This window comes from Rhinolophus ferrumequinum, chromosome 6, assembly GCF_004115265.2.
Source record: "Rhinolophus ferrumequinum isolate MPI-CBG mRhiFer1 chromosome 6, mRhiFer1_v1.p, whole genome shotgun sequence".
NCBI classification, from domain to species: Eukaryota; Metazoa; Chordata; class Mammalia; order Chiroptera; family Rhinolophidae; genus Rhinolophus; species Rhinolophus ferrumequinum.
In genome coordinates this window covers 45302706-45522900 of record NC_046289.1, presented here as the reverse complement: position 1 = coordinate 45522900, position 220195 = coordinate 45302706, and the positions used below count along the sequence as shown (strand labels likewise).

The 220195-nt window shown below is 45.8% G+C and overlaps 4 protein-coding genes, 1 long non-coding RNA gene and 3 other non-coding genes across 19 annotated transcripts; 3 read left to right on the top strand and 5 right to left on the bottom strand.

The window, feature by feature from the left end:
- Nucleotides 1-25690: 25690 nt before the first annotated feature.
- Nucleotides 25691-48798, bottom strand: PARP16 (poly(ADP-ribose) polymerase family member 16). 4 transcript variants are annotated; one of them, XM_033109300.1, is made up of 7 exons: nucleotides 47850-48798; nucleotides 46739-46925; nucleotides 35239-35376; nucleotides 32753-32959; nucleotides 29883-30054; nucleotides 28316-28457; nucleotides 25693-26958 (listed from the first exon to the last, which is right to left on the bottom strand). In XM_033109300.1, exons 2-7 carry the CDS (start codon nucleotides 46910-46912, stop codon nucleotides 26820-26822), a joined length of 972 nt encoding a protein of 323 aa, XP_032965191.1. In that variant the 5' UTR covers nucleotides 46913-46925; nucleotides 47850-48798; the 3' UTR covers nucleotides 25693-26819. The 4 variants fall into 4 exon arrangements, with proteins under 4 accessions (XP_032965190.1, XP_032965191.1, XP_032965187.1 ...); XM_033109296.1 differs by lacking the exon at nucleotides 47850-48798 and adding an exon at nucleotides 47544-47721; XM_033109298.1 differs by lacking the exon at nucleotides 47850-48798 and adding an exon at nucleotides 47544-47720 and having other exon boundaries at nucleotides 25693-26955.
- Nucleotides 48799-50954: 2156 nt separating this feature from the next.
- Nucleotides 50955-51068, top strand: LOC117024349 (U5 spliceosomal RNA). Its single transcript, XR_004423419.1, has one exon. It is a non-coding gene; the product is annotated as a U5 spliceosomal RNA (small nuclear RNA).
- A 5044-nt stretch (nucleotides 51069-56112) lies between these two features.
- Nucleotides 56113-70876, top strand: LOC117023990 (uncharacterized). The gene is made up of 3 exons (XR_004423298.1): nucleotides 56113-56232; nucleotides 69760-69948; nucleotides 70600-70876. It is a non-coding gene; the product is annotated as an uncharacterized LOC117023990 (long non-coding RNA).
- Nucleotides 56256-56371, top strand: LOC117024348 (U5 spliceosomal RNA). Its single transcript, XR_004423418.1, has one exon. It is a non-coding gene; the product is annotated as a U5 spliceosomal RNA (small nuclear RNA).
- A 3312-nt stretch (nucleotides 70877-74188) lies between the features above and the next one.
- Nucleotides 74189-112383, bottom strand: IGDCC3 (immunoglobulin superfamily DCC subclass member 3). Of its 3 annotated transcripts, none has more exons than XM_033107048.1 (14): nucleotides 112025-112383; nucleotides 109453-109758; nucleotides 81437-81581; nucleotides 80981-81111; nucleotides 80400-80537; nucleotides 78918-79076; nucleotides 77574-77739; nucleotides 77067-77314; nucleotides 76700-76864; nucleotides 76232-76423; nucleotides 75973-76077; nucleotides 75361-75499; nucleotides 74990-75209; nucleotides 74189-74705 (listed from the first exon to the last, which is right to left on the bottom strand). In XM_033107048.1, exons 1-14 carry the CDS (start codon nucleotides 112128-112130, stop codon nucleotides 74550-74552), a joined length of 2376 nt encoding a protein of 791 aa, XP_032962939.1. In that variant the 5' UTR covers nucleotides 112131-112383; the 3' UTR covers nucleotides 74189-74549. The 3 variants fall into 3 exon arrangements, with proteins under 3 accessions (XP_032962939.1, XP_032962940.1, XP_032962941.1); XM_033107049.1 differs by having other exon boundaries at nucleotides 74189-74702; XM_033107050.1 differs by lacking the exons at nucleotides 109453-109758; nucleotides 112025-112383 and adding an exon at nucleotides 94798-95052.
- A 2282-nt stretch (nucleotides 112384-114665) lies between these two features.
- Nucleotides 114666-152282, bottom strand: IGDCC4 (immunoglobulin superfamily DCC subclass member 4). 3 transcript variants are annotated; one of them, XM_033109345.1, is made up of 20 exons: nucleotides 152006-152282; nucleotides 142393-142743; nucleotides 141415-141556; nucleotides 135259-135395; nucleotides 133829-133969; nucleotides 131029-131184; nucleotides 129829-130242; nucleotides 129090-129254; nucleotides 128423-128560; nucleotides 127314-127484; nucleotides 126057-126293; nucleotides 125800-125901; nucleotides 123705-123888; nucleotides 122907-123034; nucleotides 121170-121340; nucleotides 120788-120925; nucleotides 119798-119903; nucleotides 119115-119343; nucleotides 118191-118352; nucleotides 114666-117598 (listed from the first exon to the last, which is right to left on the bottom strand). In XM_033109345.1, the coding sequence occupies exons 1-20, from the start codon at nucleotides 152073-152075 to the stop codon at nucleotides 117194-117196; spliced, it is 3747 nt and encodes a 1248-aa protein (XP_032965236.1). In that variant the 5' UTR covers nucleotides 152076-152282; the 3' UTR covers nucleotides 114666-117193. The 3 variants fall into 3 exon arrangements, with proteins under 3 accessions (XP_032965236.1, XP_032965234.1, XP_032965235.1); XM_033109343.1 differs by having other exon boundaries at nucleotides 114724-117598; nucleotides 121092-121340; nucleotides 127314-127487; nucleotides 152006-152110; XM_033109344.1 differs by having other exon boundaries at nucleotides 114724-117598; nucleotides 119798-119906; nucleotides 121092-121340; nucleotides 152006-152110.
- A 13522-nt stretch (nucleotides 152283-165804) lies between these two features.
- DPP8 (dipeptidyl peptidase 8) lies at nucleotides 165805-218290 on the bottom strand. Of its 5 annotated transcripts, none has more exons than XM_033107983.1 (21): nucleotides 217988-218290; nucleotides 216225-216361; nucleotides 213470-213739; nucleotides 209654-209766; nucleotides 201347-201520; nucleotides 200373-200541; nucleotides 195817-195927; nucleotides 194531-194659; nucleotides 193835-193896; nucleotides 191214-191314; nucleotides 190097-190274; nucleotides 189075-189234; nucleotides 185615-185694; nucleotides 182921-183073; nucleotides 182499-182634; nucleotides 181179-181324; nucleotides 176239-176385; nucleotides 174896-175048; nucleotides 173488-173630; nucleotides 172821-172932; nucleotides 165805-170012 (listed from the first exon to the last, which is right to left on the bottom strand). In XM_033107983.1, the coding sequence occupies exons 2-21, from the start codon at nucleotides 216259-216261 to the stop codon at nucleotides 169890-169892; spliced, it is 2697 nt and encodes an 898-aa protein (XP_032963874.1). In that variant the 5' UTR covers nucleotides 216262-216361; nucleotides 217988-218290; the 3' UTR covers nucleotides 165805-169889. The 5 variants fall into 5 exon arrangements, 4 of the variants coding, with proteins under 4 accessions (XP_032963874.1, XP_032963873.1, XP_032963875.1 ...); XM_033107982.1 differs by having other exon boundaries at nucleotides 218093-218290; XM_033107984.1 differs by lacking the exon at nucleotides 217988-218290 and adding an exon at nucleotides 217774-217928.
- On the bottom strand, nucleotides 176741-176871 carry LOC117024325 (small nucleolar RNA SNORA38). The gene has a single exon (XR_004423404.1). It is a non-coding gene; the product is annotated as a small nucleolar RNA SNORA38 (small nucleolar RNA).
- Nucleotides 218291-220195: the final 1905 nt, after the last annotated feature.

The window sequence follows — 220195 nt, the reverse complement described above, 5'->3', positions numbered from 1 at the left end:
AAATGAATATGACAAAAGTGATGCCATACCACTTCTGAAGTTGAGGCCTCAAGAGAACTTGCCTCCTTCACTCTCTTGGAACACTGGCCTCAGACCACCACATAAAGAAGACAGCCTCTCCTACTGGAGGATGAGACGCATGGTGAAGAACTGAGGCCCCCAGCCAACAGCCAGACATGTGAATGAGGCCATCTTGAACTTTGCATTCCAGCAGTTGCATGAGTGAGCCCAGCTAAGACCAGCAGAGAAATGGCCTAGCCAACCCACAGAATCTAGAGAAATAATCATTGTTGTAAGCTGCTGAGTTTTCAGGTGGTTTATTAGGTGTTGCAGTAGATAACTGATATATACACTAAGAAGAAAAGCTCTTTCAGTTGCAAATGACAAAAGCACAACTCAGATTGGTTTAAGCAGAAAAGGAAACTGATAATTTCATAACTGAAGTCCTGGGAAAAATTGGATTCAAGTATTCAGACATCATCAGGACTGTTCTCTTTCCATTTCTCAACTGCTTCCTCTGAGATTGCCTTATTCTCAAGGAGGCTATAGCAGTCTATATTTTCCAAAGATGTCTGCAATGATAGCTTCCACTGCACATGTTCTTGTACAATGTGGTTGCTCTATTCCACCTTCAAGAGGTGGAATCTAATTTCTTTCCTCTTGAGTCTGAGCTGGCCTATGACTAGTTTGTAACCAAGAATGAGGTGGACTTCTAAGGCTAGGTCGAAAAAGTCCATAGCTTCCACTTGGATCTCTTGGGATATTTGCCCTGGGGAAAAACGGCTGGCATCTAAGAAGTCTAACTACCCTGAGACCACCATACTGGAGAGGCCTGGTGTAGGTGTTCTGGTTCGTGGTCCCAGCTGGGTGCAGCCTTCCAGCCCTCCCCACCAAGGCACTTAACATGTGAGGGTAGCTGTCTTGGACCCTCCAGACCAGATGAACTTATCTACCAGATAAGTGCCACTGAATGGCCTCAATTGATGTCACAAAAAGCAGAATTGCCCAGTCAAGCGTTACATGAAATCCTAACCTACATAATTTATGGTATAATAAAATGATTGTGATTTAAGCCACTCAAATTTGGGTTGACTTGTATAGTAAGTACAATAGTAACTAGAACAGAGTTTATTCCCATGCAGTATCTTCTTCCGGAAGCTCTAGGCTCCCTGCTAGCATATATTTCATCTCCAGTGGAAGGACAGTGTCTCTTCCTCAGTCGTTCCTGGGAAAGGCTCTCATGCCTCATTCCTATAACCATGGGCATGGAAAGCTCTGATCAGCCCACTTCTGGAGCCAGGGGTTGATCAGCCCAACTGGGATCACATGCAGTGATTTTTTCCCAGACGAAAATTGTGGTATTGTCACCAGAAGAATTGATGATGGGAAGTGAAAATGACACCTACCCACTAAAAACACGACCACAAACACAAGGACCCCTTTCCTAATAGGAGTTAAACCGAACTGTCTAACACTGACCTTGACATCAGGAGTTGAGTTTTGCTATCAAGAAACTACTTTAATCGCTGATTATCTCAGCATTTCCACTCCCTTTGTTCTGTACAACATGACTGCAAGAGACCCTTGCCTTACCTAGTAACTACATGAACACACCATAGAAAAGCCGAGCAAAAACTGAGCAATCATAATAACAACTTCAGCTTAGAAAATGGAAGAAAAAGAAAGAAATCTTCAGAACCATGCAGGCCACACTGATTGCTGCACGTCCTGCAGCCTGCAGGTCAACACCTGGTCTTGTAAGGTGTGCTTACTCCATGCAGGTTGTAGGGTGGAAACAAATTCCTTGAGAATGGGCCATGGGTCTGGCAGATACCCCAAAACAGTCTAGTAGAGCCCGCTACCCTTGTGTAATATGCTTACTGTGGTCTTCACAGAATGCTCCCTGAGCTTAAAAAAAAAGGGTCACCTCATATTCAAATGGTGTATTCACCATAGCCTCAATCTTACGGTCACAGGCAGCAGCTCTGCTCTTCCCCTTGCTTACAAGTGTGTTCACCACCGCCCCAGGGGGCCCAGTGTTTTCCCCACTGACTATGGGGTTCTCTCTATGTCACCATGTTCACCACGCTTGCCATGTTGTGCTCACAGTCACCGCACTTTATAGTTTGCTCACACCCAGTGACAATGTACTGTTTCCTACATGAAACCGTGAGTTCATATTCTATATATGGACATCATCATGTCCACATGGTGTCCCCTGTATTTCTCAGAAACGTCCACATTCATGATTCGGTATAGGATTAGGGGTGTACACTTACCAGAGTGTCACCTCAAGAGTGTTCACACTCCCCTTTCCTGACTAGTCACACTCACATGCATGTTTGCCCTAGTTGTCCGTCAAGCTCACTCCCACGCATCTACCAGACTCTGCCACTTGCTTCCTGTGACCCATGGCCTGTCTCCATGACTCCCCCGAGAGGCCCCAGGTGGCTGTGGGTGTAGTGAGGCTTCAGCTCTGACCAGGATGCTGGCAGCCCAGAAGAACCTGCAGCAGTCATGGGGGTGGCCTTGCTTAGGGATGAGGCAAGGCAGACGCCGGGTGGATGTCTTTTCTGGCTGTACGATCCTGGGCACACAGCTGTTTTATGGGTTAGAGCTGTGGAAAGCTGAGTGTGAGCAGCCTCCCTCTTTCCATGCAGAATCTTTCGCCCACACAGCACCTGCCTGGGACTCCATATGGCCAGGGGAAGGAGGCAGGAAAGGGGAAATAGAGGTTAGAAAGGCCTTGGCTTAGCCAGGCACAATGGGACAGAGGGAAACAGACACATGGGATCTAGGGACCGTTCTTAGTGGGTTGGCCTTTTGTTCCAGAAGCAAAGCAGTGTTCAGAGTGGCTGAATCAGGACATTTCCCCCCAGGAGAACAGAGCTTTAAGGACAGGATGTTGGGCAGTGACAAGGAAGGCAAAGAAAGGGGAGGAAGAATTTGAATCTCACCCCATTTTAAAAATTGAAGTATAATTTTCATACTGTAAAATTCACCCTTTTGAGTGTACAGTTCTATGATTTTTGACAAGCATGAACAATCACATAACCACTATACAATCAAGGTATAAAATATTTCTATCACCTCAGAAGTTCCTTTTGCAGTCAACCCCCTCCCTCCATTCCCAGTCGCTGACAGCCACTGATCTGTTTTCTTTCCCTGTGGTTTTGCCTTTTCGGAAATGTCATATAAATGGCATGAGCCTTTTAATTCTGCTTTCTTCACTTAGTGTACTCATCCATGTTGTTAAATGTGTTAATAGCGCACTCCTTTTTTATTGCATTCCATTGGCTGGCTATACAAGTTTATCCATTTGCCAGTTGAAGGACATGCGAGTTGTCTCCAGTTTTTAGCAATTACACTTTAGCTATAAATATATGTGTACAGATTTTTGTGTAAACATGTTTTACAACTTTTTTTGGGGGGGTGTAAATACCAAGGAATGGAATTGCTGGGTTGTATGTTAAGTATATGTTTAACTTTATAAGTAAGTGCCGAGCTGTTTTTCCAGAGTGATCGTACCATTCCCACTCCTACCAGCAGTGCATGGGAGTTCCAGTTGCTCAGCATTCTTATCAACACTTGATACTGTCACAGATTCATATTTGATAGTTTATTTTTAGCCCCACTAATGGTTATGTAATGTGATCTCAGCGTGGTTTTAATTTGCACTTGTATAGTGACCAATGACGGTGGGCATCTTTCCATATTCTTATTTGCCATGTGGGTATCTTCTTTGGTGAAATGTCTTGCAAATATTTTGCCTACTTTGTAAGTGGGTTGTTTTCTTATCATTGAGTTTTGAGTGTATTTTATAGATTCTGGATAGAAGTTCTTTATTCGATTGTTTTGAAAATATGTTTTCTCAGTCTGTATCTTGTTTTCTTTTTCTTAACAGTGTCTTTGAAGAGCAGTTCTTAACTTTGATGAAGTTCCATTTACCAATTATTTTTATTTTATGGATTGTGCTTTTGGTGTTAGAGCTAAACATTTTTTGCTTAACCACGGTCACAAAGATTTTTTTCCTGTTTTCTCTCAAAATTTTTTAGGTTTAGATTTTACCTTTAGGTCTATGATTCATTTTTAACTAGTTTTTGTCATATGGTGCAATATGTGGGTCAAGGTTCATATTTTGCATGTGGATGTTCAATTGTTCCAGCCTATTTGTTGAAAAGACTGTCCTTTCTCCCTTGACAATCCCCCCCCTTATTTTTAAACAATGTGGCTCTTTAAGGCATTGGTGCCAGCACCCTAGAGCTTTCTCAATGCACAAAAGCCAGCAACATGTTTCCCAAAAAATAAGACCGTGTCTTATATTAATTTTTGTTCCAAAAGATGCATTAGGGCATATTTTCAGGGGATGTCTTATTTTTTAATGTACAACAATCTACATTTATTCAAATACAGTCATGTCATCTTCTTCTAGAACATCATCATAACATACTAAATGCATCCATCTGGCTGACGATCTTAACTGGGGCTTATTTTCAGGGTAGGTCTTATTTTCGGGGAAACACGGTAGCATAGCAGGAATGAATGAGTCTCTTACCTGATCCCAAAACAGGGCTGCTTATACCCAAATAAGACACAGACTTTTCAGTGAAACAGCTCTTTTAACTTTTACTTACAGCCCCTCTGCTCTCTCTAGGACTCAGACCTGAGTCTACTGAAAACTGCACCAAGGGACTGCCAGGACTGCCGAGCACAAGCCTCGGTAAAGAACTGCCCCTGAGATGACTCTCGTATCTCCCAGTAGGCTCCTCGGCCAGGGAGGTTTTGAATCCTCTACACTCAACTAATCAGCCCCCATCAAACAAAGGGAGATGGCCTGGGAAGACATCAGCTGCCTTTACCTTTTTTACTGCTTTCACCTGTCAAAGTTGCTATGGATTTTCACCCACATATTGCACCATAAGACAAAAACTAGTTAAAAATGAATCATAGACCTAAAGGTAAAATCTAAAACTAAAAAATTTCGAGAGAAAACAGGAAAAAAGCTTGATCATAACCAATGAAGGAGAAAGCACGCTATGCAAGATGTACGCATATGAGACTTCTGCCAAGACCTGCCTCTTGGGGAATCAGAAACTTGATTCAAGCTCCAACCCAGGCCAAGTCTCCTAATTTCCAGCCCTCTGATCTTTCCATTTTCTCAAGTGGCCTCTCACATAGGATGGGGGAGATTGTTGGTGGCCCTCCAGATACCAGGGAAATGAAGGGGCTTCTTAACTTGTTATGCACTTCAGGGAACAAGAATGATAACTCTCAGGGAATTCTGAGGGGGAAAAAGGAGCATTGTTGTAAAGATAGCTGAAGTCAGGAGCTGGAGCTGGGCAACTCTTGGGCAGGCCCCTCTCTCACAGGCTGCCTGGTGTTTCTCCTCTGGAGTCGCTACTTCACTCTATGTGGCAGCTCCCCTTGCCTCTTGCTTCTGACAGGTCTGTCACCTTCATTTTCTTAGTTTAGATGCTAGCAAGAATCTTCCGATTGGCTCAGCCAGTTCCCAACCCCTATTGGGTGAAGCTTTTCCCATGAAGCCCTTACCAGTGAGCAGCTGGCCTATGGATGGACCGGGTTTAGGTCAGACGCTCAGTTTGAACCAATCAGTGGCCACTCCTGGGCAAACACCATGGTAGTACTGCTTCCCTAAGTAGGGGACTGTGGGTGGGAAGTCTCAGCTACAAGGGATCTGTGGTGGCATCATGGTATGAGGGCTTATGCTCTCCTGAATCATGCACACATACCCTGAGCATTCAACCTGCACCTCCCCTCCCTCTGAGCTGCCCCAGCCCCAGCATCACCATTTTCCACTTGAGTCCACCCTGAGTTGAAGAGCTCTTTCCTCCACCTGGGAATGCTGTATTTTCCCTCACTTGAGCTCCTGAAGAGTGAGGATTGTGTCTTATTTATCTGTGTGTCCTCAGCACCTGGCTCAACTTCATAAATTCATAGATCTCAAAGAGGAAGGGGCTTGTCCAGGGCCATTCATGGAGGGCGGGGCAGAGCCAGGGTGGAATCTGGGTCTCCTGTTCCACATCTAGGCTCCTCCCTATACTCTCAGGCATCTTGCTGAGATGAAGCTAGGGAGCTGCAGTCCCACTTCTGGGTCTGGTGAGGCCCCCGGCTCTGCCCTGAGACACTGAGACATCCTCCCTTGAGGATGCAGGCCCAGCGCTGACACGTAGGCCGGTCTGAGTCACTTCTGGGGTGAATCCCCTGCGTAGCTTCCAGAGAATGCTCTGAGCAGACCCATAGATGGCATGACCCCAGATTCTTAAATGCTGTGCTCCCACTCTGGGCCTCATGATCCGAGGGCTGGAATGGAGGGGGCAGTGGGTGGGCAGGCATGACCCAGCTGTTCCAGCTTAATGAGGGATTTAAGCAGCCTGAAGGGTACATGACGACACCCCAAGGGACAGCACCTGCATCTGTGGGGTGGCTGTGTGCATAACTCTGTGTGCGTGTAGTGCAAGCAGCTGTGTGGGACGTGCAAGCCTGTCTGGGTGTGTTGTGATGTGTATACACCCACACTCAGCTCTGACCCTCAAGTGCAGTGTGACTGTAGACATTTCACTTTCCTGCTCCGGATCTCCGTTTGTTCCACAGCAAAACGAGAGGAGTAGATGGATTCCAAAGTTCCCTCCTCTCCCTCTTCCACCACTGCTCCTTGTACCTCCCTCCAGACCCTTCTCCCCGTTTTCAGCAGAGCAGCTTTCCCAGCACCTAAAGCCCCATCCCCGCGATTCCCAGCCTCCAGGGACCTCCCCTTCGACTCCCAGTTCTTACTAAAACCTTTCTCTTACAGGAGCAGCTCTCTCAGTGAGAAGAATTCTGGTACATTGAGCACTACCTTGTACATGTTTGAGTAATTTTTTTGTCATGACCAGTGTGCCTATAGAGTGTTTGTGATGGGTAGTGGGAAGGAGAGATGGCAGAGGTCCCCATGGGGAGAATGAGTACATTTGCTTGTGTCTTTGTAAGTGTCTCTTTTTCCAAACTCACAGATGGGCTCCTAAGGGCATGTACCCACACACGGGCTTTCTGCACATCCTCACAATATCTATTTTTAGCAAAACTCAGCCAGGTACCACGTCCTCCAGAAACCCTTCCTTGTAGCCTCCCTCTTCTTTCTTCAGCAAGCCCTGTGTCCTGTGCACTCTGCCAGCAGAGGTTTATCACATTCTACTGACATTGTCTGTTACTTGCCTGATCCATCTCTACGGTGAAACCCTTAGGGGACAGGGACAATGTCTCACTCTCTCAGCATCATAGCACCCAGATCATCACCATCCCTTAGGGGACAGGGACAATGTCTTACTCTCTCAGCATCATAGCACCCAGAACCTGTGTGTGGACTGGCCTAGCCTAGCCTCAGGTGCTCCCAGTAACACATTCCACCTTCAATGGCCCCCCACCCCTGTGTCTACCCCCACTTCTGGAATTCGGAGTAAACCAAACCGAATACACCCATGGGGCCTTCTACTTGGGATCACCACTCCAGGACCTTCCTCTGGCCTTGGCAAGACTTGCCCTAATCCTGAAGATGGAGGCAGCCTAGGATACAGGGCGTGGGGGCCCAGCTGATTCTGACAGCCTGGGGCCTCCACTCCAGGGATCCTCCCTCCTCTTTTCTGAACTTCCTGGCCCTGGCTTGAACCTTGCTGGCGCCCATGGTCTTTTCATATTTTCCGTTCCTGCCTGTTATACAACATTTCACCTCAAAAACGAATCCTTCCCTCACCAAAGGGCACGCCTTTCCAGTGAAAGGAGCTGGGTGAGTAGGGGTGACCCACCATGTTCTGGGCTTGGAAGAGCCCCAGCCTAGCGCTTCGGAGAAAGAGGTGACAGAAATGTCTTCCCAGCCAAAGAAGAGGAGCTCCTGGGCTGGCCTGAAGCCTCGTGGTCTCACGAGAAGCCTGGATCCACGGCAAGCAGGGGGCCACCTGCTCGGTTCCATCTGGGACGCCAGTCCCACCCCTTCCACTTGTCCTCTGACCTCGGCCACGTGGTTTTACCTCTCTGAGCCCCAATGTCCTGCCTGTATATTGAGGTAACAAACGGTACCTGTCTTTCAGGGTCCTTGTGAGGTTCGAATGCTGCATATTCGGATCTTCTGGGGAGCTTTGAAACACACGCCTGCACTTGCCCTCCTTCAGAGGTGCTGATTTAATTGGTGTGGGCATGGCTTGGACGTGGTGTTTTTAAAAGCTCTCAGGTGATTTTCACTCACAACCGTAGCTGAGAACCACTCGCTCTGAGGGGAAAACACTTTCTAACGGGACTCTTGACAGGCGTCAGCTGCAGCTTTGATGACCAAGGGCACCACACCACCTGTTTCTCTGAAAATATGACCCTGTGGATGCCTGAAATCCACTGAGGGGGTGGAGGGAAAGCACTCTGAAAAGGGCGGGTGAGGGTCCTGCAGGTGCACTCTGCGACTTCAGAGTTTCCAAGCCAGCCCTAGCCACAGACTGATGCCTCTGAGCCACCAGCCCTGTCCCAGGCCAGGACCCCACACACCTGCCTTGGTGACCCCTCTGCTCTGCAGGCTGGATTCTCCCCAGAGAGACCCAGCCTTATGGGTTGGTGCATCCCCTCCCCAGTCACAGGCCCTGAATCCAGAGAGTGGGACTAGCGGGTCAAGGTCACCCTGTTCCCGTCACCTTCTCACTGCATGTTGGGGTGAAAGGCAGTTGTCACTAGAGAATTAAATGAGGAAAGAGCCAGATGCCCCGTGCTGAGGGAGGAGAGGATGTTTGGGGGCCTGGTGGGGACAGTGTCATCTGCTTTTCTCATCTTGAGAAGATCTGCAGGAGGTTCCAGCCCAGAGGAAGAAAACAGCTGGAGAGCCAGGCACCTTAGGGAAGGAGTGGAAAGAGATATGGTTTCTCCCAATGATGACCAGCGTCCACTCCCAGCACCATATCCCAGAGTCAGCAGGTCTTGGACAAAGGAAGAGAGAACAGGTTCTCTCAGGGGCGGCACAACCCTGCCTGGGGAGCTTCAGCCGAAGTCCAGGCCCTCAGCGGAGGCCAGAGCACTCAGCCTCCCCAGGCCAGAGGTTCTTCAAACCAACTGCCGAAGTCACCTATGGGGGCTCTAGTCCCGGGCAGTGAGCAGCCCCAGGGCTAGAGCTTCCATAGGTGACTTCGGCAGTGAGCTGTGGTTGAAAACAGGTACTTGCTGGGGACACTGTTTTTCTGAGGTTTACTCACAGCCTGTGTCCCAGGCTCTTGGCCAGAAGGAGGAAAAGAGAGGGAGGGAGATACAGGCAATATGTGGGGTCACCTCCAAAGGCAGGAAGGAGGAGGAAGAGCAGGTCCACCAGAGAGGAATCCAGGAAGAGCAGAAGCCACAATCTCCACCTCAGGGAGCGCTGTCCTGCTCAGGTTGTCTTTTTTTATTTTTCCAACTGAGGGCACATGGAAAGGACAGCACATTAAGTGTGGACACAGGAGGACCTATGCTCCTTGGGCTGGGTTATGGCCTCCAGAGAAGCACCTATATCCTCAGCAATGACAGAGGGAACAGGGAACTGCTAAGCTGGAAAAAACTTCAGTCTCAACAAGTCTGCCTCCATCGCCTGGTATCCTAGGTGGAAAGTGAATAGGCTTTGAAGCCAGAAAAATCTGGCTTAAACCGTGCCTCCACCACAAATTACCTGTATTCACGCACTCATCCTACAAATATTTTTAGCTTCTACTATGTACCAGGCCCCGAGCTAGGTGCTGGGGGTACAGAAAAGCATGAAGCACAGTCCCTAACTTTGAGGAACTTACCCAATAGAGGAGAAAATGGAGCCATAAACATATTCCTGTAAAACAATGAGGTCAATGCATGGGTTAGTGTGGCCACCAATCTGTTTCTTTTAACTGAAACATTTAGTCCATTTATATTTATTAAAATTTATATATTTATGTGCGTATGTATGTATGCATTTCTACTCTATTATTTTGTATTTTCCCCAATCTTTTCTAGATTTCTTTTTCTAGTCTTTCTTGCTTTCGTGATTATTTTTTCTTATTCCATGTTCTAACTTTCCTAGTTTGCAAATTATGCCTTTTTTGTTATTTTAGTGGTTATACTAGAAATTTTAATATGCATATTTTATTTGTCTAAGTCAAAATTTAATCAATGTCTTTCATTTTTTTCTTAAATGAAACAAGGACCTTAGAGTTAATTCTAATCATTCCTCTCATAGCTTATGAGTATATATTGTTGCTTTTAGGTATTTGAATTGTATCTTGTTTTTTTAAGCCTACAAGAAATTGTTATTATTGTTTATACAATATTTGTTTCAATTTGCTCATATATACCACTTTTTTTTCTTTACATTCCTTCTTGTCTTTCATTTCTTTCATCTGGAATCACTTTCTGCCTGCCTGCTGATGGCAAATACAGTTTTTGTTTATCTCATCATGTCATTATTTTTTATTCTTAAAATATCTTGTCACTGGTTTTAGAATTCTTGGTTGATGGTCATTGTCTCTCAGCACATTAAAGATGTAATTCCACTATCTTTCAGCTATTTAAGAAATCAGCTGTTTTAGTCTAATTGTCACTACTTTGAAAACAATCTGTCCTTAATAATTTCTTTCTTTGGTATTCTGCATTTTCACTATGATGGATCCACTTGTGGATTTCTTTTCATTTATTTGGGTGGGGAGGGGGATTTACTGAGATTCTTGAATGTGTGGTTTGATGGATTTCTGGATGAGTCTTAGCCACCAACTCAAATATTACTTCTGTCCCCAATTCTCCTCTCCTTCTAGAATCTCTGGTTATATGTATCTTGGGCCTTTTCACTCCATCTTCCATGTCTTTTAATTACTTTTTTATATTTTCTATCTTTGTATTTCTATTTTAGAAAATTTCTTCAGGTCTCCCTTCCAGTTGTAATTTTATTGTGTCTGATAATTCAGTTATGTCTAATCTTCTATCAAACATAACCATTGAATTTACAGATTTAGTTATGATATTTTAAATTTCTAAAGAGGCATTCTATTTATTGTTCAAATACACTTGATCCTTCTTCAAAGTTTCTTGTTCCCTGCTCAAATTTCCAATCTTCTCTTTTACTCCTTCAGCATTTTAAACAAAATTATTTTATATTATTTGTCTGATAATTCCAACATTTGAAGTCTATGCAGATTTGTTTTCACTGTCCATTGTTTCCCTGAATGTTTTGTGATTTTCAGCTAGGAGCTACTCATTTCTTTGGAATTTTATCTGTGGGAATTCTTGATGCTTGGGGTAAAAGTGGGTTTTTCCAGGTGGCTTTGTATCTGACTTATCAGATGCTTATGGCATTACCAGACTGGGCCTACTTTAAATTAATGCTTAACTATTTCAGACCACCTAAATAGTGTGAATTGGGCTTCAAATCCACATAGGTATGGCTTCCAGTTATGAATGTGCAGGGGATGCTTTATATTTTCCAGAGAATAGAGAAATTAAGGTAGGCATTTTTCTTTTCAGTCTGTTGGAGGTGGTGGGACCTATATCTAGTTCATTCATTCACTGAAGTACCAATCGTATGCGGGGAAAGTTCCATTAGCCTTCCCCCCTTAGAGGGGGTCTGAGTTTCCTTGAGTGGTATGCTGGAACTGCCTCTTACCAGCTCAGAAGAATCAAATGTGCAGGAATTTTGCATGCCAGTTGATACCATCGATAGCTTGAAATTGGCCATTGTGGAGTGTTTTTACCATGGAAATCAGCAAACACTAAAAACAGGGTCTTTGCTTTGGTGGAAAGCCAATTACTAGCACACCACTGGTTTTTCTCAAATCACTCCACCTCCACAAGGCCACATATATTCAAGTTCAAGTTTATTGAGTTAAAAAAATAAAAATGCTAAAGTTTCAGCTATGCAAGATGAAAAAGTTCTAGAGATCTTCTATACAACACTGTGCTTATAGTTAACAGTATTGTACTGTATACTTCGTTTGTTGAGGGTAGATCTCATGTTATATGGTTTTTTTTAATACATTAATTAATTAAAAATGTTTCCAAGGCAAAAGTTAGTTTCATTGCATAGCTTGCCTCTCTGGATTCTTATTTTGGCCTGAGGATTCCCCACTTTCTTGACAGCTCATCAGTGCATTTTTAAAAGATGTCTTTTATCCAGAACTGTTTTCAGAAGAAAACTTATTTAAGGTAACTAGTCCACTTTTTACCAGAAAACGAAGTATGCTCAGTTTCTTAACTTAGAAATTGAGAGAGTTGGACTACATCAGTAGTTCTTAACACTATTGGGACATAGACCTTTTAAGAATCTGATAAAAATTAGAGCCTGGAGATCTTCTCCCCAAGGAAATATACATACACCCAGAGAACATGTATGTTTTTGTGACCCTGAAACTATGCTGGAGTTTAAGAACCCCCAATGACATGAATAGTCTCTGAGGTTCCTGCCAGAGCTAACTTTTGATGGCCTCACCATGTTCTCTGCCCAACACAGAGAGTTTCCATAAGCCTATCTCCCCTTGGGTAAGTATGAGGAGTACAGGCCTTTGAGTTTCTGAATTGGGATTTCCAGGGTCTCGAGGACCTCTTGGGGAAAGAGAACCTAAGAGTTGCCAACTAAAACTTTCACAGAGCTAAAGAACAGGCAATATTCCCTCAACCAGACCTCTCCACTTATTCATTCAATAAGTATTTATTGGATGGACTGTGTTCCAGCTATTTACCATTACATAACAAATTAAACCAAAACTTAGTGGTTTATATAATAATAGCAATCACTTATTTTTATCCCTCACAGTTCTCGGAGTAACTGGGCTAAACTAGGTAATTCTTGCTCAGGGTCTCTCATATGGTTCCAGTCAGATGGCAGCTGAGGCTGGAATCATCTCAAAGCCTTCCTCAGTGCATGTCTGGCAGTTGATGCTGGCTGTAGGCTAAATTCTCAGTGGGGCTTTTGGCTGAAACACCTACATGTGGCCTCTCTATGTGGCCTGGGCATCCTCACAGCACAGCATCTGGGTTCTGAAAAGGAACATCCAAAAAGAGAGCAGGCCAGGAGGAAGCCATGTTACCTTTTATGATTTCAACAACATCATTTCTGCCACATTCTGTTAACTAGAGGCAAGTCATTCAACCAGCCCATATTTAAAGGGAGGTCAATTAAACTCTGTCTCTTCATGGGAAGACATGTTTTTGCAGACATGTTTTAAAATCACCACATACCCCTTCTGAGTGCCAAGCACTGGATGAGGCACTTGGGACAGAGTGATAGGTCATACAAACCCTGACCTTATGGTCTAGTGGTGGAGAAAAACACTATTACAAATATGTACACAATTGTAAACTTTGATAGTGCTGTGGAAGATGAGGAAAGGAAGCCATGAGAAATTATATTACACATTTGTGTGATCTGGACCAGGCACCCAAAGAAGAATTCCCTCAAGAAGAGACATCTGAGTTGAGAGCCAAGACATAAGTGGATGCTAACTCTGTGAAGTGGGTTGAAGAAGAGCCTTCTAGGCGGAGGGAACAACAGGCTATGGCCCTAGGGCAGGAGAAAACATGACCTGAGAGGCAGCCAGTGTGTCTGGAGACAGATAGCAGAGGAAGGAGGTGGAGACAAAGCTGCCAAGTTAGGCTGGGACCAAGACCCCAGATTTTGTAATCCAGGTGATGATATTGGTCCTTGGCCTAAAAGTTGGGAGAAGCTGTTGAAGGGTCACTCACTGGAGAGTGATATGAACAGATCTGCATTCTAAAGATCACTTTGGCTGCTGTATGGATGGCCTCTGCCAGATGCTGAGTCAGGACCGGTAGAGCTGGGAGATTCTAGTCTGTCTGCAGTACTTCCCCTCTCCATGCGACTCTCCCACACACAAGCTTAAGCCAGCAGCAGCCTGGGTCCTATACCTCCAGGCTGGACTCTCGCAATGTACACTGACCTCCTCAGTCCCTCTTCCCAGGCACAGGAAGTCCTGTCATCTTGCATCACTCAGTCACTCCTTTAGTCTATTAGTCAGTTGGTGTAGTGGGTTGAATTGTGACCCCCAAAAATATATGTTCACATCCCAATCCCCAGAACCTGTGAATGTGAAAAAAAAAAAAAAAGAAAAAAAAAAGGTCTTCATGAGTGTAATTAAGTTAAGGATCTGGAGATGAGATCTCCTGAATTGTCTGGGTAATGTCCTCAGACAATGTCCTCCTAGGGCAAATGTCCTTATAAGGGTGAGGCAGAGGGAGCTTTGACATGGACAGAAGAGGAGGAAGTAATGTGACTGTGGACATGGAGATTGGAGTGATGTGGTTACCAGTCAAGGAATGCCAACAGCTGCCAGAAGCTGGAAGAGTCAAAGAACAGATTATTCCCGAGAGTGCAACCCTGCTGACACTTTGATTTCAGCCCAGTGATCTGATTTTGAACTTCTGGCCTCCAGAGCTGTGAAAGAATAAATTTCTGTCTGTTTTAAGCCACCCAATTTGTGGTAATTTGTTACAGCAACCATAGGAAATTAGTACATTTGGGCACTTCTCCTATTGTTCCTTCCTGACGAGCTTGACCGGCTCCTTCAAGGGACCTCTAAGTGATGGAATATCCTAGGCTCAGCTCTCAGACCTCTTCTTTGTCTATTCTCTCTCCCTCTGTGATCTCATCCATTCATTTGGCTTTCAAATGCCATTATTTTGCAAATACCTTCCAAATTTTGTCTCCACCCAGACCCTTCTCATTGGCTTAAAGCCCTCAGGATCTTCCGCTCACACCAACAGAAATCCTTCCTGTGGCTAACAAGGCCCACTGTGGTCTGCTCTTGCCCACCCCTGCAACCTCATCTACATGCCACCTTTCCCTCCCTTACTGCGTCCCAGTTGCATTGGTCTTCTGATTATTCCAAGATTATGCCAAGCTCTTCCCCAACTCAAGACTTTGGCATTTCTTTTCCCTCTATCTGGAAAGCACTTCCACAGGCGCTTTGCATGGTTTTTTTGTGTGTTGTTCTTTTTTTTCTCATTCTCATTGCCCAGGTCTCAGATTTATGTGTCAGAGAGATTTTCCCTGATCATTACCTCATCTGGGCCTGCTGGATTCTCAATCCCACGGAGTCCTGTTTATTTCCTTCATAATATATAACCACACGCTGTCATTGTTTTGTTTGCTTATTGTCAGCTCTCCAAGAGCGGGCATCTTATCTATCTTGTTCACTGCTATATCCCCTGCACCCAGCATATGACCTGGCACAAATGTGATATTCGATTACTATTTTTTTGAGTAAGTAGACTAAATTAGTAGGTTGGCCTATTGGTTGGTCAGGCTGCACATGAGGCAGGCAGTGGGTCTTCTGTGAGCCTACTGGTCAATCTGAGGTTTTCGGTCAGCCTAGAGTAGGTCAGGCAGGCATTGAGCGGTCTGGTTGATCTGTGGGGTGGGTCTGTGTGACTGATGAGTGCCCTGTGAAGTGAGCCCAGAATTCTGGGGGACACAAAGAAGTGAAAGGCTGAGGCACACCCCCAAGAAGCTTCTAGCCTACCTGTCTGCTTGGAGGCTCACTGTTCCCCATTACCCTGCCAGGAAGTGAAGAGGGGGAGGCTGCAGAGCCTGGCCCAACCTTTGGCAGCTGCAACTCAGCCACTCTGCTGTAGGGCTTCCAAACCCCATAAAAGTCTTACCTGGTGACTTCCGTGCTCAGGAAGAGCCTGTGCAGGAGACACAGAGAGGGCTTTGTGGCTTCTTCCCTACCCCAGCGCCCAACCGCCCCTGACCTTGTGCCCTCTGCTCATGGAAACTGCCCCACTGAAGCTGCCTGGCTTCAGGAGACAGGCTCTGGTGCACGTTGCCACTCTGCATGGGGGCAGGACATGGGTCTGTACCTCCAGGGACTACTCCTTGCAACTGAACCCAGCCTAGGTGGCCCTCTCCATAGACCTGAGGAGGACTTGCATGGATGCTGGCAACTTCACAGTTAATCCCAGGCTTCCCCAGGAACACCCTTAGCTATGGGGTCATGGATGTGGCGAGAGTCCCATCATAGATGACTATGTGTAGGAAAGTGTCAGAGTCACTTGTGTAGGAAGCCAGCTGTTTGCTATAACCAGGCAGGAGCACCCAGGCTGTCGGCAATCACTGAGCCTCCATCCTGCTCACTGACAAACTCCATGACCAGGAGGCCCTGCTCTGGTGACATCATCTTCCTCGCACACTGCTGAGGGAAATGAGCTCAGGGAGGCCATCAGAGGCAGTCTGTTTACTTACAGAGACCCTGGCCGTCAGCAGCTCTTTGACCAGACATTCCCTGTCCTAGCCAGCATGAAGCAGAAATTTCCTTAAACACATTATTTTGGCCTCAACCCACCACTTGCTCCCTTGCTTTGAATTTTTTTTTTCAAGAGGAAAATTCCCAGTTCTGGTCCCAAATAGAGCAGCCTAGAGATGGTGGGGAGAGATCACAATGACCCCCAAAAGAGCCTTTTGCGGGTTAAGTTGCTCCTACCTTTCCAGTAATCCTTGGAGCTGGGAGATCATCAAACCAATTCTCACTCACGCATGTGGGTGTTGGGGGTGGGGGTCAAAGGGATGGCCGGCACGACCCCAAGGCAGACGCTCTGCTGCCTCTCTCAGGGCCTCAGCCACCCTGATCTCATACTCAGATCATTTCCCAACTCAGCACCCTGGCTAGGCTCTAGCCCCTTCCTCCGTCCCTCCAGGTCAGGGATATTTCAGGAGAGCCCAAGAACCACCAGTTTTCACAGGCTCCGGTGGATTCCCAAGATGGTCACCCCCAACAGTCCTGGTTGAGAGGGCCCATCACCAGACCTCCCCACTCTCTTCATGTTGTTCCTGCGGCGACTCAGCTGTTCCAGGGGCCTTGAGGGGACAAGGGCATGGAGGTCTCCTCAGTCTCCCCGGGGCTTCCTAAGGCCATCTGTGCCAGAAGCAGAGCAAGTCACTCCCAGAAAGATCAATCATTGAGACAGGTGCCTTCTGCATAGCTGGATCTGCCCACTATTGGGGCTGGTCAGGCAGGCCCAGACATGTCGGGGAGCCTGAGGCCTTATCTGACTCAGCTCTGTCCTGTGTCCTCATCCTACTTAGCTCAGCGTCCTGCGGCACCAAGGAGGGGCTCAGGGGCAAACCCAGGTCAGAGGAGGGCATTGAACCTGTTTTTCACAGTGCTTACATAAGACTGAGAAAATGTCAAGGGTCCCTATCGGATAATGAGGTAGAGGGAGCGTCTCACACACAGATCTGACTTGGCAGCTTCTTAGAAGCCACTAAAGGAAGGGCTAGATTTTCTCACCCAACTGTCCTCACACACCACCCCCAGCCAAGACAGGGCCAGAGCTCCCTAAACATGTGGTTCCAATGATTTCAATTAGTCAAAATGTCTACTGAACCCAGAATTTATAAGGTTCGAAAGTTGGAAACGCCCTAGATAAGGACAGAAGCTAATATTTATTGAATATCTGTGAGCCTGGCATGATAGTCAACACTTGACACACATAATCTTATTGAATCCTCACAACTCTGAGGGAGATTAAGTAACTCTAGAAGAGACACAGCTTGTATATGGCAGATCTGGGATTCAAACCCAGTTCTATCTAAACCCAGAGCTTCTACAATTAGGCATATCTCAGTTTGACTTCTAGAAAGTAATCAACTCAGGAAATCAATCATACTCCTTCTGTAAATCAAGCGAGGCCTGTAAGTTAAATGCATGGTGATCTAGCCCGTCCATTCTGCAGATGAGGAAACTAAGGCCAGATCACAGAGTGAGTCTAAACTGAGCACAGAACGGTGGCTGGGACTCAGCTCAGTGACCCCCTACCATCCCGGCCTGTCTCATAGTCCTAAATCAACCCAGGTGAGAGAAGGGTGGGAAGAGAGCCACAGGCTTTGCCCTCTAGGCGACAAGACAGACAAAGGTGAACAAGCAGAGAAACACACACATAGACACATCCAGATATCCACACAGGCAAACAAGCAGGGACCTGGATACACAAGCAAAGATACACACACAGGCACTACACCCACATATTGTATTGTTCTCCTCTCTTTACGTGCTGAGATTCTTTTCCAGATTGCAAGTTCCATGCAGAAACAGGCAAAAAGGGCCCTTACCCTGGGCCCACACTTTAGATGGCTACACTCTAGCTTTATTCTGGCTACACTCCACCCTACAGTGAGAAGTCCCTGGGACCAAGGGAATGGGCCCACCAGAAGCCCACACCTTCCTCTTGGATTACCAATCAGGTACGTGGGACTCCATGATTTCCCTTTTGGAGCCATTTGGACAGACTTTGTCAATAGTGGGGCACTCCTAAGCCCAGACTGGCCAAAGGGCAGCTGTTTGTGGATGCATGTATGTAGTTTGGACACGTGTGAGGAGTAACACATGTATGCAAGGACAGAACCAGGAAGGGGAACAAAGAGGCCGTGCTGCGAAGTTCCAGCACAGAACTCAGAGGCTCTGGGTTATTATTAAATCAAACCCAGCTCTCTGGGTTATTAGGATTGAGTATTTTCCTTAGCAGTTTGTTGTTTTGACATATACTATTTAAATATTTGGACACAAGAATATAAGCCTTCATTTGTACTCTTGCCCTGGGTCTTAAAAATGTTAGGAGCTGCCCTGGACACCTCTCTAAATTCCCAATGTGGGGCCAGTCACAGAGCGAGCACTGTAAAGATTCCTGTTGGTAAATGAGCATATCACTTTTTGAATGAATCAATGAATGTGTGAATGAATGCTGCTGCACAAATGTAAATAGACACGCATACATACTTTCAAGGACACACTGACAAATTATTAATCAATATATGCCCACGCTCCCAGAGACACACATGCCGAAATTTGCAGCTAGAAGGACAGGTACATGTTTACTCCAAAATAACCTAAACGCTCACATGCGTACTCCCTTGACACGTGTAGGCAGGCATAGACCCACTCATCTATGCAAAGACATAGAGGCCCACAGACGTGAGTTTACACAGAAGTGGACACAAACATATGCAGGCAAACATGGACATACACACTTTCCCACCAAGAAACCCAGCTCCAACCAGAAATGCAGCTGCCTACACTTACAAACTCAGAACAGTCGCACGAATCCACACTGATACACACAGCTAGATAGAGACCAAGCTGGAGGTCTGAGACAGATGGGGAGTGAGACACCTGTCCGCAGAGACCCCTGGGCCGCCCCGGGCTCCCACACTGTCTGCCTCACCCCCGCGCCTGGGCTATCCCCAGCCAGAAGGGTTCCTGGAGGAATTTCTTTTGCACACTGGCTGAGAAAGGCTGCTCTCTTTCCTCCCCCGCAGTTCCCGACCAGAGTGCTAGGGCAGAGAAACACACGGTGTGTGCTGGGGGGCTCCGCCTTCCCAAACACTCTGCCCTCCTTCCCAGGCTGCCTCCCATGGCCTGGCCAAGCCCAGACTGGCGCTGGACTCTGGACAGTGTAGAACACCACTCAGGTCCTGCTGCCCCAGCTCTGCTCCCAACAAGATGATTTAGGAGGAGCTGGTGAACAGCGCTTTTCCAGAAGCCTTGCTTCCGCAGGAAACCGCGTGGCCTCAAGCCTGATCTCCAAAACAGGCGTAGGATGAAAACACCTCTGCTCCTCTGCAAAAACATGGGCCGCCCCTCTCACTCAGAGCCCCTAACGTCATTCTAGCCACAGCATCCAGTGTCCCGAGGCAGTGGAGAGCAATGAAAGGCCTGGGGTCTTGTCCCACTTCTCCTGCTGACTCAGGGTGTCCACCTCTCTAAAATGAGCCATTTGGGTGTGATCACTTCAGAGCTAGCTAGAAGGATGCAGGAGTCTCAAATTTTCCAGGTAGCCCCTGGGCAAAGGTGAAGGGGCTTGACCTCAGGTACCGCGGCCTGGTGTGGGCCTCCTCTTTAGTCACACAGTCATAATTACAGAGCTGTGCAGGGAGTGGCTTGAGGCTGAGATGCCTGGCCTGGGGCGAAATGGGAACTCAGGGGAGGGAATGTCCTATGTGGTCTGGAGACAGACGGCGACCTCCTCTCCCTTCCACCCACTCACCATGTCCCCTAGGCCTCTGCTGGAGGTGGACACAGGGCTGCAGCCCCACCCAGCCGGGCAGGGAGACAGGAATGCTGCTCGGCACAGCTGGCTGGACAGGGGAGACTGTTTATTCTCTGATGTTGGGAACATCTCAGACAATCAGGGGGATTTGGCTGCTGGCAGCTCCTGGATGTGAGGGCTTGAAAAAGTCAACTTAATCAGAGCAGGCTGATGGCTCGAGCTCTAAACAGATGGGGAGGGGGTATGCCAAGGAGGAGCTGCCCCTCCCTGCCCCACATTCAGCATCACACGCACCTCGGAGCTTACCTCCTGGGTCTGCCGTGAAGGGGCTGGAAAGGTGAATGGAGCTGAGCCCAGGGCTCTTGTTAATAGTGTGGGCGTGAGGGAAGGTTTCCCATGGTCCCACTCGCAGCCTCCCAGGTGCCCCTTGCTTATGAGACATGGCAGAGCTAACTGCCTTAACGGCCTTAGCCTGGGAAAGGAGCTCATTTTGCATCCCCTGGCCCACTCCGGCCTCCCTACACCTCCGGCCTAGATCCTTTTTGCTCAGGCAGCCCCTCTAGCTGTGGCCTTGCACTGCAGGTCTTCCTTATTATTCCAGCTCTAGAGTCAGCTTAGTTGCTGCCTTTTACAGGCCTTTTCGTCTTGGGCAAGTCACTTCTCCAAGCCTGTTTCTTCTCTAGTAAAATAACTATTATAGTATCTGCCTCACGAGGATACTGTGAGGATGAAAGGAGATAATTCTTTCAATGTGCCCATCATGCAGGAGGCACGTGATAAATGGTAGCCCCTTTCTCTCTCAATCTTTCTATTGGTGTAGAGCCAACCTCTGGTTTTCCTGAGGGCCAGGTCCTTCCAGTGTAGCTTATAACCCCTATGCCGCTCACATCTACCCATGGCTGCTCGCAGATCTCAGAGAGCCCTGGGGGCCCCTTTATGCAGACAAGTCCAAGCTGACCCAAGGAGGCACCTTGATGCTGAGGCCACAGAAGTCCCCAGAACATAGTGGGGGTTTTGTGTGTTTTGCCCATCTCTCATTTTGCCCAGGTTTGTGTGCCTTGTGGGGATAGTCCAGGGGCCAGGACAAACTGCATCAATCCCAACTCATTCATTTGGAATTCACATCCCTCTACATTTAACAAAGGGTTTACACCAAAAATAATGAAATTCCAGGATGACAAAGGGTATCAGTTAAGGACCCCTCCCTGTTTTATTCCCCACAAGGTCCAATTTAAACTGTTAAACAAAAAGGAATTTATTGGTCACATAAGTGAGAAGTCTGGCTTTAGGCACGACTGGATTCAGTACTCAAACATCATCAGGACTCAGCTTCTCTTCCTCTCTTGGCTCTGCTTTCCACTGTGTTGGTGTCAGTCTGAGGCTTCACATGGCAGCAATACAGCAGCAGCAGAGCCAGCTTCTCACATTGAGGACCAGGGGAAATGCATGTGCCTGTTTCCCAGCAGCCCCAGCAAAAATCTCCTTGTAGACTCTGGGTCACGTGCCCGTGTCTGAACCAATCATTGAAGCTGAGCCACTACTCCACCCTCTAGAGTGTGTGGATAGAAGGGGCAGTCAGCTTTACCAAGATCTAAATGAGAGTGGAAAAGAGGTTGGTTTCCCAGAGGGAAGCTGGGGTATGTATGGTACCAAGAAGGTGAATGGACTGTGGGCAACAAGAACAAGAGATCATCCAAAGGAAATCAATGGTCAAAGAACTAAGATGACAAATACTTTTCAAGCATTCTCAAGCCCTCTAAAAATATAGTTGGATGTGCTGGTTTTAAATCCCTACAGCCTTCTGATAGGCAATGTGTTATGGGCCCATTTGGTATAGACTGTACTTGCTTAAGAACAGTAAAACATCTTCAAACCAGTCTGCAATCCATACTTCCTGGAATTCAGGCTGGCCTTGTCTCCTTCCTGCCCCACCAGGGGCAAGTTTGATCGAACTGACCGACGTTGTCAGCGGTAGAAGGCTCTGTCAGCACCCCATGTTTTTTCCCAGAGGTCTTCCATGGGCCAAATGGGTCTTGAGAGTTTGACTCTGGTGGCCCCAGCCTTCTTTTTCTCCTCCCACCCCCTCACATGGTGAAAGCGCCTCTCATCCTTGAATCTCCAGTGGTTTCTTTCTTACCACCACCACCCCCAACTACTAAACCCTGTCCTTAGGAAAGGCTTTGTCATCAGTCATTTACACGTGTGCATGAATAAGCATCAAATCAATAATTTAATCTCTCTCAGGACCACTTGCATTTTCAGTGAACAAAAGGCTCTGTGCCGCCCATCCCCCTCACTACTCCCAAAGGTACTTCTGGTGACAGAAAGCAGATGGGACTTGCTGAAATCAAGCAACACATGTCTACAACCTTCTCTGACACTCTCATCTACCCACACTGTCTTGCCAAGGCATTTTTTCTCAACTTCAATTCCCTTTGCTGATGTTCAATCATTACCTTCTGCTATGGCAGAGATGTTTCTTGCATCCTTTCATACATTTATCCACTCAACAATTTTTTCTTGAGTATCCACTGTATTTTAGATACTTGGGTATATGTACCTGGGCCCTGCCCTTAAGCAGTTTGCAGTTGAATTTTAATGCAGGAAACATCATCTTCACCACCAGATTTTTAACACCAAGTAGCTGGTATACAGTAGGTAGTCAGTAAATGTTGCTTCCCTTTTCAGGGCTGCACTATAGAGACACTACAGTGGAACACTGGAAATTTGCTAAAAACCCTTTCCAGGTGGACAAGAATGCCAGCAGGAGGAGGTGGAGATGGTGGTTTCTATCTTGCTTCAGAATGTCGTGATTTGTTTTGGACGTTTCTATTGTCAAGTTGGAGATGCATGCAAAGGAGAGGGGCTTATTCTAACCAGATCAGAGCTAGGGGCAGCCAGGGACACTGTCTCCATGGTGCACAGCCCCAGACAGTTCGGAAATAAATAGAAACCCATCCAGAGGAAAGAGACTGACAAAAGCAGAAACAAACAAAGGCCAAGAGATGGAAAACTCACGAGGTGGGGCAGGGTGGAGATGAGAGGAGTGGGGGGACGGGTGGGGGCTGTGGAGGGGACTTAGGGAGGGCCATGGTTCTGGGTTTGTTTTGTGTGTGAGAGGAACTGAATCCAGTCCCACTCCCCACCCGAGAATCACCCTGGCAACAGGGAGGGTGAGCGCTGCTGGTTCCAAGCCAATACAAACCTCCTGGGCTTAGCGGCCGGAATGGGTTCAGATGCATGGGGCCATGTTCTAAAGAAAAATATCTGAATTGGGCTCTTTAAATCACCAACTCCCCATCCACTCCTGCTTTGGTAGACAACCAGTGTTTAACGAAGTGAGTTAATCAGAAACAACAGTGCACCACATCCGTACTCCACGTCTCTCTCCCACACATGTCCGCTTACCCAAAAACCCACCGGATAAAACCCTTTCCCTTTGTGGTGGGAAGTGACAACTTATGGCATTCTTAGCACTTCTCAGAAGCAGGTACCGCACCTGTGGGAGGTCCACTTGCCACCCTTCCCAAAGCTGTCCCCCCAACAATGACATTAGTGACAGAGGGCTGATGGTGTGTCACTTTCACAAGACCAAGGCAGCTGGCGCTCTGATGTGCGGTGGTTCCAACTGAACCACCATCTGGCTCTTCCCATCAGCTGCCTGGTGAAGCTCTTGGCCCAGTGGGGGTTTGTCAGCAAGGACTCTGCTTCTTCCTCCTCCATGAAAAGGTGTCTGCTGCATAAGCCTACCGAACTCCCAACATCCAAATTCGCCCTTTCCTGGAGCTGGCTGGCCTGTGGGATCTGCCTTACATGGAGGGTCAGTGTGCAACAGAACTGCGTCTTTAGGGTTTGTCTCCTTCTTGCCTCTCCATTCCCAGGTACCCAGAGCTCTCATCCTATCCCCCATTACCCTATTCCTGGGCTGACTCGTCCACTAGGCATTGTAGGCACAGTGCCTAAGAATCCCATTATGGAAATGTTTTAATTTATTTTACAATCAGAAGGGAAAATGAACTTCTAAATGGAAGAAAATGTTGTAGTATATAATAGTAATATGTGTATCTTTATTCCAGTGTAGTCATACAATATAACTAAGTATTTTTTAAGGAGGAAGGGGCCTACAAAAGCCCAAGTGCCCAGGGCCACGAAACTCATAATGTGGCCGTGCCTTAGTCTTCCCTCCTGCCCACTCCTACCCTCTAAACCTCAGGCATTTCCTCCCCCATCAAAATGGACCTGTCCAGTGGCTCCCTGCTAGCCTGGAAGCTCCTGGAGGGCAGAAGCATTCTTCTCTCATCCTCATGTCCCCATACGCTTACTGTCTGCTTCACAGTCACATCAGGTTTTTCTTTTTGCCTTTTATTTTGGTGGGGGGAGGTGGAGCAGAAACTCAGGAAAAAAGGGCTAGGTTTTAAATAAATACTGCCCGAGAACCCCTGGAAACCATGCACCACATTTCACGTTTGTGCAGTTGGACTTTGTCCACACCTCCTACACTGGAAAATGTTTCCGCCAAGTTCACCAGTGATCTCCAACTTAGTAAATCCAATAGATACTTCTCAGGTATAATCTTGACTGCTCAGCAGCGTTTGACACTGCTCATCAAGCTCTCCTTTTTGGCTCCAATGACACATTTCCCTGGATATTCCTGCTGTCTCCTTTGTATGCTCATATCTTCTGTTGGGCCATTAAAAACAAATAATGGTGGTGATGATGGTGATAATAGCAGCTGAAACATATCAGCTATTTGCTCTGTGCTGGGCATGACTGTATCGATTCTTTTAATCCCCAAAATAATCCTAAATCCATTCTCCAACCAGGAGCCTGAGTGACTTTTCTGAACACCAAATGTGATCATAATTGTATCCATTCCTTGCTTAAAACCTTCTAATGGCTTCCCTGCTCACAGCCTGTAAGGTCTTTCCTGATCTGGCCCCTGCCTACCTCTTCAGCACCATTTCTCACCACAGCCTCTTCCTCTGACCCTCCTGTTTTGAGCTTCTCCCCTGGGAACTCTAGGTCTTGGCCTGTGCTATTCCCACTGCCTGCCATACTCTTCCTCCACCTCTTAGCCTAACATGGATGGCTCTCTGAGGGTTCAGTTGAACATCACCTTTTCTGGGAGCCTGGAGGACTGCAGAGCATGATGGTTTTGAGACCGACACTGAAACCAGTCTGCTAGGTTCAATTCCCAGCTCTGTCACTTCCTAGCCGAGTAACCCTGGTCAAGCTATTTAAATTCTCTGGGACTTCGACTTCTTACCTGTCATGGGGACTAAAGAAATCAGTAGATGTAAGGCACCTGGCAGTGCTATATGTGTCATTTCCATACTTCCAGGTCACGTGAAAGACTCTTTACCAAGTTATTTTACAAAACTCTTTTATAATAATACCATACAATGCCAACCTCACTCCTGAGAATGCTTGTCCATCTGCCCACCTTGCCAGACTGTCAGCTCAGTGAGGACAAGGGCATTTTGACCTTGGTCGTACCCTATTTCTAGTGTGTGGCATATAGTAGGTGCTCATCTATGATATAGCATGACTAGAAATCCAACACCTACTAGATATCCTGGTGATATATGCTTTCCAGCAAATGGGTCAAACCTCAAACAAGGAAAAGAGGATAAGATTCTTAGCAAAAGGGCATACAAAGAGACCTGGTAATTAGGAAAATACTTTTATTATTTTTGAAATGTTCCAATATTCAACGTAAAAACCATGATAATGGCTTTTTCACAACTTCACAAATTATAGAAAAATGACATTCCCCCTTCTTTACAGATATCTCCCCCCAAATCAGACAGGGCTCCATTATGGCTGAAATGGGGCAGGAAGGAGGGGCAGAGAATACAGGAAGTAGAACCATGGCTCTCTAGGCAGCCAGGGGCTTCTCCTGCACACATAAAGCCCAGGCTGAGTCCCAAAGACCTGCGACCCCCCTCTGAGGGAGGCTCAGCCCACGAACGTCTGTGGCACACTGAGGCAGGCCTCTGTGTTAAGGCCGGCAGCAACAGAGGGCCTATAGGGTGGCACTTGGGGCTGGCAGGCCGTAATCAAGGCAGCTTCGTGAGAACAAGATCAGGAGGCAGGCCTGCAGCTATGATCAGCAGCTGGGAATTTTTAGAAAAAGACGACTTAAGTTGCTCCTTGTTAAGTTTGTATTTTTTAATCAGGTCTCTGACTCCTTTCTTTCTCATCCATGGTCGGGCACGGGGGGGTTACAGCTGTAGCAGGCGGCTGTTTGTTGATTTGAGAAAACTGAAAATGTTTTGTACTCACAGACAAAGGCTGATGGAATTCAAAAACGGTCCCACCGATTTTTATGAGAAACATGACTATTCCTCTTGAGTGTCTCAAGTCAAAACAAGGCAACCGCCTAGTGATTTATCGTCCCCACTACACATTTTCCGCCTTCCAGAAGGCATTAGAGAAAGGCCAACGTCCGCCAGCAGCGATTGTAAACACACCACTGACAGCTTGGACACTTTGTTTTTAAATGCAGTAAGACTTTTTCCTTTGGCCCTAACGGAAAAGCCAACTCCCTAGGACTGTTTAGGAAGGAGCAGACAGGAGGACTCCCCAAAACCTACAAGTGAGGAACCCATGGTCCCCGTGGGCCGGAGTGTAGCTGGGAGTATCATCAAAGGCAATTGATACATTTATGGCCTATGAAAATTGTCCTGTGGTCCCCAGCTGGCCGCCAGGCTCAACCTGGCTGGACGTGGGGTACAGGAGGTACAGAACAAGTTGTCATAAGGCACATGGCTGAGGTGGCCCCCATACCAGGCCTGGAAAGATTATCTCTTCACACGATTCCAGAAGTGTTGGAAAGCTGAGGAGTTGATGACACTGACTAGGAAAAGCAGCAGCAGATACAGGGATATCATGACTGTAAACCAATGGCTGGAAAACCAGGACAGCTGGCTGGAAGTCCTGCTTCGGGGGGAAAAAGAGTGATGTTGGCAAAAGGAGAAAAACATTCTTTTTTTTTTTTTAAGTGTATGCAACAACTTCTGGCTCGAACAAGATGCAATGATGAATTTCATCCTCTGAATTGAGCCATGAAATGAAGCTTCGTGCGTTCTCCTCTACTAAAGAAATCCGAGGCTGTTTGCCCTGGCACCAACACGCCTTTCACCAGAACATGTTCTAAATGTACAAAGACAGCTATGCAATGAGCTCATCCTGATCTTCTCTTTTATAGCTGCTCCTTTTGAACCTTCCTCTACCCTGTATTTTCTTAAGCAGGACTTTGGTATCTAGAAGAATGACCTTGTTCAGGGTGTTTGCCCAGATGGCAGCAGGTGGTAGGTTACTTAGCAAAAGTCCTTTCATGTTTAGACACATACAGATATCAATCCATGCTGGGGAAATCCTCTTTGGTTTGCTGGGAGATGATCTAAACTGTCCAAGTGTGCACAGAGACACTCCAGGGAGAAGTGGGAGGAATGGAATTTTCAAGTACAAAGAGCCAGATGATTTTCAAGCAAAGGATAATGTCCCCCAGAACGCTATACAAATATCCCAAATTGGGGGCAGGGGGGCATTTTACTGGTTTATGAAATTCTGAGGCATGGAAACCACTGGTGTGTACAAGCAGGAATGAAAAGTATTAAAAGTAATCCCTTTTCCTATCTTTCCGGCTCACCTACTGCTCATCCCCACGAGAAGCTCTATCATAGACCCCAACAAAATGACGAGATCTGAAAGTGACCCCTGACCTTGGAAAAGCCTATACACACACCCCCTACCACACCGCTGAGATGGGATGAGGCATCCACCACGGCTCTTAGGAGCCAGAAGGCCTCGTCTGCTGTTGGGTTCAACGTCCTCACTTTAGAGATGAAGACGAAGCATCTCAGGTCCAGAGAAGACCACATGGTAGTTCAACAGCCACCATGGAAAGTGACCAAGCTGAGCAGCACACAATCCCAGCCAGAGTCCAGTCACCACTCTGCCTCTCAGCTTAACCTAATCAGTGGGTTTCAGACCGAAATCAGGAGCCAAGGTGGCTGTGGGGCTTCACGGCTGGGGCAGCCAATTTGGCTTCGGTCAAGTTCCTTGTGTTATTTGTGCTTACGAATAGAGAGTCTATCTTCTTCACTAGAACACACAATCCTGAGGGCCACATCTTATTCAACCTTATCCTCACTCCTCACCGTGTCTAACGCGGTGCTTTATAAACTTTACACATAGGTGAGGCCTAAGGCTGGAGGAAAGGGGGTGATGACTCAGAACCCAACGCTTTGAAAGCAGCCTTTAGTTGTCCTCACGCAGGGACCATCCTCCTTACCTCTTGGCCTGCTTCTGTGAGTACACCAGCAAGTACTTCACTCGCAGGAGCTGGTTATTGGTGACCACAAAATACTTTGGAGGGATGTCGCCCCCTTCACTGTGTTTGATTCTTGCTCTCCTGCGATCTAGCTCCTTGGAATCTGAATAGGAGAGTAAAGCACAACGTGGTGGGAGGGTGGAAGGGAATACAATAATAAAGAGGCAAATTATGAATATAAACGGGTCAAGCCTCCTGGTCCTGGGGGGTGGAGAAGCCCCAGCAGGCTGAGGAATGGGCCTATATGTGTACGTGAAGCACATTAAAAGACAGGAGAATTGACAGACAGACAGGAGGAGGAAAAAAGGAGTTGGAAAATAAAACAGATACAAGGGGGAAAAAAGAAAAAAACTTAACTGAGTGGGGAAAGCAGAGGGAAGAAGCAGATTGATGTCCATAACGAAAAAAATAGTCCAGGGCGAGGAACAGGACTTGATCTGATACAAGTCTCTTAGCAGGCACTTTAAATACCTAGTTTGGATTGGAGCTTCTTAGAACACATCTTCTACCCTCTGTACCAAGCCTTGTTTAAAAAAACAAACAAAAACAAAACTTTTCTTTAATAACATGAAAAAGCTTTAGCAATTAAAGAAAAAAGGCCAAAGCTGTGTGATAAAAGACGTTGCAAGGTTTTGTTTGGATGTTTAATGTCATGGTTTGCAAAATTCCTAAGAATTATCAATGCAAATACTCATGCTGTCTGGTTTGGGAGGCTGGCGTCAGACCTGGGCCCGTTCCTCAGGATTCCAGTTGTTTTACATTAGAGACCAGGAACAGACAGTTTTCTCAATTTTCCTTTTCTCAGTGGAACCAACAAGCTACTTCTGGAGACCAGAATGACAGTTCTATGACTCTTCTGCCTTTTTGGACAAAACAGCAGGGGGACAGGACAAATAATCTAAGGGACCCATCAGGGGAGTGGACTGAGGGGGCCAGCTAGTCATGTGCTCCCTGAGAGCGGGAGATTTACTGCCAATGGCCTCAGTTGCCTCTCACATCCTCCAGGGGGCGCTAGCACACACCAGAGGAGTCTGGAGGGACAGGTCTGGACACATGTCTTTAGCTTCAGTTTGGCAAATATTTACTAAACGTCGAGTACAGACCAGGAGCCTTGCTGCTACCAGGTGTCCAAGCGTGAATGAGACCCAGTTCCTGCCTTCAAGGAGCCCACACTCTGGCCTCACACATTTGCCTTCATCTATCAAATCTCACCTCCTCCCCAAAGCTTTCTCTGAGCTCTTGGACCCACCACGACTGCTCCTTTCTTTGAGCTGCCCCCGGACCCCATTAGAGAGTGACCTCAACTGGCACTCTCTACCCACCGCCTTGTAGTAAATATCTTTTCCATTGTGTGTTCAATGGGTATGGAGACTGCTCACTCCTTGAAAGCAGGCCCCTGTCCTACATTGCTCTGGACTCAGCCCATCCCGCAGTGTGCAGTGGGTACCCCATCCAACAACTGGGCCAGCAACAAGAGCCTAAACCCCCAGAGACATACAGCCCAGGTCTGGGCCAAGCGCTCACTCACCCTTCTTCTTGGTTTGGCACTTCACATCTGGATGGTCAATGACCTCACACACAGCCACGCAGCTAAGGATGGGGCCGAGGAGGCTGCGCTGCCACCCATGGCCGTGGGGGCTATAAATGAGGGCCAGGCTCAAGTCACTGGTGAGGTAGGTCCCTTCCCCAAACAAGGATGTCTGGAATGGCAGAAGCCAACAGAAAAGAAACAGGGCCGGGTGAATGGAGAATGGCACAGCAAGATGACACAGGTCTTTCTTCAACAGAGTTGTAAACACAAAATATTCAAGCCTTTTTTTCCCCCAGCAAAAGGCATAAGATCAAAAAATCCTATGACATCATCACAGGGTTATTATTAAATATATTTCTATCTGATGACAGTTTAACTGATTGTGGATGTAGCTGACTAGCCGGGCAAACTACTAGTTCCTGTGATCAAGGACTATTCAACCTTGTGGCTGAGAGAAAAACATAGGTTTTTAGGATCCAAACAGACCTGAGTTTAAATCCTGCCTACCTCGAACAAGTTGGCAAGTTATATAAACTCTCTGGGTGTTAGTTTCTAAATTTACAAAATGGTGATAACAGTATCTCCTTCCTAAGACAGTAGATGAGAATTCAATGAAGTCAAGTACATAAAGCATCACGCAGGACACTGGGCACATGAGAGCGGTAAGCATCCCCCACGGGCTCTTATAACATAGCATATATATGTATACAGTAATGAGTGTATTGTGACACTGACGGGCTTGCAGAAGCAAAGTCAGACCCTTATATACCGGGAGGGGGATCCCACCTGAAGGGGGAGATCATCTTAGTCATTATTTAGAAAAAAAACGAATCTCTCAGACCAGAAACTGTAACTGAATAAGGCAGGCCTATATGCAGGGCAGGGTAAGTGTTACCCTTGTATTGGTGCTGACCAACAAAAACGTCCAAAAATCTAGACGGCAGCTCCCTGGTGGTAGGTGCTAACTTGGTGCCCTCGAAAAAGCATGCCAGGTGAGAGAGCAGGATCTCAGGTGACATAGCTCAAGTGGCGGTTACAGCAGGCACAGCAAACACATCGTTTGCCCATGGCAGACATCACTAATCAACTATGATGGCCAATAAAAACATCAATCACGGCACTCATTCACACTGACTCAGAATCCTTCTCAATACGACATCCCAGGTAGCTGCTACCAATGGATGGAATTTGACATTGGAGTTGAAATTCAATTGCTGTTCTTGGGCCACAGCAGCAGTATCTCAAGACGGTGAGTGGACTCAACAGCTCGCTGAACATCCTATGCTTGGGACCTAAGAAACGATTCGATGGCACTAGACTTCCATAATTCTAAGCCAGTTAAGTGAAGCATAGGCGAAATGAAACAAGCCTTTGCTTGGCCTTTGGGAAGCCCCTTGCTGGATTAGACAGAGTTCCCATGTCTCAAACGCTGACACTTGACGCCCTCTGATCAGACGCACATCCATTCTCCGCTGATGCCTGCTATATATACGCCCTTCCCTAGACCTGAGAACCTTGAGCAAGGCAGTAATGAGCAAAGGTGCATAAGAGAGGGAAACTTAGGACTCCGATGAGATGCCGCTAAGCAGCAAACTCTCAGGGGCACTGAAGCAAAGGTTTGGTGTAAGAGACGAAACGGCAGGCACATTTTCCAGGCCGGCTCTGGTGTGAAACGGAGGCCCCGGATTCCAGTAGCCTGGAATAATCAGCTGAGAGCCAGTGTAAACAAGCCCGTCATCCCCAATGAAACTCAACTGCACTAATCAGCTGCAGCAGTGTTGAGAAGTCTCTCCAGTCACATTTTAGCCAGTGGCTCAGGGAGCCAGCCCCTCAGAGAAGGGAGATGCTGCCATAACTTGGGGAAAGGTTGCCGGACTCCAATTATCCCTGATTCCCTCTCCATCAGCCTAAAATAGCAGTGTCCTTGGTGCTTAGTACAGGAAGAGCCCTTTGTATACATGAGCTGTTTCAATCATCGCAGCACACCAGAAGGTGGATCGTGGCGTCCTATTTTACAGATGACGGCATTGAGGCCCAGAGAGTTTAAGTCCATTTTCCCAGGGCCACAGAGCTGCTAAGGTAGTATTTTTTGGCTCCTGTCTACACTCTTCCTCCTCCATTTCACTGAGAGGCAAAAAAGTGCCAGCAGAGAAGGGGTAGTTGACACTGTTTTGACTCCTAAAAAAGGGAGGAAAGCAGCTCAAGGAGTAAGGGAAAGGACCTTTCCTTGGCGCATCCCTCGATTTCTCCAAGGGCCGACTTAGTTGGAGTGACCCCTAGAGACGTGCTTCTCAAACTTCAACACGCATCGGAAGCACGTTGGAGACCCTATTAGAATGCGATTTCTCATCAAGTGGCCCAGGGTGGGCTCTGAGATTCCATTTGTCCAACAAGCTCCCAGGTGACACAGATGCCACTGTCCAGGGACCATGCTGAGCAATGAGGGTTGGCCATACCCTGGGATCACCTGGTGAGTTTTTAAAGCATGCTGCTGTCGGGGCCGCACTCCCAGAGATTCAGATCTAATTGGTCTGGGATACAGTCATGCACTGGGATTTTTAAAAGCTCCCCAAATAATTTTAAATGTGCAGCCAAGGTTGGGATCCATCCTTATGTCAATGCTTCTCAAACTGTTATTGGTATAGGAATCACCTACACCAATATGTGATACCAATATGGAGATCGTGTTAAAATGCAGATTCTGATTCAGAAAGTCCAGGGTAGGCCCAGGATTCTGCATTTTCACAGCCTCCCAGGTCTGCAGACCACACTTTGAGTGGCAAGGCCTTAGTGAACCCACCCCTCCCCACCTCCCACCAGCTCTGACCTCCCTCACCCCCCCAAATGTCAGCAGGCTTAGGCCCTACCTTGTTCAGGTGGCAATGCAGGCCATTGTGAATGATGGAATGGAAGTTTTCCAGGCGGCTCCCGTGGAAGGCGTAGATTAGGTCTCGTTCTCCTTTGGTCTCATAAAATTTGGCATTCGCGGGGTCGGAGTACTCAATTTCAAACAGGAAGTCCGGCACGGGGACAGGAGTGTGAGGGGCACCAGTCAGCTTTTGGATCTTTGCAAACTTGAAAACATGAAAGGAGTCACAGTTTTAGTGGGGAAACTGGTAAGTGTGCTGCCAAAATGGCCTCTTAAAGCCTTGGGCTTAAGTCCTATGGACTCTGCTCATGAAAACAACTGGTTTCATGAGAATAAAGACATTGATTTATAAACAAACTCAGAGCTTATAGCTCAAGACTTCTTTCCTCTAATCATTTTTTTCCCCCTACAACAGGCTGAAGAGAATGCATTGCTCCTTCTAAGTAAAGATCACTTCTAATTTTCATAACACTGTCACACCTATTTCCTGTATCCCAGCTTTACAATAATCTCAAGAGGTAGAAAGGTGTGATAAATGGCAAAAATGGCGACACATTTCTCCTCCCACCCTCTGCAATGTGACTTTGCAGGTGGCATTCCACCAAAATCTATTGCTCCACCCCTTGAATCTGGGATGAGCCATGTGACTTGCCTTGGCCAACAGAACCTTGGTAAACATGGCAAACAGACTTGAAAAGGGTTTCCCCTTCCTTGTCTGCTGCTGGGAAGCCTTCAACCTTCTCTGCCATGTCAACAAGCCCTGCTAGGCTTCAGAAGGATGAGAGCCTTGTAGAGGAAGGCCCCAACCACAGCAGCCATCCTAACTGAAGCCCCAGACATGGAAGTGAGGCTACACTAGATTATCCAGCCCCAGGCAAGCCAGCCTCACCCAGGAGAATCACCCAACCAACCCACAGAATCATGAGAAGCAATCAGTATGGTTTTAAGCCACTAGGTTTTGGGGATGGCTTGTTACACAGCAAAAGCTAATTGATACAGAAGGGTAAGTTCCTTCCTAAGGGATAATAATCCTCTTCAGGGCAAAGATCACATCATTTCAGTTATTTCCAAATAGTAAGTCACAGTCCACAGCTAGTCTGCGGCAAAGTTATCTCTGGGTTGTGATTAAATGAGAAAAATAAGGACGATATAACAGGTATATTTATATTGCTATAAGGTTGTCATGATCCTGTCTTTGGAAGAACTGTCCTTTATTTTGAGGTCAGGCCCATCCTTCTTTTATGTGCTAAATCATTCTTTTATAAAATGATGACTCATGGTAGGCTTAATGTCCTTGCTTGGGCACAACAAAAAGCTGACAATCCTGGGTGCCAACGCTCCATATTTTAATGGAAGTTAACTTGTCCATCATCTAAAGTCAAGGAGCCATACATAGCCTTATCTACTTTACCTACGGCACCTAATATCTAGTAGGCGCTTGATGCCCACATGAGGAATTAATAAATCTCAATTTAACAAAAGACAAAAGTGAAACCCAGAGATCATCTGGGAGTGAACAGCCCATCCTGGATCCAAATAAGGATCTCCTGATCCCCACTCCAGGGCTCTTTATGTTACCTTCCCATCCAACACCGATGGATGTCCCTAGACACTAGAATCCAAGATACCAAATACTGTGCCACTTAAGGAGGATTTTTGTCTTTAGGAGGAGCTTATAAAATTGAGTAATCTTAAATTAAAAGCGATTAAGTGAAGAACAGTATAGATAAAGCCCTGCTGCCACTCAGAGGAAAGAGCGTTAGACTGGGGATCTGCCGTCCCACATTTTGGTCCTTGTCACCCCAGCCTGTCCCTGGGAGATCCAGCCAGGCATGGCTCCAAATTATGGAATGTCTGGTCTATCCCCAAAACTGTACTGGGAGTGACACACTTTCTATCATAGATCCCCTCTGAGGTAACTATTAATATTCTCAATTTACAAATGGGGAAAAGGAGACTCAATTATGGATGGAAGTGGGATTTGAACCCAAAGCCTGAGGTTTTTCCATTACTTTGGGTCTGCCCCTCTGTTTTGTAACAACTGGATTAGGCCAATGTTTCTAAAAAGTGTGGGCAGGGGTCTACCCTTATCAGAATTACCTGGGGTGCTTGTGATACCCAACATTTACTGAGCCCTTAGAATGTGCCCGTAAGCATTATTCTAAGAGCGAAAATTCATTCAAGTCTCAGAGCTATTTCCCTGATGGAAGTTTCAGGAAATATACCTGATATTCATATCCCCATTTTATAGATGAAGAAACTGAGGTACTGCAATGCACCAAAAAACCTACTCAAGGTCACAGCTAAGAGGAAGGAGAACACAGCTTTGCACTGCTAGTATGCACGTTCCTGGGCCCCACTCCAGACATAGAATCAGAATCTCTGAAGGAGAAGGTTCAGGAATCTTCCTTTGCAACAAGCTGCCCAGGTCACTGTGGTGCATGAGGTCCTCAGAACCTGCCATCCTACAGAGCAAAGTCTCACCTCTGACTTCCCTGCACTGTGGATTGTCAGGACTTTTGAGGATAAAATCCAGCTCACTAGGTCCCAGGCCCATTTGTCTTTGTCTCTGGAGGACTGGAGAAGTTCTTTCAGGTTGGGTAACTTGTTGGTATCTGCAAGCTGAAGTGAGGAAAACCTCCATTAGCAAGGATCCTGAACAAAATGAGAAGCAGGGGCCCTCTAGTGGTAAGGCAGGCGACATGCACTTCTTTCGTGTCAATTTTCTAAGAGGAGGGAAATGCAGAGGTCTACCATCCCCTTTCCAAATAATAACCCAAATCCAAACACTGAAAGGTTGTTTTGTAACTCATTTAGGACAAAACCTGACCTGAGCTGATGTGAGGTTCGTTTAATCTTTATTCCATTTCGTGTTACTATTGATGCATTTTGCTTCAGGAATATTAATGTCTGATTATAGAATGGCACCTGGCTGGAGGTGTTACCACATACGTGGTATATACATGGGTGGGTAAAAAGGTTAATAAAGCATAAGAAAAGGACCTTCAGTTAACTTCCTGTCACCCTGTTCTCCTGGAGACCAGATGAAGGCAGTATGGCAACTATATATTAGATTGGTGCAAAAGTAATTGCGGTTTAAAAGGTTAAAAATAACTGCAAAAACTGCAATTACTTTTGCATCACCCTAATACACATAACCAGGTAACACTGCTTATGGTAAAAATGACCCAGAATAGTAAGCTGCATCTGGACTAGGAGAAACTGAAAATGGAGAATCCATAATTTGGGGTGTCCCCAAGAATGAACTTTTTGTGAGGACCCTGGCAGTTGTGTCTATGGCATTCTTAGAAGAAAGACTAGTCTCTGTAATACATGGGGTTTCACTAAGCCAGAGCAGTTCCTGTACCCCGCCGACATGAATCTCCTCTCATTATACACAAGCTGTCCCTCTGGGGGGCAAAGACTAGCTCCTGGACCTCTGTGGACTGCTGCAAGGAATTCTGATTTAGGCTCATGCCCGTGTGGCTTGCGACAGTCATCTGAGTTGGTCGGTTGAGTTGCCATTGCACCACATATGACCTTTGCAAAATCAGACAGAATCTGAATTCCAACACCCATTTGGCGCCAGGATATCTGATAAGATATCTGATAAGATATCTGCCTAACAGCAGCTCCAAGGTATCTATAGCTTTTGCTCAGAAGTTATGACTAGAAGCCCAGTCTCTCCAGCATGGCATTTAAAACACCACCATAGACTGCTGCCGTCTGTGAACATGCCTTGGGTTGTACCACCTCCCAGCTTTGTTCTCTCAGGCTCCTAGAATACCCCTTCCCCCATTTCTACCAATCCAGGCACCCTTCTCTCCTCTAAACCCCTAAGGCACTCAACCCCAATACACTCCTTCCAGTATGGCCAGGACTCCCAGCAGCCAAGGACAGTCTCCTCTTTCCTGGATGCAGGGGAAAGAACAGACAGATCTGGGTTTGAATTCTTGCTCCTTAAGCAAAGCTCCTGACCTGGCTGAGCCTTGGTCTCCTCTCTAACATAGGAACCCCACTAGCTCCACATTGGGGTTGTTGGGAAGATTAAAGAAGGTAACAGCATCTCAAGGCCTGGTCTACACATTGCCATGGCTTCTTATATTTCTCTCTGACAACACTCCCACACACACCTTTACTAGGGATACAGTGGGCACTTCATGAATATCAGTGGTTCTTTTCCATTTTTCTTGAACCACTGATGCTGACCTTAGTGGTTTTATTTCTTAACTCTGTAGCTAAACATCAGAAAAATTTCAGGGCTGCTTTACTCCAGTCTCAGTTTCCAAGATTCAATCAATAGCCTCAGACTTCTAGTAAAACTATCTCTACATGCCTCATGGAGCGTCAGTGAGGATCCAATTAAAAAAAAAAATGGATGTGTGGGTGTGTAAATGCTCCACAAGTGTTGGTACTACACAGTGGGGAGGCAGAAAGGTAAATAATTATGACTTCAACCTATTCACTGTCATAACAAAGATGGATACAAATTACTAAGGGGACCAGGCGGGCCTTTTGCTAGTTAGTGGCTGGGGTTAAAGACGGTGGCCAGAAAAGACTTCGCAAAGGAGGTTCCGTGTGACCGGGGTGTGAGATGCAAAGGCGCAGACGCACAAAAGTGTAGCACATGGTCAAAGACGTGGCTAACAGTGCAGGCCATCCTCCCAAGCAGGCTGGGCCCAAACCTGGGCTCTCATACCCACGACTAGCTGTGTGACCTGGGTGAGTTGTGGGACCTCTTGTGTCTCAGTTTCCTCAAATATATAATTGGGATAATATTAGTAGCCATTTCACAAGATTCCCGTGCAGGTTAATCAAGTTCAGCAAGTTCAGCGCTTAAAGTAATAGGAAGGTATTAACGTAAGTCGTCATCATTAACTGCAGAGGGTTTGGTGTGGCTGAGCCTAGGGCGTGGGAAGAGTCCAGGAGGAACAGGAGTGAGGCGATGAGAGCATCCTGTGAAGGGCCTTGAACACCCACCTTGGGGTCTCTGGGCTTTGTTCTGTAGGCAATATGGAGCCACTGAGGTTACCTGAAGCTATGTTCCGAATGGTGTACCCTCAGGTGGCCACCCACATGGCCTGCTGCCTGCACAATCCAAACGACACCCCCTAGCAGCCTGTGGCCTCCCCGGTCCTCCTTTTCTACTCCTGGCCCACATTTGTTTTCCCAGAGCCAGAGCTGAGTCTTCTCTCCCACGACTACTGTCCCCATCACTCTTGTTCTCAAATCCCACCTCTGAGCCGTGACCCTGGGTACAGGGATCCCCACAAAAGGACAGTCAGCTAAGCCAGGTCCCTTTAAGGGTTTAGTTTGGGAAGTAGGAGAGACCCCTCCCAGCTCCAAGCTGGACCCAGGCCTCCCGTGAATCCCCTTGGGGACAGCCCTCTTTCTTCCAGAGCTCAGGCGCTCCCAAGGCTGCCGGCCCTGCCATGTGTGTCCTGCTGTGCTGCCCTCTTTGCCCCCATTTTTAATCCCTCAACTGGCCTCCTTTATGTCCCGTTTCACTTTTCAGGCTACTCTGAAAAATCAACTGCTCCAACAAGTTAACAAGATTCCTCCCCTTGCGACCAAAACCTGTCTGCATTTTAGCAGGGCCTTTTGGAGACCAGGCACACAGGTAGGGTTGCCGCAGAAAAGAGTCTGCCCAGTTAAATTTGCATTTCAGATAAACAATACACTTTTTAGTGTAAGCATTGCCCATGCAATAATTGGAGCATACTTACACTTTAAAAATTACTTATTGCTACTCTGAAATTCAAATTTAACTAGGTGGCCCATACTTGTATTTGCTAAATCTAGCAACCTGCCCTTAACAAGGCTCTTGGGAAACTGGTCGGTCTGTCTGGCTTCTGTCTCACAGTACCTGCAGCCACACACTCTCACCAGCTTCCCCCAGGCTACTCCTCAACTACCCTAGTCTTTCCTTCTCTGCTTCTGCAGCTGCGCAGCGTGACATTCTCCTCAGTCCTAAGACCAGCCTAAAGTCACTTTCCCTGTCCCCAACCAACCACGACCTCTGTGCTCCCCTGTGCTCTATGCAGAATCCTATGTTGGCACTTGACTCTCTGGAGCCACCATAAATCTGGCTGCGACACACTTCCTGAGGGCCAATCCCATTTTATGTATTCTGGAGCCCCAGCACGAATTTCAGAACAAGAGTAACAGCTATTTTTTTTAAAAAAACCTTTTATTTTAAGTGTGTTTTTCTAGCACCCATCAGCTCCAAGTCAAGTACTTGTTTCAATCTAGTTGTGGAGGGCGCAGCTCACAGTGACCCACACGGGGATCGAACCGGCAACCTTGTTGTTAAGAGCACCGTGCTCTAACCAACTGACCTAATCGGCCGCCCGAACAGCTACAATTTATTGAGGCCTTGTCACTGGGCTAATCACGGTGCAGGTGGCATCTCACTTTATCCTCAAAACATCTTATTTTAAAGGGAGGGAAACTGAGGCTTGGAGAGTTTAAGCATCTTGCCTAGAGTCATGCAGCTCTTCCGTGGCAGGGCAGGGACATGAAGCCAGGCAGCCTGACTCCAGGGTCCATTCTCTGTGATTCTCTCTTACCAAATCAAGGGACTAAATATTTCAGCCCAAAGGAGCAATTCCAGCAGAACTTTAAGAGGCTGCTTGGGAAGCCGATCAAGTGTATTTCCAGAGTCTCCCATACCCCAAATAAAACCACCAAGGCAGCTACTGGCTCTGCTTAAACCCTGTCAAGGGAAGGGAGAAAGATGTAAGTCATGTGTAGCATTGAGTGGGGTCAGGAGACAGAAAACCCTCCGTCTAGATAAGAGTTATGAACCACAGTTAACGGCAGTGGAAGGCATTTACTAAGAACTGGATTGAGGACAGTAAGTATTCAGGAGGAAGGCTTGCATTTCTGGGGTTTGGCGAAGAAGGCAGAGGGAAGGGTAGGATGGGGGTGGGACCTGGAGTGATGGAGAGAACACTCCCAGGGGGAAGATTAGCAGAGAGGCAGTGAACACCAAAAGGTTGTCCCAGGCTCAAACGCCGCCAGGGCCAGAGAGGTGATGAAAATGAGGAAGGGGGGAGTCTAGGAACGAGTGGTGAAGACTGTGTTGAACTAGAGACCCCTGGTCTAGCAAAGAGCCCAGACATCAACCCCCAATCCAGCTGGTTTCTACCCAAGAATGACCTCCAGCCCGGCTGCGGAGCCTCAAGTTTTTTTCATTTTAAAAAGAAATCAGGGCCGGCCCGGTGGCTCAGGTGGTTGGAGCGCCGAGCTTCTAACGCTGAGGTCGCCGGTTCAATTCCCACATGGGCCAGTGAGCTGTGCCCTCTACAGCTAAGATTGTGAACAACAGCTCTCCCTGGAGTTGGGCTGCTATGAGCAGCCAGAAGTTGGCATGAGCTGCCGCGGGCTGCTATGTGCTGCCAAGAGTGGCCGGTGGCCAGTCTGAGTGGCCGGCAGCCGGAGCTGCAGAGAGTGGCCGACCAACGACTGGCAACCGACGCAAGGCTCAATACCAGCATGAGCTAGGGAGTCCTACACAACTAGACTGAGAAACAGCGGCTTGAACTGGAGTGGGGCAGAGGGCAGGTGGAAGAAAGAGGAGGAAAAAGAAAGACATAGCAAGCCGCATTTTAATTTACTAATTTCTAAAAGGTTAAGGTTAGAGTGCAGTGCGGTCTAACACCAAGGTCGCCAGTTCGATTCCCACATGGGCCAGTGAGCTGCACCCTCCACAATTAGATTGAAAACAACGACTGGACCTGGAGCTGATAGGTCCTGGAAAAACACTGTTCCCCAATAAAAAAAATAAACAAAAAAAAATAAAAAATAAAAAAAAATAAAAGGTTATGGTTAGAGGAAAAACAAAACCTGTCATCCCACAGACCGCACTTTTGCACTCTCTGCTCTAGGGAACAAGGAAGGATTCAGTTGGAGACGTGGCTTGGGGAGCCTGGGCAAGGCTTGAACGGTGGGCAGTGTTGGGCAGTCACAGGGGTGTAAGAAAGGAAGTCTCTCAAGAAAGAGGTGGTTTGGGTGCCTGAGAGGCCAAGGGAAGGGAACTGGCAGGGGAAGAGCAGAAGAGAAAGGGGCTGATGACCCTGGCAGGAGATAACCTCCTTGCTTTGAGTCAGGAGGTGACAGGACAGCCCCGTGGATATTTGGCAACCACCCAGCTCACAATCTCCTGGGGAGGAGGCCCAGGATTCTATTTACAGAAGTTGCCACAGATGAGACTTATCACCAAGAAAGGTGGGGACATTCAGGTTTAGATATTAAGCAACGTTGTCCTGGCAGGGCTGTCAGCAGGAAAGAAAGAACATCTGAAAAAAATCCTCATCGAGGAAGACGCCATAGGCCATAATTACTAGATGTGGGTGGACGTGCTGGAAGGACATGAGGGGTAGGTGGAGCTGATAGGGTGCCAAGATGAAGGCTGGAAAGGTGGACACCGCAGTTACATACAGGTACACCTGGCTTTGCACAAAGTATGAAAATCCAGTCACCAAAACAGATTGGGGTGAGAGTCTACTGTATAGGAGAACTCTTCACAAAAGATGTCATCATGGGGACCCTTTAAAGGAGTGGTTCTCCATCCTGCCTACACTCCAGCAACACCTGGGAGCTGGAGGATGGTCTGCCATCAGCATATATACTGATTAGCTGATGGAGGCAGAGATAATAATGGAACCTACATCACTGAGTTTTAGAAAGATTAAATGAATTCCACATAGGAACAGCTCAGAACAGTACCCAGAAAGTAGTAAAGGCTAGTCATATTGTATAAGTGTTAGGTACTGTACTATTATTATTAATCAAATGTCCCTCTCTACTACTCACCAATCTGCTGAGGAAACACCGATGTTTCTGGGATAGTTGGGAAGGCAGGAGGTGCTTTATCCTAGAAGGATGGATTCCCACCCCCGGGGTCCTACACATCAGTGTCCCATAGGCTGAGGAAGGAATCTTTCTAGCCACACATCCACTGACAGTCACACCACATTATATCTATATCTGTATCCATATCTTTTTATGTCTGTATATTTTCCCCCACTGTTCAGAAACCATCTTTGAGAGCAAGAAAATAAAAAGGTAGTCTGAGAGACTGAGAATTTTAATTTGCGATATCAAATATGTACCTAAACGGACACTTATTGACTGGACCGAATCTAATTGTTACCATTTCCTCACTACCAGCAGGTGGGTACTCATGAAAATGATCAAATCAATAGGAAAAATTTTAAACTACATCTTTTCTGCAAATAAACTAAAAAATCAAAATGCCCAGGCTCCACCTCAGACCAATTAAATCTCTAGGGGTGGGGCCCAGACAGCAGTATTTTTTAAAATTTTTTTTATATTAGTTTCGAATGTACAAAACAGCATGATGAGACATTTACACCCCTCACAAAGTGATAACCCCCCTCCCAAGTCTACTACCCCTCTGACATCATATATAGCTGTTACAATACCATTGACTATATTCCCTATGTTATACATGTATATATAATATATACGTATATATATGTATAATTATAGTTGACATTCAATATTCTACAACAGCTTCAGGTATACAGCACAGTGGTCCAGACAGCAGTAATTTTTAAAGCTTCACAGGTGATTCCAATGTGAACCCAGGTTGAAAGCCGTGTAAAGAATGATCTCCCCCAGTAAAGGTCAATATTTAATTTCCAATCTGGAAATAAGCATCAAAGCCTTCCTCAGAAAGGTTTGCTAGCTTTTGGGCCAGCAATTTCACCTTTTGGAATTTATCTCAAGAAAATGACTAGAGATATAAACAATGATTAATGTAGAAGGATGCTTATCATAGTATTATTTATAAGAACAAATTTAAAATATTGTGAAGGAACTAGAGAAAGGACTCCTAACTGCTAGGCGGTGAAGGTACAGGTTAAGATGAGGTTCCAGCCGTGTCTTAAAAGATGCGGGAGCATTTACCTGGAAAACAAAGCAGACAGTATGGGAAGGGCAGGCCTGCCCCAGGGTAAGGACATAGAGGAGCTCAGTCCTGTTTTTAACCCAGACAGTTAAGCTTGTCTAGAGAGTACAAGGCAGAGACCAGAACCAGGAGAGCTAATTGGAGCAGCTTAGGCCCTGAAATGGTAGATGGGAATAGGGCAGGCTAGACGCAGGGCTTCTCAGACTTGTTAAAATGCAGATCCTGATTGGGTGGGCTTGGGGCGGGGCCTGATAGTCTGCATTTCTAACAAGCTCCCAGGTGATGCTGCGGCTGGTCCTCAACACCACTTTGAATGACAAGGGCTGGAATTCATACAAAGGAGCCATTCACACTCGCTTTCCACACACCCCCCTCCAAAGGGTCTGCAGGCTAATGGAGAACCCAGGCATGGGGTTCCCTAGGGAAACAACAAAACAAACCTGAAGTTTGAGGGCCAATGATCAGGTATACAGGACATCCCTAGAATGCTACAGACTCTCTGACCTAATGCGGGCTTCGCCAACCCTCGCCCCAAGGAACAGGGTCAGAAACCCTCAGCCTGGAAAATCAGCACATACCCAGTAAGATTCCTCAAACATCTGATAAGCACCCACAGGCCAGGCACTAGGAATACAAAGAACTCCCAGGGTAAAATCGAAGTGCTGACTCAGAATGGAAATATTCTCAAAACAAGGCACCCGAGAGATGACTGGGGCGTTGGGGGCTGTGACAGAATAAGGCCAGAGCTGTGCCTAAAGCCAAGAGCTTGGTTTAGCAGGGGGCATTCTCAGGAAAGCAATAATCAATAAAGTAATTCAAGCCAGAGCTCTACTTTTTGGAAACTGCAACGTATGTATTATAGGTGTGTAATGACACCATATAGTATGGAGAAAACTAATGTAAAATCGCTGAAAATGATAAAATATTTCACACTACTTCCAAGTGCTTTTAGCTAAACAAATGAAAATGAGAGACTTTTTAACAGCCCCACACCTTCTTTCTTCAGGTAATCACAAACTGATCCAGAAGGACAAGTCCAGACCTCATTCCCTTTCCTTTCAAAGTTAACCATTGAATCAGTTCCAGGTCCAGATGCCAAGTTCTCCGCTTTTCTGTAACTCGTGTAACATGTGGCAAAACGAAATCTAGGTTGTGTTTATCTAAGAACATGTGAATGCCTTCACACAGGTCGTGCCAGGCCTTCTGGTGAGTGGCCTTCTCCTGGGAAACCGCTCATTAAAGCCATGCCTATAGACAGCCAAGAATCTGGGCTGGTTTCCTTAACAATGGTACCCAAGTAGGAATATGGCAACAGAATGGGACGGGAAGAATCCGTGTTTTTCCATTGGCCCTTGAAAGAAAGGGTGCACTTTAGAACCAGTACAATGAGCCCCATGTGAGCGACAGTCTGTCCCTATAGAGGCAGTGGCGATTTGGGGCTGCCTGATGCTCTCCTAAGGGATTATGGGTAGGGGAGGAAGGGTGTGCCCCAAACAGAAAGCACTGAGACCTATGGGAGGGACGTGGGATAGCGTGAACTCTATCAAGGGCACTTTCACTTGATTGGTACCATTTGAATTTTTTATGACAAGAATATATTCAAACATTACTTGCATAATTAAACATAAATTTTTAAAGAGCGTGAACAAATCAAAACAATTCCAAAGCTCCCTTTGATTTATCCCATAGTCATCAAACAAACCTGATTCTGTTTGCCAAGACGACCTTCCATCAGGAAGAGAATGCAGTGAGCATTCTAGTCCACTTGGATGTTTCTTGGTAAAAATTAATGAAGTGCATTGTGGGACATCATCTTGGTGAGTTTGGTCCCTCTGTTTCTCCTGAACAGATCCCTGTCTTACCCTGCCACCACAGGGGTCTTTCAGAAATGCATCTTGGATCTCATTAATGCTCTCCCCTGCCCAAGGATAAAATCTACACATCTTGGCAGGACATGCCCAGGCTTGCACGTCCTGATTGGCCTCTTCTTTTCCTGCTCTCCACAACAGCCAATATAAACTTGGCTTCGGTGAGCTCCTGGCTTTCTACCTCCTGTTACTCCTCCTGGAATGCCAGTTTCCTTCTCTATGCTCCTTGGAATCCTCCATGTCCCTAGGGTCTCAGCATGGCATCAGCCACTGCCCCTGGTTCATGATCCCTAACTCGAGCCTACTGCCAAGGGCTGGGGTCCCTGCTCTGGGCTTCCCTGTTGTATATACAGATATACCTCATTTTATTGTGCCTCAGACATTGCGGGATGTTTTGGTTTTTGGTTTTTGGTTTTTTTTTTTACAAATTAAAGGCAAGGCCCTCCACCACCAAAAAGATGACAACTTGCTTTATTACAGTGGTCTGGAACCAAAACTTCAATATCTCCGAGGTATCCCTGTATAGGGCTTACCCCACAGGACAGCTGAGCACAGTTAAGCTCTCCTTGGGTCTTTCATTCTGTATCCACTGAAGGAAGTTTCATCCTCAAGGCTCTGATATCACAAACTCAAAATTGAACATCTGAATTTGCAGAACAAACTGTGGAGAAAGTCAGTTGGCTTATCTTTCTCTAACCTCCCACTCCCTGTACCCTGAAACAACTGTGCACCCTGGTCTAGGCTTGAGGTGCCCTCAACACATCCCTAGCCTGGTTGAAATAGACCAGGTTGGGGGCGGCCAGATGGCCCAGTTGGTTAGAGTCGGAGCTCTTAACAACAAGCTTGCCAGTTTAATTCCCACACGGCATGGTGGGTACCCCCCACCACAACTGAAAATGGTGACTGGACTTGGAGCTGAGCTGTGTCCTCCACAACTAGATTAAAGGAAAGGACAACGATTTGGAGCTGATGGGTCCTGAAGAAACACACTGTTCCCCAATATTCCCTGATAAAAAAAAAAAATAGTAAAAATAAATAAGTAAGAAATACACTTAAAAAAAAAGAACTAGACCAGGTGGGCCCAGGAGGCTGGGCTTTGGTCCTTCAACCTTCTGGGAGTGATAGCAAAGAGAGAACCCAACGCTGACCACCTCATTTAATTCTAAACATCTCCTTTAATTTGTTAATGTGGTTTATAACACTAATTGATTTTTTAATGTTCAATTCCTTTTACATTCCTGAGATAAACCCAACCTGTTAAGGAATTATTCTTTGTATACATTGCTAGATTCAGGATCTTAATATTTTATAGAGGATTTCTACATTTATACTCATGAGTGACATTGGACTATAATTTTCTTTTCTTGTACCATCCTTATCAGATTTAGGACCAAGGTTATACTACACTCTTTTTCAATATTCTGGAAGAATTTGGGTAAAACTGGAGTTACTTATTCCCTCCGTGATTTAGAACTCACCAAGGAAACCAGCTAGGCCAGGAGTTTTCCTTGAGTGAAAATCTTTACTAATTGTCTTTACTGATTATAGACTATTTCGATTTTCTATTTGTTATAGAATCAATTTTGGTAATTGATCCTAGGTAATTTCAAACATTTGGATTATAAAAATAACTGATACAGTATCTAGGACGCTGCCCCTGAGGTGAACTCTGCAAGAAACTAAGTGTCTTGTGAGTCATCAGAAATAACAGTTCACATGTGTACTGTATGAGTGTATGTTACGATTTGTAAGAGCACTGCCCATGTACTACCTCATCTGAAGATCAGGTCTTGGTAGGTGGCTTTGGTTACTTTTGGTGTCTCATTATTTGCAAAAGGATGGTAACTTCCTGTTTGGCAATGTCAGATGATTTAGATCAATAACCTATTGCTGGCCACGCTAAAAAGTCTTGGGGAGGCCTATACAACTACTAAATTCACTTCGTTCCTGGGAGTCACTTGTCATAAACAAGAAGCAGCAGCCACAAAGTGTCTTGGGGGTGTCTACATATTAGGGTTTGGGGGGAGGAGTGTTCTTAGCCCATGGAAACCTACCCCAAGGCCAGGCTGGGAATGGAAAGTCTGGGGGCTGGCATGTTGACTAACATGGGTTCCACAGGCCACGTGGCTTGGGACGCAGTGGACAGCACGGGGGTTGGGAGGATGGGGAGTGCACTCACCAGGGCTTCAAAGTCCTTGCAATCGCCGCGGGCGTAGGACGCGGGAAAGGGCCGAAGCACCGAGTCGCGCTTGTAGCTCTGCAGGGCCGAAGCGAAGAGGCTGCACCGGAGGTCTGCGGCCAGCGCGTCGCGGCCCACCGCCTCCCTGACTGCCCCCCAACCTGCAGGCTGCATCCTGGACGGCGGCCTGTTGCCGGGGGAGACAGGGCGGTTCAGGGGCTGGGACTGAGTCTGAGGTCAGCTTGGGGCTGGGCCGGGGGACAAAGGGCCAGAGGGGACCGGGGTTCCCGGGCCTGAGGTCGAACTAGACAGAGGGTTGAGATGACAGGGGTGAGAAAGTGCCGACGAGTGTCTTCTGCGGGCGTCCGGGCCGGGGCGCTCGCTTCCCCGGGAGATGGGACCGTAGACAGGGCCAGGGCCGGGACCGCTGGTCAGTGTGGGGGATGGGCCTGGTGATAATGGGGCCGCCGGGGTGGGGGGAGTCCCAGGCCTAAGGGAGGGGCTATGACATGGGATGAGACGACAACGGCGGAAACGTGCTGACACGTGTCCTCTACAGGGGCCTGGGGCGGGAGGCACCCCTAAGGGGGACCGCGGACAGAGTCCACTCCCCGCGCCGCGCTAGGCTGCGGCGCCGCCCGTGCCTTCCTGCCCCGCCCCCGGCCCGGCGCCGCCGAAGCCCCAGGGCTCTCCCGACTGCCCTCCGCGCCGCCTGCGTTCCACCGGCGGTGCACGCCTGCCTGCCGTGCCGTGCCCTGCCCTGCCCGCCGGAGAAACTCCCGCGCCCCGCGCGCGCCGGGCCTACCTCCCTCCCGGCGCCGCGCTCCCGACGCGGCTCCGCGCTCCTCCCAGCCAAGCCGAGGGCCCGCCCCTTCCCGCGCCTTCCTTGTCCTGGGTGCGAGGTGTGTCCGCCCATCTGGACTCGAAAGGTCCCCAACAGCTGGGCGGCGGGGCAGAGTCGCCCACGCCCCTGCGTGCCATTCTCACGGAAGCCTCGAGTAGAAACTGACCTAGGAGCCCTGCTGACTCGCCCTTGGACTTGCCTTTGTCCCCGCTCCGCGGGCTAAGACTGTTTATCTCGCCTCGCCTGAGGGGAATTGGTATTACCTACCGCCTCGCTCTTGAATAGTTTCCCTCCAAAACTGGCTGCGCAAGGAGGCATTTAACACCCTGAGAAACTGAGTCTCAGAGTGCTGCAATGCTGGCCCACGGTCCCACAGCCGGATCTGGTGAATCTGGGATTCATGCTCAGATCTGGAAACCGAAAGACCTTTCCTCTGCCTTTCAGCCTCCAGAATTCTCTGCATTGCTTAAGTCTCTAGCCTCTCAGAGGAGGCCTGCCAAGATCCTCCTTTGGGGCCCTCTGTGAAAGGGAGCCTGGGGAGACAAATAACGGGAATGGGCAGAAGGGAGATTGACCTAACAGCTGGAGGGATGGAGTGGACTCCTATCCCCTCTCCCAACTCACAACCCCCTTAGAGAAAACCCCACAGCTGGGCCTCATGGTATATAAGTGTAATCACAGGCCATTGCTAATTCCTAGACCCAGAATCCCCTCAGTACCCTTCCCACACCTCCACACCCCAGCATCCTCTAAGGGAGGTACTTCCCCTACTTTCGAATCCAGGTTGAGCTGGGCCCCGGGCTCAAAGGAGAGGTGGTCCATGATTGTACCTATAACTTTGGGAGGAAGGGCAAGACTGGACTCCCAGACACCACAAGGCTTCCCAGGCCAGGCAGTGAATGCTGGCTGCTCCCAGGAGTCGGTGGGAGACCTCAGGTTGCTTTGAGACCTGGACTAGTCCAGAAGAACTAAAAAGTGTCTGAGAACTTTATGGTCTCAGACAAGGCGCTTAGGGTCCCCAAAGTCCTGGGGGCCTCATGGGACCCAGGAGCTCTAACATGGCTGCTGAAACAAGCCCAGAAAGGCAGAGCCGGTAGCAGTGGGGCAGACCTGGGAACCATCCCTTATTCCACCTTGTCTTCACTGTGGGCCCTTAGGCAAAGCCTCATTCTTGGCCTCAAGGATTGTTTGTTGGATGAATACACGCAAGTTGCTTCTCTGAAGACTACTAATAACATGTTAATAATAAGACAACCTGGTGTGGGGTATACGGGAACTCTGCTCTATCTTCACAATTTTTCTGTAAGTTTAAAACTTTTCTGAAAAATAAAATCTATCTTAAATACATTATTTCCAAATTGACTTTAGGCTATGAATGTAGGGATGATTTATCTTAGAAAATCTATGAATGTAATTTTCCACATTGTTAAAGAGAAAAAACTACAGCCCCGAAATGGAGTCACTTGTGCTAAAAGCTCGTGATATCAAACTTGGATTTACATAATACCTAACCTAATTATAGTTTCAGCCTTTCCTAGGAGTGGAATTTTAAATGAATCAGTTAGAATTTCTTGATCCACATTAGTGAGGCAATCTGCCTGATAAGACCCCCTACCTTCCCTTGCCTGAAATAATCCATTTTTAACTTCTTAGTCCCACCCTCTTTCTGCTGGTAAAACCCTTCCGTTTGGTACAACCCCTAGAGTGCCCTTCTAGTTGTTAGATGAGATGCTCTCCAATTCATGAATCGATAAAGCCGGTTAGATCTTCAGATTTAGTCTGTTGAATTTTGTGTTTTACCAGCACTAATAGATTAAAAGGGAAAATTTATGGTTACCTCAATATCCACTTATACTATTCAAAAAAAAAAATCAAAGCAAATTAGGAATAGAATGGAACTAGCTTAATCAAAAGAGTTTTCTACCAGAAATCTTTTGAGGCCCAGTACAAAATGAAGATGCACGACCTTTGTTCAAAAATTATTGAGAATTTCATGAAAGCAGTAGCAGAACCTGAGGAGCAAAGTACCCGATGCAACAGCACAGACTGCTTGCCCATGAAGCCCACACTAACTGCAGCACATTTCACACTTCACAGTGGGCCAATGAAAGCTATGACCAGAACAAGAAAAACATACCCACTGTCATCGCTTCAGTTCGGTATCTCTATCAGAGTGCCCAACCAGTTAAATAAAACAAGAAAAAAGAAATAATAAAAAGTTTAGGACTTATAAGGAAAAAACTAAGTTGTCACTTTCAGATGATAAGCTGTCTACACATAACATCCAATAGACTCTATAGACCATCTATTAGAACTAGAGTTTAAGATTGCTGAATGTGAGAGCAACAAATAAAACTCAACGGCATTGCTATATACCAGCAATAAGCAACTATAAATTGTAATTTTAAAAATCTATACTAGCCACAAAAACTACAAGATATCAAGAGTAAAATAAATCTAACAAAAAAATCCTTGTCAAATTATAAAACTATATTGAAATACATAAAAGTAGACACAATGAAGGGGAAAATTTGCAATATTCATGAATATGATGCATCATATTATGATAATATGAGTATAATGAAAAAGTCATAAAATAAAACCTTGATGCCTCCTTCCCTGTTTAAGAAAAACCATATTGCCAACACCTTTGAACCCTTCTGTGGGCCTTTCTCCAATTACACCCCTCACTCTCCATTGTGGGTAACCACTACTCTAAATTTTTTTAAAGATTTTTTTTTTTTTAATTGGGGAAGGGGAACAGGACTTTATTGGGGAACAGTGTGCACTTGCAGGTCCAAGTCAAGTTGTTGTCCTTTCAGTCTTAGTTGTGGAGGGTGCCATTCAGCTTCAAGTTGTTGTCCTTTCAGTCTTGGTTGTGGAGGGCGCAGCTCAGCTCCAGGTCGTTTATTCTGAATTTTGTACTAACCATTACTTTTCCTGCCCTCGCCACAATTATCAGAAAATTCCTTTATTTAAAACAAATCATATTCAAAGTCCCAATGCATGAATAGATAAAAGCAGAATGTCTTTAGTTGACTAGGATGGAGCTTAGATCCCAGGCAGCCAAGCCTCCACTTTGCCTCTTAAAGGTGGCACCAGAGACAGGTTTAAACACTAAAACATTTCCGGAGTCTAAAGGGTGATTATTCAGAACTCATTTGCATACCCATAACACACTGCAAACAGTACAGTACAGTTGTTTTCAAGTTAAAAAAAAGTTTTTCTTACTTAGCTTTTCTAAGTATGAAAATGTAATTTCACAATTCCTTGGATAAACTTCTGCAGGCAGTAACTCTTGGGATAACTAGCCACCATCAGTGTACTAGGAGTTACAGATTCCTGAAAAATGAGTTCCATGACTTGTCCTGTATACTCTGGTTTCTCTTCAGATCGTATAAATCTTTCGCCTTTTACTAAAGATTTCCGTGGGGAGAAACAATTGAGTCTTAACCCAATTTTTTGAGGCCTTGTTTTAACAAGGCTGCTTATGTTGTTTAAAAAAAGAAAAACTTGTGGCACATTCAGTGTATTCTGTACTACTTAAACAACTAGAATCGTGTTTTGTGGGTGTTAACGTTATTCCCAGTAGCAGTACTCACTCTCGTGTGGGTTATTCTTTTCCCAGTAGCAGTATTCGCTCTCTTGTGGTTTGCCACTTTATTCTAACCGCATTGTAACGGTACTCCTTTTCCTGCTTTTGAACTTATACATGGTATACTTCTTTTGGTTATGCCTTTTTTGCTTCATGGTGGTTCATATCTATATCCACACATTTTTTTCCCCTTAGTACTTAATTCATTTTCATTGTGCCACTGTCCAATAAAATCATAATTTGAGATACAAATGGCATGTTAAAATTTTACAGAAGCCTCATTAAATAAGAGAAACAGATAAAACTTACTGTATTATAGTTTAATCTAATGTATCCAAAAATGTTATAATCTCTAGGTGTAATTAATATAAATAATTATTGAGATGTTTTACATAATCCCCCCCATACTTTAGGCTTTGCTTTGGCAGAGCTAGTCTTATTTAATTAAATAAGACTTAATGCACTGTTTTTTAACAGCTCTTTCCTTTTCATGAGCCATTATTTATTTGTTGGAGTCAGTGCTCTGTTTTAGTTTATTTTCTTTGCTTAGTATGATTCTTTAGCATTTCATGCTACTTATTTTGGAAAAGGTGTGTAACTTTTCTGCACCTAAAGGGTTCTGAACATACAGTGCACTTACCAAACTCCTTCTGGGTAACCAGACTCCAAGCAAGACCTGTCAGCACTCTCACCCTTCCTTCCTCACTGCAATCCCTTCTCTAACCCATAGAGCAGACACTAACCTGACTTCCCGTGGTAATCATTTTCTTGCTTTTCTTTCTTTTGTCCCCCTTCCTTCTTCAGAGAATTTAACAGAACCACTGTATTAGTCAGGGTTCTCCAAAGAAACAGAACCAATAGGTTATATATAAATATATAGAAAGAGTTATTATGAAGGATTGGCCCATGCAATTATTGAGGTTGAAAGGTCCCATGATCTGCTGTCTTCAAGCTGGAGGCCCACAAAAGCCAGTGGTGTAGTTCCAAGTCCAAACTGGAAAACCTGAGAACCAGGGAAGCCAATGGTGTAAGTCTGGGTCCAAGGCCCAAGAACCAGGAGTGCTGGTTAGAATAGGAAATGAATGTCACAGCTCACACATACAGAGTAAATTTGCTCTTTCTCTGCCTTTTTGTTCTACCGTGTTACCCCGAAAATAAGACCGGGTCTTATATTAATTTTTGTTCCAAAAGATGTATTAGGGCGTATTTTCAGGGGATGTCTTATTTTTTTCATGTCCAACAATCTACGTTTATTCAAATACAGTCATGTCATCTTCTTCTGGAACATCGTCATGATGTACTAAATGCGTCCGTCTGGCTGATGATCTTAACTGGGGTTTATTTTTGGGGTAGATCTTATTTTCGGGGAAACACGGTATTTGGGCCCCCCAAGGATTGATGATGCCCACCACATTCGTTAGGGTGATCTTCACTCACTCTACTGATTCAAATGATAATGTCTTCCAGAAATACCCTCACAGACACACCCAGAAAGAATGTTTTACTGGCTTTCTGACATATAAAATTAACCATCTCTGAGTTTCATCTTCCCAAGGTGGGAAGCCACGCCACGTGCTCTCTTGACCCTTCAGACCCAGAGCACCCTGGACTGCTTTTGTTCCGACCTGCAGGCTCAGCTTGCCTGTCTCTCTTTGGACAATAACTCTTGCCCTCTGTTTCCTTCTTGGGTTTTTTCCTTTCAAGGCTGACGGCCAGGATAAAAGAATTTACTTAAACCCAGAGGAAATGGATGCTCAGAGAGGTGCAGGTCACAAGGTCAGGAGGAAGGGTCTGGGGTCGCCCTTCAGCCCCAGAATCTTCACATTGCTCTTTTGCTCTCAGATAATCTCACGATTTTCCTCTGTGGTCCTCTGAAATGGGATGCTAGGTCCGGGCTAGGGATGAGGAATGCTTTGACCTAACTTCAGAAGAGAAAGGGTTAGAATCCCATTTCCTCTCCCTGCTAAGAGAAAACCCAACAGTCCAGTCCCTTGGTCAAGTCGGAAACCAAGCCCAGGACATTGCTGATTCCCTAGCTCTGTGCTATCCCATATGGTAGCCATGTTGGTTACTTACGTTTAATTAATTAAAATTAACGTTTTAAAGTTCAGTTCTTCAGATGCACTAGTCACATTTCTAGTCCTCAGTAGTCACATGTGAGTAGTGGCTGCCAATTTGGACAGCACAGAACACAATTCCATCATTGCTACCCTATGCCCAAAAGCTCCCAACATCCATACCCAAGGCAGGAATCACTGAGCCATCTCATTTCCACAGGGAGGCTGAGTTTGGTTCCAGCATAAAGGAGAGGTGGCTGGGTGAGCACTTGACTTTGGGAAATCTACGGAGGACTCCTTTCCTGCCCCTCTTTCACTGATTGCCCTTCTCCCCCTTCATAAAATAAGGGTTTCCTATTGTCTACCCTAAACCTTACCCTGAACGATATAAAAACCTTCAAGCCTCCAAACAAGTGTAATTTTAAAATAATTGCAATCTATTTTGAAGAAGTGAATGAGTCTGGACAACAAATTCTTGTGTAAATTTAAAAAATTTCAACTCTTTTCTTTCAACAGAATTTATGATGGGCTTAATCCAGTTGTCACCTGATCATTCATTATATGGTAGTGAGTGACATTGTTGAAACTCCTTCCATCTACTGATTTATGGGAACAATGTTTCTTAGGTTACAGCTAGAAAAATAAAAAAGAAAAAAAAAAGCATTGGAACTAAACTCTGTCTCCTCTAGCAAGAATATGCATCCATCTAATTAAGAGATGAAGTTCCAATAAAATGACACTTTTATGTTTAATATTTATCAAAACTTGTAATATATTTGTAGTGGATTGATAGAGCATGTACCACTAATAACTGTAATGATAAGTCAGTCCAAAAGAAAAACATTAATGCATAAAATTTTAAGTTCAAAGAATGTGAGAAAAGTTTTAAAATTGAATGTACTTATTTTGTCATTGAAAATATGATTGGATAATCAATAAAACATTCAGATATTGAATATATTTGTATTCATTTCTTGGGTAAATGGAAGTGGGAAAACAAGTTCAAGAACAAGGAATTATATAAAAAATTAAAATTTAAAAATTATGATGATAAGTATCAACTCTTGGGTATTTACCTTCCATTGTTTACCTTTAAAAGTGATATAACAGCTTAGAGTATGAATGTTTACAATGCACAGAATATTCATCCTTTGCATCTATTTAAACATATGATATCAGTGCTTTAGCCCCTAGGTGTAGCCATTATCATAGGGCAGGAACTTTGCATCTCCCTGCGTCTCTAACTTTCCATTACATTATGAATGTAGCAACCATGCAAAAGAGTATCAAAACAAATGTTTGCGTGGATGAACCTCGCAAACATTAGGTTAAGTGGAAGAGGTCAGTCACAATAGGCTATGGTTGTCTTCTTCCATTTAAGTTGGCCAACCAACTGCTGATGGAAAATATTTGGAAAAAATGTTACATTGTTGCTGTTGCAGACCATGTAGTCAGGCCTACAATGGTGTCACCTATACTTTTTTCTTGTCTGTATTCTCTAAATAATCAGTATGACAATTATTTACATAGCACTTACACTCTATTAGGTATTATAAGTAGTCTAGATATAATTTAAAGTATAAGGGAGAATGTTCATAGGTTACATGCAAATATTACACCATTTTATATAAGGGACTTGAGTATCCAGGGTTTTTGGTATCCAGGGTGGGGGGGGTGGGGGGGGTCCTGGAACCAATCTTCTGCAGGTACTGATGCTAAGTGACTGTATACAAATGTCCAGAATAGGCACTTTAGAGACAAAAAGGAGATTAGTGGTTGGCAGAGTTGGGGGAGGGGTAAAATGGGGAGTAACTGCTAATGAGTTCAGAGTTTCTTTTTGATGTGACAAAAATGTTGTAAAATTAAATTGTAGTGATGATTGTACAACTTTGTGAATATACCAAAAACCATTGAATTATACACTTTAAGTGGGTGAATTGTACTGCAAGTGAATTATATCCAATAAAGATGTTTTTAAAATAGACAGTATTTGAAAAATGTAAATCAAATATATGAATATATGTCAAATATGATTGACTTGTTAGCCAAAGAACCAGCAAAATGAAAAACAATTGTGCCAGCTCAGAGAAGGTGTCCAAGATGGGAAGCAGAATGTTTACACAAGCAGCTAGAAAAGAAAAAAAAAAGAGCAGCAGTTTTCTTTTCCCAAGGTTGTTCAGTTACCACAATTGGAAGAGTCCCTGTAGGCTGGTCGGATCTGGCAGCAGAGAGCCATAGAGAACAGCACATTTAATAAAGCACAGGATAAAGAGACAGCCAGGTCTGAAAATGGAATACAAGATTTCATGCCCAACAGTAGCATGAGGTGGGGCAGGAAACCTGAAACCGAGCATGTAAACTCCAATTTTAAACAGGACACTGACAGACAAAAATGCAGAATATTCAAGAGTGTATACCCCTGGCGGTGCACGGTTAAACAAACAAACAAACAAACAAAAAACCTGTGCGCCCACAACGCAGCTTAAGAAAAAGCTTAAGAAATTGTTGAACTTTTAAAACCCGTGTGCCTTCCATAGTTACACACCTCACTCCCCACCGAAGGGAGGAGCCAACGTCCTGAATTTTGTGTCATTTATTTGCTCTTTTTTCTTTTCCAATTTAACAGCTAAGTCTTTAAATGAACAGAAATCAAACTCAGATAATATATACCTAAAACATATAAAACTCAAGTCTCCGATCAGGGCGGCGTTTAGATCCCGGCCAGCCAATTCTCCGCCTCGCCGCCTAATGGTGACGCAGGGCACCGTGTGAATATTCAATTTCCCGAATAGAAAAGCGATGACTCTTATTTGCATACCCACAGTGCAGTGCATCCAGTACAAGTTTAAAACAGCAAAACTTAAAATTTCCTTCCACTTATATGTTTCTGAACGTTAGACTTTTATCTACAGAGTAACCTGGGAATTTTTATTCAGGCATTCGATCTTGACGTTAATTAGCCACCGTCACTGCACTAGTAGTTTCTTTTACTTCAGAGGTGAGTTACAAAGTTACCAACGTGTACTCTGGTTTCTCTTCAGATCGTATAAATCTTTCGCCTTTTACTAAAGATTTCCGTGGAGAGGAACAACTCTGAGTCTTAACCCAATTTTTTGAGGCCTTGTTTCGACAAGGCTACTTATTATGTCTAAAAAAAGACTACATCTATAAGTACTTGATAACAATATTTGTCTATCGGGACTTAGTTTAGTAACATCAACTGAAACTTTGTAGCTTCCATTTGTGTTACGACGCGGTTCGCTACATAATATACTTACAACAAGTGTTAATGCGGTGGTTCTGCATATGTGGTCAAAAACATTCTGAATCAATGTGACATCATGATAGCATAAAGTTGGTACTTCTCTGGGTTTTGCTTTTTAACTGACAGCTCCTGTTAAAATTCGTGTATTTTGCTATCTATACTTGTTTGTTCCTTTTCATTGCAGCACTGTCAAGTAGAAACATTTAATTTTAAACTTTACGAAAGTCAAATAAGTTAAAAGGAAAGCAAGTGTAGTTGCTTTTTAGTATATTTTAATCCAAAGTATTTCAACATGTAATCAATGTAAAAGATTATGAAAGTTATTTTTTTTCATGCTAAGTCTTCCATCCAGTCTGTATTTTACATTTAGCACATTTCAATTAGGATTAGCTGCATTTCAAGGGCTCAAAGGGCATTAGACTAACGACAGTATTGGACAGTACAGCTCTGCAGTATTAATTACAATGTATGAACAAACCAGTTTATAGATCCATTCTCCCATCATGGAGTCTCCTTCCCACCTCACCCCCACCCCATCCCTGCCCCAGATTATGGTTATTAGAGTGATGTTACTCATGGTGAGCATGTGCAAGATTTTCTTTCCTGGAATGGAATCACTGCGTCTAGGGCAGGTAGGTATAATTTTCTGCCAAAGTGAGTGTACCCATTTATACTTCCACCAATGGCCTCTGTTTTATTCTCAATGCTTTTCATCTTTACTGGCCCTTGGTATGCTGACATTAATTTTTGTTCATCTGGTAGGCATGAAAAGGTATCTTACAGTGGTTTTAATGTACATTTTTTTCTAATTTCTAATGAGGTGGCACATCTTTTCAAAGATATTTTGGCCATTCCTGTTGTATCTTTTGCTCACTTTTTCTTAGATTGTGAATTTTTTTCTTAGTGATTATAGGAGTTTTTTACACAGCCTCTATACTCCAGACTTTAAGTAGTAATTCTTTGTTGGTTATATGGTGCAATTATCTTCTCCCAATTTGGGGGACACGAATATTCACTCCATTGCAAAACCCAACTTGATCATGTTATAGTTTTAAACACTGTAGCATTCAATTTGCTAATATTGTGATTAGACTTTTACGTTTAAATTCTCTAGCCTGTAAAAATATTACTTTACTGTATTGTCCTTGTCTTGTTTTATTATCAAGAATATGAAATTAATAACATGAGCTGGGAAGTATTTCCTCTTTTTATTTCAAATCATATATATATATATATATATATATATATATATATGTTTTAAAGTTTATTGGCACACAGTTCATAATATTTGCTATTATTTAGGTATCTGTAATTATGTCCCTTTTTTCATTCCCAATATTTATTTATGCCTTTTTTTTTTATCTTGTCACAAGTTGTCAGTTTTATTAGTTTTCTTTTTCAAGGAACCAGATTTGGAGTTTGATGATCCTCTCTAGCATATCTTTTTTCATTGCTAATTTCTGCTTATATCTTCCATATTCTCTCTGTTTACCTTCTTTGTAGTTTTTCTGTTGTTTCAAGAGGAATTTCTGTGGTACTCAACAAGCTACTTTTTAAATTCATTTGGAAATGGCTCTAGACTAGCCCTGTGTAAACCCCTATCACAGCAATATTTTAAGTCACCTCACACCTGGTCTCTCATATTCTGCTGGATGTTATCCTTATCTCTGTGTCGTGTCTTTCCAGCCAGACTAGGAGCTCCACCCCCCCACCCCACTCCCACCCCCACCACACACACACAGCCTCAGTCTTATCCTTCCTGTAGCCCCTTGTCAGGGCCATGGAAATACTAGTAGGTTCCAGGATATGTGGAAGATCACAGCAGGAGGAAGACAACCAACCTCTCAATAAGTAGTCTCAAGAGGAACCAATCCTCTCTGTGAGAAATTGGAGGTAAGTCTCTCCCTGCCTGCGGTGACAAGCTGTCGCTTCTTCGCAACACCGGCAGTGAGAGAAAGAGAAGGGGCGGCGAAGGGTTAAGAAAGAAACAGAAATCGGGTGGCCCGGTGGCTCAGGCAGTTAGAGCTCCATGCTCCTAACTCCGAAGGCTGCAGGTTCGATTCCCACATGGGCCAGTGGGCTCTCAACCACAAGGTTGCCAGTTCAATTCCTCAAGTCCCGCAAGGGATGGTGGGCAGCGCCCCCTGCAACTAAGATTGAACACAGCACCTTGAGCTGAGCTGCCACTGAGCTCCCAGATGGCTCAGCTGGTTGGAGTGCGTCCTCTCAACCACAGGGTTGCCGGTTGGATTCCTCCAGTCCTGCAAGGGATGGTGGGCTGCGCCCCCTGCAACTAGTAACGGCAACTGGACCTGGAACTGAGCTGCGCCTTCCACAACTAAGACTGAAAGGACAACAACTTGAAGCTGAACGGCACCCTCCACAACTAAGATTGAAAGGACAACAACTTGACTTGGAAAAAAGTCCTGGAAGTACACACTGTTCCCCAATAATAAAGGCCCATTCCCCTTCCCCAATAAAATCTTAAAAAAAAAGAAAAAAGAAAAAGAAAGAAAGAAACAGAAATCAAGAAAGTTTTGAAACAGGGGCCCAGGGTCTCCCAGCCTCAAAGGACTGAGAGCCCCGAATCGGGCCACCTTGTGGCTTTTATCGATGCACATACAAGGAAGTAGCATTGTTTTTTCTAGGCTCTGTGAGTCTCATACACCATACCAGAAAACTGGTTCAAACCAATCACCCTTGCCTGTTGAAAGTCCTATGATTTATAAATAATTATTGTTTGTACCTCCCCAGGGGACAAAACCTTTATGTTGAAAACTTACTGAGATGGAGAACGGATGTTATCACATCTAGAATCACTTCCCAAGCAGGTTGTGGGAAGGAATACAGCCACAGAGGCAGAAGCTCTCCTTAGCCGGGGGAAGGTGGGGGGCTATGCCCACCTCTATCAACCCCATGAGTTCTCCTGGTGGTCCCTATATGACTGTGCCTGTCTTTTGTCATTCCTTTCTTGAGGAATCTTATCCATCATTGGCTAGCCAGCCATCCTTTGGGGCCAAACAAAGAGATGGCATAAAGGTGAAGCAATGTCCCTGAAAGGAATAGTCTCACAGACTCTTCTTTCTTTTTAGGGTTAGGTACGAGGGGACAGACGGGCAGGCTGCTGCATGACAGCAACATGCAAATGAGAGGATGGATATAAAAGGGAAATATTTAGAAGTGATATGCAAAATACAACATTTCTCTGATCTTCCAAAACTAGACAGTAACATGGAGGCTTTCTGCAGAGCCCCTCCCTAAGTCCTCAGTAACAGGTGTGACCTGCTCCAGAAAGGTGGAGGAAAACAAGACAGGAACCCAGCACACACACACACACACACACACACACACACACACACTTGCTCTAAATGCTGGAAGCTTGAGGTACCTTGTGTCCTCCACACAGAAGGTCCACTGCCCAGCCAGTTCCTGCAGCCAAACTGTGGACGTTGCTCTGGCTATACTATGTGACATGCAAAAGCCACTCAAGGATGCTAAGGCTAGGGACCTTCACTCAGTGATGGCTCTCACTTTGGGTGTCCTCAGGGGGTGAAGGGGTCCCTCCCACATGCTCAGCCTGCCGCAGAGCCGAGAAGACAGCCTCAGGCATTCACATTCCTCAGGGCCCAAATCAGCGCTGTTTGGGGGCACCTCACAGCCCAGAACCACTGCCCCAGCCTCCCTGGGATCCCACATCAGCACGTGCCAGCTGCCTCTCCTTTCAGAGCACCCCCCACCACAAGATTCCCTTTCCCATCCAGCCTTTCCAAAGGCAGCCCCAGGATGGTCTCCAGAACACATAGGAATTCTAATTACACCCCTTTCCAGAACAACTGAGTTATTGTTTAGGGGAACCCCTTTCCTGTCATTGAGAAGCCTCTTTATTTCCTCAAAGGTAATTTACCTCCTGAGGTGATGCAGAGAACGCTCTGACCCCCCGCCTTTTTTTGATGAAGAGACCAAAAATCACTCAAGTTCAATCTTCCCCAGGCTCCTGCTGTTATACTGTCAGCCTTCATTCATTCATTCCACAGACATTCCCAAGAATTTCGTTAAATACACAATGTATTATTTTTTCTCCTGAACCCCACATATTGAACGAGTTTTGTCCACTGCATGTATCAAGTAAGAGTTTATTCATTTTCCATTTCTAACTAATCAAAAGCATTTCTGATCACCAACTAGAGTTCCGCTCAGCGTGAGGAGACCGGTGTTCTCCCCGAGTGCGTCTCATGCTGGCCCGAGGAGAGGGTGTTGAGGAGAGGACACATTAAAGCTGCTCCCACCTCCCAGACACCTTCTCCGGTGCTGAGAGTCCTCAGCCCCAGCCTGGAATCATTGATCTGTTGTTTGTGGACGCCCGGGCAGTGGGGCTGTGGCAAGAGTGTGAAACTGTGTGGGGGGGTGTGTCCTCATCCCAGCTGTGCCCTAACTGGCTGGGCGACCTCTTCCAGCCCTGAGTACCTTCCCTGGGGCTTGATCTCTCCACGTGTCAGGGGAGGGCCTGAGTTAGGTAATCTCCAAATTTCCCTCCAGGCTCTGACATTTTATGATGCTAAACCCGGGGCTCAGGGGAGTGGAGATAAGAGTGTGACAGAAACAAACAGCACTACCTGTGATCAGAATCCTCCTGCCTTCAGTTACACAGCTGATCTCACCAGGCCTGACTGACACACTGCTCCCTGTGGGGATGAAAGACGCAGCAGTGCCAAAGCAGGGCTGCACAGTCACGCCAAGATGGCCAGGTTGGACACACTGGCACATACCCACACATACTCACACACAGGCACAAGCACACATTCACACTCACACGTGATGCACATAGGTGCATACACACACAGAATCATATATGTGCACATGCTCACACATCCACACATGTGCACATACCACATGCACAAACACGCTCACCCCAAATGCTGCATGCTGCACAGCACCACGGAGTCTGGGGACCCGCTCATTTTTCTGCCCTAGGTCACCAGTTACCATTTCCTGGGGTTAGTCTGTGAGGCTGGGTATGGGGCATCCTGCTGGCCCAGATGTGTCAGCCTCTCCCATGGGACTGCAGCCTGGTTTTCCAGAGCAGTTAGCAGGCATGGGATGCGGGCTTTCCTCTGAAAATGTGCTGCTCTGGGTCACCACTGCTGGTTTCCATTTGCTCATATTTCATGAGTCTTAATCCTTCTCCAGTATGTGCCATAGGGTGATAGAGGCGGACAGAAAGGGAGCTCTTGTCTCTGACCAGGGCCGGGGAGGGGAAAGCAGGAGTGAGAAGGGTGGCTGAACAAACAGCAAGCAGATGATAGGAGCTGACTCGGTACTGGCCCTCCCAGGGGAGAACCCCAATAGTCACATCTGAATCCTCAGCACTGGCCACAGAACCTGGCACCTCCTGGGTTCAAGAAATGTTTCTTGAAAGGATGAATGGATGCCTGACTAGATGAGGGAGATAAGGAAATAAAGACACAAAACGAGGAGGAAAGCAGGTAGGGAAGGGGAGATGACTAAACAGAGTGTGGACAGGCCTGGGGAAGCTTTTCTTTTGACATGAAATCTGTTCCTGTTATGCTGCCGCCCTGGGTGATCTCTCTCTCTGAGCCTCAGTTTTCCCATCTCTAAGTTGGATGTTCCTTTTCCTCAAAGAGTCATCGAGAGATTCAAGTGGAATAACAGAATAAGAATAGTGCTTCAATTACTTCTGTGAAGCAGGCACGATGATAATAGTATCTACCTCATGGGTTTAGTGTTAAATGTATTAACAAAGTGCTTGGCCCTTAATCTGTGCTATATAAGGGAAACTATTAAATCATTTCTAAATCAGCTAAAATTGTTGGGATTGAACTAGGTGTTTATCAATGGGCAAAACTCCTGGCATCTTCTTTTGTCCTCAGAGCAGCCTTTGGAGAGATGGAAGTGACCCCACACGACCGAAATGGTCCTGGTCCTCGCACAGACTGCGGGCAGAGAGTAACGATGCTCAGTCACCTAGGGGAATCATTCAGCAGCCGGCTCTGTTAGATTCACAATGCACGTGCCCCAGGGCCCAGCGAATCCTCTCATTTCTACTCTATAGAAACACACACTGATGAATACAGTGAGACAGTGTAAGGATGCCTATTGCAGCACTGGAAACATTTTGGAAATATAAATGGCATTATGTAGTATACCATATATTTGACTTCGGTGCATGTGGAAATCTATAATTAGAGACAAAGGCCCAGATGGATACCCTAAGCTGATAACAGTGATTACACAAAGAAGGGACTGGGTTTGGAGTGGTTAAAAGAGGATTTATGTAGCATTTTACTTTGTTTTTTAAACAAAGAGAATGTTTTCGTATATTGTTTGACTTAAATTAATAATAAAAAAAAATGTTTAAGGCATAGAGCTACTTAATTTTTTAAGGCATAGAGCTACATTGATCCAGAGGGAGGAGGGATTTGGGCAAGAATGAGAGAAAATCCAGTATCTGTAGGAGTTGGGGAGAGAAAGAAGAGAGATTTGGAGGTGCAGGAGGAGGCATGAGCTGATGGGGAGAAAGGTGGGCAAAGAGAATATTCAGGACCCTTTGGTGCGTGGCATGTAAGAGAATTCATCCTCCAGCACCTCCTCCCGGCTGTTCATCAAAGACTACTTAAACAGCTTTCCAATTCATTTTTGGATGTTGGAAATGTAAAACTGAGATTTATCACAAGGCAGACAGGTTTTTTTGGGGGGGGGGGCGGGGCAGTGGTTACAACTTATTTGGCAAATATTTATGGTGGGCACTGGGCTGGGCCCTGAATGTACGGGGGCAGGAAGAGCTCCACAATGGCCTCTATTACACTGAGGCAAACCGTGCAATGAGGCAGACACAAGGGTTGTGGAAGCAGAGAGGAGGGAAATACAGGACATTGGTTCTACCTGAGAGTCACGAAGGCCCCATGGAGGCAGAGGTGGGTACTTGACGCAAACATAGTAAGAAGAAATGGGAACATGCATCTCAGGCTATGTGGGGTGGATTTCCTTCCAAGGTTCTAGGTTCCGATCTATGGGGTTGGAAGGGTCCCAGCGGCTGATGCTAACAGCACCCGCCTGCAGAACCACTCACACTCCTTCCCTCCACACTGAGAAGTCTCCAGGAGTCCAGGAACAAGCATCTGGCCTCTGAGCTGAAAATCTTAGGTCCCTCCCCCAAAACAGCTGGCATCATTGGCCTCCAGATGTGATGCCTTAAAAAGGACACAGCACCACATGTGAACTGTTTATGGCAAAAATATTATCTGACTCTCTAGTCAGAAGGAAACATGAGACAAATCTACAGTGTGGGTCACCCTGCAGGACAACTGACCTTGTCCGTTCAGACATGTCTGTCAGGAAAAACAGAAAAGGCTGGGGCTGTTCTGGAACGGGAGAATCAAGAGCCCTGCCAAGCAAGAGAGTGGGCACGTCTTCGTTGGATCCTGGATCTGGGAGACCCAGTGAGGTGGACACTGTTGGAACAATTGGGGACATTGGATAAGGGACTATATAGTACATAATAGCTTTGAATCTTTTTTCTTCTTCTGTCTTTTAATGATGGAAACAAAAAGAACATTGGGCAGAGGCAGGGAAGAGAATCCACTGTTTAGCAAGGAGAACAGAAGCTTGGGTACCAATCCTGGCCTGCCACTTCCTATCGGTGATAACTGAAACAGCTTTGTGAACGCTGGGAGCCTGTTTCATCAACCAAGAAAGTGGGAATTCAGGAGTTCCCACCTCATGCGTGTGGCTGTTGAGGACACACTGAGAGCAAACAGGAGAGTCTGTGGCCAGTGGGTTGGTTAACTTACTTCAGCCAGCAAGGAAGGGGGAACCAGCACGGGCTGTGCAGAAAGTACCAGCAGACCATCCCTCTGGGGGCGTCCTCCCCCTTGTGGGAGAGGCAGACTGGGGTCTGCACCCCTTTGCTTCTCTCCACCACCCCTGCCCCCAGCCCGTTTCCCAGTCAGCCCAGAATAGGTGCTCCCAGCAAGATTCTGCAACTGCGGGGGACAGCCTGGAAACATGGCTTAGATCCCCTTTGTTGGTTTCCAGCAAATTAAAATTTATCTCTCAGGAAGGAAATGAGGGGGTCAGACTTTTTTGTTGTTTTGTTTTTTTCTTCTTCTTAATGGGCCCTGATGAAGGAAATGAATGCAGGGAAGGGATCAGAAATACGATCTACTGCTAGCCGGCTCAGAAAGGTCTGGGGGCTCCCTGCGCCCTCAGAGGAGGCAGCTGGGCACAGTGTGTTTTATTATATAATTAACCTTGACCCTTCTGGGTTCAAAGAGAGAGGTTAGTTGGAAATAAATCAATAGTCTGGTCTGGTCACTTCAAAGGCTTCATAAACCGCTGGAAAATTCCATGTTGGTTCAGTGTGTAAATTGGAATAGGGTGTGCAATTCTTTGAGAAACGTGGGTGGAGGTGTGTCTAAAATTGAAATTAATCGTGTGTCTGCTTTCTTTAATCAAGCCATCGGGCGTCTTTATTGTGCATCTTGTTGGGGAGATGGGTGGGAAGGCCCAAGAGAAAACACAGCGTGACGTCTGTGTGACCACTGGCCAAGCCACGAGGACAATAGGCATCTCTCCAAGCTTACTGTGCAGCCCTGTATTTGGTCATGTCTGGAATTCTCAGAATCATTGCACCATCACCATCATAACAGCATTTATTGCGTTCTTACTATGGACCAGGTACCAAGGATTTTCCAGTTATTTTCTCATTTGATCCTCATAACAACCCAATTAGATAAGTACCGTTATTATCTCGATTACAGATGAGGAAATTGAGCTGCAGAGGGGCTACAAAGCAAGTCCAGAGCCACTTTGAGGTTTTCAAAATCTGTTTCAATGCCATGGCTTTGAGGAATAAAAGTAAGGAATAAAAATAAGACCAACGGAAGAGTTGCAAATCACCCAAAGTCTCCAGTCTCCACGTTCTTTTCCCCCAAGTTGTTAGAAGGTCACTGGAGCCTGGGGTTGGTTTCTCTTAAAGTCTCTCTTTGCATCATCTCTAATTCACCTTTCATCTTTTTCTCCTTTCTCTTCATCTTTCTTCCTCGCTCCTCCCTTCCCTCCCTCTTTGCTTTCCTGCTTTTTTGTTTTCTTTCCACAAGTCTTTTCTCAGTGTTTTGGGCTGAACCATAACAGTGCTGGTGGGTCATAAAGAATAAGACACTGTGTCTGATCTCAGGAAACTCACATGCAAAGTTCTCAGAGCAGAGATGACAGACGTACATCTTGTGTATATTATGCTGCAGATGGAGACTGTCCTGTATGGGAGGGTTAAGCAAGGTGCCCAGGGAGGGCAAAGGGAGGAGAAGTGGTTCTAGCTGGAAAGGATCAGGAAGGATTGGGAAGAGGCAGTGTTTGGAAGGATTGAGAAAGGAGGAGGAGGGTGGAATAGTATTCCAGCCTGAAGGAACGTGCAGAAAGGCCTGGAGGCACACGGTATGCAGCAGTTCCTGACAAGCCAGGAGCCCAACTTGGAGGGCTGGAGCCGATGATAGGAGCTAAAAATGAGGCCCTGCTCTGATTATACATAATGGGTAATAGTAATAGCAAGCGTGGTCCTGAGTGCTTTACATAACTGGCTTGTTTGCTGCTCACAACGACCTAGCAGGTAGGTGCTATCTTCATCCGTAGTTTATAGAGGAGGACATGGTACCAGAGGTTAAGGGACATGTACTGGGTCACGAAGCCAGCCAGTGGCTATGTGGAGATTACAAACCCAAGCTGGTACTCTTAACCGCCGGCCTGGGCTACGCTGCCACTTGTGCAGAGGCCTTGAATGCCGGCCAAAAGCATTGCACTGCTCTGGGAGCAGTGGGGAGCTATGGCAGGTTCCTGATCCCACTTGCATTTTAGAACATACCCAACCCACCTGTCATGCAGGATCTCGGCTCCCGCTCCCCGCACAAGAACGCAGGATATGGCAAGGCCAAAAGGGAACAACAACGGAGCCACAGATAGGGGAGTCATATCACTATATTCTCGATGGCGGCTGTTCGAGACACAAAAGCAAACATCCGCCAGTACCCCAACGAGGGGTCTTCCTGCACCCCAGTCTCCGGCGGCAGGGCGAAACACAGGAAGTAGGATCCACACGATCCGCAACCCGCCATCCACGCTTGCTCACCGCACTTGCTAGCCGCAATCCGCCATCTGCTTCTCTGACAAACAACAAACCCCAGCGTAGCCACGGCAGTTGTATTAGTGGCTAATGGCTAACCGGTAACAGCTGATGGCCACCCGGCCACAGCGGATGGCCATCTGATTACAGCTGATGGCCATCTAATAACCAAGCCAGCACCTTTCCACGTGAGGCCGAGAGCCTGGAAACTGCTCTCTGGGACTCTGTCCCCACACCACCTACTCCAGGGTCTGACATTCCTGGGTCTCTCCTCAGTATTCAAAAAGAAAATCTCTCTTTCAGTCAACTTAAACCATTCCCTCCCTACCTGCCCCCAAGTTCCCTGCCCCTTTCTCAATACACAGGCAACAAGTCAGCAGACAACATGGGCTTAGAACAAGGAGGCCTGGGCTCAAGCCTCAGCTCTACAACCTCACTTCTCTGGGCCTCAGTTTCCTCATTTGTTAAATGGGAGAACGACAGTAAGTCGAGCCCTGCCCAGTACAAGGCTGTGTGAAAACTCAGATGAGGTAATGCAGAGGTAGTCTATCAAACGCCACAACAAGTAATAACAGAGGTGTCATTATTATTATTGGGGCACTAAGGACTCCATAGAGGCTCTTTCCCTTCCCTGAGGAAGCTCCGGGTTTTCTGACCCTCTTACCAGATTCCCTTTCCACCTGACAAGCCACATAAGGCCTTCCTTAGACACATCAACTGTGCAAAAGGCATATGCTCTGCAAGTCTAGTAATCATTCACTCATACATTTATTGTAATGCAGGCTCTCTGGTCCCGCTCCTGCTCTCGATGGGTGGACACAGAGTATGGTGAGGCCAAAAAGGAGCACCCACGGAGCCATAGATAGGGGAGTCATACCACTATATTCTCGCTGGCGGCTGGGTTAGAGACACAGGAAGCAGGAGACACACGATGCGCAATCCGCTGTCCGCTTCTCTGCCAACCAACCAACAATCGCCGAGTGTAGCCACGGAAGTTGTATCAGTGGCTATTGGCTAACTGGTTACAGCTAATTGCCAACTAGTCACAGCTGATGGCCATCTACTACCTGAGCCAGCACCTTTCCACATGAGGTCGAGAGCCTGGAAACTGCTCTCCTGGCTCTGTCCCCACAAGCATCTACTAAGTGCAGCAAGTGGTAGACTCCTGACTGCTCAGAGATCTCACCATGCATTTCACACCTCCAAGCCTTTGCTCACACTCTGTCTTCCGCCCTGTATGCCCTTTCCGCCTTCTCCAGTCCTCTTCTGAGCCTTCCTTAATCCCAGACTTCAGGTTTTCTTCTGTTGTCACAGCTTGTTGCTGGTACCCATACGGATAGATTGCAGTTATTTTGTTTTCAACCCTATACTGTCGGCGGGCTGAGTGTGTTTCTCTTGTATGGGGCAGAGCATATCTTAACTGCTAGCTTCAATCAGATGTGGGTAGAGATTCGACCTTAGTCTCCATAGCTGTAATCTTCACCAATTCCACAGGGTGGCAGCAAAACCCTCAAGTCGCAGCCTTTCTCCCAGGAGCACAGAGCTTCCAGACTGGGATCCTTGGTCCAGGGGTTGTCTGCTCCAGAGAGGCCAGGCCAGGTGCAGAGGGCCCTTCAAGCTTACTGACTACTTTCTATGGCCCCCCCACCCTCCACTCTGAGTAACTTTGCTGTGCCCACCCCAGTTTCTCTGTCTATAACAATGGGATCTTAACAATGGGATCTTTTGAACACAAACTACGCACTTCACTTATTATGAACTGAGTCCTCTCAGCAAATTTTTTTTTTTTTAAGACTTCTTTTTTGTGTGTGTGGGGGGAACAGGACTTTACTGGGGAACAGTGTGTACTTCCAGGACTTTTCCCCAAGTCAAATTGTTGTCCTTTCAGTCTTAGTTGTGGAGGGCACAGCTCAGCTCCAGGTCCAGTTGCCGTTGCTAGTTGCAGGGGGCAGAGCCCACCATCCCTTGCGGAACTTGAGGAATTGAACTGCCAACCTTGTGGTTGAGAGACCACCAGCCCATGTGGGAATCGAACCGGCAGCCTTTGGAGTTAGGAGCATGGAGCTCTAACTGCCTGAGGCACCTGGCCAGCACCAGCAAGTTTTAAATGATAGCTTTATGAAGATGTAATTCACAGACCATATAATTCATCGATTAAAGTGTGCAATTCAATGGTTTTTACTACTCTGTTCTCAGAGTTACGTAACCATCACCACCATTTTAGAACATTTTCATCACCCGCCAAAAAAACCGTGTACCTATTAGCAATCACTCCTCATTTTCCCCCAACCCCAAGCCCCCAGTCCTAGGCAGCCACTAATCTCCTTCCCTTTTGCCTATTCTGGACATTTCATAGAAATGGATTTATACAACATATGGTCCTTTGGGACTGGTCTCTTTCACTTAGCATGTTTTCAAAGTTCATCCATTTTACTATTAAATAATATCCTATTGAATGGATGTACCACATTTTGTTTCTTCCTTCATCAGCTGATGGACATTTAAATTGTTTCCACTTTTTAACCATTATGGATAATGCAACTATGAATATTGGTGTACAAGTTTTTGTGTAAACATGTGTTTTCATTTTTCTTGAATATACATCAGAAGTGGAACTGCTGGGTCACATAGTGACTATATATTCAGAATTTGAGGAACTGACAGAAGGTTTTTCACAGTAGCTACACCATTTTTCATTTCCACCAGCAGTGGATGAGGTTTCCAATTTCTCCATATCCTCAAGAACCCTCGATATTATCTGACTTTTTGATTCTAGCCATTCTAGTGGGAGTGAAGTGATATCTCATTGTGGTTTTTTTCTTTTTTTGTGTGCTTATTGGCCATTTGTGTATCTTCTTTGAAGAAATTCAGGTCCTTTGCCCATTTTTAAATTGGATTACTTGTCATTCTATCATTGAGTTGTTATTATTATTGTTGGGTTATAAGAGTTCTTTATATATTCTAGATACATGTCCCTTATCAGAGACATGATTGGCAATTGTTTTCTCCCATTTTGTGGTTGTCTTTGCATTTTCTTGATGGTGTCATTTAAAGCACAAAAGTTTTTAATTTTGATGTTGTTTAATTTATCTATTTTTTTCTTTTGTTGATTGTGCTTTTGACATCAGATCAAAGAATTTCATTTAATCCACAGTCGGGCCAGGCTGTGGGTATTTGGATGGCCAGGGCCAGACCCTGCAGCATGGTTGTGGTGGGCATGTGGCAGTGGGTGGCCAACAGGCCATCTGTGTGTTCAGGAGCTCCAAGTCCAGCATACATCGCTCGCGAGCTCAAGGAGCAAGGCCCTTCCCTTCCAGGTCAGCCTGACTCCACCCTCAGTCCTCCTCTCAGCCTCTCCTCTCCCTCCTCCCTCCGTGGCTCAGGTGGCTCCTAGGGCCCAGGGAAGTAACAGAACTCCTGAGTCAGTCCTTATAATACCTCTTTGTGAGCGGGGCCTGGGTTTAGATGTCCCCCTCCCTGACTCTGGCCTGATCTAGAGTTTAGGACAGTCCCTCCCATCCTTGGCTGCTCTCACTCCTCCATGTCCTGTTTCCAATCCAGATTCCTCCCACCCCCACCCCCCAACCCCCATCCTGAGCTGGTGACTCCCCTCACTGCCCTACTCCCCCCTCTCCAGGTAATAGCCCACCTGCTTTCCATGTTCAGCCCCCCACCTTGCTCCTCTCCCTCTCCCCTCCCACTGGTCTCTGACTGTGGCCTGGCTGGGTTGAGTGGAAAGGGTCCAGGCAGGGTGTGGCTGCCCTGGGTTCCAGCCCTGGCTTTGTCGCTAACTTCCCTGTCACATTGAGCAACCCCTACCCCAGTTGCCTCATCTGTTTCATAAGGGGTGAGTGGTCCCTTTCAGCGCCGTCATTCTGATGTCTACCACCCTGGGAAAGTGGGGATCTCAGGCTTGCACCAGCTCCCCCTGGCTCCCTCACCCCTCACTGCTTGCTTCTAATGAATAGGCATTCCCTAAGGTGGATGCGACATTGTGATGTCCGGGGCTAGCTTCGAAATGATGATGCAGTTTCCACCTGGCTCTCCGTCAGGATGCTTGTCCTTGGATCCCAGCCACCAGGGTGTGCAGAATCCCAGGCCACATGGAGGTGCTGGGGCCGCAGCCAGCATCAGCCACCAGATATGGGAGCCAGGGGCTTTCAGATGATTCCAGCCCCAGGCTTCAAGCTGCCCTGCTGATGCTGCGTGCAGCAGACAGCTGTCCGGCTGAGCCTTGCCCAAACTGCAGAGTTGTTAGCAAAATAAATGTTAGGATAAACTACTGAGTTGTGGGGTGATTTGTTACAGAGCTGTAGCTAATTGGAGCAGGTTGCAAGCCCTAGCTGCGGCTTTCTGCCCAAAGATTGTGTGTGTGTGTGTGTGTGTGTGTGTGTGTGTGTGTATTTCAGTCTGAGGTCTCTACACTATTTGAGATCTCAGGACCCAAACTCCAGCTGGGCCACTCAGATTTGATACCTATTTCTGTAAACTCCCAATTGGAATCCTGCTTCTCCCTCTACCTTAGCCTGGTTCAGGGCCTTGTTACGAGGCCCTGCCTGTATTTGCATGTAATTTGTGTGCAATTTGCATATACCTACATGGGTCATATTAGGTGATTTCTAAATGTTTACCTGATGCCTCCCTGGGGGAGATGTTTGCATCTTGGACTCTGGGAGGGGACAGGGGCACTGGAGGTGACTTGGTCTACTCCCACCCCTGCAGCATCTGTTTGAACAGATGACAAACCTACCACTTCCCCAGACAACCCTTGGATGGCTAGAGCGGTTGAACAGTTCCTGTGTTTGCCAAGTTCTCTGTAGAGAAAAGTGAGGTAGTCTGCCTACATTTGAGCCTAGTTCTTTCCTCTGCGAAAATCAGAGCAAGTCAACCACTTCCCCCTGAGATGCAGGACGTGGTGGCCTCAGACTCTCTCAGTCCAGCATCCACAGAACTATCACCATTTCTGGACCGACCTCGGCCACAACCACCCTGGTAGGTCTCTTCCAGAAGTGCCAGACCAGGGGCTTTCAAACGTTCTTTCAGGAGCAGAACCCTGTTTTAAGATGAAATCTAATGAAGTGCCCAACATACAAGACAGAAAAAAGTGGAGCTGCTCTTGGTGAGGGTGGGCAGGGGGTGTAGATGCCCCCGGAGAAGTTCCCCCATGCTCCTCGCCACAGCCAGCGAACCCGGCTTGCAAACCACTATCCTAGTTTGTTCCTCTCAAAAGGTTTTCTGGGTACAGAACCCAGCCCTTCAGACCTGCAGAGCCTTCTTCAAGAAGTGAGCCCTGGCTTTCCATTTCAGCAGCAGAGGGGACACGGACCTTCTAAGCCGTTGCATTACACTGTTGCCTCTCGCTGAGCTTGAGGCCCTCTGAGACCTCCAGATTTTCGTCAGCACAACCATGTTTAAGCCAAATCTCTCTTGGCCTATCCTAAGCCTTGGCAGCCCGACATCTGGCTTCAGGAGCCTGGGCTGAAGAGAGGACAGGGAGGAATGGAGAGGCCTGGCCAGGGGTTCTGATTTCATGCCTTAGAAAGTCACTCAGTCAGAGCCCCGTTAGGATGGGGAGGAAAATAGTCCTTCCTTGTAGACAGTGCATAAAAAAGGCACATGCCCAGTGCCTGGCTCAGTGCTGGTGGCCTGTCCCTGTAGAGCCGAGGGACTGGCCTAGGTTTCCTTACTGCCAGCTAAGGAAGTGTGGAGCAGTGGTCAGAGTGCAGACCCTGGAACCAGGTGGCCTGGCCTGGATGCAAACTCCCATCTTGCCGTAAGTGGCTTATCCGTCCTGTAAAATGGAGATGATGACCAGAATGATCTACCCCCCAGGGAGGTTGTGAGGACCCAGGAAGCCCCTCCACCATGGAGAAGGCTTAGCATGCGTGGCGCCTGTAAGTTGTGCTAGCATCTGCTGTTATCATTCTGGGCTCTGCCCTGTGAGGGAACAACCCGGCCACCACGGGCTGCCTTTATCCCAGCGCTCTCACCCCTGCCCCCAGGACCTGACACAGCCACCAAAAATCTCGAGCTTCGCTTTGGCAACAAGGACTTTTATTCAGTCAAAATGAGTAGAGTGTGACAAAAGGGAGGCCAAGTCAGGCCAGGTGGCCCCCCCCCCCTTCTCTCCCAGACCCACGCTTCCCACAGGAGAAGGGGTTCCAGGATGAAAGGGGGGTGCAGAGAAGCCACTGCAGGGACAGAGGGGGCACTGTCTGGGAGCTTTACGGAGCCCTCAGCACAGGCCCAGCATTTAGGAGAAGGGGCAGACTGCCCTTCCGAGTCCACACGGACACGACTCCAGTCTCCTAGGAAAACATCACAGAGTCTACTTTTTTCAGCTAATTAACTAAAGTTCAGGGTTGGGGGGTGTCCCTAGAGGGTTGGGATCAGGGACTTTATGGTCTAATCTCACACTTAAGGAATATACTTATCTTTTTGCCTTTAAAAAAAAAGTTTTCTTTCTACTATTTAAAAAATGTTTCTGAGTATAACCAAAAATATGTTTCCTTGGTTTTCTTTTTTCTTCTTTAACTATTTCAAAGAACAACAACAACAGAAAAGAGAAACAAGAAGTCACAAGAACATAAAAATCCTTAAACACACCTTGTATAAAAATAGCGTCCGGCCACATCTGCTGACAGTGCTTTCTACTGTCCAGGGGGTGGGTTAAGCTGTCTGCGTCCCATGGGACAGAGGGCTGGGCGCCTCTGCTGGGGGGACCCCTCCCCCCACGCATACACCCGTCTCACACACACAGTACATTCCAGGGACCAGCCTGCTCCAGGGCTCTGTGTCTGGGCAGGACAGGGGGCAGGCTGCAGGGTGATATCCACCCTCCCGAGGCCCCGGCAGAGAGAGAGGGTCACCCAGATCCCAGTGAAGCATGAGTTGGCTGAGAGGGTCAACATGGGAGCGGACAGACGAGACAAGACAGAGCACTGGCAGCGGGCTGGGAGGTGACCAGCTTGGAGTAACAATTTATACGTCAAGGAACAAAATTTCCTCTCATTTTTGGCTTTTTCTTTCACATTTTCTTTGACCAATTCCATCGTGACTTCTGTAGGTCCTGAGAGGCCTACCCTTGGTGACTTAGCCTCTGGCCTCCTCTCTGGGGGAAAGAAGGGCTGCAGGCAGGAGGAGGAGCCAGCAGGGGAGGGTCCAGTGATAACAACACAGGCCCAAAGAGCCAGTGAGCCTTGAGGTAGACGGTTTCTTTCACACCTGGAAATGGGGAGGTACTTTTTTTTTTTTTTTTTTAAATTCTGGACAACAATGTGGGGAGGGTGAGGGGGTGCCCATAAAGGGGCTTGAGGTAGGAGTGCATTTGGGGCTCTGTGGGGGCTGAGGGGCTGCGGCCAGGACCCACTCCCCCAAAGACATTCATTCCGGCTGAGGTAGGTGCTGAGAACCAAAACAGCAAAAATCCATCCTGAGAAAACAAGGTCAGTGGAGGGCGACAGTGTCAGGGGCCCAGCCATAGCAGGGGCATATTTTTGGACTCTAATTTACCTTCCTCTCTCTTCTCTCTCTCTCTCTTTTTTTTTTCATTTTAAGTTTTTTTTTTTTTTAAAAAAGGAAAACATTAGTTCAGTTCCAAGTCATGTGAATACCAAGTAGAGGCATTAGGTACCAAGTAAGGGGGCATTAGCCCAAGGGAGGGGCTCCTGCAGGGACCCCTCCAGGTCCTTGGGAGTTTCCCTGCCGAAGCTATTTTAGGTCTTGACAACCTGAGGGGCAGTCAGGACAGAAATGCTGGGGAGCCCCCATCTGTATCCCACATGACAGGAGAAATCTTGCCTTTGACCTGAGAATGGGGGGCTGCCTGTCTCCAGAATCTGCCAGACGCTGGCTACTGTCCCGAGAGAGCTGGCTGGGCAGCGGGTGCTGTGGAAGGCCAGGTAGCCTGCGCTTCCCCTCAATGGCCAGGGCCTGCCTCCTGCGGCGGCAGGACAGCCGCGGGGCTTGCACAGGGCTTGGCCTCCGATGTCCTTTCCTCCAGAAGGCCGAACCCCTGAAGAGGCAGCACGGAGAGCTGGGTCTCCTCACACAGGGTGGGGGCCGCAGGATCCTGCTGGGGAATGGGCCGGTCACACAGGTGTCAGCATGAGGGCCAGAGGCCCATGAGTTCCCCAGCCAGAGGGTCAGACTCTAATCCCATGCAGGGCTTAGGGTCTCTAGGCCTCCATGCCTGACTCAGGGGCACAGAGAGATGCACCAGTCATGTTTTGCATCTGGAGAAGACCTAGAACTTGGCAAAGGCTGATAACCAGGGCTTACGGCGAAGGGGAAGAGAGGGCAGGATCAGGAGGTGGCCGGAGCCTGAAGGGAGAGGTTTGCTCAGATGGGGTCACTCACCATGGGCCTGGGGTTAGGTCTGGGGTCTGCCTGGCCTGCTGCCCCCGCCGGAGGGAACAGCTGCTCCAGTTCCTTCATGTCTATACATTTCTCGTCTCGGCCCCGTTGGCCCCGCTCTCCCTGTCTGGCCCCATTCAGAGCCAGGACGCCAGGGTCTCTTTGGCTCCGGGGGCCCTGAGGAGGGGACAGCTGGTTTTCTACATCCTTACAGAAGAGGACCCTAAGGGGTGAGCCAAGAGTCAGGGGGAGGGACGTGGGAGGGAGTGAGAACAAAAGAATAGAGACAGTGAGCCCAAATTCTGCTCTCCCCTGCAGCGCCTCCTTCTCCAGGCCTGGGTTCAGTCCACCCCTCTCCCTGGCCCAGCGCCCACCTGCCCTTTTGGCCGAACAGGAGGAAGAGGACACAGAAGATGATGCAGGTGACCCCGATGTGGATGCCAATGATGATGCCCGTGGTGGATGTCTGGTTGGTGGCTTCCTCCTTCCGGCAGTCACACGGTGGGCTCAGGGCTGGGGTGGGCAGGTGAGGGGCTGTCGCTCTTCTGGTCGGAAGCACCCCCAAACACCCAACCTCTGGGGCCTCCTTATTCCTCAGCTAGTCCCACCCCCAAGTCCACAGACCCTTTGTCCTTGCCTGTGGGACCCCACCCAAACTTTTTTGTTCTTTTTACCAGTTATTGAGGCACTATGTGCCAGATACTGGAAATAACACTATACATCCTCAACACAGCTCTGTGAAGTAGGTATGATCTCTCTTTTATAGAGGAGGAAACTGGGGCTTAGCGAGGTTAAGGAATTTGCCCAAGGTCACACAGCTAGAACGTTGCACAGCCAAACTTCAAACTCAAATCTAAGCCTATGTTCTCAAGGGCTGCATGCACCCTTCCTCCCCGCTACCTTTCCCGGTCACTGTTCCCCTCCTTCCTCAGGCCCTGGCCTCCTTTCCTGAGTGCTTGTCTTTAGCCCCACACCCATCCCCTCACCTGTCCTCTCAGATGCTCCCCTCAACGACACAAAGCGGGCTGTGGCGTTGCCATCCCCATGCTGGTTGTAGGCGAGCAGCTTCACCTCATACACTGTAGTGGGGTCTGGGGGAAAGGCAGGGCTGCTAAGGTACCACCCAGCCCCCACCGGGTGGCTCTGTCCCAGCTGGGAAACAGAGGTGACTCCTGCGCACCACCTCCTGGCCTCAGGCACTGGATCCCTGCCCAGCTCCCCCAGCCTGGGCTGCATCCCCCTCACCGAGCTGGCTGAGGTTGTAGGAGGAGACAGTTCCGGGCAGCAGGATAGGGCCGGTGAAGGAGGCCCTGCTTGCCGGGCGGTAAAACAGCTTGAAGCCGCCCTCGTGCTGGGCCAGCCGGGGCCAGGGCTCCCACAGCAGCTGCAGGGTGGAGCTGCCAAGCACCCGCACTGACAACAGGGGTGGGGCGGGGGCTGTGGGCAGAGGAGGCCAAGGTGTGAGGGCTTTTCCCACCTTCCACCTGTGCCCCAGACCCCACGTGGGTGACAGCTCTCTGGCCTCTGACCCTAGGTTGCTCAAATAGCACCTTTATATGAGTTAGCAAAGGACACCCCTTGCTCCAGGTAGACCCAGCCCCACCCAGCCTCGGAGCCAGGCACTCTGTGCAGTGCACAACCTGAACAGGTGTGCATGGTGGTTCTGCTCTACTACCCTGAGTGTCTGCGGTTTGGTCCACACCCGGGCCTCACCTTCACCTAGGGTGCTGGCCAGCGTGGGGGCCGAGGCGGAGCTGGCTCCCCGGGGTGTGTAGGCCTTGATGTAGAAGCTGTAGGCAGTGGAGGGCTCGAGGTCGCTCACCAGGTGCTGAAGGGTGCTCTTGCTGACTGCTTCCTGATACTCTAGCTCCGGTGGGTCTGGGGAGGCAAAGGGTAGGGCGGGGAGTGTAAGGGGCATGAGAGAACCCTGCCGGCCTGGGGAAATGAGGGCAGCCAGGGTGCCGGGGGGGAGACAGAATGAAAGGTTTTGGATCAGGACATGCAGGACTGAAAGGGATGAGAAACAGTGAATAAGAAAAAGGGGTACAGAGCCAGCCTTACCCACTCGGCCCCCACATACCGGTGGCCTTCCTGATATGCAGAACGTAGCCTATTATCTCCTTGGTGTTGACCAGGGGCTCGTTCCAGGACACGCGGACCTCAGTGGATGATACGGAGACTGCCCGCACATTGAGGGGGGGCCCGGGAAGCCCCTCAGCCCACAGCACAGTCAGCCTGGCACTGGCCTGTGAGGAGCCAGCACTGTTCTCGGCCACACATTGGTAGATGGCCTCATCTTCAGGGCCGATTCCAGAAATGGTCAGGGTGCTACAAGGGGAGGGAGAGCCTCAGGTCCCCTCCATCTCCCAGAGTATCCCTGCAGGTTGGCCAAATCTCCCCATTTGAGAGATGGAGACATTGAGCTCCTCCAGAAAACAAATGATCCTCTGAGGTCTCCCAGCAGGTTAGTGGCAGACCCGAGACTCAAACCCAAGACTCTAGCCTCCCAACTTCGCAGTCTTCCCCGGCAAAGCCTGCCATGGCCACTCATTGCAGGCCCAACCCCCAGCACACACCACACACATGCCTGTTGTTATTCTTGAGCCTGACGTGGCCTCCTGGCCCCAGCACCTGTCCATTCTTCAGCCACGTGACGTGGGGGGGTGGCTCACCCTGGGCTTGACAGGTGAACATGGCCGTGGTCCCAGCTGGCCTGGAAATGGACTGGGGGTGCTGGACAAACTCTGCTGGGGCTGGGTGGGGACAGAGAGGCATGAGGAGCAGTGAGGGTCAGGTGGAGAGGGTCAATACAGCTGTGAGTGAAGGGACAAGGCAGGGGGAGAGGGGACAGGGCCCGAGGTCTGCTGGGGACAAGGTGGGCTCCCAACACACACGCCTTGGAAAATCCGCCAGGTGTGGCCCAGGCTCCAGGAGATGGTGGCAGGCCCTACTTCCATCCGCCCCAAAGGCAGACCCAAGAGAGGACTCCATTTTAATGACTGTTTAAAAGATTGACATTTGTATCCGAAAGCAATCAAGCGGAGCTCCCTGTTCAGGAAATTGTTAAATAAATAAATGTGCTAATAGGTTTGGCTGCACCTCGAAGGCGGTAATGACGGAGAGATGGATGAGCCCTCCGTGCCAGCCCCCCCTTGCCCCGACATTTAATTCTGCTCTCCTCCAATCCCAGGCCTCAAGCCTCCATTAACACCCGAGAAATGAAATGCTCCATCACTTTCATTTGGACAGATGAACGGCACATAGAATGCTAAACAAACGGGCATTTAAGTTCCTAATACCCCTCTCTCCCACCCCTTCCCCAGCTCTCTGGTTGGGTACAGCCACAAACAATCCCTGAGAAGGGGACTCCAAGCCCATTCCACGGGAACAGTTGAGCCCAAGGGCCGGAGCATGGACAGAATGACCTGCTCGGCTGCAGAGACCCTGCACTGAGGAAGTGGAGGCCAGCTCTGTGTGTGAGGTCGGGGCTGGGCTGTGAGTGTGCAAATGAGAAACACGCTGAGAGCACGCAGGTAGGTGTGAGTGTGGAAGTGCCCCACGTGTGAATGGAAATAGCATGTGGCACAAGGGACACATGTGAGTGACATAGGGTGGGAAAGCAGCTGAGAATTTCAGTGGAAATGACTAGAGGATGCGTGCTGGCACCTGGGCCATTCCGGGACTCATGACCAAGAATGTCCTCCCACTCCCAACACACGCATTCTTGGGGGAGGGAAGAGAGTTGCCCATTTGGCCTGGCCTGGGGACCTGGCGAGGGCCAGCAACAGGGTTAGGGCAAGTATAGGAAACTGGGTGAATCTGGGGTCCTGGGCTTGGACGAGGGATGTTGATGAGACAAGGAACCAGGCAGAAGGAGGGGGCTGTTTGGAAGCCCCTTCCCCTCCTCTTCTGGGGGTGGGGAAAGACATACCTTGGACCACCAGCCGGCCCTGTGCTGTTCTTCTCACCCGGGTGCCAGGCCTGTTGGCCGCACAGACGTAGACACCCGAGTGCTGGACGGTCACATCTGAGATAATGAGGTTCCCTGTGCCCAGCACCTGGATGCCCTCCACCCCAATGGGGCGACCATCTGGGTAAGAAGGAGAGAGAGAGGAGGGAGGGTCCGGAAGATGAGTATGGAAGAGGAGGAAGTATAGAAACATTCCAGACTGTTTGCAGACCCAGCAGTCCTCCAGGGGCCCCAATCTTCGACTCAGCACCTTTCCTCCCAAGCACCACCTAAGGCACGGTGGAGGTGGCAGGAGCAGGACAGACAAGTCTCCTCTAGCAGTGCAGCCTGGGTCTGAATTCTAGCATGGGTGACTCACTGGTGACCTCCACGTCTCTTCCTCTCAGTTTCTCAATCAGGAAAGTAAGGAGTTTGAATTAAATGGACCTTTCCAAGCCTCGTTTGTCTCGAAAAAAATGTTATGGTCAAATAGCCATTCCACTCTTGGACTGTCACAATGCCCATTAATATAAAGCCTCTGAGAAGTCCTGCAGCAAAAGGACCTGGTTAACTCTGTTTCCCAAACATATTAGACCAACAAGCCATTCTTTCCTTCCTGCAGAACATGCTTTGGGAAATGTTGGACCAGATGGTCTTTGCTGGGCCTATGGGCTCCTCCTAATGGTGAGGCCACTCTTTTCAGCCTCTCCCAGGGATCAGGCCCTCCCTGCCACCCCAGGATCAGATTAGCACAGTCAGAATGCAAGGAGACAGCTCCCCATTCAATCCCTGAAGTGGTGAAATCTACTCCATTATCCGGCCTGCTGCCCCTCCCTCCCGATCACTCAGCTGCTACAATGTGGTGCAGTCTCCCTGTGAATGCCCACCACACCCCATCCCTCCAGACTCTCCTTCCCCCAGTGACCTTTCTGCTCAGACAATGTGGGCCCATCTGCACCCTTTCATTTCTCTCCTTCAGCTGCCTAGGGATTTAGGCCAGGGATTTAGGGGGCCAGGCTAGAGACTGCGGGGCCCAGAGTGAGGGTGTGACAACTGGCTGAGATTTTGAGGTGTCTGGTACTGCATAGCTGGGGTCTACGGCCAGGGTGCAGAAGGTAGAGATGAGCAGGAGAGGCAAGAGACCAGGGTGCTGATTGCTGCAGAAGGGTTCTGAAGGGGCCCAGTGCTCAGGGTGAGGGGATCAGGGAGGAGGGGCTTGCTCAGGACTGGATGAGGTAACCCAGGGAGCTAAGCCATCAGCACAGAGGGAGGGAGAATGCAGGGGGACCTCCCTGGTACTGCCAAAGACAGGGGGCTTACCCTCTCCCCAGGCCTCGAAGAAGAGACCAGGCCCCCACGGAGAACAAACAGGATTCAAAGTCTCCCCAGAGCTGGGTGATGAGACAGGCCCTCCCGGGAGGTGGGACGGGGTGGGAGAGGCAGGCGCTTTGGGATGCAGCTCACCCAGGCGGCTCCAAGACACAATGGGGCGCGGGTTGCCCGTGGCGACACACTCCAGCACCGCGGTCTGGTGCACCGTCAGGGTGAGGTTCTCAGGCCCCACGAGGATCATGGGCTCCTTGTAGGCCCCGGAGCCTGAGCCTGGGCGGAAGATGCCACGTTTCCTCACTTCATCTGGGACCCTTCCTCCCTCCTCACTCCACCCACCACCCAGGACATGGAGGACGGAAAACAAGTACCAGCCCAGAAAACTGGTCCTGTGGCCACACAGGAGATGCCAGGAACCCCAGGACTTAGCTCACACCCATTGCTCTGCTCCTGGCCCTGCGGAGCCTCTAGCGACAGGAGAGCCCCCAGCATAAGCAGAGGCTGGGCTTCCCCAGGTAGAACAGAGCCAGGGAGAGGGCCTGGGATGCCTTCTGAACCCTCACCTCAAGGAGCACAGAGCTTTGGGCTCAGAAGGTGCTCTGTATGCCCTTGACTGACAAGTCTCCAGGGGCCAGCTGAAGGGGGACTGATTTGAGTGTGAGGAGAAGTCATGCGGCCTGCTGGGGAAAGAACTAGGCAGGGAAAAGGACCCTCACCTGACACAGTGAGCCTGGCCCCGTGGCTGACACGGACGCTGGCAATGTTTGAGGCCACGCAATGGAAGACGCCACTGTCCTCAGCCCGAAGTCCTGTGATCTGCAGGACCCCCTTGGGCAGCAATGTGTACCTGTTGGGGAAGAGTAGACACAGCTGAACAGCAGCACAGCCACGCGCACCATCAGTCCCAGGGCCACTGGGCACCACAGACACATACGGAGACTCTTGAAGGCAGACACACCTGCAATTCCAGCCTTGCCAACAATCACGCATAGTCCTTCTCACAGATACATCCACGAGCAGCAACTCTAGGCCCAGCCGGCCGCAGGGATCCACAGTGTCAACACAGTTGCAGAAACCCCACCCTGGAGACTGCAGGGAGTCTTTCTTCAAGGCCCAGACCCTGCCTGGCCCACTTCTCCGTCCTCCCTCCAGTTTTCCCACACGTGGCTCACCTCTCATTGTCTGTGTCAATGGGGACTCTGTTCTTCTCCCACGTGATTAGGGGTTTGGGAAGACCATGGATTTGGCACTGGAAGCGGGCCACGCCCCCCTCCTCACCCACAGTGGCCTGGGGATGCACGTGGAAGTCCGACATGGCTGGGGAAAGAAAGGGAGATGTGTGTGGGGGAGGAACACCGCTGAGGTACAGAGGGGAGGCGGAGGGGGGGTCACAGGCCAGTATCCAAGAACCCCGGCACTTACCCCACCAAGGGGCAGGGGTTTTCCTGGATCTGGCAGACACAGGTCATCACAGCTTGGGGACACATCTGCACTTACCCTGCCTCCTGCCATGGGAAACATCTCCCCCGAAGGGCGCGTACAGGCTGGGCTGGGACCCTTAGAGAAAGGTCTGGAAAAATTCTTGGGTGACAAACCTCTAACCAGGAAATCTTGAGCTGCTGACCCACAAAGGCCAGAAAGCCCTGCTCCCGAGCCCCACTGTCTACTTTTTCAACTGCTTTCCGATTTATTTTCATAAGTTCCCCCTTAGCCAGGCCTAAGTATTATGCTGCATGTTTTACAGAATCGGAAACTGAGGCCCAGAGAGGGGGAAAAGTTAGTCCAGTGCTGCCCAGCAGGGACACCTATGTTTAGACCCTGGTTACCAGCACCCAGCCGTATTCTTTGCCCTTCTTCATTACACCCAACCCTCAGCTCTTCTGCAGCTTCTAGATGCACCCCAAGGGGGTGGTATATCCATCCAAGGTGACAAGCCTCTCAGAAGACGGTCAGGCCTACCAATCTACATTTCAATGCGTCATAAATATTCAGGGGACCACTCTCTACCTTTTGGGATCAGAACTAACCGCTTGAACTCTGACTGAACAGGTCTGTGTAGAGGAGATGTGGTGTAGCCATTCCCCCCCCCCCCGCCCCCCACCACCCCCACCCCTGCCATTTTAGGCTGGTTAAGTGTTCCTGCCCACCCTCATTCCCGCCCATCCCCAAACCCTGCCCTGTGAAGCCCAGGGAAGGGGCCCCCTCCCACTCAGGTTCTCAGCTTCAGCACCAGGGCTGTGATTTCATTAAAATCCACTTTGCTTCAAGTGCGGGAAGGCAGCTCACCATCTGTCCAGGCAGGCAGCCCCTCCCCTCCGGCACTCCATCAACTGGGACAGTCATCCCCTTACAGAAGGATCCCTCCCCCCACAGCAGCAGAGGCGCTGGAGTTGGTCCTGTCTCCTACTCCCAGCTCCCTGGTGTGGGTGGGCACACCCCGTTTCAGGCCCCCTCAATCCACTGACTTGTTCTGGACTCTAGGGCAGCCCCGAAAGGCCAGTCTTTGTGCCCTTCTTCCCATAGCCTCTGGGGGTTGACTCTTTTGTGGCTCGTTCTCCATCTAATTTGCATGTGGTTCATTAAATATAAACATGCATAAAAATCCCCCGCCCTGCCTCCTCCTCTTTCAGGGCCTCCTGGGAGCACGGCTGATGGGTGTGATCTGATGGGTGTGATCGTCTCCTCACATGTGTGTGGGTCTGTGTTTGCCCAGAAGATGTGGCTGTCCCTGTGTATGTGGTCTGAGTGAGAACGGCTGGATGAGAAGCGGGATTTGTATTCCTTGGCTCCTGTGGCTGGTGTGTGATTCTGGTACCGTGTAGGTAATCAATCACACACGTCCCCATGTAGGTATAGCCTTTACAAATAGTATCTCCAGGCCTTTAGAGAAGGTGGGGGCAAGTGCCCCAGCTGGTGTCCCCATCAGGCTTGTGAGAGGATTCCCCAGGGAACACTGTGAGGTCACCCTGTGTAGTCTCAGGCCAAAGGCTGTGTTTGGCCAAGGGTCTGCAGGTCAGCCCAGGGGCTTGGGGGAGGGGGCAGAGGCACTGCCTCCTCTGCGTTTCACCCTCCAGGAGGGCAGGGCTGAAAGTGGGCCTGGGGCGTGGAGAGGGCAGCCAGGCTCCTGGGTTGGCTGTCTGTGCCCCTCTGAGGTCTCCCTATTCAGGAGCTGGGGAGCTGCCTGCCCCCTCCTCACTCCAGCTGGAGAGGAGCTCGCAGCCCCCCAGGGACCTGGGGCGGGGACTAATGGCTCTGCTGACTACAGATGCCTCCTCATTAGGGAACCGACTCCTTTTGTGTGTTTCTAGCCCCCATTCTGGGCTCCCTGGAGGAGCCTAGAGCTAGGAAATGGCCTGAAGAGGGATACAAGGGAAAGGGCTGCTTGTTTATCAGGGCACTGGGCATGGAGAAAGTCTGGCCTCTACCGTCTAATCCCTGCTCCCCTCAAACCAAACAACGCAGTAGCGTGGGCTGAATGTGATGGTGGAGAGGAAGGCTCACGCAGGACTAGGTCATATGTATGAGCCAGTCTGATGCTGTTCACAGGTATAGCAGGACTCCTAAAGGTTCTCTGGGGCCCCTGGGATACAGCTGAGCCCCCTCCCTACTCCGGGCCCCACACTGCTGTCAGAGCAGCAGCACTTTGCTGTACTTCTCTATCAGCTTTACTTAATTGCAGTTCTGCCAGACATTTCATTTGAAGGGTAGCTTTGCCTTTAAAAGTGCTTGAAAACCACTCATCTAAAGTCAACCCCTTCATTTTATGAAGGGGAAACTGAGGCCCAGGCCTCAGTTGGGCTCCCTCCACCCCAAATCAGAAGTTCCATGCCCCAGGCCCTCTGCAGGGTGTCCCTTAGTTCTCCAGCAAGTTTATGTCTCTCCAAGGGCAGGTAGCTCCAGAGTGGACAGCAGGTTGGACTGGTGTCTTCTCACTGGATGGGAGTTGGCGCCTATTAATCCTCCCTTCTCAGTGCAGGGAGGATTAAGCTCCCAGAGATGGTTCCTCAATCCCACTCCTCAGAGACCAGCTGGCTCCACAGGTGTGATCCAGGGGAGGTGGGTGCAATGGGAGGGTGTGGTCCTCTTTATGAGAAGCTCCTTCTTCCCTCCCCTTGCTCACACCCCGCCCACCCCCTTGATCAGCCCTGCATATCCCTTCGATGCCCAGGGGGTTGCCACGAGAGCCTGGGCAGGCTGTGAGTGCCAGTCCTCTCACCGTAAATGAAGATGTGAACAGGTACCGTTCAGGGGCCTTCCAGCTCTGATTCCTGCTGCCTTCATAAACAGGCCCTTATCCATGCTCAGCTTAGCTAAGGTCACTTAGAAACTTCTACGACTCCTAGTTCACAGGTAACAGCATTTTCACTTAAGAAGTCATGGGAGAAAGCTGCTCGGGGCGACTTAGGCCTCCTCCAATCTCTCAGGGTGGGGCGTTTTTCTACAAATCTGTGTTTGCCCTGGCTTGTGCTAGCAGGGCGCAGAGCCAGGGGGAAGCTGTGCCTCAGTGTCTGTCTGCAGACAGGGTCCTGGGACAAGCAGAGACTGTGAGGCTGAGGGCCAGGCCTCTCAGCGCCCTGAGCCCTGAACACGTCATCCTGGAGGTCATACTGCGGGGCTGATAACAGTGTACAGGTTACAGACACTGCTTGTGCTGTTGTGTCTGCGGCCAAGTGGACACGAAGGGGGTGCCGTGGCTGTGGCTATTGATGCTTTATACTCCCTTGGTCGGGTAGGGACAGTTTGGGGTCCCTCACTTCAAGCTGGGTGATGGGAGGGGGTAAAGGGCAGTTGGGAGGCACTTCCAGGGTGAGGGCCAGAGAGTGGACAAAGGCCTGCTTGGGGGCAGTTGTGAAGAAAGAAGAAAGCACCTTTGTCTCCAAGCAATCTGGGAAGGAATCTCCCACCCCCTCCCTGCCCCCACCATGGATATAGCCAGGCCATGGGGAAAGACAAGGGCAGAGAGTGAGCCCAGCAAGCCACGGGGCTGGAAGGGAGCAGAAACAGGAAGGAAATGACTCCTGGACACCCCTATAAATCACCCCGAGGGGAGGGGTCTCCTGAGAGCCAGATCTAGAGCAGCTCAGGGAGGGGAGGGGAGGCTTTCTTCCTGGTCCAGGACCTCTGGCAAGGTCAGGCCTGGATTTGATTAGACAGGCTCCAGGGGGAGGCCAGGGGCAGTGAAGGGTCGAGGCAGAGTGCTGGGAAGGAAGCTGGCAGCCTCCCCCAAGCCCAGACTCCCACCCTTTGGGTACAGTCAGACTCCTACTTGATTTGTGACAACAAAATGATCAATGGGCATGTTGGGGTAGAGAGTTCAAAACAGCCTTCGCAAAAGCCAGTGGCATTGAGGGTCAGAGGCACCCACTGCCTCCACTCACACAACCATTCAAGAGGAACAACCACGAACCACAGACTCTTTGGACGGCCATCACAGCCAGTCCCCTCCTTGTATCCATCTGCCAAGGATCAGGAACACTCAGCCTCCTGGATGCCCAGCCCCTTCTCAGGCAGTTGGGGTGATTGTAAAGTTTTTTCCTATACTAGAGACATGTCTGAATCCCCTATGCTTCTACCCAGTGCCCCCAACTTTCCCCTCTAGGATCACATTTTCCAATACAGTAGCCAGCTATTAAGCACTTGATATGTGGCCAGTCCACATTGAGACGGGCTGTAAGTGTAAACTACACACTGGAGGGCCAGCCTGGTGGCTCAGGCGGTTAGAGCTCCGTGCTCCTGACTCCGAGGGCTGTCGGTTCAATTCCCACATCAACCACAAGGTTGCCAATTCAATTCCTCGAGTCCCGCAAGGGATGGTGGGCAGTGCCCCCTGCAACTAAGATTGAACACGGCACCTTGAGCTGAGCTGCCTCCCGAATGGCTCAGTTGGTTGGAGCGCGTCCTCTCAACCACAAGGTTGCCAGTTCGACTCCCACAAGGGATGGTTGGCTGCGCCCCCTGCAACTAACAACAGCAACTGGACCCGGAGCTGAGCTGCGCCCTCCACAACTAAGACTGAAAAGACAACAACTTGACTTGGAAAAAAGTCCTGGAAGTACACACTGTTCCCCAATAAAGAACTGTTCCCCTTCCCCAATAAAAAAAAAACACAAAACACACTGGATCTCAAAGACTTAGTATAAAATAAAAAGACACTAAACATTAGGGCAAGGCAAATCAAATCGAAACCATAACGAGATGCCACCTCACACCCATTAGGATGGCTACTATAAAAAAAAAAAAGACAAAAGGAAAACAAAAAAAATAACAAAAGATAGCAAGCATTGGCAAGCATGTGGAGAAATTGGAACCCTTGTATACTGTTGGTGGGAATGTAAACTGCTATAACCACTATGGAAAACAGTATGGAGTTCCTCAAAAATAACAAATAAATAAAATAAAATAATAATAATAACAACAACAATAACAATAGAATTACCACATAACCCAACAATTCTACTTCTGGGTATATACCCAAAAGAGTTAAAAGCAGGATCTTGAAGAGATATGTGTACACCCATATTCGTAGCAAAGTTATCCACATTAGCTAAAGCAAGGAAGCAACGCAAGTGTCCATCAATGAATGGATAAACAAAATGCAGTATATACATACAATGGAATATTATTCAGCCTTAAGAAGGAAGGAAATTCTGACACATGCTACAAGATGAATGAACTTTGAGGACATTATGATAAGTGAAATAAGCCAGTCACAAAAAGACAAATACTATGTAATTTCACTTAAACGAGGTACCTAGAGTCATCAAATTCATAGAGACACAAAGTCTAATATGGTTGCTAGGGGCTAGGAGAGAGGAAAATAGGGAGTTATTATTTAACTGTTCTAGAGATGGATGGTGGTGATGGTTTGCACAATATGAATGTACTTAATGCCACTGAATGGTATACTTAAAAATAGTTACGACTGTAAATTTTATATTATGTGTATTTTACCAGAGTACAAACTGGAAAAATTAACAATTGTAATTGATAATAACTAATAATTTAAATATATTGATTACAAGTTAAAATAATATTTAAAAATTTAAAGATAGTCCAAAGTGTAAAAGTATTATTAATAATTTTAAAATAATGATTATCTGTTGGAATAATATTTGATATATTAAGTAAAATAAAATTTATTATTAAAATTAACTTCACCTGTTTTTTTCTTAAATTTTTTTTGTAAATGTGACTACTAGAAAATTTTAAATTACCTATGGTGGCTCACATTATATTTCCACTGAATAGTACCGTTCCAGAAGACACAAATAATTTTGTTCTTTACACAAGCACCCTTCAAATACTTGAGGTCTGGGTTGTTCCCTCAGAAACATCTTCTGAGGTAAAATACCCTTATATCCTTCAGCCACTTGTGACATGAAATCATGTTCAGACGCCTTGAGCATGGAGACCCTCCTCTAGCCAATTTCTGTGGGGGTAAGGCCCCCTTACAATGTGGCATCTAGAAGTGGACAGAGCCTCTTGGGGATGAGCCCACAGGGCCTGATATCACCAGAGGACTTTGAGCAGATTTCAGCCATCAGCTGTGGTGAGCGTTCGTCCCTGTGTTATACAATATGGTACCTACTAGCCGCATGTAGCTATTTAAATTTAAATTAAATTAAATTTTAAAATTCAGTTTCTCTGACTCACTAGTCACATTTCAAGTGCTCAAGAGCCACAAGCGGCTACTGGCTACGTTATGGGGCAGCACCAATAGCACATTTCCAAGATCATAGAAAATTCTATAGGACAGGGCTGCTCCAGACCCATCGCAAGGCCGCAGAGCGCCCAGCTGCCTTCTCTCTTGCTGCCCTACCAGACAGCCCACCTTTCCTCTCCTTCTTCATCACTAGCCTAGCCTTACCCCTGCTGGCTCCCTTCCCTCTTGGCCACATGGACTCAGACTTCTGACAAGGCCCACATTTGATCACATCCTACGACTATCACACTGCAAGGCAGAGAAGGCCTCACATGGCAAGATTTATGCTCCTAGTAGAGAAACACTTGCTAAGAGCTTTCTGAGGTAGTGGTACAGTGAAGAGGTTAACAGTATAGGCTCTGGAATCATAGAGAACTGGGTTCAAAACTCAACATCACCACTATTAGCTGTGTGACCTTAGACAAATTAATCTCTCAGAACCTCTATTTTCTCACTTATAAAATAGGGATGATAATAGCTCATGTTGCCAGAGCGGCAGCATTACGAGGACTCAATGAGATATATTTGTAAAGTGTTTAACATAGTCCTTCACAAACAGTAAATATGTGCTAGCTATTGTTGAGGGAAAAATAGTAGGAGTTTGAGATAAAAGGGAGAAGAGCGGTTACGGAAGGGCATGGCAGGGGGTTGGGAGAAGAGAGAGTGGCAGCTATCTTCTTCAGGGGGGGCAGCCATCTTCCCTCAGAAGAGCAGAGGCTCACAGTTAGCAGACAGCCTCATGCCCCCTGGACATGTGTGAGTAAAGTCAGAATTTGCAAGACCAGAATGGTGACGGGGTCAGTAGGGGGTGGGGGGGGGGGGTGGAGAGGGCGGCTGGGTATACACCAGAGCTTGGCTTCTTCTATCTCACTTCTGCCTAGGGGCTTCGTAGAGGCCCCAATAGACGAGCTGTCAGTTGGAAGAGGCCATTGGGTAATTGAGGCCTTGATTTCTCTAGTAAAATGTTTATGAAGCCCATAAACTCATGCCTTTATTGGCCAGGCTCATTCCGGGGGATAGATGTGGCTCTCCAAGGTGTAGTTAAAGCACCTGCTGAACTCAGGCACCCGATGGCTAGTCTTGCCTCCACCCAGACCCACCAGGCAGAGCCACTGGTGGGGTGCAGCTGGGGCAGAGTGGCCCCTAGAGGGCAAGGAGGCCAGCCAAAGCCCACCTCACATGTTCTTTAAACTCCTTCAAGCATTGTAAATGTCCTATCTAAACGTCTATGGGAAGGAGGGAGGGGAGGGCAGAGAACCCTGAGTTCTGGGGAGGCTGATGACTTTCCCACAGTCCTCAATGGGGGTACTGGTCTTGTTATCAGTGTTCTCTGGCTCACCCTTCCCAACTCTGTCCCTGTCTCCCCACCCCCATACTGATTGGCTGTGGTCATTTGGGGGAGGAAAATTGTGAACTGAGAAGACCTGTATTTATTTCCCTGGGCTTCTAAAGGGGAGTCTGAGAGCTGAAGTAAGGTTCTGAGTCCAGAGTATGTTTCAAGGAGGTGGGGAGGGGTGCATGTGGGATTTGGGAGTTGGATGGATGAGGGTGGATGATCTCTAGCACTTACAAACAGCCGCAGAGGACTGTGGTAGTAGCTTAGAGGCCCTGCTCAGCTTCGATGGGGGTGATTGATTCATCTGGGCCTTTGCTTGGTGACCCTGCTCTGAGAAGCCTCTGGATTTCTTTGTTTGCCTCCTCAGCCTCCTCAAGCCCCTTACCCCCTGCCTTGGGCCCCTGAACCCCAGCCCCTTTCTGCCACCCTCCCAGTCTACCACCAGCTCACCACTCCCCTGGCCCCAAATCTAACACAAAAGGCAACTTTGTCTTTCAAGTCAGCAGCCATAAATCCATGTCTCTCCCCTCCCTCCCAGCAGCCATCTCTGACAAATGGAGGCCTGAATGGGGGAGAGGTGGGAGGCCATGGGGGGCTGGCCTCAGCTTGGGAAAGTCCCTATATCCAGCTGTTGGTCCACTATGGGACTGGTGAGCATGGAGACTGGTAAGCATCGAATCTTTAAGGCCTGACTCCAATGTTCTATAAGGCTCAATGCATGGCTGCAGGGGAGGCAATCTGGGGCTGTCTGCAGCCCATAGGCTGGGCTTTTACAACCCAAGGCGAATAAAACCTCTCAAAGCCCTACTTTTAATTACTCAGCCCATAATTCGGAGGCTCCGGTTCTTCCTCCAGATCAAACCATGCGCTCCTCTCCCCTGCACCCTCCAGCTGAGGTGAAGGGTGTGAAGTGTGCCTGGGGGAGTATGTGCTGTGGGACTTGTGCATGAGTGCCTGCCTTAGTGACAAATTGGATGTGCCATGGGGTGGGTGTGCCGCACTGCTTTCAGTGGTGGACTCACACATTCCCAAAAGGGGAAAGGGAGACAAGTACACCAACCTACCTCGCTGCTAGGTTTGCAAGAGCAGTCCCAATTTCCAATATTTTGTCCTGTTTTCATCCCACACATCAGGCAATGAGTCAGAGCATGTGTCCTGGTTTTTGGTTTGGGAAATACAGTCATCTGTTCTATTTACACAGCAGACTCACTGAGTCGACTCTAAGCATTCATTCAACAGACACTTATTGACTGCTAATGTGTCATAGAGGATGTGCTGGCACCCAGGAACAAACTCCCTCCATCCCACAGGCTCTGTGCTTAGATGTTCCCACCCAAGCTCCTAAGAAAATCATAAGGATGAAAGCACCCGGGCCAGGATCTTAGGTCCTACCACAGTAATATGGAAAACAGAGACCCGCCAAAGCCATAGATGGTCAAAAGCTAGATATTATTTAGTGGGTATAATTCTGAGAAGTAGGGATTACTAGCTCTTTTGAGGCTCAGAGAGGTTAAGTAAAGTGCCCAAGGTCACACTGCCAGTTAATGGTGTTAAGGCAGGCATGTAAACTTAGAGTGCTTTAACTCCAAATCCAGTGTTTTTTCCCTGCACGATAGCTGCTTTGGGGAGTGGGAAAGACACATATTCAAATGCTGCTCGAACATCACTGATGTACCTGAGGACATTCATACTGAAAACCACAGAGGCACACAACATCCTAGACCCTTACAAGCACCATGCCTACTCACATTCAGACACACATGACACAGCAGGTTTCACTTTAATGACTCCCCCAGGGTTTGGGGTAGGTTTCATAGAGTGTAACTAATGCAGATAAGCACCATGATAAGGTGGGGTTATCATCCCACTAATGGCCACTGAGCCACACATGTTTCCTAAGTTCTATTAACACAGGTAAATAAACAACCAAGGCGCTTCTCCCAGGGTAGCTCTTCCCTGAGCATTTCCAACTCAGCAATCCAGGAAGTCTGAGCTGCAGGACTACTCCTGTCCCCTGTTGGGGCCTTATAAAATAGAAGACCAATTTACTTTCCTGCTTTTGGGAGGAAGGATAAAGCATTGTGAAATGCCAGTGGCCTCCGTGGGGTGAATTGGGAGGGGGAAGGAGGTGGAAGTGCTAAAAGGAGGTATGAGATTGATTCAGTCCTTTTACTAACTGGATATGTGATCTTTTTCAAAAATTTATTTTTATTTGTTTAGTTGAGGTGTAATTGGCATTCCTTGTATTAGTTTCAGGTGTACAACCTAATGATTCGATCCTTGTATATATTGAGAAATGATCACCACAAATGTCTAGTTAATAAGCATCACCATATACAGTTACTGAATTGTTTTTTCTTGTGATGAGAATTTTTAAGATCGACTCTCTTAGCAATACGCAATACAGTATTATTAACTATAGTCATCATGCTGTACATTACATCCTCAGGACTTATTTATTTTATAACTGGAAGTTTTTACCTTTTGACCCACTTCACTCAATCACCCCAGTTCCCACCCCGCCATCATGTCTTTGGCAATCATCAATCTGTTCTATGTATCTATGAGCTCGTTTGTGGTTTTTTTCGTTTTGTTTTGTTTTTCAGATTCCACATATAAGTGAGCAATGTTTGTCTTTCTCTGTCTGACTTGTTTCACTTAGCATAATACTCTTGAAGTCATTCATGCTGTTGCAAATCTGGATGTGTGATTTGGATAAAGCCAAGGCCCCTGTCTGGGCCTTTGTTTCCTCCTCTGTAAAATGGGGGAGTTGATGGGAAAAGTTATAAAGTCTCATCCAGCTGCAGCCTTTGAGGCACATCTGCTTCCAAGCACCAGCCAAGGATGCAGGGTCAGGGGCTGGGAGTCGACTTGGGAATCACTCTCTGCCTTACACTTGAAAATGTCCAGGCCCAGCAGAGCCCCTCTCTACAGACTGTATGTCTCCGCCTGTGTCAGAGTCACCAATCTTCCTTATGTAAACCTGCCCAGGTCCACAACATCCTTAACTTCCGTCCTTCTGGTCAGGACACCGGATCTCCCTCACCTCCCGGAAGGGCGTCTGGTTAGGGGGCCCAGGCTGGAGCTATTAAGTAAATTGCTTTCACATGACCATGAGGTCTACTCCACAAAAACAGATACTTCCCCAAAATTTCCAGAGCCATATATTAGGTTTTGTAGGGACTAATATAGTAGGGGTTAGGTAGTGGAGAGGTGACCTGGGATCATGCCTAGCTCTGCCACAGACTCCCTAAATGAGCTTTCAATTCCAACCTTGGTTCTCTCATCTGTAAAATGGGAGTGGGGTAGAATAGACAAGATAATCTCTAAGGTCCACATCAATTAAGATTTACAATAACACTGGGTAAAGTAGTCTCTCTCCATCCATGAAAGGACCCTCTGCTATCCTCGAACCTTGATCGGATGCTGCATTTACATCTCATGGCTCTAAAGAATCTCTGATGGCTCAACACAGAACTACAATAGATTAAGGCCTACAGGTCCTCCACCCCAATAACACTCCAGAAGCTACCTGTTTGGGGGAAGTAGGAAGCCTATATTCCATGGGCGGATCATGGAGTTTCTAGGGGTCACTGCCCCATCCTCTCCCTCTCTCCCACAGCTAACTGGTCACCGAATCCTGGGCTATCTTCCCTTTCCCACCCCATTGCCTTGGCTTAGTTTCTTATCACTCTCACTGTTTCTGTAATAGCTTCCCACTTCCAGTCCTCTCTCCCTCCTTCCTCCTCCATCTTGAATCCATAATTATCTTCCTGAATATCATATGATTGTTCAACATCTTTTGTGGTTCTCCATTGCCTTGAATCAAGGTACTCTCCTTAAGATGGCATGCAAGGTCTTCGTTATTCGATCCTATTTCATCTTTCTAGCCTCAAATGCCAGCTGATTCTGTCTTCACGTGATTTATACTCTAACTATGTAAGACAAGTTTGCCTTCCCTGAACATATCATAGATGTTCACACTTACATTTCTTCTGCTGTCCCCTCTGCCTAGAACTCTGTTGCTTTTTTCTCCACGAGCACCCCATCCTCCACATCCCCCAAAGGAGGCAGAATTCCTGCCTCAAATGTGTTGCCTTGTGCCTCTCTCCTAGCCCTTATCAGACTGTATTAGTGGGTTCTCTCCTACTAGCCTATGAGTCCCTTACAGGCAGAGACCAGTCTAATTTACCTTTCTACCCTCCAACACCTAGAACAAATAAATAATAAGGTAAATAATAAGTCCTCATAAACTGTTTCCTGAATGCTGATTTTAAGGGTCATTCGTCTTAGGAAGAGGGGGTCATTCCCCATAACCTTCCATCCAAGTCCCCACCCTGCCACAATTTAATTCAATGTGTATCCTTGGTCTACCTGGTCTACCTGAGTCTCGAATCCTTCAATGAAAATGAAGGAGTTTGGGGTGGCGGGTTAGCTCAGTTGGTTAGAGTGTGGTGCTCTTAACAACAAGGTTGCTGGTTCGATCCCCATGTGGGCCACTGTGAGCTGCGCCCTCCACAACTAGATTGAAACAACTACTTGACTTGGAGCTGATGGATTCTGGAAAAACACACTTAAATAAAAGTGGTGTGTTTTTTTTTTAAATGAAGGAGTTGGACTAGGCCCCTACTCACAAACTTGGCTGTGTATCATAATAACCTAGGATGCTAGAGAGCCATGCAGATTTCTGGACTTCACTGCCAGATCCCTTGGTCTACCTGGTCTGTCTGGCATGCTGCTCAGGAATCTGTATTTCCATTAAAGCTCGGGATGGTGTCTCACATGCATAGCCAAGGTTCTTGAGAATCCTGATCTTCTCTATACTCCAGCATCCTACAAGTGCAGATTCAAGGCCCAGTCCCCCAAGCCTTGATGGAGGCCGGCTGGCCCAGGCAGTCTGACTCCAATGCTAGGAGGGGCAGAGTGGGCAGTGGGGCGGGCGGAGGAGCATGTGGGAGCCCAGCCCCCACGGGACCCCAGTTCAGGCATTCGGATGGCAGGCGGGGTCAGGGCCCTGAGCCTGAGGCCCTGAGAGCCGCTCACTCGGCGGCAGGAGTAAGTGGGACCATCTGCTCCACTTCTCCGAGGTCAGCGCTTTGTGTCAAGCTCCCATCCCCCTCGCCCCTCCCCCTCCTTCCCCTCGTTGCCCTTTGACTCCCCGGACTCAAAAGAAAAAAGCACTTGAGGTCCTGATGAAATGGGAGTGTGATGGGGGCGACAACGACCGCCGGAACTCGGGGCCCAGCAGCCCCCAGGAGAGCGGAGAGCGCGGCGGCGGCGGCCTGGCCGGGGAGGACCGGCGGGTCCCATCCGCAGCGGCCCACGGCCGCTCCCAGGGGAGGCAGCTCCGGTTCCCACAGCCGAGAGGGCCCGCCGGGCCCCTTTGAAGTGGCCGCAGCTGCACACCCCGGCCCGCGGCTAATCCCCGCCGACGCGGGCGTCCTCGCCCCCCCGCATAGCAATAGTGTCCGCGCTGAATGGCGCTGGCTAATTACCTCGCTCGCACCGCCGCGGGTGAATGAGAGAATCCGGCATTGTGAGCGGCGAATGGAGAAAATAAGACAGCCATTGTCCTCACACGCCAAACGAGGGTTTGATGTCGCTGGGGCTAGCGAGGCACCATTTCCCGCCACCCCCTCCCCCAGCGGTGCAAATTCCCCAGCCCCTGGGCGGGACCTGGCGGACTCGGCTGCTGCCCAGGGAAACTGAGGAAGCAGCTCCTGTCTTCTTTCCGAGGAAGACCCGCAGGCGGACACACCACCACCCGGGGCTTCCCTCCCACCCCCACCACTGGGCTCCTCACCGAGCCTACTCCACCAGCAGATTCTTAGGGACACGTACTGTACGTACTGTGGGCGCCCGGTTTTGTCCTTGACTCAGAAAAACAGGCACGGCCCTGCATTCAACAGCCTAATTAGATTTCGTTGGGAACGCATGAAACAATGGGTGGAGTCGGGAATTTATATACCTCAGTGCCCAACTGTGTGCCACCAACTGAAAGGCCTGGAGAAGTTCAAAGAATGACTGGGAGAGATACAAGTAGAAAACGCAGGAGTGAGACTCGGTAAAGAAGGGGAAGGAAGACAGGGAACTGCGAGAAGCCTGAACTGAGGAAGGGACTGAAGTACTCAGGGAAGAAGAGGGCAATGGCTGCAAAGGGGGAGGTCCAAGATATAGAGGGTCTCCAAAGCCAAGTCTTGGAATTTGGATGTAATGCCCAAAGCACTGAGGCCACTGTTTTGAGCCAAGAAAGGGCCCTAAGAAAGTGGTGGGCTAATAGGTAAGATTGGAGTTCCAAACACATGCCTGTGGAAACTGACTCATTATCAGAAATGGGAGTAGCTTGAGGCATTTCACTTTTTTTCATGTATAAGAATATGAAGTGGCTCAGCTTAGAAATCAGAACTAAAGGAAACCCAATGCAGATGCACAAGCTGATAATCCACACTATGTGTTCAACAGATACTTTGTGCTACATCAGGCTGCCTTCTCTTCACCATCACCACCAGATAAGGTTGGGTTTTTGTGGGGGCAGGGAGGTAGGGGGAAGAGATTACATCCTGCAAGATCAGGAAGTGTCTTATCTTTCTATCCCTCAGAACACTAAGCTCAGAGACAGGTAGGTACAGGATAGATGCCCGCTGAGATTTGTGGATTTGAGAAATGAACTACTTTCATATCCCTCAATACCACATATGCTTTTCCTGGAAGCATGTACTTTCTAATCCCTTCTGATGGGCCCTTAGATTATATCTGCCTAAAGGAAGAATACTATACATATGTTCCAATGTTCTATGGGGCTTATCAAATGATAAAAAAGGTCTGGTCTGTTGCTCAGATCACGAGTGGGGAGTAGGCCGTTGGGCTGAACCAATAGTCCTGAGACCACACGTTTGATGCATATCACAGAGTTCTTTCTGAGACTGCAATCTTTTCTAATGCCCAAGTGACAACTAAATTATAAACCCTTTGTGAGGGACCCATAGGCAAACTCATAAACAGGACCATCCATCTACTGAGCCATTTATCCATTTATTTGAGAATAACATTAAAGAACGGGCAACAATGTTGAGAGGCTGAATGAACAGCAGCCAACACTGTTCCTTGCTCTGACTGACCAATCAGATTTAACATTACCAAGTGCTAGTTGTAACAGCAATACGTGAAAAGCATGCTTTTAAAGGAGAGAAAAATATAAGTATAGCTCATTGTTTATTTGACCCAATCCCGAATCAACTCTGGTCATAACCTCAGATGTGATCCATAATGTTTCTCTTTATAATTATCCTAAATCTTCTTCTTAGAGTTATGTTTCTTCTGCCTACGGCTCTAGAACCTTAAGCCAGCTTGGTATCAGAGCACCTGCTGCTGCTAAATTACTCCCCTGCTTAGGCCAATCTGCCTAGTTAATTGATCTGCTTAGTTGGCTGGTTTAGAGAACTCCAAAACAAAACAAAAAGATAAAGCAGCGCTGTTGTGGATGAGGTAGATGTGAGAGGCCTGGAGCCCCACCAGTCTGGCCCCCCTCTTTCCCCTCATCTCCAGCTCCTGAGCCCCCTCCACAGACCCAAGGACTCTAAGGAATGATGCTTAAAGTCCTCTGTTCTAAAGAAAAAAAAGGGATTCATCCAAGGAAACAACAGCTAGTTAGCAGGTCAAAGGTCATTCTAATGCTATACAGGCCACTAGCTTCATTTCACAAGGCTAAAATGACCATTCAAATGAGAACTACAAATATAATTATTACTATACAGTATTATGTGTATGTCTTTATGGTTTGCCCAGATTTCAGCCAGAGTGCCCGAATGTCTAATCCCTAGATCAATTATACCTTGGAAAATGACCCATTATTCAAAAAGGAAGGGGAGCCTCCAGGCCCAAATTAGAGACTCACTACTTTTAACTGAAGAAGTGCTTTCACAGGAAGCCTATTTCCCCTCACATCTCTTCTTTCTCCAAACCCAACACCATAAGGAACTTGAAAAATAATGCTCTGTGGGTATTATGATAGGACGGTAATGAGCATAATGAGAGTGTGTTTTTTCTCCCCTTATCCATTCCCACAGCAACCTGCATTCACAGAATGCTTCATTATCATGGTTATAACTTTCAAGATAACAGGAGGGTAGGCATGTACATGCCGGGCTAGTCCTTCCACAGGGCATGCACGAGAAGCTGGAGGGCAGAGGGATGCTTTTTAGCATGGAACCTGGCCTGTTAGCTCTTTTGGGGATGAGGCCAGTGGTCTGGCATCCTAGGACTTTCTCCAGCGTGTCTGGGAAAGTGTCCCACCCTGAGGTGATGAGTACCACTAGCCAGGTCTCTAGGGTGGCAAGAATGAGATCTGAACTCACCAGGCCAAGCTCTTCCCACTGAGCACAAAATCCTGGCACCTTCGGCTCAGTCTAATCCCTCTCCTCCCCCAGTGGCCAGTGCTGGGAACTTAGAATAAGAGTTTTTTAAGGGAGCAGAATAGGGAGATAGGGGTGCTTTTTAAAGCCAGAAGAGGCTGGGATAGGAGACTTAGGACACAGTTAGCTATAGACAGGGCTGCTCTCAGCTCCTGACATAGGGACTCAGAAGCCTGGGAGAACAGCTTAAATGAAACCATCCCTGTAGGCCCTTGGGGAATACTATCTGACTCAGCTTTATCAGCTTTCCTAACCCCAGGCTATTGAGCTCCAGAGGTTGAGTGACCCATAGCAGACAGGAGGTGTTCCTACCCTCCCATTTCATACACCCAGGGCTCCCCACTTTCTCACTCTCAGCAGGTACCAACTCCAGGCCAAGTCCCAGGTTCAGCACTGATGATGCAGAGCCAGGCCCTCCCCTCAAGGAGTGTGCAGACCAGTGGGAGGGACAAGCTATACACTCATTGTCCCAGAATTGACTCGGTCTTCTGATTCCCCCACCCCCAGAAAGGAAAACTGGGCACACAGCCCTACACATCTTCCTTGAATTGATATCATAAAAGCTATATTGCTTTATTTCAGGAAAGCCTTGATCCTACCAACACTTGGCGGCTTGCTTCTGGTGATCTTGATTTTGTTAGTTTGATGGGAAAATGACTGATTTGAGAAGTAAAATCAGAAACACAGGAGGGCAGGACTATCAGACAGGCTCAATCCTGAGACTCATTCTATGTAATATCACTACAGGTAATCTGACATAATGGAAGGAAGAATATTCTAATCCAATCTGCAAGTGGGACTAAATTAAACAGGGCTTCTCTAAGGTACTAGAGGTTTAGAATACAATTTTAAGAGACCTCAAAAAAATTAGGATGAAGGGAATTATTGCAGAAAGAGGGTGACATCCCATATAAGCCAGGATGTAAGAGGCAAAATGAAAATAACCCAAAAGGGGGTGAAGATAGCGGGAAAAGGTACAAGAATTGTTTATCACGAGCCAAATACTGGGTTTCAGTTCTCTAAGTTACAGCCCAAATCCCATTTGGCCAATCAGCATGTCGGGAAGAACAGCTGGCCTTTCTGTCCGAGCTCTGTACACCCAGGACTTGGGGGCAGGGCCCTTTCTCTGGGCGTCAGCTTCCACAGCCTTGATAGGAGAAACACGGGCAGGAGGCTGGGGGAGAGGGGAGAGTAGGCTCAGCCAAACCTGGAAAGCTTTACCGGCCCCCCATTCCTGTCTGCTGGGGGGGTGAAAGCACTCCCAAGCACTGTTAGGGCCACAGGCACCCATCCCTGGGTTCCAGGCTGATTCCATAAAGGTTGTGGGACTCTCCTCCTTTTCCTCCTAGAGCTGGCTTGTTGAAAGGTCTGCCCACAAACTTTTATCTAGCTCTAACCCCTTGTCAGAAATACCTGGCCCACACCCCAAAAAAATTGGGAGAAAGAGGGCTGGGAACAGTTCTGCTCCACTTCGCCTGCTCCAGGCTCCGGGTTGGTGAGGGGCAAGTTCCTGAGTCACCAGGTGCCAAAGTCCCTTCCCACCTTGGCCAGGGCAAGCCAGGGAAGTAGTGGCCCCGAGGCACAGAACCCGGGGGCTCCAGGAAGCGAGGACACCTTCACAGACAACATATTCACACACACTTGCACACGCACGCATGTCCTCACACCCACAGACACACCCGGGTGCGGTGGCTCGACAGCCCCGCGACTGCGAGGCGCAGGGTTAATTGAATGCACATTGATTCGGCCGCGTTCACCCGCCCAGCCCTAGGCGAGAAGCGGCTGCTTTGTGCTGGGATTGGGGACAGCCCTACCGCCCGCTGCGAGGGACAGGGGTCGTTTTCGGAGCCGGTTCCCCCCGGGGCCACCCTCTTCCTGCAGCACTTGGCCCCGGAGAGAGTCCCTGCACCAGGACGGGCTTCGCAGGCCACCCGTCTCCGGGAGCGCACGCGGGACTGGCAAGGCCCAAGGCCAGGTCCATGGCTTAGGACTCGTGCGCTGGCGGGAGGGAGGGAGGAGGGCCGGCACCAAATGGGAACAGTGAAAAAGGGTGCGAACGACATGAGAGCTTTTATGCGAAACTTTGATCCTGACTTTTAAAAAAGGAGGAATCCCAGCCAGAGTGTCAGGAGAGCTCCAGGAGAGCTCCTGCCAGGAGAGCTTGAGGGGGCCGGTGTGTGTGTGGGTGGGGGGGGGCGGGTAGTTGGAGGAGAGAGCTGGAGTGAGCCTGGAGAGAGACAGGGAGGGGAAGAGACAGGGAAGAAGAACCATGCTTAAAACAAACAAAATAAACTAACAAATAAACACTGAGTCAGGGTCTCAGAATTTTAGAAATGGGAAGGAACTTTAGGAATCTTTTAATCTGTTCCTCTGCACATCACCTGCCACTAAAGAGGAAACTGAGGCTCAGGAAGGTGAACTGATGGATCTGTAGTCACATAAGGATGAGATGAATATTCACATTTTAAAAGCAGCTTCTTGCTGATGTGGGAGCCAGGGAGAGCCCAGAAGTAAGCACGATCTTGTCTGAGTCAAGTCTAAGCTCCTACCACGACCCTCCATCAATAACGGTGGGACTGGAGGAGGTGTCCCCTCCAAGCCTGACACCTCCTGTGGGGTCCTGGGCTCTAGGACTCAGCCCTCCCGCCAGGTTCTCTGCCCTGCTGAAACCTGAACTAAGGGTGCCTCCATCATGGATGAGTGGCCGGATCCTACTCATCTTCTCCCCTTTGTAAGACAGGCAGGGCAGTACGCCCTCCCATTTCTCACAAAGACAAACTGAGGCTGAGCTTTTCAAGAGAGGGAGAAAGCTTGAACCCAGAACCAGTCCTCAGTGCGTGTCTATGTGCATTTCATACTGGCTGCAGCTCCTTCAGGGTGTCTGTAGTTTTTCACGATCCTCAGCAAGGGCACTGGGCTTTCTTCCCATAAAGTGCCGAGTCTCTGCAGGTGGGAAGGGGCTGATTTGGGAGGGGGACACAGAGGGGTGCCCATGGCAGGCAGGACCACTAGCTGGGGCTCATGCCGGGGAAGTATTAGTGCCCTAAACAAAGGGCCTTCAGGACGGGGATGAAGGACGAACCAGGACCCTCACAGAAGCCAGGTTGGCTGGGAGTGAGTATGGAAGCACCGAGCACCCAGGGCTGGTGCAGGCTCCCAGGAGGGTATGGTTTGGTGCTCTCCGGAAGTAAGAGTCCCTTTCCTGTCTCTCACCCCAGAGACCAAATGCCCGCCCTGTTCCGGGGACCCCAGCCACAACTGCCCCACTTCCCTTGCTAGTAAGGACCTTGTGTTTGGGGCTAACCCCTCCCTGCTGCGCTGCTCAGGTTACTGGGCAGCCTGTATCCAACCCACTGTTCAGTGGGGCCAAGAGGGCAGAGGACCCAGCACAGGCCCCGCCCCCCAGGTTGTGGCAGGGGCAGAATCTCCCAGCCACCACAGCAGGTAGGGACTGTGGCCTGGGGTCAGGGCCCTGTTGCTCTATGAGGCCTTAGGCCACCTTGCCCAGGCAAGAGGACAGCACAAGGACAATCAGCAGCCTGGCTGCTCCAGGCTGATTATGGCTGTTCCCTGCTACCCCTCCCCCCCCAACAGGACCCCTGGGGAGAAGGATCCTACTTAAGCCACACCAGTTCCTCTCCTGTGATTTGTTCTGAATTTTCAAACAAAGAGTAATTATGACAGATGTGGGAGCAATCAGCGGCATTATGCAGGGAAACAAGAAAGGGAAGGGGAGCAGAGGGGGCCCCAGGGGGGAGGGGAACTTGTCTTCTCTCCTCAGGAAGAAGCAACTCCCACCTCTACTTCCTGCAGCCCAGCACCCTCCCAACTTCCTTTCCTGCCAGTCCTGCCCCAGCCAGCTCTGCCCCACCTCACAGGTAGGGCAAGACTCTCACACAGAGCAGGGCATCCCAGCTTCACTGGCCTTCCAGACTCTCCAAGGGCCTCCAGCAGCAGCTGGCGGTGGGGGGCGTGTAGCCTTGCCTGGCCCACCCAGAAGTGGCTGCCACTTTGGCCAGGGTTCTAAGCTGTTCTCTGCTCACAACAGTCTCCCACCCCCACCCTGCGTGGGCCCAGGTACTGGCTCTGTTTCTGAGGCCTTTAAACTGATTATGTTCTCAAGGGACTCTAGCCCCGTCTAAGGACACTCAGGCCATTGCTGTTCGGGTCACTCAGACACAGGTTTCAATCCCAGCTGCCCAGCCATACCCTTGGGTAAGTTAATTAACCATTCTGTACTTCTGTTTACTGATCTGTAAAGTAGGACTAGTAATAAGTATTAGAATTGTTGTGGTAAGTGGGTAAATTAATACATAAAGGGCTTAAGACAGTGCAACCCCCTATTACTTGGATTGCTTCTACTACTGCTGCTACTACCACCATCACCATTGGTACTGGCTAGTTCACCTCCAGTGCCAGCACATAGGTAGCTTTCAAACCACTGAGTTCAGCATCCAGTGTGCTTCGGACATGCAGAGGCCCTCTGCAAGAGGCCATGGGTGTCAGGGGCTCCCACCCAAGGTTTGCTGGTTAACAATCACATCCAGAACTACAACCATAGACAAAGCCTGGGGCAGGGCAGGATCCAAGAAAAACAGAAATATGCCTGCCAGTCTGCCCTGGGGAGATATTAAAAAGATCCTCCTTTTCCCAACTAGAGAGCAGTGAGGCACTGGGGAGGGCAGAGGTGTGAGGGACCCCAGAAGCTCTCTTACCTGCCTAGGCAGGAGAACCAGCCATGTCCTTAGGCAGTTTACCCCCTAAGGGCCTCAGTTTTCAAGTCTGTAAAATGAGAAGGTTGGACCAGATGAACTCCAAGGTTTCTCCCGCTGCTCTGGGTGGCTAGGATCTGACCTGGAGGCTAGGAAGACCTCCAAGGTCCTGGGTAGGCTGGGGATCCCAGGGTGCTTTTGCTGGAGCCTGCAACTCAGTGACAGGGCTAGCACTTGGTTCTCTTTCCCGGTGGTCTGCCCCCTCCGCTTCATTTAGGTGGTCTGGTCTCCATCTGCCCACCCCAAATCCCTGGGGCCTCTTGCTTGTCCCCTCTCACATTCCAGTGGCCTTGGGGGCAGCAGCCAGACCAGAAAGTCCAGTTCCTACCCATTATCACTGCTCACATCTGCACTGCAACCCAACACCAGCATTCCAGAGAGCTGCCCCCACCACCCACCGTGGTCAGTGTCCAGGCGCAGAGACAGGCCCCAAGCAGGGGCCAGTGTTCTCAGATTCCTCCCAGTGAAGGTCTGCCCCCAGGGAGGTTTTGACTTGCTGCACAGTCCAGGGCCCCTTTCCTTTGGGGTCCTCTTTGAACCTGACCCTGTCAGTCTGTCCTCTTCCTATCTCTTTGCTCCGTGCTGAGGACTGAGCTCACCTACTCTGCTCCTGAAACAGAGGGATCTGCCTTCAACATAGCAGAGGGTGGTGGACACAGGAATCCCCACAAATAGAGAGAAGAGGCAGGAGGAAGGACAAAACAATACAAAGAGAGGAGCTGGAGAAAGGAAGATGGTAGGTCAGAAAGGGCAGGAGAAACGAGGCCTGAGGAATGATCAAGACAAAGACCCTAAACACGGCCTCACAGGAAGGCAGAGGTGGGGGACAGTGTGTGTAGGGGTGTCAAAGAGCACCGAGACCGATATTCAGAGGAGATGGAGAAGGGTGGGGGGAAGGGAGAAGCTGGGATGTGAGCCCTCTGCATGAAAATGCCCTCCCCCTGCCTGAATCAAGGGGCTATCCGGCCTGTATGAAGGCCTCACTCCCCACCACTGCATCTCCCTGTGCTCTGGCCTGGAGCCCTCCTGCTCGCCCCTCTTCAGGCCTTTGCTCAACCCCTGCCCTTTCTACCTTTACTGGGTCCCAGTCACCCCTTCAGGAAGCCACTGAGGCTGCTCCAGTCCATAGAGATGACACTGGCTTCTGCCCTTCCCTTACATCGGAGGGCAGTCACAAAGGGTTAGCTTTTCTTTGGAACAGGGTGAATAAAGTTGGGAGTAGGGGGAGCAAGTACAGAAATCAAAGAATGGTCCTTTGGGGGAGGATGGGGCAGCACAGCCCAACAAGTTCCGACTGCAGTCCAATAGTTGGTACCCGCTTCATGAAGAAGAAAACTATGGCCTAGACTCCCGGAGGAACTGTGGCCATGCCCTCATGCCCATCATGTAAGCCCCCACCCTCCACCCTCCACCAGTGACCTGGGACTCGCCTCCCTCCTCTCTCACTTCAGCTGGCTAGGTAAGTATCCGTCCCCTGCAAGAGCTAATAAAATCATTTACCACTGCGTCCTGCCTGGCACCAGTTCTGTGCACTCTAGCTGTCTAGCCTGGCCACACAGCTCAAGGGAAGAGGGATTCCCACAAGAAAGCCCTTCAAGGAGAGCTGGACCCCAATCCCAGGCCCCACAAACATCCTTCAGGCACACACCTATTACTCAGGTTTGCACATAGGAACTCGTGGCAACACACACACACACACACACACACACGCACGCACTACTGGTCTCTACATTCCTTGCTGCGTCAAGGCTATGGACAGAGGCTCTTAGAGGGGCATAGGTTAGTTACACAAAGCAGACATTTTTGGAATCACTCAGTCCAGTTTAAACAAAGACAGCAGTGAGCTGTTTGGTTTTTCATCCTGGTGCCCTTCTGTTCCATCCCACTCTTATTGAAGGCTGTGCAGAACAGCCATCAAGCCGCTGTGAAAAGTCTCTCTTATACACACACACACACACACACACGCACATGCCTGCAGGAACTCTGCAGAGGAGAAAGGCAATACAAGAAGGCCAGGAGTGAAAAAGTCCTTTTTCCCTGGGGGTGGGGAGGGGACTGAGGGTTAAGGGGGGCTGGGGGCCTGTTTCATTTGCAGGCTGCAAATGCCTCTCCTATTCACCGGCCCACATTCCCAGCCAAGGCGCCAGGCCAGGGACAATGCCGGGAGCAGGAACAGAGAAGATTTGCACATTGTGTTCAAGGGACCAGCTGGCTGCCTGCGACAGTAGAGCCAAGGTGTGGGAACCAGAAGCGTTCGACTTCCACACTCAAGTCCTGCGGGTGGGAGTGAGGGGGGCCTTTCCCCAACAGTTGGGGCCAATGGGCCTGGGGATACACGCTTAATCCCGCCAGGGAAAAAGTTCAAGGCTGGAGACCCCAAGACCCAGGCATGAGGAATACCAAGCAAAGCAGTTTCGTCTCTGATTCACACTCCATCTGGCGAGGAAGAGAGTCTCAGTTCCTCTAGAGATAAACATGCAGAAGCAGCCGCCCCATGTTCGTGCCCTGAGTGTGTTATATTCCCCTGCTGATCCTCCCTGTTCACAAGCTTCTGTTCCTTTGAGCTGTGCTATCAATTATGAGGCAGGGAGAGAGAGAGAGAGAGAGAGAGAGAGAGAGAGAGAGAGAGAGAGAGAGAGAGAGAGAGAGAAAGCAAAAGAGAAGCAGAGAGAGAAACAAGAGAGACAGAGCTTTGCACCCAGAAGGCTACATGTTCATTTAGTTTTTACCAAGCTCCACGGGCAGGGGACGTGAGAAATACAAAAGAAAGAGAAGTCCTTTAGGAGCTTAAAATCCAGTGGAGGAGACAGATAGAATATCCAGCCACAAAACAGTTACTTAACAATACGAGCAGCCATCACTGAGAGGAAGGTTGAGCCTGAATGCCACAGACCACAAATACTGCTTGCCTTAGCAGGGGGAAGCTAAAGTGGTCTTTGGGGAAAGGTTGAGTAAGGATGAGCAGGGGCCGGAATAGACCGGGAAAGGCCCAGTGAAGGCAGGCATATCCTGAAGACAAGGAAGCCTTAATACCTTCGGGCAGAAATGAACCTCGGTCCAGCCACCCACTATTACAATGAGAAAAACAAACCCCAGAGAGGGTGAGTGACTTGCCCAGAGCCACACAGGACTCCTGGTGTCCAGGCATGGGCCTTTCCATCACACCTCACAGCTTTTCAGAAGTATCAGAAGGGGTTGTTCTGTGGAGTACTGCCTGGCAGGTAAAAGGACCTGAACCTCACCCATTGGCACCTACCGCGGTGCCATGGCATACATACGGGTGAACTGGTGGGCAGGAGAACGGATCTAGGCCTGGCCACTCACTCATCACACCAGTGACACTTCAGCTGCCGCACCTGCTTCCTGCGCTAGTGGGTACGCAGATGTGTGTTTGAGAGCCAGTGACAGAGACTCCCTCAGGGCCACCTGAGCTGAGCTGCTCCTTCAGGAGGACAGAAGAGCCTGAGTTCCACACACCGGGGCTGAGCGTACAACCTCCAGGTGACAAAGGCCTCCAGATTACCAGCCACTCAGCCAGGACCACTTTCCTCCACAAACCACTGCCCTGGACAGAGGCCCTCCAGGATCCCCTACATACAATGAGCCCTCCACACAAGCTGCACTCCCCAGCAGCTCCAGCGTGTAGTTCTCCCGACCCCCACCCACATCTGGCTCCACAGACCTATCCCGAGACTCTGCCCACAGGTCCACACAACTGTGGGTCTTGCTGCTAAAAGAGGATTTCAGAGAGGTTGGTTAAACTGCCCTCCCCCAGACAGCTGGAAAACAATTAGGACTTTACAAGTGGGTGGCTGAGTGAGAAGTAGTGACTCACTGAGGTGCAGACAGCAAGGGAGGAGAAGTGGACTTTCTCCCCTCTCACCACACCCCGCTGCCTCTTTCTAGGAGTCTGGGCTCAACCCCCGGGGCCTTGCGGGAAACACCACAACTAAAGACGCTTAGAACTTTACATTTCTCACCTCTAATACCTTCCCGGAATAATAATAGTTAATGATTAAGGAACATTTTCTATTTGCCCTGTACCTGTTACGTTCTTTACACGTGTTATCCTAGGTGATCCTCACAAGATTTCTCCTTGGTATTTTTTCCCCATTCTAAAGATGAGAAAACTGAGACTCAGAGAGGTTAAGTGACTTGCCAAGTCCATCTAGCCGGAGTCTCGTGGCCTCCACAGCCCACCCTTAACCATCGTTGGGCCTGCTCAGTCAGGATGGTCCCAGGCTGGGAGGGAGGCCATCTGGCTGAGACCCCAGCCGGCACTGAGACAGGCTGGCCTTCATCCTCAACTAGTGGTCAGTACCTAACACGAACCATGATACTAAATGAGCATTTCCTGGATGTTAAGCCTTGTGCCAGGTGCTTTACATCCATCACCTCATTGGATCCTCCAATATCCTGACCAACTATGGGATTATTCCCATTGTTTTCAAATGAGGGCATGGAGGTCAAGTGGGTTCAGTAACTTGTGCTAAGGACACATAATCAAGGAGTGGCAGCACTGGGGTCGAATCCCAGGGCCCGGAAGCCCACGTTCTATGGACTTAAGTATACTGCCCACAGACCCCACTCCAGTGACTGTGACGTGGGCATGGGCGCTCCTCCAGCACTTGTGGGCCCCCCGCATCAGCAGCACCTGGGTTCCTGTAAGACATGCAGAACCCCAGGCCTCGGCCTAGGCCTCCTGATGCCAAGTCTGAATTTTATCAAGATCCCCAGGTAACTCACAGGCACAATAAAGTTTGAGAAGTCCCGCTCTAGAACACATAACTCTTTACTCCAGTTCCCCAGGAGGCCTGAGACCAAGAACTAAGGCCAGGAAGTGAGGCGCAGGAACTGAGGGCTTCTGCCTGAGGGAACCCCAATTGTCCCCACTCCTGTAGCTAGCCCATCCCTCTTTGGAGTCATCCAGGCACACAGACCCCAACAGGTATGAGTCAATGCACATGTTTCCCTGGGTCAGGTGACCCACGTGCCCTCCCTGGAGTCTCACCCGTTTCACAGGCCAGCCCAGCTTCAGGCAATACCCAGACGCTTGGGAGGATCCCCAGGCCATCCCAGGAAGGGGTTAAGACAGAACAAGTCGTACTCGGGCTCCAATAATTCCACTCCCTGATAGATTTCCCTGGAGTGCTCCCTAACTGAATCCCAGTGAGGGAGAAAGCTGGGGGCTGGGAGCAGATTCAGGCAATTTGCTGTTGTTGGCCGTGTCAGTGAAACCACCTTTAAATGAGATTAATGTATTTGCTCCCACTAATGAGCGCCTCCGATGTGCCAGGCAAAGTGTGGGGTGTGCTCGTCCTCACAACCATCCCACCAAGTAGGATGTAAATTTCACAGGTGGGGAAACTGGGTGACGGAGAGGTTAATCTGCCAGGGTCTCCTCCTTCACGAGTGTCTCAGTTTTCAGCCCTCAAATGACAAGCACATGGAACAGCAAGGCAGAGAAACCAGACATGCTATAAGCCTGAGTACTCTTAGGACCCTGACCCACTCCATCCTAAAAGGGAGATACTTAGAACTGAAGCCCCCAAGGAATCAGCCCGTAGTTTAGTCCACCCTGGTCATGCCGTCTTTCAAGGGCAGCATCTGAGTCCACTGGGATGGAAAAGAAGGGCATTCCCAGCTGTCATCCTCTGGCCCAGAGTTCAGATGCCCCTGCAGACCTGCCCACACGGGTCTGGACCCCATCTGCCTCACCGGGTTAGTCCTCTGGGTGAATCTGTCTGTGACGGATGCTTAGCATGCGCCCTCCCCGTCAGCCCCTGTGGAGCAGGTAGGAGAAGCAGAGGGCTCCGGGGGACTCCTCACACCTTTTCAGCAAAGCACCCTCCCATGTCACACAACATCTGCAGTGCCCGCAGGCACACTGGTAGGGAGTTATTACCAAAGGAGGAAACCTAGGCAGCTAAGCAGCTTTGGAGATTTCTAGGGACATCAGCCTATGAAGTGAGAAAAGGGGACCCAGCCACCTGGTTGCTTGGTATCCAAGCGTTTCCCCCATGGTGCCACCAGCCTTGTGGGGAGAGAGAGCCCATATCAGACTTCCTGTGTTTGGGGGCAACCCCCACAGCTGTCCCCAGGACTCCAAAGGCTTAACCAGGCTGACCTCACTTACTGTGGCTTTCTCTAGCCAGAGACCACAGCGCAATTTTTAATCCTGTTAGGCGTTTAAGGAAACCAAACATCTTGAAGGTATTACCATTTATAGAAAAGCACATTTACAATGAACTATATAGAAACACCTGGGGATTTATCTCCCAGAATTCTAGGCTGGTGATGTAGGGGCCATCTATTCCTCGGCATTGGCATAGGCCAGGAAGAGCGTGGGGTCATCTCCCTGAGAAGTCTCATTTCTCCCATCGGCAAGCATCCTCCGGTCCCTACCCTCCATCCACACTTCTCTTCTTCACACCCAGCCATCTGCTCAGAGGCTGTACCAGCCTTCCCCTACACAGCCGGGAGGGCCGGGAGATGAGGGCTTGCTGAGCCAGAAGTGATTCGGTCTCAAGGTCCAGGGCTGCCTCCCAGACAGCTCCATATGGGGGCCTGGATCAGCCTCCCTTAGAACAAAGGGGAATCTTAAACTCAGCGAGAGGGCTCCTGCCTCAGAACGATTCATCATTCACCAGCCGTTCAGAGCAACTGTGCAAATGCCCTCAGAGCCAGGAAGAAACTTGTCAGCCATCAGACAGGAAAGAGGCAGCATGCCACAGGAGTTAAGTGGGAGGGTATAGGGTTCAGATTGCCTAGACTGGACATGTTCCAATCAGTTCAATGAGTATATGATATAATTCCACCACCACAAATAACTGCTATGCACCCATCAACTGACCCATGCTGAGAAAGGAGTCCTCTAGAAGGCTGTGTAAGATGGAACTGCTCCTCCTGCACCCCATTACCTAGACCCTCAGTCTGGGGGGCGAAAAAGTAAAAGGTGCCCACTTACTTGCAGCCTGGATGCGAGCCTTCCGGCTGACCACCAGCCCCAAACGGTTCTGAGCCACACACTCATAGTCCCCCTCGTCTGAAGGGTGGCTTCCTCCATCCAGCCGGAAGTGGAGGATCCTCAAGGACCCATTGGCTAGCACAGTGGAGTGGGTACTCTCTGACAGCTCCACCCCATTCTTTCTCCAGGTGATTCGCACAGGAGGGGTCCCTTCCACCCTGCAGCCCAACACTACAGGCTGACCAGGGACTGCAACATCATCGCTTGGCTCCACAGCAAATGCCAGTTCAGCAGAGTGGCCAAGACCTGCATCAGGCAGAGGAGATGAGAGGAAAAGGAGAGGTTAGTGTGAAATGAGCAGACAGGAAGAACTCCACACACAGGAGTTCCAAGTTCTCTGGATCTGTGCATCCCACCCCCATCTTTCTGTAATGTTCATAGGAATCGCTATTAATATGGAGACCTTTAGGCATTACGAAGCATCATCCTAGGCAGTATTGTACTTAATCAACAGGCCATCTCAGAGAGACAGACATTATTGGTACCAATCCCTCTTTTACGAGGAAACTGAAGCCCAGCGATAGCAAGCAACTTGTCTGGGTTCTCACAGTTACTTGTTACAAATCTGGGATCCAGAAGCAAGAATGAGTTCTGCACAGCTGTTGCTGGTTCTGTGGCCACCGCCGTTAGGCACTGAAGCCTCACACACTTTCAGGGCGCGATCTTAGGTAAAGCATTCAACCTGTCTTGTCTTCCTCACCTACTTAAAGCAGGAACAACAATTAAGACTTTGTGTCATAGGGTTGTTGAATATGATTAACAGACTCAAAGGCACTATGAAAAGTGAAAAGTTCTAGACAAATATACAGTGAGATACAAACAAATCATTGCTTCTTTTCGCTGGCAAAACCATCTGAGGCCTGGTGGCTGACTGATAGGGAGCAGGGTGTGTGGACACAGCACCAGGTACAGTCTGGGCTATGGACCAGCTCTACTGCCCCTCCTCTAGGATGCTCTGGGTTTAGGTCGTTTTGCCTTTGTCACTAGGAGAGATGAGGGTACCCAATGTCAACTCAGATTTCCAGAAATTCAGGAAGAGGGAGGTTCCTAGAACCTTGACTCCCAACAACCTTTCCACTCCTGCCGTAGAGGGATGAGCTGGAAGAGAAGGGCGAAGAGGGTGCTCCAGGAATTAGGAGAATCCTGAAGGGAAGGACAAGTGCTCCAATCCAATCCCAGGCATGAGGCCAAGTTGCCAAGTTCTCCAACGAGCAATGTACCAGACCAATTACAGCTTCACTCCAGGAGGAACAACCCACCTGGGCTGAAAGAGCAGTCACAGACCCCTCCTCACTTTTCCACGAAACTACCGATCCTAGAGCTGGCCCCTCCCCACCAGACCAGAGCCCTCCGGGGCTTGGGGAGATGGGGAAGTGGGTGGGGAGAAAGGAGGAGGAGGGTTGGGGTTAAGGGCGGTCGCCCCACCCTCAGGGATACTTTAAAACATTTGAGGATCACACCCCTTCAAACCCCTACCCATCCTCCCTATGACCTGCGTTTCAGCTACCTCAGCCCCCAACCCAACCCCGGTAGAGCAACTGTGGGATAAAGTTTCTCCTAGATGCGGACGCGATAGCCTGCTTCTCTGAGCTGAGAGGAGAGAGGAAACAGCCCGGCTGAGTGTCTGCTGAGAACTTGGGGTGGGCGGAGAAGGGCGTAGATGGGCACTCCTCTCCCGTGAGACGGGCCCATTACAGCCACTGAGGGAACCGGGTGGTGTGACGGAGCGCTGGGCAGCGAAGCCGGCAGACCCCGGAGCCCGGGCAGAGGGCAGCTGTGCGAATGTACACTCCCGCAAAGGGCGGGCACGTGGGCATCCTCGCCGCTCGCTCGCTCGCTCTCCGTCGTCGTCCCTTCCCCTTCCGCAGCTCGCAGCGTGTCTCTTAGGTCTCCTCCTCCCCACGCGCGGCCGCCGGGAATCTTCCTCCCTCCCTCCACAGTCGCTCCCTTGCACTCCGCGTCCCACTCCGACCTCCAAGTCCAGGACGTGCTCGCCCCGCACGGCGCAGCCCGCTCGGTCCTGCCCTCCGCGCCTTGCTCTGCTGTCTCCTGCCTCGGCCGCCTCGGGCTACTCTGTGCCCGCCGTTAGGCTCCCGCATCCCAGCTCACCCCCTCGGACAGGACTCAGTCTTGGGGTGCCCCCGGCTCGTTTCCCCTTCTCCCCAACTCCAGCTCTGCCGCCTAGCTCCCGCTTTGCCGCGCTCCTTGCCTCTCGGTCCGGGCTCGGGTCCCGCCCCGAGTCCGGGAGCCGCTTCGTATTTGAGCCCGTTTTCTCTCCGGGAGCTCCGTCCTCGGTATCCCCCCGCCGCCCCCAGCAGCCCGGCCTCGGTGCCCTCTCCCCGGGCTCCGACCCGTCCCGCTCGGCTCCCCTTCTTGGGCAAGTCGCTCCCTCCCGGGGTCCGCCCGCAGGTCCGCGCCGCTCTCAGGTCCGCCTCTCGCGCCCGCTTACTCCCCTCTCGCCCTTCCCGGGGCTCTGTCCGCAGCTGCCCGGGTGGCGGGCGCCCTTGCTCACCATCGCTCGGCGCGGGCAGCAGCAGCGGCAGCAGCAGCGGCAGCAGGAGCCGGGGCCCGCGCGGCGCGGGCGGGCGACGCGGGGGCGCGGCGCGCGGAGCAGCCATGGGGCTCTCTCGGTCCGCTTGCTTCGGCGACGCGCGGCTCCAGGGCCTCTCGCAGCTCACAGCGTCCCGCGGGGCCGGCGCCGGGGCCGGGGCCGGGGCTCCGGCCGGGGCCGAGCCCGGGCAGCGGGGGGCTGGGGCCACATGCCTGCCTAGGAGCGCTGGGGGCGCCAGGGGAGCGCCACTTGCGCCATCTTGCACCTACCGGGGCGATCTGTCAGCCTCGCCCGGGGTGCGCGCTCCGCACTCGCACCGCCCGCCCCTCCCTTCTCTCTCCGCCCGCCGCCTGCTACCCCCCTTCCCTCCCCTCCGGTCCCCTCCCCCAATCCCCTCTCCCCGGAGGCCCGGTCTGGGGAACAAAAGAGCCGGCAAGCGCTTTAAGCGGCCGGACATTCCCGGCAGCGCGGCGGACGCGCCCCCTGCGCTTTGAACTGTGGCTGGAGCGGCCGGCGCCTTCCCCGGCGGCAGCCCGGTACCCCCTCCCCGCGGGCTAGCCCCGGACTTGGGGGGCTGGGGAAGTGGGGACCAAGCGGACTGTGGAGTGGGTCCGGGCTGCGGAGAAACACGCAAAGCTGCGGGATTTGCTTTTACCCACTCTTCTGCACCTTCCTCCACCGTGTTCAAGTCTATATTTTCGAGCTAATTCCCTAAAAGCTGCACAAAGTTATCAAAGACTCGGTTTATCCATGAGGTTTTTGGTCGTTCCACCCAAAGGCTAGGACGTTTAGCTGCAAGACTAGCTTCTCTAGACTGAAGCGTTCTGGAGCTTGCGTGGATGGGAGGTAGGAGAGGTGAAAAGGCAGCTTCCTCCAGGGCCGGGAGAGCAGACCCAGCAGGACAATTAAAACGCTAAAGTAGCCTAGGTTCCGACCCTGGTGTCTAGCGCAGCCAATCCGAGCAGTCACTCTCTGAGTTCACCTGAAAAATAATCATATCTCTCAACTCACCCCTAGAGACCTTTAAATCACACAGGTCCTGACAAATGGCCTGGGAACTGGAAAAGCATATTGAGAGTTAAAATTCCCAGTAACATTTCTCCACCCAAAGAAGACTCAATGTTTCATGTCAGAGAACACATAAGGAGACAGCATAGGTCCCATGTGAGAATGTTATAGGAGGTAGATCTGCCTCCTAGGAGATAATAACCATGCGAGCCCTCAGAGATCTCAAATCTTCGTCACTCACTCTTAAATGATCTTCTGTTCAGTCCAGCATGATGAGCTAGTCCAACAAAATTATTGAACATCTACTAAGTTCTAGGAGCAGGAGATTGAAAGCGGGTAGTCTCTGCCTCAGTCAACTGTTTGCTCCTCTAGTGTTAGACTGAGATGGTGGAGGAATAACCAAGTCTCTTGATAATAACTCTGGAATCTTGGGATTAAAAATGTTACCCGTATAGAAAACTAGCCTCGGTGCAGATGAGTAAAGAAATGCAGGCCTCCAGAAAGCAGACAAGTTTATTAATGCTGGGGTTTGTGCAGCCCAGGGACTCCTTCCTCTGTAGTAGCAATCGGAAGATAAGCCTGGGAGGCAGCACTTGAGGCATGTGAGCAGTGGGAGGTGATGGTGAAATTCAGGCTTAGGAGACACCAGCACACTCCAAAACCCCAAACTGATTTCACTGTAAGGAAGGGCAGGAATGATGGGCCTCTACTGGAGGGGAAGGGGGGCCCTCCCTAGGCGTAGTCCTGGAACTCCCTCCTGCAGGGCTTGAATTCTCAACAACTCCTTCTTGGCTTGTCCTGGACTTGGAGAGGTCAAATTGGTGTCCTGAGTTGCTGTCATTTTAAATTCATTTTGACAAGTGTTTAATTCTTCTTTATCACAGCGCTTGGTCTGAGAGCGATATGCAAATAATGGCTATTCTGCTGCATGCAAAATGTGCAGTATCTCTCCATATGATCTGTCAATTAACTCGTGTCTGGCCCACCAATGCCTTTGGGGGTGGTCCTGGGCAGGGCAGCCTCTGGCTCTTGGTTCTCTCCAGCAGAAAAAACATGCACGTTCCAGGCTCCGTAAAGATCTTAGCAGAGCAGCAGCCAACCACAATCCTGAGATGAGTGTGGGGTATGATTGTGGAGCTCTGTGTGTGTGTGCCCACGTTTGAGTTAATGGACACGAGGGTGTTTGTGAAGGTGTGCACACGTGGATCTCTGAGCTTGCCCATGTGTGAGTGTGCAGCCATGAGCAATTTTGGAGACCAGAGTTATACAGAATAATAGTTGTGGAGCCCAAACCTCTGGAGTTATTTGTTCACTCCCTTGCACCCAAGAAAGTTAAAAAAAATGTGCTTCCAGATGGAAAGAGAGCCCCATCTCTTGGGGATGGCCTAAAAGAGTGCTATCAAAGAATGCATCTTTCCTAAGTTTAAGTCTTTTTCCTAAGTGCCTGTTGAGGGAGGAAGATGGTTCAGTTCTTTCCCATGACTACCTGCTCTCTACCCTCAAAACCCAACATTTCTCATCTCGTAGGATATACATTCTCTATGCAGAAAGGTTCCGGAAATTCTAGACATTGGTTCCGAAAGATAATTCCACATTTTTGGAAAATAGTTTATTAATTCATTATAAGGACAGATACATGATCAATGCCTTGGGTTAACACTAAAAAAATGTCATATTTGTAAGGAGAAAAAAACGCTGGAAAAAAATTAAATAATATAGCATAAACTAAATACAGACAAATAAATGAGCAGGTACTGATTACACTTGTCATGCATCAAAAAAAGGTTTTTAAAATGAGACTCAAAAAACGTAAGACATCGATGGTAGGTGACAAAGGGATTAATACCCTGTAAAAGGCCAATAGACTCTTTTCTAATAAAAATACTGCTACAAAGACACAAACCTAACACTTCCAAATTACCCAGAGCCCAAATCATATATAATACTAGTGAGTAATGGCCACTTTCTTATCAACTGTGAGTTATAGGCAGATACCAGATTTATTACTTATTTGCTTTTGAGAAACAATTTTCCACCCAACCTAATGGGTTATAAATTGTCTCATTTGCAGCTATTTAATTTAAACCAGAACCTCAGTGCCTGTTAAACAAGAACATGAAAAATGACTATGTGGTGTAATGCTAAGAGCCTACTGTTAAAACAGCCATTTAATTCAGGGCAGTTTTTTTTTTCCCTTTAGAAAAAAAAATCAAACCAGCAAAATAAAACGAGGCTTTTGACCTTCAGAGCAATGATAAAACATATACAGTGGTGTTAGCCACAGTAACGCTGAATGCTACAGAAATAGTACAAGTGACAATTCTGTCCTTAATGCGATACAAAAACCAACATTAATAATCTTTAGTGTTATCATAGGCTGGTTGAAGGAGGGGGAGGAGGAGGAAATGTAGGTGCGGATGTCAAACGTGAGTGACACCCGAGTGTAATAAACACAGATGCTGAAAGGGTCTGAGGAAGCTGCAACTCCGCTGAGAGACATTTCACCATTAAAAAAAAAAAAGAAAAAAGGAAAGATAGACTGGTTATTTCTAATTTGGCCCAGAAGCCATAGTTAACCCTTGATGTGCCAATCAGTTAAAAAGATGCATTTAAGGAGAAAAGACCCCAGATTCCATGCTCCTGTGAGAATAAATGACACTGTTTTCTCTACACAGGAAATAGAAGTCAAGCTTGTCCCTGTGTGGTGGGTCATCAGAAAATGATTTCAGGATTGAATTTAAAGAAAAAAAAACAAATGAAATGAACCAATCGCCCTTGTCCTGTGCAAAGATGTCCTTTCTAGACCCCGGAGGATGAGAGTTCTTTTACCCCCACCCCATCAGCTCATGTTCAAGGCCCACAGAGTGGGAATCTGCTGGGCTGCGGTGCCCCTAATTCCCACTCTCCTTCCTTCCTTTAGCTTCAGCTAGGAAGGAAGGTTCCAGACCCCTCCATCCAGCCAACCTACCTTCCTGCATAAAAGGGAGGGAGGAATTTTATCCTGAGCCTCTGGGTCATATTCCCTTTTCCCCATCTCAAAAGTCCCCTTGTGTGACTTGGATTCATCACCTCCGAGGAGAGTCCTCCCATCTCAATCCCAGGGAGAAAGATACAAGGGAAGCTGGAAGGTCTTCTCTAAACCTGCACTGGGGGTGGGCCGTCTGCCTGGGGAGGGGGCAGAGGGAGGCGCAGAGAGAAGAAGGGGCAGGAAGGTAATGGGTGAAGTGACTGGCAGACACAGGAATCACACTATGGCCTCAAAGCAGACATGAGGTAGTCATGTTGTTAGGGAAGGAAGGTGGGAGAACCACATGACAGTATGGGGAGAGGAGCGAGAGACAGGAAAGGCAGACATTCAGAGGAGACACAGAACAGTGGAGACGAAAGGAAAGATTATCGGGGAAGAAGTGAAGGGCATTGGAATTGGGAGAGCAAGTTGACTGGGAGAGGGACCACTAGAGCCGTGAAGGGGAAGGAAGGAGGGGAGAGAAAGAGAAAGCAGATGTTGAAAACCAGGCACTTTCCAAATTATAGAAGTAAATGCAGAGTTGCTCTGAGGGGAGCCAGAGTCACCCTCTCAATTTGGGCAATGGGACATGGGTGATGGGAGGTGATTCAACTAAAATGTTAGGTATTCAGAGCCTACTTGCACTCAGCCCAGCCAGACGGAAAATGGGCTGAGGCTGTCTTTGTCAGACAGGGCACTGCAGACACTCGCAGAGTGTGTAATAAAAGGCTGGGTGACAGAGGTGGGGGGCCCACAGGCCTGGGGACTGACCAGTCTGGGGCCCTGATCTGACCTGGAGGGTCAGTTAGGCTACAGTGACCACTGCCTGGACCGAGGTTTCCCAGCTCACCAACCAGCACACACACATGTGCTTCCCATATGTGTACATCACATACAGCCATGCTTCACATATCTCTCACGTATCACATGTGTTACAGAGTATGGGGGAGTGAATAATCCATTTCTTCCTCTCCCCCCTTGCCAAAGCACCCTAGGAGGCTCCAAAAGGCTTGATGATGTTCAATATCTTCAGGTGCACACGTGTACGTGCATGGCCACGTGTGTCATATGCCATAATCCAGATCAGCCTGCCCCAAACTGCCCCTCCAGGGGAGCTAAGCAGAAGAAGAGACGGGGGCTCTGGGCAAGCCAGGGCTGGCTCCCAGAGGGCAGGGGGCCTTTGGCTGGCAGCTGTTCCCGGGGGCCTCCTCCAGCGCCTCACTGGACTGCAGGTCTGGGTAGGGGCAAGAAGGTGCCTGTGGTAGGCAGGTAAGTCTGTCTGGCCCAGTGGCTGCCTGCTCACACCCTCCCAGCTCCCTGTCCAGCCAGTCTCCCCCTTGCCCTAGATCCACAACACCCGAAGTGAGGTCAGGAGCTTCCGAAGGCAGGGGATCCTCAGGTTCCAGGTCCTGGAGGTGGAGGTCAGGCGTCCCTGTGGAGGCACTAAAGTCAGAATGGACAATGACTTCAGCCTCCACCTGGTTCCTGCAGGCGGGGGACGGCTTCTTCCTCCCATTGCCCTGGTCAGAGTAGAGAACACAAAGACAGGGTGAGGGTCACTGAGTGGAGAGAGACTGATACCCACCCCCTCCCACGCACCCCAGAGCGTACATCACGTGAGACCTGGTTAAGGAAGCAGGCTGACTGCCCTACAAGAGATGGTGACTGGACACATGGGAAGGGAGGGGGAAAATGTGCCCTTGCCCAGGAGTTCCAGAAGTACCAGATTTAATCAGGGCCTCAGTGAATATGAAGGGTTGGAGGCACTCAGGCCAGGCCTACCCTCAGACCCATGGGAACTCTGCTCTGGCCTTCTTAGGTCTAGGTAGAGGAGGGACTGTCCCCAAAAAGGAGAAATACAGATTCCTGCCAAGTAGCAAGCCCTCTACCCACTCCCCTTTGGAGGCTCCAGGGGCCTCTTGACTAGACCTCTATCCCCAGGAAAGCTATCACCAGGGGTCTCCAGAGAACTAGTGAGTTCTTGCACTCCAGTGCCCTGTCTGACAGAGACAGCCCCAGCCAATTTTCCTGTCTGGCTGGGCTGAGTGCAAGTTCTCCACAAGCATGGGGACCTTTCTCTCCTTTCTTCCCCTTTCCTCCCAGGACACTGACCTTTATGGCGTCATACACCAGAGCCTGCAGCAACAGCGTCTGCCCAGTTCCAGCAGGGGGCAGCAGGGCCCGGGTCAGAGCTGGCATGGGGCCCGCCTGGGGCAGCTCACAGCCCGCCCAGGAACCTGCCCAGCTTGGTCCACCTGGCTGAGCCCATGAGATCTGCCCGGGAAAGAGAAGCAGGAGTATTGAGGGACTGGCTGGGTGAGGGAAGTGGATGGAGGCCCCTCCACAGACTCTGGCCTCCTTGCCTCCTTCCTCTCAATGCTGTGGGGAGGAGCGCAGAATGGACTACAAGGCTGGGGGTGAAGTGAGGATGGAGAAGTCCTCCTGCAGGAAAGCCTAATACCAGTGTTTTGGCAAAGCCCAGAGGTTTCCAAGCCACACAAAGTCTCCTTCAGAGAGTCAGGGAAAGGATGAGGAAGGACTCCGGTTGAGCAGGCTGGTCAGAGAAGGGCGGGATGAGCCACCGCTTCCAGCACGGAGCGGACCTGCCCTCCGTGGCCCACCTCATCTGGGTCTTAGTCTCACTAAGCTACAGCAAAGCTGACCAGCCTTTTTTCCCCATAGCTGTGTCTTACGTGTCTCCCCAGCTCCCAGGATGAGGAGGGATCTGGTGTTCTGGCCACCATGAGTCACTTGCAGAAAGCCCATCAGCAGCCCTCCTCTCCTTCCATGAGAACCAGGCTAACCTATTCTGCCAGGGATGGAGGCCCATCTGCTTCCCAGGCCTGCCAACCCTTTCATGGAGGAGGGAGAGACAGTGCCTTTTCTTCTGCAGCTGGTCCTGTGAAAGGGAGGTTAGGGTGGGTGGGTGGGGGTGTTCTCTCACAGGGTCGCCTGTTGTGCTCTCGCGCCCCCTGGTGTCCTCTTCAGGAGTGGGCCACAATGTGGGGCTCTAACCTACCAAGGTTTCAGGCTCACCTTTCTCTTGGAATGGCTCCGGCAGTCTGAAACGCCACCACCCATAAGACTGTGTACTTCAGCCCTGTCCTCGATGTCTGAGGGTGGTGAGGACCAGTCCTGGGGATGGGGGTGCACAAGGGACTCCAGTTCATGGGTAGCTGGAGGGCTGGGGGGTCCAAGGTGGGCTCGGGAGTACAGCGCAGGGTTCCCAGCGGTGGCAGTGGAGGTCAGGCCTGGGAGTGCTTCCCTGGAAGAGATGATGGGCACGGTGGTCAGAGAGTGAGGGGTGGGGGAGGGGCTGGGACTTAGTCCAGCCTATGTCCTTGCCTATCTCTGGGACTTGGTTTCCAGTCTGTGTAATGAGTAAGGAACTCTGTTGAAAACAGTGAATGGGACCCTTCCTCCACAGGCTCCAGGCATCTGGAGATTTGGGGTCCCTCTTTCCAAGATCCTGGCAGCTACGGAGGAAGTGAGAGACAGGCAGCTTTTCTTATGCCTGCCCTTGCTGAAGGGGTAGGGGCTCCCCTAAATCCACTCCCCACTCTCATGAGGACGTCACCCCCAATCCTTTCATCCCAGAGTCCCAACTTTAATGGGGCTTCTGGGGGTGCCGAGGACAAGTCACGGCCACCTTCCCAGCTCTCTCCTCTCTGTGGCCCTTCTGGAAATCTCTCTGCAGTTAGGCTGGCTCCTTCGCCCACCTGTGGGGGCCGCGGCGCAGGCCAGCACACATGCAGGCCAGGAGGCAGAGGAGACCCAGGCAGACACCCACGACGATGCCTGTGACTGAGTGCACGTCCAAGGAGTCTGCTGGCGGCGAGAGAACAGGTCAAGGACAGGAGAAGGCCCAGGGGTCACACATCAGGACTTCTGGTGGTTTCCTCGGGGGACCCCTGGCTGGCGTCTCACTCTGTGGACACTCAAAATCTTCTGATGCAAGGCCAGGAGGGCCCCGAGTCTCACAGAGACCACAGTGACCCCTCTCCCGCTGTCTTCCCCACTTGACATCCAGAAGTTGTGGTCCCTCCCCATCAGCTTGCCTGCTGACCAGGGATGGTTTCAGGGCTGTGCAGCAAGTATTGTCGTGCGGGGCACACGCTTACAAGGGCTCTGTGCTTGATTTAATGCTTTGCTGTCACCATCTTGAAACTCTTCCTAATTTTTAAATAAGGGGCCCCTCAGTTTCATTTCACACTGGGCCCTGCAAATTACATAGCCAGTCCTGCTGTCCACCTCTACCCCACAAAGCTCATCACCTCTCCAACCCAATCCTCCAGTCAAAGCAATCTTCCAAAGAAACCAAGCCACTCTCCCCAAAATCTGACCTCTCAACTGAATCACCACTCGACTCCTTCCAATTTGTCCTCTCTGCACCAAACTGCCGTGTTTCCCCGAAAATAAGACCGGGTCTTATATTAATTTTTGCTCCAAAAGACGCATTAGAGCTTATGTTCAGGGTATGTCATCCTGAAAAATCATGCTAGGGCTTATTTTCCAGTTAAGTCTTATTTTTGGGGAAACACGGTAGAAGGGCAGTTGTCCAAAACAATGAAAGTGTGATCATGTCCTGCAACAGGGCCTTGGAAGAAATGACTTCAGGGTTAGAAGTAAACTCCAGGGGCCTCTGGGGGCTTCTGGGGACCTCGGGCTGCCCCCGGATAGACCCCACTCCTCCCTTCCTGCCCTCTTACCTGAGAGCTTCTCCTGGAGAGTGATCACATCCTGCAGGCCAGAGAAGGGCCCAGGCCCCACCTCTGTGCGTGCCCCCATCTTGAAGAAGTACCTAGTATCACTCTCGAGGCCACGTACCTCTGCACTGAAGATGTTTCCTAGAGGGTAGGGAAAGCAGGGCTACTGGATTGAGTAGGGGTGGGATGCAGGGTTGGGCAGGAGAGCAGGACTAAGGCAGTCTGTTCCTCCCACTCAGGCAGTAGCTTCTGCCTGTTCCTTCTGGAAACCCCTAGAACAAACCTCAGGTGCACTCTCACTACTAACCCAGCCACTGGAGAGGTTGCCAATGGGGGAGAAGCTGGGGAATCTCTTGCTTCAATGCCCTGGGGTGGGAGCCCTCACCCTCCGTGGTGAGCAGGGTCCACTGCTGCTCAGGCTGGGTATGGTTGCTGCTGTACAGGATCAGATACTCCACAATCTCCCCATTGGGCTCCGTGGGGGGGCACCAGTGCAGCAGGACAGTGGATGGTGTCAGAGAGCTCAGGCGCAGGTCAGATGGGGGCGTCGAAGGGCCTGTGTGCACAGGAGGAGATGGAGAGAGGCAGGGTCACTGAGAGCCCCAGCTGGGAGGGGAGGCAGCTGGGAGACAGGGCGTGAGGCATGGCCTCTCTTCTTCCTCCTCAACTGGGACAAACCACAGAGCACAATGAGGACTGGTCTCTAATTTGGGAATTTCTGGAAAACCGTTGGGGAGGGGGGCTTCACCACGGTGCTCTCCTCTCTGAAATTCTTCTCCACTCCTTGGAGCAGAGATCCCTAAACTTCCACAACCAGATACTTCCAAGGGTGAAGGAGACTGTCTAGTATTCTAGTGACCTAGGGGCAGAGCTCACCATTTTTGGGAAGGCTTACATTTTATTTTAAACTCTCAAACTAAGTTTGCCATCTATTCCATGGTCAAGTTTAATATAAACATAGTATTTAAATTATGTATCATTTAAAGGTCGTAGCTCCCCTTGCCACCCCAAATCTTTCAGTAAAATTGGTTGATGCCTTGTATAGCCTTTGTCTGTGCCCCCACAGGGTCATGGGCACCCCACTGTGAGAAGTACTCCCTGGGCAGACTCCGTGTTTTGTTTTTAGAGAAGAAGCTGACCTGGGAGGTAGGGGGTGAATGAGGAAGGGTGAGAAGGAGGAGCACGAGGTGACTGGTGAGTTGAGAAGGGATAGATATTTGGGGGTTCAGGTTTTCAAAGCCTGACAGAGGGTGGAATGGGAATCCAGGGCTCTAAGGTGTAACAAAGCCACAGCATCACAGGCTGCCAGGAGCCTCTTTGACCCTACCTGATTCTCTGCTTCTCAGGCTCCAGTTTCCCCATCTAAAGAAGAACCGTTCCCCTCTGTAGCATGGTCAATTGTGCTGGGGACCCAATAATATAAAGTCTCCTTTGGGAAAACATCAGGTCTCCCTAAACTCCATACACAGTTTAAGACCATAATAACTGAGGCATAGGCGGGTGAGAAACAATTTGAAAGCAGTTTTAAAAAAAGCAAATTCATGAGAACAAAGTGCCTTCACACACCACCCCACACACATTTTCCTATGTCAGGTCCGGGGACAAAGGTCTTCTGTCGATGGGAAGGTGAATTGTCTTAGGGCTGGCAGAACCGAAGAGCCTCTGCTGTGAGAACAAAAGTCCATTTGTTTTGAAATGCCATTTCCAGAGGGTTCTAGAGTCACAGACTTGCAGAGCAAATGGCCCCATCCTCTTTCTATAGATGAGGACAGAGGCCCTGGGTAAAGAAGGAACCTGCCCAAGTCTCCCTGTGTGTCAGGGGCAGGATGGGGACCCGAATGCAGAATACAGTTCACCAGCCTCGCCCACCTATCCCCTCTTCACCAGCTCAGTGGGGTCTTGGCACAGCCTCTTAAAAGAAGCTGCTCCCCTAAATCCTATGTTATTATTTTTATGGGTAAATGGACAAGACCAGCACAGGGCTGGCTACTTCAATGCAAAGCGAATGACAGACACTGATGAGATTCTGAGCCCCCTTCAGAACAGAGTGCTTCTGAGGCCAGAAGGAGTTGAGGAAAAGATAGACTGGTGTCCAGAGGGTCGGGGGTGGGGGGCCACTCACGGTCAGGCAGGGTGGAGCGCTCCACTACGGAGCCGAAAGGCCCATCCATGTCCACACCGTGGGACTGGACTGCAAACTCATATTTGGTGAATGGCTTCAGCCCGCCAATGAGGATGTCTTCTCCCGAGCTGTCAAGGCAAGAAACATGACTAGTGCTCACATTTGGAAGAAGCTCCACCAAAGCTACTCCCATGGCCCCAGCCCTAGCCCCAGGCCCTGCCCAGAGGGGAATCTGCTCCCTGCATAGGGCCAGTAACCTCAGCCAGAGAACCCACACAGAGGTTTGGATGTAGACTGCTCCCAGGGTATCATGCTCCATGTCCGATGCCCAAGTCAGGCCCCCTCCTCCAGGAAACCTTCCTGGATTAATCCAAGTCATCCTTCACCCAAGGAAGCATCTCTGACGCATAGTTTTCTTGATTTAATTTTCCTTTAGCTGCAATTATATATATCTATTGCTTTTTATGTGATGTTTCCTCTGCCAAACCAGCAGCTTCTGAGAACTGGGGGTCCTCTTAGGAGAGCAGCTGGGTGGTCTCTTCCCCATCATACAGGGAACCACGCCCTCTGAGGTTGAAGGAACAGGTCTGTCTGCATCATGCTCCCAAGGGTTCAGCTCAAGGCTCTGTTGTAAGGGATGGAATACGATAGACTCTCCTTTTCCACCCTCAGACCCTCGGGGTACCTGCAGTGTAACACGTGCGCCCTGAAAGGTTCCTGAATCCCCCCAGGGTCCCTTTCCTCATCACCACCTGCTGCCTTCCTCCTCCCTCCACAGGATTGGCCCCTCTTCCTCACCTAGTGTAATAGGTGACCAGGGAGGCATTCCTGAGCCCCCAGGGGCTGAAGCGCACAGTGTAGTTGACAATCTTGACTGTGGTGAAGTCAGGTTTTTTCCACCGAAGCCAGATGGATGTGGAGCTGTTTGATTCCGCATGGACATGGGCAGGGGGCAAGGGTGGTCCCCTCTGAATGGGCAGGTCTGGAAGGTGAAAATTAGAGTGTGGGGAAGGGAGGAAGGACACTCATCCTGAAAACGTATGCTTTACAGTTCCCAGCTTACAGTCATTTTCTTCTGTCCTCTCTTTTGCTCTTGTGAGTTGGGTAGCATCATTACCACTTCACAGATGAGGAAACTGAGGCTCCCAAGAATTTAAGTGATTTTTGCCAGGGCCATACATACAGCAGACGGTAATAGAGAGGCAGCAAACCATGGCAATTAAGAGCACAGATTCTGGAGTCATGCTGCCCTGGTTCAAATTCCAGCTCTGCCACTTACTAGCTGTATAACCTTGGAGAGGTTACTTAACCTCCCTGTGCCTCCATTCCCTGCTCTATAAGTGGGGCTGATAATAGTATCTAATTCATAGCGTTGTTATGAGGATTAAGTTAGTTCATATTGGTCAAGTATATAAAAATATCTGGCATATTGTTATGGACTGAATGTTTGTGTCCCCCCCAAAAAAAATTTCATATTGTTGAAATTTGAATAGATGGTGAAATGCTCATGAATGGAATTAGTGCCGATCTTTGTCCATTCAGGCTGCTATAATGAAGGACCATTGACTGGGTGGCTTATAAATAACAGAAATGTACTTCTCACAATGTAGCCCTCACAGTTCTGGGGGCTGGAGTTCGAGATCAGAGCGCCAGCATGGTTGGGTTCTGGTGAGAGCCCTCTTCCAGGTTGCTGACTGCTGACTTCTCATTGTGCGGTCACATGGCAGCGAGCAGAGAAAGGAAGCAAGTTGTCTGGTGACTCTTAGAAGGGCACTAATCCCACTCATGAGGGCTGTACCCTCCTGACCGCGTCTAATCCTAATTACCTTCTAATATATCACAATGGAGGGTATGGTTTCAACATATGAATTTTGGGGGGGACACACACTTGCAGTCCCTAACAGTGCCCTTATTGAAGAGATCCCCAGAGAGCTCTCTATTCCTCTTTCTGCCACTGAGGACATAGCAAGAAGATGGCCTATGGTCTATGCACCAGGAAGTAGGCTCTCACCAGACATTGATTCTGCCAGTGCCTTAATCTTGGACTTCCCAGCCTCCAGAACCACCATATGAGAACCAAATGGCGCTTGTATAAGACTATGGTATTTTTGTTACAGTATTATAGGATGACGTGTTTATTATATAAACATAAAATAACATAAACTCCATGAGAGCAGGTACCTTACTTGTGTTGTTCATCACTAAATTCCCAGAACAGAGCTGGCACATAGTAGATGCTCAGTAAAACACTTGCTGAATAAGCAAACTGGAATTAGAACCCAGGTTTCTTGACCCTGGTTAAGTTCTCCTTTCACTAAACCACACAATTGAAAATCAGCCTGGGAAGTTCGGGGTGAGGGAGTGTCATGATGGGCAACAGAGGTGTCCAGCACAGGGCCACGGTAGTCACTGCAGTGGAAAGACTTTTGCCTGAAAGCCAGGAGTCCCGGTTCCAGTCTAAGCTCTGTGACACCTTGGACAAGTCCCTTTACCTCTCTGAGCCTCAGTTTCCTGGTGGGCCACATAGAGATACTCTCCCTTCTTACAGTGGTGGGATCATCTGACAGACTGTAGGTGGACGTGTTTTAAAAATTGTCTTAAAGTCAAACTTGGGGTCACAAGTCACTGATCAGCCATGGGATTTCTCTCTGCCCTACCTTCCAAATTGGCACTGCTCATGGGCAATGAAAATACTGTAGCAGACCTAGAAGACAGTGCACAAACTGGAGCTTCTTTCTATGACAGAGGCTGTCTGGAGCCAGAAGAGGATCTCTGAGCCTAGGAGAATGCATTTGGGGGTGGCTGGGGCTACCAGATGGCCTGCCCACCAGGGCTGGCCCAGAGGAAAGCGAAAGGAAGCCACACACAGAGGCCTTGCCTGAGCCCCTCTCACCTGGCGTGGGAGCCTTCTCCGTCTTGCCCTTCCACACTGCTGCATAGCCGTCCTCATGTTTGTTGAATGCTACAAGCTTCACTTCGTACAGCCGGCCAGGGACTGGGGAAGATTACAGGGATCACTGACTAGCTAGAGGAACCCGCAGGGTCACTCCCTTGTCCCCAGAGAGAATTCCATCTCCAACTCCTGCACCCAGCTGTCCAGTCTCCCGCTGCAGCTACATCCATCTCGTTCCCTCCCCCAGCCCTCCTCACCTAACTGAGTCAGCTCATACTGCTTCACTTTCTTCTTGAGGCGGACAGGCCCCACATCCCAAGCCTGGTCTCCACGGCCCCCCGGGGGGCTGTCACCATTGGCCTCCTCCTCGGCCCCCACCTCCCGCCAGTACAGTTTGTAGCCAGAGATCTGGGCAGGGGGAGGGGGAGGCTGCCACGACACGACCAGGGACTCCATCCTTGCCCGTACCTTCAACTCTGCAGGGGCAAAAGGGACTGGGGGCAGGGGTGAGCAGGATAGGAGAAGAGGAAAGAGAATGGGGAATGAGGAGAAAGAGGCCAGGGGTGGGAGGGGGGGAAGAGGCAAGAGGAGGAAGAAGCAGAAAGACTGGCATTGAGTGAGAGCCTTGCCAGCTTTCTCCCAACGCATCACCACTCAGCCACCACCCGAAGTGCCAGGCCTGGGCTGGTCTAGAGGTGAACTTACTATTTCACAAACCCAGAGTGCTGAAAATGGAGGGATGTCTTCCTGAGCGTTTGCACAGAGGTTAGCAAGGAGTACCTCTGGGGCAGGGCTGACAGTACCTAGCACAGAGTAGGCTCTATAATTCTTCTAAAGGAATGAATGCATGGCTACTGGCAGATAAGGGGGTCACAAGGGTTGCTAAGGCCAGGAAGGAGGGATGGAGCCATTAGAGTGGGGACTCTACTTGGAGCCCAAAAGTTGGGAGCTTATTATGTATTAGACACTGTTCTAAGCACTCTGTACATACATTTTAACTTTATTCTCACAACTCTAAAAAAATAAATGAAAATATCATTATCCCCATTTTACAGGTAAGAAAACCGAGGCTCAGAGCAGTTAAGTAACTTGCCCAAGGTCACACAGATAGTATGCACACAGGTTTTGTCTGCATTTAACCACTCGACCATTGGGCCTCTCAACAAAACCAATAACCATAGTCATGGAAGCAGCTGCTATTTAACAAGTTCTTATTGTGTACTAAACACTTTGTTTACAATATATTATCAATCCTCACGCCTCGATTGGCAGTAAATGAAGCCTTAGAGTTGTGAACGGTTTGTTGGAGGTCACATGACAGAAGGGACACTTGAACACAGATAGGTCTGCGATGGCCAGCCCTCTACCTCTACACCCATCCTCCCTGACCCATCAAGCAAGGGGAGCCATGGAAGGTCTCTGATGGAGGGGGTGGTTGGGTCTGGGTTCCAAGGGCACACATACACCCACGCAATCATGCATGCCACCTGGTCCTGTCCCCTCCGAGCCCGTACCATGGCTCTGGTTGTGCATACTAGGTGTCCTGTGCTGCATCCACTGCGAAGGTGCCCCGTAGCCAGCCCCCGTGCCGGCCGAAATCCGTACGCGATACACCTTGTTGGGCAGAAGTGAGTTCAGCGTAAGCTGTGTCTCATTCCCTGGCACCTCGGTGGAGAAAATCTGATCTGCTGGGACAGAAAAGACTGGCTGCTGGGAGGCCACCTGGGGACCACAACCCCTAAATTCCCCTACAACGACTCTTCCACCTCAGATCCTGGTTCTTCAGTGCCCAGTGGAGCCTGAAGCCCTCTCACCTGCGCGGACTCCATGGCTCCAGGGCTGACTCCTGGGCTTCCCACTCTAGCTGATGTAGCCATCAGCCTTGGTTCAGAGTGGGGAGAATCATGGCATGCTGCCCCCACTTCCCCATAAGCTGGCAAGGAGCCTCCCCCCCAACACACACACACACACACACACACACACACACACACACACACACACACACACTAGGGCACAGGCACAGGGGTTGCCTGTGAGGGCTTTCGGGCACCACCTGCCTTCCAAAGCCCTGACAACCACCTCAAACCCCATCCCTCACCCTTCCCCCCCTTCACCCTCACCTTGGCACCCCCAGCCACTTGCCTTCCTCTAACTCTTTATCCCTTTCATACTCCTCCCCTAGATTACCAACATCTGCTCTAACACCCCCCCTCAATGCTCCATTCTCCCTTCCCACAAGCACCCCCATCACCTCCCTATCCCTCATCTGCTCTTTGAGCTGGCAGGGACCCTAGGGGTCACCTAGGCCGTCTGCCTCATTTCTCAGAGAAGGAAGTTGAGGCAGGGACTCAGTAGGACGGCACACTGCAGCTGTAGAGGAGGTGGGGCCAGAACCCAGGTGGAGCTAGCCCTCTCTTCCCTTCAGCTGCCCCCACCCCTAGCCCGCACTCCTTTTTTCCAGGTTCACCTCTCCTTCCCCCCACCCCTCCCCCACTCCACCTCCCTGTACTGTCTAATTTCCTCAGACACCCCCCCCACACAGCTCAGGTTCTCATTGGCTCTGACCAACGCTTCACATCCACAATTCCCAGCCAGGTGGAGCCCACACCCTGCCCCCACTCACCTTCCTTTCCCAAACCGTACTCTATCTTGTACTTCACCACCTGCCCATTGCTCAGGCTGGGAGGCAGGGGCAGCCACGCCACCCTGATGTCCGAGGGGTTGGGGCTGGACAGGGAGAGCTGAGGTGCTGCACTGGGGACTGAGACAGAAGAACATCAGCGTGAGCTCTGCTCCACCGACGTGGAAGGTGAGGCCCAGGAGCGGTCAGAGACTTGCCCAGGTCACACAGCAAGTCAGAAGGAGGCCCAGGACCAGGATCTGAGGGGGCAAAGGGAGCCTCTCAGGGGAGCCCCATGCTGGAGAGGAGCGGACATCCTTCCTACCCTGAGAAAGCTTTGGGGCACAGTCTTCCACTGCCAGTGGGCTGTCACAGGTCCATGCCTGACTGAATGGTAAGCCGGGATCAGGGAGCAGGGCCACATGATAAATCGCGAACTGAGACCTCAAGCCCCAGCCGTCCTACTGACCCTGGGCAAGTCACTCTCATTTTCTGGGCCTCAGTTTCCCCAACTGTAAATTGGGGAGAAGAACCCTTGCCCAGCCCCTTTCCGGGCACACACTGGGCAGGTAAAAGTGCCTTGGCGTACACAAGTAAAGAGAAGCCAAGCTAGCATCCCCAGGGAATTCTCTGGGCCCCAAAGTGCCCATGGCAGGTTCAGAGGCCCTACCATCATCCAGAGTGTGGACCAGCGCTGGGGTGGAGGTACGACTGGCCCCCAGCTGGGAATAGGCCACTACGTAGAACTCATAATCGGTGTTAGGTTCCAGGTCCCGAACCTGTAGTTCTGTGGTGTCATTGTTCACTGCAAACTGGTACTCCACATTGTCCATGCCTACAGTGGTGACACAGAGGACAGTGGGACTGTCACAGGGCTATCCCCAGAGGCCCAAGAGCTGGAGGCTGTCTAAGGGTCCTTCAAGTGTCCTAGGATCTGGAATAGTCAATTTATAGCTAAATCATCCCAGATAATCCCAGATAATCTGAGTAGATTATCTGGGGAGGGGAGACTATAAACTCCCCGGGCTTCTAGTCCCACTGTATGAATTCCTCCACTGGTTAGAAAGTTCCTTCCGGCATCTCACTGAGCTGACTCCTGCTGCTGTCAATAAATTGGCCCCAGGAAGGCCGAGGCACTGCCTGGGCGAAGCCTCCTCCCTCCTCTTTCATACACTGACCGAGGGGGATAATTGCCGCACCGTTAACGCTACTAGAGTACCAGACCTAACCCAAAGCTTTGCGAGTCTCTCCGGTGGGCTCCCACCCTCATCGTCCCTAACCCCAAAGGTACCAGACAAGCAACCCTTCAGTCATCCAACGGGTTCCCGCCCCCACGGCGCTCCCGCCTCCGCGGAGCCCGGCTGGGGCGTGTCAGCCCCACCCCACCCCACCCCGCCCCGCAGACGTACCCTGAGCCTTCTGGTAGTGAAGGGAGAAGCCAATGATCTGCTCGCTGTGCAGCTCCGGCCGCTCCCAGGACACTAGCACGGTGGAGCTGCTCAGTGGCGTGGCCGTGACCCGCGTGGGAGCGCTGGGCAGCCCCTCGCGCACCACAACTGCCAGCGGCGCGGCGGCGCACGCGGTGCCCGCGCCGTTCTCGGCCACGCACTGGTAGTAGCCGGCGTCCTGCAGGCCGATCTGCGTGATCACGAGGCTGCTGCCGCCGCCCTGCACCTTAACGCGCCCGTTGGGCCGCAGCGGCGCCCCGTCGTGCAGCCAGCGCAGCGTGGGCCGCGGCTCCCCGGACGCGCGGCACACGAAGCGAGCGGTGCTGGCCCGAGTCCGCGACAGCGCCTCGGGCGCCTGCGAGATGGCAGGGGCCGCTGGGGGCGGGGAGGGGTACACTGACCGCGCGCTTCGACCCCTAGGGGCTCTGCCCCTTTCTCCAAATTTCCCAACCTCCCCTCCAATCACCCTAATCTCTCCCCGACTCACCCCTTCCCCCAAATACTCTAGTGCAGCGCAGCTCTACCTCGTCTTCTCCTGCGTCTACCCCAGCACCACGCTGGCCATTCTCTTCCTCTCCCCTAATTGTCCCAGGCCTGCTCAGCTTCTCCTAAGCACCCCAGCTCCTCCTGGTTCTAACTCCACTACCTCATTTATCACCTCCTTCTCCCCTACCTCTCACACCTATCAGATTTACCCCTCTCCAGGGTTATCCCGTCCTGAGCGACTCCGTCCTCCAGTTTTCTGAGTGCCATTCAGTCCCGTCCACTGTCTCCCTCAGGACTCAGTCCCGTCCCTCCCCCATTACCTGGGTCCCAACCAGACCACCTCTCCCCGCCCCCAATCTCCCTGGTCACCCCATTTCTCTCGCCGATTCAGTTCTCCCCACTCCCTCCTCCAATCTCTTTCCACCACTTCCCCTCCTCCAATGATCTGGTCTGTGCCCTCCAAGCCACAACCCCCCTTTACAAAGCACTCCTCTCCCTGAACTCGAACCCCACTAAGCCCTACCCCTTTTTCATCCCCCGAGACCACCCCTCAGTTCCTTTAACATGCCCACTTGCCCACTTCCCCTCTCCCCATTCTTCCTGGGGCAGCAGCTAACCCGCTCCAATGCCGTCTCCCACACAGCTCCTCCCCCAGCCTGCATTCACGCCGCTCACCCAACACGCGGAGCTCAGCGGCAGCAGTGGCGAAGTCGCGTGTCCGGGGCTTATTAGCACGGCAGACGTAGACACCAGAGTGCCGGGGCTGCGCGCTGGTGATCAGTAGGTTGGTTCGGCCCAGGACGATGACATCGGTGGAGATGGGCTTCCCGTCTAGGGGATGAGAGGTAGAACACTGGAGGGGAGAGCTGAGGACTGCCCCTCCATCCACTCTCCAGAGCTCGGGGCCCCTTACACCCAGATTAAGAGAACACAACAGCTCCCAGTTCGAATCTCAGTTCCTCCACTTGCCAGCCTGGTGACCCTCTCTGAATCTTAGTGGCTCAATCTGTAAAATGGGGAGATAGTCCCTAGCTGGAAGGACGGCTGTGGGGGTGGAATGAATAAGGTCTGTGAGAACCCCTGACACAATGCAGGCACATAAATAGGTGCTCAGGCCACTATCACCATTATCATTCATTTCTCTCAAGAAGGGCACATCCTTCTCTATGGTCCTAGCCCAGTACCTCTGATGAAGATATGGCTGAAAAGGTCTGATGAAAACCAAAGATTTGAATATGTGCAGAGACTTTCATCTTGATCTGAAATGAAAATCATTTGAAAAGCCCTTGCCTTATGGATAGGAACAGAAAATCCAGGGAAGAAATGGAAATGGCCAAGGAACACAAAAAAGTGTTTAACTTCACATAAAGAAATGCACATCAAAACACAGATGTTAATTTTCACCTATCAGATTGGGAAAGTTTTTGAAAAGAGTAAATTGCAAGGACGGAGATAGGGATAGTCAGGGGCTCTACCTTGAACTAGAAGCCAGGATTCCACTTATAGGCGCCTGTCCTGGAGAGATGTGAACAGAGCGGTTCACTGTAATGTTAATTGTGATAGTGGACGACTGGAAAGGACTTACAAATTTAACAGTAGGAACTGGCAAATTACATTACAGGGATATTCAAAGGATGGAATATATAGTCATTATAATTGTTTTTTGAAAAAGTTTTAAGTATGGGGAAATGCTTTGGATATACTGTTGAATGGAAATAGGACTTGGAACTGTAAATTCAGCATGCTTTCAATTTTTTTGCATAGAAAAAAATCTGGAAGAAAATGCACACATATGTTAACAATTTTTTATCTTTGAACGGTGGGATGTTTTCTGTTTCTGCTTTTCCCTAGTTTTCTACAATGAATACATACAACTTTTGCAATGAGAAGACAATAAAACAAAAGTCCCTTTCCTGACTTTTGGAAAGTTTCTGGAAAAGGAGCAGCATCTGAGGTCAGGAATGAAAGCCTGTGGCAGCTTTTCTCTTCCCAGTCTGTCCAGGAGTGCTGTTAACAGAGTTTCTCTAAGTGAGTTCCTAAACCCACAGGTGTCAGAATCCTCTGTGAAAATTCTCAAATCCTTGTTGTGCACATGAATCACAGAATTGCAGGGGGTCCTAAGATGCAGAGGCTATGGCAGGTCCCCGATTCAGCATTTCTAACTGGGTCCAAAGACCACACTTGCAGTAGCAAGGACCTAGGGCACCTGATTCCGGGATCACAACTCTCCAGGTGTGAAGGGAGGGAGTCTGTAGTTTTAACAAGCTCTCTGGGTCATCCTGATATTAGAATTTCTGGGTGACACCAGGTTTACCCCAATAATAGTCTGAGGGTCCTGCTGGCCCCCAGAACCCCCTAACTAGGCACAAATCCAATGAGGCTCTGCTGGTTGGGGAGCTGCAAAGACACCAGCACTATTCTGTCTCATCGGATCAGTGGGGGGTACCTCGCTGTTTTGTGTCTTATTCTTCTTTAAACTCTATGTATTCATTCTGTACTCTTGAATGTGAGGTACAAACTTACAAAAAAGAGGCAGTGTGGGGTAACAGACTGAGCCAGGGAAGAAGGGTGAAGGAAGCTGAGTTTAAGACTTACTTCTGCCATCAACTTGGGACAAGTCACTTCTTATCGACAAATAGAAACAAAAATAATGCTCACTTTTCTTGCATACAGGATTGGAGGGAATCGTGTAGCGGAAAGAGAACCAGCTCTATAGTTTGGGTCCTGGCTTTCCACCTGCCTCTCTGAGCCTCAGCTTCCCATCTGCCCACTGGGAATAATAATCCTCCAAGGGCTCTTGGAGGCTCAGGCAAGGGAACGGGTGTGAGTGCTCAGTAGACTGCAAGGTGACAGTTGGCCCAGTGCCCTCATGACCCTGATAACGGCTCCTGTAATGCAGTCCCACTTGGCACTTATCACTTGCTGCCTGATACCATCAAGCCTCTCTTCCTAGTTATGTGTTTTATCTCCCTCACCCAGACTATGAGTTCAGAGGCAGCCCCCCCCCTTGTCTCTCAGCTGGGTATGTTATCCATTGTGCCCAGCATGAAGCCAGGCACACAAAGGGAGAGGCACAATGGGTGGACCAAGAGGTGGCTTTGCAATTAAACAGAGCAGCAGTGGGGGGTCTGAGTCCACCTGACTCACTGGCTGCGTGGCACCTTTCCAGCTCTCACACGCTGACTGGCAACACTATTGTGAGGAATGAAATAAGTAAGGTGAAGCAGCTAGCCCACTCTCCATAATTGTTTTGTGAGCGGCAGACTCAAAGTGCCTCCTAACGGAAACATGCTATGCAGATTGATGATTTAGTTTGTCCAGGTCCCCCACCCACACTCAGCCCTGGGAGAGGAGTTCTTGCCACATCAAAGATTGGTGACCATGGAGTGGTCACCCTTATAGCTCCCTGATTTGGGGACACGTGAAATCCCACACTCCTCCTTTCCCATGCCCTTCAGGCCCTCCCTCCACTTACCCTGCCGGACCCAGGACACGAAAGGGGTGGGGTCAGCCGAGGCTACACATTCCATCACGACACTCTGGCCAGACACCACAGTGGTGTTCTCTGGGGCTGCCACAATGGCCACATCCTGCCCCCTGGTGGACACCAGGGACCCTGGAGAGAAGGCAGACCAGCAGGCAGCCTTACTATTAGGCTTCTACACGAGCAGTACCTCCCCTGATGTTCATCACCTGGTGAGGCAGGTAGGCAGGGAGCAGCCAGAATTCCATCTGGCAGATGGCAAAAGTAGCTATCTAGCCCCACAGAGCTGGGACTGGGACTCAGAGCCCCTTCTCTTGAAGCCAGGAGAGTAACCTGGCCTCCAACAGCCCACCTCGATTCTTCCCTGCCAAACTGAACCCACCCACCAGGCAGAGGATGGTCAGGGTCATGAGTAGACTTGGAGTCTGGGCTTCGAGTCAACAGTTACAGTTTCTAGTTCCAGCACGTGCTGTCATTATCATAATCGTGCTGTGTGATCTTAGACAAGTCCCTTCTCCAAAGGGTCTCCGGTTCCTTGTGTGAAAGGCAGGGTGTAGGCTCGAGTTTCTGCCAGCTTGGTAACTCCCTGAGCACTGATTCCTGCCCAATGCTCAGTGTGACCTGCCTCTCTGGGTCAGCTTGGTGAATCCCTGGTTTGTCCAGCAGATGGAGGCAGAGACCCCGTGCACAGGAGAGGCAGGGAACGCCACTCAGAGCAACTCACCAGCTTAAGCCCCGAGGAAGTGGAGGTGGGAAGAGATGTGCAGCGGGGCTGGGCTGGGGGGAGATGCCATGGCAAAGGGAGGCAAGTGAGAGGCCCTGGGGGGAGGCCTGAGGTAAGATCCGTGGATCACCTGCCACGTGCCAGGCACTTACCACTCTTATCTCAGCTATTCTCACAACTTCCTGGAGTTGGACATTTGATCACCAGCCCAGGGTCACACAGATGGTAAGTAGAGAAGCCAGGATTCAAACCAGGCCTTTCTGACCCCAAAGCCTGTGACCTTCCTCCTGCATTACCCTGGGACAGGAGCACCAGACTGCAGGCAGCCAGATTCACAGGGCACAGCCAGCAGCGAGGGGTGAACCCCCAGTACCCAGAGCCCTCAGGGCACACAGAGGGGCAGGGACCAGGGCTTCAGGGCACTGACACCCCTTCTCAGATGCCTCTCTCCCCGCCGTCCCCAGCTCCATCCAACCCAAGGAAACACAGGGGAGCCCTGCACTGGGAGTCCAGCCCCAGCTCTCTGACTTGCTGGGCAGCATTGCCTTCTCTGGGCTTCATCACCTCACCTGTCTGATGGGAGTGATACCCTGTCACCTATTTGAAGGCAGGGCTTGGACCTCGTGAGGCCCCTCTCAGCTCCAATGCAGCTGACTCCGGAAACGCCTCAGTTTGCCTGCCCGGCCAGCCCCCTTACCTCTGCAGGCCACACTGAGTAGGGCCTCCTGGCTGAAGCGCTGCTGGGCTGAGTTGGTGGCCACGCAGCGGTAGGATCCTGCATCACTCTCCTGAACGTCTAGGATCTGGAGAACCCCGTTGGGAAGAGTGATGAGCCTTGGGAAGGGGGAAAGGGCACCTGTGAGGTGGGCAGAAGCTCTGCGAGGAGTGGGGCATCCCCAAACTATCCTGGGCCCACCCCACTCTAACCTGAATTACCAAGAGTGCCTCACTTTCAAGCCTCACTCACAATTTAAAAAATGCAAATTAGAACTGTAAAATACCATTTCCAGATGGTAGAATACCTATCAGATTGGCAAAAGTCAAAAGGTTTAATAACAACGGGAGAAGGCACGCTGTCTTGTTGGTGGCCATGCCAATCAATACACCCTCATTCAAGGGCAAACTGGTGATATCTTAAACTCAAACCTGCACATGCCTTTTGACCCTGCAATGCCACTTCAAGGTCTCTAAACCACAGATATTCTCATACATGTACACAAAAATGTGTATTTGCCAATATTCACTCCAGCACTGTCTGTAATAGCAAAAGACTGGAGATTATCCAAGCATCCATCTGCAGGGTGAACTAGCTAAATCGATTTGGGTGCATTTATACAATGGAATGCTAGGCAGCTGCTAAAAAGGAGACAGCTCCATGTGTGCTGATATAGGAAGATCTCCAAGATGTGTATGCGGTGTCCCTGGTAATGGTGGTTGTGTCTAGGGAGGGGCCCTGGGATCCTGGGAGCTGACAGTGGGAGAAGGCTTATTATACAGCCTTCTGTACAGTTTGAACTTGTTTACCCCCTGCCTGCATTACCTCCTCACTCCCAATAAAAATCCCTTTCATTCACACTATGCCATCTGACCCTCAAAACAAGCCCAAGAAATAGAGGGGATCACAACCTTCATTTTATTAGTGACAAAACTAAGGCTCAGAAGGAGAAGGGTATTTTCCCACAGTCTCACAGCTGGAGCAGAGTGAAAACTTAAGCCCAGATCTTCTGGTGCCAAATCCCATGTTCTTCCCACCTGCCTGTCTCAGCAACCCTTCGATGGCTGAGAATGCCAATGGAAGGGACGTGGTCCCCAGCAAGCTCCAGTCAGCGCCTACATTGCTGAGGAGGGACGAGATGGCTGAGGGTGGTGTTCTCTGCCCTCTTGGTCAAAGGGTTGGAATGCATCTTGGGTTAGAAAGGCCCAGAGGCCTTGCTTGAAAGACAATGCAGCCAGCGCAGAGCAGCGGAGCAGGGAAGTGTCCATGGGGCTGGGGTGAGGGGAGCAGAGAGGTTTCTGGCTCCCATAGGGCATGAGCAGGTCCTCCGGAATCCTCCACCTGTGACCCCTGCAGGTCCGTTGAGGTTGAGAGTTCTAGTTTCTCAAGAGGGTGAATGGTGCTGCTCCCTGGATGTAGGTTGCACCAAGGTCAGAGAGGAAATGGAGCAGCTGTGCACTTGGTGAAGATCCCTTGGCTTGTGGGAAAACAGGGTATGAGAAAATCTAAACAGAAGAGGAGAACCAGCTCAAGGGTGTTGGGAGAGAATTCTGGCCATGGGTCTAGAAAGCTGCTGTGGCCCAAAGACTTAGAGGAAAAGCAGAAAGCTGCAGCACTCCCTCCATCATCCCACAGGCTCACCCACCTCTGCCGCAGTGTCTTACCCTCAGCTCCAATAGCTGCCCACATCAGTGCTGGGCCAGAGAGGAGAAGGCACAAGGACGCAAAGGGTATTTGGAGGAAAAATCCTGAGCCAACACCCTGCCTGCGGCCACAAAAAATTGATGAGAAAGGCCAAGTGGGGAAGAACAAGCAGGACCCATCTGGAAAATAAATCCCTCATTCCCATCCAGGTGTCCTCCACCTAATATACTCTACTCTCAAGACCCTATGTCCTCCCCAAGTCTAGCTAGCTGACTGCCTGCAGGGTCACTTCCTAACCCCAAAGTTCCCTGGTGTTTCCAGGGGAATTGTGCTCTGGGTACCAAAGAGGTAATACCTCCTTTGACAAGTACCATTTCCTTAATTATGTGTGTTGAATGAATGGACAAATGAATGAATGAATGAATGAATGAATGAATGAATGAATGAATGGATACATGTCCTCATATGTGCTGTTGCTGAAGCGAGATGGAACCATTGTTAGTGTTTATCAAAATCTTTTCTGTTTTGTTAAAATGTAGTTTTAGAAGCTCTGTCCTTGGAAAGAAGTCAAAGATATATTGGTTGGTGGGGGGGGAAGTCACAAAACAGTGTTTATGAAGCAATTCTATTTTTGGAACATAAATAAATACGTTAGGCCATGCACAAAAAAGTCAAATGTGGTAAAGCTCCCGTCACTCATGGCGGTTTTCTCTGGGAGTAGGATTACTGGGGACTCTTATTTGTTGCGTTTTTTAAAAAAATTTTTTTACGGTGAATGTTTATTAGTTTGGAAATACAAAACTGTAAAAAATTTAAGTTGAAAAAAGCGTGTACCCTTGTACACTGTTTTGTAATTCCGGGCTCTAACCTACAAGCCTCTGTGGCACAGTGGAAAGAATTGGCTCCAACATATGTGATTTTAGCAAGTGACATTACATGTCTGGGCCTCAGGTTCTCAATTGAAAAATGGGTTAAATAATTCCTGTTCTGCCTACTTCACAACCCTGGCCCTTTTAATGGTTTATGAGCTCATATTAGATAATGGACATAAACACTATCTGTGAATTGAAAACTCTAAACACATGTTTACAATGGTATAAACCGCACACATATTTAAAAAGTCAGGGGTGGGAACACTCAATATGGTAATAACTGTCTGTGTTCAGTTGGTAGGTATCTTTTCTTTCCCTTTAAGTTAGTATATTTTATCATTTAAAATTTAATTCAAATTTCAAATAAAACAAAATAGCTGCGTATGAATGAAAAGCAACCTCTATCCAAAAGGAAGGCATCATTCTCTTTCCAAGCCGGAGCTTGAGCGTGCTGCCCCCACCCCACAAAAAGTCACTGGACCCAGAGATTCAAGCAGGCAGAAGAAATGATATAGCTGCTCTGAATTGCTTGAGGGCCAAGGAGCCCCTCCCTAAGCCCTTCAGGGATCCCTCTGGAGAAAAGGGACACTAGCTGAGGGTCACACCAGGTTGACAGATGCTATGGACGCTGGGAGATGGGAGATGACTAGGGAGCCCACGGTATTTCAGCCCATGAGGGCCGTGTTTTTAATGTGTGAGTGAATGGTGATAACAAAATGATTTCAAGTGGATCCAGGCACATATTTCTGATTCCAGTGGTTATGAATTTATTTTTATGGCCACCTTCTATTTATGGTACGTGTTGCTGTTTTTCCATTTTACTATAGCGAGATAACGTTCCTTTTTAGTATATGTTAAGTTACAAAAGAGAGAGTTGATTTAAATAAATGTATTAAGTGTTTGTATAACTGTTGTAGGGATGGCCAACATTATAAAGGGGGTTTGTGAATGCCTGGGATTTGAGAAACTTTGCTGTCATGATGACTGTTTCCCACGGAAGAAAAAATTATCCCCTACCATTAGAAATGAGTATAAGTACCAGGGAATTGCCTTAGGGTCTAGTCTTCACCATCAGTTTCAAAAACATGCACAGATACCCTGACAGAGTGTGTTTATTAACTGCACATGTGCACACCCTACAGCAAGGCATATGGTCTCCTTCAAACCACTGGGCTGAGTTTATGAATAGCATATTTGTACGTATACTATATCTGGGCATGTGTAAAAATACATACCTTGGGCATAGTCAAGTTGCTGTTTTAGACATTTCTTTATTCCCCCCACACAATGTGCTGGGACATGTGAGCCCAGCTTATTTATAGATGAGGATCACTTTTCAGAGAACTTGGGGGCAAACACTCCCAGGGCTCAGGAACTGGCAGCTCCAGACTCCTGGGAGAGGCCTGTGGCTTCATGGAATGATGCCTGCACTAGATGTTGGGAGGCGAGGCTGGGACCCCACTGTTTGCTGAGAAACTTTGGGGAAGTAATTCCTCTGCCCTGAGCCACCGCTGGACCACCCGATTTCTAAGCCCACCTGCAGGAGGAACTTCTCCAGACGCTGTGGATGCCCCACCCCAACCACCACAGCCCGAGAGGCTTGTGTGTCATCCACGCCAGGATTCTGGTATCCAACACTCCCGGTACTAGCTGTGTGACCTGGGCCCAGGTACTTCTGTCTCTGATCTTCAGCTCCCTCATTTAACCATCCAGGGAATACTCTCTGCCCATAGCCATATGCATAGACCTGGAAGGATGTTCATTGTGTGTTACACGAGAAAAAGTAAAAGTTGCAATACAATCTCATTTTTGTTTTGAAAAAAAGGTGACTGAACAAAAAACCCAGTATGTACAATAGAATCCAAGTTTTTTAAAGAGAACATTTATAAATATATAGGGGAAACAACCAGAGGACAGACATCAAAACTAACAGTGGCTTTCCATGGGTGACAAGATGAGTAATTTTTGTTCTTTCTTATTTATATGAATTTGAAAAATGCACCTTCTAGAAATATAAAAAGAGGCAAATATGAAAAATAAGAAACACCTACCCGGAAGGATGATATGGGAATGATTACAACATAGTTTTCATTAAGTGGTGCCTATTGTGATTTTTAACACGGGGAGATTTTTCTGCTCTCTGCCAGGAGTAGACTCTTTGCCCAGAAACTCCCAGGAAGCACCCACCGAACAGCAGAGGGAAGCCCACATGTGGACGGCGTAGAACTTCAAATGTCAGTGCTGGGAAGGCAGGGTCAGCATTCCCATGGTCTACTCCCTGGAATGTACGCTCACGGGATGCTGCCAGAGCGGCTCTGGGCAAATGAGTCTAGGAAGTGTTTGGTTAAACAAGTTAAACAGGTTTTCCGTACAGGACTTCTCAGGGCCTTGTCACCCCCAAGAGGGAGATTTATAGGCCGTAACCTATAAACCAGACCTTATTTGACTACAGAATACTTTTTTTTTTTTTCTCCAAAAAGCATCTTTAGGGACTAACGTTCAAAAAAGAACACACTTTGGGGAAACTATAATCTAATCCAATCCTTTCATTTTCTTCCCCGTTAATGTTATAGATGGGGTGATGAGGCTGAGTGAGAAGGCACGTGCTGAGGACCGATCACCAAAGTCAATACGGTCGCTTACATCTTGACCTCTCGCCCTTCTCCTCCCTCACAACTGTTACAGGGATGTGTCCTATGGCTTCTCTGCCTATAAGTTCCTCCTACACTTTCACCTCTACCTAAACACAGGCTCAAGACAGGATACTCCCAGGACAGGGAGATGTGGAGACCAGTGTTTCTGAGCCTAAGGAAGCCCACCTCCACCAGGAGAGAACGAGCTGGTAATTACTGCTAGAGAGATACAGGGAGGGCACTGTAGGGTGGCTGGGAAAGGCAGGCGGAGCCACATTTCCAAATATGTAAGAATCCCTGGTGGGACAACCAAGTCATGAGACCAACTCAGAGACCACAGATGCAAACGAGCCTTGTGCTTCCTGGTCCTGCTGTAGGTACACCGGGGCCTACCCAGGAGGCCACGGGAGGGATCAGGTCCTGGCTCTAGCCTCTGCTTCTCTTCTGCCTTAGAAACTCTTCCCTGGCATTGCTCCATCTGCCCATTGCCTTTATGGGGAGAGAGGAGAGTGAAACAGGAAGGACCTCCACAACCCATTTATCAGAAGCCACACTCCACTGGATGGAACTGAGAGGAAGAGAAGTTATGCATCCAGAGTAGAAACTCCAGAAGAACCTTGCAAAAAAGAGTACCTTTCCAGCAGCCTCGGAGCCCTGAATGAACAACAAACACTTTGCCAATGACTCACAGCGTGGCCTTGGATAAAACACAGGTCCTCTCAATAAAGCAAGTGGTTGAACTAGCAATGCTCTGAAGGACCCGAACACCATTCCCTACCTAGCTCCACACCTTGGGGGATGGCTTTCCTTCCTGGGTGCAAAACCTTCTGGCCCGGTTTATCTTGGGGACATGAAATGAGCTGAGAATCAGGCGACGGTTGGCTCCTAAGTCAGTTTGAGCAAACGGAGTCATCCTGAGTCTAAGAATCCCCAAACCCTCCCTGGCCTGCCCATGGCAACCCACTCTCCACTCCCCACAGGGCACTCACCGAGGCTCCTCAGGTACTGTCACCTGGTCCTTCTCCCAAGTAATGACGGGCGCTGGCAGCCCTTCAATGTGGCACTCAAATCGAGCTGTCCCATTCTCCTCCACTGTCTGAGACTCCGGGTGCAGAGAGAAGCCTGAGAGAGCTGGGGATGAGCACAGTGACACACAGGCAGGGATAGGAGAGGGGCAGGGGAAAGAGGCCGCAACAAGCAGAGAGGGAGGGGGGAGGGGAGGGAGGAAGGGAGGGAGGGAGAGGGAGAGAGAGAGAAGAAGAAGAAGAAGAAGAGGAGGAGGAGGAGGAGGAGGAGGAGGAGGAGGAGGAAGAAGGGTGGGGGCAGAAGGAGGGCAGGAGGAAGAGGGGGAGAGGAGGAGAGGAGAGGAACACAAGCAAAGCAAATTCAGACCAACAGAGACACAGTTGGAGAGAGGCCACCAGAGGGTAAGAAGTAGTGATTACTGGTCAGATGTCAGATGCTACGGGCAGAATGAATCCCAAAGTCACCCAACCTGACATCAGCATCATGGTCAGACTACAATAGGATGCACATTTTTTTCTGGCCTTAAAATTATTGCATGGTGATCTGTGCCTCCTGAGAGCTTCTCAAGGGATGAGCTGGACAATGGGGCTTGACTCCACACACGCCACCTGCTGTGGGGCGGGGAGCTCCCTGGGGAAGCACCTTTGTGCCCCTGACACTCTTAGAAGCATCGCTGGCTGGCTTCCCGGAGGAGAGTACAACTTTAGACTCTCAAACTCAAAGGGAAAGAAAAGGAGGAAGAACAGAGGAATGGAGAAGTGGGACTAATGAACAGCGAAGCAGACGATACCAGGGAGAGACCCACTGAGTAGGACGGGCGGCAAGGAAAACGGGAGTGGGCTCAAGAGATAGGCCTTTGTGCAGGTAACTAACCAAGACCACACTTCCCACACCCCAGGCCTCCGGGGTCTCAGCTCAGCCCCCCAGATACCAGCACTTACTGGCGAGCTTGACCACTGCAGCCTGGCTGGCTAGCACTCCAAGGGGGCCATGAGCCAGGCAGGAATAGCTGCCCTCAATGACAGCTGAGGCCTCGGGGGCCGTCTCCTCACTGCCATCAGATGCTAGTGGCTGGGTCAGCCACAGGGAGCCATTGGGAAGCAGGCGCAGGTGGTCATGCTCCAGCAGGGCACCTCCGTCTTTGCTCCATGCGACGCTGGTAGGGGGTCCGACAGCAGCAGCCCCTAGACTACAGTCCAGCATGGCGGCCTGCTCTGGGCCCAGGATCACTTGTAGTGGCCCCCTTCCACAGCTCAGCTCCACGGTTGTCTCCTGGGGCAACGGCAGCTCCCCTGCATAGAGGAAGGGGCACCAGGGCCATTGGTGTGTGTCCTCCCACCTCCCACAGCCCCCAGCTCCTGACACCCACCTAGGGGCTGGGGCAAATGATGGAGAAAGAGGTCTCATGGCAAGACCTGGCTCTGTCCCTTTACTAACTGTGGTCTTGCAAATTGCTGTACTTCTCCGTGCCCATCTTCCCCAGCTGCTCAGTGTTCTCACCTACTAAAATACACAGTGCTCAGCAATATAATTCATAATAAACAAAAAAGTGGAAACAACTCAAATGCCCATGACCTGATGAATGGATAAATACGTTACTCAGCCATCAAAAGGAATGAAGAACTGACACAAGCTACAACGTGGATGAACCTTGAAAACATTACGCTACATGAAAGAAGCCAGTCACAAAACGCCACATATTGCATGATCTCATTTCTATGAAATGTCCGGAATAGGCAAATCCATAGAGACAGAAAGTAGATTAATGGTTGCCAGGAACTGGGGAGAGGGACGAATGAGGAGTGATGGTTAAGGGATATGAGGTTTCTTTTTGAAATGATGAAAATGTTCTAGGATTAGATAGCAGTGGTGATTGCACAACCTTGTGACTATACTAAAAACCACTGATTTGTACACTTTAAATGGTGAATTTTATGGTATGTGCATTGTATCTCAATAAAAACAGACATAGTCATTCCTTCCTCATCGGGCTACTGGGAGCACTGAAGGAGATGATGTGTGGAAAAGGAGTGAGCGCAGCACAGCTCCTGACCTGGCGCAGAGCTGGGGCTCAGGAATGCCATTCCGTCCCCTGGAGCCTTACACATCACCTTGACCACTACTACCCTCCCCACTTCTGCCCCACTGGCTGGAGGAGCTAAGCACGCCGTCTGCAGCTCATTTCCCCAAGGCCACGCAGCCAGCCAGAGCCAGATCCATCTCCTGACCACGCCAGCCATCTTTTCTCTCCAGACACCCCAGTAGATCTTGCAGCTCCAGCACTGTCCTTGCCACAAAGGGAAGAGTAGGGGAAAATGGAGGAAGGAAATGCTATCCCAGGGTCAAAACAAAAGCACACGAAGGCCAATGTTTATTATTTTAACCAACATTTCAGCATCGCCCAGGAACGATTATTCAGAGAGAAATGGTTGGTTCTCCCAGTTGTGTCTCCTGGAAGGTTGACCTGCTGCCTCCTTGTCCCATAACAAACCTCAGTGACCCCAGGTCCCTTATCTTTTGGCTCCACTTCTTCCTTCAAAGCAGAATGAGGTGTCTGAGAAGGAACCAGGGACAACGGCCCATGCTTATTACAGGCAGGTCTGGGCTGACAGAGCCGCCTGGGGCCTGTAGAAAGAACAATGCCTAGGGGTCAGGGGTTCTCGGTTCCAGACCTGGCTCTGTCTTGCTGTGTGGCCTTGGGCCAGTTATTTCTCCTTCTCACCCTTAGTTTACTCAAGGGTAGCAGGTGAAGGTCTGAGAGTCTATGATGTTAGGATTATTCAATGAACTGGACAGACCTATTGATGAAGGAACACAGAACATCACCTAGACACACAAATCGTAGACACAACCTCCCACACCTGAACAAATGCACCCCAGTCTCTGCCACACTCGTTGAAACTTGGACACATATATGCCCACACTTAGAACCTGTCCCCAGACTCCCCTCCCACACCCTTCAAAGAAGAACAAGACTGAGGGAAGAAGAGAAATCTTGACTAGCTGAGATAAGGAGGCCAGGAGAGAAGCCAGGGCTCTGATGCCGCAGTGTGAAGGAAGGACAGACAGATGGGGCCTGAACCAGGCATCTGCCTTTCTTAATGCATCACAAAGGCTCCCCTGGCACCTCCAGTGACACAACTGGGATCAGCATTACCAGTGAGTGCAGAGAGGAGAAGGCAGCCCTTGCTTTCACCCAGTTTCCATTCTAATTGGGGAAACCAAATTGGCATTCGTATCATTGAAGGCCATTTGCTGTGGTGGAAAGAGCATTTGACCTTGGCACAGAAGACCAAGGTTCTAATCTTGCTCTTCACCTATCAGCTGCGTGACAAGCCACTTAACCTCTCTGGGCCTACAGACCTCTGTAAAATGAAGACAATACCACCAGGTCTGTGAAGATTAAAAAAGATGATGTATGAGTTCTGACAATTAAGTTCGCGAACTCATCCTAGAAAAAGTGCCACATACCTCATTGCTGAATATCACTACTGTCAGCTTCGAAGTACTCCCCTTGGGAAACTGCACCAATGTCAGCTCCTACTCAACCCTTCAAAGCAATTGTGGAACTCTTTTTCTGGAATGGCCATCAGAGCTGTCATCGTATTACCCTTGATGCCCTGAATGTCATCGAAATGTCTTCCTTTCAATATATCCTTTATCTTTGAGTAAAGAAAGAAGTCATTGGAGGCCAGATCAGGTGAGTAGGGAGGGTGTTCCAATACAGTTGTTTGTTTACTGGCTAAAAACTCCCTCACAGACAGTGCCGTGTGAGCTGGTGCATTGTCGTGATGCAAGAGCCATGAATTGTTGATGAAAAGTTCAGGTCATCTAACTTTTCCACGCAGCCTTTCCAGCACTTCCAAACAATAAACTTGGTAAACTGTTTGTCCAATTGGTACAAATTCATAATAAACAATCCCTCTGATGTCAAAAAAAGATTAGCAACAGCGTTACAACACGTTTGCGAACTTAATTGTCACACCTCCTAGGTCAGGGCTCCAGCCCAGAGCCTGGTGGGCACCGATTAAGGAAGAGGAGCTCATTCTTTAAAGCCACTGTAAGGGGCTGTACAAATGCTAATTTCTGTTCTTAACATCCCCAGTCCCTTCTATCTTTGAGGCCCTAGATTCTAGGATTCAAACTCAGGCAAGCCTGGGCTCTCAGCCCAATGGCTTCCAATTGCCCCATTCCAGCCGCTGAGCAGTCGGTTTGAGTTTCAGGGGAGAAAAGCCCCACATGACACAAATCCCTGAGCCCTCCGGCAGCCTCCCCACCCCCAAAGCATGTCTGAGGCTTGGAAAATCCCCTGCCGCGCTGAACAAACAATGTGAACAGTTGGGGCCTGAGCAGCTGCTGGGTATGTCAGCAGCCTGGGCTCTGGAGGGCAGGACGGCAGCCAGAGGGGCCGGGTGGCTGGCTGGGGAGGCCAGCGGAGGCTCCGATTCCCTGCTGAATATTCATGGATCAGCAGATGTCTGGCTTCCTCCACCTCTGAGGAGCCCAGCACCCAACAAGGCAGAACTGGGAAACCAAGGGATATACATGCAGAGTGAACCGGGGACCTTTCAGAGAGTACAAGGCTGTGCCTAGAGCCCAAGCTGGTCCATGTGGGTAGAAATGTCTGCGAAGGCTGAGATTCCTCACTTTATAAGTGGGGAAACTGAGGCCCAGAAAGAGGGTCTCAGCTCTCTGGGATAGTTGCTCCTGAAAAAGACATTTCTCTCTGCCTCAGTGCCCAACCCAACTTCTAGTGCCCAGGAAGCTCAGCTCAGGCACCAGTCCCTGCCTTCCTCAGGTGAAGTTTTTCCCGAGTCTCACATCACAGAGCCAGTTGGAATTCCGTCCTTCTTTATGCCTAGACGGACAGTGGGACGCGGTGGGACAAGCCTTGACCTGGAGTCAGAGTGCTGGGTTCATCATTTGTTGTATGACCTTGGGTCCACGACTTTCCTCCTTTCAGCCTCAGTTTCCACAGTCTTAAAGTGAAGAGTCTCCACATTTCTTATTTTCACCAACATTCTCCCATCGGCAGAGGGGAGCATACTTAGGAGGCTCGCTGACTGCCTGAAATGGTTTTATTTGAAAACTTTGACACATTTTGCATTCTGCTCCATTAAACAGCAATGTTTGTTTTAATACAAATGTGGTTCCTACACCACCAAATCTTTTCGTAAAAGCGATGCTCTGGGCGTTGTTTTTCCAGTGGCTTTGTGGCCACCTCTTTCCTGCCACCCCCCAGCCCACTGCCATGGCTGACTCCCGAAGCCCCTCCCTTGAGCATTTCACAGCTGTCCCTCCCAGGACTGGGGTAGACACACAGTGGACACTTGCTGCCCCACAGCTCTCTGCCTCGAGGGAGCCTCCCTCTTCCACAGCCCTTCTGAGTCTCCTGGGTGAGACCCTGCCAGAGACACAGAGCTTCTATGCCATCTCTCAATCTCTTTTTTTTCCTGACAGATTATTCTACCCACCAACAGGATAAATTAGATTTTAGGAGGCCAATTAGAACCCAGACAGAAAGGAGATTCACTGCTGAGCCCCAGGGCCAGCTCAATGCTGTTTCATGAGATTAGTGGGGCCTGGCCAGAGCCAGGGTACCATTTTTCAGGGAACTCTCAGGAAAGAGGCAGGTGGGGGGAGGGGAACAAAGCTGACATGCCTCCTTCACTAAGCAAGGAACTTGCCACGAACATCAATGCCTTGTCACTTCTGAATTTCAGGGCCCAACAGATTTACAACTTGTTTTCAGTCTAGGGGTAATTCTCCATGACCCCATCACCACTTTCCTTTCCCGGGAGACACAAGTCAGTTTTTTCCAGAAACCTCCCTCCTCACTCCCCTGCCTTGGCCACCTCCCTTGCCACACACTAAGCTCCTCCCAGTAACAGCTGGAAGGAGAGCTTGGGATGGTTGCCTGAGTGAGACACAGGGACAGTCGGAGCACCCACTTCAGCGACTTGACAGCAGAGTCACACTCAGCTGCCTACCTCCTGTTCCCTGTGCCCCTCTGTCCCCACCAGATCAAACCACTTCCAGTTTTCTGAAAGCACATTGTTGTTCCATGCGTTGCCCATGCTGCTCCCTCTCCCTACAATAGCTATGCCATCCAGTGTCTGATTTAGATGCCTTTCTTTTTTCTACCCTATAGGACCCTGGGCACCTAGGTCATTGCAGTTATTACTCCAGATTTTTTATTTGCTTTTCTCCCCAACTAGGCACCAAGTTTGGGATGATGTCATAATCAGCTTTCTAAATCACCAGTACCTAAAACAGTGCCTGGCACATAGTAGGTACTCAATAAATTAAACAGAAAGATACAATACTGAGCCCCTCATGCTTTTCCAAGCCTCAATTTCCTTATCTGTAAAAAATTATAGGAACTCCTTTCCCTGTCGAAGATGATGTGAACAGTATTTGTGGAACCTGCCTAGCATCCCATGTAGCACCTAGTGGACACTTAACAAAATGCTGAAAAGGCACAGAGACAGAAGGGCAAACTCACACTGAAACTCTCTACTTAAACGTTACCAGGACTGGGGAACTCACTACCTCACCTGTTCTTTGTTTGATTAAAAATATCCCCCTCCGGCGCCTCCCTTTTTCTCCCTGTATGATCCGCTCACTTGCCAGAGCTCCGTCCTCCAAACTACACGACAAAGTAACGAGCCCCTTATCGAACTACCCAGAAATCTTGGCTCTGTACTAGCTTGCACCTGAGAGAGGGCTTATTGCGCCTCTGCCTCCCTGACCCCAGTGACCCCACAGCCCCTCCAAACCAAAGGATGCCTCAGCCTCAGCCTCAGCATTGAGGCAGTAATAGCTGGCAGCCCAGCAAGCCCAGAAGACAAAGATTCCATTTCTCTCCATGTCAGGCCCAGAACATCCTGTCTCTGGTTTTCCTCCCCCTGCAGCTCTCATCACCCACCTCTGACCAGGCTGGGCTGGGGTCCTCACCTATCAGAGCTGCTCTTACTCCTTTCTCCCCCACCCCAGGGAGCTGGGAGCCCCCAGGCAGGCCTGGCAATGACATCTGTTCTACATCTGGAATTCTGTGTCAAGTCTGGTTGCTGTACCTCAGAAACACTGGAGGCTGAACAGGAGGTAGTGGGTAGGGATGAGTAGAGGAGGGTGGATTCCAGAGACCAGACGCACAAATTGAGGGGGGTGGGGTGGGGGGGTGGAGAGGGGCGGCGGGGGGGGGGGGGCAAGCCTAAAGTTGATAACTTCTCATGTGAGGGGGAGGGGGTGCAGAGAGACTGAACTTGGGTACCAACTCCTGGGAAAGTGTCTGCTCCAAGAGCTGGGAGACTGGTTTCAGCCCCAACTCAGTCCCGATCCATGTAACTTTGAAGTTACTCAGTTTTCTCACCTGCAAAATGGGTTCATGCTAAAGTTATTTCTAAATTCCCTTTAGTTCTGACATTCGATGATGCTTTAATTGTGAGATTGCTTAACTTGAAAGAGGTCCGTACCTTCAGGAGAAAAGGCAATGCTGATTTACACATGTGTGATTAATTGGGCCACAAAAGCACATCCAGGATCAATGAAGGTTTGGATAACTTCGGGATAAAATTCACTATTAAGAGAAACTATGTTTGACCTGGTTCCTAACCTCTCCATGGGGTCTGAGAGGAACCACCCCAATACCCCAACTGCCTGAGGTTGGCCTCTGAGATGTCAGGTTGAGAAAGGGCGGGGAGGGGGCAGTTTCTGAATGAGGAGAAAGCAGCTTTCATGTTCTTAAAGGGCTCCTATTTCTGACCACTAGCTTCCCCACCCCCAAATTCTGATTGGAAAGGAGAGCCCCTCTTCTCGCATGCTGTGAAAACAGATTGCTCAGCATTCCAGCATCCCAGAAATGATTCCCATTCCTCTAAAACATCTCCCCAGTTCCCAATCCCTGATTCATGAGAAGTGGTGGAGGATGAGAGGCGGTCACTGTCCTCATTCCAGCACCCCCCCTCGCGCTGCCATATTGAGGTTGCGGAAGTGTTTATTATTGTTTGACTTCCCTCTCCCTCACCCCTTACAAACTCAATCTATCCTCAAGTCCCACTCATTCTACTTCCCAAATATCTCTAGAATCCAGCTTCTCTGGCCACCCCAACTGCCACTGTTCTAGTTGCCACCATCCTCTCTTTTGGATGACAACAACAGCCTCCCAAGAAGCTGGAGCTTCCTGCTTCAGCCCTGCCCAATCGATTCTCCACACTGGCTGGAGTGAGCTGATGCAAAGCTGATCTGAAAACCCACCAAGGGCTCAGAAACCTTCATGAGCTGGGTCCAGACCCACCTCGTCTTCTTTCTTGACATTTCACGGCTTCTGTCCCATCCCTCTCCAATCTGCCCCACGCTCACCCCTTGGGCTCTAAACTCCAGTCGGATTTAGCTTCATTCAATGGTCTAAACTAAGTTACCTCTGAGTGTTTGCACATGCTGTTCTCTCTGGTAAACTTTCCCCATCATCACCATCTTTCTACAGGGTGAACTCAAGCTCTGCATTGAACTCCATTATTCATTGCTTCCGGAAGGAAGACTTTCCTTTACCTTTCCAGAGTAGCTGTCAGTCTTCCCCCACCAGACTGGAAGCTTTGCACTAGGGACCAGGCCTGCCTCCTTATTTACTATATTCCAGGCACCAGGCATGTGCTAGCCAAAAAAAGGGGTGGGGGGGGGCACTCAGTAAATATTTGTTGAGTGAATGAATGAATGAAAGACTCAGTTCAGATCAAGGTGGCTAGTCAGAACTCTATAGGAGTGTTCCCAGGCCTGCTGAGCTTTGCACAGCAAAGGGTCTGGGACTGAGGGCCGGTAGAGTAGTTGCTTTAGCCAAGCACACTGCTGCCAAGGGAGCCCCAGCTGCCTCTGTGCGCCTGCTTTGTGCACGCCGGAGCAGACAGAGGCCAGGTCTCCCAGGCAAACTGAGCCCCTTGCGGGAGGCCCCACCAGTAAGCATAATACTCCAATGCACTTCCCAGCCCTGGTCCCCCTTTGTTGGGTGACCCTGAGCTTGTTCCTGGAGTTTTTGGAAAAGCAGAAGATGGTGAGCACAGCTATTCCCAAATGCCCTACAAGAGACAGACGCCTATCAGGCACATCCCTGCCCTCTTCACCTGACAACCGGCCCCCCTCCACCCCGCTGGGCCCGCCGCCTAGACCCTGCCCTCAGGTGGCCTCCAGCCAGGTCCGCAGTCAGACTAGAAAGGGGAGTGTCTTTGTAGCGAGAGAAGGGGTCCCAACAGTTCCCCGCACTTTCCCACCCGCTGTTTGGGTTTCCTGAAGATGGGCTTGGGCTTGGGCTTGGGGCGGGCAGGGCAAAGGCTCCTCCTCCCGCCCCCCCTCCGCCATCCCTGCTCCCTCCCACGTGGCCTGGCTGAGTCTTTCTGGAAAGCCGCAGCAGCTGGAGAGAAATCCCCCTCCCCACCCCCACCTTCAGGTCCCTCCCTGACTCGCCCCGGACACATCCTCAGCTCTACTCTCCGCAAAGAAGGCACGAACTGGGCGAACAAAGCGGGTAGCCCACCCCCTCCCCAGCCCACCTACCTTTCCCAAGGGCCACCCCAAACGCACACAAGACAGAAAGCTTGAGGGCTAGGGGCACAAGAAGGAGCCCTAAGCATAGAGACTCGGGACTCCGTCTCCCCACTCCCAACCCTTTCTCTAGCGTGGACAACTGTGACTCTTCCCCTCACCAAGCACTGAGGTGTGTGGGGGTTTGGAAGAGGCTTTGCGGACCTCGTCCACGCTTCCCTGATCTGCCCCTGGGGGGTGGGGCAGGAGTGACACGCGTCCCATGCCGAGAGCGAGTGTTGGATACGTCCACGAAAGCAACTGGTTTCCTGCGCCCTCCCCCAGCCCAGTCGGGGCCAGGGGTTTGGGGAGCAACACTCCTTCACACACACACAACAGCCCGGGGACCACACCTACTGGGCAAAGTTGAGTGTTTTACCACCACTAACCCTGCACAATCCGAAATTTCCTGCTCTGTCCCCCCACCACAGGCAAGGACACTTCCCAAAAGCCAAGGCCAAATATTAGCTCAGCCCCATAAACACAGTTACACACGGCCTCGACACAAATGGAGGTGCAGACACACACCCCCACAGCCCTCCTCTTTCACACACACGATCAACCCAGAGACACGCGCGGGCAAGGCAGAGCCCGTCCCGTGCAAGCCACCAACACCGCAGCCACGGTCCAGCGATGCTACGCCGCGACCGTGCCACGCACTGCGGACACGTACGCCCGCAGCGGCCCCCTCCCCACCCTCTGCACGCGCGCACGCACACACACACACTCACTCCCGACTCCGCAAATCAAGGACACACACCCCCTGCGGACAAATAAGAGCCGCAAACGCCCCCGACTGCAGCTCGCGGACCCCCCAGCGCGGGCATCACACGGACCAGGACATGCAGCCCGCGCCCCACGGTCCCCGCACTCGCTCGGGACCCGGGATACACGCCAGCCCCGCAGCCCCGCGCAGTCCCGGGCGCGGGCGCAGCCACACGCCGCAGCCGCTCCCGCCACGGCCGCGGCGCCCGCCCTTACCGCGCGCGGCCAGCAGGCAGAAGGTCAGCGCGATGAGCCCGCCGCCGCGGCCAGCGTCTACGCGCTCCATGGGGCCGGGGCCCGGCCGCCGCTGCCGCCGCCGCCGCCCAGCTCCTCGGCCGCCGCCGCCGCCGGGGGAGGGCGCGCCGGGCGTCAGTGGCCCGGGGAGGCGCGGCGCCGCGGGCGGGGGCGCGGCCTCGGGGGCCCGGGCCCGAGCGGGGGCCGGCGCGGGGGCCGGGGCTGCTGCCGCCTCGCCCGCCCCTCCATCGCCATCTTGGGCGAGCAGCCGAGGCGGGGGCGCTTAGCGAGTGCGGCAGTCCAGGCCCCACCGGGGACCCCGGGCCGGGGCACCGTGATCCTGCATCGCGCTGGGCTCTGCGTTGCTTGGGTCTGCGCCCCGGTGCCTCACCCTCTCCGGGTCACTCTGGGCCTTGGTTGGGCCGCTTGTTTCTAGGTCTATTTGTCTCAGTCTCCGTTTCTGAATCCACGGGTCTCTCTTTTCCCTGCCCCTGCCTCAGGGTCTCCTCCATTTCGGTTCCAGGCTGAGGGGAGGCAGAGTCAAGCCTCCGTCTCTGTCCTGATGGCCCCGTCTTGCCTTCGGGGCCCAGTCCATTCCAGTGGAGGTCCTGTACTTAGCTTCTCCACAGGCTGCACCAACAGACCCACCGAGGACATGACAGTTCTCCACCCGCATATCCTTTGCCATTCCACGCAGAGGGCTTCTCCTGGCTTCCCTTCCCTGCTCATGCAATAACCAATCCAGGCAGGGCGTTTAGTCTACCCCAAGCACTTCCACCCTGCAACCCTGGGAGAGACAAGGAAGGTTCGATTGCTTCCATTTTACACACAGGGAAACTGAGGCTGGAGGAGGTGAAGACTTGCCTAAGGACATGAGGCCAGGGAGCGGCAGACGCAGGACCAGAACCCCGGTTTTCTGACTCCAGGAGGTCATTTCCCACTCATTCGTCAACTGTGCCTTCTCTGTCTTAGCCAGACTGGTTGCTTCAGTATTCCACAAATATTTCTTGTTTTAAAGACAGAGATTCAATCTTCAGGCTACAGCGGGGAGAAGAGTACAGATTAAATGACCTATTTAAGGTCCGTCCCGAAACCAAGATGCCACGGATCTTTATTCCCTGTCTCCAGCATTCCCATGACTTTTGTCTCTACCTGGTAGGTGCCTTACCCATGTGTTGCTAGTTCACCCTTAATAATGACCAGTACTTTGCAGCTCTAAGGGATCTGCATTTATGCATCCATTGCCAGGCCCATTAGCAGTATTTGACTTAGCTGATCACTTCCGCTTGCTTCTCTTAGTGAAGCCATCTGGTCATCAAGGCTTTAAGTGACATCTTTAGACTGAAGATGCCCAAATTTATACTTCCAGGCTGGACCATCTCCCCTGAACTCTTGACTTATCTAGCTACCTGCTCAACATTTTCATTGGCTAATAGGTATCTCAAATTTAATATGTCCAAAATTGAGCTCTGATGGTCTCTATTAAAACTGCTCCTCCCTCAGTTTCCTCCATCTCAGTTCCTAGCAGTTCCATCCTTCCTGTTACTCAGGTCAAAACCGTTGGAGTCATCCTTGACCCTTCTTCACTTTCATATCCCTCACTCTCCACCTTCCCTCTACCACCTTGATGCAAACACCATCACTTCTCACCTGTGTTGTTGCAGCAGCCTCCTCAGGCTTCTGCCTGTGTCCCCCTTTAGTCTTTTCTCAATACAGCATCAGGAGTGATTCTGTTAAAATGTGAGTGAGATCATGTCAATTCGCTGCTCAAAACCCACCACGGCCTCCTAGCTCAGAGCAAAAACCAAAGTCCTTACAATGATGAGAAGTCCTGTCTGATCTGGAGGCCTGTTTTACCTCTCTGACCTCATCTCCCACACCGTCCCCTTTGCTCACCACCTCTCCAGCCACACTAGCCTTCTGGCTGTAACTTGATCATGACCAGCCCCCTCCCTCTTGCTTCCAGACCTTTGTCCAGCTAGTGCCAGTCTGGAACTCTGTCCTCCCACTCCTCCCGGCCTCACAACACCTCCCAGCCTCCCTATCCCCCTTCTTTCTAACATGCTCTACATTTCACTCATTTTATTTATAGTCTGCCCCTCCCCCCACTAGAATGTGGGCTTCATGAGGACAGGGACTTTTGTCTGTTAGGTTCCCTGCTGAATTCTAAGCAGCTAGACCGGTATCTGGCACTTTGTAGGTGCCAATGGCCAGGGTAAAAGGTACAAGTCACTGCCCACAGGGGCAATAGTGTCCTAAGTGGCATGGGGTGGCAGGGAGGATGGGAGCAAGAGGAACTGTGGGTATGGTGGGGGGTGTCAAGGAAGAAGGCTTCACAGAACTTTTGATTGTTGTAGATGTCTGATCTGGGTCTTGACAATTTAAGGAGCGTAGAATGGACAAGGGTGGAGGGAAGAAACGCCCTCTGCTGAGGTCCTGTGGTGTGAAAGACAGGATGTGTTCTGGCCATGGCAGAGCCAATAATTAACTGTACAGATATTCATGGGCCACTTGTGATGGGCACTGGGAACACAGTGGTGAACGTGACGGTTCTTGCCTGCGTGGCACTTGGCCTAATGAGGGAGACAGAGACATAAACAGGCAACTGTAATACTGTGTGATACAGGCTTTGGTGGGAAACAGGGAGGGGGGCACCCTCGCCAGACTTAGGGCGAAGCAGGGAAGTCTTCTGGAGAAAACAAATACCTCAACCCAGTGTAAGCAGAATGGAAGAGGTGTGAACTGGGCAGGAGGGCAGGGGTGGGAGAGGAAGCCAAACAGAGAAGCTGTGGTCAGATGGGGAAGGCCTTGTATGTTGCCTAGAAGGCAGTTGATGATTGGCTGTCAATTGAATGAATAAATGAACAAACAAGATGTTTGTAATGCAGGGTCTCAGCTCCCACTCCCCACAGAAGAACGCAGGATATGGTGAGGCCAAAAAGGAACATCCACAGAGCCATAGATAGGGGAGTCATACCACTATATTCTCACTGGCGGCTGAGTTGGAGACAGGAAGCAGGAGCCACACGATCCACAATCTGCCATCCGCTTCTCTACCAACCAACCCCCATGCCATCGTGGCCATGGCAGTTATATTAGTGGCTAATGGCTAACTAGTTAGAGCTGATGGCCATCTACTGCCCAAGCCAGCACCTTTCCACGTGTGAGGCCGAGAGCCTGGAAACTGCTCTTTGGGACTCTGTCCCCACAGCGTTGCCATATACAGAGGGTTGCTAATTCCCCAAGCCACACACAAAAATCCAGTCCATTTCTCTGTATTCCTATCTCAGCATACAGGTGGGGAATAGTGTGAGGTGTGACAGGCTCAGGCCAACCCAATCCAGTGTAATGAATAAGAGCCATGGTTCTCATCCTGCCTCTGTTACTGATTAGTTATGTGTCTTTGGGCAACTTTTTTCTCTTCCTGGGCCTCAGCTTCATCAGTGAGAAAAATGAGAGGGCTGGAATATGATGCCTATTTCTAACTAGGAGTTCCAAAGAGTTCATACTCTTAAAAGTGGATGTGGCACTTGTCTTAATTTCTTTCTTTTTAAATCAATCATTTATAATATTTTATTATTTTCCTCTTTCAGAGGGTACCATGGAATGCCTCCACGTGAGTGGAGTATTCATGTGTAGAGGGCCGTGGAGGGCTGAGGAACACGCTCAGGTGAATAGCATTTGCCACTGTCATGGCTTTTACCATTAAACAGCTTCAATTGTTTTCCATCTTAGTTATTTATGTTTAAATTATAGCCATGTCGGACCGTGAGAAATATATGACAGGAAGTATGAGGAGCACTGATGGATAATCTACAAAAACCTGATGCTGAAGAGAAAGTGATAATTTTACAAATTTGCCTCAAGTTGATCAACATTGAAAAAGAATGTTATAGTCTTCTAATCAAAAGTCATTAGTCACTAATACTTCAAAAGTCAATATTTAAAAAAAAATAAAAGCTAGTGATAATTCAGTCTTATTTGGTTTTTTGTTTACTAGAAAGGCAGACCAATTGTATCTTCAATGTTATTTGTGGAGAAGTACTTCCCAATAGATACAAAACCTTTTATTTCACATTTCAGAAATAAAACGAACACACACATTTTAAAGGTTTTTAAAAAAATTTTACTTTATTGTAGCACAAAATGCAATCCTATCATGAAAACAGTTTTTGTCTATTTTTTTTTTTTTTAAAGATTTTATTGGGGAAGGGGAACAGGGCTTTATTGGGGAACAACAGTGTGTACTTCCAGGCCTTTTTTCCAAGTCAAGTTGTTGTCCTTTCAGTCTTAGTTGCAGAGGGCGCAGCTCAGCTCCAGGTCCAGTTGCCGTTGCTAGTTGCAGGGGGCGCTGCCCACCATCCCTTGCGGGATTCAAGGAATTGAACTGGCAACCTTGTGGTTGAGAGCGCACTGGCCCATGTGGGAATCGAACCGGCAGCCTTCGGAGTCAGGAGCATGGAGCTCCAACCGCCTGAGCCACCAGGCCGGCCCTGTCTATTTTTTATCCTGTGGTTAAATTTCGATGTACCTTTGGTCCCCAGATACAGTTTTTTTGTGGTTGTGGACAAATCATGTTTGTCTGCTTTTTTGTAATTAATTTAAAATCAGTACACATCACTTCTTCCATGGGAAAGAGGTTTTTTTTAAATCGTCAATTTAATTAAATATGTTAAAATTGCCTTCAATTAGTAATATATTGTTACGAGCTTTTTTAAAAAAAATAACTTCTTTGACACAGTTCTAAGAGAGAAATAACATCTTGGGGACAGGTCAAAACAGGGGTCGAGAGACCGGGAAAGGGTTGGAGGACTGCAGTTTCCAGTGGTTTGACCAGATGGATGGGATGTTGTTGAACAAATGTAGTGGGAGTGGGGGTTGGGGGACAGTGAGACAGGAGATGGAAGATAAATCACTTTTTAAAAATGTTGAGTGTGAGGTGCCTGCATGGCATCCAAGTGAAAATGTTAAAGTACCAGAAACGGCTTTAATCTGAGCAGAGAGATCAGAACCGGAGAAATTATTTTGTGAGCTGGTATGTCCCCTATCAGAACATCTAATACACTTTATTATACTATTTTTTATGAAATGGTTTGGCTCTACTGTGAGACAGTAAGTTCATTGCGGCAGGGGGAGGTGTATCTTGCTCGCTCCGGCTTTCCTTGCATCTAGCACAGTGCACAGCAGGGGTGTCCAAACTGTGGCCCGCGGGCCAACTGCGGCCCTCAATCCATTTTTAATTGGCCCACAGCAAATTCCAAAAATATATTTAGTTTACTTAAATAAACCAGGTGAGGCAATACGTACTTCACCTCGTGTGAGTGGCCGGCTGTTTGTGTATTTTACTGCATATGGCCCTTGGTAAAAAACGTTGAAAAAAGTTTGGACACCCCTGGTGCACAGCATATAGTAAGATCCTAATGCATGTTTTTTAGATGAATGGTTAAAAAAAGTTACTCTTTTATCATATGTCATGCAAAAATGATGAAAGATTTAAATCACTAAGGGAGTTCTCAAGCTAAAGAACTTACTATGAAAGGGGTTTGAGCATCAAAAAATGTTGGGAAGCACTTGCCTGAGTAATCTCTAAAAATCTCAGTAGGCTCTGTGACTCTAAATCAAGAATTTATGGCCTACTTGCTCTGTAGGACCAGCAATGGGGGGCTGTGGCATTCACATCATTCTAGAATAGATAGTGGAATCCACCACGGTGTGGTTTAAAAATATGTGTACAAGTTCTTTGACACTCCTTCCTTCAACAAGTAAAGTCTACTTCCTCTGGTTTTGAATACAGGCTGGACTTCGTGACTCATTTCTAAAGGATGGAATGTGGTGGTGGTGATTCTTCTGCGGTTTGTCATACAGGAAGATACAGCTCTCACCTGACTTTCTCTGGGGGACATGCATCTTTGGAGCCCCGAGCCACCATGGAAGGAATCCGGCCACCGTGAAGCTGCAGTACTGGGGAGACCAAGTGGGGGCATCACATGGAGATAGAGATGCGGCTGGAGCCCCAGCTGTCCCAGCTCAGGAGCCAAATGTGTCAGAGCCCCTTCGCAGTGTCCAGCCCAGCCACTGTCTGACTGCAGCCTCATAGGAGACCCTGAGCCCCACTAACCCCGGCACTGTGACAGATGGTGGCAGTAACAAATGGTGGTTGTTGTTTTACACCACTATGTGTGGGGTGGTTTGTTGTGTAGCACTAGGTAACTAGAACAACTGCTGGAGTCTTTACTGGGGGTTGGGTTCACTATTAGAACCACTTACTACCTCCGCCATTCATCCTCCTCTAAGAAGATACAAAAGGTAGATATGTTTATCTTCACCCTTCATATTCAAAACTATCTCCCACACTGGGCCTTGGCTCAAACCCTCTGAGCCAGTGGGATGGATCTCCTCTTACTCTGGGATGCCTTTCCACGCCTTTCTGATCATCAAATTGCTAAACAATTTGTGGAATTATGGAATATTTATATTTTTTTCTTTGTGCTTTTCTATTTTTTTCAAATTATCTATAATGAATACGTATTACTTTTGTAATTAGAAATAGTAAATATAACGTAGAGAGGAAAAAATACATACAATCTTCCGTTTGGGATGATGAAAAATTTCTGGAAATCATGGTGATGGTTGCACAACAGTGTGAGTGTACATAATACCATTGAACCATACACTTAAATGGCTAAAGTGGTAAATTTTATGTTATGTATATTTTACCACAATAAAAACAACATATACAATCCCTTAAACCTCAAGTCTCAGCTCCTTCAAGGTATCATCCAGTCCTCACTCATCTGTCGGTACCGCTCAGTAGCCACTGGATTATTTGTGCCTCGTACTGCCATTTCTTCACTTCTGTAATTCATATGTCTCAGTCTTGTATCTCAGATAACACTAGAAGCTCCTTGAGGGCAGAAACTGGCATTCTACAGGTGGTCATGCCTGTAGTGCCCTCACAAGGCAATTGCCTAGAAAGCAGAACACATCTCCTGAAGAATCAACACTACAAATGATGGCTGTGTTCTCATCCTAGGCAGTCAAAACCGACTGAATTCATTAAATATCTGAAATGTTGTAAATCAGCAATAAAAATATATTGCAGTAAAATATTAGACATTAAACAAAACAGAAAAATCAGTGGAAAGGCTGACAAGTTGGAGATTGAATTAATAAATATATTTACACTAAAAAACATAATTATTAACTAGGTAAAACAGAAAGTTCTGAAGAACGAAAATGATTCAAAGTTTATTATATGACATCATCTCTGAATACATTTACATAATCATACTGATGTAAACACGGAATATTGGTCTAAGTAAAATTATAATAGAATTATATTAAAAAGATGGTGGAGGTGGGAAGTGTGTGTGTTGGGTAGAAATGAAAGGGAAATGAATTTAGGCCGCCCCTAAATTTTAGGGGCGGCCAGATGGCTCAGTTGGTTAAAGCGCGAGCTCTGAACAACAGGGTTGCCAGTTCAATTCCCTCATGGGATGGTGGGCTGCGCCCCCTGCAACTAAGATTGAGAGGATGGCGACTGGACTTGGAGCTGAGCTGCGCCCTCCACAACGAGATTGAAGGTCAACGACTTGGAGCTGATGGGCGCTATAGAAACACACTGTTCCCCAATTAAAAATAAAAAAAGCTAAATGTTAATCTTTCATAGTGGGTTGCCACTAGATAATGCATAAAAAAGAATCACAGGAAAACATTATATAAACATGTTATTTAGAGATTTGTTTTAGAACTTGACTCCTTAAGCTATGTGCCAATGTAACCATAATAAATTAAAACTAAAAGAAACCAACCCAGCCAACGATGATATAGGTTTGTATTGCTCACGCGGATGCCCCCCCAGCCCTGCACTGTCCTTCCTCCTGAGCTTTCTGGGCACACACTGTTCCATGTGCCCTGCTCCCATCAGCGTTTTGCTGTGTCCAACAGCCAGCTCCTGGCAGGAACCAATGCTCTGCAACACCCACCTCTTCTCCAGGCCAGCCTGCCCAGCAAGCCTGGGATGCAAATGGCTCCTTCCTGGTGCCCCTGGGTGAGGGCCCCTGTACATACACCCAGCATAGCGAGCTGTGAGCTCTCTCTCGGTCTCTGGATGCTCTGCTCACAACTGGGCACAGTGGTCATGGCAGGATGGGCACACCACCTTCAGCAGAACTGAAAGGCGATGCAGGTCACACTGCCCACCTCTCTTTGGAAGCTGCAAGCCCCCTGCTGACTGTGTCCTCCCAGGGCCCTTGCGGGCCAGGGTCCTCCCCTAGGCCTGCCCTACCCAACAGCTTTCTTCTGACTCATTTTCCCCATCAAAGTATGTCGAAACCCATGGCCTGACCTCCCCTCTGGCCTCACAGACAAGCCAGTGGAGGTGAAGCAAGCAGAAGGGGTGGGTGGGCAGACACACAACCCCCTCGGCTCCTGTTATTCAACGCCCTTCCTACCCCATCCCTAGCAATCCCACCTTTTCCTATTATTTCCCCAGCCCCTACTCAGGTTCCCGCCTTCCAGTGTGCCAGTGCCGCCCCCCACCCCCATCACTTAATGTCTGTGGGTATTCTCTTTGCCTAGAGTGACTTCCTCCCACCTGGAGAAACTCACTCCTTAACACCTAATTCAAATGCCACCTCCTTAGTGCAGCCTTCCTTGACCATCCTCTTCCAGTGCTCAGAAAAAATAACAGCTCATGTTTGTTGAGTGCTGTGTGTCCGACACTAGGAGCTTTGCAAGTGTTTTCTCATATCGAAGCTCACAGCAACTCCATGAAGTATTACCATCATTAGCTCTAGGTGGTAGAAGAGGAAGCTGAAGCACAGAGAAGTTAACTAACCTGCCCAAGATCGCACTGTAGGCAGTAGTTCAGGAAACCGGAAGGCAGGCTCTCCGGTCAAAGCCCACCCTCCTGCTGTTCTGCTTTGTCTCCTGGGGCCCCACACAGCACTCAACATGGCTCTCTTTGCACTGACCCTCTTTGATTTACACGGCCCCCTCCACTTCTGGATTGAGAACCCTTTGAGAGTACAGAATGCGTCTGACTCTGAGCATTCCCAGATCCCTGGATCCCTCGGCAGGAACCAGGTCCATGGCAGCTGCTCGAGTCATGTTGCTTGCTAATGGATGAGTGAAGCCAGGATTAGCATTCCACTTCTGCACTGTGACCTTGGGCCTACAACCTCTCTGAGCTCTCATTTCATTCTCTGGGCGGTGGGGGGAACATGGAAGGAACAAGAATACTCTAACTGATTCAGTCTCCTAGCTTATAGCGGAGATCAGATTGAACATGATTCTGTCATGAGGAAATATTCTGTAAATAATGGGACACTCACCACACAGGTGGGCAGTGGGTATTCAGAGGGACATGTGTCACCTGCTCACAGGTAAAGAAAGCATGTGATCCCTAACAAGGGCCTTATAGTTAATGACCCCTTTATCCCAACGTGCAACCCTGGAATGTGAGTCCTTGGACAGGCAGGTGCAAAGTATCCGAGCCTAAGGCAGAGTCCGGTCACCCCGTTGGAGAATTCTGTCCCCTCCTCCTCGCTCACGTTCCAGAACCTGCTGCGCTCCCAAGACCCCTGGGGCTGAGTCATGTTCCTCTGCCCACCCAGCATCTATCTTCTCCAGGACTTGGGCCTGACAGCTCAGATCCTGGAGAACAGATTGCTCCTGCTGGCAGCCTTGCACTTCTTGCAGGGGGTGGGGTCACATCAACGGCAGGAATGCCAACTTGAACTTCATAAATCATTTCCAAGCCCCTATCCAATGCCAGGCCTGTGCTCGGCATTTTGGCCTCAGCGCAACTCTGGGAAGGAGGTGTTAGTATGGCACTATAGAGTCCAAGGTTAGAGAAGTAAAGGGCTTGATCAAGATTACAACTACTGGACTTGAACCCATGTCTATCCGACTCCAAATTCTCTCGTCTTTCCCATGCTCCCCCTTCTTTCTCTGGGCAAGTTCAGGGAGAGTCATATCCAAGACCCACCCAAGACATGCTTTCTCAGCATGAACTCAGTCCCTGAAGGAACTCAGATTTCAGGCAAATACCATATTTTCTTGATTCTAAGAGACATTCTGATTCACATTTTTATATTTCTGACATCAGGATCTTATAAATGGTAACATCTTAGATTTTAGAAAATTTAGTAGGTAGTCTAGACAGTGCATTCAAGTGTCTCTGTTCAGCTACCAACTAGTTTCGTGCCTTTGGGGAAGTCAGTTTATCAGCCTGTAGCTCAGGGAGAGTCCTCAGCTTGCCTTTTGGTACCAGCTCTGCCACTTGACAGCTCAATGGCTTTGCAGTCTTCTCTGGGACTGTTTCCCCATCTGTAAAATGATGGGGTGGGGGCCACTGATTTGTGAACTCTTCTTTGAAGCTGAAGATCATGTGTCCCCCATCATACAGAAGTAAAAAGCTGAGCTGCTCTGGGTGAAGTAAATTCCGTGGTTTCCTGGCAGCAACCTCGGCTCCCTCACTTTGGCAGATTCCTTTGCTGAACTCTGGTTTGGGAGAACACTGCTCTGGGAGGTGAAGACAGAGACAGAAGACCTGGGCTAAAGTGTGGACTCTCTTTAAGCAGCTGGCATGGCTGTGGTATAATCGCTTCCGGGCTCTGGGCCTCAGCTTCTCATCCGTAAAGCAAAGCAGCAGATGAGATGATATCTGTTTTGGCTCTAACACTCCATAAATACAGTCTTCCATTGCTGCACCTCTCAATCTCTTTACTCTGGCTGCATTGCACATTAAGATCACCCAGGGAGCTTATATAAAAAGAAAAAAAATTAAAAGATGGCAGACCTACTTCCCAACCCCCATGCTGATTAACTGATCCCAGGAGGGATTTGGACATCAGTGTATTTAAAAGCTCCCCAGGCAGTTGTGATAGAAACCAGGGCTGAGAAGCACCACTCCTCCAGCCCTAAAGCCTTGGTGGGGGAGAAAGAATAAAAATTCCAAGGACATTTCAAAGGAGTCATCCTAAAAGTTTAAATTATGGTAAATTTGGTTTCTTTTGCAGCCTTACAAATGAATTGGTAGACACGTACCTAGGCACCTATAATCTATCCATCAGACAATGCTAAATAAGTCAAAAATGTTTTCCTTTGAAAATTTTTTGGTATTCAAGTACCTAATAAGTGATTCCTACCTATCTAACTCTAGTAGGTATGATGGGGAGAATTAACCAAGTGTAATACAATGCCTACTCAGTCTGTAATCTAACTGGAGAAACAAAACCAGAGGCAAACAGTATGGTATAAAATTAAGTGCTAAATCTGAGATCAGCTTTATTGAGTACTTTTATTGCATACCAGGCATGAAAGCCTTTATAGTAATATATGAATTTAACCCTCACAATCTTTTTTATTTTTTTACAACGATCCATTGAGGAGGGTTGTTACTATTCCTACTTCACACCTAAGGAAACTGAGGGTCAGAATGTTATGTAAACATGCCAAGGCCCATAAAGCTAGCAAGTAACAGAGGCAAGTGTGGAAGCCAGGCTCCAAAGCTAGTGCTGGTACCGTTTGCCATGCCGCCTCTCTCAGGTGGGACTAGCATGTGTTCTACTAATTGAAAGAGGAAACTGTCAGGATGCTTGTGGGTGAGTGAAGAGCCCAGGCGAGGGGAAGTGAGGGATAGTGAGGTCGGGCGATACAGGGGCTTGAATGTCTGACACAATTTAGGGACCAGAGCAGGAAAGTGAGAATTTAGCGTGCCTTTTAAGACATCTGTGTCCTCCTGGGTGTGCTAGTAAGGCGGGAGGTGAGTTGGTCCTGAGAACCTATTGAGAGCAAGGGAGGCGTCCTCTTCACCTTTGTTTTCGCATAGCCTAACAACACAGGCCTGGCACATGGTTGTTACTAAATATTTGGTGGATGAAAAGTTGAGAACTGCTTCTTTGAAGTCATTTGGAATTCCTAATCTTCACCTCCAACTCAGGCTAGCTGGAGAGGTGCTGTTGTTGTTACCCCCAGCATGACATTACAGGCCCTCGACTGAGGCCGGAGCAGCAATAGGAATGAGGCAGAACAGAGAGTTGATAGGATGCAAAGCATTTACCTGGCAAGGCAACACATCATCAAGTGCCCAACTGAACAGCATTCACGTGACGCTTAGGCATGCAACTATGACCACATATGTGGCCAGAAACCAAGCCAACATGGAGAGTTCACTTTATAGAATGGCAGTGTGGTTTCCATAATCTATCTGGTCGGAGGACTTTTCTGCAAAGAATTGTATCACCCGTGAAGTAGCATGTTAAAAATAAACTGTGCCACTTCTGTAGGGTGCATTTCCAGTACAGGTGGGAAGAATTCCTGCAACTGGCTAAAGACATCCTGGCTAATTGCTTCCCCAAACTTCTATTTCAAGAACTCAAATCTGGGAGCCAATTTAGAGAGCATCTTTCAATAAGGAGCACATAGCAAACTCAATTTCATCACCTGTGTCAGAGCTGAATCCCATCTAATCCGTTTTAATGGGAATGCAACCTCTTCCAGGGTGGCAGGGCCAGAGCACCAGATCTGTGGACAGAACTAGGCTGATGAACATTTAAATCCTGGTAATTCCCCAAATCACTCCAAGCGCCAAATAAAATTGTTATGAGATTCTCATACTGCAGCTGTTTCAATTCTGCTCTCCCCGCAAAGCACCAAGGGATCAGTTTCCTCATAACCACCAAGTGGGTGAGGTTAGGCCAAAGGGAAGTCTAAGGTCTTCAAACCATAGCACTTGCTCTGATCTGACTCTGGAGCGCTGGAGTCTTAGAGCCACTAGCAAGTCTGCACCTCAGCAGTCTCTGCAGTCTTGGCTTATGGGCAAGTTGAAAGCTGATTTTTGATTAGCAATAAATCTAGGCTGAACTAAAGGGACCAAGGTAGTCTATATAAGTCTCCCAATCAGTGCCATAAATGGATTATAGGCATACTGAAATATTCTTTAGAGCTTGGGTGGCTTGGCTGGTCACCTCTGGCTGCAAGCAGGTTATCCGTGTCATACGAATGTCTTTTTCTGTCATTAGTTGAAAGGTTAGGAAGCACTGCCCTTTAGGAATTACCGTCTTTAAAGATCATTTTCATTCCAAATAATTTTTGTATACAAATGAAAAGTTTAGGACCCTAATACATAATATAGCAGTTGTTCTTTTTTAGATTATTATCCCTTTGAGAATCTGATAAAGCCAAAGCTCTTCTCCCCAGAATGCACCACCATGCATTCACGCAATATTTTGCATACAACATCAGAGAGTTATAGAATCCAGATTAAGTGTCTGTTCTGGAAAGATTATCATATGAACTCAAATATACTAATTTTAGAGTTCCTCTGCTTCTATTCCCCCATCCTTTCTCTAGTACAGCTTCAACACCAGAGAATTGTCAAAGAAACCTCTAAAAAAAGGTACTGCAATGAACTCCCTTGAAATTTCTTGGGTAACATGCAGAAACCACTATGCACTCCAACTTGCATTTCCAAGAAACTCCCTTGCTCAGGGAAGCTACACTAATCATTAGCTCCAAGCACTACTTACCCTTGCAGTATCAACTGATGGGTGTTGGGAACCCCTTGCAGGTACAAAGCAGTTCTCTGCACACCTCCCTTTGGGTCTGGATGCATTTTTGGTTAGTGTTTATAGTACTAGAAACCCCACCTTGCAGTCTACCTTCTCCATTGCAAGCATGACCTTGTTCATGTATATTAATCACGGCACACTTGCCACTAATTAGGGGAAGACTGTATAAATGGGGAATAGGGGAAAAAGGAACATTTACATCAATTAATTTTAGCAGCATCTTTATTGCAACAAAGAACCTGTAATAAAATGCAACAAAACTAATGTTTCGCTTTACATGATTAAAAGCTATGTAGCTGAAAATGAGAAAACCCATAAACTTACTGGTGTGAGACATGCGATTCTTTTTATACAAGTCAATGCTTAAAACAGCAGGCACTTTATGTTCTAAATTAAAAACCTGAACTCCAATTGTGCTGAATACAACATAAATTTGTATTTGGGTTATTTAAAAACCAACATACAAACACTACTTTTTCTGTCTGTGAAATGATTACCTAGAGCTGTCTCTTGACAAAGTTAAGAAAAGCAGGAACCAGCACGTTGCACGAACACGTCTCCATGTTTTAGGCTGCAAGATGGATAGGTGAGGCTGGGAGGGGTTGGGAAGGTGGAAGTCAGGGAAGTTCCCTTATTCCTTTATGTCTGCTGGGAATGGACACTCACCTTATATATCTTAGTTTGGATAGGGCCATGTCTCTTTTCTTACTTTAAATAGCTAAAAATTGGGCTCCCAGGCTTAAGCAAGCACTACTCTATATCCCAATCCCCAAATCTCCCCACTACACCAAGGAAGACATATTTAGTGTAACAATTTTAATTAACTTCAGAATGTCATATACTAATTAGAAGTACTGCTTCATTAATAAGCATGCTTAGCATTTACTTTAGAATGGAAAAATTAACCATTTTATGTTATCTTCAAAATGTTTCATAGGAATATATTAATAAATACTTTTTAAAAATTTGCCTTTTCTACGTATCATTTAACTACCATGAGTCAGGACATCTGGATGGAGTCCAGTACCAAATGAACACTAACCAGCTGTATGGCCATGGGTATACTTTCTTCTCTCTCTAATATGTAGGTTCCTCCTCTAACAAATGAGAACATTCAATCATATCCAAGATATAATAGCTTAAAAATGTAGAATTCTATAATAATGAGAGATCTTATAGGAATCATTCCACCAGAAGAGAGAATGATGTTACAGAGAGGCGTGATACCAACCTTCTGTAAAGAATAAAACAAGTGGTAAAAAAAGTTAAGCATCAATATCTGTATCTCCTTCTTTGAAAAAGTAACACATGCACTGTGACTTCATCCTCTTGTGTGAGGCTTTGGAAATGAGCCAGGAATGGCATAGAGGGAAAAAACCTTCATTCCAAAAAGAATCTCCAGACAAAGGGGATATACAGTTAAGGATAGCTTCTGCTTCTTCAGACTGAGAAGGGACCCATCGTTATAGATGAGCAGCTGTCTTGACTACTGTTTTGGGTTCATGTAAATCAGTCCAGTGTAAAAATCACCTATTATTTTGTTACTCCAACTCAATTCTCTACAGAAATTTCTGCAAGTGGCACACAAAAGATTTGCTTTAGAATCACCTGGAAAGCCTGTTAGAAATGCAGATTCCTGGTCTCCACCCAAATCAACTGAATCCAAATTTCTAAGAGTGAGGTTCAAGACTACACTTCTTTTAGTAAACATCCCAGAAGAATCTTAGATTTTGAGTCCCACTGCTCAACAATGCACAAGCAACTCTGTTGATGGTTGATCAAGTGTACCCATTTATCAAGCCTACAAAAACCCCATTTGATGTTTAACCTAGTGCTTTTTGGCTCTCACCGAAACAGCCACTACTTTTATATACTCTTATCTTTTAAGTTGTTACCCATAGACAGGGTACCAATAGATTTAGCAAAATTTCTACTGATTGCTCGAATTGATTATGATGTTTTCCACATTGGTTTAAAAAATCAAATTCAGTCAAGCTGTCTTTCTGCAAGTGAATTCAATCAGGAGGAGAATGGCATTTAAGTGACTGGGAATGATAAAAGGAATGCTTATGATAGGCGGAAAGAAGGCAAGATGCAAAAGGAAAACCTGTGCATTTAAGAGTATATAAGGTTTTTTAAGGTTTGTTTTGATAGAATAACAGATGCCATTTTGAAGAAACAGCCTTAATGGGTAAGAGGTTTCAAATGAGCAGCTATCTAAAAGCCACTGTTCATACCATTTTTACTTTGCATATTATATAAGTATAGATCCTTGGAGGCCAACTAGTCCACAAAAACCACCTTCTTAAGTAATGGGGGAAAATACTTTCTTGGGGAAGAAAAGTTACCCAAATCAATTTAATTTAACATTGCAAAATATAAACAAATCATGGCATGGGAAAATATCATGAACAACATCAATACATATACAGACAAAAGGGAAAAGTGTGGCACCTATTGTACAGTATAAATACACAAACCCAAACCCAATCCCCTTTCCAAGGACAGAACCACCAGGTCACCCTGCCATTTCTGGACTTCTCCCACATCCGACCTGGCCCTCAGCAATAAAGCCCACCTCTGACTCAGTCACCATCCTTACTAACGGAGGTTGTACTCTCTACGGGAGAAATCCACTCTGTGTAGTGGTGAGAAAGAAAAAACAATTTTTCTTGGAGCGCTGTTTAAAAGTACTAGTAACAACTTTTCAAACACTGAGGCTTGTGATAAAAAGGGTCAAACTTATAGATGCCTTCTCTGCCACTGGCTCCAATGTGACCCATCTAGCACCGTAAGACTCTAAGGGGACAGATCCCAATGAGCACCTGAAAGCCTAGGAGCTCCCTTAACAGTCAAGAGCTAGGGCTAACCCAGGAAAATGTCATGGCCAGTCAAGAAATTGCTTCTAGGCTTTGAACACTGAAAAAAAGAGACATGGCCTGTCAGGAATCAGTTTATGGTAAAGAGGTTGTCTGAAAACCCTTTTTATTTTAAGCTCACAGTATCTAAATTATGCTCAAATAATTTAAAAAGGAAAAAGAAAGTTTAAAGTTGTAAGGTTTCCAAAATTAAGAAAGTAACAAAAAAATTAGAATTTAGAATTATAAAAGTAACTCTTAAGGAACTTTTCCTCCCCCGAATAATGTTAGTCTATAACTGTGTTGGCAGCAGAGTAATTTCTTAATTCTGATTTTCTTAACTAACATTCTACAAGTTTGAATTTCACTTTCCAAACTTTTTCATGAGTATTTTTTGGTCAAATTATGCTTCTGCTTAGTTCTTAAGCATGCCTTCACCTTCTCCTCTCCCTGTCATTCTCCGCATCCTGGTCTCCCCCAGCCTGCCAAAATTCCCTTCCATCTCCCTAAAACCCTGGAACATTTTAATAAGGAAATACCCAATGGAAACTGGCACCGCTAAATTTTCTGAAGAATACAAATGAATGTGTACTTTTTCCTTTTCTTAACGGAAAATAAATTGCCTGCAAATATTTAAGCTCTAATCATTTGATTAAATTTTTTCTGCCTGTAATTATCAATATTATAAGACTAATTAAATCCATGCTACATATACAGTTACTCCGCCTTTATGCGAAAGGAAAAACCCACTCTGTCATATCATCAAAGAGAACTATTTATACTAGATACAATTTAAATTGACTAAAAACCGGTCAGAGCCTGAATGAAACAAAATAAGTGTCTTTAGGAGGCCACTAAGTTTTCCTTGAAAAATCATTAATGACTGGTTAAGTCATAGATTTAATATAGATTAGTTTATAACATGCTGGATACATCCCAAGCAATGAAGCATAAGCTATTCAATTACATTTAAGTGCTATCAAATCTGTCACTAGTCAGAGATTCTGGAACTGAACCAAACCAATTACTAATATCATAATTTAACAAACTCAGAAGTATACTGTAAAAATATACTAATTAAGTCCATGAGGTTTATAATGCTGTTAAAAGTGAAAATAAGGTAGTATGGATACATGGTGCTAATGTCTTATATGCTAATCACATATTTCTAAGGACCCAGCAGAGAATTACTCAAGGTTTTCCTGGGTCCCTCAGAAATATGTGTCATTCAAAATTTTGTGTGGGTATGGTTAAGGTATTAGATTACTATCCACAAGCTGTAGATGCCTGCATGGCACCAAATATACTTTCAGAAGTAGATGTTATGTGGCAGGTACCAAAATGTGATGATCAACTGTATGTTCTCTACTGATTAAACCTCCTCATTTGGTTAAACAGCCAGTGTATACCAGAGTTCTACACAGGTCAAAATTATATCACTTTCAGAGCAGCAATACGTGATCCAAGGTTTTCTTGAAGGTAGTGCAAAAGATGCAGTTCATAATGCTCTCCAGATTCAGGAACTCTTATGCTGTGTCTCTCCTGAGGATAGATCTTAACAAAAAAATCAAAGTACGAAAAATAAGAATTTAATAATATATCTCCTTCCAAAGCTTTCCAGAGATTTTCAGCAGGATTAATAACATGAGTACACCCTCTCCACCAGATATTACATACATACATCCTATCTAAAGGCCCCTCTCCTCTTTTTATAATTCCCTATATACCACTAGGCTTACAGAAGAATTTATCTGTAGAGCAGTGGTTCTCCAAGTGTGCTCTGCAGACTTCTGGGGTCCTCAGAAACCCTTTCAAGGGATACACAACGTCACACTACTTTCAGAACAACACCAAGACATTATTTGCCTTTATTCACTGTGTTGGCATTTGCACTGATAATGCAAAAGTGATGGTGGATAATAGTGCTGGTACTTTATCATGAATCAAGGCAATGATTCAAAGCCATTAATTGTACTAGAAGTCACACTATTCTAAACCACCACATACTTGCAGTAAAAAAAGAAAATACCAATTTCACTTAAGTAGCACTAAAAATTAGAATTGATTTTATTAAATTGCAACACTGGAATAGATGTCTTTTTAATATTCTGTGGTGATGAAATGGAAAGAATGCACAGTGTACTCCTACAGGATATCTCAAGAAAAAGCACTTGTACAACTGAGTTGCAAGTTGAACTGCCACATTTTACACTTGATCTTAGCCAAATTTTAAATGGAATTTCATTTTTAACTTGAAAGAATGACTGACAACTATGGTGATTCAGATGTGGGTATCTGGCCAACATTTTTTCAAAAATGAATGAAATGAGCTGGTCACTTCAAGAATGACATTGGGGGGAGGGGGCCGGATGGCTCAGTTGGTTAGAGCCTGAGCTCTGAACAACAGGGTTGCCAGTTTGATTCCCATATGGGCCAGTGAGCTGCGCCCTCCACAACTAGATTGAAGGACAATGACTTGGAACTGATAGACCCTGGAGAAACACACTGTTCCCCAGGATTCCCCAGTTTAAAAAAAAAAAAAAAAAAAAGGCAGTATTTGTTGCCAATGATAAATTTTGAGCTTTTAAGTGAAAATTGTTAATTCTGGAAAACTTGCATTTTTCACTACTGCCCTGTTTCCCCGAAAATAAGACCTAGCCAGACAATCAGCTCTAATGTGTCTTTTGGAGCAAAAATTAATATAAGACCGGGTGGCTGGATGGCTCAGTTGTTTACAGCGCGAGCTCTGAACGACAGGGTTGCTGGTTCGATTCCCACATGGGCCAGTGAGCTGCGCCCTCCACAACTAGATTGAAGGACAACGAGTTGGAGCTGATGGGCTCTAGAGAAACACACTGTTCCCCAATATCCCCCAATAAAATAAAATAAAATAAAAAACAAGACCTGGTGTTATATTACATTATATAAGATCAGGTATTATATTTTATATTACATTACATTACATTATAATACATTATACCTGTCTTATATTATAGTAATTGTATTAATTTTTGCTCCAAAAGACACAATAGAGCTGATTGTCTGGCTAGATCTTATTTTCGGGGAAACACAGTAGCTCAAGAGCTCCCCATATGAACTTTTCTGATAAGATCAGTGGTAATATTCATGTGATTTAAAAAATACTTTATGAAATGAGTGAACATTTAGAAGACTGGTATAACACAGTGAACCAATATTTTCCAGAAGACCAATGTATGGGCAAAAGATCCATTTGAAATACAAGATCCAACAGACTTTAATGCAAAAGAGTATGGAAAGTTTATAGATATGGCTTCAGGTTCCACACAAAAAACCTTTAGGAAACTACTATTTGTCAAAGAATACCTACAATTATCTCAAAAGGCTAAAATATCCCTCCCATTTCTTAGCTACAGACTCTATGAGGCTAAATTTTCTTCATATACTTTAGCCAAAACAACATTTCACAACAGATTGCATGAGGCAGTAGCTATGAGCATCCAGATGTCTTCCTTATTAAGCTAGCCATTAAGGAGATGTACAAAAATGTAAAAGCAATGCTACTTTTTTCAGTAAATTTTTTTGGTTTTGTTTTGGAAAATATCTCCCCCCCCCCCACCAAAAAAAATCTGATTTTTGTTAACATGTAATAGTTTATTATTGTTATTTTAAAATAAACAAATATTTAAAATGTTTCTTAGTTTCAGTATCTCATACAAGAAATACTGATAGACATAACACACACAAACAAACGCTCTCTGGTATGTAAAAGCTCTTTGGTACATAAAGGGGTCCTGAGACCAAAATGCTGGATAACTGCTGCTATAGACTAGTATCTCATAGCTTACCTACATAAATGTCAACTGAAACATAAAACAGGAAAAAGTAGTATTTTTTCATTTCTTATGAGCATATAATCTATGTAAGAAGTAGAAAGGAGGAAGATTTTTCTTAAAACCTTTTTATTTGAGTAATGGAGCAATGGAGGTAGGTAACCCGATGTCAATATAAAAGAAAATTAAAAGACCATGTAATCAGGTCCAAAAATCCTTTTGCAATAATGAAATCAAGTCACATTTCCTCACCCTTCCAAGGGGAAGAAGAAAAGCAACAGAGGATAGTAAATGGACTCCTATCATCTTTTCCATGATTACAAACTGAAAGCAGATACAGAAGTCATGTAATCCAATAGGCCAGTTTTCAGTCTGACTTCAACAGATTCTTAATTTTTATCCAACTAGTTTTATACAACTATGCTTATTACTTTAGTTCTTTTAAGCAAAGAATGGCCATAGCTGAAAATTCAGCCTTACTCCAGTTTATTATATTTCAAAGTAATGAATCACTAATCACTATTTATTTAGAAAATGTAGAAAAACTCACCTGTAAATCATATGGCTTTCCAGCCCTCACTAAAAAACTCAATAATATACTTGTGTGTGCAAAATGGACATTCTCATCCAAGAATCCATGTAAGAGCAGTAAACGATTTGGTCTAGAGAAATGGAAGTATCAGAGGGTTAGGCAAAACAAAGGATTTGGAAAAATCACTTAACTCCTTCCTTTAAACTAATCACAATTAACTATATTAACTTCCTTATATTGTAATATTAGAATAAGGATTCCATATTTTCAGTATTGAATTTGTAATGTTAACCAGATGATACCTGTATGAAAAATTAAAAAAAAAAAGATCATGTGTTCAATTTCCCATTACAATATCGGCACACATCAATAACTATGGCATGTCCCTAGAAAAAGAAGTAAAAAAAAACTATTTGTAAAATAATGCAGAAATATAATTTTTTCTACCGTAGTCGTGTATTAAACTTCTTTCAACACAAACAATTGCTTGAAACATAACTTGTAAAAAAAAAAAAAAAATCAGTATGAACTGGCCTTATAATTCAGCTTTGAGAAATAGCCATGCCATTCTAGTATTCTATAAAATATTAGTCGTGGTTATAGTATTAGTTCTCATGATTATTAAAGACAATTTTTTGAAATATAATTTTAAATTTATAATCTTAATTTTAAAGCTTGAACTTACTCAGAGGGGAACTTTTCTGCCTGCATGGCCACAGATCCTAAGTAATAGCCCTGTTCATTCTGGTCAGGGTGACCCATATAACGTTCCGTGTAGCCTGTATCATAGAAGATCCATAGCGTGACGGGGGCCCCAGCAATAGCAACCTACATAAGACAACAGTGAGAGTCAGGTGTGGTCCAGAAAAGAACAGCTAGCAATGAGAACTGGCAAAATTATCCTTAGGCTTTAGCCCCACGACTGGGGCTACATGGTCTCAGGCCACTCAACAAAAATCAAAGTGGAGTGCCAAGTTCAAGAACTTGATACTTTGTGAGTCAGTTAGCTTCTTGTTCCACAGGCATGCACATACCAAACCCTTAAACTGGGCTAGTCGAAATATAAACATGGGCTCTTTTGTTAAAAGGGGAAACTGAACTAGAACATGTGAATGCCTCAGTGTGAATGCATTCCTACTTTTAAGAAAAAAATGTGTGAGAAGTGTCAGCTTTACACAGAAAAAGCAGTCATTTTCTCTCTCTCTCTCTTTTTAGCTTCTGTTGGCAGTACAGAATTTAAAACAATGACTGAAACATATTTAAGCACAAAACACTTGCCTCATTTTAAGGCTCCCACAAATAGTTTTGTATTTAAATATTGTAATTACTTTCTTGATAACTGTAAGCCTGAGAAAATTATGGCAATTTTCAGAGTTCATTTTATGGTTATTATAAATAATTATCTGAATATACATGAAAGAACAAAAACCCTATCATTTTTGTTCTTAAAAATAAAATTTATTTTTCACTGTAAAATAAAATCATGTTATTGAAATATAAAGAAAAAAACTACTCATACTTCCCACTCCCTTAGCAACTATTAGCATCTTTATGTATTTTCTTCTAGCACAGTTTTTCTAAGAAGTTGTTTATAGAATTATAACCATCGCTTATATATTTAATAATTTATTCATTTAATACAGATTTACTTTGGACCTGTTATGTGCCAAGCACTGTGCTTGGCTGTTGAGGATACAGTGACATATAGGGCAAACAGGTCCCTGCACTCAGAGCTTGCAGTCCAACAATTAAACAAGTAACCACAATCCAGTATGCATGTTTGTGTGTTTTACTAATCATGAGTAACTCCCATAATCTTTAGCATATGTTTACAAATAACCAATAACTGGTCAAGTTGACAAATTTTTTAAATATATAGATATATATTGAAATACATATATGCAAATATATACCTCACATGGCTATCACAAGTTGATAGATATATTATCTCACATGGCTATTAAACACACAAACACTAACATTCCATAATACTGCCAACTCTGTAAACCTTCAGAAAAGCATTTTCTTATATCCTCAATTTACATAAAATTCTATACTTACTACAGAAAGAAGAATCACAGGAAGTCACATACCCTGAAGATATCTGACCTCTGCATTAATGCCATCAGGGAGAGGTATCCTCCATAGGACCAGCCATGGATACCCACACGATCTAAGTCAATGAAATCATATCGAGAAGCCAGATACTGGAGTCCTTCCACCTGATCGTCAATTTCTATTTGACCCTGTGAAAAAAGGGAGAAAATTTCAGATTTTGATGAATGAAAGTCTCATTATAAGAGTGCTTTTAAAGCTGATAAATGTTTTTACTAAAAATATCTGTAGTTTTTTAGATTAGAATTCATTATTAACTGAGATTCTGTTGCCCGAAAAACATTTAACTCTATTTTAGAGATAGGGGCCTACAGCTTCTGTTGCTAGCCTGTCTTAGAGTTTAATTATCCCTTAGTCATAAAGTTCTTTCCTACTGCAACCCAAACTGTCCCTTGTCTTACGGGTATTTCCCATTTCCATTTATTTGTTCTGTTGTCTGCTAAGAGGTCAGCATCTTCCTTGTAACAAGCCTTCCCATACCCAAAGACAAAAAAAATTAGCCCCCTTAAGTGGTTGACTAACTTTGCTTCTTCTTTTTAAAATGTAATGCAGTAAAGTAGAAGAATCACTCTTGAGGCCTTATCCTCCTATTTCCCCATCATCTACCTCTGGAACTAAACATACTATTTCTTTAAAGTTCTATTAAGTCCTAATTCCTACCACCACCACCCTGTCTGTATTACTAGGCCTGCCAGTGCACACAATCTCACTTCACTAAGCCAAAAACAAAAATAAAAACAAAAAAACTTACATGAGAATACAACATAAGGTCAAAGAACTGGCTGTGGGAGAAAATCCCCATGTCTTACTCAGCATGTCCAATATACTGGCAAATGCAGTAACTGCCTTACTGTGCAAAAGGAACATCGGATTCTCATCTTTTCCCAAAGCAGCAGAAAGGACATGGGGCATCTCTAAAAGGTAGCATTTAAAGCTTCCTGTAGAGAGAAAGAGGCTTGTCACAAGGAAGGCACTAACCAGTTGGTTTCTCTCTTCACAGAGGACAGAACAAATCTCAATTATTCCTCTCAATAGTGCACAGGATGCTGAAAGCTAAAGGGTGCTGCCTTCTGGCTAACCTGGACACACAAATAGAGAGGGTATTTCTGTGTAAAAGTGGTTCTATCTCAGCTTCCCAAAGTTACATACAGGTATACATTGAGTTAGACTAATGAATATCAAGTTGCATCTTCCCTCCCACCCCCAAACTCTAACTCTCTCTCTCCCTCAGCTCCTTCCCCCAACTCTATCTCTGGGATTTCACACCAAACAATGCACCAAAAAATGTCTTTAAAAGAAAAATGTTTGTATGTTCACACACCATTTTATATTTAAAGGCGCCTTCAAATTTAAGCCCTCGGTGACAGGATCCCCTGTTGTCTATCACTACAACCACATAACCCAGAGAGGCTAGAGTATTCAAACGGAAATACTTGACTCCTTTAAACCGATTATTCACCAACTGCACCTGAGGAAGAAATACAACTTCAGTGAAATTTATTATATGGTAGCATACAAAAGCATCAGAGAGGCAGGACACTGCGAAAAGTACAAAGCTTTTTTAAATATTACATTGCCTTTAAAATTACATTTTATTTTCTTGTGGCGAGAACATTTAACATTTTTAACATCTCTTAATGAAGTTTTAAGTGTATAAGACAGTATCATAAATTATAAGACAATGCTGTACAGGAGATCTCTAGAGCTTATTCATCTTGCAAAATTGAGACTTTATGTCCACTGATCAGCAACTCTCCACCATCCCCATTTGTTTTTAAATTAAATCAAATCTTTTCACGTTTATGTTGCTTTTTTTCTTTTTCCTATGTGGGAGGGTTGATCTTAAGCCTGCAGGGAGCAAGCTGGCTCCAGACTTCTCCAAGTCCGTATTTCTCTGCCTCCAATTCTTACGTGTCCAAAGACAGGGAACCACAGACACGCCTTTGTAGGAGGGTACTTCTTTTCTTTCTTCACACTTAATTCAGGGCAATTACTAAGCAACTATAGACTTTACCACTATAACCCAGATATTAACTACATACAAGACAAGAGATTTAACCTACTCCATAGAAAAAGTTACTAAAATGATTACCTCTACCCTGAAGAATTGTGCCATTCTAATGACAGAGACAAGGATAAACAGATCATTTTTCTTCCTTACACATCTACCTAGGATTGTTTCTGACCAGTAACAGGAAAACTTAGTATTTAATGAAACACTATGATTTGTCCATCTTCATTTTTTCTGTTACACAAATCAATGCAAAAGGTAGAATAATTCCTATTTCACTTAAATGCCCTAGAAACTATACCTCAAAATAACCAGGAAATTAAATGTTATTTAGTGCTTCACCAGAAATAAACTATCTAGTGAAAAGGGGCTTTAGTTAGTGGGCAGAAAGTTACAGAAGTTCAAGGTTTGGTGGACACTAAGATAGACATTAAACAACAACAAAAAAAAAAGTTCTGGCAAAAATGACAAGTTTTCTCTGGTTGAAACCAATGGGAAAAACCAAGTCAGCCAAGAGTTAAATAAGAATCGACACTAACTTCACTCAAATAGCTCCTGAGCATTCACTGGGCTAGATTGGGGGCGTGGCAGTGGTGGTGGTAGTGATGTAGAGAATCTTCTCGTTTTGAACTTCTGGATGTTAGTACCACTATAACTAGTTAGTACCACTATAACTAGTCTTCCGGTCTCTATTCTTCTCTTAGTATGTTCACGCGGTAGCAGTGATGTTTTAAAAATGTAAATCAGATATGATTTTGTAGCTTACTTCCCACCAATGGTAAGGAGTTCAGATCAGAATAAGACCTAAACTCCTTGCCACTGCCTTTGACATTCTCCCACGCTTGGCAATTTCTCTGACCTCTTCTCATACCTCTTCCTCCTTTGTAAGCACTATATCCTAATCTTATTATCAACTATACCGAGTTGATTCTAACCCTAGGACTTTGACCTTGACTGTTCTGCTGTCTGGGATGCTCTTCCTTCCAATCTTTAACATGGCTCGTTCCTTCTCATCCTTTATACCCTCAGAGACCTTCCCTGACCTTCCTATCAGAACTTCCATTTTAGTCACTCACTTTGCCATCCACTTTCCCACCAATTATTCATAGTACTTCCATTATATGAAGTTATATATTTTTTTGTCTACTTATTTTCCTCATTAAGCTCCACGAGGGTGGGACGTTAGTTTGACTTGTTCACTGTGGTATCCTCACCAAAAAAAGTTCCTGCTGCATAACAGGAACTCAATAACTATTTGCTAAATGAATGAATGAATGAAAAACAGATAGAATGATGTTTTCCCTTCCTACTCTGGGAGGAGGGGTTTGGTAGGCAATGGTGTTTTTTTGTTTTGTTTGTTTTGTTTTTGAATAAAGGGAGGGATTTCAAAAAAGAAGTACTAGGCAAAGAAGAACACAAATATAGGCATGTAAAGAAGACCACCTCACTTCTTTACCTGTTGTCAGGCACAGAAGATGACCTCAAATGCTTGATATGAACATTTACCCCACAGAGCCAGTGTTTCTGCCTTTGTAGCCTAGAGGCCTGCTAGTTCTGGAAGAAAGTACTTAAACATAATGCCCTCTGGCACTGAGAATTCAAAAGTCTCTTTCACAATCAATTCTTAAAAACCTGTGTCCTGCTATCACCTAGCTTGCTCTTTTGTGTCTGGCACATAGGAAGCATTGTAAATACTTGTTAAATAAAACATTTTTAAACATAGAGGTGTTACCAATGAAGAGTTCAAAGAACTAAGCCTTAATGATTTTAATGAGAAATCTTCATTGATTTTCTTGGATTTCACTTTTGTTCGAGTAGGGCAGGCATTGTTGTCAAAGTAATGGACCTCGTTATGAATTGTGACAACACATGTCATGACTTGTGACAATTTCACCTGAATATGCACCAAGAAAGAACATGGACCTCTCATAAGATTTATTAAAATTTCACAAGGCTATTGTGTGCCACTAGAAAGACCTGGTCTTACATTAAGGAGCCTCTTCATAATTAACCCAAATGGAATCATCCAACAAGAGGAGGAATTGATCTCCCAGTGCGCTGAAGTGTTAGAGGCATTCTATCATGCAGAGTCTCCTAGAGAAATCTTGCAAACTGAACACCAGATTCTCCTATGACATCACCAAATTTGAATGTTTCTAAAGACTACTTTGAGAAAAAAATTGTTTCTATAAGTGCAAAAAAGTAGACTTGTGTTCATAAGGTACTCTAAACAATTAAACAATTTTGTTTTAATTGCATTGGCTAACACGTTTTTTTAAATTATGGTAAAATATACATAAAATTTACCATTTCAAACATTTTAAGAGCACAGTTCAGTGGCACTAAGTACATTCACACTGTTGTGCAATCATTACCACTATCCATTTCCAGAACTTTTTCATCATCCCAAACAGAAACTCCGTTGTTAAACAGTAACTCCCTATTCCTTCCTCAGTTCCAGGCAACTTCTATTCTACTTTCTGGTCCTATGAATTTGCTTATTCTTGTACTTCATACAAGTGGAATAATACAGTATTTGTCCTTTTGTGCCTGGTTTATTTCACTTAGCACAATTTCCTCAAGGTTCATCCATGTTGTAGCACGTGTCAGAATTTCGTCCTTTTTGAAAGCTACATAATATTCTATTATATACCACATTTTGTTTACCAATTCATCTGTCAATGGGCACTCGGGTTGCTCCTACCTTTTGGCTACTATGAGTAATGCTACAATTAACAGTGGTGTGCAAGTGTCTGTTCAAGTTTCTGCTTTCAATTCTTTTGGGTAGACACCCAGAAATGGAATTTGCTAGATTAGATTGTAATTCTGTTTAACTTTTTGAAGAACTGCCATACTGTTTTCCATAGCAACTGACCCATTTCACATCCCCATGAGAAATGCATCAGAGTTCTAATTTCTCCACATCCTTGCCAACATTTGTTATTTTTTTTTCTTTTCTTTTTTTTTGAAAAATAGCTATCCTAATGGGTATGAAGCGGTATCTCTCTGGTTTTGATTTGCATTTCCCCAATGACTGATGATACTGATCTTCACATTTGGCATAGACTTTTTAAACTTAATTACTAATACAAGGAGTCCTTTAATCTTAAAATCTAGATAACCAGCTACTTTTTATAGTGTGTTTTACACATATTTCATATCATTCCTTCACTGGAAAGGAGAAACACCTTTCTTACTTAGCCTTAATATCAAAATAATACAACAAAACAGTATATAAAGCTTCTGTGAGTGTTCTCTAACTTCTCTTTTGAAGTCTTTGTATGAAGCCTTTTTTAAACTTTACAAAGATTTGCCTTCAAGTTTTTAACAGAAGTTTAACTTTTCTACAATTTATTTATAGATGACTATAATATAAATGTGAATATTTTATTTGTAAAACTTAACAATGGTAAAGGGATTTAACTTGACATAGATCAAATCACTGAGATTTTATGGCTTATGTAGTTATTTTATGTTTATTTTATTTTTTGGATGACTTGGCATCCAGATACATTTTCAGATACTGAGTAATTGGGTATAATTATAAAGGATATTTACTGAGTCCAAGGGTCACATTATAAAAACACTGTAATTATATTCTAATTTCTTCAAGGGCTCAATGTAAGATATATAATCAAGAATAAACATTAAAAATATTACCAATTAACCAATTCACTGACCCAAAATACTTTACTCTGACAGTCAATGGAATTTACTTAATACTCACGAGCTAATATTTAATACAGAAAAAGAAAACTTGAGGTTAAACTTCTTACAGTGTTGAACTGTAGTACAGCAGCCACCTAACTAGCTGTTAAAAGTATTCTATTTTGTTTGGGAGATAATAACCTTAGAAGAGGGGGAATTCATCAGACAACCATGGCTTTCTGAAAATATCTGTGAAGACTCTTTTTATTTACTAAGACATTTAATTATTTAATTTCATTTCCCAAACAAATTTCTCTACATAGAAAACAACGTATTCACCTACTGACATGAATATTTCATTCCCCATGAGTTACAGTCCTCACTGTAAATTAAGAAATTGATGCTGATTTACAAATTAGCCATCTAACAAGACCCAGCTTTCTAAACTCCTAAAATGGACTATTAGAACATAGGCCCGAGTCAGTAACAGCAGAAGCCTAACAGTGCTCAAATCTTAAACAACTGACGTAAAAAACAAGTCACCTAACACACACACACACACACACACACACACACACACGCGCGCGCGCACACATACCCACCTGAGGACCACCATATATGAACAGGACAGTGGGGTATTTCTTTCCAGGTTGTAGATCATGAGGTTTGTACAGCATCCCATACAATGTAAATCCAGTAGTACTTTCAAAAGAGAATATTTCTGGAGGAGTATAGTCAGGAAGAGGACCTGCGAGGAAATAACATACAGAGTCTGTAAAAGAAGTTCTTATGGGAGCTCTACAATCTGAGAGCAAGGAAAAAATACCATAAACCCACACATACAAATAACTGACCATCCCCCTTTCAAGTCATAAGCAAGAAATTAAGCAAAAACATTTATCTTTACAAAAAAATCTAATCAACGTATTAAATTATTTCAGAAACAGATACATAGTATTTTGAATAATCCTTGGAGTCCATGAGGTGTTTACATGCAGAACTTAAAAACACTTTATGCTCGGTTTGGTGTAACTTATTTATGGTTAATACATATACCTGATTAGGAACTGGAAGCACAAGTTTAACTGGCTCATGGCAGGTACTCAATAAACATTTGTTTTTTATTATTAGAGAATAAGCACAAGAACCCCCACCCCCCAAAAAGAAAAGCATGATCAATCTTTGTTTACCAAAACTATACAGACCTATATCCTAAATCTGTGCATATTGGAGGATGGTACAGTGTAAGCGGAGATCATCACCATATTACAAATTCTGCTTGTGGACATTAGACTGTACCTACATACACCCTGTTGTTTTATGTGCATTCTTAATCTCTTAACAGATATTTAATGCTTGACAATACTTAACAGAGGAAAAAAACTGAGGGATAAAATAGATTAAAAGATTCATAAAATCAGTCTATTCTTTAAGAAATCAAGCATTTTAAAAATAGAAAATTCACAGTGCTCTTCACTTCCATACAAAACGCATGTTCTACCTTTTATTAAGATGGCCACTGCAAGTGCTTTAAAAGTTTAAGAAAGCTACCAGCTGGTTATTCCCTAAAGCTTCACTGCTCAAAACGTATTACTAAGTTCAGGATACATTATTTTCAAGTTCGTTTATCTGGATATCGTCCAAACGTGTGAATAAATGGTTTCTTAGCTGATATACTATTTTAATCTTATTTTCATAAAGGTCTTCCAGACCTGCTTCTGCCTGCAGTAGGAGGTAACCTATATTATTTGGTTTTTGATAGAATAGGAGGGGTGGGATCAATCAGAAACAGGAACAGGCAGCTTAGGAACAGGCAGTGGTGTGAGATGGGAAGACCCTGTCTAGAAATTGTGGAAATATCACACAGGTTTAATGCATAATGTATTAATCCTACTTAAGATGAAGTTCAGGGAAATGAGTACCTGCTGAATCCAAAATGGTGGCCCAAAATTCCTTTGTTTTGCAAGTTGGGTCATCTTCAGGACTTGATAGCTTGTAAAGGGACACACAGTGTGGATTCTTCTGGTTACTATACTTACTTATAAAGAAGTCACAATGCTAGGGAAAGGAGAAACAATTACTTTTTCCCCAGGGAAAAGTAACAAAGGTTATCTGCTACTACATCTGCACTGATGTTATATCAGGAGTATAAGAGTTTGACCATTTATGTACATATACAATGCTGAAGTTAAGGCTAAGCTTTTTAAAGTTTTTCGTAAGAGAATCAGACTTCTGCAGGCCAATTTCACTAACTTTTATATTACTCAAAAGGAATATTACATGAGCAGAGGTTTTTTTTTCCCTTCCTATGGCAGGAAACCCTTTTCAAACAGGAACTTAATACCCGGCTGATGCAGCAAGAATGGGAATAGCCACGGTCGGTCAGCCTCATCACTTCTCCAGGATTTACATAACTGACAACATACAGGTGATGTTCTAAAGGAGAGTCTTTGGTGCCTTCAAAATATACCAGCTTTCTGACTTCATCAACCTGGATCTGCCAAAATAACAACATAAAAATCAGTGCTAGTATGACCATAGTAAGGTCAGTAATTCAACCAACAATCCCCAATTTTATTCAGAATCATTTGAGTCACGCTTTGACTGTGCCTCTTTCTAAAAAAAATTTCCACTAATGTTAATAAACCTGTCGGTTTTGTTTATAACTTAATATAGCTAAAAATAGATCTTGTCTAGAAGGAAAAAGGACACTAGAGTTGCACACTATTGGTAGAGTGTCCTATATGGTCAGATGTGTGGTTTTCTTAAAATACAAAAAATTATTTCATTAAAATACAAGAATTATTTCATTAAAATGGCACCTCTCTACAGGAAAAAAAACAGGTATATTGCAACTTAGGTCAACCATTCATGCATACTTAACAGAGTCTAATTTTCATATCCTGTATATTTCTCAGTTAGTGCATTACCTTAAGCAGTGCTTTTTGGTCTTTTGTACAAAACTGCAAAAGTATTTTATCTATTGGGTTGGGGAATAATTGAACTCAATTGCAAGTAAACTCACAGATAAATTCACTTAATATTCTTCCCAAATCACACAATTCTAAACAAATGGCTTTTATTCTTCCTTTAAAAAAATCTTTTACCAGCCTATTCAAACAATGTTCAATAAAATTCAAAATTTTTTACACACTAAAGAAAACAGGTACATTTCTAAGAGCAAGTATTTTTAAATGGCCACACTGTCTCCAGGAAGCTTCCCTTTCATCATTAAATATTTTTAGTATACATGGACACAAAACTAAACACAGTTGAGATGAAATAAACTCATATAACATATAATGAAAAGACACAAGCGATAGGAAACAGTAGAACAAACATTCATGAAGCTTCACAGGTATGTGTTAATCTGTGCAAAATGTTGGGACTGTTTCTGCTCTGGACCTAGCAGGTGGGAGTCAGACCTTCCCAAATTGAAAAATAACTGGTTAATTCCTCACTCCCAACTATGATAGTTATTTTGTTTGTTTGTTTCAGGTAACTACTTTATTAATCAGAAACATCAGAATCACCAGAGGGACTTTTAAACAGATCACTGGGTCCTACCACTATAGCCTCTGGTTCAGAAGGTCTCAGGTAGGCCCAAAAATTTGCATTTCTAAAAAGTTACCAGATGGTGGTGATGGACTGCTGCTGGTCCAGGGACCACACTTCAAGAACCATCCCTCAACAGTAAGGGGCACGCAGCCTTAAAAGTCTCAAATCTTTACCCAATTACTGCCATTAGAAATCTGTGTGTGGGAACAAGGTCACTGGTAAAAGCAGAGGGGGAAAAAAGGTAACTTAAAAAACTAAAGCAAGGATAGAGGGGAAAATAGAAGAATAAGAGAGACACAGACACATTACATAAATTAAGCATGACATAAAGAAGAAAACTGATGCACAAAATGGCAAGTAGTAGAAAGACATTTAGGTTGCCCAAATAAGGTTCAGATCTGCATAAATACAATTTTGGGGGTTCCCTCAGTATTATCCAACCATTACACAGCATGAAGTTTACATCAGTGTAATTTTCTGTTATCAGAACTTAGAATTTCACAGTAAGAATTTTCTTAGGTGACAATAACATCCAAGGTCCCTAAAACAGAAAAAAATATATTTGGATATACAACCAGAAGGCCACATGAGACTCTCAGTGAAAATTAGACTTTAAAGGTAGCCTATGATATTCTAAAGTTTTTACCAGCAAAACAAACCTGGGACCTGGATCTTTGGTCTTTCTCCTTAATCAACTTGGGGACTACACTTGACTTCTATTCAAGTCAGTATACATAATCCTTCAATAAATCTCTGAATCAATTTGAGGAAATCACAGGCCTTCACTAAATCCTGGTAGCATACATCAACTTAACTGTATGTATCACATATAAAGGATGGAGTTCGTAGAGCTCTCATGACACTGACCACCTAACTGGAATTTGAAACAAATATAAGGTACTATGGTACTATGAAAGGAAAAAAAAAATTTAGAATTCACTGAATTACTACAGAAAGCCACAAGCTGAGAATGAAACAGGGTGGATTTCACTCCTCTCCCCTATCAATCTGTGCTCTGTATAAATGTCCACCCCTCTTTGCACATGGTGGATGAAACTTTACATTTGTGAGAAAAGATAAACAGGTGAATGAAAGAGAAGCACTACCTAAGAAGTGGTAAATGCAATTTCTAATGTAGAAATGACACAAATAGTTTGTATGAGATTTAAAAGTAATTTTCAAACTATATCTTAATTCACAATTTTTGCTAGACTTGAGAAGTATGGACCAGCCCTTCCCTTACTACATTTGAAAATGGTGAACTTTAGTAACTAGTATACATCTAGTAGCAGAGCTCTAAAATGGGTGAGATTTATAATTTAGACTAAGATTTTTCCTTTCTAACAACTTGAATTCTTTTAGGCCCGAATTTAGTATTTCCAAAACATTGGGGTCATTATGAAGTTGTACTCTTGATTTTCAGCACTGCATACACACAGCAGATGTTGACCAAACATATCAGCAGAATAAAAGAACATACATTAGATCCATGCCGGCCAAGCACTTCCCATTCACCACTGGTAATTGCTATTTCCTCTTTGACAGGACACTTGAAATCACCTAAAGATAAATATAATTATAATTCAGCACTTTATATCAGAGTATAAGCAAATGAAACAATAAAAATAGTATTCTAAACTTTTTCCCCCAAAAGATACATTTAAAATTTCAAGATATGTCTGGGGTAATGAAAATGTTTTGGAACTAGTTAGAGGTGATGGTTGCATTACACTATGAATATACTGAATACCACTGTTGATTTTTAAATGATTTAATTTAATGTTATGTGAATTTCACCTTAAAAAAAAGTCCACAGTCAAAAAAATTGCAAGTTATAAATCTTCATAATACTCTGGAATAATGATGGAATGATTCACGTAAATAAATTAAAAACAGCAAAATAGATTCTTATGGCAAAGATAGAAGAAAAGAACTCAAAAATACTTGCATTTCTTGGTCTTTGGTTAGACAAACCAAGAAGTCTAATAGGTCAACAAGGAATTTGTTCTAGAAATGAAACAAACTACTTAAAAAAACCACAGAAGGGAAATTTTATTTGTTCATTTGCCAAAAATAAATTGGGTATTACCACAGTAAATGCTAACATGCCCATTTGTCTTTATGCGATTCTGTCTTGGTAGACGAGGCTCTCTCAGTGGTCTAAGGAGGAGGCTGAAAAATGGAAACTATTTCTTTTTGCCTCTAGCTACGGCTGTGGGAAGTGACAGCTCAGGACTGACTGAGGTGGTATGTACAGGGTCTTAACTAGGGTCCCACTCAAGTTAAAACATTGACTTCTTTTTCTTACATACAAAATTTCAACTTAGTACTTTAAATTTTATGGCCAAAAATAAATATTATTTAACATATATAAAACAAATGCTAATTGTTTCAGATTATAGCCATGTAAGAAAGAAAAGAGAAAGGAAGAGGAAAACAAAGTGGACATCAAGGAAAAGAAGGAAGATTTAGGCAAGAAAGACTAAGAGAAAAGGAGGGAAAGGGAAAGAAGAGGTAGATAAGTTGAGGGGCCCAGAAATAGACATGATGGAAAAGAGGCTAGGCGTTGTGAGATGAATGTTAACTGAGGTAATAGCTCTTCTTACACTCTTCAACTGCAGTAAAAAAATTTAAGGTATCTTTTTATTATTGTCATCAAAATACTGTTTTAAATAATTAACTACTATTCACAGCTCTTTGACCAGTCTTCATCACTAAACTTTCTGGAATTCCATAAGAGGATTTAATTTCTGAACGACAGAGGAATTGGAAGAGAAATTTCACACTAAGGGCCAAGTTAGACTAAGGCTCTCAGGGAAGAAATTCTCCATCTTAGATATACAGAGGGTGGCAAAAAATGTAAACACATTTTAAGAAAGGAAAAAACTATATTAATACATACCGATAACAAGAGATGAATACAAGTCACATTTGACTCCTGAAATTAACAAGAGCTGCTCAAAGTGGTTATCATCAGCTGATGGTAACCATTGTCCACACACTTCTGATTATGGTGAACTATTGCTTGAGCAACGGTGACCAAAGTATTAACATCTCTTAAAATGTGTATATATTTTTCTTTGGCACCACCAGCATTAGATCTAGTCTGTTTAAAAAAAAATTGAGGCTAAGGGAAGGAGCACAGTCACAGGCTGCATTTATTTTGTTAGTCCTAAGATGGAGCGCATTGTTTCCCAAATAAGAATGATATTAAAAAGGCCATGTTGAAAAAACAAACAACCCAATTAAAATCTCGGACAAGGATTCAAACATACATTTCTCCAAAGAAGATATTCAAATGGTCAATAAACACATGAAAAGATGCACAACATCACTAGTCATTAGGGAAATGCAAATCAAAACCATAATGACATACCACTTCACACTCACCTAGGCTATTACCAAAAAAAACCCAACAAACAATAAACCCGGAAAATAACAAGTGTTGGCAAGGATGTGGAGAAACTGGAACCCCTGTGCACTGCTAATGGGAATGGAAATGGTGCAGCCACTATGGAAAAAGAGTATGGTGATTCCTCAAAAAATCAAAACTAAAATTACCATAAGATCCAGCAATTTCACTTCTGGGTATATACCCCAAAAAATTGAAAGCAGGGTCTGAAACAGATATTTGTACACCCATATTCATGGCAGCATTATTCACAATAGCCAAAAAGTGAAAGCAACCCAAGTGTCCATGGACAGATGAATGGATAAACAAAATGTGGTCTATACATACAATGGAATGTTACTCAGCCTTAAAAAGGAAGGACATCTGGCACATGCTACAACATGGATGAGCCTTGAGGACATTATGCTAAATGAAATAAGCCAGTCATAAGAGGATAAATATACTCTATGATTCCACTTAAACAAAGTACCTACAGTAGTCAAGTCATAGACAGAAAAAAGTGGTTGCCAGGGGCTAAGGGGGAGGAAGGAATGAGGAGTTATTTACTTCCACTAAATTGGGTACTATTTATTGGGTAATTTCAGTTTTGGAAGATGAAAAAAAGTTCTGGAGATGAATGGTGGCGATGTTGCATAACAATATTAATAGACTCAATACCACTAAACTGCACACTTAAAAATGCTTTAAATGGTAAATTCTGTCATGTATATTTTAAAAAAATGGTTGAGTCTGTTCAATTACAAATGGCAGTTAAGCATATAACATCATAAAATGCCTACTATTCCAAAACACACCCCATTATTAAAGTAGAAAACCATGACTCAATTTTTAAATAACCCAGCATAAGTATTCAATGTACCATTTCACTTTTTCTAGGCTTACACATATATTCTGTATTACATTTCCTAGAAGGAAAGCCATCACTCTTTAAAGAGAAATTAACTTCAGCTGACATAATATTTAATTTCACTTTGGGCAACATAATTATATGACTCTGAAGAGTTATAGCTATACATTAACTTCAGTGTAGATGGCGACAGTATAAAAAAAATTTGGTATAGAAAAATATCTAATAACTATGTAATATTTTAAAAATAGCTGTTTAATTCTAAAAATGATATGGGCTCATTTTAAATAAATAAAAAATAACAGTTAAGGCAAAAGTAGAAAGTAAAAATAGTATCCCACTACCCAGAGATTACCCACTATTAATAGTTTATTATGTATCTATTAAGAACTTGTCCTGTGGGGCAGAGTCAAGATGGTAGAGTAGATGCCAACTCACAACTCCCGGAATGTAGATTTCCAATTAGGGTATTGGAAGTATTAAAATGAACATACTTGTAAAAACAAAAAACACCTCTGTCCTGTGCTTACACATGCATTTATATTTTAGTTGAAGTTATGTATTGAGTTTAATGAAGCAAGTATTGATGATAAAGTATACAAAAGAGACATTACATTACCCTACCCCTCCCACCTTCTGCCCCAACATTTTCTCTTTTTTAAATAAAAAAGGATTTCTTACTTGGGGCAGGCAGCCCACCACTGGATCGTTTATATTTGCTCTCCTTTAAAATGGATGTAATTTTATATAAATGACGGAAACCTGTTTTGCATTCAGAGGCAAAAATAAATTCAATTTCATCTTCATGACTTTGGGGAAAAACATGAAAGATGTCATGGATCTGTAAAATGAATAGCTTAATTTACTATACACATTAATGAAATTAACTACATAAACAATTCAATTAAGCTAGAGAAAGAATTACTTGATAAACATACTCTGAAGTATAAATAACTGTCAGTGCTAGGGACTACAGTATATTTAAAATTATAGATTTTGCCTGGGCCTTTCATATCTATCTTACTTTAGTGAAAGACTTCATCCATTGAGAAATAAATGTTTCCAAATGAAGAAAAACATGACCAACAGCTTTTTTTTACTAACCATCTCGGTAATCCTTTGAAATGGCATGAGGTTTAATTATATAAATCTTATTAAATAAATGATGAGAAAAAAATTTTTTCTTTAATATTTCTTTTCTAAAGAGAAATATTCTAACAGTTGAAGGGAAAACAGATGTTCACCCATTTTAGGTGAAATCTTATAAAGCCTATACTCAGCAGAGGAGTGAGCTGGCTTTATTTATTTTATATCTTAAGTTTTCCCCACACAATAGGAAACTGCAAAATTCAATCCCAAACTGGTATATTTTGGTATAGTTTGCCAACTCAGAAGAGAAAGTCTTTTCTAGACGAGACTTGTGGTCCTCTCAGAGGCATTGATGAGGCTGTGTTTTCAATATCTGATGTGTCCAAAAACAAGGGCAAATCTTCAGGTAGAGATGTCATTTCAATGGCATCTACTTTCTATCTACAAACCATTTCATTCTGGAATCATCATTCCAATTTGAAATGTTAAAACTAAGTAAATAGTATTCATGGTTACTTTGAACTTAAAATTTCATTTTAATAGTCTGCTGTAAAACTTCACTTGCTTTAGCATTCTGAGAAAATATGTAACCCAGTACAGGAGAAGAGGCATACATTTATCCAGATGTCTGTTGTTTCTTCATAGATAATCAGTGGTGTCACAGAGTCAGGCACTGACTCAATGAGTCTCTGTCTTTCCATGGCATCATCTTCTACTGGGATAAATAATTCAGGAGAGATCAACACTATCTGTAGGCGAGTTTGGGAGCGATCTAGTAGGATGGACCAAGCACTAAACAAATAAAAGAACCAAAAATAAAGCAAGCTCTCAGAAAGTGAATATTACCCTATTCTCTCTCCTAGTACCTGTCAGTTATTTCTGCAATCACAGTGAAAAAAATTGCTTTAATATCTGTTAAATTATCACTCACAAACAGCTAATTAAAAGTATTAGCTTATTCTACACTTATTTTTAAAAGTTAAGCTTGAATAGAGTTTTTAAAAGCACTTTTCTTTAAATTGTCAAAATCAGATGGCGTTTAATATTGTTTGTTCCCTTTAGTGTCAACAAATGACAGCCTCATAAAGCTCCTGGGGTCTGTATTAGACACAGAACTGTATGGAATCATCTTCACATAAGGCTCTACAAATACTTCTGCTGTAATTAATTTTAAAAATACACAGTTAATGTGAGCCTTAAAGTCATACTATTTTTTTTTTTTAATGACTGATGTCTTTTTTTTTTTTGGATTTCATTGGGGAATACTGGGAACATTGTGTTTCTCCAGGGCCCATCAGCTCCAAATCATCATCCTTCAATCTAGTTGTGGAGGGCACAGCTCAGCTCCAAGTCCAGTTGCTGTTTTTCAATCTTAGTTGCAGGGGGCGCAGCCTACCAGCCCATGAGGGAATTGAACTGGCAACCCTGTTGTTCAGAGCTTGCGCTCTAACCAACTGAACCATCCAGCCACCCTAAGTCATACTATTTTAACCACACATCACACTGTGAAACCATGACTGACTAAGTAAGAGAATGAAAATGCAACGCACCTATGCTTACAGGATTACAAATCCACAAGTCCACTTAGTTTAGGAAAATCTTTTTGTGCATAAGTAACTACACTGCAAATTTACATGTCAAGGTAGTTCTAAGGCAAAACCAACAGCACAGACATTTCTAAAGTTCTGAATCCTAAATTATTTGTAAAGAAGGACAATTTAACATACGCACTATTTTCCCTCTGGAGTCCATCCAGCTCTGGCAATATATTCAACTCCTTCAAACAGAATCTCGAAAGGCTGAATTAGTTCCTTATCTATGACATCTATAATCTATTGAAAAAGAAAAAAGGAATCTAGTTATAAAGGACTTAAAGAATCAATTTACTAATCTACTTAAATCCTTACCTTTAATAGCATGATACTTTTTCAGACTTAGGTATGTAAAAAGGCATGAAGAATAGAGCAAAACCAGCAGTAAGCTGTGGGTTACCTATACTTGTGCTCTTTACGCCTAAAAAAGTTCTAACCACAAGAATTAGCACAATCTAAAAGTTTTCCCTCATGAATTTATACTAACAGAACTCTTGATGATAACTCGTAAAATCAAGTTTTAAACACTTTAGTATCTAAGAAAAATATAGTCCTTAGTTCCTTATATTTTAGCCTAAAATATTATTTGTGTAATGTATTAGTGAAAAGGTCCTGGGTAAGCAAATTTTTTTCCTTTAAAAGTCCTGTCAACACAATTTAAAAAAAAGAGCAAAAGATAACAAGAGACAAAGAAGGACCCAGTCCTCCCACTTCTGGGTATTTATCCAAAGAAACCCAAAACACTACTTCAAGGGGACGTGTGTATCCGTATGTTCGTGGCAGCATTATTTACAATGGCCAAGATATGGAGGCAGCCTGGGGGTCTGCTGATGGATGAATGGAGAAAGAGTAGGCAGTACATATATACAATTGAATATTGCCCAGCCATGGAAGGGAATGGGTTCTTGCCATCTGTGGCGGCATGGATGGACCTAGAGGGTATTGTGCTGATTGGAGTATCAGACAGAAAAGGACAGATGCAATGTGGTTTTGCTTATGTCTGGACTCTAAAGATCAAAATAAACAAACAAAACAGAAACAAACTCACAGATACAAAAAACATTTTGATGGTTGCCAAATGGAAGGGGGGTGGGCGGAGGGAGGAAAAGGGGAGGGATGAAGAAGTATAAATTGGTAGTTACAAAATTGGTAGTCAAGAGGATGTAAAGCATAGGGCACATGGTCAATGATACGGTAGTGACCATGCATAGTACCAGGTGGGTAACTAGTCAGGGAGATCACTTGAATTTTATAAATGTCTAACCCCTATGCTATACACCTGAAATTAATATACAATAATATTGGATGTCAACTCTAATTTCAAGTTAAAAAGGTGGTAGAAGAAGGGGAATAAGAGGTCCAAATTTCCAGGTATAAAACAAATAAGTCATGGGGATGTAACATACAGCATAGAGAATATAGTCAATAATAGTAATGATAGCATACATAGTACAGTATCAGATGGTTGCTGGACTTATGGTGATCACTTCTTTAGGTGTATAAATGTTGAATAAGTATGGTGAACACTTGAAACTAATATTGTATGATAGCAATATTTTAAATAAAAATCCTAAAAAAATGACCAAAGAAAGGATCTGAATAGACAATTCTCCAAAAAATGATTACTAATGGCCAATAAGCACATGAAAAGATGTGCAGTATCATTAGCCTTCAGGAAAATGTAAATCAAACCACAATGAGATAGAACTTCAAACCTACTAGGATGGCTGTAACAAATAAGACGAAAAGTAACAAGTGTTGATGAGGATGTGGAGAAAATGAAAACCTTATACACTGCTGGTGGGAATGCGAAATAGTGCAGCCACTTGGGGAAAAGTTTGGCTCAAAAGTTTAAACATAAAAGTTATACAACCCAACAATTCCAATCCTAGGTTATCTAGCCAACAGAAATGAAAACGTATGCCCACACATTCATGGTAACCTTATTCATAATAGCCAAAAGGTGGAAACAACCCAAATGTCCATAACTGATGAATGGATTAAAAAAAAGTGGTCTACCTATACAATGGAGTAAAAGTAATGAATGCCGATACATGGTGTCACATGGATGGAGCTTGAAAACATGATGCTAAGTGAAATAAACCAGACTAGATACTATATGATTCCATTTACATGAAATGTCCAGAACTGGCAAATCTATAGACAGAATGTAGATTAGTGGTTGCCCAGAGCTGGGGAGCATAGGGAGATTGGGGTCTAATTAAAGAATGTGGGGTTTCTTTTTTGGGGTGATGAAAATGTTCTAAAATGGACTGTTGTGATGGCTGCACAACTCTGTGATTATACTAAAAGCCATTTTAAACTTTGAATGAGTAAAACTATTATATATGAATTATATCTCAATAAAGCTGTTTTAAAAAGTCTTAATTAAATCTGTAATTTATCTTGTGTGCATTCAGCTTATAAACATTTGACTGTCCAAATGGATAGCATTACAAGAGAAATGTAGGATATTTAATAAACCGCAGACATGTATCTAACACAGAAGATAACTCACCTGTCTATAACCAGGTGATCTAGAGAATTAACTTTTAAATACTGATCTAGAGAATTAACAAAGACAAAGAGGAGAAACAATTGGAAAGGAATGGTAAATATGCATATCCCCATATTCCTATTTTGGGAACCAGCAGAAAGTTTTCAAAGTGGAAAATAAGGACAACCTGAAATCATGATCTATGTATGTCTCAGCAAATTCAGTGAGTCAAAAAAAAAAACAACCTAACATTTTATACTTACCCTTCCTTCAGTATCAATCATTATTTCCGACATCTTAAAAGTGACTTTAGGATTTGCTGTGCCTTTAGAAAGAAACATAAATGAGTAGTAATGCATATTCAAAATTATTCAGACTAATTTTGCCAGATCAATCCTCTTAAACTTAAATCAGGAATACTGTAGAGTCAGAGCTTTATTGAAAGTCAGAATCTCACAATTCTACTTCAAATTCATAGTTTTTAATAGGGTATAAAAAAAGGCCAAAAAGCATCAAGAGTCAGTATGAAATAAAAAAAGGGGAAATTCTGTATGATTTTGTTAGGTTGGTGCAAAAGTAATTGCGGTTTAAAAGGTTAAAAATAACTGCAAAAACTGCAATTACTTTTGCACTAACCTAATATAACTGAAATGCTGTAAATGGCAAAAAGGGAAAAATTACCAATTTAGTAGAGACATAAGCCCTTTAAAATCTCTATTTCCTAGAGAGACACCTTTTTATTCATTCCTTGAAATAACCAGTTCTGTGCACTTCCCACCTTTGAAAATAATTAAAAAGGATCAGCTTGTAGTTAAAAAATCTACTTCAGTGACAATAAACATTCCATCCTTACTAAGGGCTCTAAATGACCAATGCTGACCATAACTTTGGATTACAGAGAGAATCTTGTCTGGAAAGTAGAAATGAGTGAATATAAATACACCAAGGGAATACAGTACCTGTTTTAGGATAACGAAATGAATCTGCCCTCCTTGTTTCCAACATAGGGGATGTAACATGAATAATTTCCACCTCGGATTCATCATTTTCTTCATACAAAATTCTAAGAATTTTGCTGCCACTGGGAGCTTAAAAGGAATTTAAATATTGAAAATTTAGAACAATTACTCCAGAAAGTAATCAGAACTGACCATTTCCCCCAGCACTATATATCTCATAATGGAAAATAATTTACATATAAAATATGCTGCCTTTTATGCATGAAAATATCACTAGTCTTTGCAGTAACAATGTGAGTTACTGCTTAGCCATTTTTACTGGTTAAAAGTCACTCCTTTAACCATGGTGACCCGGGAAAACACACGTGAAGAACTCCAGTCCTTGCATACCTTAAAATGCATTCCTTAGTGAAAAATGAATTATTTAATAACATTCACAGTATTTCCTATAACAAAATAAATGCTATTTACATAGTATCCAGTTTTTTTGAATGGTTTCTCTAATTGTGGCAAAATTTTGCTCTAACAAACACAGTTATGGCAAAACACTTTACATCTTAAAACAAAAATCCAAATATAAGACATGGCTTAAAAATAAATATTTTTCATGGTCCCTTAGAAAAGTGTTCAGAATATTAGCCACAATCCATTACTGGGTCATAAAATCTATTAAGAGGTCATAACCAGTATTAAAAAAAAATACAACGAACAAAAAATAAACATCAGAATAATTACACACAAGGATAAGTTTGCTTCATGAAATTTATTTTCAGTTTTATATTTACTGTGTAAGTACAATGTATTAGGCTAGAATGTAAGGCAAATTTTTAACTGGGTCATGGTCAGGAAGTTTGAAAACCACTGCTTTAGCAAGCTATTTCTCAGGCAGTAAATACTTGTAAATTCACTAAGAAAAAGGAGGAATTTGTGCTTTTTTCGGATCCATTCATACACTAATTTGGCCATCTGTTCATGCGGACTCTCTAGTCAACCCTGCAATTCATTAAGACATGGTTTTCATTTTGCCACCAACATTACCAAGACCAGCTTCTAGATGAGAAATTGCCAAGGGTAGTTGAAGGACCTGAGCCACTGAACCACAATACAATTTTTTTTATTAGAATTCATTATGGTGGGATGTAGCCTGTATATTCTAAATTAACTACTAGTAGAATCCAATCTTCATCACTTCAGACTCTACTATTCAGGATCTAGAATCTGGGCATTTAACTGATAGTTGAATCTCACAGTATTTTAATGACCTACATCATTTTGAACATCCTTACTTGTTTCAGCTTCTGGACACCACCAATAGCCAGAATATCTATCAAATTCTTCTTGAAGAACAAAGGTAGCAACTCCAGCTGATCTGGGATCCTCTTCCATGTTGGCTAGCTCTAGAAAAAACAGAAAAGGCAAAATTATCACAGGAAGTTATCTATCTTTTAATAGGTACAAAACAGAATGATTCAGCTTATTTTGAAAGGCAGCTATAATACAGTGGGGAACTCTGGAGCCAAATGGTCTGAAGTCAAATCTTGGCTTCATCAGTCACAAACTGACTGACCTTTGGGCAAATCACCCAATCTCATTCCACTGAAGCATTCCATTAGTAAACGGGAATAAGAATCTACCCTTTAAAGTTACAAGGATTAAATGAGTTAATTCACACAAAGCACTTAGACCAAAGCCTGAACCATAGTATGTGCTCCATAAATGTTAGTTGTTATTTTTCCATTTAGCTAGAACATGGGAAAAAAATATATGTAAAGAGTCATGTTGACTTGTAACTCTCCTACATAGGGAAAGTACACCTTTAGATCTAGAATGGGTCTTACAGATCTTGTAATTCACCATTCCTCCTCTCTCCCCTTCCTCCCATTCAACCAGAGCAGCTCAGCTTTGATCTATTTTACACTTAAGTTTCCAGCAAATAGCTTGAAGGGAACTCTTGCTTTTAAAACAAGAACAATAACACCACAAAGCCATAATTATGTAAGATTTCATGACATGGGGAAATGTTTACAATATACTTGAGTTAAAGAAAAGCATATTACTAAATAGCATACACACTGCAATTCCATTTATAAAAATGTTATACAAATACATTATTTAAAAAAGTATTGGGATATAATCCAAAATGTGGTTCTCTCCAAATAGTGAGACTATGGAGAAGCTTTTTTAAAAAATTGCTTTATAATTCACAAAATCTTAAGTGTACTTTTTATTTTTGAAAAATGTATATTTGTATAACCACACCCTATCAAGACAGAATACTTCTAACATTCCAAGGATGTTTTCTCATGCCCCTTCCCAGTCACTGGCCATTCCTGCCCAGAAGCAACCACTGATTTCTACCATGGCAGGCTAGTTTTGCATATTCTAGAATTTCATATAAATGAAATCATACAGTATATATACTTTATGTCTGTCTGCTTTTTGAGATTCATCAGTGTTGTATCAATACCATGCTGCTCTACCAATGTATCAGCAATTCATTCCTGTTTATTGCTGAGTAGTAGTAGTTCCTTGTATACCATAGTTGTTTTTTTAAATCCATTTATCTGTTAATGGACATCTGGGTTGCTTCCAGTTTTTGGCTATTATGAAGAAAGATGCTATGATCATTCTTATATAAGAATCTTTGTGGACGTATGTTTTTATTCCTCTTGAATAAAGATCCAGGAGTGGAATGGCTCGGAAGTGTATGTTTAACTTTGTAAGAAACTCATACAGAGTTTTCCAAAGTATTTGTATTGTATTATATTCTTACTGGTAATATATGAAAGTTCCTCTCCAACATCTGGTGTTATCTTTTTCACTTTAGCTAATCTAATGGTTTTACAGTAATATCATAGCGATTTTAATTTTATAGGCAAGTTTCAATGTACTCTTATTATCTATATTTTCTATATATTGTCTAAAATTAATGTGCAGTCTAACCAGTAATTTGTTATCCAAAAATCTTGAGTCCAGAAGTGTTTGGAACTCAGAATTTTGGGGATTTTTCATATATTGTACATCTACCGTGTAATTATGTAACATCTCCAGCAGGGTAATCAAATACCCTGTAATCAAATACACCAATATTCCTGTAACAAACATATGAATAGGCACACTAAGTAGGATTAAGACTATAAATATCCTCAGGTCAGTTCAGGTCAGGTTTTGCCACCAAATGAGTTTTAGCCCCAAGCTAATGAAAATTAAGCTCAGTTTTCAGAGTTTTTTAAATTTTGGTATTAATGATACAGCCAAAACCAATGCTTAGTTTTCTTAGATCTTTCAACTATCCCAAAGTTATATCCCCCAAACTGTTTTATATTTCGTTCTCCTTTAGATGTAAGAATAGGTACCACTCATTTTTATCTCCCTATCACTTATACAGACTTCAATTATTAAGAGTTATTTATTAAATGAATAAATGGTATCATCTTGTTCTTCCAATAAGAAATGTCATTTGAGAGTAGAGGCTGGTATATTACTTTTACATTCCTCTACCATACCAGGCGGAGAATAAACAAGTACATGCTGACTGACTAAACCCATCAAAAGCAGACTTTCACTTGAAAACCTATTGTGAATAAGGGGAATAAGAGTGATGATGTTCATTCTCTACTTACCTTTTTATCTAAACAAACACACAGCACTTACTATGTTTCAGACACTGTCCTAAACACTTCACAAATATCACCTCATTAAAAGATCCTAACAACTCTATGATGGCATGCTATTAAACATCTTACAGATATGGAAACACAGAGTTAAGTTATATAACTTAAAGTCACAGAGCTAAAAAATGGTAGATAGTCTGGTTCTAGATTGTATTTTTAACTATTATACTAATCCTGAAAATAATATACCACATACCTACATAGAAAAGAAAATAAAAACACTACACAGACAGCATTTTGCAGTGCTTCAGTACTTCCTACTTTAAATTCTGCCAATCTTCAATATAATCCTGTGTGGGAAACAATTCTACAGAAGAAAAAAATAGGCTAAAAAAAATGCCTTAATTCTATAGTTTCCTTGAGGGCCAGAACTATGTCCTAGTCAATTCTGTATCCTTAGTTCCTGCCACGGTGCCTGGCACACAAGAACTTAATGTATTTTTGATTGATTGATTAGTTAGAACAGAATTCTTGACTCCTACTTTGTTAGAGCTTTGCAGTCCCAGCCTTAAGTACAATAACTAGTACACAGTGAGTGTTCAAAGTTTGTTGAAAGCATGAAAAAATTGCAGATTTCCAGCCCTGATTTATTAACTACCAACTTAATCTTTCTAATGCCATTGGCAGCTGTTCTGATTTCGTGACTCCATATGGAGACCCATTAAATACCAAACCACGTACTTTTTACTTAACATTTTTTCTACTCCACCTCCTCCTTTTCTCTAGCCTGTGCTCTACTTTTAGATCACAAAACATGGATAATTGCAACAGTCAAGCTTTGGTGTCCCTGTCTCTAGTCTTGTGCTTCTTAAATACAACTTGCACAAAATACCCGAATAATTTATCTACAATATGATTCTGACCACACCACACAACTGCTAGAACTTTTCAATGGATCCCCACATCATGATAGAGACCACATTCCTTTACATGAGATACAGTCTACCTCTGCCTTGGCTCTTCTGATCTGCCAGCTTTATCTTTCCCTACTTCTTGACTCACACCTCATGCTTCAGGACCAGCAGACGGCTTCTAACTACACACACACACAATAGTGCCTTCTGCGTCGCGCAGTCCCCTCACCTGGAGTGTACTGGCTAACATGTAGTCATTATTTAAGATCAGTTTAGGTGTCATATATTATGGGAAGCTTTTCCTGATCCATAACACTCATTGGTGTTCTTGTAACACCCTACGTTTGCTTCTTATCATTCTGTTTTCTTATTTGTTTATATAATTTTCTTGAGGGTTAGAACTATGTCTTATTCAATCCTGTATCCTTAGTTCCTGCCACACTGCCTGGCACACAGGAACTTAATGTATTTTTGCTGATTGACTGAATAGGTAGAACAGATTTCTTGACTTCTAATTCAGTGGTCTTTCTATCAATGTAAATTATTCAGGAAAAGGTTTCTTCTATAATATCGATTATCCTAATGATGAAAAACTGTTTGCTGTCAATACACTTATATTCTAAAATAATTTATTAAGAAAGACTTGCAATAAATCAGCTTTGTGAACATCAGATTAATCAGAAGTTGAACAAATGAATTTTTAGAGTGACTAGCCTTCAATATGGAGTTTATTCTTAAGCTCTGTTTCACATGTTCAAAGAAAAAGCAATACACTATTTCATTTCCCATCTTTCATTTGTATTGAAAGCTTTAGAGGAAAACATTCACATCTTTCCTACACTGAGTAGTGTTTAGAATTATGGTCACTTGAATAAAAAATAAATTATTTCCACAATACACACAGTTCTACAATTTTGTTTTTTCTGACAAAGTACGTAGACTCTCCAAAAAGGGGAGATAAATTTTCAGGTAGTTCTTATAGTATTAGGTTTTTCTGTTTGTTTCCCAATAACAAGATTAATTTTTAAATTAAAGTTTTATTTTAATGACAACAGTTTTGGGGAAATTCTGGCAGTCTTATTTGGTGAAAGCACCATCATGTCAGAGGTGCTACTGTTGAGCTATGTGAATGAACATTAAAACAAGCGGTACTTACCACTTAATGCTCTCTGCTTTTTTTCTTTTTTAATTTTAAAGATTTGAATGTAAAATATAAGGATCACCCAGCTTGCTTCAATTTCAAAACATAAGCAAAAGCAAATTCCATTTTAAAAATACTTTTTAGGAAACTGGATTTGAAGAACTATGCATTACCATTGTGCACATAGGTGAGTCTCCTTTCTTCTCTGGTTACAATGTTGGATATCCAAATATCATTGCTATGTATGAAAGCAATCCAGTCTGGATCAGCTGGGCATAATTTTGGATCCATCCGAATGTTAGGACAACTAGTTTCCACTAAATTCGGCCGTAAGGGTTGTTGCTAGAAAAGTAAACAACATTTTAAGGCAGGTACAGGGTGACACACATATTCATTTGCAGGCACCCTTCCTATAAAATGAACAGTAATTCCAAGTAAAATGTCAACTATGATAATTGCTCCCCAGAAAAATATACTTTCATATGCCTTAACTTGTACAAAAGGACTTATTTTTCATTTATTTTTTTACTATGAATTAGGAAGCTAAGTGCAAGATGAAAGAAAATAAAGACAATATAATAACACTTCATAAATTTTGTTGCCCAAACATGTTTAATAGTTATTGTTTATTAAATACTTTTATTAAACACTTATTTATTGAATATTTTATTTATTAAATATTTCCAATTAATTTTACCAATATGAAATAGTTTGCTCATAAAAATGTAATGAAAGCCAGGACCATCGCAATTCCATCAAAAGAATAGTTCTAACAGCACATAAAGAATTTGCCTGGACTAAATCAAAACATTTAAAACCATTTATTAAGATGAATTAAGCTTTTAAGGGAACCAAAAATGAAATGCTTTGTCATAACATTATCTTCCCAAACCCTCCTCAGCGCTTACTCAGAAAGTGGGCATTGATGCCCTTTACTATATATTCCCACATAGCAAGTGTTTTAGCATTTTTAAATTGTATATTATTGTAATTGGAAATTAATACCCAAATTTCTTGTTTTCTTTATAACTAAATTTCTTAATTGACGGGTAAACAGAATTTTTTCTGTTTAATTACCTTTCTGATTTGGATGTAAATAAACTTTAGGACCCAAAAACAGATTTAACAAGTAGTAATACCAACTTACAGTAAATCCTTGTGGCCCTCCATCTTTTACATGATAAATTCCACTACCAGCTTGAAACAGAAATGTTCCACTTCCTTGGTGATAATCATAAGAAGCAATTCCAACTGTTCCAATGCGTTTTCTTTCTCTTAATAGTTCTTCTTCTCGAGAATACATTCCATAGTCCAGTGTTGCCTAATGCAAAAAAAAAAAAAAAAAAAGAGAGAGAGAAAGATCATCTACTTCAGTCTTCTGAAAGCTTGTTTTTTTGCTTTTAGCGCTGAAATTCTAGCATCTCCCAATATTCCTGAGTCTACATTTTTAGTAACCTCAAAATGTGCTGGCAACTTTAAGCAGATTAACTGAAATCTGCTGAAAGATTTCTTGGTAAAGGGCCTCTAGATGATTGATTTTTTTGTAAACTTTTATTTACTTTAAGTGCGTTTTTCAGGACCCATCAGCTCCAAGTCAAGTATTTGTTTCAATCTAGTTGTGGAAGGTGCAGCTCACAGTGCCCCATGTGGGGGTCGAACCAGGAACTTTGTTGTTGAGAGCACCGTGCTCTAACCAACTGAGCTAAGTGGCTGCCCCTTACATGATTGTTATACACATTAAAGAAGAAGAATTACGTGTCATCACATTGGCTTGGCATTCAAGATCTTCTATATTATGTAAATATAACTCAGCAGTTTTACATGCAGTAGTTAAGAGCACAGACTTTGAAGTCAAGTGGTTTGAATCTAGGCTTTGACTCTCACTAGAAGTCTTTGACTTTAGGCAAGTAGCTTAATTGCTTTAAAAGTAATTTTTCTCACTTTCAAAATACTAATAAATCATCTACTGCAGCGTTGTGAAGATTAACTGATAAAAATAGGTGAAGTGTTTTGCACAATGATTGGCACAGAGTAAGTCATCAATATCAACTGACATTAGTACCTGTCTACTACATCTACTAATACTCCTCTAATAAAACCCTAGTCAGGCTGGTCACCCACTGACATAAAACCTAACATGTAACGTTCTGCTTCCTGGCCTTTACCTCTTCCATTTTCTCCCTTTCTTCCATTTTTCTTTCTACCCATCTAAGTTTTACTGATACCTAAAAACCTTAGCTCTAATTCAACCTTGGCCATGAAGTTCCCTGATCCATTACAGTATACTTTTGAAATTTATGTTAAGAGTTACTATCTCTCTTATTCATTTGGCTATAGTATTGTTTCTCACTTTTTTTCAGTATTTCTGAGTAGAAATAAGTAAAAAACAAAGAAAAACTTGAGAGCAAAATCTGTGTCATTTTGTTTACCTACCTACGTCATTTGTTAAAATCTGTAATATCTGTAATTACTGATGATGAATTTTCCAAGCTAGAAATATGACTTGATACATGCATAAAATCTAAAAAGGAATATAAAGAAAGCAAATCTAAAAAGTGCTAATTACATCCACAACATCCCTCACTAACAGATCTTCACACTGAGTTTGACAAATAAAGGAAATACACATGGTTTCTGCTATGAAGGAGTACACTATAAAAAGAAGTCTAGATGAGTTTCGTGGTAGGAATGAATCAATCTAACATTAAGCCAGCACACTGAATGTAAACATTGTTCAAGGATGGTAAACACAAGTGTATACTTGCAAACCTAAAATAATGTTAGGTGTTTAAAAATGAACCTTGGAATCTTGGTAAAAACCTAGTTTTTGGCATACATTGTATCATTTTTTTACTAATGTTTAATTACATATATATATATTTGTACATGTGTGTGTTAGGCTCCAAAAGAAAAATACTTCCAAAAGAAAATTCAATGAACATAATAATTTTATTAATTTTGATCTTTTGTTTTAAATATCTTTTAAGACTATTGAAGCCAAGAGCAATTAATTCTGAGTATATAATTATATTTTAATTTCTCCTCTTATTTTTCTTGAATGTCACCAGATTTAGTCCCTGCTTAATATGTCTTAATGCTTAGTAATCAGAACACAAGAAATCTCAGAGCTAAGAAATTAACTTTCACAAGAGAACTCTGTATTTATAACTGTGATTTTAAAATTTGTTATTTGAAAGAATAACAAGCAAGATGATACAAAGAACCCTGAAAAAGATCAATTATGGTAAACAAAGTTAGTCTTACCCCAAATATTTAAAAAAATTAAAACATGAATAAACAAAATAAGCAATGGTAGAGAATAGAAAATCTAAAAAAGAAAGCTGATCTAGAAATTAATAAGAAAAAAAGGTGGCAAAGAGATGAGACTTTTAAGTCAGTGATTACTGATTTAAATTTTATGTAAGTTGGAATTACTGGATAGCCATATGCAAAAAGATAATATTAGATCCACTTCTCACCTATTTCAAATGGGTTAGAGATTTAAATGTTAAAAATGAAACCAACTTGTACTTCTATCAGAGATGGAGTTACAAGGACCAGACTTATCCTTTCATCTGAAACAACTGAGAAAACGGACAAAACGTATGAAATAACGTTTTCAAGACACTGGATATTAGAAAACAAAGGACAGTGATCCCTAAGAAATGGGAAACAAATGAGGTGAGCCTTACACTTGTACTAGCTAACTGCCTTGACAGTTTCCAGATGTTGGCATAAGAAGAAAGAAGCCAATGAGTCAAAGAAAGAAAGAAAAAAAATCACAAAGGAAATCAGAAAATACTTTGAGACAGAAGAAAACATAATACACCAAAACTTTAAGGAATTTAGCAAAAGCAGCGTTCAGAGGGAAATTTATAACTATAAATGCCTACACTAAGAGAGTCAACATTTTGATGGTTGCCAGACCAGAGTGGGGTTGGAAAGCTGGGTAGAAAAGGGAAGAGAATAAGATGTGCCAATTGCCAGTTATAAAAACAATCACAGGGATATAAAATATAGCATAGGGAATATAGTCAATATTGTAATAACTATCTATGATGCCAGGTGCGTACTAAACTTATCAGGGGATCACTTTGTAAGTTATTTAAATATCTAACCACTATGTTATACACCTAAAACTAATATGATATTGTATGTCAACTATAATTGAAAACTTTAAAAACTATTTTAAAAAACTCAAATCGATAACCTAACCTTTTACTTTAAGACACTAGAAAAGAAGAGAAAACTAAATCCAAAGCAAGCAGAAGTAAGGAAATAATACAAATTAGATTGGAAATAAAATAGAGAATAAAAAAACAATAAAGTTGAACAAAACCGTAAGTTGGTTCTTTGAAAAGACTGACAAACTTGACAAATTTAGCTAGAACCATCAATAAACAAAAAGAGAGAAGACTCAATTTCCTGAAGAATGAAAGAGGGTTGTTATTAACAATTTTATAGTGATGAAAAGGATTATAAGGAAATAGTATGAACAATTGTTATGTCAACAAATTAGATGGTGTAGATAAAATGGTTAAATTCTTAGAAACACACAAATCACCAAAACTGACTCAAGAAATAGAAAATCTGAGGCCTATAACGAGCAAAGAGATTTAGTAAGAAATAGAAAATCTGAGGCCTATAACGAGCAAAGAGATTTAGTAATCAAAAAACTTCCCACAAAGAAAAGCCCAGGACTAGATGGCTTTACTGATGATGAGTTCTACCAAATGTTTAAATTAAGCCTTCTCAAATTCTTTCTCCCTCCCCCGCCCCCAAAAAAAGAGAGATAAAAAGAAAACACCTTCTAAGTCATCTGATGAGGTCAGTATTTCCCTGATACCAAGACAAGACAAAGACATCACAAGGAAATAAAATTGTAGGCCAATATCCCTAATGACTACAAGTACAAAAATCCTCAATAAAACATCAGCAAACTGAATACAGTAGCATATTAAAAGGATTGCAAATGACCAAGTAGGATTTAATCCAAGAATGTAAGCTTGGTCTAACATATAAAAACTAACCAATGTAACACACCATATTAATAACGGAAAATAAGTGATCTTCTCAATACAGGAAAACCATCTGACAAAGACCAACACCCTTTCATGATAAAAACACCCAACAAACTAGTAATAGAAGGGAAATTTCTCAATCTGATAAGGGGTATCAATGAAAACCCATAGCTAATATAATTTCTAACAGTAAAAACTGAAAGTTTTCCTCTCAAAATTAGGAAAAAGAAAGGATATCTGCTCTTATCACTACTATTCAACATTGTTCTAGAGGTTCTAGCCAGAGCAATTAGGCAAAAAATAAAAAAGCTTCCAGGCTGGAAAGGAAGAAGGAAAACTACCTCTATTCACAGACAAAATATCATATATATAGAAAACCCTCAAAGATCTTAAAAAAAAAAATAGAGCTAATAAATGAGTTCAGCAAAGTTGCAGGATACAAGATCAATATACAAATATCAGCTGCATTTCTGTACATTAGTAATGAACAGTCTGAAAATAAAATTTAAAAACTCCATTTAAAATACCATCAAAAAGAATAAAATACTGAGGAATAAATTTAATCAAGTGCTCGACTTGTATACAGAACACTATAAAACAGTGTTGAAAACATTTAAAAAGATATGAATAAGTGGAAAGACAGCCCGCGTCTATGGATTGGAAGACTTAAGATGATAAAGATGGCAATACACTCCAGATTGATCTAGAGATCCAATACAACTGCCTTTTTTGCAGATATGGATAAGATGATCTTAATAATATTCCTATGAAATTTCAAAACCACCTTGAAAAAAAAGAACTATGTTGGAGGACTCTCATTTTCTAATTTCAAAAGTTAGTACAAAGCTACATTAATCAAGACAGCACGGTACTGGCATATGGATAGACATGTAGGCCACTGAATAGAATTGAGAGTCCAGAAATAAATCGATATATTTATGGTCAATTGACTTTCAACAAGGGTGCTAAGGCCACTCTATGGGTAAAAAATAGCCTTTCAAAATGGTGCTAGGATAACTGGATTCCATAAGGAAAAGAATTAATTTGGACCCCTATCTCACACTATATACAAAGTTAACTCAAAATGGATCAAAGACTTAACTGTAAGAGCTAAAACTATGAACTCTTATATAAGAAAACAGATGAAAATCTGCATGATCTTGGCTTAAGCAACAGTTTCTTAGCTATGAAACCAAAAGCATAAGCAATCAAAGAAAGTAGATCGACTGGACTTCATCAAAATTTAAAACTTTGTGCATCAAAGGACATGTATTAGTTTCTTAGTGCTGCTATAATAAATGACCACAAACTTGGTGGCTGAAAACAACAGAAATTTATTCTCTCATAGTTCTGGAGGACAGAAGCCCAAAATTAAGGTGTCGGCAGGGCCAGGCTTCCTCCAAAGGCTCTACGGAAAAATACTTCCCTGCCTCTTCCAGCTTCTGGTGGCTCCAGGGGTTCCTTGGCTTGTGGCAACTGAACTCTAACCTGGCCTCCGCCCTCTGTTGTTTGTCTTAAAGCTCCCTCTTCTTTCTCTTATAAAAATACCAATTATTGGGGCCGGCCTGGTGGCTCAGGCGGTTGGAGCTCCGTGCTCCTAACTCCGAAGGCGGCCGGTTGGATTCCCACATGGGCCAGTGGGCTCTCAACCACAAAGTTGCCAGTTCAACTACTCGAGTCCTGTAAGGGATGGTGGGCTCTGCCCCCTGCAACTAAGATTGAACACGGCACCTTGAGCTGAGCTGCCTCCCAGATGGCTCATTTGGTTGGAGGGTGCGGGCTCTCAACCACAAGGTTGCCAGTTCGATTCCTCAAGTCCTGCAAGAGATGGTGGGCAGCGCCCCCTGCAACTAAAATTGAACATGGCACCTTGAGCTGAGCTGCCGCTGAGCTCCCGGATGGCTCAGTTGGTTGGAGCGCAACCTCTCAACCACAAGGTTGCTGGTTCAACTCCCACAAGGGATGGTGGGCTGTGCCCCCTGCAACTAGCAATGGCAACTGGACCTGGAGCTGAGTTGCGCCCTCCACAACTAAGACTGAAAGGACAACAACTTGAAGCTGAACGGCACCCTCCACAACTGGGATTGAAAGGACAACAACTTGACTTGGAAAAAAAGTCCTGGAAGTACACACTGTTCCCCAGTAAAGTCCTGTTCTCCTTCCCCAATAAAATCTAAAAAAAAAACAACAAAAAAACAAAAGTGTGATATACATAACACAAAATGTACCATTAAAAAAAAAAAAGATTGCATAAAAAAAATACACCAATTATTGTATTTAGGGCCTACCCTAAATCCAGGATTATCTTATCTTGAGATCCTTAATTACATCTGCAAAGACCCTATTTCTAAATAAGGTCACATTCAGACACCTTTAGGACTTGGACATATCCTTTTGGTGGTGTGTATTGAAACAGGACACTATTAAGAAACTACAAAAAACCCCCAGACATCCCAATTAAGAAATGGGCAAAGGACTTGAACAGGTATTTCTCCAAAGAAGATTTACAAATGGCCAATAAACACATGAAAATATGCTTACTATCACTATTAGGGAAATGGAAATCAAAACCACAATGAGCTACCACCTCACACTCAATAGGATGGCTACAAAAAGCTAGAAAATAGTGTTGGCGAGGATGTGAAGCAATTGGAACTCTTGTGCACTGCTAATGGGAATGTAAAATGGTGCAGTTGCTATGGAAAAACAGTATGGTGTTTTCTCAAATAAGATCCAGCAATTCCACTTCTGGGGTATATACCTACAAGAACTGAAAGCAAGGGGATCAAAATACATGGTGATGGAAAGAGAACTGATTCTGGGTGGTGAACACAGAATGGGATTTATAGATGATGTAATACAGAATTGTACACCTGAAATCTATGTAACTTTACTAACAATTGTCACCCCAATAAACTTTAATTAAAAAAAAAATTTGAAAGCAGTGACATGAAAAGATATTTGTATACATATGTTCATAGCAGCATTATTTACAACAGCCAAAAGGTGGAAGCCACCCAGAAGTCTATTAATGGATAAGTGAATAAACAAAATGTGGTATATATGTACAACCAAATATTATTCGACCTTTAAAAGAATATTCTGACACATGCTACAACATGGATGCACCTTAAGGACATTATGCTAAGTGAAGTAAGACAATCACAAAGGATAAATACTATATGATTCCATTTATAAGAGGTACCTGGAGTAGTCGTATTCATAAGGACAGAAAGCATAATGGTGGTTGCCAGGGGCTCAGTGGAGGGGTAATGAGAAGTTAATGTTTAATTGGTATAGTTAGTTTTACAAGATGAATTCTGTGGATGGAAGGTGGTGATGGTTGCACAACACTGTTAATGTATTTAATGCATGGTTAAGTTGGTAAATTTTATATTGTGTGTATTTCAGTACAATGCTTTGTGATTGTTTTTTTTTTTTAAACTTTAAGTATATGACACAATGTCACATTTGGGATCTGCTTCAACATAATCTGAGGAGTCAAGGGTAGGGATTGTGAGGGGGACTGGCAGAACTACAGTGAAATACTAATGGCCAAGATTTGATAATTGTTGAAACTAGTTCACATGTAATTCTACTTTTGTATGTATGATTTGAATATTCCATAATGAAAGTTAGAAACAAAAAGCTTGACTCACTAATTTGCCAATTGTTCCATGAGAAAACTACTATTTTAGTTCAACTCACTGTTCTTAGAAAAAGGAATTGTTTTTCTGTTTTAAAGAAAAGTCACAAACCTATATGAAAACAACACCCATGATAATAGTTGCAGTCAAAATGATTAGTTGTCATGGAAGTTACCTTTTTTTAATTCCTAAGAGAAATATCACATTTTAGTTAAGGAAATATTCAATGCAAAAATAATAAATGAGAACCAGAAGAGCAAACAATCACACCCAAACTAACCTCTTGTTCTTGGGATGTTCTCAACCACTTTACATTTTGTCTAAATATAAAATATTGAAGTAAAGAAAAAAAACCTAACCTTTGCTTTTCTATAAATTGAATTATACTATTTAGAAACAAAAACTGAACTTAGTACCTTTATTTAACCTTTACATTAATGTTATTACTAAGTATCAGAACAACAAATTCAATTAAGATTTAAATAGAAAGCTTTCTGGAAATATGTTCTTTCATGTAAACAATTCCCCCTCACGAATGTGAAAATTACGTAACTAGCAAGTTTATAGAAGGGAAAGGCAGTTCAAAATATCTGAATTGTAAATCCCTTAGTTTCAGAGATTAAGAATTAAATGGAATTTAAGGATCATAAATGCAAAAACATGTTTTAATTCCTTTTGATTCATATCTACCTCAAATATAAAACCCCAGTTGAATTTCTACTTCTAAATAAATGCCGTATCTGAAAACGTACACCAAACCATAGGAATAACAATGTCTAATCCTACCTGAAAAAGATCCAAAAGAGGCTTCCAAGAGAGCATTAAGACTGCTGCTTTGTTGATGGTTTTGGGAATTTCAGAATAAAACAGTGTATTTTCTCTGTTCTCACCAGACATAGCTGTAAGAGAAACAATCATTTTTCACCATTTTAAAAAATAGTGATCTACTACAATCGTAGTAATATATAATGCCTTCTAGATATTGTGAAATTTTGTACTCTATGGGACCCATAATGAATGTTAACAAGGAGATGCACATGCCATATGCCATAGGATTTTCCTCAATAAAACCTGGGCTTCACAGAAAAATGTTCAGGGTTTCATTTTGATATTCAGATCTTAGTCACTCTCAAAACAAACATAAAATTGTTAGTATCTTACAAATTGGCAACACACTCATGAGATTCCAAATGAGTGTGCTTTGTGACTTCAGATAATTAACAATTTTTTTTTCTGAATCATTACTTATTTAGAAATATACATAGGTCTAATGAAATTTTAGTTTTTCTTCATTATAAGAATCCTATAACTGTAATCACTAATAAGTTTCAAAGGAAAGTGTACTCCTATTAAAACAATGCAGAATCTGACTGGCCAAAAATCTTTGTCCTTTATTGGGGAAGAGTGAAGGAAAGAGATCTATACTCAGTAGAAGCCAGGTCTATTCTGTGAAACGATGCAATAACTGAATGGGAAGATCACAGCAGTGTAGAATGAGCTATATATAAAAGAGAACTAATAGAAACACAATATGGTTTTGAAGATGAGAACCAAAGAAAACTCAAAGAAAAACAAAGCCCTTCTACCCTAAAAGGTGCTAGAAAGATATCACTTCCAAAAAAGCTAGGAGAGAGTTAAGAAAGGAAAAAATAAATCACACAGTTAGAATAAGAAACTCTCTGGTGGAACAGATACTCAGCCTAGTGTTTCTGATAATGGCAGAGAAGGTAGTTTATGGAAGGGCATCATGGTAACTTCCATGCTAACCCTCTCAAAGGCTGGAGATGAGCCCTCAAATAGCCACATTTTCCTTTATTCCTTTCTTTTCCTAAACTTTTCTTATACCTTTCTTATTGTGATGACATACTAGCATTAATTGATGTTCAAAGTATAATTAAATTTTTTAAAGTAATGGATTTATATAGAAAAAAATTAAAATTCAGATGAATATAAGACTGGTACAAATGAAAAGGCATACAACTTTCTAGAAATCAGCTCAACATTTTAAAGATCGTCAATTTTCCTAACTTTATAAATATAAATCTTAAACAGTATAAACAGGATTGGGAAGAAGGCACTATACAAACAAATTTTAAGTTCTCACAGAAAAACAAGCAAACAAAAATAGTCAAGAAAAGAATGAAAAAGAGTGATGAAGGATGACTATTGCTGTCAAATGGTAAAACATCTAGAGTTATGATAATAATAGTGACAGTAGCATCATAGTATTGGCACTTGATTTGACAGATCAATGGAATAAAACAGAACATCTAAAATATATAAAGATTTTTAAAACTATAATCTTGGAGTTGGGAAAGTCTTTCTAGATGTGATGTAAAATTACAGAAAACTAAAAGTTGAACTAATATGCCTCCCCCCAAAAATACACAAATATCTATATGGCAAAAGTCACTAAAGGCAAAGACAAACTAAACCTCAGGGGAAAATACCACAATGGGTTAATCCCCTCATTATACAAAAAAAGCCTTAAGTCAATAAGCAAAACACCAACAACCCAGTAAAAAAGACAATGAATGGGTCACAGAAAAGGAAATACAAATGTCTTTTAAATATGTGAAGAGATGCTCACCCTCATTCATAAGAGAAATACAAATTAATACTACAATGAGATATGGGGATGTAATGTACAGCATGGTGACTATACTTAATAATACCATATTGCATATTGGAAAGTTGCTAGGAGAGTCGATCTTAAAAATTCTCATCACAAGAAAAAAATTTTTGTTAACCTACATAAGGAGACAAAGGTTAACTAGGCTTATGTGGTGATCATTTTGTAATGTATACAAATATTGAATCATTATGTGGTACACCTGAAACTAGTATGTCATATATCAATTATACTTCAAGTAAAAAAATAATAATAATTAAAAAAAACTACAATGAGAGACTGCTGATACTTCAAGTAAAAAAATAATAATAATTAAAAAAAACTACAATGAGAGACTGCTGTTCACTAGTCAGATTGGGAGAGAGAAAAAAATTTTGATTACTCAACTATTGGGACAAGTGTGGAGAAATACAGAGGGTGCCAAAAAAATGTATACACATTTTAAGAGATGAAAACTGTATTAAAATTGTAATATGCAACATATACTGACAACAAAAGATGAATACAAGTCACAATTACAAGAGGTGCTCAAAGTAGTTATCATCAGCTTCCAGACACTTCTGATTACGGCAAACTGCTACTTGAGCAACGTTGACCAAAGTGTCCATTTGTATCACTGTGCATGCCACTTGAATTTCTTCACACAGTACCATGCGTCTCAAACTCATCATGAATGCTGCCAATTGTTAGGCGTGTTGGAGGTTCTGTTGCATACTCACACTTCCACTGTCGTTGTACTTCCACAATGTTCTTGAATTTCAAATACCATTTAAAAATGGTCTTGCACTCATTGAATGACAACTGTGCTTCCGCCCTTTTCTTTGATTGTCCTGCCTGTCCGATGGTAACGCTAACATTCATTTGATTAATGCCATCTTTTGAGCAAACATCATACAACATACACACATTGCTATCATAATTCAATTCAACTTCGAAAAGTAATACGTAGGTAACATCTCTTAAAACGTGTATACCTTTTTTTGGCACCCCCAGTAGATATTCAGATACAATGCTGATAGGAATATAAACTCTATAACCTCACTGGAGGAGCAATTTGGCAATATCGATCAAAATTCAGAATACATGTACCTTTTGTCCCAGTAATTTCTCTCTTTGGAATTAGTCCTACAAATAAATTCAGACACGTACACAATGATCTAATACAGTGGTACCTGTTATCTCATCTTTTCTAATAGCAAAATAGTAAAATCTAAATGTCCATTATGAGAGGTCTAAGTAAAATATGGCACAATTATATAATGAAATATTCTGGAATTGTTAAAAAAGAATGAATCTATAATTACTGACTCCTGCAGGAAATATCTCCTTAAAAAATAAAAAATAATTATATAAGTATAGTGTAAATATATATATGTTTATATAATTGGGAGTATCATATAAATATAATCATATAATACTTATTATACATATGTTAACAAGTATTATATAATTATACTTAATAATTGGGAGGAAGCCAATGTTTAAAACTTTAATAAACAAAAAAGTAAATCAGTGGTTTAATATATTTAATTTAAAGACCTTAAATCTGGAGTGAATGGATTCAGGAAAAAGAGACCAAAAGCAACCTTGGTTTAAAAAAAATGAAAGCAGTAGCTGTTGAGATGGGAACAAACCAATGGTTGGTTTGTGTTCCTCATGTGACCACTCCTCAGGAAAGGCATTTTGAACTAGCTTTAGGAAGAAGTAATTTCTGGCATCTTTAACTTTGACTTTGAAACTAAGATCACGATCAATTCATGAGTTGTTATCTATTAGTAAAATCAAGTTAATGGGACAAACCAAAATTAAAAGACCACCAAAACTGAAGTTTTTCAAAGTAGTTTTTCCCCCTTTAATGGAACCATCAGACTCATTTATTTATTCACCAAAATATGAGTGCCAATTGTATCTAGCCTCTTAGTCTGAATCAAGAAAGCATTTCTTCTCCGAAACCGTGACTTCATACTCACCAAGGTAATAGATTCTGTCCGAATGAGGCCCATCTGGATCATTCCTCTTTACAAACATAAAATCATGTGGTGCCTTAGCCATCATGTAGCCATGATATTTTCTGGTATCAGCAAGCAGCTTTTTAAGCTGACTCCAGGAGTATCGCTCAACATAAAACGGCTCCAATTTAGGCCGATCCTGTGATTCAATATTCTCCTCACACTCTGCAGTTTCAAAGATCTCAACACCCAGCTGTTCTGTTTCCATCGCTGCTGCCATGTTGCATTTTCCTAGGAAAAAAAAGCACATGAAGTTGTTCACAGGCCTGCCTTCTCTTATATTAATCAGAATGACAGTCTGATAGTGACCTTCACCCCCCAAGAAGGCAAGAAAAAAAAATTTCAGCACAGCTGCAACGAAATCTAGTAAGAAAAGTATAGCTCCCCCTTCTCTGTGTTCAGTTTGAAAATGAGATTTTTTGAAAAATAATTGAGGTCACATCTATTTCACAGTGACTATAAATCCCTTTGGGAACTTTTATAAAAGGTTCTCCTTAGGTATCTCTTGCCAAAATTCCTTTTTTCTTTCCCACACTGGAAGGAAACAGGCCATATGCCAGTTGGCTGCTATGCTCCATCCAAGAACATGTCAATTGTGAAGCTAAATGTGCCAAGGGAGTTAAGTGCTTTTGCACTTAAAAAAGGTGACACATTTAATAAATGTGGATTTCTTCATCTAACAGAAATAATCATGAGCAATTAGAACAGTAATAAAATTGTTGCAAATAATGTACTTGTAATAATCTTCCTAGAACACTTATCCAAGATAATATAAATACTGTTTCCTTTCCATTGGAACAGCAAGCAAGAAGACTTAACTGGCTAGTAAATTTTTCTGTCTTCTGCTCTTGCCTAGACACCACTATTTTAAGATCACTTTTGGTAACTCTACACTATAAGGAATTTATGTGACTATTATTACAGATTATACAAGTTTTACTCTATGATTAAGCGAGGAGAAAAATATTATTATCTTCAAGTGGTTTTAGTTGAAGTATTTGATGCAGAAAACATCTGACATTTGTTCTATAAATATTTTGATAAAAGTCTGATCCCAATTTACCAGTTCAACCCCCAAACAGTGTTAATATTTCATCTATTAATGTTTCATTTTACAAATCCAGAAGAGGCTGTATTTTTTCTTTAGCTATTGCAATAGTTAAATGTAACAGGAGCAAAGTCTCAGAGAAGTGTTACTATAAGCCACTGTGTGATATTCTGACATGCATTATTTATGACATTGCAAGAAAGAAGAAACATAAACAGAAATTCTGGGGCAGTCTGCTCTTTTTGAACTAATAAATGTCAAAAACTTGTGGACCTGCAAGATTGCATTTATGCAACCAATTTCACATAACTATTAACTACTTCTAGAACAACAATCAATACATGGCTGTATATTTAATATAATGTCTTTTTTAAAGCTCAATATGACAGCTTAACAAAAGTCCACGGTAAGAACTACCAACCACAGAGAAAAAGTAATTAGCAGGTGTGGGCTGTAAATTAGTCCATCAGGCATGCATTATGACATGTAAACTGAACCAAATTGTGTGGTCAGGATAGTGTCTTTTTTCATGCTACGTGAACTATACTAACATTTTCAATGTAACAGCAAAAGCGGCCAGAAAAGCCATTCCAGTTTTATCAAGTATATAACTTGTAATGTTATTACATCTTTATATTGTGTACAACTTGTAATATTATTACAACTGGGCATTTATCACCAATGATTAAAATCCAAACAGCTCAACAGGGAAAAAAGTCATTCAGGGAGCACCCGGATGTCTCAGTTGGTTAGAGTGCAAGCTCTCAACAACAAGGTTGCCGGTTCAATTCCCACATGGGATGGTGGGCTGAGCCCCCTGCAACTAAAGATTGAAAACAGCGACTGGACTTGGAGTTGAGCTGCGCCCTCCACAACTAGACTGAAGGACAACGACTTGGAGCTGATGGGCCCTGGAGAAACACAGTCCCCCAATATTCCCCAATAAAACTTATATAAAAAAAGTCATTTAGCTCAACTGGTATTCAGTGCACTACTACGTGTCAGTACATGAGAGTGGTGGTTGTTTGGCCACCTAAAATCTAGTGGAGGCCTACTTTATATCAAATAGTCAGTGGATCTAGTTTTATTTCTAATGGAGTGAGAGACAAGTCAGAGAAGCAGCTACACAAATGGACTCCTTTTTCTCAACTTCTGTATTCAGTTTGGATCTCCAAGAACAGGGCTAGGGAATAGGACAGGAAGCTAAGCAGACTTCTGTATTCTTACTGCCCAGCTTCTTGAGTTAGCATTAACTTGCTTGACATCTCTTATGTAAGTTGCATTAGCTTGCACTTAAGCAAATTTATCTGGCATTCCTAAATTTTACTACGCCCCTGGACTATTTCTCTGTCTTTCTACACACACACCTAAACACACAAATTTTAGTTCAGATGACACTACTATTTCTCTGTTTATGGTAAATGGATATCCTGCATTTCCTAGGATAACTTGATATCTAATTTTAGTAATTTACACAAATATGTAACTAAGTGATTTAATGTCCAGACTTCCAAAACCTTACAAATACATCCTCAAAACATGCGACCCAAGTTTTCTAATTTCAAAAATTAGAAAATAGGGTTAGCATATTTTCTAATTTTCTCAGCACGGTGCATATATTTCACTGCCCCACCTAACTCTCACTTAAGGCCCTTCCCTGATGCCTACCTGATTGTATTTTCATCTGCTCAGATCTCTTCCACATTCAAAGAGATCTTTTTCAAGTGATTCAACTTCAAGCATAGATCCTTCTGCTCATCCTGCTCTCTTCTCACAGGAGTCTTTCCTTTTCTCACCATCCAATCCTGCTCACCAGGGATAATAAAATAAGATACAAGGTTGTTGATCATTATTAAAATGAATCATATATAGCCAAAAGATTAAATTTAGAAAGTCACAGTACCTAAAACTGGTACAGAAATAGTCTTTTTGGTTAACATGTAATGCTTATTTTGTATCTGCATTTTAGATTAAAATTATAAAATTATATTGTTTCAGAAATGTATAGCCCGATTTATTCAAAAATATATCCTAATAGTGTAAATCCTGACATCCAGGTGTACATTAAAAGGAAAATTACGGAAAACCTTTAAAAAAGTATAAAAGGCATATAGATGTGGGGTTATTCACTGGTTATTGCAAATCCTCAAAAAGGACAGATGATCAACAAAATTTCTATGTGCATGGTACTGTTCCTCTTTTACGTAACACATTTGCATTATTTTACATAAGACATATTGAGCTGGTTGGAAACAAAATAGACTCAGTAGAATAACCTATAATAATAGATCACGCCATTTTTGTGTAAAGAGGACCAACTTGCATTTAACACCTTAAAATTTTCACCAGAATGTACTATGCATTTTAAATGCATTCCACTTATGCTTTTTTCCTTTCCATGTACATTCCGAAAATAACTAAGGTAACTTTTCTGGAAAAGGAAGCGTTAAGGTTGTTGAAATTCTGGCTTTACTTAAAAAAAAAAAAAAAATTCTTTTTTTAAAAGGAGGATCTGTGATTACACCTGTTACTTTGCCATCAGTTTTAATTTTGGGCTCTCCTAGCCCAAGCAGGTGATGAGAGATGTGGCGAGAAAAGCTGAACGGCAAAGAGACGAAAAATGGTGAAATTAGGCTAGTGCCGCAACAAATGTACAAAGGTATCAAGACACCTTCCCGTGCATTACGCCCTTCACTCAGAGAAGAGCATGGTGGATTAGAAAATAGCTTCAGTCAGGACTCTTAAATTTGGACTCACTGAAATGTATCTTAACTTTTAATTCAAGGGCCAAATAAAGTCATCCACTTATACTCCCCAAGCCTCACTGAAGCCTAACTATTTCACTCTGCAGGGTCCACAGCTAGCTGAGAAGTTCATTACCCGAGAGCGGGCCAAGATCTTGAAAGCTACCAAGTGCAGAGGAAAGATGTAGCAAGCAGAGAATGTCGAGAAGGGAGTTGGGGGGGGCGGGGCGACAAGTCATAGAAGTCTTAGGAGAAAAGTGTGTGAGGAAAGATTTTAAAAACGAAAACATCTACCATGTCCCGGGTGGGTGAAACAGAATGAGAGGGGACCAGTGGGGAAGGAGGGAATCGACTTGAAGCGAATCGGGAAAAGAACACCAGTTGGGAAACCAGAAAATCTCAGTCCAAATCTGATCTGCCACAGTCGGGCTTTAGGCAAATCCCTTCGCCTCTGCGGGCTTCCATTTCCTCACCGGTAAGCCCGGACAATACCCGGCTCCCAACCCCAGCGCGGCTCAATTAAGATAACGGACGTGGAAGTCCGGAGGCCAGCGCTCAGGGGGCTCCTAGTGAACGTTGGTTGACTCGGAATTTCAAGCCTCAGCTTCCTCTTCCGGAAAGTGGGGCCCGACCACCGGCTCTGGCTCGCGAGGAGCGGCGCACCAGGGAAACCCCAAAGCGGCTGACCGTGAGAACGCCAGGGGCGGCCCCTCCGTGTGGCGGACGGGGCCTGGGTGGACTGGGGTTCAGGCCTCGCGGGCGAAGAGGAAGGAGAGGGGGCGGATACTGCACCTTCCCCGCCCCGGCCCCGCCCGGACCGTCCCGGCGCGTGCTACGGTGCGGGCCTGCGCCGCTTCATGCCGCGCCGCCTCCACTCCCGACCCGGCTGCAGCGACTTCCTCGGTGACGGCGCCGGTGGCAACCCAGGTGGCGAACACGGCACTTAAAAAGCTGCAGCGGCAGCGGCGGCGGCGGCGGCGGCGGCGGCGGCGGCGGCTCCGGAACTTCCGGTTGCTGGCGGCCTATCCTCCGACCGGAGAAGACGCAGCGGGGCCAAGAAGGGCGCCGCTCCCTGCTGGGTGGGGTCCGTTACGACAGTGCCCTCTAGTGGTCGGAGGAGCGAACCAGGCGCGGGAAGGAGATTGGGCGGGAGTGTGGGACACAGATAAAATTCAGAAAGGGGCAAGCGACTTGCTGGACGTTAAAGGACGAATTGTATGTAGCGTGTCTCTACTCATCCATTTCTTTCATTCAACAAATATATATTGAGTGCCTGCTCTGTGCCTGGCTGAGTTGTAGGCGCTGAAATTGAAGCAAGGAGCAACCAGGCAAAAAATCCCTGCTCCTTCAAGGAGACGATGTAGCGAGGGAAGGGACTAGGGTGCTTGAGATCCTCTGAGTGTCTCATTGTTATAGTGAAAAAAACCTGAACTTCGAGTCAGAAAGCTTGGCTCTAGTAACTAGTGATCTTCAGCAGATCTCTCAGTCTCTTTGAGCCATGGTTTATCACACGTCACTTAGTTGCAATTAAGGAAAACCATGTGTGTCATTCTAACACATGAAGATGGAGAAACTGGGGCCCAGGGCAGAGAAGTGAGTGCCTTGCTATAATCAGAACCAGAGGCAGGACTCTTGACTCTCCATTTCTTTCCTAGTATACACCATTACATTGGCTCAGAGAAAAAGGGAGCCTGGGGAGATGACTGGGGAAGTGGTGGGTGTAAAACAAAACCGTGGAGAAGCTGGGCCTCCCCTATTTCTATTATTACAAGGAACCATGTGTCAGAGGTGTATGTCATTAGGATTTATCATAATAGCACTAATAAAAGATTCGTTTGGGTGCTCTGTTCCACTCCTCAGTATGTAATTATTCACTCTGAGGTTAAAAAAGTCTTCCCTCAGGCTTTTTTAAGTTGAGCTCCCCTAAAAGAAAGGTACAGTCATTTTCACTGGGACTCCTCTATGAATTTTCTGCACATGACTTGAAAGCAGATTTTAAGGCTTTGAATATAACTGTATTTACTAACAAAATATAACGGAATATCTTGCACTTCATTTCATTGATCCAACAAGTGTTTATTGAATCTCTATGTACCTGTCACTGTTCTAGGCACTGAGGCTACAATAGTGACCAAAGTAGACAAAACCCCTGTGTTTGTGCAGTTTACATTCTAATAAGGGGGGACAGACCGCCCCCAAAACAAAAAAATATATAATTTTATGGATTTTACAAAACAAACTCCAAGGACGTAAAGGAGTTGCTTTAAAAGTCACATGGCTAACTTTGGATTGAACTAGATTTGAATTCAGATTTCTTGGTTTTCGGTCTCATTTTCTTTCTCTAGGGCAGGCTTAAAAAGCCTCAAAGCCTGGGTGGGCCTGTTGGTTCAGTTGGTTAGAGAACAGCGCCGCAGTGCTCATAACACCCAGGTTGCCAGTTTGATTCCCACATGGGCCAGTGAGCTGCGCCCTCCACAACTAGATTGAAAAAAAAAAATGACTTGACTTGGAGCTGATGGCTCCTGAAAAAATGATGGTTCCTGGAAAAACAGTGAAAAACACATTGTTCCCCCATGTTTCCTAATAAAAAAAAATAAAAAAGCCTCAAACCCTGAGAAAGCTGTAGGGGAACATCTCCACTATGGACCCTGGCAACCTTTCATGTATCCACATAGGCCTCATAGGAAAAGGCTTGACCCAAGCATATCTGAGTCTTAGCAGAATGCCTTGTGATCTTTCCAGAACAGGAGAGGATGGGAGGCTTATGAGGACCTCAATCAATCAGCAACATGCACTAATATCTTCCTGGATTTAGAGCGTGACCCAGAACATGAGCCAGATCACCCAGATCAAAGGAGGAGAAAACTCGGGGGATCCCTGGCTTCCCAGAGGGCA

What these genes read in the sequence shown, in the direction of transcription:
- PARP16 (XM_033109296.1), bottom strand. Translation starts at nt 47,719, where the DNA reads ATGGCACGCAGGGGCGTGGGCGACTCTGCCCCGCCGCCCAGCTGTTGG. An exon ending in AGCGCGGCGCCGGGAGGGAG is followed by an intron (nt 46,926 to 47,543) that starts GTAGGCCCGGCG and finishes CCCCGGCAACAG; the next exon opens with GCCGCCGTCCAGGATGCAGC. An exon ending in TGCATTGCCACCTGAACAAG is followed by an intron (nt 30,055 to 32,752) that starts GTAGGGCCTAAG and finishes CTGCCATTCCAG; the next exon opens with ACATCCTTGTTTGGGGAAGG.
- IGDCC3 (XM_033107048.1), bottom strand. Translation starts at nt 112,130, where the DNA reads ATGGCTGCTCCGCGCGCCGCGCCCCCGCGTCGCCCGCCCGCGCCGCGC. An exon ending in AGGCTCAAGAATAACAACAG is followed by an intron (nt 77,315 to 77,573) that starts GCATGTGTGTGG and finishes CTCCCCTTGTAG; the next exon opens with CACCCTGACCATTTCTGGAA. An exon ending in GGCCAGCACCCTAGGTGAAG is followed by an intron (nt 76,424 to 76,699) that starts GTGAGGCCCGGG and finishes CTCTGCCCACAG; the next exon opens with CCCCCGCCCCACCCCTGTTG.
- IGDCC4 (XM_033109343.1), bottom strand. Translation starts at nt 152,075, where the DNA reads ATGGAGCGCGTAGACGCTGGCCGCGGCGGCGGGCTCATCGCGCTGACC. An exon ending in TGCAGTGGTCAAGCTCGCCA is followed by an intron (nt 141,557 to 142,392) that starts GTAAGTGCTGGT and finishes GCTCATCCCCAG; the next exon opens with CTCTCTCAGGCTTCTCTCTG. An exon ending in ACAGTACCTGAGGAGCCTCG is followed by an intron (nt 135,396 to 141,414) that starts GTGAGTGCCCTG and finishes CCCCTTCCCAAG; the next exon opens with GCTCATCACTCTTCCCAACG.
- DPP8 (XM_033107983.1), bottom strand. Translation starts at nt 216,261, where the DNA reads ATGTGGAAGAGATCTGAGCAGATGAAAATACAATCAG. An exon ending in TGGACTCCAGAGGGAAAATA is followed by an intron (nt 190,275 to 191,213) that starts GTGCGTATGTTA and finishes TTATTTGTTTAG; the next exon opens with TGCTTGGTCCATCCTACTAG. An exon ending in CAACAGACATCTGGATAAAT is followed by an intron (nt 189,235 to 190,096) that starts GTATGCCTCTTC and finishes TTCATTTTACAG; the next exon opens with ATCCATGACATCTTTCATGT.